At 46.7% G+C, this 274,168-nt stretch overlaps 2 protein-coding genes across 9 annotated transcripts; one reads left to right on the top strand and one right to left on the bottom strand.

Moving 5' to 3' along the window:
- Positions 1–23,644: 23,644 nt before the first annotated feature.
- Positions 23,645–64,597, top strand: FEZ1 (fasciculation and elongation protein zeta 1). 5 transcript variants are annotated; one of them, XM_004438430.2, is made up of 10 exons: positions 23,646–23,772; positions 28,976–29,331; positions 36,065–36,164; positions 49,701–49,787; positions 52,189–52,357; positions 54,993–55,264; positions 56,233–56,313; positions 57,775–57,850; positions 61,498–61,563; positions 64,242–64,597. In XM_004438430.2, the coding sequence occupies exons 2-10, from the start codon at positions 29,021–29,023 to the stop codon at positions 64,256–64,258; spliced, it is 1,179 nt and encodes a 392-aa protein (XP_004438487.2). In that variant the 5' UTR covers positions 23,646–23,772; positions 28,976–29,020; the 3' UTR covers positions 64,259–64,597. The 5 variants fall into 5 exon arrangements, with proteins under 5 accessions (XP_014649244.2, XP_087290014.1, XP_087290015.1 ...); XM_087433887.1 differs by lacking the exon at positions 23,646–23,772 and adding an exon at positions 24,347–24,377; XM_014793758.2 differs by lacking the exon at positions 49,701–49,787 and having other exon boundaries at positions 23,645–23,772.
- Positions 64,598–76,997: 12,400 nt separating this feature from the next.
- On the bottom strand, positions 76,998–263,454 carry PKNOX2 (PBX/knotted 1 homeobox 2). 4 transcript variants are annotated; one of them, XM_087433884.1, is made up of 13 exons: positions 263,382–263,454; positions 172,640–172,746; positions 171,908–171,980; positions 154,711–154,819; positions 138,900–139,039; positions 122,092–122,263; positions 111,047–111,235; positions 98,773–98,902; positions 98,211–98,308; positions 97,327–97,446; positions 81,357–81,433; positions 80,265–80,443; positions 76,998–79,247 (listed from the first exon to the last, which is right to left on the bottom strand). In XM_087433884.1, the coding sequence occupies exons 4-13, from the start codon at positions 154,795–154,797 to the stop codon at positions 79,021–79,023; spliced, it is 1,419 nt and encodes a 472-aa protein (XP_087290010.1). In that variant the 5' UTR covers positions 154,798–154,819; positions 171,908–171,980; positions 172,640–172,746; positions 263,382–263,454; the 3' UTR covers positions 76,998–79,020. The 4 variants fall into 4 exon arrangements, with proteins under 4 accessions (XP_087290010.1, XP_004438486.1, XP_087290011.1 ...); XM_004438429.2 differs by lacking the exon at positions 171,908–171,980; XM_087433885.1 differs by lacking the exons at positions 171,908–171,980; positions 172,640–172,746.
- Between the last annotated feature and the right edge of the window lie 10,714 nt (positions 263,455–274,168).

Genomic DNA, 274,168 nt, shown 5'->3' with positions numbered 1-274,168 from the left:
TTCCTAACTGCCAAATTCTGGATACAACCAAAACATCCATCAACAGCAAATGGATAAAAATGTTTTGGTATATTTATAAAGTAGAATACTGTATAAATGAAAATGGATCAATCTCATAAAATTGTTAGGCTAAAGAACCCAAATGTAAGAGTATGTGTACTGTACAGTTCTACTTATATAAAGTAAAACGCAGGCAAAACTAGGTGATAGAAATCATGTTAATGGTTATATCTGGGAAGGAGGGAGGAACGGAAGTGAGGAGGACATTTAGGTTGCTGGTAATGTTCTATATATTGATCTGGGTGGGAGTTACATGGATGGTTCACTTCGAAAATTTATTGAGCTGAGCACTTAAAATTTGTGCTTTTTTCTGTATATATGTTATACTTCAGTGGAAAAGTTTTCATTGAGGAAAGCTTAAGTGTGAAGGAGAAGAGCTCAGGCATTAGGTAATTGGAACTAAAAGAGCCTTTCTTTAAGTTGGGAGAAAATTGAATATTTTTTGTAAGGGGAAAGAGCCAGATACAAAGGAAAGTTGAAGAAACCAAAAAGAGAAGCTAGAGAAAGATTCCTGAAGAGATTTGAGAGAGGACAAACTCAAATGTTCTGGTGGAGCCTTTTCTATTTCTTAAGGCAAGGTGTGGGGAATTTGTTAGAAATACACATTCCCACCAGAGATTTTGATTCAGTATATCAGGGATGGAACCCAGAAATCTGCACTTTCAACCAGCTGTCCAAGTGTCTGTGATGCGGGTTGGCTTGGACTTAACGTTGAGAAACATGGCCCTGAGGTAGTGATAGATGCAGAAAGGGCATAGTGTTGGGAGTCAGAGGATTTTTGTTACTGTTCTCTGTTTGCCATTTTACCTTCTATCAGGAGAGGTTGTGTTTTTTGCTTTTTTGTTTTTGTCTGTTTCATTTTAGTGCCCATAGGTCATATACCATGCCAAGCTCTGAGCAAGGTTATTTCATTTCTCCAAGCTTCAGATGCCTCCTCTATAATAACATTATCTACTGCAGAGTAATTAAGAATCAAATTAAATTATGTAGGAGGGAAATTCCTGTTCTGGCCAAAATGTAGTAACAGGGACTGGACTTACCACAACCCCCCATACGAAACAACTTGCAAAACAGACAACATACATGAAACAATATGTTTTCAGATATTAGACATCAGCTGATACAGGACAGTGATCCCTAAGAGGGGAAAACAAGTGAGATGAGCCTATTATGGCTCTGTCTCACTGTGTGGAGGCTGCAGCACAGAAAGTGGAAAACCATGTGGAACCTAGCAGTCTCCCTGAGTTTAGGAGATGGAGTTGGAGTCCCGGGAGGCAAAGGTGGCTAGAGTCCACCAGAGAAGAAAGAGTGCAGAGAGGGGTGGAGGCCCTAGAGATCTGAAGAGAGACCTTCTTGCATGTGCAGCTGAGTACATATCAGAGCTCAAATGTGAGGAAACTACTCAAGTTTGAGGAAGAGTCACCCAAAAGGATTAGAGAAAATAATCCCTGAACCTCACAAAGAGCTAGGAAAGCTTTGTGTCCACCAGTTAGAGTGGAAAAAACTTGGTAATTAAAGGACATAGGGTAGAATAATGCCTGGAAAGATATTGCCTCAGTAGTGGGAAAAACTAGCCCCTACTAAAGGCTGCTCTGGTCCTACCTAACAAAGTTGAAAAGCCGTCCTCATCCTTGGAAGTACCAAAGTGGTTCAACGAGGTTAACTATATCCAGAAAAAAAGGCTCAAGAGTATAAAATATCCAACTCCCAACGAGCAGACATTCATAATGTTTGGCATTCAAAAAATAATAAGCAGGCATGCAAAGATGCAGGAAAATATTATGCACAATGAGGAGAATAACCAATCAATAGAAATAGATTCATGAATAACACAAACAACAGAATAAGTAAAGACATAAAGAGAATTATCGTAACTGTATTACATATGTTTAAGGAGGTAAAGAAAAAATTAAGTTGATACATGAAGATACAAAAAAGGTCCAAATCAAACTTTTAGAGATTTAAACTACAATATCTGAGATGAAAAATATGTTTTATGGAATTTAAGCAGATTCGGCACTACAAAAGAAAAGATTTGTGAATTTGAAGATGCACACAGCAATAGAAAATATACAAAATGAAACAGAGATAAAAAGAGAATCAGTGGGCTATGGGACGTGTTCAAGAGACCTAATATACATGCATTTGGAGTGCCTAAAGGAGAGTGAGGTAGGGAAGGGAAGAATAAAATTTTTGGAGAAATAATGGCTGAAAAATGTTCAAATTTGATGAGAACTATAAACCCACAGATCTAAGACCTCAACCATCAGAAACATGAAGAAAACTACAGCAGGGCACATCATAATCAAATTGCTTAAAATCAATGATAGAGAAAATCTTAAAAGCCATCAGAGAAAAAAGAAACATTATATTTGGAAGAACAAAGATAAGAATGACAGCAAACTTCTCATCAGAAACAATGCAAGTCATAAAAGTATGTAGCAACCTCTTTAAAGTGTTCAAAGCAAAAATTTGCAACCTAGAATTCTATGCCCAGCAAAATATTTTTCAAAATGAAGGTGACGTTAAAGAACTGAAACAGGGACTCAAACAAATACATGCACATGAATGTTCGTAGCAGTACTGTTCACAAGAGTCAAATGGTGGAAGCAGCCCAAATGTCCCTCAATGGATGAAAAGATAAACAAAATGTGGTATATACATACAATGGAATATTATTCAGCCATAAAAAGGAATGAAGTATTAATACATGCTACAGCTGAATGAATTTCAAAAGCATTATGCTAAGTGGAAAAGCCAGTTACAAAAGGCCACATATTGTAATGATTCACTTTATATGAAATATCCGTAGAGACAGAATACAGATTGGTGGTTGCCAGGGCCTGGAGAGAGACAGGGAATGGGAAGAAACTGCTTCATGGGTACAAGGTTTTATTTTGGAGTGATGAAAATGTTTTGGAACAAAATGTGGTAGTTGCAAAACACTGTGAATGCACTAAGTGCCACTTAATTGTTCACTTTAAAATGGTTAATTTTATGTTATGTGAATTTCAGCTCAATATATTAAAAAAAATAAAGGTGAAATAAAGGCTTTTTCAGATATAGACAAGGTAAAAGTATTCATCACCAGCAGATCTGAACCACGAGAAATGTTAATGGAAGTTTTTCAGGAAGAAGGAAGATCAAACCAGATGGAAACCCAGATTTACGCAAAGAAATGAAGAGTTCTAAGAATGGTAAATATGTGAGTAAGTATAAAAGCTTTTTCTTATTTTTTAGATCTCTTTCAAAGATAATGGGCTGTTTAAAGAAATAATATTAATATATTGGAGGTTTATAACATATGTAGAAGTAAAATTTACGACAACAATCGCACAAAGGCCGGGAAAATAGAAATAAATGTATACTGTTTTAAGATTCTTATATTATACACGAATATAATATTACTTGAATGTAGACTGTAATAAGTTAAAGATGTAAACTGTAAACCCTAAAACAACCAGTAAAATAACAAATCAAAGAGTGATAGTTAATAAGCCAACAGACAAAATAAGATAGAATCATAAAAGATACTCAGTTAATCCAAAAGAAGGCAGAGAAAGAGAAAAAAGGGGGAAAAGATAGGTGGGACAAATAGAAAACAATAAGATGTTAGATTTAAATTCAGTCAATAATCACATTAAATGTAAATAGTCTAAACACTTGCAATTAAATTTATGCATTTAATGAGAAAAATGCATTGTAAACTGTGCATCAGTAAGATTTTGCTAGCTGCCTCTTTGGCCATCGCTGGAATCATGTATTCTAGGAGTCTTGGCCACATGGTCTGTAAGTAGGTGGAAGGGGCCAAAATTCAGTTGGCAAAGATCCCATGCACAAATAAACCAGTGAAAATATGTTTCAGCCATTAAAAGATGTTATGAACAATAGATTATAATGTCCTGTCAGGCAGGAATTTGCAAGTGAAAAAGTAGAAGTTTTACTTTATTCACTTGAACTAAAATATCCAAATAAATTATTGATCAGCATAACTACTATTCATTAAGGGCTTCCTATATGGCAGAAACTGGGCTTGTATTTTACATACATTACTTAATTTAAACCTCAAGCCAACTCTATAGGAATGGTGTGTTATCAATCATTTCTCTCAATTAACAGATAAGAAACTGAGATTTAGAGAGGTTAAGTAATTGCCCAAGGACAAACAGATAATAAGTGGCAGAACCAATACAAACACAGATCCATGTCACCTCAAAGTTTATACATTTAACCATTGTTCTATACTGTTTGCTAAAATTGAAGACAGAAACTTCTGGTTCATAACTGATCCCAAATTATTTATCAAGCATCTGCCTTGGACCCAGTCCTGACACAAGTGCTAAGGATACACAAGTGACTAGTCCATACTTTCAAGGGGTTTGTCAGTATTGTAGCAAACATTTGTATGTAAATAATTACAGCAATGTGAAAGTGCAATTTGAGATTTAATAAGGGACAACTCAAAAGGAAGCTCTATAGCTTGGCTAGAGATGTCAGGGAAGGCTTTCTGAAGGAAGGGACATTACTGTTAAGTCTTGAAGGACTAGTGAAATCTCTTTGGGTAGACAGGAAGAATAACCATTCCAGCTTAGAATGAGAGAGAGGTAAGGTGAATTCAGGAACTGCAAGCACAGATTCCATGGGAGAGGGAATAGGAAGGAGAGGCTGGTAAGGTGAGCAGGGACCATCATAGAGCTTGATATATGACATGCTAAGGAGTTTTAACTTCTTTTTTTGTTTTACACTTTTTTGGGTATCAGTTTGTTATGAGGGGTTTGGGGATTCGATCGGAGACGTAAAAGAAACTTTCCACTCCAAACAAATGGACCAAAGGTATATTTTATTATATAGGGGACAGTAAAGGCGATAGTCCGCAAACAGATCTGAATAGGTCAAATATCAAGAGGGAAAAACATCAGCTCAACTGGAACGGGAAGACATCCACATTGACTGAGATAGCAGCAGATTTGAATAGATCATATAACGAGAGGGAAAAACATCAGATCAACTGGAAAGGGAAAACATCCACATCGACTGAAGGGAAATGACACAAATCAACTGGAAAGAGAAAAACCAGGTTGACCGAAAAGAGAACACATCAGATCTGTTACTCACAACATCCACGCCCCACTGCCGGGAGAGTCCCTTCAATTGACACGGCTGGGCGGGAATCACACGTCCTGGGCAAGGCGTCCCTTCCACAGGTGAGACTGTCACCAGGCCTCGGTTTCCAGCAGTTTATATAAGCAGTTACAGAGTTTACAGAGAAAGCATTCAGTGTTCCCATGCACAAATGGTTATCAGTGGCATACGTGCACTGAGCCTCCTCCCAGCCGGGCAGTTGTGTACGTGCATTGTTTCCCCTGGTTATCACCCCAGCCCAGCACAGATGGCCTGTCTGCCCCAGGCCATGACGCCCAAAGGACCCTGAAATTCTTACAAATTGCAACTGTCTCTGTGGGAGAAGGGCCAGTTCCCACCACACAGAAAGCAGCTTTATATTTCTTTGTGTGTTGGTGGCTGTAGGTTAATGGAACAGTCAAACATGGCTGTACTCATGTCAAGACACAGTTACAGCTGATTGAGTTCATTGTACTTCTCAGTTCATAATACACTGTTGTCATGGTCTGGGAAAGGCCCTTCCTGTTTATTTTTTTCATTTATACATTCCCCTTTATCACCAATTTTCCACCCCTTTTCCTACACAAATGTTCCAATGTGTTTGATATGTATCATTGTATTTGAATATATTCTTGTAAAATGTGACGTGTTTTATAATATATACACAATTTTTTGACTTTTTTTGTTAAGATATAATTGACATATAACATTATATTAGTTTCAGGTGTACAACATAATGATTCAATATTTGTATGTGTTGTGAAATGATCACCACAATAAGTCTAGTTAACATTCATCACCATACAGAGTTACAAAATTTTTTTTCTCGTAAGGAGAACTTTTAAGATCTACTCTCTTGGCAACTTTCCAATATTCAATACAGTATTATTAATTATAGTCACCATGCTATGTATACATAATTTTAACTTACATAAATGATATGCCATAGATTTGAGCCTGTTTCATACTTTTTTCAGTCAGCACTATTTTGAAGATAGTGTTAAGTTGATAAGTAGATATATCTAATCCTTTACTTCCCATTGCTGCTTAAGGTGACAGTTTTGTCTTGACTTTTTCCTGTAGACCCAGAGGAACCATTCAGACATGGCTTGTAAAGTCAGACGTCTGCAGGCCCAGTGAAGCAGGCTGAGCAAGATGGACTGGGTGGAGGAGGCTGTTACTTAGTTTCGGGTAGTTGCTGCCATTTGGCAATGCAGGAAATGTTGCAAGATGATAAAATTCAACAGAGGCCAGAAATCAGGATTTTCATGTGAAATCTCCTGAATTTTTAAATGTCGGAAAAACTGAAGGCCAAATGAAACACTCTTGCAGGGTGGATTTAGCAATGGATTGCCATATCCTGAATTTTACGTGAAAACATTTGAATTAGGGAAGGAATGAGATCAGATTTATGTTTCAGAAATGAAGGAGAGGGTGAAATAGAGTAGAAGGTAGGAGACTGAAGGTTATGAATTGAGGGTTGAATGTGGATGAATTGAGGGGCTTATGGAATGAAATTCTCACACATGCTACATGGATGAACCTTGAAAACATTATGCTAAGTGAAAGAAGAGAAACACAAAAGGACAAATATTGTGATTCCACTTATATGACGTACCTAGAATAGAGAGAGAAAGTAGAATAGTGGTTACCAGGGGCTGGGGACAGGGAAGAATGGGGAGTTATTGGTTTAATAGTTATGAAGTTTCAGTTTGGGATGATGAAAAAGTTCTAGAGATGGATAGTGGTGATGGTTGCAACAATAATGTGAATGTACTTAATGCCACAGAACCATATACTTAAAAATGGTTGAAATGATAAATTTCATGTTGTGTATATTTTACCACACACACACACACACACACACACAAAAGCTGACTCCCAAACCAGCCCTTTCTGTCAATGGGAAAAAACTGAGTTTATTGCTTACTGCAGTAAGGGAGAACACCACCTGGACTGAGCTTTGGCAGTATTTCAGAGGGGAAAAGTAAGTCCAAATTTATTGAGAATTCAAAGTTTGATTTCAGGCAGTTCTTTCAATACTGGAGACTTGATTGAGGATAAGATTGAGTAAGAATCATGATACAACTGTTTAGGATTGGTGAAATAAGCAACGCAAAGATTTGACAGGAGGGATTTAAAGAATCATCTTTAGATAAGAACTTTATTGAGATATAATTCCCATACCATGCAATTTGCCCATTTAAAGTGTACAAATCAACGGTTTTTAGTAATTTCACAGAGTTGTGCAACCATCATCATAATCATTAGAACATTTTCACTACCCCCAAAATAAACCCCGACCGGTTAGCAGTCATTCCCCATCTTCCCCCAATCCACCACCCACCACCACTAGACAGCCACCAATCTGCTTTCTGTCTCTGTAGATTTACCTGTTCTACCTATTGGCCTATGGTGGGAGAAAAACCTTTTCCTCTAGGTTCAATGATGGGGCCCTTCAAATTAGCAACAGACAGATTAACAGGAGAAAAGAAAACAAGTTTTATTCATAGGCATGCGGGACCATTCAGATGAAGAGTCTTTCTGAACAGCTAGAGACAGGGGTTTATATATCACTTTAATAGGAGGAAGGGAGGGGAGAGAAAGGGCTTCCATGTGAAGAACAAATGATTTGCTGGAGTTTTTTTTGTTTTGTTTTATTTTTAGGAAAGATAAATGGGCTTTTAGGGAAACAAATACCCAGTGTGGCAGTTTGTGGTGAAGTTTGTGTATGCAGTTTCTCTTCCCGGGTGAGTGTGAGTGCTCAGGCGTCTTGCTGGTTGTGCAGCTCCTTCAGAAGGCTTGTGGCAGCTTCACTCTTGGAAGCCTTTGTCTTCTTGTCAGATCACGTTAGCTCAGAGAAGGCTTCTTTCTTCATCTGCTGTAAGTCAAATGTCTTCCGTTTAAAATAATCTCTATGTGAACTCCAGGGGTCCCAGTGGGTCTCCACACCTGTTCTGTTTCATATAAATGGATCAGACAATATGAGATCCTTTGTGACTGGCTTTTTTCACTTAGCATAATGTTTTCAGTGTCCATCCATGCTGTAGCATGTATAAGAATTTCATTTCTTTTTATTGCCATATAGTATGATTCAAAGAATTGTAGTGCACAAACTGTCTGTTAACGCCTTCCACCAAAGAGTTGATGGGAAATTCTTATAAGGTGCAATCAAACCATTTGCTTGGGCAAGACAGCCCGGGAAGAGTAAAGCAATGCTAGCAAAGACAGTGAAATAGCAGCCCTGTGATGGTAGGCAGAAAGGAAGGTTTTGGTTCTCAGTGCTCAGGCCGAGTGTGGGAATAGAGAGTTTTGGTTCTCAGTATTACCTCATAGGGATAATGCAAATAAAGTGCTTAAAATGGTGCCCAGAACTTATTAAGTACTCAGTAAATGGAAGCTCTTATTACTATTCCTATCTAATGTTTGAAAGGCAAATTTCCATTGATGTCATTACCAGAGGTATAGTTAAAAAATAAAATAAGCCTATGGTGAAACCTTTAATCAAGTAAATGTTGATCCTCTCAGTTTAACTGGAGAAAGCCTGCAACTAGAAGTGCTCCTTCTTGTTTACCAGAAACAGAAAGGTAAAAAATAGTTTTCAAAAAAGGTAAAACAGGACTCTCATACACATTAAAAAAAAAGAAACACAAGTTAAAAATTTAATTAATTATTAATGAGGGAACCAGTAAGATGTTACAACCAGTTGAAAGGAGAAGTTAAAGAAATACAAATTTATGTGGAGTAAAGGAATGTCAAAAAGAATTTACAAATAGATAGTAATCGGACTTCTTCCAAGGTTCAGGGGAAAGAGAATCCAACTGAATCTCCACTTGGCAGGATTAATTTGCATGTCTCTAGGCAAGAATTGTTTTGCATTTTCATATGTTATTTACAATTACAGAATTGTAAAGTAACTCAAGGGCAATGAAGGGGTTCAGAACACGCCACCCCAAAATATGCCTCTCTGGCACGTTGAGTATTTTGAGCTGAAGGCACTTGAGAAACAGCAGAGGTAGGAAGGCCTCTCTGTGCTGCCGCTTTCAACCTAAAAGCAGGTCGTAACATTCCCCTCAGAGAGGTGCCCTCCCTGTACCAGGAAGAGAAGAACAATCACCAGAGACTAGGAGCCCCCACCGAAATGGATCTGTACGAACAGACCTAATAAAATAGTCCTGATCTTCCACTAGTTTCCCCACATATTTCCTAGTCACTTTCCCACAATTTACTGCCCCTACCTTAAACCCCTTTGTCTTGTCACTTCTCCAAAAATTTATCATTTTTTTGTTTAAAAATGGTATAAACTCTTGGTCCTGACTGCTTCTTCTGGTCTTCGTTTTCCTCATGAAGTCTCCCATGGGCACATAAAAATATTAAATAAAATTTGTATGCTTTTTTCCTGTTAATTTCTCTTATGTCAGTTTAATTCTCAGGCCCAGACACATAACCTAATACAGCAGAAGGAAGTTTTTCTTCCCCTACGGCAATGAAGGTCTAGAAACAGATAATTCATAAGGGTGTGCTCTAACCAATGGCTGGTTTTCCACTGGAGACACTCAGTAAATCTCTTTTTCTTATGCAAGCAAACAGTGATACCGGCTCAAGACAAGGTTGACATAAGGGAAGCCATATTGTGGAAAAGAAAAACTCTATTGTAACTTTGAATGACCTTTGACAAACTAACCCAGCTGGATATGCACCCTCCAGAAGAACTAACTGCTCTGTAGATTTTATGACCCCTGCTTGTGCATGTACCTCCCAGCTGCGATAAGATGATAACTGTTTTTTTGAGTTCCTTAGGAATGTGATGACCCCCGAACAGAGAATCTATGCTGATAGCCATCATCAGTGAAAACTGAAAGAGCTGGTGTGGCACTCCCAGTCTGTAACACCAGAAGGTCAACATTCCTAACCCCCTCCCCAATAACCCATGGCCTATATAACTACTGTAAGATTTTGTGCCCCCTTAAGATGGTTCTTTTGGATATGAGCTGGCCATCTTCCCTCTTGCTAGCAAGCTGTAATAAAAAAGTCCTTTTTCTCCGACCACCTTGCCTCTTGACTATTGGCATGTCTTGCGGCAAGCAGAAGGCCCCACGTTGGGTGGTAACAACAGGAGTTATACTTGTTATTGTTACCATTTTAGATATGGTGAAGTTGAAGCAAAAGATAAATAAGTTGCCTGGGACAACACAGTACAACAGTACCAATTTCTCCCTCAGTAAATGTTTAGGAAAGTAGTCTCCTTTACTCCTCTTCACCTTGACAACACCCAGGAATTAAAGAAACAATACATTCGTGGCAGAGTTAAAAATAAAGGTTCTGGACTGAATTTGCTGAGCCCAGGAATTAGAACAAACTTAAAAGAATTTCTCCTTAATTAACTAGAGATTCAGGCCAAAGGGCCTGCTTTGTTTGACTTTTCACCTTAAACTACTAGAGCTGTTGGAACTCAGTAATTTGCTAAGACCTAAATACTTATTTTTGATTTTTATTCAGTTTTTAAACAGCTTTTTGAGATATAATTTACATACCATACACTTAAAGTGTATAATTCAATGGTTTATAGTATATTGACAGAGTTGTACAACCATCACTACAATCTAATTTTAGAACCTTTTTTTTGCCTCAAAAATGAACTGTACACATTAGCTGTCACTCCCCATTCCCACCTCTCTCCCCTAGCCCTAGGTTCTGTCTCTATAGATGCCTATTCTGCTGGACATTTCATATAAATGGAATCATACAATATGTAGCTTTTTGTGTCTGGCTTCTTTCCCCTAGCACGGTGTTTTCAAGGTTCATTCATTTATAGCATGTATCAGCACTTCATTCCTGTTATAGCTGAATAATATTCCATTACATGAATGTACCACATTGTGTTGATGAATGTATTAGTTGATGGACTTTTGGCTTGTTTCTATTTTTTTTGGCTATGATGAATAATGCTGCTATGAACATTCTTGCACAAGTTTTTATCTGGATTTATGTTTTTATTTCTCCTGGGTATATAACTAGGAGTGGAATTGCTGAGTCATATGGTAACTCGATGGTTTGTTTGGGTTTTTTAAACTGTGGTAAAACACACATAACATAAAATTTGCCATATTAATCATTTTTTAAGTGTACAGTTCAGTAGTGTTAAGTATATTCACATTGCTGTCCAACCAATCTCCAGAACTTTTTCATCTTGTAAACTGAAACTCCATACTGATTAAACAACAGCTCCCCATTTCCTCCTTCCCTCAGCCCCTGGCAAACACCATTCTACTTTCTGTTTCTATAAATTTATTCTAGTTACTTCATATAAGTGGAATCATACAGGATTTGTCTTTTGTGACTGTTTTATTTCACTTAGCATGTCTTCAAGTTTCATCCATGTTATAGCGTGTATCAGAATTTCCTTCCTTTTTAAGATTCAATAATATTCCATTGTATGTATATACCACATTTTGTTCATCCATTCATCCATTGATGAACACTTGGGTTATTTCCACCTGTTGTTTATTGTGAATAGTGCTGCTATGAACATGGGTGTGTCAGGGAGGAAAAACTTTTCCTCTACTCTCAAGTTCAGTGCTTGGAGTCCTGTGAATTAAACTGACAAAAAAAAAAAGTGGTTAACAGGAGAAAAGACATATTTTTTTTTTTTTTGGTGAGGAAGATCAGCCCTGAGCTAACGTCCATGCTAATCCTCCTCTTTTTGCTGAGGAAGACCGGCTCTGAGCTAACATCTATTGCCAATCCTCCTCCTTATTTCCACCCCCCCAAAGCCCCAGTAGATAGTTGTATGTCATAGTTGCACATCCTTCTAGTTGCTGTATGTGGGACGCAGCCTCAGCATGGCCGGAGAAGCAGTGCGTCAGTGCGCACCCGGGATCCGAACCCGGGCCGCCAGTAGCAGAGCGCATGCACTTAACTGCTAAGCCACGGGGCCAGCCCCACATAATTTTTATTAACATTTATGTGCATGGGAGTTCAAGAAAAGAAGTGAAACTCAAAGAAGTAGTTGGACTTGGGGGCTTATATGCCCTTTTAACAAAAGAAAGAGGGTCTGAGCTTCAAGGGACAATAAATTGTGGGGAATTGACTCGGAAATATATGGGGGGAACTAATGGAATATAAGGGCTATTTTGGTAAGGTCTAGTTATGCAAACTGATCTTGGTGTCAGCTTTCCATCTTTGAAGATAAGAGTTGCTTTTCTCTCCCTGGTATGGAGGAAAGAGCACTTTCCTCAGAGAGAAATTTATGCCCTGCTTTCAGGCCCAGAAGGTTACTGGGTTTTTTTTGAGGAATTGCCTTTTTTTTTGACAACTGATAAAAGCTGAGAGAAAATTCACCATAGCAAAATCTAAATAAAGTAAATTGTGTTTCAAAAATGATGTGCTACAGGGCCGGCCCCGTGGCTTAGCGGTTAAGTGTGCGCGCTCTGCTACTGGCGGCCCGGGTTCGGATCCCGGGCACGCACCGACGCACTGTTTCTCCGGCCATGCTGAGGCCGCGTCCCACATACAGCAACTAGAAGGATGTGCAACTATGACATACAACTATCTACTGGGGCTTTGGGGGAAAAAAAAAAGGAGGAGGATTGGCAATAGATGCTAGCACAGAGCCACTCTTCTTCAGCAAAAAGAGGAGGATTAGCATGGATGTTAGCTCAGGACTGATCTTCCTCACACACACACAAAAAAATGATGTGCTACAACTATGTAGAACAAACCAGTAACAACAAAAATTGTATATTTTAAAAAGAAGAAATAAATATTTTGATTTTGGAACTGTGAATTATTTCTTTCTTATTTTCCTTATTTTTGAATTTTATTTTAAAATACATTTCTTTGTATTTGAGAAGAAGCAAACTTTGTTTTTGAAAACTCATGGTGTGGCCTAAGATAGTCGATCCAGGGAGGAACACCAGACAGAGAAAAGCAGATTCTCAGACAAGATATCCAGCTGAGGAGACAGCAGAACATGTGCTGCATTTTGCCATTTTCCTAGCTAGACAAAGAGCCCAGATGTATTCATATATTTACATATTAACATGATCTTCACAATGTGGTGCCTATTTGGACCCCACACTAGGCAAAACAATGGACTTGAACTAGTGCCAGGCACCTCTCTCCCTAGGTTTAGGGAAAGAGAACTTGAATGAAGGCAGCAGGATTTGGTCCAAGGTCCAGCTGGAGACATCAGAGATAAACAAGGTCCGTCCTCCAACATCCCCTGGGCTGAGACCCCTTCCATGCCTCTTTTTGCCCTGTGGGCAATAATGGTCTCCCTTTCTCTTTTGGTGGATAGGTGCTGCCTATGGGAATGCAGCAGCTCTTCTTAGTAACCATGGGAACCTTATTGGCATGGCAACCTGGCAGCCACAGTGAAAAGCAGCAAGGGGCGGAGGGGGATGAAAATGGTGGAGGGATGAAAGTGGTGGGAGGTACTCCTGTGGAAGAGGGCGAGGGGAAACAGCCTTCCTTCATGCCGAAGAGAGAAAAGAAGGAGGAAAGATGTCCAGCTGTCTGGATGGCCCCAAGGAGAAGCTCCTCACTTCATAATCCAGTTGGGGGCAGGGCTGTAAGCCACGCTGGGCCCCCAAGACATAGACCTATTGATGCTTTTCTGTTTTAAAGTGTGGCTCAGCAGCACCAGGAAAGGAATAGGGGCTGGGAGTACATCGTCTCACAACATGTGGGCAAATTCTGACATTAAGTTTTGATCGCAGGCAAAATACCATGCAGAGCCTTTGTTGGGCTCTGAGAGTCCAAGCACCTTTTATTAAAGACATCTAGGGATGAGGAAATTTTCAGGCAGCACCTAAAGCAAGAAATAAATCTATGCAACAAGGTTGAGAAAGGCTGAGAATGCAGCAAAAAGCAAACAAACAAATAAACCAAGATCCGCTAGGGAGAAAGAACTTCTACTGGAGAGGAAGGAGTGAGCAGCAGGGCAGTTGGTGGCACCCCGCCGGTCCTTTTTTTAGGCTTCACTAGGATCCCTGTCATTCCTGGTTTCTCTGACGGACAGGGTGTGAACTGGGGCTATCCTGGGCTTTGGAGTCAGATGGCCTTGGGTCAGAACCCCTGCCCTGCACCTTATTTACCTGTGTGAGCCTCCAACAAATTACTCTGTCTCTCAGACTCTATCTCCTCATCCCCTAAGACAAAGGATAATAATGCCTGCTTTATAGGGTCATTCTGAAAATTAAATGAGATTTTAAAAGTTTAATAAACATCAATCTTACTTAAAGGTCCTTGCATGATAGCCACACAAATAATAGCTACTCTTGTTACTCTGCTGGCTCTTTAGAAATGGCTCTTTGGGTGGTTCTGCAGCATCATCTGAGATCTGACCCAGTTTTTTTTTTTTTAATGCATCGACTTTTAAAAAATAACAGCTTTATTGAGATATAATCACAAACCATAAAAGTCACCCTTTTTTTTTTTTTGATGATGACATCTCTGGTTTTTTATTGTTATTTTAGGTAACCTTGATTTATAACATTGTATAAATTTCAGGTGTACATCATTATATTTCATCTTCTGTATAGACTACATCGTATCCCTCACCAAGAGTCTAGTTGCCATTCATCACTGAAAAAATGTGCCCCTTTACCCCCAAAGTCACCCTTTTACAGTGTACAATTCAGGGGATTTTAGTATAGTCACAGAGTTGTGCAACCACCACCATCTAATTTTATTACATTTTCATCACCCCAAAGAAACTACACATCCATTAGCAATCATTCTCCATTTACCCCTCCACATAGCTCCTGACAACCACTTATTTACTTTCTCTTTCTTTGGATTTATCTATTCTGTACGTTTTGTATAAGTGGAACCGTGCAATTTGTGGCTTTCTGTGTCTGCCTTCTTTCACTTAGCCTAATGTTTTCAAGGTTTATCCAAGTTATAGCATGTATCAGTACTCTGTTCCTTTTCATGGCTGAATAATATTCCATTGTATGTATATGCCACAATTTGTTTATCCATTCATCTGTTGATGAACATTTGGGTTGTTTCCACCTTTTTGGCTATTGTGAATAAAGCCACTATGAACATTCAGGTACAAGCTTTTGTGTGTATGTACTGATCAAGTTTTAGTTTATGGTTTACCAGGCCCCATGGCCTACATATGATCAGATAAAGAAATGGAAAATATGAAAGAGAGGCTATGTCAATACTTCTTTTTAAATTTCCTCCTGACTCTACTTTCCTTTACTCCTATTCCCTCCTCTCTCTTACTCTCATCTTTCCCCTGGAGTAGTCTAGTCAGGCTCATGCAAATCTCCAGATGTGGCACTCTGAGATGCTCACAAAAGATATTCTTTTTTCCCCAAAAAAGATATTCTGGAAGTGTGGAAGGGGGAGAGGGAGAGAGGGAACTGAGACATAAAGCCAGACTTATTATTCAAGGGCAATTAAAATATCATTTAGAAACATTGTTTTTAACTTTTTTTAATTGAGATAGCCTATACAAAAAGTGTACAACTCAATTAATTATCATACACACACACACACACACACACACACGCCATTTAGGAATTGCCTTTCTACCAAAGTATGTGTAGTTGTAGGGTGTCCAAATACAGTGTGGAGATACAGAGTGCCCAGTTAAACTTGAATTTCAGATAAATAATGAATACTTTTTTTAGTGTAAGTCTATTCTATGCAATATTTGAGACATCCTTATTCCAAAAAATTATTCATTGTTTATCTGAAATTCAAATTTAACTGAGTGTCCCATATTTTTATTTGGTAAATCTGGCAACCCTAGAAAGGGAAATTAAAGAACATCCAATGGATATAAATCATTTTTATGACTGGGTAGCCACTGAGGTTTTGTTCAAGGAAATCCCAGAATAAAGTGGAATTTGGAGTTAATTTGTAGAATTAATTTATTTTGCTGTCTTCCTAGGGTTTTGTGTGACTAAGTGCTGTGTCAGTTTGCTTTCCCACAATATCTCTATGAAATACTTAGAAGTTTAAACACGGAGAAATAAAGGCAAGAGATATTAAAAGACACTCCAAGATCCCTCAGTGAGTTTGGGGTCAATTTAAACAAAATGTTGTGATTGGTTTTTGAAAGAAAATGTAGAGTTTAGATTCATTAAATTTAAGAGCAGGAAAGGATTTTATTCGAAGCCCTTTTTATTATAGACTAGGAAATTGAGGTTCAGTAAACCTAAGTAATTTTCCCTAAGTCACAAAGCTAGCTAATGGTAAAGTCGACACTGAAATCCAAAATTCCTGACTCCTAGCCTAGGGAGCTTTTTCCAATTTACCTACGCCACATACCCTGACACCTCTCCTCGCTTCCCTTTAGTTTTCCTCCCTTTCAATGTGGTTTAGATAACCAGATCAGCCATAATCACACAAGTATGTGAAACACTAAACTGAGAATTCTTCCTAGATCTTGCACGTCATAGACAGCCGAATTACTTAATATGGGTCAAATATTTTTCTATTCCAAAGTTTACAAAAGGATTTAAGAATGATTTCATTTTTTTTAGCTGTAAAGAGTTGCCCTTACCAGATTTGGGGGTAATCTTTTCTTTTCTAATAGGTAATGATTGAGCTTCCTTTGACTTATACATTTTGCATTTCATCCATGTCCAACCGTCATACTCAATGAACAAATCCTTAACCTGGAAAGAATCTGGATTTATTTCAATATGCAAATCTACAAAATCAGCAGATTTTGAATGATCGTAGATTGCCAAGCTTCTCAAGCTTCTGGTTTTACATTCATTCTATGTCTGACTGCTTTGTGTGTTTCTAAGACAGCAGTTAGTAGTTTGTCTCACCAACTTCTTTTCACATGTTCCAGGGACCTGATCAACATCCAACAATGAATTTTTCCTTTCACAGCTCTCCAAAACCCAGTCACAGTGCCATGATGTGTCAAGAATTTTGTAGGATATCATTTGGTCTGTATATTTTAAAGCGAGAAATCTTATTCATCACCACCCCAGCATACGTCTTCTTCGGGGCTTGGTGTTCAATGTTGGTAAGCTCTCACCTTGTATGATGTGACAACTAGAAGAGATGGGCTTATTTAAATTCTGGCTACAACGACTTTGTGAAAAAGACTAACTGATGAAAATGAGACTTTAAGGGAAATGTGGGGTCTTTGCTCATCATTTTCACAGGGTTGAAAATGCTGTCATGATGCAGAATCGAGGCCTTAAAGAGGACAGCTGTGGCCTAGGGCAGCATTTGCAGAGTGTGCTGGGCTCTGAGGGTTTGCTGGTGAAGTGACTTTTATATGGCTAGACTGGTGCAGTGAAATGGCAGTGTTCTTCGGCATTTTCATTTCCTCAAGTTCATTTCTGAATCATCACATCTCTGATTACCAGGATATCCTAAGGATAGTGGAAAATAGAGAAGGTTACCTGAGACTGAGGGAAGTGGGAGTTGGTCCTTAGGGGTTTATACAAATGATGTCCCTGCTTGGCCTGGGGGGTCTCATGAAGAACCAAAAATTAACCTAAAAGTGAGCTCATGGAGCTGAACCATGTCATGAGCGTCCCCCCATCATGACACTGCTGTCTAGGTCTACTTCCCATTCAGAGTGGGAGACAACAATAAGCCTATGCTGTCCCCATTCACCCAGGGCACATGCTGATCTGTGCTGATAAATCACTTGGTAGCCACAGAGAAGAGAAGATGAAAGACCTTTCTTTTTCGACCACTGTGGATCTAAAAGCTTCACCCACCTTGGGGACCTCATTTTCCTTTTCCTATTAAAATTTGTGGTTCTCCTTTCTTGAAATATCCAATTCTCTTCTTTATGGAAAAAAAAGTTATCATCACATTTACACTTATGGGAATTTCCAATATCTTGCGGGCTCTCATTCTTTATTTGCCAGCTAGTTCATGTATTTTGTCATTTTTCCTCAGATACCAGAGATGACTATTCTGGAATTTATAATTATTCTTGGGGTTGATTTATTGTCAATTTTTATAATACTGCTTATTCTTTTTGAAAGTAATATGGTCTAGTTCTTGGTGCATGTGCTTTGTGGTAGGGAGTAATTACCTGCTGACTGGATGGCTATGAATAGATTTTGAATCTTGGGGAATATTCCATTTCCCTTGTAGAAACAAATCAGGAAGTTTAATCAAGCCTGGAGATAATGTTGGTGTTTGAGAACTACCAGTGATGGAAAAATCAAGTAGTCTTAAAATGTTATCAGGTATGAGCTCATCTTTATTTGCTGGTTTGTAATTGACGTAAGTTTTCAATAAAGAATCAGCAGATCATTTCCAGAATGTCATGGAAAACTGGCTTCTTCAAGAAGGATCCTCCTAAGGAAGATCAAACAGGATGAGCACAATACATATCATGGTATCACCGAATTTCTGACCTTAACCAGCCATTTCTTGCTCATGGCTTTGAAAGCCATTAAAAAAAAAAAAAAAAAAAGGGAATGGGCAGCCCTGTGAGGTCAAGTTTCACATCACTAGAGGTGTCCAAGTAGAAACTGTGTGTAACATCGTCTAGGAGGGATAGTGGTTTCTGACTCAGGTGGGTGGTTAGACTGTGCCTTTTCACATACCCAAGCTTTGGCTCTGCTAGTTCCCTCAGAAGGAAATGCAGCCCCGTCCTAGCAGACTGTTTACTCACCCCTTAAAGACACACATCTAAGGTAGTGGTTCTTAACTGGGGTGATTTTGTGATGTTTTTTCACTTGGTGAAGTCTGGAGACATTTTTGGTTGTTACAACTGGGGGGATGCTACTGGCATCTAGTGGCCAGGGATGCGGCTGAACATCATACAACACATAGGATAGTCCCCAATGACAAAGAATCATCCAGCCCAAGATATCAATAATGCCGAGCTTGAGAAATCCTCCTCTAAGTTAGGCGACCTTTTAAGCAAAACCCCTGCTCTCTTCCCCACCATCCCACGGCAATCATAGAGCTTTGCTTAAAACACTTTATATCTTCTTTAAACCACTGATAACTTTGTTCACTGGCAGTGTCATTTGTTTGGAAACTTTTTTAAGCTCTAGAAACTAAGAATAAAATTAGACTTACTCTCATTGGAGAAGTGCAGAGGTGGCAATAGCTCTACTTATCAGCCCAAAGGAGGAGTCTTGAAACTCCTAACAACAACACACAAGCAGCACTTACTGAGCACTTACTATATGCTAGGTCCTGTGCCAAAGCTTTACGTGGATTGCATACAGGAGGTATTAATATATGTTGAATGTTGAATTATCTTATTTAATTTTCTAGAGTTCTGTATTAGTTTTTTAAGACTGTCTTACCATTAACACCAAGTCATTGGATTTCAGGCCTACCCTAATCCACTATGATCTCATCATAACTAATTACATCTGCAAAGACCCTATCTCCAAATAAGGCCACAGTCTGAAGTTTGGGATGACCATGGTCTGAATGTTTGTGTCCTCCCAACATTCATAGGTTGAAAACCTCATGCCCAATGTATTACATTTGGGGCTTTTGGGAGACCTCAAGAATGAGATGGAGCCCTCATGAATGGGGTTAGTGCCTTTATAAAAGCGGCCTGAAAGAGATTCCTAGTCCGCACATAGTCCGACTATGTGCGGACACAGTGAGAGGAGGGCAGTCTGCAACCCAGAAGAGGGTCTTTATCAGAACCCGACCACGCGGACACCATGATTGGACTTCCGGCCTCCATTGCCATAAGAAATAAATTTCTGTTGTTTATAAGCCACCCAGTCTGTGGTACCTTGTTATAGCAACCTAAACAGACGAAGACATGGGTAGACGTGAATTTTTGGGGGATACTATCCAACCCACTACAGTTTGCCCTCTGGCTTCCCAAAATTCATGTCCACCCCTTGTGCAAAATACATTCATCCCCAACATCCCCAAGTCTTAACCCATTCCAACATTAACTCTAAATCAAAATCTCATCTAAATATCAACTTAAAATGTTCCAAATTGCATCATCTAAATCAGGTATGGGTGAGACTCTGAGTAGGATACATTCTGGAGCAAAATTCCTCTCCATCTGTGGCCCAGGAAACTGGTCTGCTCCCAAAATACAATGGTACTACAGACATAGGATAGACATTCCCACTCTGAAAGGGAGAAAATGGAAGGAAAAAAGGGATCATTGGTCTAAAGCAAGCTTGAAACCCAACAGGGCAAGTTCCATCAGGTTTTAAGGCCTGCAAACAATCCTCTGTGACTTAAAGCTCCATTCTCTAGGCCCGGGGCAGCAGCCCTGCCTTTAGTCATTATTTCTTTTTCCTGAAGGATAACAAGTTTGCAGCCGAGTACCTCTAAAAGCCTGTTTCCTGATTGTGGGATTTCAGAAGTCTAACAGTCATCCTTTTTTGTGTGTGTGAGGAAGATCAGCCCTGAGCTAACATCTGATGCCTATCCTTCTCTTTTTGCTGAGGAAGATTGGCCCTGGGCTAACATTTGTGCCCATCTTCCTCTACTTTATACAGGATGCTGCCACAGCATGTCTTGACAAGCGGTGCATCAGCATGCCGGGGATCTGAACCTGTAAACCCTCGGGCCGCGGAAGCAGAGTGCAAGCACTTAACCGCTAGGCAACCGGGCCGGCCCCAGTCACCTTTTATTTCATCCAATCTCTGTCCCTTTCAGTCCAGGCTGGCAGTATTTCTGTTGATATAAAATTCTCAGAAACTTTTCCTCATTGCACTTTTACCATAAGCAGCAAGGAGAAACCAGGCTACATCTTCCACACTTTAAAAATCTCCTCAGGGCCGGCCCCGTGGCTTAGTGGTTAAGTGTGTGCGCTCTGCTACTGGCGGCCTGGGTTCAGATCCCGGGCGCGCACTGATGCACCGCTTCTCCAGCCATGCTGAGGCCCAGTCCCACGTACAGCAACTAGACGGATGTGCAACTACCACATACAACTATCTACTGGGGCTTTGGGGAAAAAAAAGAGGAGGATTGGCAATAGATGTTAGCTCAGAGCTGGTCTTCCTCACAAAAAAATAAAATAAAATAAAAATCTCCTCAGCTAAATATCTAAGTTCATTGCTTTCAAGTTCTACTTGCCATCCAACAGCAGAACACAGTTCAGCCAAGTTCTCTGCCACTTTATAACCAGATTGCCTTTCGTCCAATTTCTAACAACATGCTCCTCGTTTCCATCTGAGACCTTACCAGAAGCACCTTTAACATTAATATTTCTAGCAACGTTCTGTTCATGACAATATTTGTGGTCTCTGTGGTAATAGAAGCTTTCTTTACAACTCTTCTCATTTTTTTCTGGTTCTTCGCCAGAATCACCTTTAACCTCTATTTCCACCAACAGCCTCTATTGGTTAGGCCTCTAATAGGGCAATCTAGGCTTTTCCTGCCATATGCCTCAAAATTCTTCCAGCCCCTATCCATTACCTAATTCCAAAGTCACTGCCACATTTTTAAGTATTTGTTACAGTAGCACCCCACTTCCCAGTACCAAAATTTGTGTTAGTTTGCTAGAGCTACCACAAACTGGATGGCTTAACACAAGAAAAATTGACAGTCTCGCAGTTTTGGAGGCTACAGTCCAAAATCAAGGTGTCCGCAGGGCCGTGCTCCCTCTGAAGGCCCTCAGGAAGGATCTTCTTGCCTCTCCCAGCTTCCAGTGGCTCCTGGCTGTCCTTGGTGTCCCTTGGCTTGTAGCTGCATCACCCCAATCTCTGCCTCCAGCACCACACAGACTTCTTTCCTGTGTCTCCACATGTCCTCTCTTCTTCTTATGAGGACATCAGTCATTGGATGTAGGGCCACCCTAATCCAGTATGACCTCATCTTAACTAATTACATCTGCAAAGACCCCGTTTCCAAAAAAGGTCACATTCTGAGGTTCAAGATAGATATAAATTTGTGGGGAGACACTATTCAACCCACTACAGGTTCCAAGTAGCAGAGTTTGGAGAGCAACACATTAAACTCTGAACCTCTTTAAGGCACGCCTTCATTTTTACCTCCCCAGCTTCTAGCACGGGTCAGAATGCAATAAAAAAATGTTGCCTAGAATTTGTACACCTACACTCATAGCAGCATTATTCACAATAGCCAAAAGGTAGAAACAACCCAAATGTTCATAGACGGATGAATGGATAAACAGAATGTGGTACATCCATACAATGGAATATCATTCAGCCTTAAAAAAGAATGAAATTCTGACACATGCTACAACATGGATGAACCTGGAAAGCATTAAGCTAAGTGAAATAAGCCAGTGCAAAAGGACAGACACTGTATGATTCCACTCATAGGAGGTCTTAGAATAGTTAAATTCATAGAGATGGAAAGCAGAATGATGGTTACCAGGGGCTGCAGGAACAGGAATGGGGAATTACTGTTAAATTGGTACAGAGTTTCAGTTTGGGATGATGAAAAGTTCTGCAGATGGATAGTGGTAACAGTCGCAATAATAATGCGAACCCCGGGCCGCCGCAGCGGAGGGTGCGCACTTAACCGCTTGCGCCACTGGGCAGGCCCAGGGACCTTATTCTCTTGCTTTGCCTTATGGTTGAAATGTTTGTGGAATGAATGCATGAATGAGCAAAGGAAAGCTCCCTGCTGCTTTCAGCTGAAGTTCTCAGCTTAGCCCAGAGGTGCTTCACCATCAGACTCCTACCAGTTCCTCTGACCTGGTCTCTACCTTGACAAAAGTACTTGGGGTTCCCCAAGCAGACATGCTCTTCCAAGTGCCTTCTGCTGATACTTGCAGTTCTTGCACTTTTAGTTGTCTGCTTTCTTGAATTATTAGACTTTGTATTAACAGCATCTGTAAGCACAGGCTTATGCATAGTAGACAAGATAAATGACTGAAATGACTGAGGAGTAAATTTTCATAAGGCCCCAGCGTCCTTCCTTATATGCCTCGTGAATCTTCCTCTATTATCTCAAGTCCTCCTGGGCCAGAAACCTCACTCAGCTTTATCAGCCTGGATCCAGCTCCCACCCTGCATCTTCGGGCGATAAAAGCGTTTATCACTTCTGACTTGAGGTCTGAACCTGCTTTGGCTTGGCCGGCATCCCTCAGCTTGCCCATCTCAGCCACCAGTAGAGTAGAATGGAGAGTCCAGAAAGTCCTAGGGGGTCTTTGAGCGTGTCTGCGGACATCGGCCTGCCCGTCCACTCAGCCACCCGCCTACGTTTTTACGGAGAATCTACAGTGTAAGGCTCTGTGAGGTATCCACATTGGGATTTATTGCACGTACACGTCTTAGAGCTTCTGAATATTCATGAGGGAAGCAGAAAGGCCAATGTTAAAGGAGGGAGAAATAGTAATTCATAAATATTAATCAAGGCAGGCCACATGCTCCAAGGAAGGCTATGAATGTTAACGAGAGGATGACGTCTGGGTCCCGCGCGCGCCAGTTGGGCGGGTGCCCGAGCGCGGGCGCGGCCCCGGGAGCCCGGGCACGAGCGAGGGGAACTGGGCGGAGGGGCGGGTGGAGGAGGGGAGCAGAGCCGGGCGCCGGCGGAGCTGCGGGGGGAGCGCTCGCTGGCTCGCAGCTGCCATTGCCGCTGCGCTGCGCTCCGGCCACTCGCCGCGGCCCGTGGATGGGGGTGTCCAGCTGAGCCCCGTGATCCGCCTCCCTCCACCAGGACTTTGCACAGGTGCCGTCGCGGGGGGCGACCTTAGTCCGGACCGTCCCACCGCCGTGGGTAGGGGTTGGACGGGGGTGGTGAAAGAGGCCCTGCGACTTGGGATGCTCCGCAGACAGGTCTGGGGGCACCGCAACTCCGGCACCCCCAACCTGTCCCATTCTGGAATCGGAAAGGAAGAGCCCGGAGGCCGTCGCCCTCCTGCCCAGCCCTTCACGGGAGCGCACCGGGGACGCAGCGTCCGGGGCCGGGAAATGTGGGATGATGGGCACTTCAAGCATCATTAGAGCCTCGGCCCCCCAGGCCTGGCGTGTGTGTGTGTGTGTGTGTGTGTGTGTGTGTGTGTGTGTGTGTGTGTGTGATGGGAGGCGGCGCGGTCTGGGGCTGGGGGAGGCAGAGAACGCCACCGGATGGTGCTGGAGCAGTGGGTCGGTACCTCCTCCCAGGACCATTATCTGGTCTGGTCACCCTTAAAAGCCCCAGAATCATTCATGCTCCTAAGAACCTGACCCCGCACCCCGCCCATGCCCCTCCCCAGGACCGTGCATTCCTGCAGTGTCAGAACCGCTGGCAGCTGCTGCAGACGCTGGGAGAGCGATTGGTTTACCACGGAACAGGTCGGAGAAAGGACGTGTGGTGGTGGTGGGGGCTCGCTGCCCTCCTGGGGGCCCGGGGCCTCTGGAACTCGGGGGCGCAACGCTTGGCCGAGCCCCAAAGGGGTATTATCACAGCCCTCTCCTCTTCTTTCTTGCCTATCCCTTCTCTCCTCGCGCCTCGGCACCCCTGAGCCCCCTCCCACTCCCATATCCCGATCTTGTTTCGGCAAAAGGGCTGTGGAGCGTGTGTGCGGCCTGCGGGATGAGCCCAGCTTTCTTGGAGCCCCAGCTATTGTGCTGCTTGGAGGAGCCTTTCTTTACCCCCAACAGTCCGGGGAAAGGGGGTGGGGAGGAGGGGGGGTGTGAGATGAGGGTGAATGGAGCAGCAGGAGGAGGGGTAAGGGGGATAAGCAGAATCACAAAGGGGTTGCTGACTTATAGGCAATGAAATACTGTCAAAATGTGATGCTGGCACAAACATGTCCATACAGTGGGTTTTGCTGAGGAGCAGTGAGAAAACTGAAGGTGGATCGGTGGAGGGCAGGTTTTAGGGATGAATATTGAGATAGGGGGCCATAGAATCAATTGATCTATGAGACAAGTAATGGGAAGAAGGGGGACATGGAGTGAGGCCTCTGTGGAGGTACAGAGGCCCAGCAGGGGGAGGCACGGTGAATTCTCTACTGCTCTGCTCCATGCTGCTCAGCTCAGCAAAGCAGGGACTGGTAATTTGTACCGCAGCCCCACGCTGCGGCTAGTGCATCATTGTGCTACAGGAGAGGGTTATGTGTTTCCTACTGGGTCTCTGTTAAGCTCCGAGCCTTCTTTTATTTCCAAATTACACCATTTATTGGGAACCAAAATAAATGGAATAGATTATAGAACATAATCAAACTATACTTTTGCACTCTGTTCTGTGATAAAGAGAAAAAGACAAGACAACCCTCCTATGATTTCTTCTTTCTGCTATTTTTTGTGTATTTCTAAAAAACTGATTTGGAAGTATAGAGAAAGAGGATAAACTATCACTTGTATTAACCCTAGCTTTTAAGGGGAGGGGGCCTCTGAGATGAGCTGTGAATGAAGACAGGGGCAAGCTTGCCAGGATGCAAGAGTCGGACATTTCAGTTGGGGGGCAAAGGCACACCACCGAGAGAGAAGATGAAAAGAAAATGAGCTAAAAGAAGGAGAGAAGGGGATACCATTTCAAGAAGGGCTGCCAGTCCCAACCCAGAGACCCCTCTTTGAGGCCATGGTAGGGCCGGTGAGAATGCTTGGCTCTCATCTCCTCTGCCACAGCCTGGGGTCTTTCTACAGATGCTGGGCTCAGTCTGGGTGCTGAGTAACTTCCGATTCCCTGCACAGGCTTTCAGTTTTAGCTTCATCTCCAGCTAGTCATTCATGCAGAGCTTCTTGCCTCCTGGGTAGTGAGTTGATGAAAAGAAATCAGGCTATATTATGGATTGTTCAAATAATCATGTTTCTGAACTCTAGAGCTGTGATATCCATTTCTTTTTTTATAATCTTCTAGATAAATCCATCTTCTCTAGAGCCTACCTGGGCTGAGGGTAGGTGCTTTCAGCGTAATCTTCCTGTTGCCAACACTCAAAACTCAGTGTTAGTCCTAGATTCTGGTTGGATTGCCCTCTTGTTGCTGGTTAATAGTATAGATTGTGCCATTTCAAATAAGTACTTCCGTTGGCATCACCTACTCATTGCAGCTCCCCCTTCTCTCCTGGAGAAGAGCACAAAGTTAAAGGAAGTGTGAATATGTGAAACATCCGCTGCTTAGCTTTCATGTCTCTCTGAAATGGGCCCAGTGGTCCAGGAGGCTCTGACCGAATGAATTGAAAATAGCAGGAGTGCTTTAGTAAAAAAGATGACAAAATTCATTCAGCAATAGTTCTCTCATGTAATAAGCGTGAGAGAACTATTTGAAGCACCCCACGTAGGCTGTCATGGCATGGATTGTTTTACTTGAGGCACTCTCACCCCATATTTCCATGGAACTAAATTATCCTTATTTTCCTAAAATCATTGACATTTATCGGACACTATGTATTCTACACATTGTGCTTAGCACTTCAAAGATTACCTCATTTATTCCACAAAATAACCTTCAATGTATCTTAAACTTCATTATATGGATGAGGAAACTGAGGCACAAAGGGACTGATAATTTGCCCACAAAGAGTTTCACAGCTAGGAAGTGATAGGACCAGCGCGGGAACCTGGAGTCCAGGCTCTTAACTACCCCAGAGTCCTGCCTCAGTCAACACAAATCCCTGGTCTGTAAGATCTTCCTTACTCTCTAATGTGCTCTGTGATCTTTTCTAAACTCACTTTTTTGGCACTCAGGGATTCCTAATCCTTTTTGTGCTATGAGCCCCTTTGGCAATGTAGAGAAACCTATGGGATCCTTCTCCGAATATGTTAAATGCATAAAATAAAATATAGTTATATTCAAATTATATATTCAGTTATATTCCATAGACCCTAGGTTAGCAACTCTTGACTGGCAATTAGTTGTGTATTGCTTTATAGCTGTGCTGTCCAATATGGTAGTCACATGTGGCTACTGGGCACTTGAAATGTGGCTGGTCTAAATGGAGACGTACTGTGAATGTAAAATACACACTGGATTTCCAAGACTTGGTATGAAAAAAGAATGTAAAGTGTCTCGTTAATATTTTAAAATATGGATTACATTTTGAAATGGTAATATTTTGGATATATTGGATTAAGTAAAATACATTATTAAAATATACTATTACAATTAAAATTATTAATTTAATAAGTTATTAAAATTAACTTCCCAAGGTATTAGCTCTATACCAACACCGTCATTTTAACAAATGAGGAAATCAGCACCCACAATGCTTGTCACTCAGCCAGACATTGGCAGATCCTTTGGCTCCTGTGTTCTTTCCGAGATATCACACTGCTTTTATATCTTTTGTATTCCAAGGTCCTGTCATGTTGCCTTTGCAAACCATAAATACTCAGAATATGTTTTGATGTGATGTGATGGTAACTGACTTAAACCCAGTACAATCCCAGTAAGAACCGTCCAGGTCCTCACCTGGCGTGTCCTTTGTCTCGCTTACTTAAGAGTTTTCGTTTTGTAGGTAGAGATAGAGAATAGCACCCTTAGGTCAACCCCCGTGGTTTTTGCTGTCTGTTTGATTCATCACACAGACAGGAGAGGAAAGTTTGGTTGCCTTTCTGTGTTACAGGGAAGGAAGTTGAGTATGCAGAGAAGGGTGTGATAGACAATAATGCTTGTGCTGCCTGAAATTGAAAATGAGGAACTGTGTGTGGGGGACGGAAGATCGTTTTTCAGTGAGCACACATTGATTCATCACCTAGCCTCAGGGCCATGTGTGCTAGGAGCCATGGAGGATATCCAGAGGACGTCTGAGCCCTCGAGGAATTTAAATTAAAATTGGGGAAGGGTTTGGATGTACATAGAGATGGATAAATCAGAGTTGAAGGCAGTGTATGAAGAGGGCCTGGAGCTGTTGGGAAATGAGGGGAGGCCTGAGTGTGCAGCCTTCCAGGTTGCAGTGCCCAAGATGGGTATGGAATCTGGCTTTGGAGCACCTAGGTAGTTGGGTCTGTCTCTTAGAGGATCATAGATCACATAATCCATTCCTCTAGTCCCAGACGTAAGCTCTGTGTCTGGGAAAAACTCAGGTGCTTGTTTGAAAGTCTCTATTAGTGTTCTGTTAGTCTATTATTTATTGATGAGGGCAGTAATATCCAGGTCCATGAATCCCTATCCAAAAACCCTTGGGGCCAGGGGTGTTTTGGAATTTAGATTATCTCAAAATTTGAAAGGCAGTAAGAGAGTGCATATTCTGCATATCATCCCCTGGGGGCTGGAGTAGCAATCTCTATAATTTAAAAATATAATATTTCTGCAGCAAAACACACTAAATAGGATAAATTAAAACCATTAGCAGCTTTATATTCATGTAGATCAGGTTTAGTTGCAAATGAGTTTAGGTCAGGTCAGGTTTTGCCACCAAATATGTTATGAAAAACTTCCAGTTTTCAGAGCACATGGTTAAGGATGTGGACCTACGGTGGTAATAATAATAATAACAACAGGGAACATATACTGAACAACATTGATGTTTATTATCTGCCAGGCCCTGTTCTAAGCACTTCCTATGTTTACTCCTTTAACTCATATGACAACCCTTTGAAGTAGGTCCTGATATTATTTCTGTCTTGGGAAGAATAAAAGGAATCACAGAAAAGTTAAGTAACTTAATAAGGTCACAGCTGGTAAGGAGCAGAACAGGATGCAAACCCAGGCAGTCTGGTCTAGGGGCTGCATACTTACCCACTACGCTCTCTTTTTGGAGCAGGGAATTGGAAGCAGGTGTGTCTCCAAAGTTTCCTCTGTTTAGGTCAGTATTATTCACACTGACAGTGATATTTGAACTCCTTAAGTGCATAACAGTGAGGAAGTGCAGAAGCCATGAATGCCGTAAAGAGGAATCTTTGTTTTTAGAGGGATACAGACTAATGGAATATGTGACTATGGTTCCTCAGCAGAGCTGACACAAAAGCCCTGTCCAAACTCACATTATCTTATTCATTTCTTCTAGATAAGCGAATCCTGAAAGTTGCTGTTGTTCTATTGCTGTGCAAGAATGGAGGCCCCATTGGTGAGTTTGGATGAAGAGTTTGAGGACCTTCGGCCCTGTTGCTCAGAGGATACGGAGGAGAAGCCGCAGTGTTTCTATGGCTCATCTCCCCACCATCTGGAGGATCCCTCCCTCTCTGAGCTTGAGAATTTTTCTTCTGAAATAATCAGCTTCAAGTCTATGGAAGACCTTGTGAATGAATTTGATGAGAAGCTCAATGTCTGCTTTCGGAACTACAATGCCAAGACCGAGAACCTAGCTCCCGTGAAGAACCAGTTCCAGATCCAAGAGGAGGAGGAGACCCTGCAGGACGAGGAGTAAGAAGTCTTAATTCCCCTCTCTTGCATCAGACAAGAACCCTGTAGTCTGGGGTTCCTTGACATAGAACTAGTTTTTGTCTATGGGCTCATGGCATATTACTTATATTTTTACGTCAGTGGGCAGTGCCCTGGTAATTGCTGACATTGTTCTATTATGTCGCTTTACAGTCATCTGTAGAGCCTTCCTAAAATTGGAACCTTAAAGGATTTTTAGGAAATAGAACAGTTTTCCTAGATATAAAATAGAATTTCAGGGGCATGGTAAATTTAGGGGTCTATTTTCAGCTTTCTTTATATCAGTGGTAATCCACGCCAGTATTAGAAATAAGGACCAGAAAATAAGTTAACTGTGATGGAGGAATCTATGTCATTGGAACAATTTGCTTCAAGAAACACCAGAATTATGAAAATCTCCAAATTGTTTACAACCCCTCAGGACTGGAAAATTATCTACAGATGTTAAGCTATGTCCCAATAAGAAAGCATACAAGTTGGATTGAGAGCCCAGGGAATCACCCTGGACAAAATAAAGGTGATAACTTGGTGAAGTGGCTTTTGAGTCTTCAGATTCCCTGTGTCACTTACTAGCTACCTTCTAGGGCTTAACAGTAGTCAAGAAAAGGAATTTGAGAAAAGTGCTGTTCAAGGAGGGAGTAGAAAGAGAAGAAGGGGGTAATTTGTTATATAAATTAAAGAAGGGCGTTTTGGGAATTCAGTAAAAATAGGCATGAATTCCCTAAAGAGATAAAATATGCATCAATTGTTCTTTAGGAATCACACAATAAATGTCAAATAGTTGGCCATGGAAGTTTGGAGCAACTGTGATTTTTGTTTCTCTTTTTATGGACTCTAGTGGGAGAGTTGCACACAAATTAAGTGGGGTAAAAGGCATGTCGTAGAGGATTGAACCTGACCATATTTGGGAGATAGTTGCTTGTTTGAAGACTACTAAGACTATATCTCTGTGAATACGTGGCTATATATCTGTCTGTCTTACTTTTATATCCCTGCTATCTAAGACAGTGCTTGGTGTGTAGTAAGGGATCAAGCAATATTTTTTGAATGAAATATTGAATACTGAACGAATAGTATGAGCAATAATAGCTAACCTCATAAGTACATGTAATGTATTTCGAGACCCACACCATTTCCTTCTTTCTCTTTAATTAATGCTAGCCTGATAGAGAATATTTCACTCTGCTGACCAGTACGATAACTGTGGGCTGTATGTTTCAATTCACTTTTAAGTTTCAAACTAATTCTTTTCAGATCCTGAGCTTGTTATAATTTGGTTAACTCCTTTAAATCAAAAAAGAATGGCTCTGGGGCTTTATTATACAGAGTATTTTTTCACTCTAGGTCATTGCCTGGTGCAATGAACTAGAAATACAAAGACTATGAATTCTAATTTTCATGCTTTCTCTAACTTGCTGTGTGACCTTGGGCTAGTCACTTAACTCTAGTTGACTGCGTGGGTCCTCATCTTTGAAACCTCCAGAGCTCAATCTTGATGAAGCAGATCTAAGGACTTGCAAAGAACCTAATTTCTTACCTCACTCAGGCTGTGCACTGAAAATGACATTTTAAGATGTGTCCAATTCCTTTTGTGTCCAACAAATCATTTCTCCCCTATGTATCCCCCCCATCCCCACCTTCTACCTCATTAAGGATGAAGGCCCAGTGAGCAAGTTCTTATTCTCTTTTAGCACATTAGTGGAGACCACTCAATGTTAATTACCGTCAAGTGGGATTATTGGTGTTATCCTGATTTTTCTGACTTGCCCGCCTCATTGACTGCCTCAGTTAAAAGACCAAAGTTTGAATAATTCCTTAGAGATAAAGTATGATTTGGAGGAATCTGGGAAGAGAGAAATTGACACTGCACTTTCTAGGCATTCAGCATATATAAAGCTTTACAACTTAAAATAAAGCTTAGAATTAAATTACATACTTTGTTTTATAGACACCTATCCAGATATTTCAACTGTAAAATTATGATGGGGTAAAGGAAAAAAATAATTTAATATCTACCCTGGTTGTGATTCTCCTGAGCATAGCTTGTAGTAAACTTGCTTAGGTTTATTATTAGAGGGATATTTCATCCACAAATGAATTGAAAGTGTTTTGGGTGGGTTAGAGCTAAGTAATAGAAGCTTAAAACAAAAGCAATGAAATTCTTGGTCAAACTAACCTCCTTAAAGATAGCACAAATCATGAAGCAAGTGCAGTGATTCCCTTTGAAATTTTGATTTCTTTAGTTCTCATTTGGAACTATTTGGCTATTGGGGAACTGGCTGAGATATCAACTTATCTCTGATTTGTTAGGGTGTGGAAGTTCCAGGCATTAAAAGAAAGCCAAATATGAATATACATTTCTTGTTGTTTTTTTTTTTTAAAGATTTTATTTATTTATTTATTTCCCCCCCAAAGCCCAGTAGATAGTTGTCTGTCATAGCTGCACATCCTTCTAGTTGCTGTATGTGGGACACGGCCTCAGCATGGCCGGAGAAGTGGTGCGTTGGTGCGCGCCCGGGATCCGAACCAGGGCCACCAGCAGCAGAGCGCGCGCACTTAACCCCTAAGCCACGGGGCTGGCCCACATTTCTTGTTTTTAAATTTAGAAAATATTCCAGAATCTCTTTGCATATGTGTGATCACCTTTTCCTTTGTCATCAGACAATGAGAGATCAGACCTGGAAGCCAGAGCTTCATAGGGGACACTACAAGATGGAAATGAGCAATCCTCACCCCATATCCTGCCTCACTGGGGCCCCTATCAGCCCTCCTTCCAGTACCCTGGAGACAGAGGGCCAAACATGTGAGAGCAATGACAGTTTCGTGTTCTTCAGATAGAATTATTGGGTTAAAAGTGATGTTAAAAATCAAATCCACACAATAAATAAATGGTGTGTACTCAGCCATACTTTAAGTTGAAGACAAGTAAGTACCAAATAATCAGACAGGGAAAGCTGACAGATAACTGATTTTTAGGAAAGTTAATTCTCTTCTTAGAGGTTCAGTTTTCCCATATAGAAGGCAGCGATAGTATTAATAGTATTCTATGTAAGCATTTGAAAGAATCTAGAAGGTTGTTCAAAGTTATTAAGGAATTCATAATTCCAAAGTATTAACTGCAAAAATATACTCATGTTAACACACATCTAAGTGTGGATATTGGCATAACGGGACACAAAACACTGGACAAGGGCAGTAACCAGCCTAGAGGGGATTAAGGGAAATGTTACCAAGTTGGAATTCTAATAAGCCCTTTAAGCTGTCTACCATATTGTCAGGAATAGGTATAAAGAGGTGTGTGTGTGTGTGTGTGTATGTGTGTGTGTGTAGCAGGATTAATGTAGCCTTGATGGCTATGTTGCCAGTTCCAGACCCAGATTTTTGTATATGTGTCTTGTCACAATCCATTCTATCTGGTTTGCTCATCCTCTGCCAGCATCCTTTTCCAAATCCTAGCCCTCTGTGGTGAAAGATAGTTTGGTCAATTCTACAGGCATCTAAGCCCAAGCTATAAAGTGTGTACATGAAAAGCCTTTTCTGGTATTCTAGGGACTGAGAGAGCTAATTGAATCTCGGGTGCTATGGCAGCATAACAAACAGGAACTGTGGCAACCTGTTTAATCTTAGTTCTTTGATAAAAGATATAGTAGGTAGCTTTCAAAGTCTCCTTTCCCAAGATAAGAGTAAACAGCAGGATGTGTCTCAGGGAAGTGGAATTTTACCTCTTCTACCTCAGGGTATCTATAAAAGGGAATATGTCCATTCCCAAGGCCCCTGCTTATGAGGGGATGGATGGCATCTCTGGGAGAAAAGCCCTTTCCATTCTCTTCCTCACAGAAAGCTTTGTGTTTTCCCTCCCACCACCAGCTCTTCATTCCTGTGGCTGCCTGCCTGCCAGTGTTCTGCCTTTGCCTTCCATTTCCCCTGGTCTGGAGATCTAGACAGAAAGCAGTCATGCACCCCGCTGCCCCTGCCTCTCCTCCTTTTGTATATTATTGAAGCACAATGTCCAGAATAACGTAGTTACAGTGTTTCCACGCAGAGCCAGTTTCTGAACTGCTGTTCTAGGTCGTGATTTGGAACTCGGTATATTGTTTTGATGCCCACACCAATGGCAATCATAAAATTCATAAAGAATTGGAATAGATAAGTGGTTAGGAATATAGGCTCTGTGGCTGTATTTCATGGATTCAAATCCCACCTCTATCATTACTGGCTGTGTGACATTAGACTAGTTAATTAACTTCTCTATGTTTCTGTTTTTTCTCATTAGTATCTGCCTTATAGAGTTGTTGTGAGAAAGGAATGAATTAATCCACATAAAGGGTTTAGAATAGTACCTCGCTTATAGTGAGTGCTCAGCAAGTGTTGGCTGCTATTGTTATTATTGTTAAATGGGTCCCGAATAAGTATAGGAAGAGGATGCAAGTGATTACAAAGAGATGAGAGTGGCTCTGTCTTAAAGGTTGTTTATGAACCTCAAAGGATAACAAGTATGTCAGAAAGGAGAAAGAAAACTTGGACAAAACATGAAAAAATGAGGATGGCTTGAAATCCCGAGGAGATAAAAGTTTAGGGAATTGTTACTAAAAACTTGAATTAGAAGATGAAATCCCGAGTATGTCAGTGAAGGCTCAGATGAGAAAAGTTGCCACTCTCTAAACGATTTGAGAGAGTCCCCAGTTGTCACTTTACACTGGAAGTAGTCACTTTACACTGGACAACTGGATGTAAACGTTTTCAAGGTCATTGGAAAGTGTGCAGTCCACTAAAGGTCCCAGCTTCCGTTCTGCCTAGGATAGGTAGGCTCCTGCCTATTTTGGGCTTTGCCGAATTTCATTTTTCCAGGTACTTGCTGCAGGGACAAGTCCGAAGGTCAGTGCCTGCATGCTAGTTGTTCGCTCTCGCAGCAGAGAACGGACTACAGTGATGCAGGGAGAAGTTGTCCGCTGGCTTTTCTAGAGGGTGTGGTGCTTGAAGTTTGTCTTGGAGATAGCAAATCATATTTGCCTCTGGGCTTTAGCATGCTAATGAGACTTGGATTTAGAAGTAGGCTGGATTAATGAAGCTCTAATAGTGCCTGATGGAGATTGGATTATCACCCATGCTTAAGAAGTAGACTCTGAAATCCTGCTGAATAGATGTCTAATGGACACTTGATGAGTTTTCTCAAAGTGCTTTCTTGTAATTGTAGGGAAATAATGAGTAAGTGGATAATCCAAGCACTGCCATTAAATTCTGTTTTCTTGAGTTCCTTTTATTTGTTTGATCACCAATTGTATGCATTGTGCACTAGGAAAATCTCTTTACTCATATACCTGTTTATCATATATTGTTCCTGATTTTATATATGTTAGGAGCACTCCCCTCCCTCATTTTATGTATCTGATTTCAAGTGTCTGATATCTGTGTGTGTGTGTATATATATGTATATGATCTTGTGTGTGTGTATATATATATCATCTTGATATATATATGTAATTTGCACTTATCTTTTCAGCCTCTTACACTATATTTTGTCAAGCTTTGAATTTGACCAATATGTATGCATATTTGCTTATTTTTAAATAGCTATTTCCTTATATTAGTATATCTAAATAAAATTTACCTTCTTACATCTTGGCTTCATAGATATCACTCATGTTTGATATGCATAGGCACCTGAAGGAGATTGTATAGAGCTTTCATTTCTCCTTATCTAATATAACTCAAGTGCCACTGGCTTCCATGGGTGGTGTTATTTTAGGAGCTTGGTTTACTGATTTACATTAATCTCTTGGTATTGACTAATTTATTCATTTTCTTGTGTGTAAGAGTTTGTGACGTCAGGATTTTCCCCAACTCCCTCCCCTTTTTTCCCCAAAGAAATCTTTCTGAAATAAGAGAGTTAAGTGACAAGAATTGTAGAAAAACTCTTATAAGGTACATATCTGAATTTTAAAAAGAAATGTAATAAAGGGAGCCTCATTTTCCCCAAATAAAAATTAATTGTGTAGACAGAGAGTATTTATTGGTTCCTTTCATATATTTGCCTTAGAGTGTCCATGATGGAGATACGGTACCCTTAGACTCTACATTGCTAGAGGGCAGGATTGTGTCACCCATGGGCTTGCTAGAACAGTTTGAGTGATAAGTTAGCATTAACATCATTGGCATTATCCCCTTACCTAGAATAGATGTCAAGGAGTTAATTCTTGACCATTTAGATTGCAGGCCTCTGAAAGTGAAATGCATATAAAGTAGATGATGACCTTGATGTTAATGAGATTCAGCCAGAGAATCTGCCCAGATCTATCCCTCTCTCTCTAACTCTTCTCTGCCCATAGGAAAGGAAACATGGGCATTTCTTAGGTCCATGAGACATGAGCTATTTGGTTGAGGGGCGGATTTATTTTCAGAGGCAATTTGTTTATTGCCAGAGATGGTTTGATCTTAGACTCTACCGTTTGTGTCTCAATGGTGAGAAATTCCTCTTTTCTTAAACAGACACCTTTCACACGGAAGCTCCTGGCCGGGTTCCATTCTCTAGGTTCTTTCTCTCCTGGTAGTGCCTCTAATTCAGTTTTTAAGCTGCTTTGCTCCTGCATACTGGAAGGCAGATGATCTCAGCCTGGCACACACAGAAGCCTCTCTCCTCCCCTGGCCCAGCTCTTCCTTCCTCCAGCCGGGGCCAGGCCACAGATGTGTGCTAATGAGAGCTTCTCTTTGTTTACAGGGTTTGGGATGCTCTGACAGACAATTACATCCCTTCACTCTCAGAAGACTGGAGGGACCCAAACATCGAGGCTCTGAATGGCAACAGCTCTGACACTGAGGTAACTCTCTGGGGCCCCCTGCTTAATAAGACTTGAGAAGATGTGGATTCCAGTTAGAAAAACATTCAGTGACTCAACAGTCTTCCCCATTATGTAGTGAAGCTCAGCAATAGCTCAAAATCATTGCTAGGAAGGTAGGAGTTGTGGAGGAGGTGAAAAATAAGATGGGGGGTGGGGGACATCCAGTGTATATAAGGTGATTGGAATGATTATCTGTAAAAAATGTAAATGCAGATAACCTCTGTTGCTGATCTGTGTACAACAAGCAAAATAAGGTGGTCTGAAATAAGAGGAGGAGAGTGACTATCACAGGCTTCTTTTGTGTTCAAATAATGATGGTTAAAAAAATGAAGTTTTCCCATCTAAAATGAACAGTTCAGTCCCATCAAAAACAGTGCTGAGAGCAAGTGCTGACAGTTCTGTGGCAAGTTCAGGGTCTGGCTAATGGCCAGAGATGGGGCCCAGATGTTAGTGCAGTGGCCACACAGTGGGGAGGAATTCTTTATGAAACTCAAAAACAAGACCTTTATGTGGCTGGACCTGAGTCACATTTTGTGGTTACTGATGCCAAAGAAGAGAGTAGCCTAAGGACATCTGAAAAAATAAAGAGAATACTTAATTCGAGTTGTTTTACGTAGTCTATGGGAAGTGACCTTTCAGAAGATCTAAATTGCCCTTCCTCGCTGAATCTACATGTAGCAAGGTGAATCGTTTAATGGCTCTGTCCATGCTAAAAGCCAATTTCTGCCTTGCTTGGTTTTCTAGTTTCAGCTGTAAAGGAAATTTGACAATTTGTTATCAGGAAGGGCTGTCACAGCTCTGTGGGCTCAGCAAATGAGGGAAGGGGTGGATCTAATCTCCCCAGGGCTCCAGAATTGAGTCCAAGTAAAAGAGCAAGAGGCAGATGTCCCTTACTGGGTGATACTTCTGCAGATCACTGCCCAAAATAGCAAAGCAAAGACATCAGCAGTTGGCTGATTTGTTGAAAAGGTGGCTGTATATCCTTGTTAACTCTTCTAATAATTAGCAATCAAAAATACTCACAACCTCAAGGCTTCATTGACTGGGGCGGGTAAGGTGGTGACTTTGAGACTAAGAGCTTTGCTACAAGGCTACTTAGCATAGATGTAGGAGACTGTCTCAGGTCCTGTTTTGAACTCCCGACTGCTTATTTTCTCTTGCAATGCTTATAGGTGTGGTGTTTGGTACTTACACAAAATGCAAAGGAGAAGGAGGCAATAATGTAAAAAATCTGGTTACTGAAATTAAATCAGGTCCATCATGGTACAAAAAGCAGATTTTGCTTTATCTCTTTTGCCACCTTTCCAACTCATTTTGTGGATTAAGTCAAGGGATATATAAGATACCCTGACCTTCAAAAGGACTCTAATTTATCCTCATTTGCAGATTTCCCTCAAGAGGGTTAATATTTCAGGGCAAATTGAATGACCCTGAGAAGGATGATCTTGAGCTCTGTTCCTTGTAGAGTTTCTTCCATCTAACCCATGGGAAAAGGACAGCGTAGCAAAAGTGGATGGATTAAGGCTGCTTTATTTCATCCTCTTTTATTATCTGGATTCATTATAGTAGAAGCTCTTTTAACTGACCTCAGATTCAACGACTTGCTAGATTAATCAGTGCTCAGTATTCCTTCTGTAAAACACACTGACCGAATGCCCTTGGCATGCTGAGTGCACATAGCTGGCAGGCCTCTCTCTCGCAAGCCCTCTCATCTCTTCTACTTAAGTGGTTCATTGCCAAGAATCAGTTGTATTTGTTCCCAAACCTGTTCATGCTTGTCCTTGTGACTGTAACTAACTAATTTAATTAAATATTATAGAAACTATTGAATTATGACCACAAAGAGGGTCATTTTTGCTTTTTTAAACTCAAAGTAACCCATGTACAAAGTTTTAAAAGTCATATAATACTTTAAAAATAATATCACACTTAAAAAAAACCCAGCAGCCCCCTGACTTGTCATTCCCTACTCCATAGAAGCAACCACTTTTATTTCTTTTAGCATTTCTTTTGGCATATATCTCTAATTTTCTAAATAACACATTTATATTGCTATTTCTTTGATTATTTAAAATTAACACTTTTGTTTGTTATCTATTAACTTTGTATTATGGAAGATAAGATTTAATTCTTTTACACCACCTCAAATACACTTAGCCTTCCCCCTTCTAATATAAGGTTGTCACCCCTTTATAGTTAAAACAATATTAAATATATACCCTACTGTAACTACATAAATTCTATAAGAATATTTCCTCTCTTGTACAACTTTTTGTTTAATCTGGAGTGAAAAATTACCTTGTTTTTTCATTTGCTTAGTTTCCCGTATGTTTAACATTAGTTCAACTCCAAACTCCGAGTGAACTGTCAATGTCACAACATGGGTAAAAAAAAATCAGATATTCTATCAATTCAGTTGTTTTTTTTTCTTGAAAATATCTAAACTAGTACCTCCCTCTTTCTGCTATAGGCTAGTATGGATATACTCTATATCTGGTGCACAGCTTTTGTCCTGGGAATTTCCTTCACCTTCATCCTGGGGACACTTGCCACTTTCTCTCGTCTCTGATGGCCATATTTTTATCTTTCTGGGTATATTCCCTTGTTTTGGTGAGAAAAAAAAAATTCGGTATATTCTTGAGAAAGGATACAGAGGAATATGTTTTTTAGAATATGTGGAATGTCTTTATTCCCCTGTCATATACTTAATTGCAAGTTTGACTTGATAGTTATTCTAGGTTGCAAAATTTTTTACTCAGAATTCTGAAGGCATTGTTCTCTCATCTTTTAGCTTTCCGTTGCTATTGAGAAGCCCCTCTGATTCTGTCTTTTATATGTGACTCTCTTTCAATTCTTTCTAGAAGCTTTTAGGATATTCTCTTTTTCTTTTCTCATTTGAAATTTACAGTAATGTACCTTATAGTGAGTTTTTTTTTTTCATTCATTATACGTTATACTCAGTGAGCCCTTTCAAACTGGAAGCTCATGACTTTAAATTGTGGCATGTTTTCTTGTGTTATTTCTCTGAAGATTAATTATTTCTATTTTCTGCCTCTACTGAGATGATTATATAGTTTTCTCTTTTATTATGTTAATATGATAAATCACATGAATTGATTTTCAAATATTAAATCTACCTTGCATTCTTGAGATAAACCCAACTTGGTCATGATGTATTATCCTTTTATTTCATTTTATTTTTGGTTTTCTTTTTTTCTCACAGCTTTATTGAAGCATAATTGGCATAGGGTAAATGACACATATTAAAGTGTGCAATTCGATAAGTTTTGCCATGTGTATACATCTATGAAACCATCACCACAATCAAGATATTGAACATATCCATCTCTCCTCTTTCTCACTCCTTAATCTCCAGGCAACAACCACCTGCTTTCTGTCACTGTAGATTAGTTTGCTGTTTCTACAATTTTATATAAATGGAAACATGCAGCATGTACTCTTTTTTGTCTGGCTTTTTAAACTCAGTGTAGTTATTTAGATATTCACCCATGTTGTTGCATATATCAACAGTTCCTTCCTTTTTATTACTGAGTAGTGCTCCATTATATAGACAGACTATAATTTGCTTATTTGTTCACTTGTTGATGGACATTTGAGTTGTTTCCAGTTTTTGAATATTGCAAATAAAGCTGCTAAGAATATTCTTGTGTAAGTTTTATTGTGGACATATGTCTCCATTTCTCTTGGGTAAAAATTTGTGAGTGGAATGTCTGGGTCATATGGTAAGTGTATGTTTCACTTTTTTTTTTTTTTAGCTGAGGAAGATTAGCCCTGAACTACTATCTGTGCCAATCTTCCTCTATTTTGTGTGTGGGTCACCGCCACAGCATGGCTGATGAGTGATATAGGTCTGCGCCCAGGGTCCAAATCTGCGAACCCAGGCCGCCAAAGCGGAGCACACCGAACTTAACCACTACACCACAGGGCTGGCTCGTTTCAGTTTTTAAGGAACTGCCAAGCTGTTTTCCAATTTGAGAGTTCCAATTATTTCACTTCCTCACCAACACTTGTTATGGACAGTCTTTTTTGTTTTCTTCTCCCCAAAGCTCCAGTGCATGGTTGTAGATCCTAGTTGTAAGTCCTTCTAGTTCTTCTATGTGAGCCACCGCCACCACATGGCAACTGACAGACAAGTGGTGTGGTTCTGCAACTGGGAAGCAAACCTGGGCCACCGAAGCGGTGAGAGCACTGAGCTTTAATCATTAGGCCATCAGGGCTGGCTCTGGACAGTCTATTTAATTTTAGACCTTCTAGTGGGTGTATAGTAGTATCTTATTTTGGTTTTAATTTACATTTCCCTAATGACATATGATGTTGAGCATCTTTTCACGTGCTTATTTACAACTTACGTATCTTCTTTGGTGAAGTGCCTGTTCAAATCTTTTCCCCATTTTCTTAATGGGTTGTGTGTATTCTTATTATTGAGTTGTAAGAGTTCCTTCTGTTAAAAGATCAAGAGGCATATTAAATCTTTAAGAGTTTATTTGAGCAAAAATCAGTTTGAATTGGGCAGCGCCAAACTGGAAGTGGTTAGGATCATTCCACCTACAGGAGCTAGAGGAAAGACTTTTAAGAGAAGAGACGGAAGCAAAGCAAGGAAATTATTTGATTGGCTATAGTTTAAGTGGCTGCATTATTTGGGAAGCACTAGTTGGCTGTTTGTGATTGATTATCCTTTGGTTTGAATTCTTAACCTTGAGGCATGAGAGGCCTAGGTTTTGGTTCCCTTAGTAGGCTACTAAGGCATTAAAGCCACCTCAGTCTAATGGGCTACTTGTTTAAGTAACAATATGTTCTAGATATACGTCCTTTGTCTGACATATGTTTTACAAATATTTTCTTCTTGTCTATGGATTGCCTTTTAACTTTCTTAGCATTATCTTTTGAAGATCAAAGGTTTTTTAAATGTGATGAAGTCCAATTTATTGATTTTTTTTTCTTTTTATAGTTTGTATTTCTTGTGTTGTATTTAAGAAATCACCAAACGCAGGGTCACTAAGATTTTTTCTTAAGTCTTCTAGAAGTTTTATAGTTTTAGCTCTTATATGGTTTATGATCCATTTCAAGTTAGTTTCTGTATATGGTGTGAGGTAAGGGTTAAGGTTAGTTTTTTGTGTGTATGGCTATCCAGTTGTTCTAGTGCTATTCATTGGAAATATTATCCTTTCTCTATTATCTTGGCATTGTTATTGAAAATCAATTGACCATATTTGTGTGGATATATTTCTGAATTCTCTATTCTGTTCATTGATATATGTGTCCCTCTTTATGCCAGTACCAGGCTGTATTGATTACCGTAGCTTTATAACAATTTTGATATAACGTAGTATAAGTCTTCCAACTTTGTTCTTTTTTTCAAAGTTGTTTTGGTTATTTTAGGTCCTTTCCATTTCCATATGAATTTTGGAAACAGCTGATCAATTTCTACAAAAAAGCTTGCTGGAAATTCAACTGTGATTGTGTTAAATCTATAGATCAATTTGTATATGTGGATCAATTTATTACCTTAAAGTGGTGAATTACACTAATTGATTTTCAAATTATTAAATCAGCCTTTCATTCTTAAGATAAATTCCACTTAGACACAATTTATTATCTTTTTTATATAATGTGGAATTTGATTTGCTAATATTTATTAAGGATTTTTGCATCTATGTTCATGAGGAATCTTTTTCTGTAATTTTCTTTTAAAGTCATAAAATGTATTGGGAATTTTTTCTTCCTCTATTTTCTGAAAGAGTTTGTATTAGATTGGTATTATTTCTTCCTTAAATGTTTGATAGACTATACCAGTCAAACAATCTGGAACATTGTTTTCTCCATGGAAGGTTTTTAATTACAGACTCAATTTCTTTAGTAGAACAGGGCTATTCAGATTTTCTATTTCTTCCTGAGTTGGTTTTGGTAAATCATATTTTTCAAGGAATTTGTTCATTTAATCTAAGTCATTGGCTGTATTGACAACAAAGTTGTTTATAATATTCTCTTATTCTTTTTTTTTTTTTTGTGAGGAAGATCAGCCCTGAACTAACATCTGCCAGTCCTGCTTTTTTTCCTGAGGAAGACTGGCCCTGGGATAACATCCATGCCCATCTTCCTCCACTTTATATGGGATACTGCCACAGCATGGCTTGACAAGGGGTGCCTCGGTGCACACCCGGGATCTGAACCCCGGGCCACCGCAGCGGAGCACATGCACTTAACCGCTATGCCACTGGGCTGGCCCCTCTCTTATTCTTTTGATGTCTGTAAAATCTATAGTGATGTCCCCTTTTTTATTACTGATATTGTTAGTTTTTGTTTTCTCTCTCCCTCACCCTTCTCTCTCATCAGTCTGTGTATGGGTTTGTCACTTTTATTAATCTTTCTGGAGAACTACTTTTGGTTTCTTTTTTTCTCTATCGTTTGTTTATTTTCTAATTTATTGATTTCTTCCCTTAACTTTGTTTTTACCTTTCTTGTTTTTACTAGGGGTTTACTTCACCCTTCATTTTTTAAAACTTCTTAAGGTGGGAGCTTAGATCAGATTTTAAACATTTTTTAAAATAACTGTTTTAGTCCATTTGGGCTGCTATAACAAAACGCCAAAGACTGGGTAGCTTATAAGAAACAGAAATATATTTCTCAAATTTTTAGAGGCTGGAAGTCTAAAATCAGGATGCCAGCATGGTGGAGTTCCAAGCTGGAAGAGGGCTTGCAGACTGTCAACTTCTGGCTGTGTCCTCACATGGTACAAGGGGGCTCAGGAGCTCTGTAGAGTCTCTTTTATAAGATCACTGATCCCATTCATGAGGGCTCCACCCTCATGACCTAAGCACCTTCAAGGCCACACCTCCTAATATCATCACATTAGGATTTCAACCTATGAATTTTGGGAGGACACAAGCATTTAGACTATAACAATAACATAAGCATCTTAAAACAGTAAAATTTCCTTTAAGCATTGCCTTAACTAAATCCCACAATTTTGATATGGTGTGTTTTCATTATCATTCAGTTCAAAATATTTTTAAATTTTCTCTTGTAATTTCTTCTTTGATTCATGGGTTATTTAGAAATATGTTGCTTAATTTCAAAGTGTTTGGGGGATTTTACACCTATCATTTTGTCATTGATTTCTAATTTAATTTTGTCAGAGAACATGATCTGTACAAATTCAGTCTTTTGAAATATATTGAGACTCATATACGGCTCAGCATCTCGTGCATCTTAGTAAATGTACTATGTGCCATTAAAAAGAATGTGTATTCTGCAGTTGTTGATTGTAATGTTCTGTGAAGGTCAACTAGATTAAGTTGGTTTACAATATTGTTAAATTCTTCTGTATCCTAACTGATTTTTTTGTCTATTTATTCTATCAATTACCATGAGAGGAGTGTTAAAAATCTCTAGTTATTATTGTGGATTTGTCTATTTCTTTCTTTAGTTCTGTTAGCTGTTGTTTTGTATATTTCAAAGCTCTATTATTAAGTTCATACATTTTTAGTATTCTTATATCTTCCTGATTAATTGACCCTTTTATCATTATGAAATATCCCTCTTTATCTCTGGTAATGCTCCTTGTCTTGAAATCTACTTTATCTGATATGAATTTAGCCACAACAGTTTTCTTATGCATACTGTTGGTTAGGTATATATTTTTTCAATCCTTTTAGTTTTCATCTATTTGTGTCTTTATATTTAAAGTGTGTCTTTTACAGGTAGCATATAGTTGGGTCTTTTATATTCAGTCTGACAGTGACTATCTATGCTTTTTTGGTTTATTGTGTTTAGTTCATTTGCTTACTGTTTAGTTCATTAACATTTAATGTAACATTAATAGTTTGTGTTTAGGTGTACCATCTTGCATTTCTATCTGTCCCTGTTTTTATTGTTGTTCTTCTGTTCCACCTTCCCTACCTTCTTTTGAGTTAATCAAATATTTTTTGGTATTCCATTTTATTTCTTCCATTAGATTTTTGGATTTTTAGCTATACCTCTCCTTTTTTTTTTTTTTTTTTTTTTTTTTTTTTTTAGTGTCTGCTCTAGGGATTACACTCTGCATTATTAAGTTATCATAGTCCATTTAGGCTTGTGCAACTTCACATAAAATGTAAAACACTTTCAACTGTATAAGTCTATTCCCTCCATCCTTCGTGCTATTGTTGTCATATATTTTACTTCAATCCACATTTTATACCCCATAATACAAAGTTATTATTTTCACTTTAGACAGTTAGTTGTCTTTTAAAGAAATTAAGAAGAAAAAAAGATACTTTTTTATATTTACCCACGTATTTTCCATTTCTGGTATTCTTTATTCCTTCCTGTAGATCTGATTTTTCCATCAATTCCTTTCAGGCCAAAAAACTTTCTATAGTATTTCTTGTAGTGTAAGTCCACAGGTGACAGATTCTCTCAGCTTTCATTTATTTCATGTTTTCCCCCTCTTTCAAGGATCACAGACTTGCACTGCCTGTGTCCAGTGCCAGAAAACAATTGGCTCACAGATTTTTTTCAGACTTATAGTTGTTCGTGGCAGGAGGGTTAAGTCCAGTATTAGTTACTCTGTCATGGCTGAAAGAGGCCATCTCTTCTGTTCTTGCTCTTCAGAATTCCTTTTATTCAAGTGTTTGAGTTAAACCACTCTCCTGATTTTTTCCCCTCCCATTTTCTATCTACTTATTTTGTTTTACTCTCTAGGTGATTTTGTCAAACTTATCTTCAATTCTTCTATTGAAAATATTACTAAATTTTACTATCATATTCTTAATTTCTAAGAACTCTTTCTTGTTTTTTGATTAATTGTAGTACATGGGTCTTGTTTCAAGGAAGCACTGTTTTCTGTTATCCCTCAGAGGGCAGTAATGATAGTCTCTTGGAAGCAGTTTCTTCTGCCCTTGATATTGCTTTTGGTTTCCCTTTTCTGTATATTTGTTTTAGCCCCATCTTTCACGTTGGGGATTGTCCTCAAATGCCTGACAATTCTTGGGTATATTTTCATATTTAAAAATGAGGCTAGAAGGCTGAGCTCTTTCTGTGGGGTCAGGGCTTTTCTCCTGCTGGACCACACTGCAGAGTGATCAGTAAGGACCTAGTCATTTTGTTTGGAGACCCCAAAAATTGGCATGCATCTATAGGTCTTTTTTCCTAGGCAGTGTCCCAGAAATGTATTGACCACAAAGTGGAGTCTTCCAATGTCTTGCTTGAGGAGAATATGCCTGGCTGCCAGCCTCCTTGGAGCCTCGTCAGGGAAGGAGGCTGGGGGGCTCTGGTAAGTATGTAGATTTTCACTTAATCCCTCTTTTTTTGGTAAGATCCCTCACCCCGACTTTCAGGTGGCCTGGTGTCTCTAAGTCCAGAGCCTCTCTAGCTCAGACTTTCCAGAGTGAAATCTCCAGTTGCCTTTCTACATGGGAAGGGAGAAGAGACTAAGGGTCTAACTGCTCCTGATGAAGAATCCTGACAAATCTTTCTCTTTTCAGCCCCACCTCACACTGCCACCTGAAATCTCTGATTCCTGAGCCTTTCAAGATCTTCATTGTGGATCCACTTACTTTTGGAAGTTCCTCCCACAGGGTTTATCTCTAGTTTGCTAGGTCAGCGTCTGCTTTCTGGCATCTCTTTTGCTATTGTCTTTTCTCTAGTTCATTTTGTCCCTGTGTAATATTCTTTTTTTGATCCCTTTGCTCTCACTTTAGTAGGATTTCAGGAGAAAGAGGAGATAAATGTGTGTGCTCAATCTCCTATGTACCTTCCTTCTACTATAAAAAAACAGAAACAGGAAATCACTTTAAAAATTGTATTATGATGTGGATGATGCAAGAAAGACTATGTGAAACTCTACTCAGAGGCCCGTCATAGAAGAAAAGGCCTTGGTTTTACATTAGGAGCTTAGTGAATAAATAAATGTACAGTTATATTTTTAGGTCAAAATAATATGCTTGAGCTATGTATTTATATATGTATGTATGTATTATTATTATTATTCACAATTATCTACTTTTATTGGGTTTTTCAATTAATTAAACTATTCTGTTCCTGACTGTGATGTAAAAGACAGCCTTTTTTGTCCCTATAACTTTAATTAATAGCACATGGTGGTTGTCTTGGACAAGGGGAAATGGAAGTCCAGGGCACTAAGTTACCTCTTTCTGTTTTCCAGGTGACTTAGCAGGTAAGTGGTCTCTGGAGGTGGGACTGAATATAGGGGGTGATAGTTCTACCTTCAGTCCTCTCTTTTTCATTTGTTCATTAATTCTTTTAACAAATATCTGTTGGCCACTTGCTGTTTGCTGTGCTCTGGTACATCTCACTGTGGGGATACAGAGGCATTGACTTAACCACACAAAAGTTTCCTGGTTGTTCACAGGCGTAAAAGGGTATAGTGGCCCTTTCTTGGGCTGGATACACATTGGTGATTTTTTTTTTCTTGTTTCTACTTTTTGACTGGAGGTGAAAATGTATCTTTGTTGTCTTAATTTTGGTCAAGAAAGCAACCATTCATGTAAAACAATCATGGTAAGGGGAGGGAGATGTTGTGCAGTAGATATTCCCTTTCCTTTGAGTGAAATCATCTGGAATGCTTTAACAAAGGACACTGGTTAATAGTCATTATTGTACATAAGGACTCATTGTAGTTTTAATCCTCACTCAGACTACCGTGTAGCAAGATTTACCAGTGTTACAGGCTCCAGGGAAGGTTCTCTGCATTTATTTTCAAGCTTTAGGCTACCGTGTTACAGCCCTAAAGGCACACCCTTCACCAAAAGCAGGAGGAAGAAACAGCTTGCTGAATAGTATGGCCAGACTGGATCTAGGTCTTTGTTTCACAATTCTGGGAAGAGGTGACTCGAAGAATGATTTTTCTTGGAAGAACCATAGTTCACTTCAATAGTATGAAAACAACTTGCAGTTTTAGTCTACAAAGAAATTCAGCCCAAAATGACCTGGCATTGTTTTTGGCTTTAGCCTTCCCATTTTTACAGCCTTCCCACTGCCACACAAGAGGCTAATAGAACTCCCTGTGGCAATTTCTGTGCTATGTCATATATTGGGAATAAGAGATCCATATACCTTTCCATATACATAAGTGTATGTGTGTGTGTGTTTATATATATGTAGATATGTATGTGTGTGTGTATCCATATATATATATCCATATATAGACATACACACATCTATATGCATATACTCTTATCCATATACATAAGTGCTGTCATTTTTCAAAAATCTTTCTCTTTCTCCCAGTTAGTTCACGTCCAGCTTTCCATTCTCTGCACAAGATATTATCCTGGTAACGAAGTGAAGGTAGGGAGTCTACAAATGACATTTGTAAGGAAAGAGGGCTTGTTGAGAAGTGACAGAAGCTATTGGAGCAGAACAGAGTCTGGTAGGATTGAGAGAAAATGTGGGACCAGCCTGAAGAGTGAGGAAGGATGAGAGGAGCAGAACCAAAAGCTAGAAAGGGAGGAGAAAAGGCAGAGACAGGGTGGATGTGGTGAAAGCAGTGTAGGGAATAATCCACATGTAGAAGAGGGAATGAGCCAGGACTTTCTGGGAATACTTTGCATATGCTTCTCCTTTTATTTTATTTTTTAGTGGCAGATTTCTGAGGTCTGAGAAAATATGGGGTAGGTATAGCTCCCACACTGCTAGGAGCTCACGGTAACTTTCACAAGCTTATAATTGACTTTCAAATCTCTTTTTACCCAAGCCTGACAAGTTAGATCTGTAGGCTCTGTGCCAGAGAGGGGGAGAGGAGAGAAAGCTCTAAGAGTCATTCATGCCATTGCCCAAGTTCCCAAATGTTTGAACAGCAAGAAAGATCTTCCCTAAAAGCTCCCTCCCTGCCTTCAACCAGGTGTTCAGAGAGAGAACTTTGGGAAGGGAGACAGTGTAGTTGAAAGACGCAATATTAACAGTCAGTGAGGTAAACCGACTAAAATTGGCTACATTTCAGAAAATGTAAACATTTCATTTTTAAAATAGACCTAACGTCCAAAAAAATTTCTGGTTATAGACTGACACTTGCTGTCAGATTCTTATAAAAAATAATTCAAACAGAAAACAAAAATCTCTGTTTCCCAGTATGAGTCAAACTTCTACCACGGGACTTTCTGGCCCTAAGAAAGTTCTGCCATATGAGTGTAGTTGTGAACCAATTGTGGCTCCAAGAGTTTCGTTCTGCACAGTGGGGAGCTGCAGGAACCAGGTGATTACCATAGATGGTAGACTTGGCAGAGACAGGAGCATATGAGTTCGACAGCAGAAAAAGCTGTCACCATCTGGCACATAGGCCCCTCAAATGATCCCATTGCCTCCCTGTCCTACCCCTTATCCAGGGTGAGTGCAGGTGGCCTTTAAGATATATTTGATTAATTTTTTTATAACATAGTCCTGGTTTTAAGCAAACATAGATAGAAGTTCATCATGTGTTTTGTTAGGGGTGTTTGCCAAGGCACAGCTCAAAGAAAAGGGGAGAAGTTTCTGAGGATAGACTACCTCTGACATGATTGCTTGGATTGGAACTGGGGTGTTTCCTGTCAGAATAGGAAAAATGTCATCCCCAGGAAAGAGGCAGATCAGCATGCCAGCTACTGGTGAACAAGTAAAATTGATTCCTGGATGAGAGGTGTCTCTGCAGAAAGATTTCCTGGAGGCACTTCTTGTCAGTCCCTATATGACTTTCAAATCAGACTTCTGGACATAGATAGCTTGTTAGGTGGTTTAGTGTTTTACTTTGTGCAGAATTTGAACATAAATGCCAAACTATGGCTGTTTGTGATATGGTCAATAAAGCCAGATATGCCTTGAATACCTTGCTGGACTTCAACATCTAGAATCTCAATGGTTGTGAATTTTCAGAATCTTACTTGGGATTATGGAAGTTTGGAGACACTGGGCAAATGTTTTGATTTTTGTTGTTGTTGTTTAGCTTGTCTGTTAGTTTATGGTCAGGTTATTCTGTGGCATGTCCCGTGTAGATTCATTACCTCCTTCATCAGCTATGACACTACGTCTAGATTCCAATAACAGGATGGCATTTCATCAAATTCTGAAAGCATAACTATTTGGACTGGAACAATCCTCCCCTTAAAATGCCTAGTAAAGTAAAATCTGGAAACAAACCCCCAGATTGAAACTCCTTATATAAATAAGTATGCCTTTGTTGCAAGAGTTGGTTGCAGTATCACTCACCTTGAGAAGGTTCCTTGTTCACACAAGGATGACCTGTCTGTGCATTAAAGAACATTGCTGCTTCCTTTGAGTCAGAATGGTGCTGGCCACTCATCCCTCTTTGTCCTTTTCTGACCAAGCTGAACTCAGTGATGCATGCTGTGTGGAAGGGATATGTTTGGAATTGGATGAAACTCTGGACACCACATATGATTCCCTCTTTACACAGTGGATGATTGGAGTGGCCTCTCAGTCAGTGTCATCTATTCTAGAGACTAGAGAGAATCCTAGTTCTGTTGATGGTCAATCAGAATTCCACCCCCCACCCCCCTTCAGATCCATGAGAAAGAAGAGGAAGAGTTCAATGAGAAGAGTGAACATGATTCTGGTATCAATGAGGAGCCTCTACTCACAGCAGATCAGGTACGAATATCTCAGTTCTTGGGACTTTTTGTTCTTTTGACAGAGAAAAAATTTAAGAGTACATACTTGCCACATCCATTTAAGGCAGAAGAAAAATGTATGGTCTTGTGGTGGCTGTGTTGATGACTTATAGTGTCTTTGATTAGGAATTTCATTTCTCCTTATGCCTCATTTTACCTACCTGCAGTAAATAGGAACATAATTCCTGATGCTTGGGTTGCGTGGGGTCTGTGTTTGATAACCATCATGGATCGGCCCAGTGTTTACTGGCTTCACTTCCTGCTAAGCCTCTTATTGCAATTCATTGTACTCGGAGTCAGGACACTTAAACAAGGGTCCCAAATGCCTGTTCTTGCAAAAATAGAAGTGACAGATGAGGCTTTTTTGTGATGGATATTTTCTCATATTTCACAGAACACTAAAAATGTTGATCCTTTCAAAAGGAGTCTTAGAAACACTTGTGTCTTTGGGGGGAAAAAAGAGATATAGTGCTTCACATTTGATTGAGTTAGTTATATTTTGGTTTTAATAGTTTATTAATTAGGGAGAATAATCTTGGGTCTCTGGATTCCTTATTCAATCTTGCAGCTGGCAAATATTTATAAGTGCTTGTTTTGAGCAGGCACCATACAAGTTTTTTCACAAAGTAGTTCTGAAAAAGCTCCACCAGGAGCCTTCAGTGCCAGAAAGTGCTTTTCAGTAAAAGAAACTCTTTCAGGGCCGGCCCATGGCTTAGCGGTTAAGTGCACGCGTTCTGTTGCTGGCGGCCCAGGTTCGGATCCCGGGCACGCACTGACGCACTGCTTCTCCGGCCATGCTGAGGCCGCGTCCCACATACAGCAACTAGAAGGATGTGCAGCTATGACACACAACTATCTACTGGGGCTTTGGGGGAAAAAAAATAAATAAATAAAATTATTAAAAAAAAAAAAAAAGAAACTCTTTCAGGGCCGGCCCTGTGGCTTGGTGGTTAAGTGCGCGCGCTGCAATGCTGGTGGCCGGGGTTCGGATCCCGGGTGCGCATCGAGGCACCACTTCTCCGTTCATCCTGAGGCCGAGTCCCACATACAGCAACTAGAAGGATGTGCAGCTACGACACACAACTATCCAATGGGGCTTTGGGGGGAAAAAATAAAAATAAATAAAATCTTAAAAAAAAAAAAAAAAAGAAACTCTTTCATATCCGTGGTATAAAGGTGGGATATAAGCAGGTAAGGATCAAAAGAGTGAAGGGAGCCAGATAAAAAAGAATAAGGGCTAACAGTTATTCTTGTGAATTTTAGAGGAAATAGAATTCAATGATACAAATTCAACGACAACTACAGTCATGTGGTGCATAACGACGTTTTGGTCAATGACGGATCACCTATGAGACGGTGGCCCCATAAGATTAGTAGCATATAGCCTAGGTGTGTTGTAGGCTAGCCCATCTAGGTTTGTGTGAGTATGCTCTATGACATTCGCACAACGATTAAATCACCTAAAAACGCATTTCTCAGAACGTATCCAGTCACTAAGCTGACTTGTAACAGTACTCTGAGAGAAAGAGAAACGCAATCATAAAATTCTAAAGGGGGGTGTGTCATTTGGTTGCATTCTATAAATGGACTCAGGCTCCAAGGCACAGCATCGAGAACAGACAGACATATAAATGCGCTGTTGTGACCAGACTCACCTACGGACTCCTTTCAGGAGCAGTCTTGGCTTATTCCAGTTTCTTTATGTGGAGACGATTAACGTACAAGGTAGTTCACCCTCGTCCCTTGCGGCCGTTATCTAATCTGACTCTCTCTTCTAGGAGCTGTCCCCTATCAGGAGTCTAGATTAGAGCTGGGTTTCTGATCGATTTTCTGCTCTCCAGACCCTGCCTATCCTTTTATTATTTTATCATCTTTATTTTCACTTGTTGCTGGGCAGCTTTAGTTCCTATCTAGGTGAATTCTGGAGAAATAGCTGTTTTCCTCTATGTTAAAAAAGCCTCCTCACTTTCAGTTGTTCTAGGGACACTTGTCTTTTCCAGTCATAAGCATTGTGACAGTTAATGGATTGGGTTTTGTGTTAAAGTTGAGTAGATAAAATATTTTCCCACTAAGAAATAAAGTGCTCAGCAAATTGAAGTAAATGTTCCTTTCCAGGCAGCTCTGCTGCGTTTCCGGAAAGAGTAGTTTATTTCCAATAAAGCACTCATCTAAATGGCGTTTTTGGAAGAGGTTTTGCATTAAAGAGTGCTTTACATTAAAGTGAGAGTGTATGTAAGCCTTTGGTCAGATCTATTCTTATTATTATTCAATATTTATCAAGTAGCAATATTGCTTTAGGAATTTTACAGACAGCAAATTAGAAACGTCCCTAACTCGTGAAAATTCAACAGAGCGGGCACTCTCTTGTGTACCTTCTTCAGGTAATTGAGGAGATTGAGGAAATGATGCAGAACTCCCCAGACGCTGAGGAGGAAGAGGAGGCTCTGGAAGAGGAGGATGGGGGAGAGGCCTCCTCACAGGCAGACTCGGTCCTCCTGCAGGAGATGCAGGCCTGGACCCAGACCTTCAACAACAACTGGTCCCATGAAGGTGAGGGCCCAGGGCGGCGGGCTTGCCGAGGACGGACGTGCACTCTGTGCCAGGCACTAGGCATTTACTTCTGTAGCTAACAGAACCTCGAGGCCAGGGAGCTGGCAACACCTTTCTTACTGGGCATCAGGAGAGAAGTTAGCATTTTGGGGCAGGGGGGAAAGGCAATCAAACAAAATTAAAATGGTAAAACTAGCCAACGAGCAAGACTAAAGCAGCAGTAGAAGAAATCCGAACCCACTCTTCAAAATGATGCTACCATAGAAACAATGGAAAAAACCTGCAAAAGGTAATGATAATAATAGCTCATATTTTTGGAGAGCTTTCTATGTGCCAGGCCCTGTTCTAAAACTTTACATACGTAATCTTATTTCATCCCCACACCCGCCTCATTAGGAGTGAGCTGACAGAGTACTCTGAGAGATTAAGTGACTTGTTCAAGGCCACTGTTGGGAAAATATAGTTAAAAACAAAATCTCCTCCCCACCCAGAAAACCTCTCCACAGAAGTAGAGGAGAAAGAAAACAATTTTATTACAGAATAAGCATTAAGTCAGAATGTGACGCACATCCCAGACAACCTGCTAAATGGATTGCAAAACCAGAAAGAAACCTCACTCTTGTCTATAGCGAAGTGGATACAACCCATTATATTAGTATGTTTTGCAATTTGGAGTCGCGTGACAAGTGAGGCCCCTGTTATCTTCTTTAATGATGTTACTTTTCAAAGCAGCGACTCCCTGGTGCTTGAGGAAACATTCCTGAGTCCTGACACTGGCAAGAGGCTTATTTAGCCGTTAAAATGATTGACATACGTTTGAAAAGGACAGAAAAAAAAATTCTGGAAGAAAAGGGAGGTGAGAGAACGGGAAAGCCTCTTCCCTTATTTTCAACAGGGAGAATCAAGCCTCTTATTTTTAATTTGTATTTGCCCTTATACCACATACAGGTCATAAGGGGTGGAGCCAAAATTTGAAGCCAGGTAGGTTAACTCCGAGTCCACACACTTCGTCTGTGCATCGTCTTAACTCTGTGACACAGGTTTGTAGTCATGATGATCATGCAAAGAAAGAGGCGGATAAAGTGTGAAATGAAAAAATGTAACTAACACAGCAAAGGCAAAACTGAGTATAAAATTCATCAATCCATAGGGATAATGATGCCCATGTTGCAGGAGGGGTCACACTCCTGGGAATAGATCCACATGTGGGGTGAAGGAGACTTACAAACAACAGAGAGAGAAGGTGGGCTGGTCAGGGCATAAAGGTCCAAGCACAGGTTAGAATAGTCGTAAAAATAGAGGCACGATCTGAAGAACTGCATCCTGAAAGTAAAACTCTGTCGATCTCAGGAGCAGAGGCAGGGTGACAGCCCACAGAAGGAATCTGTGGAGGGATGGGGCAGATTTGGCCGTGGTGCTGCATTCATAGCCTCCCCAGTCGGGCCATTCTTAGCCACACAAAGGTCCCAAACATAGAAATGTTCAGCAGAAGACTCGTGAAAACAGCTGAAATGCAGAGTGAAATGGCAAAAACAGAGGGAGGAGGACTGCTCCAAAGAGCAAAATAAAGTTGAACCAAGTCAGCAAATATCCGGGCAAAGCAGAAATGAAAAGGAAAAGGAAAATGGATTCTGAAGTAGAAACAAGATACCACCAGAAAGGGACAAATTCGAAAAGATGCCCCCGAATCTATTTTAGATGAAGAAGTCTTAGTGGATAAGAATTTAAAATAGGGGGCCGGCCTGGTGGCGTAGCAGTTAAGTTCGCGCGCTCTGCTGTGGCGGCCTTGGGATCACAGGTACGGATCCCAGGCGCAGACCATCGCACCGCTTGTCAAGCCATGCTGTGGCGGCATCCCATGTAAAGTAGAGGAAGATGGGCACAAATGTTAGCCTAGGGCCAATCTTCCTCTGCAAAAAAGAGGATTGTCATCGGATGTTAGCTCAGGGCTGATCTTCCTCACAAAAAAAAGAATTCGAAACAAAGTTATATGTATCCATTATCTCAGGTTCCCTTTCCTGTTCTCTGACAGTAGCAGACCACTCTATGCCAACTAGCCAGGGTCATTTTTCAATACACGTTGCCAGTCTTCCACACGTTTCACGTATTTTTGAATCCGTGAACTGCCACACGGACCTATAGGTGTAAAGAAGGCCTCAGATCGCTCTGCTTATTTCGCTGTCAGCTATGTCTTAACCAGTTCTTGGGAATAAACACCACCTCTTTATTGCTCTTCAGCACAGAGGCCAAAAACCTCCTCTTAATGTTTGTTTTCCCTCTGATTCTTGACCCATTTCACATGAGGAATATCATAGACATAGGAAAAATAGGAGGACAGAACAAGGATCAAAAAGCACACACATTTTTGTGGACAGAGTCCACAAGCTTCTTTGGGGGCTGTTTTTTCTTACTTCTTTGTTTCCCGAGAGTGACGTTCTCTTCTGCAGGCCGTATACTGGCCCCTCCCTTCCCGGCATGCCCCTAAACTGTGAAGGTCTTTCCTGGCCCTTTAAGGAGTTGGAACAGGTCTCCTCTAGAGGGGCAGTCCCATCTCAAGCAGCAGTGGCCCCAGGAGCCTCTCCAGTGGGCTCTGGCTGGGATGCAGGTGTCACCTGTGGATGGTCTTCCTCTGCAGGACTGAGGCACATGTCTGGGTCTGAGCTGAACGAGCTGCTGGACCAGGTGGAGGGTGCCATCCGAGACTTCTCGGAGGAGCTGGTGCAACAGCTGGCTCGCCGGGATGAGCTGGAATTTGAGAAAGAAGTGAAGAACTCCTTCATCACGGTGCTTATTGAGGTTCAGAACAAGCAGAAGGAGCAGCGAGAACTGATGAAAAAGAGGCGGAAAGAGAAAGGGCTGAGCCTGCAGAGCAGCCGAATAGAGAAGGGAAACCAGATGCCTCTTAAGGTATGTGAACAACCCTGCTGGAAAACGAGGTGCGTCCAACCGCAAACCCTCGCCATTTCAGGTCCCAATACCAACCCTGCTGTGGACTCATCAACAGACCTGTACTGAGCAGTGACTGTGAGCAGGATACTATGGCAGTGGGCCATGAAGAGGGAGAAGATACCACCTGTCTCCTCTACTCCCCAGAGGACTCACGGTCTAACTGGGGGAGAGAGGACGTAAACATTAGAAAATAATTGAATGTGGCATGTGTTCTCTTAGACGAGACCTCAGAAAGTGGAGTGAAGGCATTTAGCATTGAGAGGCATTGTTTCTTTGGACTGTGTGTCAGAATTTCTGCTACTGGCATAGAGTCCTGACTTAACTCTTTAGGGCGTGGATAGGGTGTTGCAGGATCAAAAATTATCAGATGCCTTATGGTTATATTGACAGGATTCTTCAAACCTGCCTTAATCAGGGAAGCTCAGCAGAATCATCTAAAGAGCTTTTCCAAAATACCTTTGTCTAGGCCCCATCCCAGACCTACTGAATTGGGCTTAGGCATGTGCATTTTGAAAAATAAGATAAGGTCAATTGCTTTACATCTGCCCTTCCCAATGGCTGGACATTTTGTTTTCCATCCTAAGATATCGCATCGTCCAAGTTTTACGGTACTGCTGTTTACACAATGGAGGCTGAAATGAGGAAACTTCGGGAGTGTAGGGGGTCTTGTTGCCCTGAGGGACTTACTAAGTCTTTGAGACTCTACTATTTATTCTTCCAAAGCTCAGGCTGAAATTTTGGCCCGTCGCTTAGCCCAGGTCTTACATTTACTTTCCGGTCACAGAACCGTGACCATGGGGCAGTTATCTGGGACAGTGCGGTAGCTCATGGGTGTGGGTAGTTTAGGGAGTTCACAGAAGTCCCTGGGGTGATGAATACGGAGCAGGAGGCGTGAGCTCGTCTTGAGTCTCTCTCTTCTCCCCCAGCGCTTCAGCATGGAAGGCATCTCCAACATTCTGCAGAGCGGCATCCGCCAGACTTTTGGCTCCTCAGGAACTGACAAACAGGTACGAGCAGTCTCTCTGCTCTCAGCTTTCCACCCGCCCGGACTCTCTTGCAGCTTGGCCTCCGAAAGAGAAATGGGGGATGGTGATTCGCTAGAATTATCCCAGCCCTTGGCAGGCAGGGGAGGGGTCCTAACATTTTCTTCTCCTCTTAAGGGAAACAGAAAATGTCTTTTTAAAGGTGAACAGTTTTTTGAGCTCCAGTATTCTAGGATTTATCTAAGGGTAAAACTTAAAACTCAACCCTGCTTGTAGACTTAAGAGTTAAGTTGTTTTAAGAACAAAATGCGTTAAAAGGGGAATCCATTTCATGATTGATCCCCTCCAAGAGGTTAATTAATTCCACATTGAATCTCTGCCTGAGCCAGTCCCACCAAGACTGCCTCTTCACTGGCTGGCTCTGACCATAACCCACGTAGTGGCATCTCCTGGTTGGCTCCATTTAGTCAATTAGTTGCCTGAGAAGTAGCTTGTATTTCCGGTTATTAAGACAGTGTTCAAAACTTATATTGAGTGCCTGTTGTGCGCTAAGCTCTGTTGCTAGGCCCTCAGGAACAAAGATGAATAAGTCCTGGTGCATGCCCTCCTGGAGTGCATAATCTACTAGGGATGGCCGGGGTCTAGATAGACAAGTTTCAGGTGGTGGAATAAGTGCACATAAATTGTGTGTGTGTCTTAGACGTATTTGTAGCTGAATCCTAAGTGTTAGAATTCTAGGACTGCAGCTTGGGAAGAGATTTTAGGAACATCTAACCTAGTCCCCTCATTCCACAGCAGTCTGAGCTAAGGCCCAGAGAGATTAGGCATTTTCCCAAGGCCATACTGCAGTTGCAGAGCAAAGACTGAAATACAGGCCTCCTGACTTTCGGTCTAGAACTCTTCTCACTCACAACCCCAGGCGCCATTAGAACCCTTCACGGTCTTTCCGGGTGTTCTTTGATATCCCACTGGGCCCTAAGACGATTTTGTTGTAGAAGCACCTCATATCCAGCAGAGGGAGCAAACCCAACATCCAAGACTCAGGGCGGGGTTGAGGTTCTCTCTCTAGCCTGTCCTTTTTCATAAAAGAGAAACTATCATTCTCAAATTGCACCCCAAAGGATAAGAAAATATAATACCCCCCCCTTAAAATGCTCTTTGCTCTCAGCCCGAAGGAAAAGCTCACCAAAATTCCTAAATAACAAAAAAGTTTCTAGTGTTGGAGGAGTGTAGAAGTTGGAATGGAGGGAAATTTTTCTTGGCTAATAGGGTGAAGTCTTAGTTTTAAAGAGACATTCCCCAAAGACGAGAAAAGGGTCCTGAAACAGTGGTGTGCACATTATCATGGATCTTGTCAAGAATGTCTGTCGCCAGAGTGCGTTTCTTAGAGAAAAGCATGATGCCATGCAAATTGTCGGCTATGTCTTACGCCCGGAGGGACCGTATCTTATGTCTCAAGCCCTGCATGCCGTGTTTGTCTCGTAGTATCTGAACACAGTCATCCCTTACGAGAAGAAGGCCTCCCCTCCGTCCGTGGAAGATCTGCAGATGCTGACCAACAGTGAGTTCCTCTCCTCCTCAGCGACATCAGCTGCTTAGTTTGCTCCCTCGCTCCCTGTGAGTTGCACCCTTGGTGCCTCAGGCCTGAGGTGTCCCGAGAGAAGTTTTAGACGGGTCAAAACGTGCTCCATAGCATTGCATCACGTCCCCCCGCACAGGGATAAAATTAAAGTACTCTGTAGTGATACACAGAGCTGTCTTGTCTTTTCTCCACTTCCTGTAAGGGAAGAGACTTGCCAGAAAAAAAACGAGCTGGTGACAGAGCTCAGGGGTGGGTAGGGGGCAGTACTGGTGTGCAGGGACCTTTTGTGGTTCACCCAGCAGTTCTGAGGCTTTACATTCTCTATCTTGCCTGTTCTCTCCTCTGCAATTTGAGGTTGCCTGGTCCAAACGTGTGCCCCGAAGCAGGGAGCTCAGTCTGTGGGACTGGCTGTATTTTTAACGAGAAGCAAGGTTTCTTGGGTGGGGGGAGGCTGACTGGAAAGAATAGAGTCTGGTTTTCCTTTCAGGAAATGACTGCCTCCTCTCCACTTTGGCTCTATTGTCAAATAATATTAATAAACATTCTGAGCTATGGGAAAAAACAGTGTGAGATAAAGAGCCTTTTGTAAGCAAAATCTCTTTATATACATCAAACACTACAACCCCCAAAGGGCCAGGGGCGTTTGGTGTTAGCCATCAGTGTCAGCTTGATTTTTTTAGGAAGAGAAAAATCCTAGGCTGAGATGTGGTGACAGGCTCAGTGAATCATGAGAATGTCCATCTCCCTGGCAACCGTGCACTGCATTGAGTGACATATGAACCAGGCTGCACAGCCCACTGCAGCACTGTCTGGGAGGGAATGGGCCAACCGAAGGGCTATTTGATGCCCCAGGGGATGGGAAGAGGAGCTTCATCTGTTCAGCGGAGGAAGATAGATACCTGCTGGGCCCGGTGCTAAAGGTGACCAAATGTTTTCATTTTTATCAATTTGGAGAACTAAAGCAGGAGGTTCTGGTAAACGGAAATCCTGCCTACATCAACAGATACTATGTCCTTGAGAATCTGGAATATTAAATTCAAAGTACATTGGCTTCCTCTTAACTCATTTTATACTCCTTCATTTGCATAAATATGCACCGAGATTTTTTTAAAGGGAGCAGAGAGAAATGAGCTGACTTTTATAGGTGTTTGTGTTTTCACAAGTAGTGAGCATTTGGAAAATAATTTGGACAAATTATGAAGGTTCATATATGTAAAGTACTCTATCATGGTCTTAAAAAAAAGGAAGAGCTATAAATTTACTCCAGATACCCATTCAGGAATTCAGTGTGAAATCCTTTCATTTTAATTAAGAAACGGTGGGTTTGTTTACATTTTTTAAGTTCATTTAAAAAATGATAGCTAGAGTGTATCCATCATTTAGAATACTTTGGAAATATAGAAAAATGAACAAAGGAAGATAAATAATTCATTGTCCCCTCCACTGTGGTTACTGTTTTGCTGTTTTTAAGCTGTAATATTTTATGTCTTTTCCATATAGTTGGGATTATACTGGCTATAAAATTTTGTATCATGATTTTAGTCACATCAGTTAACATTTGGTTAACATTCTTTTTATGCCTCTCTCTTCTATCATGTGGATATACAATATTCCAATATTTTATACCCTTTAAAATAAAATGCCATCTTTCCTGAATACCAATTCTCCTGTAGGTTATGAAAACTCTCTTATTTGGCAAATTCTTGTATGGATTTGTGAACAACGTCTGCTCTTTGCCCTACTCCTGAATCAAGGACATAGGCCAAAGACCAGCTCTTGGGACCAGACGGTTCATATAAATTTTGGATTTTGGAGATCAACTTAGACACATATTGACTGAGTACAATTAGTGTGTTTTTATGGCTATCTCCTTGGTGCGGCGTTTAGTCTGCCCATGTTCAGTTGCAAAGTATTTCCAGCCTATTAATTTGAAAGGAATGCATGTCTAAAAATACAGAAGAAATAAAACAAAAGAAATCAACACCTGGAGGGCCTCCGGTTCAGGCTTTTTCTTTTTCTGGACCTGGCCACTGACTCATGCCACTGTCGGGCTCTGTTCTTCACCTGCTCCTGAGTTTTGGAATCAAGTTTCCTTACCCTGACTGGAAACTAGGTAAGGTAATCAGTGGAGAGCAAGGATTTGGACATGGATTGGGGGTCACTCTATTGTCGTGGTTGCCTCCTGACCCTAGCTGTTAGTGCCGGCTAATTTCTCTTGTTTTCTCTGCTTGCAAAAAGTAGTACATGCTCATTAAAAAAGCCAGACACTGTAGAAATGTAGAAAGGAACCTCCCCTGTGGTCTCACACTCAGAGATAACCACTTTTAAGTTTCACGTACATTCTTCCAGATTTTTTTCTATGAATATTAGCGTTTATTTATTCATTTAAAAGTTTATAATACATAATGTTCTGCAGCTTTCTTTCTTCGCTGATAAGTATGTCTTGTACATATAGATCTCTCTCATTTTTCATAAAGCTCTATAAGACTTCATGGAATACATAGACCATAGTGTATTTAAGGAATTTGTTGACGAAGAAATTTATTGGCAGACTCCACCCCCTCATTTTTTGATATTGTAAACAAAGTCCAGTGACTTTCTTGAAGGATTTTCTACAAAGCTGACTTCCACAATATGAATTATGACTATGAGAAGATGCTACCTAGTTTAATAACAGAACAAGCTATTTTAGAAACTTTTATAAAAACCCTTCAGGGCCGGCCTGGTGGCATAGTGGTTAAGTTTGTGTGCTCCGCTCTGGCAGCCCAGGGTTCTTGGGTTCAGGGGCCCACTGCAGACCTACCTAGGCACCACTTATCAAGCCATGCTGTGTCAGGCGTCCCACATATAAAGTAGAGGAAGATGGGCTGGGATGTTAGCCCAGGGTCAATCTTCCTCAGCAAAAAGAAGAGTATTCGCATCGGATGTTAGCTCAGGACTAATCTTCCTCACCAAAACAAAACAAAAACAAAAAAAACCAAAACCCTTTAGGCTTTAATAACTTCCCTATTGTTTGCTTCATGTGCAGATCATGAACTCTTTCGTTGTTCCGTAGTAGTCTGTAAGCTCCTTGAGGGTCCCTAATTCTTTTGCATTTCCACAAATTCTCTCACTGTACTGGGCATAAAATGGAAAATAAATATTTATTAAATTAAGTTCATTTGTTATTAATAAATTAAAGGGGAGAGATTTTTCTAATAATATCTGTTTATATGAATAGAATGTTTTTAAAGACAGTTTATTGGGGATTCAATAATGTGATGACTATTATTCTTATCATTTAGATTGCATCTGAAATCTGAGTCTTTTTTTAAATTGCTTTATTTGTTTTTATGATTACTAAAGATATATACTTAGGAGATGATGGGGAAATTATAGATGAGAAAAAAAAAGTAAAAGATACAAGAAAAAAAGAAAAGAAAGTCATCAATGGGCCACAATGACTTTGATGTATTCTCCTCCATCAGCGTGTTGAATGCTGACTCTTGACAGAGGCTTCTAGACTTTTTCTCAAGACTCAATGAATGTATTTTCACTCACTTTGGATTAGTGGGTTGTTTGGCCCTAGAAGTGAGCTTTATGCCCTGATGGCATCTTGCCTCATCTCTCTCTCTCTCCTTCTCCAGTTCTCTTTGCCATGAAGGAGGATAATGACAAGGTGCCCACTTTGCTAACGGACTACATTTTAAAAGGTAAGAGCAGCTCCAGGCCTCTGGAAGCAGGGGGTCCTCTGGGGCCCCCTCTCCCAGGACTCCTATTGAAGGTGTGGAACTGACTCTGCAGCCTTCCCAGGGCCTCCATGCCAGACCAGACCTGGCAGGGCCAGGGAAATCAAGCGGACAATTGTGAGGCCTTGCAGGAATGGGTTTTTGCCTCTAGACGTTGCTAGGACGCCTGAGGAGATTCCATCACCCCCTAGTCACCAGAGTGACTCCACATGAAGAGCAGCCAAACCAACAAAAGACTTATTGTGTAAGTTCTGTGGAGTTTGAGCTATTTAGTTAGGAAAAACAAAGCTTGAGGATACTTTTAATAGTTTTCAGCTGCTTGAAAGGCAACAAACTACAGTCATGATTAGCTACATCCTTTCATAAGTTTTTTTTGTTTTATCTTTTATTATGGAAACTTTTAACATATAAAAATAGAGTGAATGGTATAATGAACACTCATATACTTCCTGCTTCAACAGTTGTTAACTCATGGCCAATCATGTTTCATTTATACCCCTGCCCAACTTCTCCCCTCCATGTTATTTTGAAGCAAATCCCAATCTTCATTTTTTTAATCCATAAATATTTCAGTATACATGTCTAAAACATAAGGACTCCTACATAGAGACAGAGATTGGATTGGTGGTTACCAGAGGGGAAGGGGGGAGGGGGGAGGGTGAAAGGGATAATTCGGCACATGTGTGTGGTGATGGGTTGTAATTAGTATTTGGGTGGTGAACATGATGTAATCTATGCAAAAATAGAAGTATAATGATGTACACCTGAAATTTATACAATGTTATAAACCAATGTTACTGCAATAAATAAAAAATTAAAAAAAAAATCAAAACCATGCCATTAGAATCTCAATAACTGGAGTGTATCAATGACAAAAACAGTGGAAGAAAGCGTTTTTTTTGGGGGAGGAGGCATTTACATCAGATTTCAGGATGGTTACAATTTATCAGATGTAACAGAAAAATAAACTTCACAAGATCCTAAAAAAAATAATAATAATAAAATAAAACATAAGGACTCCTAAAAAAATCATACCCACAACATCATTATCACAACTAGGAAAATAAAAAATTTCTTGATGTCATTGATTAACCAATCAGTGTTCAGATTTCCCTATAAATTTTTCAGTTTATTTGTTTAAATCAGGATCCAATGGAGGTCTACGCATTACAGTTGGATAATATATTTTAATATATATATCCTCTTTTAATATATATATATCCCCTTTCCTTCCTCTCTCTCTCATTACTTGAAATTTATTTCTTGGAGAAATCAGGTTGTTTGTCCCATAGAATTTCCTCATTCTGGTTTTTGCTGGCTAGTTGTGTTCCCATGATTTAATTAATATGTTCTTCCATCTTTTGTATTTCCTGTTAACTGATAGAGCTAGATGCTTGATCAAATTCAGCCTCAAATTTTTTGATAAGCCTCATATTGTCAGTGGTTGTAAACTTCCATTAAGAGACACATACTATCTGGTTGTCTTTTTGTGATGTTAATATCTGTGTTAGTCTGCTCAGGCTGCTAAAACAAAATATCACTGAGTGGCTTAAATAACAGAAATTCATTTTCTCACAGTTCTGGAGGCTGGGAAGTCCACTATTAAGGTGCTGGCAAATTTGATTTCTAGTGCGGTCTCTCTTGATTTGTAAACAGCCACTTCTCGCTATGTCCTTACATGGCCTTGCTTCTGTGTGTGAGGAGAGAGAGCATGAGAGCTCTCTAGTGTCTCTTCTTAAAAGGACACTAATCCTATCAGATCAGAGCCCCACCCTTATGACCTCATTTAACTTTACTTCCTTAGAGGCCCCATCTCCAAATACAGCTGCAGTGGAGGTTAAGACTTCAACATGTGAATTTGAGGGGAACACAAACATTCAGTCCATAACAATATCCATTGATGATCATTCATTTCTAGATCCTTTATTTTGTTAGGTTTTTTGCTGCACAACAACACACAACTTGGGGTACAGTTTCAGAGGCTTGTGGACCTCAGTTAAGAACCTCTGAGCTGTGTTATTTCCATAAGGATCAGAGAGATTGATCTTAAATTTCTGCAGGGGGAATTTAGGCTAAACATTGGGAAGAAATTCTGACTCTTAAAGGTTTTAAAAGACCAGCAAATTTCTCAAAGGAGGTTTTCAAAGGAGGTTTGTAGAAATGGGTTCTGTAAGTCTGGAAGCCTGAGGGACTAGACTTTACCCCTCATGATCCACTGAAATGTCAAGGAATTTATAAAGCTAGTTATCATTTACTGAGCACTTTCGACTTGCCTCTGAACAACGTGGGGGGTAGGCAGAGGCACAGTCTGTTGTACATATGAAGAACAAGCACAGATAGGTTGAGTAATTTCTCTAAGGTCATAGAATTAGTAAATGGCTGGATCCAGGATTTGAACCCAGGCAGACGGGCATTGGAAAACGACGCACTCGATTGTTACACCAAACCACCACTTATCACTGGCTCTTCCTTCTTCTGGAAGGAAGACATGTGAGTGCAACTATTCCTTGGTTCTAAGAAGGCAGTTCTCTGCTGAGGACACTGGCAAGAAGCCAGCATGACCACTCTCGGCCAGGGCCACCCTGGGCTGGCACGTCCTGACCCCCACTGTGCACTGACCTCTCTTTCTCTTCTCTTTTCAGTGCTCTGTCCTACCTAACCTTGCCCTTGGGAGCAGCCTTGCTGCGGAGGTCACTGAGCAAGAGTCATTCCACCACAGGGACTGCATGACACCACGTAACCTCCGACGTGTATTTAAACGTGTATAGCTTAACCTGGATTAAACATGAGCAAATGCTCGGGGTCCTTTGCTGTTGGCTTCTAGTGCTAGTACTCATTGGATGCATGACCGAGGGGCAGGGCTGGTGACGTTGCCTCCTCTCCGCCCATGTCGGAGGAAGGCAGATGCTCTCACCACTCATTATGTAGTCTGGCTCCAGCCCTCAAAAACAGCTTACATTCTAAGACTAATTTTGAAATAAACCTTCATTTAATTAATATTCTTCATGTGCTTTGGAGCGTGGTGTTCATTGGTCCTCTGTTCCAAATCCTCTAGAGAAAGGATGTGTAGCTGCCTCCACATGATGTTCCGGGCCTCTGGCAGCCAGCCCGGTGTTTAGGGACTGGGAGCATGCCCTGTTGTGGGTCATGGTGGGGCTGCACCTGGTACAGACAGAAGGGGGAGGCCGTCCACAGACTCCTAAGATCTTGCTGCTTGGCACCGTTAAAGGGAGCTGCACAATGAGTTGTAGGAACTAGCCGGTCAGAAAAGGGGTCAGCCCAGGGGGGAGATTGTGAAGTTAGAAGATAGAAAGTGAGCCTCAAGGTGGAGCCAGGCAGCTGCAGTGCCTCCTCTTGGTATGGCAGGGCCCCCACAGGGACCTGGATGTCAGGGCTGGAGGGAGTTGGCTCTGCTGGGCTCTCCCAGCATGGAGATTGCAGCTGCTTTCCTGACCGCCCCCAGCGACCCCTAGGAACAGTACCCTAGGACTGTGCATGCCCTCCCTGCCCTTCCTGCAGTCCCAGAGGTCCAGCAGCTCTGACACCTACGTGCTGTCTCCAGCATCGGCGGCAGGCAGCTGCAAGCCTTGGTTGACCAGCAGGTGAAATGTTGCCCTTGTATTCGGATGTATTTCACCACCACCTGAATTCTCCTGGCTTCCATCTTCTGGCTTGAATGATAGCAACCCTGCCATTTCCCCCAGCCCCACCTTAAAAGAAAAACTTATCTAGCACTTGCTGTGCACCTGCCACTGGCCTTATCACTCTGTACACGTTATCTCATATCACAGCAACCCCGTGCGGTAAATAGGTCCTAGCACCACCCTGATTTTATGGATGAGGAGACCAAGAAGCAGAGATGGTCAGAAGTAGTAGAGTCAGACTGGCACTTCGGTCTCTGATGCAATCAAACTTCCCCTCACTCTGGGGAGTTGAGTGTGTGCTTTAAACTGAGCATGCCATGTGGAAAGCTGTACCTGGTCACATGGGCAACTCCACAGAAGGTCCCAGGTCATGTAGGTGACAAGAGAAGGCATCCTTGGTGCCTCACCTCTCACTTCCTGCGCCTCTGCTTTTCTCAGAGCAGTGCTGCTGAGCAGTAGCCGTCTTACCTGGGGGCTGAGGGGACTTAACCCCCCAGGGAAACTGCCCCAGTGCCTGCAGCTCTCGCTCAGGCATCTACATAGAGCAGAACTGCTCTGTAGATAGAGCCCTGGCTGCTATAGGAAAATAGAAGCAACCATAGGTACCCATGCACATCCTCAGGGGTCAAGAAATTGACATAAGTATCAATGCTTTGACAAGAAGGGATGACTTCAGTTCTGCATTCATTGGCGCTTCGGCTGAGGATGTAGAGGGTCACTGGTGGTGTGAGGTCATTAGCAGGTTTAACACTTTGCCAGCTATGGGGTTTTTCACCAGTCTCAGCAAAGGGGAAGCAGTGGATCCTCAAGAGCTTTTCCTCCTGCCTTGGATTTGTCAGATCTGGGTCAGCCACTCCTTTCCCCTAATTTATCCTGCCAGCAGGTGTCTGAAGCAGCAGAGACAAGCTAATCAAAGCTGCTGGCAGTTAAAAATAAATCTCAAGTGTCAAGGCTGCACTCAGTCTAGGAGGAGGTGAGCAGGGAAGGGTGGGAACAGTGGCCCTCTTCTCTCTCCTTTTGTCCACATCAGGAGTGTAGAAGAAATATTAAATAAATTCCTCACGGTTTTGCATTGCTCATCCCTCTATCCCTGCTGCTAAAAGTGTGACCCCCAGACCAGCAGCGTTGACAATATCTGGGAGCTTGTTAGAAATGCCCCACCCCAGAGTCAGAATCTGCATTTTAACAAGTTCTCCAGGCAATTAGTATTTGCATTAAGGTTTGGAGAAGCTTTGCTCTAGGTTTTCAGAGCTGCTGCAGTACTGAATCTTGGAGGCTGAACCTGGGAAAGAGCACATAGTGTGATTAAAAGGTGAAGGCAGTTCTCTTCCTCTTCCTCTCTTCTCATCCTTCGGGATGTAGTAACATGGAGGAAGAGTCCCAAGGGCAGACTGATACTTCAGAGTCCAGTCAGTCTTGATTGCAAAACTCATGTCCAGTGTAGGATGTCCACACTCAGCAGGAACACTGGAGAGCCCAGGCCTGCAGGCCACCCTCCTATGTAGGCAGGAGGTTGGTCTGGCCAGTAGGTTCTTTAACTGGAGTGTGTTCCCGTCGATTAAAGGCTTTGATGTGGATTTTGCTAAATCTAATCTGATCAAGTCCTGGTAAGGAAACTCCACCATAGAGCCAGACGCCAGCCTTTATTTGTGTAGAGTTGAAACAGATGTCATGTGAGGACAAGCCATTTTCCAAATGCAATATCCCCACATTCCCTATCCTTATATCTCTTTTTCAGGATGGGAGACAGATATGATATATCAGAAAGAAAACCCAAAGGGAAGGGTTTGTGGGCCTAAAGTTTTGGGGATAAACTGGATTTTTAAAATTAAACCTTTTTCATGCCCAGGAATAATGTCTGGAGCGTGACCGTCTTCATCTGGTGGTCAGGGAAAAAGGGATGAGACCATCAGTAAGCAGGCATGATCCTCCAGGTGTCTTAGGCTAAATGACAAACCAAGGCCTAACGGACATCAATGAGTCCATTCCATGAGCATTTTTTGAGCACCCACTATGTCCACCCCAGCCCAGTCACTGAGAGCGCTTTTGGTCTCACCGAAGGCCAGAAGCAGGGAGCACCCCAGGGCGCCCAACTTTCCTTGCAGCAGAAGCACGAAATGGGAGAGGCAGCCTCGTTTCCACGGAAGCCAGAAGAGGTGACTCTCATCACTGAGCCAGCCTCTGTGATTAGTATGCGTGGAGAGGAGAGTAATTAAATGCTGCTCTTGGAGAAGAGACACTCGTGTTCTTGATGGTGCCTGATTACTTCCTTGGGAGGATGAGAGAGTAGTCATTAGGATTTCTTTCTGAGCCTGAGCTTTGCTCTCCTGCTCCCCTCACTAGATAGGGAGGCAGAGGCCACTCTGCTGACCAAGAAAGTGCTTTGGCTTCATATTAATGCCTTTCTTTTAAAAGAACAATGAGCCACCTTAGCCCACAGCCCAGCAGCTCCACACCCCGCCCAAGCTCTCATGCATATTCATCCTGCTTCAAAGAGCACAGCATGGAATATGCAAATTGACCAGGCAGGAGCTGGTTGGCATTTTGATAGTAGCTTTGTCTGAAAACCCCAGAGACACGTGCACATCTAGTTCCTCTCTCTCTCCCTCTCCTTTTCCCTCTCTCTCTTTCCTCTACCCTGTGTGCCCCTCCTTGTTCTCTCTTCCACCTCCAACCTGCCGGAGAACAGGAAAATGAATCACAGAACCAGAGAAGCAAGTTAGTGCAAGAACCAGGTGTCTGTATTCCAGTCCAGTGTATTTCCGCTTCATCCTCTCCTCTCCTCCTCGCTGAACAGAGGAATTTTGTTTTTTCCCATTAAAGTGTTGCCCAATCTGGCAATACCCCTGGGCCCTGGACCTTTGCTCTTAGTCGACTCCCCCTACTCTTGTCTGAGGACGCATGCTATGCTGTCTCTCTCAGAGATAAGCTCCTTTCTCTTTGTCCTTCTCCTTCCACCTTCCAACCTGCTTTTGCCCTTACTCTCTACAGTCAAGCCTAAAAAATCTAAGAACCTGGACTTGCGCCCTGAACAGGAAGGAAGGAATCGCCTACACAGGCCTGAACTAAGGAAGGCTTGAATGTCAGCTGTTGTCACTGACGGATCACTTGGGCTCAACAGTTCCTGACCTCACACGTCAATCTAAACCACATCTGAGTGACCATCAGCAACAGTGCAATCGACCTTGCTGTTGCCCGCTTCTTCATCCCAGTCTGTTCATAGTCAACAGCAGCCTTTCCTCCAAGGCCAGCTCTCCAACCCCCTCCTGTAGCACAGCTCCCAGAAAAGTATGCAGAGCAATTTCTTAAGCTCAGAGGACCTAGGTCCTGCCCTTTCTCCCCCAAAATGCAAAAAGGCATTGCAGACAGTTCAAGTGAGGAGCTGGTAGGCTCTGCCATGGGAGAAGCAGGCTAAGGTTCAGATCCCACATCTTTGAATGCTGTTTCATCTGGGGACCTTAGAGGAGAAAAGCAAAGTGCAGGGATGCAGGTGCCTCTGAGGATTCAGGGAAGAAAAGGCCCTTGACCTTGAAGGCCAGCCTTGGTCAAGCTGAGGCTTAGGGAGGCAAATTACTTCACAAAAAGAGCATGGGTTTTGGCCTTAGGTTCAAATCTCAGCTCTACTACATATTAGCTAAATCATTTTTGAGAAAATTACTTAATATCTCTGAGCCCCAGTGTCCTCATTTTAGACATGGGCATACTAATATTAACAATAATACCAGTAATTCTTTCAGTGTTATTTTGAATAATCTACAGTATCTAGCATATTTGCTAAGCGCTCAATAAATTGTCACTTTTATTTTCACTAGTAAACTTCAAGGAACACAGAGAAATGGCTGGGCCCTATAGCCTCTTGAGCCTTGGGGACCTGATCATTTTTTCAATCCAATGGACACAGAAGATCTGAAAACAAAAACAAAACAAGACAGGCCTGTTCCCATAAAGTCAGCCTTACCCCTACCCTTTGTCCTACTACACCCTGCTTAGTGGCCCAGTGAGCCCTGGCACCTGCTGATTCCAGAACCAGTGGCCTCCAGCACTCCTGCTGGACAAAGAGACAAAGCAGAGGCGGGAGTTGGATTAGATTCTGATTTCTCAGCAGGTGCATTCAAGGGGAGTGGTGGAAGAGGGATGGTGAAAAGTCAAACTTATTGTAGAACTTAGAGAAAAGATTCTATTTTCACCGGCAAGGAGACAGGTAGAGTCACAGAAGAGGAAACACACCAGAAAAGACCACCCCAGACACACTCAGAGAAGCCTCACATGCTTTATGATTAGGGGGTACAGGTGGGAACATGAGGATTAATTCAAGACATTCGAGAAAGACATCGCAGATCTCCTGAAGTGCTGCTCCCACGTGTTGAGTAAGCCTCGAAGTTCACAATTAAACAGTCTGGAGGGTTTTTTCTTCTTCCATCTGTCTCCAGAAGGCAGGTCTCAGATCACCAGTGGAAGGTGGAGGGCTCAGGCGGCTCTGTGTAACAGTTTGGCCTTTCTGCCCGGGGAGGAACTGGGCTCCCCGAGGCTGGAGGTGGACGGTAAAGGTGACGACAAGTTGTAGTGTGCTGTGGGTGGGCTTCCGATACGGGGTGGGCAAGTTGGGTTTACCGACCCTTAGTGCACTTTCCAGGACTGAGAAACGATTTGTTCACTAGGGGCTTGGATTCTTGTTAGGCACAAGAGGGGCAGTTCTGAGAGCATCGAGGCATTTTCAGCTCCAGCAACCGCACTGCAGATCCTTGTCTGAAATCAGGCTTGGGTGAGGCAGCGGTTCAGAACCTCCGGAGGTCTGCTAAAAGTGCACCTAACTTTGCCCCACCCTTGGAGAATCTGATTTAGTAGACTGAGAATGGAACTTGGGCACCTGCAGCTCTGAAAGCCTGCACAGCAATTCTAAGGTGCACCCCAGCTGAGAACTCCTAGGATGGAGGTTGGGGAGAGACGAAGACGCCATTGCCCTGGAGGTGCTGTGCAGACTCCATCACTAGAGAGCAAAGTTATTTCACCTCCTTCCAAAATGTGACCCCACGTGGATCCCAGTGACATCCAGTCAAAAGGGCAGCAAGAAGTGTGAAGTGGTCTAGCTGTTGGAAGCCTGGGCAGTGACGTGAACCTCAGCTTCTCTAGCAGGGTGGGGCTGTCCAGAGAGAGAAGCAGCATCCCCAGGAGAAGCCGGGAGCCTGTTGTACTGTCACGCACAGGACTAGAGTTTCACACATTATCACCTGAAGGGGAATGTGGATGGCCATCTCCTCTGACCCCTCAATGTGCAAGTGAGGAAGTTAATTTAGACGCTCCCTGTATATAAGGGGAAGTTGTTGGCAGAGTCTTGGCCAAATCCTGGGGAACCCAGTATTCTTCCTTTCCCTGAGAAAGAGCATGGGAGGCCCACAGGTGGCCAGAGCTGGCCTTAAATGAGTTTGATATAATAAAAATTTTGCAATACTGGGGGGAACAACCACCCAGAAATTCACAAAATAACAGGCGGATGGGAGACATGCACACCTGAAGTGAGTTCTCTGAATAATGCTTGGGTGTAATAAGATGAAAAAATGTATCTGGAAATGAAAAGGTATAATGAGATATACACAACTGAAGGGAATTGTCTTAAATGGCTGATTGTAATGAGATGTACATAAATTGTAAGGCTTGTAATGAAATGAAAAAAATATTCTTGTCTGATAATGCTGGGTGTAATGTCTCCACCTGAAATAAGTCGTCTCAGTGCACTGAGTGTAATGAGATGCACATAATTTTAAAGAGTGTAATGAGATGAAAAATAAATCAAACACTTGTCTTAAAATGAAAGATGTACTAAGATGCACACACCTGAAGGGCATTGTCCTAAATGGGTTCGCTTTAATGAGATGCATTTAATTTGCAAAGGGGCTAAATGAGATTGGCCCAGAGAGAGGCTGAGAAATATACAAGTAGAGAATACATACACTCAAAAGTGGTGTAATAGAATCTGTGTCCTCTGTGGGATGGAAATAAGATGCCAAAGTGGAATGCACAGAACATGATGTGGTAGGCCGTTTCTCTACCAGCCCTCGGGGATCCCTCAGCCTGTGATGCTCTGCAAAGTTGAATTATCTCTGTCCCCCACATGATTCCAGGCACATAGTGGGCACCTGTGAATGCTCACTGACAGAATAACTGGCTCGGGGGGTGTTGTCTATACAGCAAAAGGAAGTTAAAGGGAACAACTATCAAACAAGGAACTTCTAAAGGGCAACTGAAAACTATTTTCTGGGAACAATATTTCTCAAAGTCTTCAGGCATCTTGCCTTGGAATCTGGGGAAAAGCTGGTTGTGGGACCTAATCTGCATGTATAACAAGCAACTCTGGTGGTTTTTATGCCCCCAAGGCTCATGATGGCCTCTAGAGGCCAGGTAGCCAGGTAACATATGAGTGAATATGTCTGGAGGTATGGCACAGGTACACTTTGCAATTAAAAGTAGGGGTATCTTCACTTTGGGGAAGAAAAATGTCTTCTCCAATTTTAATTTTCAAAGGCAGAGCCCTCTTGGACTATCTAGTGTTCTCACTTTTGATAGAGCAATAGGTATGGATAAATATTTCCCTTTTTAAATACAGCCACTCAAATATTGGGAGGAAAGGCAAAAAAAGGGACAGAAAAGAAGGGAAGGAGGAAGCATAACTAACCAGTGAGCCAATCAAATAGGGACAGCCAGATAAGCAATGGAATGACCCTCAGTCTCAGCCAGTTGGAGACCCAAGTGGCCAATGTCTTGATAACCTGGAGGCCACATCATAAAGGGCAGCAGTGATTCAGCTCCACCCAATTGTGGCCGTGTGGGAATAATAGATCTGAGTTGCCTAACTGCCTGATTTTTTCAAGAGAAACCAGGAATCTGAATTTTTATGTGCAATCTTCTAACTTAAATGTTGTTCCCAAAATTTTAAAAAACAATATATAGTCCAAACAAAACATGTCTGTGAGCTGAATTTGACCTGAACACCCCATTGACCTGAGTGCCTCCTGTTTGTAGCTCTGAGTGGTCGAGTTTGAAGTCACTGTCCCAGGATGAGATCGTATTTTAACCATTACGGGGACGTCATGAGCACATTTTCAGTCTCAATCTTCTGCTAGAACGTAAACTCCCTGAAGGTGAGAACTTTGTCTTCGTTGATCACAGCTGTCCTTGGTGTCTAAAACTGCCTGGGACAGAGTCAGTGCTCAATAAATACACGTTCAATGGATGAATGAGTCTGAGCAGGCTGCAGTGTTATGGAGTCGTTGCCCTCATCTGCAGCAGCCAAGGCAGCAGAGACCTGCCTCAGTCAAGGAAGTTTAGTGCTGGCCCTCAGCTTCCGTGAGCAGGAATCTCCAAACCTGAAAGGTCTTCCCTTGTGGGACAGGGATTGTGAGCAGTCAGTCTCAACAGTTCCCAGGGCCCTGACATCAGAGCTCCATTTGGGGGTAAAGGAAGTCGCCCCCACCCCCACCTGGCATTGTCCCATCTCTCTCAGTTCCACAGAGATTGGAGCACAACTTCTTGGGTTGGATAAGATTAGCGTCATGTACAGAGAGAGGTTGCTGCCTCCTCAAAACACAACCACCCACATCGCAAATGATTGAGAAAGCCCCTTTTTAGTTGGCCGCATGGTTGAAAAGATGGCAGAATTTGAGAGAAAAACTTAGGAGGGGGTGGGAGAGGCTGGGGCAGGCTACTCTGTAATTTCTTAGTATAGTGTTCCTTAAAGTGTGTTTTGTGGAATACTAGGGTGATTGAATAGATATCACTTGAAAAAAAAAAAGGCAAGTACGTTTGGGAAACAGGTTAAACAAACAGATTTCTTTCCTGCAGGACTGCAGGGACTTTAATATACTAATATGCCTTATGAAACTCCACTGGCAAAATATAATATGCAGGTCATCCTAGACTATCTTGACCATGAATTTTTTTTTTTGGTAGCCTATCTTTTAATAGTGTGTTCCCTGGAAAACACTGCTTTGAAAGTCTGCCGTCTTCCTGGCTCTGGGAGATGAGGTTCTAGGTATCATCTTCTTTTTTTCTTTTTATTATTGTGAAATTTTTGTTGTACATTATTGTTTATCAGTCACCATATAAGTGCATCCCTCCACCCCTTGTGCCCACCCGCCCCCCCAGCCCCTGGTAACCACCAAACTGTTCTATCTGTGCGTGTGTTGGTTTATCTTCCAGATATGAGTGAAATCATGCACTGTTTGTCTTTCTCTTTCTGGCTTATTTCACTTAACTTAATACCCTCCAGGTCCATCCATGTTGTTGCAAATGGGACTATTTTGTCTTTCTTTATGGTTGAGTAGTATTCCATGGTATATATATATATATACCACATCTTCTTTATCCATTCATCAGTCAAGGGACACTTGGGTTGCTTCCATGTCTTGGCTATAGTGAATAATGCTGCGATGAACATAGGGGTGCATAAGCCTCTTTGGATTGTTGATTTCAGGTTCTTTGGGTAGATACCCAGTAGTGGGATAGCTGGATGATAAGGTATTTCTATTTTTAATTTTTTGAGGAATCTCCATACTATTTTCCATAGATGCTGCACCAGTTTGCATTCCCACCAGCAGTGGATTAGGGTTCCCATTTCTCCACAGCCTCTCCAGCATTTGTTGCTTTTTGTCTTGGTGATTATAGCCACTCTAACGGGTGTAAGATGATGTCTTAGCGTGGTTTTGATTTGCATTTCCCTGATGACTAATGATGTTGAGCATCTTTTCATGTGCCTATCGGCCATCTGTATATCTTCTCTGGAGAAGTGTCTATTCATTTCCTCTGCCCACTTTTTGATTGGATTCTTTGTTCTTTTGTTATTCAGTTGTGTGAGTTCTTTATATATTATGGAGATTAATCCCTTGTCAGATATACAGTTTGCAAATATTTTTTCCCAGCTGGTGGGTTCCCTATTCATTTTGATCCTGGTTTCATTTGCCTTGTAGAAGCTCTTTAATCTGATGAAGTCCCACTTGTTTATTTTTTGTTTTGTTTCCCTTGTCTGAGTAGACATAGAATTCAAGAAGATCCCTTTATGGCTGATGGCGAGTAGTGTACTACCTATATTTTCCTCCAGGAGTTTTATAGTTTCAGGTCTCACCTTCAGGTCTTTGATCCATTTTGAGTTAATTTTTGTGTATGGTGAAAGAAGGTGGTCTACTTTCATTCTTTTGCAAGTGGCTGTTCAGTTTTCCCAGCACCATTTATTGAAGAGGCTTTCCTTTCTCCACTGTATGTACTTAGCTCCTTTGTCAAAGATGAGCTGCCCATAGATATGAGGTTTTATTTCTGGACTTTCAATTCTGTTCCTTTGATCTGCGTGTCTGTTTTTGTACCAGTACCATGCTGTTTTAATTACTATCACTTTGTAGTATGTTTTGAAGTCAGGGATTGTGATGCCTCCAGCCTTGTTCTTCTTTTTCAGGATTGCTTTAGCTATACGGGGTCTTTTGTTGCCCCATATGAATGTTAGTATTCTTTGTTCTATTTCTGTGAAGAACTTCCATGGGATTCTGATTGGGATTGCATTGAATCTGTAGATTGCTTTAGGTAGTATGGACATTTTAACTATGTTTATTCTTCCAATCCAAGTGCATAGAATATTTTTCCATTTCTTTATGTCATCATTGATTTCGCTCAATAATGTCTTATAGTTTTCATTGTATAGGTCTTTCGCTTCCTTGGTTAAATTTACTCCTAGATATTTTATTCTTTTTGTTGCAATTGTAAATGGGATTGTCTTCTTGAGTTCTCTTTCTGTTAGTTCGTTGTTGGTATATAGAAATGCAACTGATTTCTGTAAGTTGATTTTGTACCTGCCACTTGGCTGTAGTTGCTGATTATTTCTAATAGTTTTCCAATGGATTCTTTAGGGTTTTCTATATATAAGATCATGTCATCTGCAAACAGTGAGAGTTTCACTTCTTTGTTGCCTATTTGTATTCCATTTATTCCTTTTTCTTGCCTAATTTCTCTGGCCAGAACCTCCAGTACTGTGTTGAATAAGAGTAGCGTGAGTGGGCACCCTCGTCTTGTCCCTGTTTTCAGAGGGAAGGCTTTCAGTTTTTCCCCATTGAGTATGATGTTGGCTGTGGGTTTGTCATATATGGTCTTTATTATGTTAAGGTACTTTCCTTCTATACCCATTTTCTTGAGAGTTTTTATCATAAATGGATGTTGGATCTTGTCAAAAGCCTTCTCTGCATCTATTGAGATGATTATATGGTTTTTATTCCTTGTTTTGTTAATGTGCTGTATCACATTGATTGATTTGCAGATGTTGAACCATCCCTGTGTCCCTGGTATAAATCCCACTTGATCATGGTGTATGATCTTTTTAATGTGTTGCTGTATTCGGTTTGCCAATATTTTGTTGAGGATTTTTGCATCTATGTTCATCAAGGATATTGGTCTGTAATTTTCCTTCTTTTTTTTTTTTTTATAATTTTATTTATTTATTTTTCCCCCAAAGCCCCAGTAGATAGTTGTATGTCACAGTTGCACATCCTTCTAGTTGCTGTATGTGGGACGTGGCCTCAGCATGGCCGGAGAAGCGGTGCGTTGGTGCGCGCCCGGGATCTGAACCTGGGCCGCCGGTATCTGAGTGTGCACACTTAACTGCTAAGCCACGGGGCTGGCCCTGTAATTTTCCTTCTTAGTATTGTCTTTGCCTGGCTTTGGTATCAGGGTGATGTTGGCCTCGTAGAATGTGTTGGAAAGTGTTCCATCTTCCTCTATTTTTTGGAATAGTTTGAGAAGGATAGGTATTAAGTCTTCTTTGAATGTTTGGTAAAATTCTCCAGAGAAGCCATCTGGTCCTGGACTTTTATTTTTTGGGTAGGTATCATCTTCTTGTGGATGTTGAGACTGTCTCCACTGCCTAGAGGTAGGGTCTCCACTGTGTTTGCAGGACTCTCCAGGTGTAACAGGAGTGATCCAGGGGACCACCATCAGAGCTGCATGGAGGCCCATTTTGCCTATGTAACCAACCACTTCCTTCCCTTCTTCAGCTCGGCTCCAGGGTGTCCACGGGTAAGTGCAAACTCTGCAGCCTTTGTGAGTGTGAACGAGGAACTCCCCCACCTGCTTCTAAACTGTCGCCCTGGACATCTCACCAACGGTGCCCAGATAAGGAAACCTCTAGGCTGAGAAGAAAGCCTCCTTGTCAGTTACTTAGGGAGATAAGCAGCCCCTAAATTTCTTCTTGCCCCAGGGAATACAGTACTGAACCTCGGGGTTCAAAGGGCAGGCTCTTCTCTGGACACAGCTCCAGGAATTAAGTCAGCAGTCAAGACTTCCTCTCCTTCCCCATTCCTGGGACCTTTCCCCTGAGGGATGGGGCGAGGGTGGGCATGTGAGGGCTAGGGGAGGAGCAGTGGCGGCACCAGTTTGGGTGATGAAAACCCTCGGAGCCTAGGATGCAGCTGGGAAAAACAAAGGCCTTTGAGGGAGGTGGAGCATGGTGGAAGAGGGGGCACTAAGTTCAGAGCTCTCCACTGCAATGGGGGGAATTTGTCAGCAGAAGGCAGTAGAGACTTCCTCCTGTCTCCTCTCCCTCATCAAATGCGGTGACTGTGCCAGACTTCGCTATCTTCCTCCCCACACAGGGAAACTGAGGTCACCCAGAGAGCCCTTCCAAGGGTAGTCAGGTCAACATGGGGTATGCTGAGGCCTCCAAATTTTCTCTAGTCCAGGGTCCCACTAACCACAGAAAAAGAGAATGGCACACCAGAATTACGGTAGGTAATAATATTTACTGAAAACTCGGCCACATTCAGTACTGGTTTGGTGGATACATCAGAAGGAGGTTGCATAACATTAGGCGGGTGGAGGGGGCTGGGAGGAGGACACGCAGGGGCACGTGTGTGCGGGTGTGCCTGTGCTGGGGTGGGACGCCTGTCCAAAGTGGTAAGTGGAAGGGTGTTTGTGTGTGTGTGTGTGTGTGTGTGTGTGTTTTAACAAGACAAAAGAACCAGAAAAGGCAATGTCTTTTATCCCACTGCACGTTGCAAAAGTCTCACGCCAAAAAAGCTAGACTTTCCTCTACCTATAGCATCAAAAGGGAGTAAAAAATGATTGGATCACCCAGATTATAAATAAGGTTATTTGTTTCTCAAAAATCCCTATTAAAACATTAAATATCAGCTCTTTTGGGGGAGAAATACATTCATTTCAGGGAGACCTCAGGAAAGCAACCATCCTTTTGCTCCGCCCCAACCAGGTGGGGGAGGGGAAGCCCCACAGGGCCCTGAGGGTCCCCTCAAGTTGAGCCAGGCAGCCACTCACATCCTGCCACTGAAGGAGATGGCTGATGCACAATTTACAAATGAAACTGCAGGTCCATTAAATTAAATCCAATGGAAAACACACGTGTCATCAGTCCTGTCATTCATAGCCATGGGGTGAGAGGGGCCGGGAAGAGGGGGTGCCAATCATGATGGCCTGGAAGTTGGGGTGGGAGTGTGTGTGTTAGGGCAGATGGTGGACAGCCTGCTGCTCACGGGGCCCCAGTTCCTCCTGTGCTGTGTATGGTGGTAGTGTGTAGAACAGTGAGGCAGGCAGGGTGGGGCACCAATTGGCTCCTGGGTCCGTTTCTCTGGGCCCTCCCCCACCTTTGGATATTGAAGGGAGGAGGGATGTAGCACCTTCTTCAGCCCCCGGCTTCCCATTGGGCTGGATGCTTCTTTCCAATGTTTCTTCTGCCTTCTCTGAAGGATAGAATGAAGAAGAGAGGACAGAGGCCGATGGAGCCAGCCTGGGAGCAGAGGGACGGCCATGAGGGACTTGAGGGGTGGACAGATTCCAAGCTAACCTGGCTCCACCCTCTCTGATGGTCTATGAAGGGGGTAGAACATCTGAGGAGCTCCATCTGAGGGCTGGAACATTTGGGATAAGACACCACTGTCCTGTTGTTATAGAAGCTGAGTTCTGCGACCACCCAGGGATGGCTGTGGTCCCCAAAGTCACCTTGGTATGGCTCCTAGCCCAGGTTCAGCCATCTCCTTGGGTCCTGGAGCCAACCCAGGTGAAGGGACTCCTCTTAACCTCCTACAATCTGAGCCCACCAGCTCACCGTCTGTTTCTAGGGGAGAGAGGAGGCGGCTCTGCTCACTCCCATCCCTCTCTCCCAAGTCCATGGCTGCCCCTGCCCAGAGTAGGGTCTTGGAGGAATGAGCTGGAGCCTGAAGGAATCCAGGCCCCACTCAGATCTGCAAGATGTGATGTCTCAGGTCCCCCCACTCCTCCAGCCACTGGTTATGTTTTTGGGCTCCCTCCCACCCTTGAATGTCTCTCAAAGGAGCTAAGAACCTTCTGAGGGTAAAACCCAAACCCCCTTTGTCTCTCCCTTTCCTCCTAACTCTGTCCCCTGGCAAAGGTTCACTCTGCCAACAGCACCGATCCACCTCACAGTGCAGGGCTTGTAAACAACTCAAGTCCTTCAGTGGAGGGCCATGGATGCCATTTGTCCTCAGGGATTTGGTGAGTCCAGATCTCACTCCTGCCTTTCCATACAGGCTACGTGACTGGCTCCGCTAGATGGAGTCCTCCGCAGTTCTAGGGAAGTGGGGCTGGGTCCTCATCGAAGCTTGGTGGTTGGGAGGGAGCAGGTGTCTCTTCTGCATTTCTTCAAGCTACTGATTTTGGGAAGCTAAGGCCCAACTTCCTTGGTGCTGCCTGCCCATGTCCCCTTCCCTCGCACCCTGAAGCCCTTCTGACGACACTCCTCTCCTGCTTGGTGATCAGTGCCATCTGGGCTGCCCGACTACTCCAGAGAGTCACTGTGTTCCAAGCCCAGGTCGCTGACATTCGTCGTCTGCAGCTCGTCGGCCTCCTCCTCCAGGTCCTCTTCTTCTTCCTCTTCCATCTCATCCTCATCCTCTTCTTCTGTCCCATCCAGTGAGTCATCGTGTGCAGCCATCATAGCCTGCTGCATAGCCATGGTGGCATTGTCTGAGGACAGGGACTGCAGGTTGTCCAAGTTGATGGAACCTACGTGAGACATGAAGGCAGGGGTCAGGCCCGGGAAACTCAGTGTTGGACCAAGTTGATGGGGTGGTGAGCTCCTAAGCCGGACAATTCCCTGGTATGAAGGCTCTGTCCACTCACTTGTCAGCCATGCCCTGCCCCATCCCAAGCAGCAGCACTCCTAGTTACCATTTCCTGAGAATCTTATATTTATATGTGTTACACACTTTTGACTTTCTAAGAATTCTGTAAGGTAGGTATTATTATCCCCATTCTACAGAGGAGGAAACTGAGTCTCAGACAGTTAAGTCTGTCAAGGTCACACAATCAGTCTTGATAGAGTTGGGATTCTATCCCACGCTGGTCTAGCTCAAATCTATTGATTCCCACTATACCTCATATGATGATTGCCTCCCACACAGGAACCCATACACAGCCAGATAAATGCACGTATACATGAAGGTATGCACACACACACGCACACCTCCACTCCACTTCCCACATAGAGCTATCTCCACATGCCAAGCTATAAAATATCTGGCTCATTGAATTATTCATTTTGCACCAGGTGACCGGCAATTGGAAAAGTGTATATGGAGGGTGTGATCGAGAAGCTGGGAAAACAAAGCTCTTCCTGGCCTCCATTCACAAGCCAGCTGCCTGCCTCGGTATTTATAGATGGCCCTGGCTCTTAGGGAACTGTGCAGACACTGATTGGCGTTAAGGAACTTAGGGTGGGTGTGGGAGTGAGAGGGGGGCTCTGCAGAGTAGTCATTAACTCAGATGACCATAGACTCCCACTCGTCTCTGTGAGATTGCTTTCGGCTTGTTAAAACATATGCAAAAACATCCCCTTCTTTCAGGCTTACACACATCCTTTGATGGAGATCAGGTAGGGATAACTATTGTGACAGAGGGCCACTGCCACTCAAGTGAGTGAGTTCAGCCCTTGAATCTTTGCACAGCCTATCCTGAAGGAGCTCCAGGAGGTCCCCCACCAGCCAGCCCCCAGCCTAGAGTACACCCAGCCCCAGTTCTTACCATCGGGGTTTGTCCCTGGGGCACCACCCTGCTGCTGCAGCACCCCCGCAGCAATGGAGTTGGGCCAGAATCTTTGGGTGGGCCGGTGCTGTGACTTGATCTTCTTGGCTTTAGGGGCAGGGTCTGGGTTGCTGGCATCAAGCATGGGCTGCAGGATGCGCCTCCGGGCATTGATGAACCTGCCCAGAGGTAAAGGTGGAGACCTGGTTAGTCACCCCCTGGGTGGTGGTGGGGGGTGTGTGCATGTGTGTGATCATGCGTGTGTGCAGAGAGCGCTAAGCTACTTCCAGCCTCTCAGCAGCTGATCCATTGTAGAGAACAGCCTGGGGTCTGCTCTAGGGTGTAAAAGCCCAGCTAGGAGAAGAGCCCTGGGCACTGAGAAGCTCCTGAAGTCACCTGGGGCTTGGTAACCATGAAGCAGCTTGGGACAAATGCGTGAGGAAGGTCAGAAATCTTGGCTCAAGACTTGTCAGGACTGAACAGAGGAAGGAAAGAGCCCCCTTAGTCAAAGGCACTAACTTCTGACTTCTCTCCAGAGGGCTGTGGGCTCAGATCAGAGGCCCCAGCTCTTGGGTCCACTCCCATCCAGCCAGACCTTGCTCTCTGAGATTTCTATGACAGCCCACCCAAACACAGAGAAGGGGGAAACTGAGATCCTGGTGGGGTCAGAACAGCCTACTCTTCCTCCTCCATCCCACTCCCAGCTTTGCAGAGTGTTTCAGTTTGTGTTCAGCTCACTTGGGTGGAGGTAGACCAGATGACTACAGTGGCCCCTCCAGTTCTCAGAACCAGGTGTTCCTGTGTGTCTCTGCAGTACAGGTGGGGCTGGGTTTTCTACTCAGCCAGAAGCTTCCAGTGATGCTGCTGACACAATTTCCCAGCAGAGGGCGCTGACAAGCCGCAGATGAAGCTATAGACACCAGTGTTGATTCTGTCTTTCTGCTTCTAGCCCAAATGGGAGGACTGGCATGGCAGCTGGGCTAAGACTGAGGCAGGACTGGGCATTCTAGCCTCTTTTCCCTGCTATGCATTCTCTGGCTGAGCAAGTGGCTCCTGGATCTGAGAGCCTTTCAGCAGGTGATGCTAACTCACCAGTTATTTACTTGCAGGAGGGTAAGGTTTGTCTGGGCTGCAATCTGCCTCTTCTCATCCTCCGTGGGGTAGGGGTGCTGAAATGAGAGGTGAAGGGGTAATGAGGGGTGGGCACGTGGTGGCCTGGTCCTCCTAGAGACCACACCCATATCACAGGCACTATCCTGGGCCAGGCAGTTGCAGTGGTTTAGAAGCCCAAACTGGGAAAAGTGTACTGTTTGTTCCCCCCAAAAAACGAGCCCAGAGCTGGGAGGGAGGCCACCCCGTGTCTGTGGCTCCACCTTCAGGGCCCCCGGCCCTCAGCCCAGCCCCCCATGATGGGGGCCAAGGTGGTTTCCCAAGAGTCAGTAAAGTTCAATATTGTAGCTTCCCAGGCACTTGCCCATCCTTCTCACTTGGTCCTCACAGCCACCCCCCAGCAGGCAGGCAGGCATTATTAGTGTTAGGATTCACAATGGCATCAAAAGCCCACAGGACGATCACAGGTGATAGATAAATGGGGTGAATGAATCAATTCAATTTAAATTAACTGATATTTACTGAATATCTACTATGTGCCCAGATTTATGCTAGGCATCTTAGGAGACAGAAGTCGGAGACTACTACTTGTATAGTACTTTATAACCTGTAAAATGTTTTCATGCATTTCATTTCATTTAACAACGCATATCATTAAAACTCATAAGATAGGCAGATTAGGCATTGTTATTCCCACTTTACAGATGAAGAAATTGAATGACTTCTCCAATGTCCCTCAGATGGCGGCACCAGCTTGGAACTCAGTTCAGATTTGGGTCCAGTTTTCCTCCCATTCCTTCATGATGCCACTGAGTCAGTGTCTTTGTGGGATGAGTGAGGAAGTGGTAAGCTACCTGCCAGAGTCCTCAGTGCACTTCAGTCCATGCACCTGTTACGTCTGTCTCGCTCTCTTCGATTGTGCTTCATGAGGGCAGAGACCATGTCTTATTAATGTATCCCCAGTGCCTTCCACGTGCAAATGACGTACAAATGACTGCTGAGTGAAAGAAAGCAGACACCAAGCAATAGGTGCTATGGTTTGGGTAACCAGCATTAGAGAAGATTAGAAGAAGGAGAAACGGGTCTTGGCCAGAGTGCAGGGAAGGCTGAACAGGTCACATTGAAGAATAGGAAGGTCTGGGGTGGCAGTGTGAAGGGGGTCCTTCTGGCTCCCACTGGGTGGTGAGCCACACTATAACTGGGTCTATGCGTCTTCGTGTCTTTCTCAGGCTCCGCACAAGACCTGGCACCCATGCAATAAAGGTGTGATGAGTGTCTGAATGGTTAGGCCTGGCCCTGGAAGCTAGGGGAGATTTGGGGGCTCTTCAGGCAGAGGGCCAAACCATCCAGCATGCTCAGGCCAGGATCACTCCTCATGGCTGAGGTGGCTACAAAGCAGTACTTGGGCTTTCTGAAGTCCCAGAGACCAGGACTCAAATTTGGGCTCTATCATGACAAGCTGTGAGATCTCAGGCATGTCACTTAACCCTACATCATAAAGTCATCTAATGATTAAATGAAATTATACTTGTAAAGTGCTCAATAAGAGGCGGCTCTTCATACTATTATTATTGGATGATGTCGGCAAAGGGCTTAAAGCTCTCTAAGGAATGAGTTTGAGATCAACAGCCTTGGTACTCCTCTCATTGTCAGTGAGAAAGGAAAGCAACCTCTTGGCGTGCCCTGACTGAAGCAATCAGGATCATGTGTTGTTTTAATTCACACCTCTGACCCCGACCGCTCTGCTAGGGCAGCTGGGACTTGTGATTCATACAATATTAAGATTCTAACAAGAAGGGAAGCACATCAGTGTCACAGGAGCCAATTTCATCCTAATTGGGAAGGAGCAGAGGGAGGCTGGGAGGAGAGACTGCAGGCCCCGAGGGGCAGAGGAGCAGGGGCTCTGTGCGTTCTCACACCTTCTGGGAAGGGGTGGTGCCCAACTCTTACTCCCTGACTCCGTGGAGTTCCAATCTCCCTCGCCATGAGGAGCCAAGCAGCCTCCCTGTCCGTGGCCGGTCTGAGAACACAGCAAAAATATGGCAACTTTCTGGCCTTCCCTGGCCCCACTAGGCTCTTTTATGTCTTCATGCTTTTGCACATACTGTTCCCTCCACTGGAATGCTCTTTCTCCCACTTTTCCACTGCACGCGTTTTGAGCTTCTGTAAAGACCAGTCACAGATCAAACCCTCTGGGAGGCTTTCCCCAGCTCCCTGGGGCAAAGTCAGTCACCACTGCATTTGAATAATTGCATTTAGCCCACTCGGTGGTAATGTGCATCTCCCCACTATCCTGGGAGTTGCTTTCAGGCAGAGACTTGGTCTTATCAGACATTGTATCTCGTGTCCAGACCAGTAACAGACAGAGTAGATGTTCAATGTCTGTGTATGGAACAGATGAGTGAACCAACACAAGAAGATGGCCGAATTGTTTCCTGAGCAGAGCAAGGCTGGCCTTGCCAACTGTGCTGATTCATCAACCCACAAATGCTGGGAATCTGCTGCATCCTGGGTACCCGCAAGTGAAAGATACCTGCTTGTAAGAGCTCACAGCTTAGAGAGAAAGGCCACAGACAAAGGAACACACCCGCTATGAAAAGGTGGTGTGTAAGTACCCACTGGGTGGTAATTGAAGGGTGGGCTGCACTGCTCAGAGAAGGCTTCCCCAAGGAGGTGGGACTTCAGGTGGACTTTGAAGAACAGCCAAGCCAGTTTAGTAAAGGAGGGGATGGGCATTCCAGGCTGCAGCCTTGCACTAGGACTTATATTTAAGCCAGTCAGATGCAAATCTCTTCCACTATTAAAGACCTCCAGAGAAGGAAATCCTTCAGCCTCTCACAGAAGGATGATGTTTGCTGTCTCTAAGGAGGCTTCTAATGTGGGCCTCCCTTCTGACCGGATGTCATAAATCCATAGATTAACATACTCCCATTTAATGCAGACAGATAAGAGGCAGTGTCACCAGAAGTTGCAGGTTGTTCTCTTATGGATAAGGATATAAACCTCTTATCCTCCCTCAGTGCAAGTCCCACGACCCACCCCTCCTGGGACCAGTGTCTCAGGAGGCACGGAGTGGAGGCCATGGGGTGAGTAGCAGCATTTGGGCCAGCTTTGGGGACAGTTGTGTCGGCCAGAACATTCCTGGCATCACATCTGGGTGCTTATGAGAGCAGTCCAGCTCGCACTTGCCTGAGACCAGATGATTCCTGAGGACAGAGTCAAAATGGTCCTGGCCCCTGGACAGACCTCGATTTGGTCAGTGCTACTTTTAGCACAATTGGAAAGGCTCGGGGCCAAGGACGAGAAGAGGAATCAGATGAGACGGTGGTAAGCCATCAAGCCATGGTATCTGCTCTCTGATCACTATTTGGAGGAACTTCCTTGGAGTTGGGAGGGAAGGGCACAGGCAGCAGCTCTCTGGAAGTAGACAATTCTTCCTTGAAAAAGAGATACAGAATGGACCAGAAAATGACAGACCCTTCTCAGGGCCAGCGTGGAGCCTCCCATGACTAGGCAGTGCTGCCTGGTGGTTAAGAGCATGGCCTTTTGAGAAGTCAAGTCCTGCACTCACCACTTATCAGCTGTGTGACCTTGGCAATTTGTTGTTTTATGTCTTCCATCCTTAGTTTCCTCAGCTTAACATGGAAATAACAAAATCGTGCCTACTCCTTGGACTTTGGGGATGATTTAATGAGATAATGCTGGTAAAGCATGTATGCTCCATTGACTCACTCTGCCCAAGAATAGTGAAGCCTCCCAGACATCGTATCGTTGACTATTCAAAGTCTCCAGAGAAGGGAATGGCAATATTTATACTGAGTAGGCATTTCATGACACTGCCATCAGGAAGTTCCTCTGAAATCTAACCTAAACTCTTTCCCACCTCTCTCTGACACCTCCCTATATAGCTCCATAACTCAAGTCTCATCTGTGCTAAACTGAAGCTGAAAGCATCTTTCAGTTTGGATGGCGGGTTCCCCCCAGGGTTCTGGGTCTGAAAGAAGCTTGGCCAGAGCTGGTTCATAGGTCCCTGGCCACACCTTTCATTCAAAGCCCACCCTGAGACTGTCCTTTCACCTCCTAGTCCATGCAGATGAGCAGGAGGCCAGCTAGGTCACTGAGGGACACCACACATGGATGCAGCAGATGGTGGAGCAGGGCTTGGAGCCAGCTCTCCTTTCCCACCTTCCCACTGTGACCAGCACCGCGCTGGAGCCAACCACAGCCTCCCTCCCTTCTCACTTGCTCACTCACTCACTCACTCCCTTCTCACTCCTGATCAACTATCGGCCGTGTGGCCTACTGTGGCCACAACTCTGCTGGCATGGCATTGCTCGAGGAGGGTCAGAGGCGAACCAGAGGGAGGCAGCCAGGACACGGAGGGGCCCTGAAACAACCACATTTCATCACCTCTAAGATGCCATCGACGGCAGGGTGCACCTTGATTTCAGAGATGCTAAAATGGAGAAAACAAGCCTTTCAGAATGGAGAGAAGCACAGTAAGTCACCCAAGGAATTTCTCTTTCCTAGTGTAATTGCCCTTGCTCAGGTCTTTCATTCTTTTATTTTCTCTTTCTTTCTCACTCCCCTCCTCACTTACAATTGTGCACACACAGAAAGGTACAAAGAACTAAAATCTACTGCTGCATATACTATTGCAAACACTCATGTGACCACCACCTAGGTCAAAAAATAGGATATCCCCAGCACCCCAGAAGCCCCTTTTCTGGCCCCTCCCAATCACTACCCCTAAAGATATCCTCCCCGAAGATAATCTAGTTTTTATGGTAATTACTTTCTTGCATTTCTTTATAGTTTTACCACCTATGTTACATCTTTAACCATTATGGCTTAGTCTTGCCTAGTTTTGGAACCCTATATAAATGGAATCATACAGCATGGAATATTTCATTCCACAGTACGGTTGTGAGATTCATCTATGGTTGTTCTGTGTAACTAGATATTCATTTTCATTGCTGTATAGTTTCCATTGTAAAAATCTACTGCCTTCCCATTCTTCACCCTCCTGCAATCTCAAAACTATTCTCCTTCCCTTTCGTTTCAATTTCAACCCATCCTTTACACTGCAGCGAGGTTGGTCCTTCCTTCAACCCCTTAAGCCCATTCCGACGCCCCTCCTGTGAGCTCTACCAGGATTCTGCATGCTACAAGGATGATCTGTTTAGTTATCTGTCACCCCAACCAGACGGGATGCGCGTTTTTGAGAAACGGGACCATGCCGTTCTCCCCCTCCCACCGTGTCAGTGCTGAGGAGAATGGCAGGCACATTGTGAGCGTTCACTACGTATTTGCTGAATGAATGATCACAGGAACCCAAGGGGTAACTGGGACTTTTCACCACTTCTTTTGTGTGTGTTTGTGGGTGTGAGGATGGGGGAAGAGGGTGGGAACATCAATGATTTGGACTCCCCAGGAGGTCTTCCTAGAATCAGGTTGCCCTTCTTATTAACAGGGCTGTTCCTGCAATTGACCGTTTTGTGCATATTTGTGGGGGAAGGGGCAGCAGAAGAGGGTAATTAGCCGTACCTGGAGGTACCCTGGTAGGCTCTCTAGAGGAGGCTGGGAGGCAGCATTGTGAGGAGTAGGTAAGAACATGGACTCCAGAGACAGGCTGCCTGGCTTTGAATCCTGGTCTCTCACCAGCTCGAGACCTGGGGCTTGTTAATCAGTTTCCTCTTCTGTAAAATGAGGAAAATAACTCCGCCCACCTCAGGGCTGTAACAAGGATCAAATGAGTTAATATTTGAAAAGTGCTTAGAATAGTGCCTGGAACACTCCATGAGTGTTTGTTTAATAAATAAATAACAGAAAATAAATCTGCTGCTCAGTGCACGTGGCTCCATCTCTGTAAAAGCCACAGGTTGTTTTCCCGACAGATGGCAAGAGCAGCCCCTTCTGCACATGTGTAAATGTGCTCCTTTTTTGCAAATGGGTTTTATTTCCTGGATGCTGGGACTGTGCCAGCCCCTGTGCACATAGGATGGGGGCATTTTCTCCTAACCTGGGTCTCAGGCTTCTTGTGGCGGATGTTGTGAGGTTGTACATCTCCCCTGGCCATTTTTTAGGTGGAATCTTTGAGAGCTGCAGGCTCCCGTGGAGTGTCCTGCGGCTCAGGGCAAGCCAGGGGTCTCCCACTCCCCATCTCTTTTCAGTTCAGCTCTATCTAACCCTGCAGCTGATGAGCCTGTTGCCAACAAGGCCCAGTCTTCGATGGAGGTCACCAATCTTGCCTCCTTCCCTGGCGACTCATTGCTGCTGAAAAGACTTGTTCCAGTGTGGCACACACCCGGGACTGCGGCTGCCCCAACACACCTCTGACACTCCATCCTTCCTGGGGAGGCAGAGGGCAGCTTCCGGGCGTCTGTTCTCTCTACAGTGAAGGGTGGGTGGGAGAAAAACACTGTCAGGCCACAGGCAAGAATCTGAGACCCAGTGTTTCTCTGGCCAGAGAGATGAATGCAGCTAAGAACCCAGTTGGCCTGACTTCCAGCCTCCTGGTGTGCCTTCCACCGAAGCTCTGTGGGTTCAGATGCCTCAGCTGCATGGGAGGGAAGACAGTCACAGCCGTGACAAGGGGCCACATGGTTCCCCAGCCTCCAAGGGTGAGAGTAAGGGGAGAAGAGGATTTCATGCTCATGACAACCAGGAGGAGAGGTCAGTCCCTGTGGTCAGCAAGAATCACAGGCCAGATGGGCACTGATGATCAGTCGGAAGATAGTTCTCATTCAAGTGACTCCTCCGTCTTCTCTTCCTACCCGATCCTAAATCCTAGCCATCCTTCCAGGCCTGGCCCAAATCCCAGCTCCTCCACCAAACCCTGTTAACCAACACTTCAATACTGCACAGAGCCCTAGAGGTCCTTGAGGCCAGCCTCTCCCACAGGCAGGAGTCCTTTACACCAGTGCTTTCAGCAATGCTCCCCAAATAAGTTATAGGTGTGTAGAGATAGTGCCGTCCTCAGCCCCAGGAGTGGCTTGGTGGGGTCTGGGGCAGCGAGAGTCCCCTGGCTGGTCTCCAGCTGCAAGCAGCCTCATTGGTTTACTATCATTTTTTATGTGTGCCATCCTGAAAAAGGTAGGGAAGCTTGGCTCTGAGGTGCCAACATCACTCAGTGTGGCAGCCCTTTGCTCTGATGGTTGGAAAGGTCTTTCTGTTGAACTCAAGTCTGCCTCCCTACTCATCCAGCCAGAGAGCACAGACGGTCCTCTGAAGTCACACACAAGTCTACAGCACCGCTCACTTCAGAACAGGAGTTGCCACCACATATCTGACGCCTACAGTTTTGGGCTAATTTTGAATACTTACAGTCTTCACAGAGTACTCTGCAAAAGTACTTGACATGTTTTCTCATTGACTTCTCAAGGCACCTATGAAATAGGCATGATTATTCCCATTTTATGCATGAGGAAACAGCCCAGAGGGGTTAAGGAACAGGCCCAGGTTATACAAGTAGTAAGTGGCAGAGCAGGAAGTCATACCCCCGTATTTTTAACCATGTCCTCTCCACCTCTGTGCTAGACCATCTCTCAGGACTGTTCTAACATATTATTCATCATCTTCACCATAGGTGGGTATTGTTATCTCGACGTTATGAAGAGGAAACTAACATCAGAGAAGTTAATTGACCTGTTCAAGGTCATATAGCAAGTGAAAAACAGAGCTGGGTTCACTTGCAGGTCTGTCTGCCTGCACAGCCCCTGTTCCTTACTACGGCACACCGCGCTGAAGGGACAAGTCTTTCTACAGACCAAACAGCCCCACTCCTTTAGCATTCATCACATGACTTGTTTCCTGTTAGCGCCATTTGAACAGACGTTTCTGCATCCTGGCTGCCCTTCTCTGGACATAACTTGTCAAAGGACCTTTTGAAATCTGATGCTCAGTCCTGGACACACTATTCTGGGTGTTTCTGACCAGCACAGATGGTCAAACTCCTCTCATCTGCATTGAAGCCTCCATTTTCGAACCCCTGAGTGTATGTGTTTGTATGGTTACGTCATGGGGTGACTGCCCATGATTTATGTGTATAATTTATTTCCCCAATTAAAATATCAGCCCGTGAGTGCTGAAATCATGTCTCATACCTGAGACGTAGGTGTTAGTGGGTAGATATGCTATTTGGAACTTAGGTCACATTTTCCCATAGAAACAAGTTATTTTAAAAACAGTTTTCCAAACTATCTCCAAGGCTAATTTAGTTAAAGATCTGTGTTCTGGTGGAGGGGAGCCCACTGGATTAGGAAAGACCAACAAGGGACCCTCCTCTATTTCAGGGGACAGAACTAAACCTGAGTGGATCTGAGATGGTGATCACGGACTGTGTCAGCCTCTCCTGTCTTTGTGCCCTGCTGACCCTCCCCAGCACCTCCTCTCACAAGCTTTGTGTTATCCTGCAGTCAGTGTTCTGACTCCGAGGCCTCGAGAACTTCAGGGTCAAATCTCCTGAAACTGTTCACGATGATGTAAGTAAAGCTTTCACCAGATTCTCAAAAGATTGGGAGCCTAGGAGAGGTTATGAATAATTGCTAGAAACCTTTCCCCTAGCACCCCATTCTGGCTTGCCTCCTCAAAATGCAGTGTTAAAAAATATTCTTATCTTCACCTTCTACCACTAACAAGCACTGGCATTCTTCCCATGAAGCTGGTCTTAGCTGAGTGGGAGTAGAAAAGCAAGCTTTTGAACTAATTCATACTAAGCTGTGAATGAATGATGGCCTCACGGCCTCTCCATAGGCATCTGCTTTTGACAGGGATTGGATAATTTTAAGTGGGTGTCTGATGAGCGGAATTTCATTCTGATGAGTGAAGATGGTGTGACGAAGTTAAAGGAAAAAGTGGCAGACAAGATATTCTGGAACAAGAATGGTTCAGTCTCCCTAAGCTATTTTCCTGCTTTTTAAGATTTCTTACTTTCCTCCACAGAAGCGTCAAGATGTCTCTCAGCGTTTTCCAAGGCAGGCCAGATTACGGGGACTCCCGGAGTGCGCCTGGAGCCCTCTGTAGCAGTAGCTGTGTCTGTGGCAGGACAAAGTACTTGCACACCCATCATCTTAGTGTATCCCCACAGCAATGCTATGAGCTGGACATTGTGTTTCTTATTTTACAGCAGATGAAACTGAGACCTAATGAGGTCAAGCAACTCGCCCCAGGGCCCTTACCAGGTAGAAGGGGCAGTGAAACTCAAATCCAGATCCTGCCTCCAGGGATCATGTCCTTCCATTGACCACGCTCTTTCTGCTTGTCAGAGACATCACTGTTTCTCAGTCAGCTGCACAGATGATCCTGTAAGCAGGTCTCTGACAGGGACAGATGTATAATTCCTTGGGGCTTCATACAATGCCAGGCACAGGGAAAGTGGCAGGGCACGCAGAGAATGTTTGTTGAGTGATTGAAGGCAACACCAAGGGGCAGAGGCAACCAGCCGGATTTCAGCCCCACGCACCCTCCTTGGCTGGGGGTCCGTGTGCAGGGCACATGCTGTACCCGGGTCTGTGGCAGGCCTGTTTCCCCCAGCGGGGATGAGCCCAATGTGTGAGGCTCTAGCACTTTGGGTGAGAATAGCTAGGAATCTGACAAAGAGTCTCTGAGACAAGGACAGGCTCAGAATCATGTGGAGGACAGGAATGTTCATAGCAGCCTTACTCAGAAGCCAAAGTGGAAACAACCCAAATGTCCATCAACTGATGAACCAATAAACAAAATTCGGTGATCCATACAATGGCATATTGTTCAGCCATAAAACAGAATGAAGCACTGATGCATATTACAATATGGCTGGACTTGAAAATATTGTGTTACATGAAAGAAGCCAGTCACAAAAGATCACACATTTTATGATCCCATTCATGTGATATATCCAAAATAGGCAAGTCCATACAGACAAAGTAGACTACTGGTTTCTAGGGGCTGGTTTCCAGGGTACAGAATTTCTTGTGCGGGTGATGAAAATATCCTGAAATCAAATAGTGATGATTGTACAACTTTGTAAGTGTATGAAAAACCTCTGAACTGTACAGTTTAAAAGGGTGAATTTTATGGTACGTGAATTATATTTCAATTTTTAAAAAACATACCGAGAAGGCCCCTGGTGCTTTTTGTGCACTCAGCTTTACGGCTACAGTAGGGTTCATGCAAGGGCGCTGGAGCCAGGCCCTCAGCTCTGCGTGGCCCGGGGGGGGAGCAGCCACCTCGAACACAGGGTGGGGGCGGGATGGCAGCAAGAGGAGTACAACTGTGAGCCTGGCTGGAGGCCACGCCAGGCCTGTGAATGTGACGGGCGGAGAAGGAAGAGGAAAGGGGGAGATAGTAAGGTAGCCTCGCTGTATCTGAAAGCTAGGGCTGGGCACATAAAAATCTACCGCCTCTCCCAGGACGGGGCTCTGGGCCTCAGCGGTGAGCGGGGGTTCCTCTTTGCTTCACCTAGACTTTGCATGGGAGCTGAGAGATGCTGTGGTTGCTTGGGTCAATGCAGAGGCAGTACAGCCTAGTGGGTAAGAAATTAGAGCCCTGAGTCACAAAGACCTGGGTTCAAAGCCTGTGGGACCTTGAGAAACGCATTACCTTCTTTTTTGTTTTTAAGAATTTTTTTAAATTAATTAATTAATTTTTTTGGTGAGGAAGATTGGCCCTGAGCTAACATCTGTGCCCATCTTCCTCTGTTTTGCATATAGGTTGCCTCCACAGCATGGCTTGATGAGCGGTGCGTAGGTCCGTGCCTGGGATCCGAACCCCAGGCCGCCGAAGTGGAGCGTGTGAACCTAACCACTACTCCACGGGGCCAGCCCCTGCATTACCTTCTTTGAGTGTGGTTTCATTATTGGTAAAATGAAGACAATAGTAGTCCCTACCTCCTGTGCTGGCTGGGTGGATTCAATGAGATGAGCCATGAAGATGCTTAGCAGGAATCTGGCACACTGCCCTGATTAATGAAGGAGTGGCTCCTTTGATACGTGACCGGGTGTTCTGGGGCTTGGTTTCCTCCCTGGGATCTCCCCGCACTCAGAGAATATTCTGTGAAGCTGCTCCTGTGCTTGGGTGGCAGCAGCACAGAGAACAGTCATGTTTTGCATGAAAATGAGCAGAACCACCCGGCAGGGCACAGGGACACTGGGACCTGGGGCAGAGGGGATGCGGGTAGAAGCTGGGGAGGAAGAGCAGCGCCTCTCTCTCCATCCGCCGTGGAGAGGACCCTCTGCCAGGGGTTCTTACCCGATCTGGGTTTGCTCCAGAACGATTGCTTCCAGCAGGAGCTGAACCTCTTTCAGCCAAAATTCAAGAGCAAGAAAAGATCACTGGGTTCTTCAGGGACCCAGAAGCAAGAAGCTAACGGATGAAACCATCCCAATCGCACTGCAGCCTAATAGCAAATAGGCTCTGGGGTTTAACCTCCATCTCAGGAGCAGTCTGTCATCTGAATACATTTCTGTAGCTGCTAATGCCACAGAGCAGTGGAGACGACAAGAAGCCTCGGACACAGGGCAAAAGGAATCAAAGAATACTAACTTCTGCCTGAGGGAAAGAAGACAGCAAGGCAACCAGTATTTACTCTAGAAGTTCTAATAACCCATCTCTGTGAACCAAGTTGACAGATTATACAATGCTCTCCATTTCTTCCGTAAATCATCAGAGGTGCTGTCCACACTGTCCTGAATGCTTCAGATGAATGGGCTACTCTGCAGAATGTTCATTAGCCAATTTATCTGTTTATCAGGGAGTCAGCAGTGTTTGTACCCAGACTGGTTTACGCTAGTAAAATGTGCTATTGTAATTATGTAATTTACTTAACTATTCTGTAAACCAATTAAAATATGAGCGCAAAAAGAGTTATTGTTCCTAAGAAAACTAAGTGGAATGCTTGGGAAAGACCTGAGACTCAAATTTGCTTACAAATGCCGTGTAGTTAGTATCGATGAGACAAATGTAAGAGACTAGAATACACAATAAAAATCTAGAAAGATCCTGCAACCAGATTACTTCTCAAACATCAAAGTTCTTATTGCATTTGAAATAAAGATGGAATTTATAGGTATGATATTATAGGAGAGGTTTGTGCAAGTAAAACGACAAACTTTAATCAGAAAAAGATCTCGGGCCTATATCAAAACATTACCAAATAAATATATATGTTTATCTTTTAAATGAAAATAAATGTACATGGGTTAATGGTTGTTCCTTTCTTCAACCAACTTTTCCAATTAACCAATCAACAAATTAGTTGTCCCTGCTATACTGGATTTGAGACCATCTATTGTATATCGAGATCTGCCCTTTTTCATACCTTTTCTACCCTTTTTTCCTAAAACTGAACAGCTACTACATGCCCAATACGGTGTTACTGCAGAGTTGTATTTCCCAAGAACTACAGTCTCGGAGCTGTTGCTCAAAGCAACGTGAAAACGAGAGTGACTTAAAGTGATTCAATATGTTTGGGGAAAGCTTCAAACCATATCCCCTCTTGCAAATTCACAATGTGCCTAGGACACTAGGAATAAAGAAATAAGCTAAATCTTGTGTAATTCAGATTTCCCCAAGCTTATCTCACCACGGAACCCTTTCTCGGGAGCAATACCTATAACATCCTGTGAAGGTACACAATTTGGGAATCAACGCTGTAGGGCGCACAAAAGAGGTATAATGTATGTTCCCTATTCTTGAGCAATTTACAGAGGTATAAGACAGGTAGATTTGACACACACATATACACACAGGACAGGTAAGTAACAGTATTAGTCAGTATATTCTTACGGTCAAATGATGGTAAAATCCGTCGGTCTCACAGATCAGAACAACAGATCAGCCATCTACCTCTAACTAACTTGTACAAATTTTGGGCCTTAGCCTCAAAAACTTGCTCTTGGTCTACTGTTCTAGAAAACTCAAAGGGAACTCACATTTCTTAAGTGTGACTATGTGCCAGGCCTGGCTCTTTACATATGTTATCTCATTTGATTTTCACAACCATGGGAAACGGTACTATCTTTTTTCAAAGAACTAGAGTGATGGCACAGCTAGTGGGAGAGCCTCAATTCACACCTGTCTGTCCAGCTTCAAAGCCTGTCTCCCTTCCACTGAGCCCTGTTACCAAGAGCCTTCATGGCCTCTTTCCTGAGGTGGGGTTTGGGGGGGTGTGCCCACCTGTTTCTGGGTAGCCAGGCTGATCCGTGGCCCAGCCCTGGCCTGCAGAGGACAGCTGTGCTATGCTGTGTCCCTAGAGCCTGGACTTCTCCCCATTCTCTTCCTCCCCCTCATCTAGAAGCTCTGAGTTCTGACTTTAAAGGCCCAGGGGTCACTCCATTGTCCTCTCCCTATGGTCACTGTGAGGAAGGCATTAGCTGGGGGAGGACTTTGCCAATGTTAAGTGCTTTATTAATTGTATCCGCAGTGCACTTTGAGCTGGAGAAGGTCCAGGGGGTGGGCGAGTGCAGGCAGAGAGTCTTACTCATGCTTTTCACCAAGTCCTCTCCATTGTTCCAGGTCCCTTTCCAGAGCCATTCTGGGTCCTGCCTTCCCTTCTGCTTTTTGCTCAGCTACTACCCCCTCTCTCTTCTCTACCTCGACCTTCCTCTGCTATCCCAAGTGCGGCTGGAAGTGGCCATGGACTGGAAAGAAAAGACCCTGAGCTAAAGAGGGGGCTCAGCAGCAGGGGGGCGAGAGGGCAAGATGTGAACTGAGGTCCGAGGTCAGAGGTGAGGCATAGCCAGGAGGGACCCATAGGGTGACCCTCCAGTCTCAGACTGAAGACTTAACTCAGGGGTGAGTTGCAAATGGGGAGTGGAAGGTAGCTGAGGAGGGAGCCCAGAGGATGGGTGATGGGAGTCAGGGGGGCAGTGCTGGCCTGGATGCCCGGACTCTTGGGCAAGGGAATTTGTCTTGCAGCCTCCTCTCCCTCCTACCCTTGCCTTTTCTCCTCTCACATGTGAGGTTATAGGTGTGTTCACATAAGTCTTCAAAAATGCACGGAGGCAGGAGGTGGGGGAAGAAGGACAGGGAACTAACATTTATCAAGCACCTCAGGGTGCCAGGGTCTTTTCAATTGTTTCATTGCTTCATCATAATCTTCACAAGAGGGGAGTGTGGCCAAGTCACAGAGTAAGAGGTCACACCTAGGTTTGAACGCAGGTTTGGCTGCCTCAAAAGCCCATGAACTTTCTGTCACACCCATGGCCCTGCAGTCATACATCAGCACAACACAATGCATGCAGCCAGCTCTAGATTTGTGGCTGGAAGAGGGGGTGGGTGTAGCCTGGGCTGCCCCCATCTGGGGTGTGACAGTCAGTGCACAGAGATGGATCATCCCCAGAGAGCCCCTCTTCCCACCGGTGGGGCTGGGAGCTGCAGCATGGACACTGGGCTCGCAGGGCCACTGGGCCCGTTGAAGCCCACAGGCTCTTTGACAATGTGGAAAACCAGAACAGGCAGGAGACTGGGGCATCCCCACCACAAGCTCCGCTACTAAGTCAGGGCTGCTCCCTGAGGCCTGAGGCTGGCCATGGCCCTGCCCCCCTGGCTTTATCACTAAGCTCTGGGAGTCTCTCCAACCTCCTCTCCTCACCTTAACCCTCAGCCTTCCAGCCCCTTCTCTCCAAATTAGGTCAACGTTTGTTCCCTAAGTGGTGCTTTCAAAATGTGCTTCCTCAGCAAAGCACTGGGGTGGCCCAAGTCCCTAGAGTGGGGGGTGGATACCTGTGGGGAGATGCAGAGCTCTGGCCCCACATCTATCACCACAGAGCAATCCGCAGAGCTGTCTGCTGGGTGGGCAGCCCAGTGCTTCCAGGACAGAGTCCCTAAGATCCCCAAATCTGAGGACACTGCCTAGGCCTAGCCTTCATGGCTTCTGTAGGTACTCCCATTTCAAATACAGGGTTGTTATTGACTGACTGATTAATTCCCATGATCCATTTGATTTCTCTCTTTCTCTCCAAAGAACAAGTTCCCCTGACTCCCGGTCCTTCCCTACACCTTGCAGGCCAATATGTCTATTGCCCTGGGTATTTGTCTTGTATCTGTCTATCTATGTATTGCCAGGCCAGGCCCAGGGCTTGCAGACTGCTGAGAGCCCACCTGTGCTCACAGAATCTACCTCCCTACCCCAACACACACACACAAACATAGTCAGCCCGGACACAGAGTCACTGGCTTTTCTTCATCGCTATGGCCCTTGAATGGTGCTAGAGGATTACAGTTTGGAAGTCATTCCTGACATTCAACCGAAGGCCTGTCTGTTGCAACTAACACTACACACAAACATACAACCACCACCATCTTAGGTGCACATAGCAGGCACTTTATAAGCACTACATTTAAATCGAAGCCTTGGTCGCCATTTAACAAAAGTAGCCGTGGAGCCTTATGAGAGCAATTGCTCTGTGTCACAGAGCTGAGCTGGTTACGGGAGGAAGTCAGTCTTCCAGCCCCTCCAGAGTCAACTGCACCTCATCTGGCTGCTCTGATCAGAGGGAAAGGGACACACCTTCTGCTTCCCCCAGCAGGGAGGAATCTGGGAAACAGAAGAGTCCTGGCCGGGAAGCAACATTTTCCTCCCTGGAAGAAGGGCAGGGGTGACCGTGGCTGCCTGCAGGAGGGGGTTTCTAGACCAGGAACCACAACCCCAGCCCCATGGAATCTCACTCTGTCATGAAACTGTACACCTGCCCGGTACTTAACTCTGCAGAATATGTCTGACCCCATTCCCTCATTTGATGTCACACTTTTTTTGAGGGAGCAGCAGCAAGCACTAGAGAGAGTCTCCCAGCTTTAGGTTCCATTTAGGCCTCCCCTCTGACCTGGCCTCTGGAAGATGACATCTCTATCAGACAGACTCTCTCTGAGGCCTTGCCTTCTATACATCTGGGGATGACAGCAGAGGCTGGTGCACAAGGGGTTATTCATACCCCTTGCTGCAACTCCACACCCCCAGTACACACACACTCACCATGAGATGCTGGAAGAGCCAAGAACGCATTATATTGGTGGCATGCTTGGGCAAGACTCCTCGTTTGTTCTTGGACTTCTTATCCTCATTGTCCAGGAGGGAGGTGAGGTCAAGGTTAACCTTCAGGGCACGTGGAGAAAAAATCAGCATCAGCAGCCTGGCGGGCCAGCAACTAGGGACCTGTTGCCATAGTGATGGCAGGCTCCAGGCTGCCAAACCCCATTCCCAACTCACTCTTAGGGCCCTGGGGAGGTCACCTTTCCCGTCACCCCACACCAGCCTCTCAGAGAATGGGAGAAAGGAAGAAGGAGGTGAGAGAGGAGACAGAGGAAATAGGGTCATGCAGAAGGTATAGGAGAGATAAATTTGCCATAAACCATCCAATAGTTATTAGCATTTATGGGGTACTCTAAAGTTTGCAGAGCACTTTCCGTGGTTAGCCCTCAACAGCTCTGTAGGTGGGTAGGGCTGTGTGCAGTGGCTATTAATCCCCTTCTATGGATAAGAACTCCAAGGCTCAGAGAGGTTAGGTGACTTATCTAAAATGACAGAGTTAATGTCAGATCTCAGGCCTCTGACTTCAGATCTTCTTACTCCCCCCACTGTGTGTGCACTGTGTCCCACTGAGCTCAGAGTAGAAACCAGGAATAGGAAGTGCAGGATCCTTTAATGTAACCCTGGGAGGCAGCAAAATCCCAGGAGTTGATAAAACCTTTCCAACACCCAGCTTCTTATCTGCAAAGCGGGGCGGGTAATGATACCTCTTGGAGGAATAATGAGGATTAAATGGGTTACTTGTGTAAAGTGCCTAGTAGGTTGTAAGCCATTATGGTTGCCCTCCCCCACACCCATGCACATGTGCACACATCTATACACACACTCACCTGTGTGTTCTGGATCTGGATGGCTCCCTGGGGGATTGCTTGGGTGACCACCTGACCCTGGGAGGTTACCATGGTAACTGGCTGGTATAAGGCTCCACCTGAGGAGACAACCAGTTTTTGGGGCCCTGCCATGGGGGTGGGTAGGAGTGAGGGCTAGCAGGGTTCCCAATTATCTTGGCACTCACATGTAGAAACTCTCTACTCCAGAGAGATTCAGCCCCTGCAAGGGAGGGGTGGGATGGAGGTTGGGGTCCAGAAAGCAGAGCCTCTAGGGGGAGGTGTTTGGGGGAGAGGACAATAGCCTGACTTCATCTTTGAGGGGCTCATAAGACTTTGACCTAAATTTGTTCCAAACCGTCACAATCAGGTGTTGGGGCTAATCATCTATAAACTTACAGAACACTTTAGTCAAGAAGCTCAGCTGGAAGCCCCTCCCTTGGCAGGAGCGCCCTAACCCATTTCCTAGAACCATTTGTGCAGTGCCCTGCCCCCCAACCCTGGAATCCCCTTGGGGCCACCCTTTCTCCTCCCAGGGGTGTTGCCCACAATCCCTTGCACCGACCTGACACCACTTGTGAGTTGACGGTTGTCATGGCGATGTTGCCCTGCTGGAGCGCTGAGGCTGGGACCACAATCCCCTGGGGGTTATTGGAGACTCCAGACATGGAATTGGGGGAATTCTGCAGGAGGTCCTGGCAGTAAGGGAGGTGTGGTTTGTGACAATGTCACTAAGAGCTTAGATGCCACAGCCCCAAATTCCTCCTCTCCCCTTCCCCCTTCCTGTCTTCCCTCCTTCCTCCTTCCTGCTCCTCCCCAGACCAAAATCAGAAAGGCAATTCTCATGGCTTCCTAGAAAGAGTGAATAAGAAGGCTCAATATTAAAAACAAACAATCAACCAACAATAGTCTTCCATTTAGCCGTTCCATTCCCCTGCAAACCTGAGACATAAAATATCCCATAAACCAGTGGCCCCCACCTTGGCCTCACTTTGGAATTTCCAATATTGATGCCTGGGTTCCAACCCCAGAGATTCTAATTTAATTGGTCAGGGGTGTGGCTGGGGCTTTGCGGGGGGGCGGGGGGTGGAAGGTAAAAGCTCCCCAAGTGATTCTAATGTTTGGCCAGGGCTGAGAGCCAGGCTTACCTGCACAGCACCCATTGTCCTTCACACTCAATTGTCTCCAGGTGCTTTCCCCCACACCCACAGCCTCTAATGTTTTATCTTTGTATCCTTAGCACCTAGCTCAGTGCCTGGCCCATAGTGGCTACAAAAATATTTGTTAAATAATAAAAAATAGCCTCCCTAGCTTCTTCATAATCTGTCTTCTAACTTGAGCCTCAACCTTGGCTACACTTTGGCACATTTCATTGATTCCTTCCCTTTCTCAGACTCCAGTGCAGAATCCCACTGCAAACTGTCTCCCTCTGCCCACGCTGTCAACCTGCCAGTGCCACTTTTCCAGGAGACAATCTTTGCTGTTTGTTTTTGCGGAAGCCAAAGCGGCTGAGAAGATGATGTTTTCTGACACCTCGCTGGCCTCATCACTGCCATTTAACAGCTGGGCAGAGAAGCGCTTGGACCTGATGTTGAGGGGCTCCAGCGTGCAGGGTGGGAGGCTTGGCTACGGACCTCCAAGAAGAGGCAGTGAGCCTTCCCTGCTTGGCGGCTGGGCACTCGGGAGAGCTTGCGAGGGAGGAATGGGGTGTGTGAGAGGTTGGGGTCTCTAGGCTTTATTGGGAGAAAGCAAGACAGGTGATGAATGACATGTAGTGGAAGGAGATTTAGGAGACCTGCCTGGGGCTCCTAGCTCCTCTGACCACAGTTCCGCATCTGAAAACAGGGTTTGAACAGGTCACCTGTCCAATGGCCATCTAGGGCTGATATTCCTATGCTCAAAGCCTGAAATTATAAGGCATCAGCTAGGATTTAGATATGTCAACAGTCAAGGAAATAGACGAAATTGGGGCGAAAAGAAGGCCCCCAGCTTCCTAGCATTTGTTTTAGGATGGGGAGAAGCTTGAGTCTTCAGCCTCCAGGGAAGGTTTAGAGTGTGGAGTGAAGAGAAACATGTGTTTGGAGGAAAGCTTGAGTCAATGACAGCCTACCTGTAGCAACAGACAAAGGAAAAGTATCAAAGCCCCAGAGACAGCCACGCTGAGTCACCTCCCAGACCCTCGCACCCGGGACACTGGCAGAGCCTCTCAGGAAGTGGTAGCACTGATTTATAGATCTCACTCAGTTCAGCCAATTAAACCATCATTGGCATCTCCTCCCAAGATGCCTTTTCTACCCTCCTGGACTGTCCCTGGCCCCAGAGCTGAAAGGGAATTATCTATAAACAAGCAGCACTCAGAGAACTGGAGTCCACTCTCCCTTCTCCACCCGCCTGCTGCCTTGGCCTCTCGGTCTGGCTTCTGTGGGTGGGTGTGGCGGGAATAGAAGCCTTGCTTCTATTCTTGGCTCACCTCTGCTGCTCTGACCTTGGGGAAGGGAGAGGGCAGCTCTTGCCTTCCCCTTTCTGGGTCTCTGTGAGAGCCTCGCAGCCAGTGAGGTTTATTCTCCGAGCAAACTCTTGGCCATCCTGTTCATGCAGTTCAAGTCTACACTGAGTCAGACCTGCAGAAGCCTTGAAACTGGAAGGGCCCTTAAAAGCCATAATTCCAGCTTCCTGAGGTACAAATAAAGATCTGAGGCTTAGAAACCCAAATGACTTGTCCAAGGTCCCCCACTGGTTAGCAGCACCAGGACTAGAACACAGACTTCCTTCCTTCACAAATGGTGAACACACACCTTGCACCAAGAACTGGGCTGCAAGGTGCTCCTTGAATGTCAGGGGCTCAATAAATAGTTATTAAAGGCAAAGTGAACAGACTTAACAACCAAAACCCAGAAGTACAGAGGCAGCATGGGCCCCGGAGGAAAGATGATCAATTTGAGAATAAGCAGGTCATGGCCCTTCTGTGGCTCTCAGTCTCCTTATTTATAAATGTGTCTGGCCCAGTGCTGACATCCGGAACCCTCAAAGCCTGAGCTTTCAGCTATGAGTCTCCTCCAAGGATGAGCTCCCCTTGTCCCAACCCCTCAGCCAACCATTCTCCCCGGATGTAAACCAGCACTGAGGTTACGTGAAATTGAAGCAAACTTGGAAGGTAAATTAACAGAGGAAGGGGTCCCTCCATGCCACTCAACCTAAAACTAACGGCAATGACTTTTCAATAATCGCTGGTTTGGAATCATCTATGTGCTCCTCATTGGGTAAGGATATTTTGGAATTTCAAACGTAAAAAGTTGTCCCAGACTTTCTTCTCTCCCGAGAAAGTATCCAGCAAGGTTAGGCAAACAGAAGCAAAGTCAGTAAAATAAATACAAGATGTGTGCCTTGGGATTCAACCAACACACATTTTTACTAGCCAGAGGCAAAAGGGGGAGCTATCTCTGGGATACTTCATCTGCTTATTCAAACTCGGGCTGGCTCTCTGCCCTGTGGCTTGGCTAGCCTCCCTGCCAGCTTACCTGGTTAGGGTAACTAAACGCAATTTGTGCATTGGATCAGACCCTTCTCTTTCTACCCTCTCCTCTTGCTCTGGGTCTTTGCTGGGAGGTGCTGAGAGGAAGCCACATTATAGCAGCAAAGGAATGGAATGGAGAACTTCAGGGGTAGAAATCATGGGCAGGGCCAGGGCTGGCCACATCCTAGCTGGGGCGAAAAAGAGGAAGCAAAATCTCGGCATTCCTGAGGTCTGGGAAAATGATATTCATCCCTTACATCTGTAATTATGAGCTGTTTCACAAACTTGCCTGAGTACTGGGCTGTTTTTAAAGACACAGATTCCCAGGACCATTGCTTCAGACCCTCAGCAATCTGTATTTTCAAAAACCTCCCCTAGATGGTCCCAAAGATCAGATGGGTCTGAGACGTACCTATTTATCATACACACTGAATATTAGAGAGCATTCTTTGAGCATGGTATTTCATTTTAATCTCACCACTACCTATGGGGTCAGCAGAAGAGAGATTATTCTATTTGCCTGAAGAGGAATTGAGGTCCAGAGAATGGAAGTGACTTCCTTGAGTCAAATAGCTGTGCCTCAAACCCAGTCTTCTGGCTCCTGGTGTGGCACCGACGCTCACAGAGAGAGATGTGCTTTGGAGTCAGACAGCCAGGCTCCAACGTAAGCACCAGGCCTGGCACATGTAGGCACCCAATAAATCACTTCCCACTTCCTTTGGCTAAAGTCACTCCACTAGAGTGTGGCACAGCCAGGATTTAAAACCTGTCCTAGAAGTCCTAGAGCCTCTGGGTTCTTTACTTAACAACGTAAGAGATGTATTTGGGGCTGCACACCTAGCCGTGGTGGTCAATCCTCGCCACATGCCTCCTTCATTCCTGCCTCCCTGCCCAAGACGTTTCTGGGCCAAGGCCAAGCCCCAGAAGTTGAAGCTGTAGTCTGTGTTTCAGACTAGCTCCGGACTTGACTTTGCAGCTATTTCAGGTCAAGCCTTAGTGTCTAGCTCTCTGCAGCCTTTGTCTCTATGGAGACAATGGGGCTCTGACTCTGTGGGAACAGTCCACAGGTCTTTTCTGAAGAAGGAGCTACTATGGCAGCAGTGGAAGTCCTTTGGGGAGAAAGTGTTGGCTAAGTACACAGTATTATTATCTTATTGACAGTTTCCTCTTGGGGTTTATCAGACTCCAAATTGGGTGGATGCTGCTCTGTTTGGACCCAAATAGAGCTGTTTCCTTCCACGCTCCTGAACAGCCAAAAAGGGGTGAGAAGCACATTTGTACTGTTTTAGTGACATTTTTTTAGCATCCAGAGTCTTACATCCCTGCTTGAATTCCAGGAACCAGGGGCTGAGAACTGGTTATCCAGACCGAGAACTCTTTGCCTTATTCCACCAGGAACATGGCAGCGGTGTCCCCAAGCCTCTAGAAACTGCTGGAAGCCTGGGAATCGTGGGTACTTTCCTTGCTTCGCCGGTGGAGCCATTCCATCAGACTGGGGGTGTGTATGGTCTCTTACTTTCTAGTAGTAAGAGACTTACTTTCTAGTAGGAAATAGGCCCCAAGCTGAGAGCTTCCATAGAGTTTCCCAGAAATGACACGTCATAGGGCATGGACCAGGTGACCAAGGAATCAGATGGAAACCAGTGAACTGGCCTCCACAGGCCTCCCCGGGAGCCTTTCCCCTCCTGCTCCTTGAGTGCTGTTCCCCTGAGACACAGAGAGGCAAAGAGCCTCTCAGGAGGGGGCAGAGGTAGGGGAGCAGCTTTAGAATGTCTGCGAGATCACGCCTCCTGAACTCCACCCATGGACCAGCTGCAGAGGCCTCACTCCCTGGGGCCATCAGCCATTCTTTCTGGACCACAGTGGTCACTGGGTGAGTTTTACTTCAAATCTCATTTTTGGAACAAAAAAAGGAAGACCTTACTAAGAAAAAGTGAAAGGCTCTGTGATTACTTTTAGAAGCGGAGGGTGGTGGGTGTGGGGAGCACAAACGAACTGACAATGATTATGAACTCTGATGCGATGGTCTGATGTTAGCCTAGGAGGAGCTTTGTCAGTCCCACAAGCCACCGTTCTTCAGTTAATAGGGAAAGAGCTTATGTTGCCCGGGGAAACTTAATTCCTACTAAAGGAAGAAATTTCTGGGCTAAACCGTGATGGGAGGAAGAAATGAAGGAGTGAAGGAAAGAACTGATAGAGAAGTTTTCCTTTAAGTTATTTTGAAATAGCTGGAATTTTTATCTTACTTGGATGCCTGTGAAACAGGAGGATGAACTGAATGACCTTGCAAAGGTCCTTCCAGCTGAGGATTTTAGAAAAACCAATGCTATTCCCTAGGCTTTATTGTGTGGGTGGGTGTGTGGTGAGTGGATGGAAGGAGTGGGGGGCCAGTGTGGAGCCCGTGGGCACCAGCTGTCTGCCATCCACCCCCAGGCCACTAGGGGTCTCTGATGATCCACCAGCTTGGATCGTGCTGCCAAAAGCCTCCCCAAACCTCCCAGGTGGACGGGTTTTCCCTAACTTGCCTGGACTGGGGGGCAGGGAGTTGGTTCTGAGCCCCTCAGTTCTGCTGGAAAGCTTGTCTTGACCTACCCAGAGCATGCCCACAGCTCATCCTCTTGACTCCTTTAGTACTGGACACAGAGCTTGATGGTTCTTTCTTATGCATGTGTCTTCTTTCCAGCTTGGTTGCAGGTTTTTTGAGGGAAAAAGGGGTTTTTCTTGAATTCTCCAAAACTGCCTAGCAGTGTTGGGTGCATGGTAAATGCTCAATAAATGTGTGGCCTGACTAGGCTTTGGCCTGGCATGGTGTGTGTGCGTGTGTGTCCCTTAGGAAGGCGGGGAGATTGCCACTGTCCTCAGACATCCCGTTCTTGGCAGTGTCCCTCCATTCTGGCAGAGGCAGCGTCCTGTCTGAGACCTGGAAAAGCTGGGCTCCCAAAGTCAGGGAAGCCAATCACACATAAACAAGCCACCTAATCCTGTTCCTGTTCCACTCCTGTTGGGAGCTTTAGTCTCAAGGGAAAAGCACCTCTGGCGTGTGGCAACAAGTAGCAGCTGCTGCTCTTAAGGAACATTCCTTTCGGGAGGAGAGAACTAGCCTGGTGGGAAGGCCACCCTCTTGGTCTCCTGGCTCCTTGAGCTGGGGGGCTGGGGGCTAGGAACTGGGAGAAGGGACAGCTTTAATGCCTACGGCAGGAGTTAGGCAGGATAACTCCAGAACTCAACTTCCTGTCACTTTGGTGTGGGGGTGTCCCCTTTCCATCTCAGTGGTGACTTTGCAGGGTAGATCACCTCCCCCTACTCCCAACGGCTTAAAACTCACTGGTCAAACCTTCAGGATGCTCGGCCACTGGGCAAAACTTCCATGGGCTTGGCTGAGGTGATTGCCCCCCCAAATCTCTTGGCATCCTGCTAATCTTGAAAATACAAACTCCTTGTAGCTCAGTAGGTAAGTCCACCTTCCCCAGGGAGGGATGTAGCACAGCTGGAGAGTTGTACCTGGTCTGCCAAGCCCAGAATCTCAGAATTATGTTCACTTTGTACCTCTCTTCTCCTGACTTTCAATCTATTAGCAAATCCAAATTCCTGCTTCTCAGCAATTAGTTTCTTCCTCTCTAGTCTCTAAATCCCTGATCTATAGCTAAGTAGGGTCACCCTCCCCACTTAGAGCCCAGGACTCCTGGTTCACTTTCCTATGTGTCACAAAAAATGTAAAAGAACTTATTTTAATAAGTAGAACGTAGACTTGGGAGTAACCCATCCCACACTCTGCTGCTTACTAGGTGTGTGACCTTGAGCCAGTGTCTGAACTTCTCTGAGCCTCCTTTTCCTTGGGTGTAAAATGGAGAAAATAATGTGCCCCTGGCAGCCTTGTGGTGAGGAGTAAATCAGATAAAATATGAAAAGCACCTGGTACGTGCAGTGTTTGAGATGGGTCAATAAATGCTGATGTTCTCCTCTTTTTCTGCCAGTTCTTCTTTGAGCAATACAAGAGGTGGCTACTCAATTAATTTGTCTCCAACCGTTTCCTCATTGCCTACATTCTCCACTACCTTTAAAATCTTGGCAATTGGTCGTCATTATCAGCCTCAAAGCATAACCCCCCACCCCCAAATTTGGCTGCAAGATTCTATATCATTATATTTGGAGGTCAAAGATCATGTTATATCCATTTTTACATCCTTGGGACTCAGCAGGCCTAATAGGTGCATGAATGAAGGACTGCTCCACCCTCTATGGCTCCCTCTCTCCAGGGAGTCTGAAAGGCTGTCTCTGGTCCTTACCTTCTCCCAGACTTCCCTCTACAGTGGGAACCCTCACCTTTAGAGCTCCCAGACAACCTACTAACCCTCCACCTCCCAAGCCTGCCTGAAATGTCTCCTCACCCAAGAAGTCCTCCCAAAGCCAGTGAATCTGCATTTTCTCCAAACACAATGGGCAAAATCCTCCTGCTGGCCTATCTAATCTCTACTGAAGTTTGTTCATTCTGTCCCTAGGCAGGAACAGACCCTGGCCGTGAGCCATGCAGGCTGGGGCCTGGGCTTTCGCAGGGGAGGGGGGCGGAGGGTTGGGGAGGGGGGCAGGGCGAGGAAGAAGGATGCTGAGTGGTGACTGGGGCAACCTCAAGCCATGCATGTGGTTTGCTCAATCCAGACCCTTCCTGTGGCTCCTCTTCTGGTCTCTTTGGCTGCTCCTTTCCTGCCCTTCCTCAGTGTTCCTTGCTCTTGAGCCTTCTATGGCTCACATATTTTATCTGGATCCTCACGTGTGACTCATAGCTCCCTCTCACTGAGACTGGGAGCTCCTCCTGGACAATTCACCTGTGTTCTCACAGGACCTAGCACAGTGCATACAGCAAGCGTCCCTCACATGCATGGTGACAAAATGAGAACTGTGGCTCAGTCGGACCTGCCCTGAAATGCCCAACGCTCAAATCTCCATGGAGAAAGAGGGACGAATTTCAAGTCAAATTAATACTAGAGCGATGTGGGAGTAGGTCCTCTCTAGTGAATGGTTTGGTTTGTGCCCTTGAGGAGAAGACAGGAGAACCCTCAGTCTAGAATGAGCCTGCTTCCTGAGGATGCTGCCCCTGTAGAAGCCTGGGCTCTAAGGAGTAAGGATGCCTGCATGTCATTAGGTACAGGCAGTCCAGGAGGGCTTCCTAGGGAGGTAGAAAGGACTAGCTGTGGCCCAAGTCCTTGGAAACTCTGTTTTTTGTTTTTTTAAGATTTTTTTTTTGAGGAAGATTGGCCCTGAGCTAACATCTGTTGCCAATCTTCCTCTTTTTTCTTTTTTCTCCCCAAAGTCCCAGTACATAGTTGTATATCCTAGTTGTAGGTCCTTCTAGTTCCTCTATATGGGACACCAGCTCAACATGGCTTGATGAGCAGTGAGTAGGTCCGCGACCGGGATGCGAACCTGCATACCCCAGGCCACTGAAGGGGAACGCGCGAACTTAACCACTGCGCCATCTGGCTGGCCCCTGGAAACTCTGTTTTAGTTCTCCTGCTTGGTAGCTGCAGTCTCCCCCTCTCCCTACCCCCATTCTGCCTTTAAAGAGAAAACTCACATAGAGAAATAGAAGACCAAGTAGGGAATTTGCCCAGACCCCATAGAGCTGGATGGGCACACAGTATGGCATCTGAAGGGGGCGACCAATTTGAATAAAAAAAAATCTCTCACTTTGCAACACAAGACCAAATGATTAGCATGCAGGGAAAACCATGAGCCAGCAGTTTGCAACAAAGCTGGTGGGGTGGCTGGAATGTTGATCCAGAGGATCGTGTTCCAGAGGGGAGACACCCCTCCCTGGGCCAGGCTGGCGCTCACTGTGGCTATTTCAGGCTGGGGGGATTAAGGTTGAACCGTGACGAATGCGTACACACACACACACACACACACACACAGACACGCCCCCGACACTCCTTTTCTCTCTGCTCTCCCATGCTGGCTCCTGTGCCCTGATCCCCGATCCTGTGTCTGCCTCCTGCACGGAAAGTCTCTTGGTCTCTCCTTTGTGGGAAGGCCTATATTAGTCCCCACCTACCTCAGCGAGACAGTGACAGGAACCTGACCTGGGACTGTGATGCGGATAGCACACGGCATGTCCTGCTCACCTTCTCCTCCACACACCGCAGACTTTGCCCTGACTCCACAGCCATCTCGCCCGCCCCTTCTTCACCTCACTAGTGCTGCCATTCCTCTTGCCTGCCTCTGTCTTTCTTCCCTTCCTCTCCCTAGGTCTATGTCTTTTTCTCTCTTTTTCCTTTTGTTGCTTTCTTCCGCCAATTCTTCAGCCTTTCTCTACCTCCCTCTTGAATGGTAAATGCTGACTTTCAACATTTGTCTTTCTTTCCCTTGATCTTTCTTTTATTTCTCCTTGCCTCCTTTGGCTTCCTCTTGTCTCTCTTGATCTCTCTCTCTCCATCTTTCTCAGTGTATTACTTGTTTCAATAGATATTTACTGGCCGTCTGTCATGCACAAGACACTGTGGTAGCCACCTTTAGGTGTGGGTTATAATAATACATAAAATACTCTCTCTACTCCAATAATGTTTGTTATCCAGGAGAGAAAAATGAGGCTTATACAAGTGACTATAATACAAAGTCACATGTGATGTTTACCATATAAATGGCCCGAAGTGCTCTAAGAGTTAGTTGAGAGAAAGAAAAGTCCATTCTGCGGGGGAGGTCAGGGAGGCCTCCATGGGAGAGCGGCCTGTTACTGTCCTTGGGGAAGAGGCGGGGTTTGGTCCCGCAGAGATTTGAGAGTGTCACTCAAACAAAGGGCATGCAAGAATGGTTGCAGCACCTCCAGAAGGAAGGCTGAGGCCAGACCTAGGAGGGCCTTGAATGTCAGGTGAAAGGATATGAAAACCCTGGGGGGCAATCAGAGTTTCTGAGCAGGAGAATGACCTGAACAGAGCTTTAGGAAGATAAAGCCAGCAGCCGAAGTTTAAGAAGTGTTTGTATGCGTATGTGTGTGTGAGTATGTGAGTGTGCATGTGTGACTGCATGTGTGTGTGTGTAGGAGGGCTGAGGGAACGCCAGAGAAGACAGGAGAGCAGGTTAGGAAGCTATGGCGGTAACGTGTGTGTAATTACCTTATTTACCTGCCGAAGCCCGAACTAAGTAGGTGGCAGCAGTCAGAGGAAATGAAGGGACAAGTTTGAGAAATACCAAATAGGTATACCTGGCTAAGTGTCTTCTCCTCTCTTTCTTGGGGTCTTTGTTTTGCCAGACTGTCTTTGCCTGAGTTCCTCTTTCTAAGCGGATCAGAGGCCTTTCTGCAGTGGCCGCCCCAGGGCTGGCTTCATGGTCAGGCAGAGATCTGATGCTTACAGTGATAGGAATCAAAGTTCTTTCCTCTTTTCTCAAAGCTCAGAGGCGCTGAATACTGGGATTCCCCAGGAGGACTGACTTTTGCAGGCAGCATCTCAGACCCGGTTCACCCAGAGCCCACGTTATCCTTCTCAGCCAACCTCGTGTCCCCAGTGACCCTGCTTCTGCAGACTGACTTCTCAGCTCGGGGACCCCAACCCTGAGGGGGCCGCTGTGGCTGCTAAGCCCTCTGGCCCTCCTTTCTTCTCTCACTACCCCCAATGCCAGAGCTTGAGGTAGACTTGGAGGGCCCAAGAGGGGAAATCCAGTGCCTCTCCAAGGACCTGATTATTTCCAAAGACTTGTGCTAATTTTCTGATATGATCCTCACATCTCTGCGAGGCACTAAATCCTCATTACTTTTCCTGACCGATGCATTCTAATTAGATCAACACTTAAAAAAAAATTCACAATAGCCACAGGATGGCTTTCCATCTCATTAACTCCTCACTTATTATTTTCATGAAAATTACTGATAAAAATGTGCATCTCCATTTGGTAAGGCCTCACAGACTCCTCGGCTCCTATCTTGCATCTCTCCCGTCACCGGGGCTGTGCAGCGTCGCCATGGTAACCCACAATAATAGAAACTAATAAATTACAAACGAGATGCTCGTTGAGCAATTATTGTCCTCTTTTATGCAAGTTTCTTGCTAATTTTGATCATAAGGGAAAGTACAATAAGACTCTGAAGGAATGAGTCTATTTCAAGAGAATATTAGCAAGCAGAAGCCTGGGCGGCTGTTTTTAGATCTGTAATAAAGTGATTTGGTGATTTCAAGCAATGGGAAGAGGAAATAAACTTCTTGCCTCATGTCCCATGCAGTACTCACTGTCAAGTCCCACAGAGGCCCATCCCACCCGGTGGGTTTGATGTGATACTTGTTGTAAAATATGCAAGGCACGGTTGGCCTTCTAGAGGTCACCCTGACCCTTCCCCTGTCTCTGCCAACCTGGAGATAGATTATGTGTGTTGGTCCTTAAAACTTAGGGATCAAAATGGTGCCACCTTTCTTAGAACTTTTTCCCACACCTCTTGCCAATCATCCTTAGAATGTTTACCCATACCCCCAAGCCCGACTGTCTCATGCGAAGAGCCTCCTCTAAACCTCCTGGGGGACCCTCCCTGTGTCTGTCCCGGGCTAAGGAACTCAGTGGGAGAGGAAGAAAGTGGTGAGCCTATGGATTATGTAGATGCCAGTGAGTTTGGTGGAAAGGTACAGCCAGGCAGCTTTCTTTGTTTATAGGTTTGGGAAAATATTCTGCCTAGAGAGCAGAGCCCATTCTTGCTAAGAGCACATAGTCACCATTTCCACATGTCCCAGTTCCCAGGATGAAGCTGGCAGGTGAATCTTGAGAGGGGGTGACCTGAGGTGACATTTACAGTGGCCCTGAACCTTAGGGAGACAGATGTGCCAGAGTAGGGTGAGCAACTAGAGAATGCTCAGGGAGAAACAGTCCCATGGGGATCTGTCTTCGTCTATTAGGTGGGCAGGATTCGGGGAAGAACTACTTTCCCCAAACCCTCCCTCCCAGGAACACAGGGAGCTCAGCAGGCAGCAGCTCTCTTGAGACGTCTGTGGGGCTAGGATGTCTGGGTCATCCTCTGTCCGTGCCTCATCCTCCAGAAAAGCTTTCCATCTCCTTAACTCTTGTGCTCATTTCTCGGGATATCTTGGGTCAGGAAGCCAGGAATCATGTTGGATATTGTCTCTCTCAGATCTGGTTATCTGCTAGAGAATACTAATGCCCTGGCATGGTGAGCTCTGGTAAAAAAGGGACTGTGCTGCCTGATGACTAGGAGGAGGAGTAGATCAGAGGAGGGCCCTCGAGGTGAAAGGATCCAGTGAGTCTAATCCACTTTCCTAGGTCACCCAAGGAACTTTAGACATTCCTACACCTGGCTTATGAGCCTGGCTTAGGACCCAGCCCTGCGTGTTACCTGGGAGTGAAGGTTTATGGAGGGCTGGTTGGGGGAGTAGGGCCCCCCGAGGTCATTCCTGAGCAGGTTATCGCTGTGCATCTTGGTTTTGAGGCAGGTGATGTAACGATTACAAAAGTCCTTGCAGAGTTCATTGACTTTCTCCAACTCCAGCAGGTGGATTCTCAGGACCTGGATTGCCTTCACCATCTGGGAAGAGGGAGGAGAGGTGAGCCCAGGTGTTTGTATCACATTCCACTCACCGCCTTGAACCACCAATCCCCCGGAGAGAGGAACCCATCCCCTGCCCTAGGTATATGCTTTCTCATCCACATGATTTAAATTCTAGTTACAGCTATCTGTGGACCGTTTGCCTGCTTTGAGCCCACTGTTATCACAGCTGTTCTTGAGGCCGTTGTGGTATTTTGAGAACAGCACTGGCCTTAGAGATAGAAGGCCAGGTCTCAAGCCCCAGGCCTGCCATTCATGATCTGTGTGACCTTGGGCAATTGCTTAAGCTCTCTATGCCTTATTGTTTGACTAATGGGGATAATTATACCCTAACAACTGTACAGTTTTGTTGAGAGGATCGTATGAGGGAACGCGCAAGCTGCAATGTATGAAGCACCAAATAAGCATGAGCAAGACTGAGATCCGAGTTCCTTGCAAGTGTCCTGAGATGTCAGGGACTGTCTATTCTTAAACACATATTCCGAGTGCCTCACGTGATACAAGTCACCTTGCAGATGCCCCATTGACACTTGCTCACTGACTGAATCATCTAGCATGACTTAGCTGGGCGCTGGACACCTAGCTCTCTGTGGTGGCCTTTTCTGTGCCCTTTGGACTGTTGAATATGTGCCTGTCACCTCTGCAAAGGGACATTCCTAACTTCTCATGGCAAGAAGCTATTTCTCACTTGAAGTGTTTCTCTTTATCATTGTTATTATTATAAAAAGAAAGTGCTATGGGAGGTATGGAAAATAGAGGATGAAAAAAATTGCCCTTGATCCAATCACTCTAAAAGAATGATGATTTTTTTTCTTTTCCATATGCATGTATTTTAATGTAGTTTCAATCACCTTGTGCATACAATTTTGTTTCCTGTTTTTTCCCTTAGATTACCAAATGTACTTTTCTAAGTGGCAAAATTGTTTTCTCTATCCTCCCTTCTAGACTGTGAGCTTCTAGAAGGCAGGGATGATATCTAATTTGCTCACCACGTTATCTTTGGCACCAACACTTACGGATACTGAGTAAATATTTACTAATGGGTAATAAAAGTTACTGAATAAATAGATTTTTCATTGTTGCATATTATTCCATGTGTGTGCCATACTTAACGAATCTCTTATTGTTGGGCATTTAGATTACTTCAAATTTTTCAATTTTATAAAAAATGTTACAGTGACTATTTTCCAACCTTATAGCTTTCATTCCTGTTTCTGCATTATTTCCTTAGGAAGAATTCCCAGAAGTGACAGGAAAAAACAATGGACATTCTTTTGGCTCATGATAAATATTGCCAAATTGCTTTTCACAAAAGTGTTGTTCAAATGGTACTGGACCAATTGGACATCTACAAGCAAGAAAGCAAACCTTGATTTAAAGCTCACATATCGTAAAAAAAAGTAACTCAAATGGATCAAAGACCTAAATATAAGACAAAAAGTTAAAAAACTTTTAGAAAAAAAAAACACAGGAGAAAATTATCAGGACCTGGAATTAGACAAAGAGGTCTTAGACTTGACACCCAAAGCATGACCCAGAAAAGGAAAACCTGGTGAGCTGGACCTCATCAAAATTAAAAATATTTGCTCTTCAAAAGACTCTGTGAAGCAGATGAAAAGATAAACTACAGACTGAGGGAAACTTGCAAACCACATATCTCACAAGGACCTTATATCTGGAATATATAAAGAGCTCTCAAAAGGAAACAGTAAAATAACAAGCAATCCAATTAGAACATGGGCAAAGACAACATCTGACATTTCATGGAAGAGGATACACAGAGGCAAATAAGCTCATGAAAAAACGTTCAATGTCATCAGTCATCAGGGAAATGCAAATTAAAACCATAATGAGATATCACTACACACCTATCAGGATGGTTAAAATAAAAAATAGTGATAACACCAAATACTGGTGAGGAATTGGACACTGGATCAATCATCTTTGCAGGTGGGTATGTAAAATGGTATAGCCACTCTGGAAAACAGTACAACAGTTTCTAACAAAACTAAATATGTGCTCACCATACGACCCAGAAATTGCACTTTTGGGCACTTATCCCAGAGAAATAAGAAGGTATGTTTACACAAAACCTGTATGTGAATGTTCAAAGCAGCCTTATTTCCAATAGCCAAAAACTGGAAACAACCAAAACATACTTCAATAGGTGAATGGATAAAGAAATTGTGGTACATCCATATCATGGACTAGTACTCAGCAACAAAAAGAAACAAACTATTGATATACTCAACAACTTGGATGGATTTCAAGGGAAGTATGCTGAGAAAGAAAAGCCAGTCTCAAAAGGTTACATATTGTATGATGCCATTTATATAACATTCCCAGAGAATTTTTTTTACTGAGGTAACATTGGTTTATAACATTATATAGATTTCAGGTGTACATCATTATAATTCAACTTCTATATCCACGATATCATGTTCACCACCAAAAGTCTAGTTTCTATCTGTCACCCTACAAATGTCCCCGTTTCCCCCTTTTGCCCTCTCCCCATCCCCCCTCCCCTCTGGTAATCACCAATCTGTTCTCTTTATCTATATATATATATTTTTTATCTTCCACATATGAATGAAATCATACGGTATTTGTCTTTCTCTATTTGACTTATTTCGCTTAGCATAATATCCTCAAGGTTCATCCATGTTGTCACAAATGGCAAGATTTCATCTTTTTTATGGATGAGTAATATTCCCTTGTAGATATATACCACATCTTCTTTATCCATTCATTCGTCAACAGGCACTTAGATTGTTTCCAAGTCTTGGCTATTGTGAATAATGCTGCAATGAACATAGGGGTGCATATATCTTTTCGAATTAGTCTTTTCATATTCTTTGGATAAATACCCAGAAGTAGAATAGCTGGATCATATGGTAGTTCTATTCTTAATCTTTTGAGGACTCTCGATACTGTTTTCTATAGTGGCTGCACCAATTTACCTTCCCACCAACAGTGTACGAGGGTCACTGGCTTCCAGCGATGCAGCTCTACTCACACCTGACACTCTGGGGCTCCCAGAGAATTTTGACTGTCAGGTGTGAGTACAGCTGCATGGCTGGAGGCCAGCACCACACCCCTTTCTGAGCTTCATTGGCATTTCAAGTGGGAAGTGACTGAGGAGTCCCTGGGCTGACATTTGGATTGTCTGATAGGCAGGGATCGTACTCAACTAATTAAGGGCTCTTCAAGTACTGAATTAGACTAAGTGTCACTCAAAGACAGAAACCAACAATTTTGTGTCCCCACGCAGGGCTCAATCACAGGGTCTTGTCCTAAGGGAATGCTCCCTCCATGGGGCTGAGACTAATGGAGACTGTGCTGTTCCAGGCAAAGAGGAGAATAGTGACTTTAGTACGGATTATTGGGACCAAAAAATGGAATTAGGTACTGAATAAATATTTGCTCTTGCCTAAATTTTCTACTTGACTTTAAACATGGAGATCGTGTTTATGTCTTTAAGAGTAATTAGCACAGTATAAGGTGTTTAATAAACACTCATTGATTGGTTGATAACAATACCCAAACATTTCTTATTCTTATTATGTCTCAGGCACTGTGTTAAATCTACCTCATGCCTTATCTTATTTACTCCACACAATCACCTCTGCAGGTAGGTACCATTATTGCCCGTATTTTACAGTTAAAGAAAATGAAGTGCAGAGAAATTAAGTTTTACTTGCTTCAAGTCACACAGCTGGTAAGTGACAGAACTAGGATGTGAAGCAAGGTTGCCCGTGTTGCTTCACCCTCAATACGGGCTCTCAGGATTTATGCAGATAGAGAAAATGCCAGTTTAAAGGGTACATGGTTTAGGGAGAAAGTGGCTCAGTGACAGGAATTATGGGGTTTTAGAAAAACTAGATAGCTTTGGGGACATTCAAGTTTAGGATTTCCAGAACCCTCTCTGGTAATGTTCCCTCATTCGGCTGCTCTGGTTTCTCATCTCTCACTCCGTCTTTTTCCCTTTCTTCATTCCTTATTCCTTCCTTCCTTTATTTTTAAATCTTTTCGTGAAGTAATACACACACAAACATTCAGACACAGAGAAAAATATACACATCTATTCATTTATTTTAAAAACATAGCCAATAAGTACTTATCACAAAAAACGAATCAGAAAATACAAATAGGTAAAACAAAATAAAAAGTAAAATCCACCCCGAATAGCTTTGCTCAAATGAAATACACACTGACTATGCTTAAACCAGATCTGGTGCACAGAGGCCAAGAGGGACCTACCTTTTGGTCTAATAAAGCACAGCTGAAGGATTACGTTTTTATGGGATAATAGACTTGGTTTAAAGATTTAAGAAGGTAGAGTAAATCATAATGGTATTCAGAGGCAACAAATTTGTAGGACCTATTTAATATTAGAGAAAGAAATGGGCAATGCATTAATGTGGGCAGCTGCCTGGCATAGCAGAAAGCCTGTGGGGTTTACTGTCAGACAGCCTAGATCTGCGTCCAGGCCTACTGTTTACAAATTGGGTGATATTGGGCCAGTTTCATGACTTTTCTGAGCCTTAGTTTCCTCACTTGTAAAGTGGGGACAATGATCATCCCTAACTCACAAGATTTGATAAGGGCTAAGGGAGATAATAATGTGAAAGTGCTTTATAAACCACAGGGGACTAAGTGCATATACAATTTTTACCTCTTTTAATAATTTCTAATATCTTTTTGGCTTTTTTATTGCTATTCCATATTCTACTATTGGAAAAATAATCATTCCCAGTTTTTTCTTCTATATTTACGTTTAGTAAATTATCCTTTATCATACGTGTTTGCAATTTTGAGTTTTTGCCTCTAAATCAGAATAAAACTCTGATTTATTAAACTATTTTCCCAGGTAATCAATGTCATATAAAATGTTATTCTAGATCTTCTAGAGCAATAACAATTCCATTTAATTTAATATCATCATCAAATGGAGGAATGTATCCTTAATTCCTTTCCCCAAGTTTTGCTCCATCTTTCAGCTTTTCTCCCTCCTTTCTCTTTCAAAATAAATAGCCCTCTTCTTCTAAAAGAAGTACCCTTCAAAAAAGCAAAACAAGATGCAACCTCACAGTTTAGTCTCATACCACTGTACACCAGCCCCGCAGATCCCAGGAAAGTACACAGGCCCGGGGCTTCTTATTCTCCATGAAGTCACATGGTGTGAGGTCCCAAATGTATTATTTCCTGCCTGGGTGTTTTGGACAAGTGGTTTAACTTTATCTGTAAAATTTAGGATGATAACAATACCTACACTGTAGAGTTGTTGTGAAAACTGAATAAGATAATGTACACAAATGTTCTGGGCACGTAGTAACTATTCAATAAATGTCCATTCTTTATGCCAATGTGCCCCTCCCACCACCATCAAGTTGCTTTCTAAAAAGAGGTCTCTCCTGTAGGATTGTGGCCTCTTTACTTGAAAGTAATAAATCCTTGCCTTTCAAAACATTTATATACATAGCACTTTACAATTTGCAAAATGCCTTTCTCTCCATTATCTCATTTGAGTCTCATAACCATGAGGACACACAGGCAATATTATTACTCCCAGAGATGAGGAGATTGAAGCTCAGAGATTAGGTAATCTGCTGAATTCCAAGCAGCAATTAGGGAGGCATCCTTGCCCTGAAGGGCAGATTCCTTTCACCCTCTCTTTCTTCTGCAAATTGGAAGCTGGAACTATTCTCCCTCACTTGCAGATGAAGGAGTTTATAAACACACATTCCTTAAAGTGCTGAGATATTTCCTGTGGGTTATTAAGGCAGCCAAAGCCAAAATCTAATCAGGAGTTTTTCCAGACCAGACCAGCTTGGCCTGACCAATTGGAAGTGCAGGGTCACTGGAAGAAAGAACGAGACATGGAAGAAAGGTGAAGACCAGGGACCAGAGAACATCCAGATGATTGGGGGATCGCAAGAACATTCTATGGAAACCATCATACTCGACAAGTTAAATCACTCAAGTCAATAATGTGGCACTTCCCCTCCAATATCCTCAGAATTTGGAGAAGGAGTGCGGTTCAGAGGAAAGAGGGGGGCTTCGGGAGTTAGACCCACTTGGTGCTGCAAATCCCAGCTCTGTAAGTTATTGGCTAGAGGGTATTAGTCCTTGATTTTCTCCTCTGTAAAATGGGGATAATAATAACTACCTCATAGGTCTATCGTAAGAATTAAATAGCAAAGTAGGGTGCTCAAGAACAATGGGTTTTAGAGGCTGAGTCTTGGGTCTTCCACCTTCTGGGAGACCCTGGACTATTTACATAATTTCTGCACTTTACTTTCCTCATCTGTAAAATGGGATAATAATAACAACTCTCTGAGTTGTACTGAGGATTACATGAGATGCAGCTAGAAAAGAACTAAAAACAAGACCGGTACATAGAAAGTGCTCAGAAAAGATGAGCTACAGGGCAGCGTAACCGTGAAGAGTGTGGGCACCAGGCTCGAGACCTGTGTGTGACTTGCGCCCCTGCCACGTACTGGCTGTGTGATCTTGGGCTGGTGACTTCACCTCGTGTCTCAATCTCCTCATCTTAAATTGAGGATAATAATAATATGTGCCTCATGGGTTTGAAAAGAGGATCAAATAAGAACATATATGTAAAGTGTTTAGAAGGGTGTCTGGTACCTAAGTGTTCTATAAATGTTAATTATTACTAGCTTTGATTATTCTATTTCCCTTCCCTTTCCTGGTGTCTGTAGGATTTTCTGCTCCTATCTAGGTGAAGAGAATTTGGACTGAGGCTGAAGTGAACGACTCTGAGGGGGACCACTCGAGGGCTCTGTGGGCCCCGAGCGCTGGCCGGGCTCCTTCCTGTACCTCCTTAGCCACAGCCTCCGGCCTCCAGCCCTGCCTCTTCAGAGTGAGCCCAGGGGCCTGGGGGCCCCATTTTGGAGCCGGCTTTGCGGTCAGGCAGCCATAATCTGTCCCTCGAGCCACACCAGAGTCTCATTAAAATGTGCCCCATAAATGTTAAAAAATTTACACATAAAAAAATTCCATGCATGAAACTGAAACCGTACGTTTTACAGCCTCAGTTTGAAATCTTGCATAATATATAAAACCTCAGCCCTGCACTGGGGGCCCGTAAATCAGATTTTATAAAAAAAAGCTTTTACCTTTCAAAGGGGTTTGGGGAACTTGCAAATTTTACAGACTTTACCAACTGCCAGTCTGAGGCTGCTAGGCCCAAGCAGGGGACCAAGATGAGCCCTGGGTGGTGTGGGAATTGGAGTGGCAGGTGTCCCCAGGGGAGCTAACCAGGGGGGGTTCCAGCGTAGCCACCATGGGGGTAGAAAGCCACCCCCATAATATAAAGAGTGTGGACATCAGGAGGAGAGACGCTGGTGGTACTCGGTAAATGAAGGCTCTATTGCCCCAGGAAGTAGAGAGGTGGGGTGACATAGTGGAAGGAGCAGAGACCAGGAGCCAGCAGACCTGGGTTCTGGTTCTGACAAGTCATTTCCCTTCTCTGGGCTTTAGTGTCCCCATCTATAAAATGCCGGAGCAGGGTGCGTTGGGCTTACTTCTTTCAACACTTGCGTTTTCCCCTAACGTTCTGTGATCCTAAGTTTCTCTTCCCGCAGGGGTGCTATCAGAGCTGCTGGCTACCCAGGGGAGGGAAGTTCCTTCAGAAGCCTACAATCTGGGAACCTCTCTGATCTGTGGGCAGCTCTCAGAGAGCTTACTCAGCCCTTCCCCCGGGAACTTGTCTGGGAGACTGTCGGGAGCAGGGGAAGGTACAACTGGCATGGACGAGATGGGGGCGGCCAGCTGGAGGTGGGAGGATTCATGTCCAAATGGTGGGCCTGGTGGCGCTGGGGACCATGGGCACACTGGGCTTCAGAGAAAGCAGGATGAGAGCGAGGCTCGAAGGCCCAGGGTGGGACAAAGTTTTGGGGGACCCCAATTGCTCCTGACAATCCCATCTGTGAAAGTCAATATTCAAGGGCAAAGGAAAGCCGCCCTGACATACATATATATAAAAAATAAATCTCTCAATTATCTCAGCTCATTTGCTTGGGGTCTCTCATTTTATGTCCCTGCTCTGCTGCGCAGTATATCTGTCCGGATAAAGAGTTACAGTCCGTTGGGCTACGTGTGCGGGGTTGTAAAAAACACAGATGCCAAATTAACTGGCTGTGGCACTCGGCAGCTGATTGAGCTGATAATGACGCGATCTGACCTTTTTCTAATTTCTAATTATGTGCATCTCAGCTGTGCTAGCTACATGATTCTTATCCTAATGATGGCTCCTGTGGTTGGCCTCTTCATCTCCCCCCTCCCATCACAGGACTACAAGTGGGGTGGTAAAGGGCACTGCTTGACTCCCTAAATAAAGTTTCAGGGTCCCAGCCACATAGTCTCTTTGATGGCAGGAGGTGAGGCTGGAAAGCTGGAAAGTCTTGCCTTAGTGATACTGCATTTGAGATTAACCTTCTGGACGCCACACATTTTTAAAGGCCATTTAGTTCCACAAGCCATCTCATTAATTTTTTTATTACAGTCTCATGAGATAGGTGTATTAGATCTACAGATGAGGAGACCGAGTTTCAAAGAAGTTAGGTCATCAAAGGCGCACAGATAGTAAGCAGTGAAGCTAGGTTCTGGTCTTTTATCTCTAAGTGCTCCTTCAAACTGTCTCCATTTAAATAATTGACCAATCAACCAGTCATTGACTGCGGCTAACTCATCTAGGTAAATTAGGTTCACATGGGGGGATGGTATGTCCAAGGATTGCTCCTCCAACTGGACCACTCCCAGCCCAGTCACCTGAGATAGAAGACCAGGGAACACCAGAGGTCTGGGGACCCTGGGGCAGTCCTGACAACATCCACATCCCTAGGTCAGGCCTGGCACCTAGCAGACACTTAACCAAGGCTTGTCATATTGAATCAAGAAATCTGATTCTTTGAGTGAACAGAACCCAGAGAGACCCAGGTAGTGTTGGCAAGGGGAAAGCACGGAGCTGGCCACTCTTCAGCTGTACTAGACTAGGAGGCTGTCCTCCGTGGGTCTTCCATAGCTCACCTGGCAAGTGGTGGTGGGCAAGTTAAGTGAGGTTTGTCTCCCCAGGGCTCTTACCTCTTGAGAAGGTTTAAATTCACTCATATTACTCAGTCTGATTTTAGGTATTTCCTACCAACTTAGGCCTCAGTTTCTTTTTATGTCAAGCGATAGAAGTGGGTCCTCACACCAGGTCTGTTCCAGTTCCAGGAGAAATGGTGGCTTATCTCCTGGCTCCATGGCTGCTGTGGGTCTAAAGCCTGCTTCACAGCTGCAGCTCTGAGATTCTGATCAGCACACAGCAGGGCAGGGCAGGGCAGACCAACCTGCACTTACTATTCGGCCAGTTGGAGAACCTGCATGGGGAGGCTCTCCCAGGGGACCTGGGAGACAGCAGTCTGGGCTCCTGGGGAGTGGCTGCTGGGTCCCAGCAGGGAAGAAGGAGGGCCAGGGATGAGCAGAGGTGGACCTGGTGGTCTCAGATACCTGTGCTAACACTCCTGATGGTGACAAGTGCTTATCCTCTGGCCCAGGCCTGCTCCCTCTCTCTAAATGCTGCCCTCATCTTAATGCTTCACAAATTTCCAGGCCGGGGTGGGCTCTCCTGGTAGCTCTTTTGGACTCTACAGAGTATCATATTCAACTCCTGAGAGAAGTGGTGGGGTGGATAATTTACAGCACAGACTAATACCCAAGTCATTTAAATCTGTTCTGCAGATGCACTGTGTCTGTATGTGTGTGTGTGCATGTATGTGTATACGTGTGTGTGTTGTTTGTATATATGTGTGTGAGTGTGTGTATGCGTGTACGCTTTCTTTCTCTCTTTCTGGATCCACATTTGCTTTTCTAATTCTCTTTCCCTTTTGGGAGCAGGTACCTGCTGAACTCTGGATGCAAGAGGTGAGCACTATCATCAGTTTGTGGAGGAGACTTTTGCAGTTTCCAAATTCACTGTGCATAATCTGGGTAATCCACCCCCAGAAAAATCAAGAATTGTGGTTAATATTTCCGGGATGACCATTTATCAAGATGAACGAACACAGCAGCCTCTCTCCTGCTCTCTCTCAGCAGAATTCCCAGAGCTAGATGAGAATCTCAGATGTCACACAGCCTGGTGGTTACCAAACGTTATTGATGATTGCAAGTGCCTGGGAAACTTTTAAAAATGTAGTTTCACAGACCCGACCAAACTTACTGAATCACAGTTTCCAGGTGGTGAGGCCCGGGGATACGTAATTTTTTAAAAGCTGTAGTGATGATCTAGATGACAAGCTAGGTATGGGAGCCTGATCTACTGCGTCCTCCTAAAGGGCAGGACATCTGCTGGTCTTCTTCTCAACATGACTGTGTCTCCAGGTCTTTCTAACTATTGATGAGCTTGAATATGCCTGTCACCCACATCCTCCACACTGTGGCACACCTGCTACCGGCTCCTCTCTGGGCAGACCAAGACCGATTTACTAACATACCAGGACTCCATCCCTCAGAACAGCTACCCCAGACATTCTGGCTTCTATGACCCTCCTTTCCTCCTGTCCGCTCTGCAAGAAGGTGGGTAGCAAGATGCTGGCGCCACAGTGGGCAGAGAAGGGGAGAGCTTTGGCAGCGAAACCCGTGTATGCGACTCTTGGTTTAAGGGACTTAGAAACCGTTCTCAGCTGCTGAAAGGGTGCATCTAGTGTCTGCCCCATGGTGGACATGCAAACATTTTTGTTGAACGAATGAATTAAAGGATCATTTCTAGGGCATTTGGAGGGGATCAGAGGGTAGGAGGACCCTAGCCAGGGTGGAGGTTGGAGGGTCTTTACCAGATTGTCCAGTTCTGGGTCATCGCTGAAGAAGGGTTTGTGCTCCTGCTCCTGCTGGTGGACAAAGTTCTCGATGTCCACATCAAAGCTGGCGGAGGTGATGCACTCAGAGCCCTGGGTGGCCTGTTCACATTTCTCAAACAGCAGCGTCAGGAGCGGGAAAAGAGGGTGCCTGCGGGGACACGAAGAGCTCACACATGCGCACACATGGAGACCTGCGGCTGGCGGGTCCCATTCCCACATTCCCACCACTTCTTCTCCCAAGGTGCCACTCCTTGAGAACGTCCCCATTCCCCAAGGTCAGCCTAGATGGCAGCATTTCCTGCCCTGGCACAGAGGATCCAGTCTCCCAATTCCTGGGGCTGCAGAAGGCTCTGTTCCTCCCCACTTGGTGACTAACTTTTCCCTTTGGTCAGATAAGCTGCAAGGACATTTGATGAGAGATGATGGGTATAACCCTTCAAAGAGGTAGGTGTCCATTTCTGGCTCAAGGTCAGTCTGGGAAGGAAACATATTAAATGTCCAGAGAAGTTCTGGACATGAACGTTAGTGGTTGGTCACAGACCCACTCTTGTCGGCCTGGAGCCAGCTGAGGGCAGAACCTGTGTGTGGGTGTGTGCAGGGGGATTGGGTGTGAGAGCAAATCGTCCACACATGGTGGGCAGATGTCTGCACCTGCCCTGCATCTGTTGGCCAACTCAGTCTAAGTCAGACGCCCCAGATACATGAGTAACATCTCCCTGCGCTTTTCCATCATCGCACACTTAGCACAGCTGTAATTAAATGATTATTTGCATCATTATTTGTTCACTGTTTTCCTCCAAGACTGTCTCTGTCTTAATGATCCTATATCCTTAGGACCCTGCCCTGCATGCTCATAAAAAGGCACTTCATAAATATTCAGTGACTGACAATGAATCAGTGAATGGAGAGTCTGTGAGTGTGAGTGTGTGGGTGTGTCTGGGTGTGGGTCTCTGATGTAGATATGTCAGCTGAAGTGCTTACCTGAACGGCTCTGTGGGTCTCAGCTTCGACATCACTGACTCCAAGAAACTTCCTTGACTCTCCCCCCTAACGCCTACCTATGCTGACAGCTTCCTGAGATGTTTGTTTCATCATCTGCCTTCCTCAATGGACTGTGAGCTACATGAGGGCAGGAATCCAGCCACCTTATTCATCCCTGTCTGCCCAGAGTCTAGCAGAGGTATGTAGATCCCAGTATCTGTTGAATATGTATGGTATGTATGTGCCTATTTGCATATATAAGTGCCTAGCATTCTTGTTTCTCTGCAGCATGTGTGAACAACCATGCCTTAACATCCAGCACATGTGTATGTGTGTGGGTTGTTGACACTGGACTCTGGAGCCCCATGCCCTCCCATTGTGGTTCCAAAAAAGCCTCTGCACATCCCTCTCTGGTCTCTTGCTTCAGTCCCCTGGGACCATGAAATCTAGCTCCTTTCCTTTTGAGTAAGCCCTGCCTGCTGGGACAGGAGAAGTACGTGTGCTGGGCCTGGCCCCCAGGCCTCTGCCAAAGGGAATGTTCTAGCCAGCACTGCCCAATAGGACTTGCTGCAATGATGGAAATGGTCTACAATCTCTGCTGTCCAATATGGTAGCCACTAACTACATGAAGCCAATGAACATTCAAAATAAGACTGTTGTGGGGGCCGGCCCAGTGGTGTAGCGCTTAAGTTTGTGTGCTCTGCTTTGGCAGCCCGGGGTTCACAGGTTCGGATCCCGGGCGCGCACCAATGCACTGTTTGTGCAGCCATGCTGTGGCGGCATCCCATATAAAGTGGAGGAAGATGGGCATGGATGTTAGCTCAGGGCCAGTTCTTCCTCAGCAAAAAGAGGAGGATTGGCATGGATGTTAGCTCAGGGCTAATATTCCTCACACACACAAAAAAGACTGTCGTGTCTAGCACATTGAATTTTAAATTTAATTTAACTAGTTTTAAATAGCCACATGTGGCTAGTGGCTTCCATACTGGAAAGCACAATAAGTCATGAAAAGGAAAATAGACCATGCTTTCTCCCTCCAGCACGCCATGATTAAACACACCCAGAGAAGGGCTGAATGTGCAGCCTACACAGTGTTTGTAGGTAGATGGGGGGGCCTGCCCCATTTGCGCATTCTAATAATTCTAGGCAAAAAAACAGAAGGTGCTTAGCCCCATCCACACTCAGACCCACACCTACTGGTCATTCTACTCAGGCCCAGGGGCAGTAGGGGATGGGTGGAGATGAATTCCTGCTTCAGATGAGCTGCCTGGCTTGGCAAAGCCAGCCCCTGGGCACTGTCTCCTGACCCCTGTTGTGGAAGTTCATGCATACACTGCTGGGCCCCACGCCTGCAAGCTCAGTTATAGTCTGGAGGGAAACAAGGCTCAGTGTCTGAGGGCGGCCCATATGCAGCCCCAAACTGCTAGAAGATCTATTCAGCCCCCGCAGGAAGCTGGTAGAGAAAACAATGGGTTCACTTAGCCATTGGGCTGAAGACAAAGAGAAAACCAGGTGAAGGGTTAAACTCCAGTCTAAGTCTTCATTTGCAGCCACTAATACTGCAGCATATTATAGTCTAATCTAACCTGATCCCAGTTTAATGCAAGATTCTCCTGACCCTGAGTGGAATACCAAAGAAAGCCTCAGTGGCTGTAATTTAAGCAGAGCCCTGCAGTGGTTTAGCTGAGGGACATGAAAGGCAAATTCCAGACGGTGTTATGAATTATTGCGCCTTATGAACCTTCCTACTCTCAACAGATGCCTGCTGCCATTTAAACAGCCACTAGATCAATTAGGAATGAAAGGCACAAATCGACTCTGTACAAGGGCACTAAATTACCAGGAACTAATAATCCGCAGCATCGTGCCAGGTGGTGGGGGTGCGGCCCCCGCCCCAACCCCGCGCAGGCGCCGGTCACTGCGAGTTCCTTTCCCACTGGTTGGAGGGAGGGTGGGCAGCTGCTGCATGGAGAGGGGATGGTCTGTGTGTGTGTGCACCTGGGTGAATGTAGGCTGTCAATGAGAGCAAGTGTGAGTGTTGTGTAAGTGTGCTGTCCCGTGCGTTTTTATTGTGTGCACACACGGTGTTGTATATATGCAGTACATATGCATATATGGGTTGTGTGTACGGAATTGGGGTACAGATTTTGTGTGCTGTGAATAGAGAGTGCATATGCCCTATATTGTATGCAGTATGTGTGCATGTGCTATGTGTTTTGTATGCGATTTGTGTGCGGGGATTGTGTGTTCTGTGTACACAGCATGAGTGGCATGTGGGGTGGGGAAGAGGGATCTGCCTGTGACTGAGTCTCCGAGCTATTAGCACTAGAATTGGGGTGGCGAGAGGAGGGTAGTCTCCTCTGCCACTGTCCTTGCTTCTGCAGGGAGGAAAGTGGTCAGAGAGAGCCTCTCTGAGGAGGTGATATTTAAGTTAAGCCTCCAATGATGAGGAGGCAGTCATGCAAAGATCTGAGGGAAGGGTGTTCAAAGCAGGAGAAAAAGCAAAGCACTTGAGATAGGAATGAGCTTGGCACATTTCTGGAACAAAATGCAGACGAGTGTGGCTGGATTGAGGTAGGCAGGAGGGGAATGGAGGGAGATGAAGTTGAAGAGGTAAGCGGGAGTCAGATCATAGGTCTCAGACAGGGCTGGGCTTTGGGGGGCTGGGGGTGAGGTGGGGTGGAGGCATTGTCACATACATTGGGAAACAATGTGCACCTTCTATGCAGAGCCATAGCATGGATCCCTTTTATAAACCTCTCATTTCCAGGAGTTAGATCTCTCCAGAATGGGTGTGTGTGTGTGCGTGCGCGCGCATGTGTGTGTGTCGGGGAGGCATATCTAGGGGTGTTTTCTGTGGCTTCTGCAATCTCCCAGAAGAAGGAAATATGCTTTCCATCCTCTACCTGAAATTAACCAAGGGCCCTTAGAGCACAGAACAGGTTCATGGCTGCCTCTCTCCAGCCCCTTCCCACCTGAGCTGCACTACCAGCTCCCAAATCCTCCCTTCTCACACCCCCCCTTCCCCTGGCTCCTGTCTCCAGTTCCACTCACCCCAATCCCTGTATCCCTGAGCCCAGGAGCTTGGACAGCATCTGATCTTACCCAGGGCTTTTCATATGAACCATCCAGAGTCATTGGGACTGCCTGTGGCTCCCAGGCTGTATCCGTCTGGATCCCTCGATAAACCCAGACTGCTACCTGCTACCTGCTACCTCAAGCGTAGGGATCGCTGAGATGCTCTGCACCCGCCCCCTGACAAACAGGTTCAGTTTCCCAATGACTTAGCTGGGTTCGTGACTGCAGTCATGTCATGGGCTTCTCTAAGGCTGTTCCCAGCCCATGTCCCAGCCCCTTCCCCAGCTGCCCAGCCTACACCTACTAAGGGTTGACCTATATTTCTATCTACCCTCCAACATCACCTTGTAAGACTGGGCATGAGGCTGGAAGCCACCCTCAAGGAGTCCTTTCCAGCAACTCCCACTGCAGGCTTGGGGCAGGTGGGGTGAATAGGATAGGGACCATGAGAGCTGGGCATCTTAGCACCTGGGACATGAATTGCCTTGTCTGAGCCAGGCATCAAATGGGAAGAAGGATTTCCAGTTAGGTTGGGATATTGGTTCTTCTATTCTTGGCCTTCCCTGAGCTTCAGTTTGTCCAACTAAAATGGGTTTAAGGTGTTCCTCTTCCCGCTGCCCAGATCTCTCCCATTGTGCATCAATACCCTTCAGAGGCTAGAAGTAGAAATGTTGAAACTTGGTCCCCAGTGCCCAGACAATGATGAACAAGATAAGAAAGATGGCCATTAAACTTTATTTCCAAGGAGCGAGGACATTTAACCTCCATGAGAGCTCACCTTCTCCCTCCCTGGTCTTTCTCTGCTCTTCTTCCCCTATGTCGCCTCCACCTGACCGCGCCCGCCACCCCAATCTCTCTTAAGCCGTTCAAAATTTGGAGGAAATAAATCTCACTGCACTAATTCAGTGAGAGTTTGAGCCTCGTCAGTGCAGAACAAATAAAAGGAGTGAACTGGCATGACATTTTACTGCAGAAGAGAGGTCGTTTCCAGCCACTAATAAAAAGGATTTGACACAGACTAATAAAGAGAAATGAATTTCTCTAATGGCCTAATTTAGCACATTCAGCACTGTGCCTCTGCCTGGGTGCTGGGAGGGCGGGAGCCTTTGCCGCCGTGAGCGCGGACAGACCCAGGAGCTGGGGAGAAATGTGTGGCTCCAGGAGAGGGGAAGGAGAGATGATCTCAAATAACATTTTATGATTATTTTTTTCTTTTTCTGAGTTTCTACCTCCACCCCCACCCTCATCACCTCTCCCCAGGAGCATCTGAACCAAAATCAAGCTCAAGATATGCAGTTCCTGTTAACGATCCAAAGAAATAAAGAGCCCCTCTCCACAGAATTGCAGTCTCGTGCTAGCTTAAGATGGTGATTAAACCGGATGTGTTGATTTCTACAGGGGTTTAAGCCATCGTTTGGTTTAATTACTTCTGACATTTCTGCCTTTGTGTTTTTTACACCACCCAAATTCGCTGGCCTGGAATGCCCAGTTTGGGGTCAGGATATTTGGGGCTGCCCCCGAGAGCAACTGATACACTCTGGCCCAGAACTGGGCAGGATTTCAGCTGAAGCCTTTTGCAGAAGTGAACATCACTCCCTCTCTAGCAGCAGAGAGACTGAGATCCCTCACTCAAGCCCCAGTTTTAAATCAGGGCAAAGCCCCAACCCCCTTCTAATGAGGCTTCTGGGAGCATCCTTGGGCGAGTGAGCTCAAGGATGGTAGGGAGAAATAGGAGGTAATAATAGGAGGGCTCAACACAGCCCATTTTATTTCTCCCTATCTCCAGACGGATATTCTTAAGGTAAATTGGCCCGATAGGCTTCCCTAACATTTCCAAAGCGCTCCTGGCACAGATCACAACTTCCTTGGTAATTCTTATATCTAACTTAAAGTTCCCCTATAAGGCTGAAGCTCATTTCCTTTTGTTAAGAGGACTCAAGAAAAGACAAGTGTACTCTTTTCTGCCTCCCTTCCTTCCTCTTTGGACAACCTGGGTGTATAAAAAATTTTTTTAAACATTTCTTCCTGCTTAAAGGACCAGAAACAGACAGGAAAAAGAAAGAATGCAAAAATATAGAGGTTTGGAGAGGCTAAGATGCAAAGAACAAGAGAGACAGAGAACAGACATGCAGACAGAACAGAGCACCACAGACTTTGAGGGGGGGCAAGGATGGTCACACACAGGGGGAGACATTAGTGTTGAGTGCTCTTTCTGGGTGATAAACCTTGTGATTCACAGTCATGCCACTCCGTCACTTCTGAGCCTCTCAGCCATCCCTTCCCTTGTGACCTTGGCCAGGACTGCAGACCTCAATTATGGGTCCAGCCAAGTATGTGGCAGCCTGCCTGGCTGTCCACCTCCTCTCCCTGTGACTGACCTTGGAGCCCCCAAGCCTGTCCTGGACCTCACCTCAAAGCCCAGACTCACCCAGCTGGGGGAGGTGGACAGAGGAGGCCCAGTGTCTGCACTCATCCCCTCCCTGGGCCCTGGCTGCTTCTTCCAATGGGGACAGGGGGTTAGAGCCTCCAGGCCCTTCCTAGCTGGGATGAGGATGGTTGGTCCAGGGTTGGAATGTATGATAGGAGAGCAAAATTTCTGGGTAGAGATTCTCAGTGATGAGCTAGTGGGACCAGAGGCCTGGTCGGGGTCAGACTGCTGCAGAAGACATTGGTCTGTTTGCTGGTGAGGTGGGGCGGAGAGGGGGAAGCAGCAACCAGGCTGGTTCTCTGATTTCCCAACCTAGTCTCTACTGACACACACAGTGGAGGTCTCAAGTTGCCAAAGGCCCACCACCCTGGAAACTCTGCCCAAGGGCCGGCATTTTGACGTTTGATTTCTAGTACTCCAGGTCAGAGGTCACTGGGATCACAGAATCAGAGACAATACCCAAGAGCTACCTTCCAGGATGACCCCCTGTCCCTTTCCTGGGCATCTACTCAGGGCCGGAAGGCCCATAACAAGTATTCATTCTGGGCACTATAGTGAAATTTCTCCTGCATGCTGATGAAATAAAGTCAACATCCTCAAATGAACACCCAAGGTGCTCACGGTGTGGCCTCAGCCTTCTTTTTGGTATTTCTCCTCGGTAGACTCCACAGAGAATGTGGTGGTTGGAGGGACAGCAGGTGGACCCTGGTCCCCTGTATCTTCACTACCCCCTTTACTAGCTCAGGCAAATCAGACTTCCTGTACTGCTGTTCCTTCCACATGAACTGTCTCTATGTCTCTACCTGTCCCTTCTAATAACCTTCCAAATCCAGCCAAAATGCCTTCCCTTCTACAAAGGCTCCCTGATGGGTCTCTCCAGCAAGAGAAACCATTGCTTCATCTGAGCCATCATGGGAAATGCTTTCACGTTTCTACCTTGACCTCACTCACCATTTGGGTGAGAAGCTGTGTGGTCTGAAACAAGCACAGACTTGGGAGTCAGACAGCTGTGTGGCTTTGGGGCAAGTTACTGAGTTTCTCTGAGCCTCAGTTTCCTCGTTTATAGAACAGGGATAACACTTCCTACCACACAGGTTATTGTAAGGATTAAATGAAGAAACATGTAGAGCGTCTGGCAGTTAGTAAGCTATCAATTAATGCTTGTTCCATTTCCCTGGAAGGGTGTGAGGGCACCTTTTTTATTCAGAGCAACATTGACACCATCCGCTCCAATACGTTTATATTCCCATCTCCACTGACTCATTTGGCAGGGAAAACAAGCCCACATGCCAATTCAAATAGAGGTGCAGAAAGAGGAGGAGGAGAGGCAACGTACAATTTATCTGAACTTAGAATCTCATTTTTTTAACCAAAAAAGCGCTGCCAGTAAGAATTTATTTTTATTTCCCTTATGACACTTATTAAATTCTACTAACTATAGTTGTTTGTGCAGACTGTCTTCCTTACTCCATGGTGAGCTCCTCTGGTCCATGATCTCATCTTATCTCTTTTTGAATTCCCAAGGGTCAAGCACAGTGCCTGGCACACAGCAGAGGATCAATAAATATTTGGTGAATGAATGAATGGGAACAAATGAATGAATGAAGTAAGCACTGATTATGGGAAGGAAGGTTCTGAGACACAGTCCTGAAGTTCTTTTGGGCTCAGAATCCATTCCTACTGCGGTACTCAGATCTGACATTGCCATCTGGCAGCTTCTAGCCGCAGTTGCTACAAAAGGACCTTCTTTGGGCTCTGCTGGGGTGTGGGGGGTGGGGGCTGGCAGGGTCCTAGAGGGAGGGGAGTGAGTGGGGAGGAAGTGCTCACCCAGCTTTCCACTTCTCCTCCCCTTGAAGGCACCAGATGGAGAGAGCAGAGTGGGGTGTGGGAGAACAAGCCAGCAGCTCCTGGTTGGATGTATTTTTACTTCAGGTGTGACGTTGAAACCATGCGGGTGTATTTTTAGTCCTGCCCAGTGGGCGGTGTGTTCGCCTGGGTTGCCTTGGAGAGGACTTCTTCTTGTTGCTAAATTAGAATTACATCTGCTAGGGTTCCTGGGCTCCAACCAGCTCCTCCCCCCCAGGTGGGTGGACAGGTCCATTCCTGGCAAGTTCTGGCCACAGTCTGCTCTGTCCCTGTCTCTTCACACTCACACACACACACACACACACATCTCCCTCCTTGTACATTTTTAAAAAAATAAATATGAAATCTTAACAAAGTGAACGTTAAGGCTAGTCTGCAAGGGCAAGAATACAAAGAACCTAAAACTTGAGACTGGGTAGGATCTCGTGTCCAGCTCCTTCATTTGAAGGAGAGGTAACTCAGGCGCAGAAAAGAGAAGTGTCTTTCCGGAGGTTAGGCAGCAAGTGAGAGGCAATCAGAACTTCTATGTAAGTCACCAGAGATTCAGCCAGTCCCCAGTGAGGAAGCTCTTTGGGGGCAGGGATGGTGTGGGAAGGGGCACTCTATCCATTTTGCCTGGTGACTGGCAGTGACTAAACACATATTCACACACATTTGGTGGCACTTCGTAAGTTACAAAGTGCTTCTCCGTGTGCTTATTGCATTTAAACACCCAATATTCTTATTATTCCCATTTTATTGATTAAATAATTGTATCAAGCCAATAAGTAACTGAGTTGAGACTTAAACCTGGGTATGCAATCTCCAAATTTTGTGCTCTTCTCTCTCTTCCATGTGCTACTTTTGAACCATTATTGGAATCACTTCATCCTCCTCCTTTTTTTCTCTCCTGTCCTTGAGTCATATGTGTTCTGAGGTCACAGAACTGAGCTGCCATATTTATCCTTCCAGCATCAAGACAGTTGCAGCACATGAGAATCTCTGTCTTATCAAATGAGTTTCCAAAAGAACCTTCTCTCATACTAATACTTCTGTGTGTTGGGAGAGAGCTTCAACGTTTTTATAAAGCTTTCATTTTCTCATTTGATGCCTACCCTGTGGGATAGGAAAACTTATCTAAAGAGGTTAAATGATTTGCCCAGTGGTAGAGTCAGAACTTAGGCTGCTTAGTCTTATGTTCTTTCCACTTGGCTACAAAATGGACCAGTTCTTGGGAAAATCTTAAAAGAAGGGCAAGACTGGCTTAGTCCAGCCCTGGTGAGAAACTCTTGGCCATGCGAGCCCTCAAAGCCCAGCTTGCTGGCTCTCCTCCCACTCCACTCCACCCCATTCACACTAGTGGGAGGTCCAATTGCTGATTGTCTTCCCTCTAGTAAGGAGGACAGATCTAGTTTGGTACTTGTCACAGTAACTACTCACAAATGTAGCCACCATTCATTGTGAGCCTTCTATGTGCTAAGCAATGTCAGCTGTTAGCATTGGTTATCTTCTTTAATCCTAACATAATCTTGTGAGGATAAAAGTCATTGGGATTCCAGGCTCCTGGATCTCTTATCAGTGTGCCTTGTCTCGGCGGGGTACCTGGACTATTCAGCTCTGCCTAGGCCAGGCCGTGAGCTGTGGAAGCAGCAGGACCCACCGCCTCTGAACATACCTGCTCCCTGGGCCAGGCAGCTGCAGCCTCTGTGCCTGCCAGCAGCATGTGCGGAGGCTGGGCTTGGGGGTGGGGGGGGCCTTCAGATGCTGGCAGGAAGGGCAGGGAACAGTGCCGGGGGAGAACTGAGCATGGTTTTACTGTCAGATTATGGCTCCACCAGGATCTCTCCCCTGACTATATTCAACAGCTGAGATGTTCTCTCTGATGCCAGTGAATCCAGCTGCTTCCAAAAGCAGGGAGTGTCTGCTAGAGCTCCCAGCCCCTAAAGCCCAGCCCAGAACGCAGCCTAAAACATCTGCTCCCAGCACCTAGTCCAGAAGCCCTGGCACGGAGCATCTGGTCCTGACTTTTCTGCTTGGAATGGCTGAACTTCTCCCATACCATTCTCAGGCCACCTCACTCAGCACGTTCCAGGAACGACCAAGCACGGTGCCAGGGAAGGCACAGGGTTAAGCCCCAGGGTCAACTTTCTGGAGCCAGCACACCCTTTGGTCACAAGGTGGAAGAGTTCCCTCAAAGACACTTCATTAGGAGGTGCCAGTTCCCAGAGTCCTGGCCAGGCAGCTGCTAAAGAGGACAGTCACCACAGGACCCAGCCCCTCTGTCCAGCCCTAAACCTAGGGGATGCCCCCTCCCCCATCTACCAGCCCAGCCCCAGGAAAGGCAGCTTGGTCATCCTTTCCCTCAGGATTCGCCTCCCTTGGGAGAAGCAGTACAACTTTCCCACACTGCACTGTGGGCCAGAGTCTTGCAGTCAATTCCACAAATACTTTTTTGAGCCCATACTATGTGCCAAGTTTATATTATAGCTGCTTTCTATGTCTTTCTCCCACTCCCTGGACCGATTCTTCTTTATTCAAAACCCCTCTTGGAACTTAACACAATACTTTACACATAGCAGAGCTCAATGAATGTTTAATTGAATTGCAGTGTGAAGACCACTCACTGGGAGCCCTCTCCGTCCTGCCTCTGGCTGCATCACCTCTCGGCATTCACCTTCCAGTCTGACCACCCCCAGCTTGCATTGCGCCAACATCTAAGAGCAGCGAAGACCTACAGAGTGCTCACCATACGCCAGATTGTTTACCAAGCACTTTATGTATGCATGATCTCGTTTAATCCTCATGACAATCTTGATGAGGAGATAGCACTATTTTTAGATGCTATTTTACAGATGAGGAAACAGGCCCAGAAAGGTTTAGTGCCCAGTGGTGGAGCCAGAATGTAAACACAGGCAATCTAAGTCTAAAGGTCATGTTCGTGACCCTGAATTCCACCTCCCTGAAGGCACCAGACCACTTCACATCCTGAACCGGCCAACACGACACTTGCTGGCGGCTCTGTTTAAAACCCTCACCCCATGCAGCAAACACTGATCTGTGTGTCAGGTATTATCATACATTATCTAATTTTAGTCCAGCTATTACTATTTTCTTTTTTAAAGTTGAGAAAACAGAGGCTCAGAGAGATTAACTTGCCCAAGGTGACAAAGCTAGCTATCACCAAGTCTATTTCTAGAGCTCATCCCGCTGCCCAGCACGGCACTCCACTGCATTTGCACCTCTAGCTACAGGACTATCAGGATCAAGCCCGGAACTTCAGTCACCTTTAGAAGGATGGTCTCAAGGGAGCCATCCGAACACTGCCCATCGCCTGGTCTGATCTTTCCCCGAATGAGTGTGGATTCTAGAGGAACCCAGTCTGAATGAGACAGTAACAAGTGTGATATAAACAGAGCTTTAGAAATGTATATTGCTTTTATGGAAGTACAACTGGACTTCAGCATAAGCTAGCTAAGGGCAGGTAGCACATAGGTAGAAGCTCTGAGTTTGTGGCTTATAGAGAGATGAGAGCGGTGTGAAGAACTAGCAATGCCACATGGAAAGGTCAAGATTCTGACAGCCGAGAAATTAAAGAGGAGGCAGAAGACTGGTTTGAGACAGGGTTTCTGGAGCTGCCAGGAAGGAGTTTGTTAATGGACAAACCAGGAAAGGCTTGGAATCAACTTGGAGAAGGTGGGGAGGTTGAGGTGAGGATGGGCTATGCTCAAGCAGATGGAAAGAGATCGATAGTGCTGGGTATGATCTAGGAAGGAGAAAATTCATTGCTTTGGGGTTAAGGTGAAAATTACAATTGCAACGCTTATAAAGCACTTATCTGTGCCAGGCACTGTTCTAAGCATTAATTCATTAGGCGAGAACATTTCAAATTTAGAACCCAGGAGTAGACCAGATAGGCCAGGGAGGACCAAGGAATGCAGAGTCATGGCTAAAGGTATGAATAAAACCATTCCAAAGAGTCAGTTATAAGATGGGCTGACCTGTTTAAAAACAGAGACTGTGCACCTATAACTTGACTACCTGTGCGGGGGTTGTACTTTAAGCTGGCGACAGCCAATTGTGTTCATCTCTTCCCAACTCAGTTCAGTGACATCACATTGGTAGCTTGAAATGGGCCACGGTAGGAGCATTTACACCACGGAAATCGGCAAATGCTACAGATCGAGGGTCTCCCCTCTCCTCGCCCCTGAGAGCCAGTTTGCTAGTACAGCAGCCAAGAACCATGGTGTATTTATGGGGTACTGCCTAGCCTATTTAATGAGTCCATTGAACAAGCACTGATTTAGTACAGACTTCGTCCAAGCTGCTGACTCTAAGGTATTGTGTAAGGCGCTGGGGATAAAGCAATGAATAAAGCAGACGCGGACCCTGCCCTCATGGAGTTAACGATCTGTGGGGGAAACAGAAATAATGTTAACACAATCAATTCAATTGTGAGTGATGCCACAAAGGGGAAATACAGGGTGCAGCTGCCATCTCACCCTCTCCACCTGATCCGCAGCTCAATTCTCGAGCATTTTTAATGGAGAAGCAAAGCACAGCAGCCTCCACGATTTTCTCACTGCTCGTGCCTCCAGCCCAGCATTTCCTATCAATAATAGGTAACTTCTTCAGTGCCTGGTGGGCCACTTCCTGGGTTCTCAGAGCAGTTTTCAGCCTTAGGGGTGAGAACCAATGCTTTAGCAGAGCAGTCTCAGCAAAGCCGACTCCTCCCCCACTCGCACCTGGCCAGGCCTAGCTCCCCGCCACTCTTCTGCTCCCCAGGACATCATGGTTTCCATGGGAACCCACTCACTTCAAAGGGGAACGAAGGAGACTGGAGGGGAGGAGGGAGAGTCAAGGCTAGATTAACCTCAACCTCTTGGCCCTGTCTCCGAGCTGCTGGCAACCTAACCCCCAGGTCCCGTACAGTACCTAACGCCGTCCAGTCCTCTGGCATGGACAGGTGGTGGGGAGTGGTCCAAGCTAAATTTCAACTTTTGGGGGGATAAACCCCAGGGCTGAAGTGGGGGCCGAGGAAGGAGAGAACTGAGCTGGATCCAAACCTAGGTCCCCACTCCATGGAGTCTCCTTCCTCAAACCCCCTCTCAGCATTGCTCCTGGGCCACAAACACAATTACCCATGATGTGCATCCAATAATGGGATCTGCTTGGATTAGACAGCAATCATTCATCTGAGCGGGAGCTCCGGCTGCCTTGCTGATTAGCCCAGATGATGCTCTGGTATGATCCAATTAAAGACAGACTCTGCCTCCCCTCGTTCCCCTACACACACCCTACACACACACACACACACAGTTTCCACATCAGAAGGAACCAATACATTTCATTAACACATCCTTATACACAAATAAAACCTCAGGGGTACGGGCAGGCTCCCTCCACTTACAGGCCCACCCCCTCCCTTTTGTCACACTGACCCTCTGCCACCCTGCAGGGGCCTGGTCAGGGAGGGGCCTCCCGCACTCTTACTTCATCTGTGGTTTAGGGAGGGGCTGTGGTGGGGGCTCCAAAAAGTCAGTGCCGGGTGCTAATCTGAATCGAAAGGCTCTTGTTACATTTATTGACATGAAATGCCGACCCCCTGATGTGCTTTGGAGCAGCCAGGCTGCCCCAGGCAGGCAAGTCTAATTAAAATTACCCGAACCTACAGGAGGCTGAGCTCCCTCCCTGGTCATCCCATAATGGCTGTAGAGAGGGCAGCTGGTACTAATAGGAGAGGTGTGGTTGTGGGAGACAACCTTGGGGCCCCTGGGGCAGGAGGCAGGGCAGGAAGGCCTACAGAGAAAAGAAGCCGGGCAATGGTGTTGATGTCAGCTCAGGCGTCCTGAGATGCCGGGCAGCCACGTTTGGCTGGGCAGTTGGTGGCATCCAACCTGGGATTCCTTCATGGTCAGATGGCTGCAGAGAGAATCTGGGCAAATGCCAAGGGCTGTGGGGTGGTTAGCCCAGTGGGAGAAGGTAAAGATCAGGTGTGAAGGTGAACAGCAAGAAGTGTTGAAGGAAGATATGAGCCTTCAGTCCTCAAGTGATGTCATGATGCACAGCTCCCTGGGGGAGGTGACCCACCTCCCCTGCACTTTGGCCTGGGTGGGATATGAGCCTGGGATCTTGGATCCCATGGAGCCCAGTGGTGGGAACAAGTGAACCCATCTGCTTTGTGCCAGACACAGGGCCAGGTGCTTAGATGGGTTGTCTCATGAATTCTTACCAAACCTGCTGATTAGGTTGTATTATGAAACTGAAGCTCAGAGAGACAAGTACACAGAGGAGGTGGGAGTCAAGCCTAGGTTGCCAGAAACTTTTTGTTACACCACTAATCTGAGGGTCTTTCTAGACTATGATCTGTGCTCACTACAGGTCCCTGCCCCTTAGGGGTCTGGGAAGGTGCCTAGGACCAGTTTGAATCACCTGGGATCTTGTTAAAGTACAGATCATGAACCCTTAGGTCTGAGTGGGGCCCAAGATTCTGCATTTCTAATCAGCTCCCGGGTGATGTGATGCTTCTAGTCCATGGGCCATACTTTGAGAAGCAGTGATCTAAATGGAGTCTGATGGCCGTACCCCCAAGTCATCAGACCATCAGGCATGGTACTCTCCTCTCCCTTCTTACACTCTCCACAAAAGCACACACCCAACCACACAGGTTAATTTACAGGTGCGTGTGCAGCCTCATCTCCCCACATCCAGCTGCTCTAGCCACTGGCTGTTCCTGGAACACCTCAGGCTCTCCTCTCCCTGGAAGGTCCTACTCCACCCCATCTCTCCTCCTGGTGAACTCTCTTACTAGCCTTTAAGATCCAACTCAAATATTGCCTCCTCTGTGAAGCCTTCTCCGTTAAAGCTCTGACTACACTGTGTTGGTCTCTTGTATGCATATCTGTCCGTTCCTGGAGAGACAGGGAAGAGACCATGCATTTACCTTTATAGGTTGACCCTCTTTCCCCTGGAGTCCAGCACAGTGCCTCCACATAGTAATAGTAAGGGTTCAGTGAAAGAGTGTGAAGGAAGCAGGGAAGGGAGGACAGGAGTGCCCTGACTCTCTGACAGGTGCTGTGACCAGATCCAGGAGTACTTTGCAGCCCAAGGCAGAGCTCTCTACCCGCAGGCAGTGGGGCCTGCCCTGTGCATTGGGCAGAGCGGGGCCCAGGCCCTGAGTTTCATCCTTCCATCAGGGCAAGGGAAGGACATTTGCCAGGATCTATGGATCAGGGCTGCCCACTGCTCTGGACTCCCAACTGTTGGCATTAGAGGCATTCAGCTCATCTGAGTAACTAAAAATAATGCCAATGATAGTGATAATAACAGCAATAATTACCACCATTACCATAAAGGCGCTGTCATTTGGAGAGTGTGAGGATCAGTCTTCTTCCTATTCATCTCCGGTTGACCATTCCACATGTACTGGCATTAGCACCTGTGGCAATGTATGCCCAGCCAGAGGGAAGCCATGCTTGCTGATCCCTGGGAACGTATGTGCTCACACAAGTGAATATGAGCAAGGTCCAACCTCAGTACTAAGAGCTGATTCAGGCATCTTTTCTTAGTGGTGTGGGCTCCCCATGGATAAATGATGACTAAAATCCCGCTGGAGCCTCGGTCAGGCCTGCTCTGAGATGACTGCATCTTCTCCCCAACCATGTGCACAAGACAGACAGGAATTTCCCTAAGCCCCTCCCCACCCTCTGTAAAGTTCAGGGCCCAGCCCTGGGTGCATGGGCTGACGCAGAGCAAGATGAGACAAGCTGCCTGCTCCCAGCAAACTCCCCATCTGGGGGAGGCTGCTAGAACCTACACAGTTGCACACAACACCTGTTGCTAAAAAACAGACTGTCATGAATCGAAATGTGGTCCAAGGACCAGTTGCATTAGACTCATCTGGAATGCTTTTTAAAAGTTCATATTCTTCTGCCTATAGCTTGACCTACTGATTCAGCATTTCTGAGCATGGAGTCCAGAAATATGTGTCTTAATAAGGTCTCCCAATGACTTGGGGGCATAGTAAAGTGTGTGTAGTACCAAGGCCTGGATGGTGCAATCAGATGTCCAGTGCTCTGGTGGGCTTGTTGGAGTGAAGGCAACAATGGGGGACAGGCAGAGAGAGAGAGTCCCTAGGCAGCTGCCTGTTTGTGAGCTGAGGGTTTCTGATGCTCGTTAGGGCTCATCTCCCCAGAGGCATGAGGAAACGGTTCTCCTGGCAGATACTGCCCAGGCCCTCATATCCCTCACTAGACAATTCCGGGAAGCTCGAGTCAATCCACAGTGGCCAGCTGAGAGATCTCTGGATTGATTTGAGAGAGAAAGCGGTGAAGAGAGCAGCTGCTGGCCATTGTCTTCAATGAGCCCACCCACCAGCCTGCATTCTCATCTCTCAGGGCTGAGCTGGGCCTGAGGCCGGTTGGGGGTTTCTGAACATGGCTGAAGTGTTTCCTACCTGTACACAGCTCGCTTGTCAGCCTCCAGCTGGGCCTGGGGGTCAATGGGGGCACTGGGCACAGGCGTGTTGGCAGCAGCCGAGGGTGCCGAGATGTGGACAGCCTGGGCCTTGGAGGGTGCCTGAGCAGTTGCCGTCATCTGCAAAGGGAAGAAAGAGGAGGCAGCAGGTTAATGCAGCCAGGACAGCTGGTTCCCCACCTGGAGTGGTGAGGTCTACCTTGGCCTGTTGTGTGTGTGTGGATAAGAGAATTGTGAGTGTATAATGAGCGTCCATTTGTATGTTTGCTACAGTGGGAAGAAAGCAGGCCTTTCTTCAAGTAAGAAAGTTCTAGAGAACAATTTAGGACCATCAAAAACAAAGTGGTGCACCAGCAGACAATGCAAATTAAGGTGGTGACCTCTGCCCAGAAGCAGAAAAAAACAAAAGACGAACCCTTTAAATTGTGCATATCAGTCATTTAGGCTGTACTGGGCAGTAATAAGTTTGATTTGATGACTTTGAAGAACAGAAAAAAATAAATAGCAGGGCCGGCCCCGTGGCTTAGCGGTTAAGTGCACGCGCTCCGCTGCTGGCGGCCAGGGTTCAGATCCCGGGCGCGCACCAACGCACTGCTTCTCCGGCCATGCTGAGGCCGCGTCCCACATACAGCAGCTAGAAGGCTGTGCAACTATGACGTACAACTATCTACTGGGGCTTTGGGGGGAAAAAATAAATTAATTAATTAATTAAAAGAAAAAAAATAGCTAAATTAGTTCTCATTTGGACAGAGGTTTATTCCATTTAAAATGAACCAGAGGTAACTATTTTAAAGGCTTTGATTGATAACTGAACGGTTCTTCAAATTTGGTTTACCCGGGCACTTGAAGATAAGTTTTAGTGGACAATGGACAGATTTCTGTTCTCAGCCATAACAAATGTCCAGGGTGGCGGTTTTCATCCTATGATACATGTTTTTGAAGGTACCCCGAGGGCCCCAATTTTGTGCCAATCAGAGTAACTCTTTTCAATATTATATATTGGACTTTCTGTATAAGATTTCATTTAAAGAAATTATTAAATGTCTTTAAACTTTTTGATAACCATCATTCCAGAATTTAATGCTGTTATATTTTCTGTGGTCAAATGGATCCCTAAAACGTCATGAATGGTGGCATGTCCCCCTGTTCTCTTCCACCAGCCTGTCCATAGCACCAGGATAGCTCTTCCTACCTGTGTTGTTGGGCTTGATGTACTTGTCTGCCTCCTGCATGAAAGCCATATTCACACCTTCATCCCCAGCACCCAATTGACACAGAGTAGATGCTTAGTATTTGTTGAGAAAACGAGTGAATAAATGAATGAATACACCTCGAAAGAATCAGATATTTTACAGCTGGAAAATTCATCCATGCTCTAGGTCTCTGCTTTCTAGAAGAAAAAGTATTGTATTTCCATGAACACAAGCACATTCTTGCTGGTGCTGATATCCCCAAGAGATTTGCTGTCTCATTTTCTTCATTCAGATCTCTGCTCAGATGCCACATCTTCAGTGTAAAATAGAACCCCTCTGCCCCTTGTGATCACCTCCTTTGCTTTATTTCATAGCCCTTACCATGACCATATACTGTATACCTACTTGCTTAGTTATTTTCTCTCCCACTCCCAACTAAAATTTAAGCTCCAAGACAGCTTGATTTGTATCATATTCCTAGGGTCCAGAATAGCCTGGCACTAGTAGATGCTCAATAAGTATTTGTTGAATCAAAGAATTAATGAATGATGGATGGTGAACGAGATTGAGACTATAAAAGAAATAATATCTGCTTTACTATACTGTATCCCCATCATTTTTTGTTAGGAAGAAATATCCTTGTCACTATTGGCTGAGCTGGGGCAACTTTCCCAAACTCAGTGTATATGAGGCTAGGCATAGCATCACTGTACCTTGAAGTCAGCAGACAATTGCTTGAATCCTATTGTTTCCCACTACCTATTAGCTTTTGACCTTGGACAAATCTCTTAACTTTCCTAAGCTCCTATTTTCTCAACAGTAAACAAATTGTTTTACGCCTTTTAGGAGTCATGTGTATTAACGAGGTGCTATAAGGAAGAGACGGTCTACTGGTTAAGATTTAGGGTTCTCACCCCTGCGGCCTGGGTTCACATCTCAGTCAGGGAACCACACCACCCATCTGTTGTCATATTGTGTTGGCTGCACGTTGCTGTGATGCTGAAAGCTACGCCACCAGGATTTCAAATACCAGCAGGGTCACCCATGGTAGACAGGTTTCAGCAGAGCTTCCAGACTAGAAAGAAGGACCTGGCCACCCACTTCTGAAAAAAATGGCCATGAAAACCATGTGAATAGCACTGGAGCATTATCGGATATAGCACCAGAAGGCGAGAGGATGGCACAAAAAGACGGAGCAGGATTCAGCTCTACTCTACACAGAGTCCCCAGGAGTCAGCATTGCCTGGATGGCACTAACAATAAATAAGGAAGAAAGTAGAAACACATGTTGTTCCAATTTTCAAAACAGAGGAAGAAGATGGAATCAGGGAAACTAAATATGTACTGCTAATCTTCACATTGATCTGGGCCAGTTTCTTTCATTTACTAATGCAACTGATCATTTCTTCAAATACTTCTCCAGTTCCTGCTGTGTCCTAGGCACTGTGCCAGGCACTGGGGTCACAAGGACAAGTTTCTGGCTTTAACATGATTACTAAACTGGCAGATCAGGAAAATATGGTAGACATGGATGGTGTGAGTGACCTCAGCAAGGTACCTCCCATGATATTCTTGTGGGAAACATGGAGAGATGTGGCCCCGGGGACAATTGCATGGATTAGTAAGATACAGCCAAAGGATGACAATTAAAGGAGAGATGTCAGCTTGAGGGAGGCTCTAGGAGAGTGCCACATGCCTTCCCTTAGCTGTCTGCCTCAATATTTTTTATCAGTGATTTAGAGGGTGTCTGAAGAAATGCTCAACAAATTTATGGGTGACATGAAACTTGGATCCAAAAGATCTTTATAGATTTTGGCAACAGGCTAAGTCTAATAAGATTAATTTTCATCTAATAAGTCGGCATTTAACACTTCTAACACTTGAGCCAAAAAAAAAAAAATAATAAGTGCAGAACAGGGTAGACATGGTTTAGCAGTAGTGTTTTAGTTGATAGCAGACTCAATATGTCCAAAGTGTAATGTGTCTGTCAAAAAGCCAAACAAACAAAAATAATCTAAACTAATGCTCTCTGAGTCTGTGTTAACAGAAGCCTAGCTCACACAAAGCTCCTAGTCCCATCCACTCCACTGAAACAGGTGCAGGAAAGTGCATGTAGAGGAGAGTGGACCAGCCTGGGGAAGGGATTCTGCACTACGTCGTATAAGGAATATTTGAATCTGGAATGTATAAGAAAGACTTGGAGGATGGGGGAGATGGAGAGACAAGAGAGTCCTCTTTGAATATCTGAACAAGGGATCGGATTATATCAGTTCTGTTCTGTGTGGCCCAAAGGGTCAAATGACAAACAATGCATTAAATCTATATAACATGGAGACAGATCTGGCTCAACCCAAATAAGTTTCCAAGACACTGAGCTCTCCAAGGCTGGAATGAGCTGCCTCCAGGAGGTGGTGAGTTTCCATTATTGCAGAGACCAAGCAGAGACTGATTCATCAGGCCCCTGGGGAGGGGATGGACGTTCCCTAGCTGGGTAGCTGGCTTAGGCGACATCTGAAGTCCCTGCCGCTGTGAGTGCGTCCGAGTGCTTTAATAATCACTGCCCACTGCACAGGGTTGGCGTGAGGCTCAGATTAGATGATGTATAGTATGTAAAAGTGCTTTGGAAACTCTAAAGTGCTTCCCAGATGGAGGGGTGGTTGTTGTCATTAAACATGAGATTTCCAGAATGTGCTTCTTTCATAAAGCAAGGCACAGCTACGTCTGCACAGCTCGTTTGAGGGTGAAATATAGGGTAGGCGGCTGTCCTCTGCTCTGCTCACTAAGGGTGAATTTCCTATGTCTTTGAAGGAATCCACAAGGGGCTTCCATGAAGATGAGCTTCTGGGGAGAGAGTGGGTTGAGGGGAGATGATCCTTTTCCTCTCACCTCCTCTTCCTAGGCAGAACTTTGGGGAAAGGTGGGGGGAAAGCCTTGCTGGGTTACAGAGGAAAGCACAGAATGAAAATGTAAATCAAAAGTGGTCACTTGCCAGCATCCCAAGAGGCCCCAGCTGAGAGGCTGTTACTGGGGCTCAGGGGGGTGGATGGGGAGGAAGAGAGAGCAGAGTGGTCTGAGGAGGACAATGATTCAAATTTATTTAGCTCCTGGGGGCCAATTCAGCAAACTCTGCATTTCCTCCAGGTTTGGAGAATGAGTATTTATCTCCAAATAGATTTCTTTTTCTAGCCAGAGACCTCCATTTCCCAAGAACTGGCACTCAAAAGGAGAGGCCCTGCTGCAGGGTCTGGGGGAAAGGGTGATAGAGGTGACGTGTGGTGAGGTTTTGCGTGGAGGTTACTGGGCAGCACAGCCTAAAGAACAGGAGCAGGGGGAGAGGCTGGGTGGACCAGAGGCAGGGCATGACCATTAAATGACACATTGGAGCTCCCTTGTTCCGGGCTGTGAAAGCCAACTTACATTTTCAGGAATTTTGCAAGCTGATTGACTTCACATTGGTAGCTTGAAATTGGCCATGGTGGGAGCACTGGCATCATGGAAATTGTCAAATGCTGCATAGGAGGGCCTCTTCCCAACCCGCACCCAGAGAACTGGTTGTTAAATATTTACCAGCACACCACTAAGGTCAGGGTTTCTCTCCAAATAACTTTCTCCTATTCTCTTCCATCTGGCATGTGAAGAAACTCACCTTACACACTCCATGGGGTCATCTGGTGTGTCCACAGCCGGTCCTAGAACCGGCCACTCCAGACTACCAGCCCTCCTCTCAAGGAGACCTTAGAGCACTTTGGAGATCCTGCCTCGGCAGCAAATTGGGGACAGGGTGTGGGTATGGCATCATACAGACGGGGGTCGGGGGGGCTGCCCCCTTTTTCAACAAGGGAAACTGAGGCACAGAGGAGGAGAGGCAAAATTGACCAATATCTTGAGAGCTTTGCAGGCGATCAGAAAAGCCTCAGAGAGTAGAAGGAGCAGGGGATCCGAGGCCCTGGGTTTGATGTTCCTTTGTCAATCACTAGCTATGCATTTTGGGGCAAGTGTCCTGACTTCTTTGACCCTTGGGTTCCTTATCTGTAAAAAGCAGCCGATAATACCTACTGCACAGGCTATGAGGATTAATCAAGAGAACAGGATAATGAAGAATGGACAGGAAGGTGGCAGCATTCCCTAGAAGACCTGCTGGCTATGAGCTGTGGTGCCGTGTCCAGAACCTACACAGGGTTCTATGGTTCTGATCTCTTACCCGAGGGTCCTTTCTTGGGGCAAAGACCCAGTGGGCACCACACCACATTCTTGCCTCCCATAGAGGCTACAACCCCTAGACTTCTCTCTGTCACCTAGCTGGAACCAGCCCTACCTTAAGCTTGGAGTGAAAGGGCCCTGCCCAGATTCCTGGTTTGTGACACCTTGAGATGCAAGTTCCTGACCAACTGCACCCCCATCCTAAATTAGAGTGGGAAAAGTTGGGGGTTGTAAGCTGTGTGTGTAGGAATGCAAAATCTGGAGGGGCTGAGAGATCCAGCCACCCTGACAGTCTAGTCTGACCATGCAAATGAGCAGGAGACGCTCCGTGGTGTGGTGTGATTTAAGAATGCTGGGAAGTACATCTCACCTGCCTACCTCCATTAATGCTGGAATGCCCCATGGATGCTTTTGTTGCTGTTAAGCATCTCCTTTTCCCAATTGGTAGGGGAGAGTGGCATCTTATGTTCTAATGAGCTAATAAAATATCTCGATAGGCTTATTATATGCTGAACAATAATCCTGGGCAATAAGTTATCGTCACCCCCATTTTACATATGAGAAAGTAGAAGCCTACAGAGGTGAAGAAACTACCAGTGATCACAGAGTTTGTGCAAAGGTTGGGGCAAGAACCAAGGGCTTTCTGATTAAATCACACCGTGTGAATTATGGTATTTAATGACATTTTTTTTTGAAGAGGAGAATGGGAAGTGAGTGAAAAAGGGGGCAGAAGAGGAAGGGAGCTAGAATCAGAATGAAGCTTCCCCTTTCAGCACCTGCTCTTGGGTTCTCTATCCAGTTCACCCCGACCTCACTGCCGGCTCAGTTTCCCCCATCCCCCAACAAACCTCTCATACGTGAGTTCAAGTCAATTCCCCAAACACTGGTCCTTCCGTGTGGAACCCAAGTAGGAGGTCCCCATGGTTTATTAATTGACGGTGGCTCAATGCTACTGTGTTCACTTCCCTCAGAGGTTGCGGAGGAGCCTGACCACATGGGGCTTCATCCAGGTTGGCCCATGCCTCCTGCCAGCTTCCATTCAAAGTTCCTCTCTTTTGCTCATGGGAGATGGGAGCACGTGGCTCAGAATAAGGGATGACGCTAGAGTCTTTCTAGCACCGCACAGAGGTGGTTTGCAGGAGACATTGGCATCAGATAGAACGGAATCCCGCCTTTGCCCCTCACTGCTGGGCAACCTTGGATATGGAACTTTCCCTTAGGGGCTTCAGTCTCCTTATCTGCGAAATGGCAGGGATGCTCCCCACCTCCCATCACCATCGTGAGGATTGCTGTCTCCCTCAGTGGACGCTGGCTGAGCAGCAGCAACGGCTCAGGCCCTCTGCTCTGTGCTTCCCTGGCCCTGAGCACACCGTTTAGCCACATCTGCTTCCTCGTCTCTCTCCTCCACTAGACTGTGGGGTCCTGGAGGGCAGGCACCACATCTTCTCTGTTGACTGTTGTAGCCACAGTGTCTGATACAGAGAGTGTCCGAAATAGCTACTGAATGCAAGGATGATTGGCACAGAATGGGTAGGCCTTCCTACCAAATGGTACCTTTTTAGCTACAGATTTACCTTCTTGACTCTGAATATCTCAGGCCGCAACGGAGAAGTTACAGTCCCTGACCACATATTTCTTGGAAGCTAAAGATAACGGGACACAACATGGTGTGCTGGCATGAGCATCTACTTTGGCTAGACTGTCTGCCTGTGTGACTTGGGCAAGTTACTCAACCTTTCTGATCGATGGTCCTCATTTATAAAATGGGATAAAATACCTAAGGTACAGAGTTGATAGAATTAAATGAGATAATGTATGCAAAGAATTAAATGAGATAATGTATGCAAAGAATTAAATGAGATAATGTATGCAAAGAATTAAATGAGATAATGTATGCAAAGCAGCTGGCATTAATAGATTCTCAGCATATGGTGGTTATTATTAACATAACCCACATAACCTGCAGCCCACGCTCAGCTGCTTTTGCTCTGTCCTGGGGCCCTGCCCCCACTGAAGGAACCTGCTCTCTTGGAAGCGCCCAGGGAGTGGGGCAGGCATAGGCTCAGGCGCAGGGAGAGGGGGCTGTGGTGTCGTGAAAGGGACATCACTTATCACCAGCTATGTCACCTTGGGCAAGTGACTGCTCCTCTGAGCCTCAGTTTCCTTATAAGGTAAAAGTGGAGCTAATAATACCTCTTCCCAGAGTCCCGTGAGACCCCATGTGAGGGTGCACTGCACACAGTGGGTGCTCAGGAAATCCTGGTTTCTAAGCATTTTAATGCTTCCTTTTCCTAGCCTTCTCCTCTGAATCCAAACCCTGCCCCCATCCACACCCTGCCCTTGTCCGCCCTCGGCACCCACACCTCCCACGTCCCCCTCCATACACCTTTCCCCCCACAGAAGGCCTTGCTCCTTGTGACTCTTACACCCTTGTATCTCTCACAGGGTCCTTTCTGCAAACCCTGGACAACCTAGGCCTGCACCTTCTCAGCATGACTCAGCACAGACACTCCTCCTAGGGGACACCCCCTCTTCTGAGCCCTCCATCTGGCCCCGGGCAGGGTGGGAGCTGCCCACCACACCACTGGGAGCCTTGTGTTCTGGAGAACGTCAGGGGCTGCACAGGTCTGGCCCACTAGGGGCCGCTGAGGCTCCAGCAGGGTTGGGCCGGGCTTGCTGGGGAGCTGGCACTCTGCAGCACCAAGGCACGCCGGTAGGGCGGGATCTGGTTTCCTCACAACCAGGAGAGAGTCCAAGGACCTGGAGGAGGTCACAGCTTGAAGCCAGTTGGTAAATATCAGGTTTGGCCTGAACAGGTGGAAGGCAGCAAGAGGCATGGCTGGTGTTTTTAGGGGAGAGCACAGCCCACAGGGCGCTCCAGGCCTAGGCCTGCTCACTGACCCTGGCCTTGTCTCAGGTACAGCACCCCTCCCCGGAGCCTGCACCCCAACAGACTCTCCTATGTAGGGTTGCCTGAACACACCCGATGATTTACATCTTTATGCCTTTGCTCCCACAGCCGTCTCAACAGGAAATCTCCACGTCTCCCAGCCCTGCCTCCCTCCCGCCCATGTATAAACCTACCCCTTTTCCAGAACTCAGCTGGAGCACTGACTCTTTCAAGAAGCCTTTCAGAATTCTTCAACCGCCCCCGCCCCCAGATCCAGGTGGCCTCCAGCCCTGCCTCCTCTGTATATGTGTCTAACCCTAACTCCTATAACACTTCAGGGCCCTTACTTGTCTGTCTCCCTGAGTGGACTGGTTTCCCAGCTCCCATCACCATGCTGGCTCATGGTTAGCTCTCAATGTGTTTGCTAAGTGACTAAATGACTAACTGAATGAGGGAATAAGAGAGTGATGTGTTAAAAGGCTTAGGGATCTGAAAAGGGGAGGGGTCAATGAAGGCTCCTTCAAATATCCCCCAACCTAGTCAGTTCAGGGAAAGGAAGCGCTGGCAGCAGAGCTGGGGCAGCCCAGTTTAGCTTGAAGAGGTTCCTGCAGGCTAGGTCACCTACATTCTCATCCCAGGGCCTATCCGAGAGAACAAACTACAGAAAAGTTAACTTAGTGGTGTAAAATGGGGGTCTTAATTAATTTTAAAAGGGTTTGTAGGCAATGGCTTACAAAATGAGGCTTGTAAAATGTTCCCTGGCCCAGCCTGCACGTCTGGGGTATTACTGAGGTGTGGCTAATAGGAGGAAGGCTATGGACTTGGATCCAAGTCTTTCACTTCCCAGCTTTGTGTACTTTCCTGGGAACTGTCTGCTCCCCACCCTTCCCATCCATCTCTGGAGGACCCCTCCCTTGTGTAATAGTCCCAAACCAGTGATTTCCAGTAGGCCTTTTTGGGGCCATATCAGAATCTCACTGTGTGTGTATGTGTGTGTGTGTGAAAGGGGTGTGTTTACAGCCAGAAGCTCATATTTGATATGCCTACTGTGTTCCTAATAAAAAGCAGAGTAATTAAAGTTCCATCCAATCTTGGCTCCTGGAGATGTACAGAAGACAGAGTGAAAAATCAATGTCAGGGTCATGGGTGAACAGAGACTGGGAACCACCCGGGGAACTACCCTCTACTTTTCATACCCACGCTATCAACAATCCTGTGAGACAGGTGGCAGAAGTTATTCCCATTTACCAACTCAGAAACTAAGGCCCAAAATGGACCATCAGCTCCAGGAGGGCAGGAACTATTAGTTTTATACCCAGTACATAGCACAAGGCCTGACGACCCACCGACAGCACTCGGTATATATTGAATGGATGAGTGAATGGGAGAAATGGGACTGAAATTACTTGCTACATGAGTATAATTCATCAGCAGCAGAGCTGGAACAGGTCTAGAATTCCTGAATTTCCACTATGTTGAGTCATCCCACTCTTCCTCCTCCAGACCAAAAACTCCAAAGACAATGAGCACCCTTGGACCCTTACTCACCCATCCCCCCTCCTGCCCCACCACACAGACACGAGAGCTCCTAGAAGATTGCGCCGGGAAGGGAGGCAAGGCAAGTCCAAGTCCTCCTCAGGCCCGCTGCTGACTTTGGTCACCTGTTCCCTGATTTATTTTAAGCTTTGCATACTGGGCCATTAACTATTTTTGTAACTGTTTAGGGCACTCATCTTGCTTGGAGGTGAGAGCATAGACAATAAAATCTCTGTGTTTTTGGTAAATATCAGAATTAAAGTAGTAAGTTCATCAAATAAAAAACCTAGACAAGGCCATTTGAGTGTTTCTTCACAAGCTTACAGGTCATGTTGCCAGCTCACTGTCTCCTAAGTTGGGGCATGAAGGCCCCATGGTCGGACCTGGAGGTTGTTTCTGCTTTTTACACGTGAAGAATCCAGGTCTTGAGTGAGCTAGAGTTCAGGGATATGTACAGTTTAAAGACATGGGTGGCCCAAGCAGGCCAGGGAGAGTGGTCATTATGCATAAAGAGAAGAAAAGCCCTGCAGAAAATAAAAAAGCAAGAGGAGTCCATTTGGATGAGCCAAAGCAAGGGAGGGCAGGTCACCCATATGGTCCCTGGGGTGTTACCCCCAGGGGCAGAGGGAGCTGTCAATCACCACCACAGAAAAGGCTTAGGGGGACTTTGAAAGCTGCTGAATTAACTCTATTGCTGCAAAGCGAATGTGTTTCACAGGCAGCTGAGCAGAGGGCCCTGCAAGGCAGGGGGCTCCAGCCCTTAAAGAGATGAGAGGAATGTAAAGTGTGAAAACATCTGAACCCACTTCTGCCTGTCACAGCTGCGTGGCCTGGATGGGGGCCATTCACAGCCAGGGGCCCCAGCCACCCCCTCTGCCTCCAGTTAATGAAACCAGCATGGGGATCCTAATGACTGATCAAAGCCCATCCAGCTTCCCCAGGATGTCTGCTCCCCCAGCCCCGCCCAGAGTGAGAATAGCGCTAGGACAGGGAGGGAAAGAAGATCCTCGGAGGACAAGAGAGACAGTCTGGCCTGGTCTGGCCTCCCCTGACTGGCTGGCCCAGCCTTAGCCTTCCTCTTGCAGGACAGGAGAAATAGCATCATCTTGACCCCAGATCTCCAAGCAGTTTCCCGGAGTCCTGAACGCCATTCTCCTGACTCTGAGGGTTGCAGGGAGATGGAGAAGGATGGAGAAACACAGCTTTTGCCAAAGGGTCCCAAGCAAATGCTTGACTTCCTTCCCAAGTGAGCTTCCCGTACTGAGTTCTGACTTTGCCTGTCTCGCCTCCCTCTGGTCAATAATGAGGCTGCATCCTTGGTGAATTGCCAAACTCTTTTAATATCACCCATCGTCAAGTCATCCTACGTAAGCACCTCGCTACCTACCTATTAATTTTCTCCTAATCTGAACTGTTAATTGAGTGCCCACATTCAGAGGGGGCTGTGCCTAGTGGGTCAGACAAGGACCCACTGGGATTTCTGCTTTCTAGTCAAATGCTTATGCAGCCTGACATGGTGGGGACATGCAGACAGAGGAATACTAAACATTGAATACATGCATAAATAGACCAGATAAAATATTTGTCTCGCCTATAAGCCAAGGGCAAAGACATTTGTGGAACGGTAGGTATGTGTCTAGGTTTGAGGAAGAGTGGCGAGAGGTGGCTGATAGCAGGAGTTCTCGTGCGTAGTAAGGTGAGGGTGGAGAAGCTGTGCTTCACTAGAAAATCCAGATGGCGTCCTGAAATTGCTGGTGGAGCTACAGAAGGGAGAACTTTGCTCTGTGGGTGATGTTGCATATGGAATGCTACAGGAAATGGGTGGACTTGAATGACATTTCAGAGGTGAAGAGACTACACAAGTGAAGGGTATCTGCCTAGAAGGAGTGAGAGGGGGCTTGTGTCACCACAAAAATTCTGGGAGGGAGACTGGAGTGACATGTGCTGGGAGAGGGAGCAATAGTGGAGAACATATTCAAGAGTTCCATTAGGATCAGAGGGGTGCTGGGGCAGTGGGAGGAGGGGGGTGTGAAAGTCCACGTGACAGATGGCCAGCTGTGGCAAAGATGCAGAATGGAAGGAGGGTGATGTAGGAATTCACACACTCTGTTGAACGGAGGGACCACACACCTCGTTCACATCCAGGTCTCCCTGGAGACAATGTTTTCATTAAACAACCGTTGTAGAATTCCTTGATCCCGATGACTTGCCCTTGCCTCTCAGGGCCTAAAGTAGGGGTCTGGATCAAGGGCTCAGCTACAGCATGCAGAATTGAGGTACTGCAGTTAGACAGCAGAGGGTGCTGCGACCTCAACAGAATTTAACAGGAAGCCACCAGAAGGAGGAAGCAGGCCACCAGAAGGGTTCCAGTGGGTTGTTGCTTTTGCAGTTTCTAAACTTACGGTCTTTCTTTAGTGCACAATAAACACAGAGTGACATCCTTACAAGTAATCACGGAGTTTCCCCAAGATGGGCTGAAACAAAACCAAGGGGCCGGAAGCTGCTTGGCCATCATAACGCTTGGCTTGTGCCCAAACAGCATGGGGCCATAACCATTAACACTTCTCTACTGAAATGGGAAGAAAAAAAAGCCTCCCTCATTTTTAATAACTTTATTCCCCAAACTTCAAAAATGAAATTGCCAACTTAAGAACTTGCCTCGAAAAAAAAAATTCTAATTTATTATAAAGAAGGTCCGGGGCTTGGGAATTTTTTAATGCAGGTTCCTAATTTTCCAAAGTGAGATTCTCCTGTGCATTTGAATAGATTATGCTCAGTATTGCTAGCCCTTAGCACAACGGGAACATTATTAAAATGACTGCATGGGTCTCAGAGGAAGGGCTCTGCTGCTCGCTTCCTTTTTCATTTGGGGGACTTCATATCAGAGACTGTCCATTTTTGCCTGTGGAAGAAACTGGGTTTCTGAGGAGGTGATATAGAGATGTGCTCAGCTGTCCAGGCCTTGAGGAAACAAGTCGTACCAGGTCCAGAAGTAATGAGATTAGACCTAAAGGAACGAGGAGAAAGTGGGGAATCCTTCCAGAGAGCCCCATTTAGGAAGTGATTCCCCTGTGTGCCTGACCCATGTTCCTATTAGATCTGGCGTCCCTGAGGACACCGAGTGTCAGAGAGCAGCTGGCTCTCTAGGATATCGAGCATTACGAGGGCAATGGAGCAGGGTGTCCCCTGAGAAGCTGGGCTCAGCCACTTGAAAGCACAAAGAGAAGAAAGCAGGAGGACCACAGCAAGTTCCCCAGCAGAAAACCCACACAGAAGAGTCCTATGTTCCATTCCCATGTGGGAGCCACTCCTAGAAGCCCCAAAGAGTAGAGAAGAGGGCCCCCCCTGAAAGTCACTTGGCCTCAAAGTCTAGCACTCTCTGGAGAGAAGAGCCTCTCCCCAGGAGTAAGAGGTCTTTGTTCTGGGGACCTTCCACACCTCCTCCATCCCACCCATTCCATCCCTGCCCTACTCCTCCCCGTGATCACCATCCTGGTCAGTTTCCCTGGGAACAAGCTCAGCCCAGGGAAGGCCCATGGCAATCTAGCCAGAGCCTAGTGGTCTAGCCAAAGACCCCAGACTTTGGCCTGGTCACTTTTCCAGGGACACTGAGACTTCCTGTCAGACACTTCATTCCTAGACCTCTGAGGGTACACGTGGATGTGTGGCTTTCCCAGGACAAATTATTCCTTTGCTGTAAATGTGAGAATTTTCATTGGTGAAGTCCTGGTGGCTCCTCAGAGAGGAGAGCCTTGGGACAGTCCCCGCGTCAGGCTTCTGGTCTGTGGCTCTAGATGCGGAACTGGAGCCTCCGTCCCCCAAAAGGCTAGAGCAGCTCAGTGGTGGCTTCTGGGGGGCTGAGAGCCCGTAGCACGGCAGCCCCACCTCCATCACCTCCCTCAGCAGCGGGGATGTATTAATTCTCAGCTGTATGCTGAGACTGCAGTTAGGCTCCTCTGCTTAGCTACACCCAGATCCGCATTCTTGGACGACACAGGCCCTGGCTGCAGCTCTCCTGCTAATCCCCACCAGACCCAAACTTCTCCCAGCTGCCCAGGCAGGCAAAACGGGGTGGGTGGGAGGGAGGGAGGCAGCAGCCACCAGCTGTGCTCTCTCACCTCTTGGCCCTACCCTAGTCTGTCCCTGAGCCTTGGTTATGGGGGTGTGGGCCTTTGCACGCACCACCTGCTAAATACAGGAAGTGTCCCTGTGTCCATTCCCCATTCCTACTGTGGAGCAGAGCAGTCTCCAGCTACAAAAGAAATGGAGCTCAAGATCCTGCCTCTTAATCAATACCCCAGGGGTCCCCACACTGCCTGAGCAGACGAGGGAATGGGTCAGCATCTACTGAGGAAGGAGGATGCTTGCCCCCGTTATGGCCTCTAGGTTCCTAGGTTTCCACCAGGCCCTGCCTCTATCTGCACTTCAGTCTGGGATCTGGGACTATAGAGGGAAGGACCCTGACATAATGTTGGACACCTGGAAGCTTTCGAATAGACGACCTGTATACATGCCAAGCCCAACCCCGTGGTCATTCATGGAGCTGCTGACGTGGGCAGAGGGTTTGCCAAATGTGAGGTTAGGTTGGGGAGAGCCTACGAAGGAGCATGGAGTTGATATGTGGGAGCAGGAGGGGGGAACAAAAGGTCCCGTGCTCAAAGGTCGGTGAATGACGAGTGCTGTTGGACTTTCAAGGGGAGAGGAGTCAGTGGTGGTCCGCATGCCAGACACTGTGAAGGGTTAATTTCACGGAGGGATAATAAGGATGAATAGAACAGCTATGCTCCCACTAGGCTGGGGGTGTCAGGGCCATGAGACCTAATGTGAGCAAAAGTCTGCCCACCCTACATCTGCATCTTAATATCCTTTCCATGCTGCACAGATGTTCTGTGTGGTCCATGAGAAGGGATGTGTTTGAAAGGCTAACGAGTGAGGGATATCTGGGCAGGTCAGAGAAGGCTGTTGGAGAAAGTGAGGATGATTGCCTGGCACACAGTAGGCACTCACTGCACATTGTTAAATGAATGAATATTCTAGCTGGCTGCGTTTTACATTATTGTTGCTCAATAAATAATTTTTGATTTAATATTGACTTGGGACACCAGGGTAGAGAAAACAGGAGCGTGTGAAGGTAAAGATCAGAGAATGGAGCCTTCCGAGAAACCACAGCCACGTAACTAACTCCAAGTCTCAAAAGATCCAAGTCTGGAGGGGAGGCCCACATGGGGGAAGCAAAGAGCAGAAGCGATCCTCTCAAGGACTGTGGGAGCCCAACCCACAAAAGCTGGGCTAGGCTTCCAGAAGGAGGAAGAGACAATAGGAAGACAGGGTGAAGCCAGTGCCTTCTGCAGAAATTGCAACCAGGTGGGAGTAGCAGGAGAACTTTGGGGGCTGCTGTGTCTGAGCTGGGAACCAGAGGGAAAGGGTTGGAGGGTATACAGAAATAGTCCTGGCCTTTTTCTGTAGAGAAGCCGAGCAGACATCTGAAGAGAAGGGAGCTTCCTCCAATAGGCAGATAGAGAAGGACTGGACGTAAGGGTCCAGTGACGAGTGAATAGGGGGGTCAGTACAAAGGACCCTCTAATTAAGAAGTTTCCCAAAACACTCACAGGCAGACACGATTTACCTGTTCCTGGATCTCCCCAAGTGAGGCAGTGGGTGTGTTTGGCTGACGTCTGCTCTGCCCTGAAGCAGGGTGGGGTGGGGACAGGACCACGACTAGGTGCTCTAGGCAACAGTCCTAGGTGCTGGCGACAGAGTGACCCATGTAGGGTCTGAACCTGGTATTGTGTCAAATGCAATGGCTCCCTCCAGGGGTCTGTGTTTGCTAGGCTTTCCAGACAAGCCCCCCCAGGCCCGATGCGGGAAGAGCCCAGAGACGGCCAGGACATAGCTGAGGGAGGCCTAGCCCTGCCCTCCGCCCCAGGGAAGGCCACCGCACCCCCTTCCCCGTCTGGTCAGTCGACACTCACCTGCGGGCTGTCCTGGTAGGGTGGGGGAGGGACATTCTGCGTGGCCATCATCGTCAGAGCAGGGGCTGGGGAGGCATGTTGCATCATGGGATTGATTCACATCGAGGATCTGTGGCAGGAGAAAGGGGGCCGCACCGTTAATAGCTGAGCGCAGGGAGCCCTGGGGACCAGCCGGCTGGACGTGTTCTCAGGCTGGGCCACCTGGACTGACTGGATACAGAAGGGCTGGAGGCCCTTTAGGGGAACAAATGAGAGCTGAGGGGAGAGGCCTGGCTGGGGAGGGGCATGCTGTGCTATTTTGACTTGAAAGAACAATGTTCAAATCATACATAAAACAACCTGCACACCCCAGCCATGATTTGTTCAGCGTCAGCTCTGGCCTGGTGGGGGCAGGCTGGGAGGGGGCTTGGCTGGTGGCAGCACAGGGGATTGGAGGCCATCTTGTGGATACCCCACAAGACAAGGGTGCTTTCCCTTCCCCAGGACTTCCGGAACAGCCACCTGCACTCTCAGGGGCAGGAGGCCTCAGGCCCATCTAGTTCCTATTTACACATCTCTGGCTCCAGGGTCTCCAAACTCCAGACTAACCCCTCCCAGGTGAGCTCACCACACCCCCTAGTGGTGGAAAGGGAGGTGGGGGCGCTGGTCCCCACCTCAGACTGGAGGGTGCGGAGCAAGCAGCCCACGGTAACCACTTGGAGATCTTCCGGGAAGGGAAAGAAGCAGGGGGAACATCCAAGTGCCCGAGTGAGCACTTTCTAGGTGTGTGCTTGTGACTATGGGCATATGGATGTGCCTGCACATTCTTTGAGGAAGCCTTCCCTTAGCCTTCGTTCAATATAGAGTCACAGTCACGTGGGGCCAGAAGAGCCGTCAGAGCCAAATGGTCCACTCCCTCTTACAGAGGAGGAGATGGAGGCCAAGAGGAGTGATGTGTGTGTATGGGGTGGGAGTGGTGCTAGTGAAGCAGGGATCAGACCAAAATCTCTTGATTCCCAGTTCCCGGTCTGCTCCACTGTACCACCCCTACCCCATCACCAGTAAGCACGCTGCTCCCACTGGGCATCAAGGTTTCTTCTGAACCAGATCGTGGTGCTGTAAGTGGAGACAGCCTGGCAGTGCCACCCAAGGAAACAGAATGCCCAGAGCTGTTTAGCTACAGTAGGTGCCCTGAAATATTTAGAGCTGGAAACCACAGGCTAGTTGCCAGAGGCAGCCCCGTCGCTCAGGGGGCATGGAGACTCCTGTGAACCACTGTGGGGGGCGGGACCTGTCCTGCTCCTGGGTGGAGGGCACTTGGGAGCACAGCACTCAGACCCTCCCTCCCCTCTCCTCTCCCTCCCCCTCCCCAGGGTCCTTCGAAATGTTCACAGCCTTGAATTCTGCGGGAATTTGAGGTTGTTTTGGAGCTGCCTAAGGAAAGGGGCTGGTCTCCAGCGCCCTATGAGGGTGTGTGTGTGTGAGTCTGTGTATATGTGTGTTGTGTTTCAGTTCTTTTTCAAGAAAAGGAGGAAATAGAAGCACTGGTCTGACCTGAGTCTCCAAAGTCCCAGGTCTGCTTTGACCTTAAGTGCACATGTGGAAGCACTGGAAATTCAGGTGTTCGTTCAACCAATGTTTATCAAGTATCAACTACGTGCAAAGAACTGTGCTAGGGGAGGTGGGAGGATAGATGAAAGGAGGCAAGGTTGTCTCTCCAAGGAGCATTGTTACTAGAGGGAGATGACAGTCCAGCAGGAAAGAAGAAAGTGAGACAGAGGTTCCAGAGGAGACAGCACTGGGAGAGAGGACTTCTCCTGCGCTGAAAACACCGGGACTGCAGGTAATTCCCCTTGGCCTCACTGCTACATCTCCCTCGCCCTCCCTGGCCTTCCTCAGAAGATGGGCCACCATGATGTCTTTGCAACAAAGTCACTCAGGGTCTCCCCCTCTCACATACACTGGACACCAAGATCCAGGCTTTACTTTCGCAAAGAGCGAAGTAGGGAGGCTCAGAAGGGAGCACTGAGGGGAGCCAATCTCTTCAGGCAGAGGACTAATACCTACTTCCATGGCTGCGTTTTTGTTTGGGTGGCGTAAACATCAAGGAAGGCAAGAGTAGAGTGAAGAGGGTTCCAGAGGGAAAAAAAAAAGAGGATACAGACTCTTTGAGACATCAGAAAGAACTTCCAGAATTTAGCGTTTTGAGATATTAAATTGGGTGTGGAATCTTTCTTTTGGACCCTGAGGGAATAAAGGAAAAAGAGATATTTCAGGGGTGTTTTAGGTTCAGCTGTTCCTGGAATTGTGGCAAATGAGATAACATTGGTTGGGGCCTAAGGATCTGCCTTCAGGACCCCTTCCCTGGAGCGCCAATCGTAGATGATCCTTGGTCCGAGAAAAGTGAGCCGCTGTGGGGCTGCAGTGCCAGCAGCCTCCAGAAGAGGGAGCCTGGGGGCAGAGTCTGGGGTGGGAACTCCCTCCTAGGCAGTTTTTCTCCCATCTTGGGGGCAACCAGTTCCCTTTAACCTCGGGTTTCCGTCTTTTGGTAACCTCATTCCACGGATGAGAAAGTCATAGTGAAGGCAAGGCAAAGGAAGCTCAATGAAGAGGATTTGGGCTAAACAGAGGAGTCTTTAATCTTCATTCTTTTGTTCACTAGAGTCACTGTCCCTAGAAATATTTGTAACAGCGTGAGGGCTGCCCTGCCTGGGATAAGGAGGAATGGTTAAGAGTGGTCTGCATCCAGAAACAACCACTGTACAGGCTGAGAGGAGATTTTTCAGTCCAGAGCCCGCCGGGCTCTGGAGCAGGGGCCAGACCCGCCTCCCAGAGGACATAGGAACAATTTTCTGAGGACCAGATGGCCTTTGCCCCTCCCCCTCCCCCTCACTGGGGTCACCACAGGCCACTAGGCCACTGCTCCACTGCCCTCTGGGGGCTTCTCCTGCAAGAGAACAGGAGGCCTTTTCATCAGGGGCTTAAGTTCCCTTCTCTGCTCACTCAGGCACAGAAGCCTCTGGTGACTTGACACTGGGGGAGGCGGGGTGCCCATCTCTGGAAGCTGGCTATTTTCTTCACACCACTCCACCCACACATGCACTACCTGCATCCGTGGGGAACCCCACCAGCTAGGCTTGGGGGCTGTGGAACCACCTGGAGAGGAATCTGGGGACCTGACTTCTCTTGTCAGAGACTCCACAGCTGGTGGGGGGAACTCCCTGAGCAATCGCTAGGTGCTGGGCCCTTTGGGAAAACCTGCGCTTTTTGCACTGCCTTTGGGAGCAGGGAGGAGAGTGGCAGGTCTGAGCTCCAGAAACCCAGCCTCGGGCTTCTGAACATGTGTCAGTGGCTTGGGGAGGCTGCTCTGCCCTGGCCAGAGGCCCCAGCACTCTGTTACCAGACACCAGGGCACTGGAGGGAGCACAGCCAAGACTGCAAATGGAGGACACAGGAGGAACAATTTACCAGGGAAATTTCCCACTGAGGAGAGGCTCACCTCGAAGGACTTTTAATGCTGAAAACCTTTATTATATGACAGCTAGGAGGAAAAAAAAAAAACAACCTAATGCAACACTCAACCCCACAATGACATCCAAGAACAAATAATTTGTGTCACTGATATTATCACCAAAAGGAGCTAAAAATGCCGTTTTACAGAGCTCAGGAGCTGAGTGAGGCGGTGTGCGTGGGTTGGGGTGGTTGAGGGGGCATGAAAGGACATCCCTTTAGGAAGGAGGAACAGGCAGCCCAAGAGCACCCGCTCCCTCTGTCTCCTCACTCTAGCTCCCCAGCCCTGCATGGAGAGGCCCTCAGTCTGGAGCCCAAACTCCAGTGTGTTGATAAACAGGCTTAGAAAAAAATACCAAGCTCATTAGGAAGGAGCTCATTAGGACTTGTTGACATGAAACCCATTAGACCAATTAACATTCCATTAACGGCCTGGGGCACCAAGGGGTTAATGCTGCCCAGCAGTAATTGGGCTGGGGTGCTGGGGTTGGGGGCTCAGGCCCTTAAGAATGGGAAACAAGTGCTAATTGGGAACTCTTTGGCCAGCTTGCCTGACAGACAGCATTTGTTCTTGCCCCCTGACCCTAGCTGAGACTGCACTGTATCTGGTACTGAGGTAGGAGAGGAGAGGACCCTTTGGCTCCTCACTGTCCCACCCCATTGCCCCAGATTGGCGACGGGGCAGGTGGCTGGCACAGGATGGTTTGGGGGGATATTTCCACCCTCTTGGACTCTGATGGTCTTATTTTCTTCATCCCTCCCTCCTCTCCCCCTTTCTAGTCCAGTTTCTCTCTTAGTCTCCAGGGAAGTAAGTCCCCTCCTCTCTCAGATATACATGACCCACTCTTACAAGAGCTCTTTGGAGAAACCAGACTCCTTGAAGCCCCAGAGCCTAATTCATCTGAAGAGTGTTGTAGGTTAGGGCAGAGGATTGTGGGGAGAGAGCACTGGCCCTGAGTCTCCTTTCCTTCCTTCCCTCTCTCCTTCCTTCCCTTGCTCGTTCCTTCCTTCTTCAGCAGGGCAGCTAAGAGGCCCTGCTGAGGCCCCCTGGGAGCCCTTCTCCTCGGTCCTCAGACACACACGAGCAGTATTTTCATTATTTTCCTTCCCTTGCTACAAGTAGAGGCCGTGGAAGTCCCATCCCTTGTCTAGGCCTCAGTTTACTCATCTGTAAACTCCCATGATGGGAGCCTGTGCTTGGGGTCAAAAAGTCTGGATCCCACACCCAGTTCTGCCACTTATCTGTGGCCTATACAAGTCATTTTCCCTCTCAGGCAACAAAATGAGGGCTTTCACCAGAATATTCTGAAAGTCTTTGCCCATGGTTAGCACTCACACAAGCTTTGTTGAATAGAATGGAAATAGCTGCATTGTAGCTTCATTCCAAAGGCCAGCCAGCTCCTGTCTTCTCTTCCTCACTTCTCATTTGAGAGCGAGGGAAGAAGGCCCCTCTGAGACCAGAGAGCCAGGGGTCCTCCGCAGTCCCCCAGCCCAGAAGCCCCCAGGTGGTTACCACTCTCCAACCCCAGGCCGCCCCTCTGAGCAGCTGCCCAGGCCTGGGTTCTGACGTCTAGACAGATTTGCAGGAGGCTAAAATAACACAGTGAACTCAGCAGGAGGGACCAAAGGCTGCATTAGTAACCTGGCTGGCTTCAACTTCTCCCTCCGGAGAGGCGGCCTCAACCCTGGCGCAATCCCGCCATCTCCTTTACTTTCATTCCTCTGAGAGCTTCGTCCCATACGATTGTCTCTGGCCCAGCTCCCCTCCCAGAAGTGGCCTGTAGGTGGCGTGGTGGAGCCCCCTTTAATTGCATTATGTAATAGAACCTGTTTACTAAATCATGTAATCAGTCGCCTTAGGATTTACAGCTTCTGATGTGTATAGAGAATTGGACTTTGAGTCAAATTTAAAAACAAATAAAAATGAGAGGCAGCTGTTGCTGATAGTGTGATATTCATCTTTTGGAAACAAATTCACCCCACTGCTATAAATTATGCCTGGAAAAAAAGTGTTGTTGGTGGGAAGGAGTTGGCTAGGTCTCCTGTGCTGGCAACTCAGAGCGATGCATCTTGAAATAACGGTGTCAATCTGTCACTGATTTCATGTGACTCTGTGGATTTATCTAAAGAAACACAGGCATGCACGCATGCACACACACACACACACACACACCAGGTCTCTTCGCAAAACCCAGTAAGGGCTAGAAATCCTAAGCTGAAAGCTGAGTGTCTAGCGGAACTCGAGGGTCCCCGCACCTCGGTGTGGAGTCAGCACTGGGTGGTGACAAGGGTGAGACCAGTGTGGGGACGGTGGAGAGGATGGAGGCGAGAGAGAGGATGCACCCGTGGGCTGGGAAGCTGTAAAATGTGAGAAGTTCTGGGTGAAATGTTTCAAAGTGAGGGAGCAGTAAAGGGTCTTTGAGGAATGACGGAGGTCCAGCTCCCCAGGCACCCGCCCCCTCACGACACACCAAACATGGGGCCTGTGCCTTTTCTCTCCAGGTGTTCCGGAGCCAGGTGGAAGGTCAGAGGCCCGAGGTGACAGGAATGCCATAGCCTAGCAGATGCTGCTTCCTCACATCTTTCTGACCTAGGGGTGCTGGGGGAAAATGGAAGTCACCTATTCCAAGACCAGGCCCAGAGTGGGGCATGGGCACCAGGAGGGTAATTGTGTCCGTGTTACTGATGGAAGGACAGACGGAGGGGATCTGAGCTGGATTTACACTCAGGATCATACTCCCTGCTCACTACCTGTCCTGAGGCTGGCTGGCTAAAGATCAAATATGAGCCGCCACTCCACTGTTACCCAGGTCCCAGGGGACACTGCACCTGGCACAGAGCCCAAGTCCTTGCAGAATGTCCCAGCCAAGAGGGCCACTTCCCTGGTGCCTCTCGGTTCCTACTTGGAACTCTCAGTGGGAAATAATTCTCTACTGATTTCAGCAAGAGGCAGAGATGACAACCAAGTCAGCAGGCAACTCAGACCTTATCTTGGCCACCCACAGCTCTCTGCACTAATTGTCATTTGCTCCCTTTCTGGGAAGCCTACCCGGGAGGTGGTGCCAGCTCGTGCCCTGTTATCATGACACTGGTCTCCAGGGGACAGAGTGGAGACAGAGCAGAAGCCGCATGAGCTTTGACTAGGACTGCTGGCTTCTGACTCCCTGAGAGATGGGAAAATCTCGGCCTCCCCACCTCTCTCCTCCTTCAGCCCTTACCTGCCACCTGGAGCAAATGGCCTTTAGAAGGAGTAAGAGCCTTCCATGAGACCAGAGAACCTGGAGACCCTCCTGCTCCCCATCCCGGGAGTGTGGCCTCCTCCAAGTGGCCTGTGGTCCTCCTTCCAAGGGCCTCCACATCCTCTCCTTTCCCCACTCTCAAAGCCATTTTGCTGTTTGCTCTTTTCCAGAATAACAATATGTTCCCTGTGTGGCTGGGTCAACAGGTCATTTATGCATTCACTGATCCCAGCCTAGAGATGAGAAAACCTTGCTCTAGAGACCCAGTTCTTGGAGGGAGGGGGGTGGGTATTATCCACCCCAGATCCCTCTGTGTCCACAGGTCAGTGAAGGGAGGCTTACACCCTGGGTGTGAGTGGGGCTGCTGGCGATCACACCCCACATCAGCCTCCTCTCCCCCGACCAGGTTTCCCAGAGAGGAGCCCTGTTTCGCCCTAGTGCCGACTGCCCTGCGTCTCAGATTCACGGGGATTCCCAGCACATCAGGGCCCAGAGTGCTGCAGCTTGCCCTCCTTTATTCCCCCAATTTAGCTATTTCTCAATGTGGCTTCAGAAAAATGGACCCAGGTCAGAGTCAGGAGAGCAGCTCGTGCTCGGCCCAGCCCTCCCTCCTGCCTGGCTCCTGCTTCTCCACACCAGGGCCAGAAAGTCGCAGCCCCTGCTCTTCTCCCTGCTTTGGCTGTCACACCTTTTCTGGCTTCAAAAAGCCGCTGATATATTTTACAAACTGAAACAGCAATTTAATTCCCCCTGATAGCGGCAATTGTCCATTAGATCTTCCTACCGAGGAGCTTAACAATAATTCCTTTCATCCAACTGCTTGCTTCTTCTTGATCTGAGAATCAATCCCATAAATAGCAGGCAAGAGTTTTCACATTACTCTCCCCCTCCAGCTTTTAGCATTTTGATGAAGATTCTCATCTCCTCTTTAAGCACTTTACAACTTGGCAATTTTTCCCCCTTTGGTTCTTTTAAACAAAATAAAACAAAAAAACAGAAAGGGGGGAAAGAAAGCATTCTAGCTCTCAGGGTAAGCACAGAGCTTGCATTCTTCTCACAGAGAAGTGGTGTGCACCTTCTCCTGCCTGGAGGCAGGGGGATGGCAGCAATGACCTCCTGCTGCTGAAAAGTGGGCGCTGCTGTGCCCCAGAGGGGCACCATTAGTCTGGTCCTGAATTTCACACTCAACCACAATTGGGTCCTGCTCTAGCTAGTGATGCTCGACTTAGAACGTTTTCCCCTTTCCAGGAAACCCCTCCCCTGTTGCTGCATCCCAGGAATGGAGGCCAGGAGGTCATCGGAGTCCACGGGAAGGTCTGGGTCAATCCCTCTCCCTGGGCCTGTGGCCAGGTTTCCACCCATCACTCAGACAATTCTCGAACTGGAGATGGGATTCTGCCTCTCTTTCTTGTCTCCAGCCCCTTCATCTCTATCCCAACAGCATGAGTGGGAGAGATAGGGAGGAATAGGTGAAGGAGAGACCTTGAGGCTTTTCGTTCAATCCTTTTTCTTTTCTTTGAAACGTCCAGGCAGCCCCAGTGATCCGGGCAGAGGAGGGCCCTGCAGCTCTTCTAGGGTGCAGCGAGGGTGGACTGCCAGGGCCCCTGGGAGCCCTGGCCTGCTCCCCTAAGACGCTGCCACGTGCTCTCTTGTCTGCACACACACAGAGAAACAAATCTAAAAATGAACCCAGGGACTGAAATCCCCCTCGACAAACCTGATTCCCAGGTTTATTATTATTTGTCGAGAGCTGACAGCAGCCGCTGCTCAGGAACCGAGCTGAGAAAACAACCCAGGCCAGGCCCCTGAGGACCACAACTCAACAGAGACAGATGAACAGCCCAGAGGCTGGGGATCCCAGATGGAAAGAGGGCTTCTGTTCTGCAAGCAGCGAGGCAGCCACCTTCCTGCTGCCCTACCCGCCTTCTCCCTTCCATAAATCTTTCTCTTCTCGGACGCAGGCATGTAGGGAGCTGGGAAGACGAAGGAAAGCAGAAGAAATGAGGGACCACGTGAGGGGTGGGCCAGGAGGGGGCCAGAGCAGCGGGACTGGGCTTGGGTGGGGGGAGTCCTCAGAGGTAAGGAACCCTGACGCCTATGCAGTCTGTCACCTGCGACACTCCCAGATTCTCCTGGAAGCAGAGTATCCTAAGAGGGTCAGCCAGGCGCCTTTTCTCTCTGAGAAGGACTGTAGTATATCCTCTGGCTGGAGGATACCTGGTTCTGTTTTTTAAAAATTGCCTCCAGAAAAAAATGGTCACGAGTCAGGGCTGTGGAAGCAAGTGGTCCTCTGGGCTCAGTTTATCATTGAAAAGCCACTCATCCCTGATACTTCCTTACCCAGCCAACAGATGTCCTTCCCCTGGGCCTTTGTGGTGGCTCAGGTGAAATTGCAAGAAAAAGGAGAGGAGACCAGGTAGAGTCCATAGCAATGGGGTCAGCTTGGGGGAGGAAAGGATGCCCAGCCGGGCCCCCTCAACCCTTGGTCCTCACTGCTGTTTGGAACGAGGGCAGGTACACTGGCTCTGTATTCCTGATCTGTCAGGAGAGGCAGCCCTGGGGAAAGGAGGATGGTGGCTGCCACGTGAGAGGAAGTGACACTGGGCAGTGAGTCCATCCCTGGGCTTCGCCACCCGGCCTCAAGCCCCAGATGAGCAGACATGCCCTCTAACACCTTATGAGAAATTTTTCCTCCATGTCTTTTGCTGTGCTTCTCGTCTGCCAGCAAGGCCTTCTGGATTATACTACCATGCCCTTTCTTTCATCAAAACTTTGCTCAAAACCCTACTCTTCCATGAAGCCTTCCTTCACTTTCCACTCCAGGGCCATCCTCTTACTCAGAGCCCTTCCATCAGGCAGAAATAGGGCAGAGGAGCGGGAATGATTGCCGTGTGTGTTTCTATGCTATGGAAAATCCGCTTCCCGTCCACATGTCCCATCTCGCCCATTGAACCCGATGAACCTTTTCCTTGCATTTTCCTTATAGGGGAAAAAAAGCCTATGCAATATGATTTCACAGAGTCTACCTCTTCATGGAGCCTGAATACATACACAGTTACAGCTTAATTTCTTTGGCTTACTCAGTGAGAATGAGTTTGTTTCTCTGGAGCAAATTTTTACAGGGGCAACATGATAATATAGAAGTCATAACGACTGCCATTTATGGAGCTCTGACCACGCACCAGGCATGGTGCTAAGCTTCTCATACAGATAACCTTGTTTATTTTTGTCAACAACCATATGGTGTAGGCATGATGGCTGTCCCCATTCATGGATACAAAAACTGAGGCTTAGAGAGGTTAAGAAAATTTCCAAATGTGATGCATGGTCTAATTTCAGAGGCTGAATGTTTAACCTAGAAGTCTGAGGGTGGAGGCAGGAAACACCAGAGGAGGAAGAGACCTCTGAAATGAGAGAAGAACAGAAAGCCAAGGCTGATCATGAAAACGAGCGCCTGACTTTGAGTTGGGCCATCCAGCACAGGCACCCAATACTGACTTTCACACTGCCCGAATTTCCAAGGATTATCTTATATCAACACACCTAAATATCTTCCGCAGCCAATTTGGGCTTTTGTACATCAGCTAATGAACACGTGCTTTGTGCCTTTCAATGGTGCGACTGCTTAACCAGCAACAGTTCACTTCTGTTGTCTCTGTCATCTTTGGACAGCAGTGTGTATACAAATTTTCTTGAATATTTTATTGCATTTTGCTCTTATTATTTCATAAAAATGAGTGGAAGATGGAAAACCGAAAGTGCTGATACCAGCAATAAGAAGTAGGGGTCTCATAAACGTGACACACAGAGACAAAGATGGAAACATTAAGTGTGCCGAAAGAGGCAGATCTTGAGTCTCAATCGTAGACTCACTGGACTGTGGGTTCAAGTATGAAGGAAAAGAACAAAATTAAAGAACAAATATGAAATGACAGAAATATATGGTTGAAGATTGCATCTAAGAGGCGATGTGTAATTGGGAATTTGATCATGTGTTTTTGCTGTCTGGGAGTACAACTCCGGGAATCTGTGCTGCCTGAGAGCGCGGGGTGCCTGTACCCTGACCCCACACTCTGCAGCTCGGACCAGGGCTCTGACTCACATCGACTGGGACTCCGTCAATGTCTCCCTCCTGTCAGCCAGGACCGAGAGGCCCTCTGCAGCCCAGGGGGGGTGCGGTGAAAGGAGCGTGCAGTCAGCCTGCTCTCTGTGACTGTCTCCGCTTGGCCTTCTCTCCCCACCCCACCCGTGGTTTTCCAGGGACCACCCACAGCTGCAAAGAAGTCCGTGTTCTGGAGGGAAATATGCCCATGACTCACAGGCCAAGAGGCACCTGGCTCTATCTTTTGAAATCCTGTCCAGTTGAGCAGTATCGTTTTTTTCAAGTTGGCGTACCCCATCCTTAGGGGGCATCCCATCTCTTGTCATATCTCCCTGAGTCCTAGCTTCATCCCCCTGCAGAAGCCCCTTCCTGCTCACCTTCCTTTCAGAGCCTTCTCCTTCCTCTCTCAGCCCAGAGGGACTCCAAGCAGCAGTCTGAAGGGGTGACCAGTGAAGACATCTTTGCAGGCCAGCAGTGGGGTTATTACCCACAGACTCTGAAGCAGGCAGCAATTAAACAGAAGTGCAGAGGACCTGGTTCTACCTCCCACTGACTCCTGGCTGTCCCCTGCCAAGCCCCATCCCCTTGAACCTCCAGGCTTGGAAAGTGGTCTGTAGTTCTCTGGCTTCTAACAAGGAAACCTTTAGTCATATGCTGGCCTTTTCTGCTGCACTCAGGCACCAAGGAGAAGTGTTTCCTATTTGCTGCAGAATCATTGAATACTAGCAGCTTGTCTGAAAATTATAACTCTCATCAAACCTTAATTCTGCCTTTTCCGATGACAACTCATTTCCTATCATTGTGGTCTCAGTGGAAAGAGAGTCCTGCCTTCAGGATAGAATTTTTGTGGACTTGAAGTTCAAGATTGTGTTTTTACTTTCTCCTCTTCTTTCTCCAGTTAGATGGACCCCACTTCTCACGGCAGAGCAAGGACCGGGGAGTGGAGGAAGAGGAGACGACAATTTTGCACAGTGGACTCTGGCCCTTGGGGACCAATTAGGATGCTCTGACTTAGAACAGTAAATGATCTTCTGGGATCGGCGTACTTGTTAATCTGGATCTTCCAGTGTCTGGCCCGCTCAGGGAAAAGGAGCGAAGCATCTTGACTCCCAGATCTAGAGGTTCTGTCCAGAGTGGGTTGGTCTGGGCAGGCAAGGGAGCTGCATGTGTGGTGTCTGCTCCCAGAGCCAGTCTCTGGTGTGGGGAGGGAGAGGAAATTGGAATTCTCATCTAAGATGCCCCCCTAAGAGCACAAGGTGGCCTAAGATTGGGGCAGATCCCTGCTATCGGCAGGCCTCTCTGATTTTTCTTCTCTCCTTAGGACCTGGCTGTCTCAGGTCAGAGCAACTGCTCTGCAGCTTTTGGGAGAGAAGTCTGCTGTCTGTTTGTCCTGGAATTAATAAAAATGAAAAAAGGATCTTACTTAACGAGGCACATGCTGTGGTCAGGATTATTCCACTAACAGGAGTGGTGTGTGCACGTGAGCTGAGAAAGGGTGGGGAGCAGGGGAGATGGGCAGAGGGAGATGAAGAGATTGATTGAGAAGGTTGAGGAGAGAGGTCCCCAAGGCAGACATTCAGGGGACGCTGAAGAAATGGAAGGTGCAGGGAACTGTTCATAGTGGGAGGCTGGCAGGTCTGGCTGCCCAGCAGCTCGACCTCAGCTTTCCCCTCACTTCTTGCTCCTTAGCTTCCTCCCAAACCCAGAGCCGATTGTGAGCAGACTGCAGAGTGGAAGCACCCTGAGTGGTCATGAGGTCTGACTTCTTCCCTGTTCAAATGAGAAAACCTGTCCAAGGCCACACAGCAAGTTGGAGACGGGGACCTAACTAGAATCCAGGTCCCAAGTAACAGATTCAATAATCATTTACTGAGCAGCAACTATGTGCCAGGTCCTGTGCTGGCCGTGGAAGTTCCAGAAGAAGGAAACAGAGACAATTGAGCAGAATAAAGAAAGAAATAATGAGAAGAAAATTTCCCAAAGCTGAAGCAAGACAGGTGACTTCAGATTTAAAAGGATCCCAAAGGGCCAGCCCTGGTGACCTGGTGGTTAAGTTTGGCATGCTCCGCTTCGGCAGCCTGGGTTCGGTTCCTGGGCATGGACCTACACCGCTCATCTGTCAGTGGCCATGCTGTGGTGGCGGCTCACATACAGAAAGAGGAAGACTGGCAACAGATGTTAGCTCAGGCGAATCTTCCTCAGCAAAAAAATAAAATAAAATAAAGGGATCCCAAGGGCTGAATACGAGTAACAAAGGAAAAAAGGAGCAAACCAAACCTCAAGCCTCAAGACATGGTGGTAAAATTTCAGAACTTAAAAAGAAAACTACGAGTTTCCATAAATTCTCATTGCAAGATTGGAAATAAGAGGATGGTGGAGCAACATCTTCGAGATCTAAGAGAAAAAGATTTTGAACTGGGATTCTGAGCTCGATCAGATTCTCAATCAAGTTTGAAGACAAGATAAAGTCTATTTTGAACATGGAAGAACTCGTTTATTTCCCTCCCATCAATATAAAAATAACTAGAGGTAGTATTCCAGCAAAACAACGAAGTCAGAGGAAGAGAACAACATAGTCACAAGACAGACGAACGGCCCAGTGTGACTCAAAGGGAGGGAAGACAGCTGGAGGGAAGGAGGGGCAGCCCATTACCCCCAGAGCTCTGGAAGATTCTAGGCAGCAGCCAAGTTGTAATGACGTGGCCAAATCATACTGTTTAGTTCTGTGGTTGAATAACATTTTATCGTATAATCAACCTATAGTCAGAATGCAGAGGTAACTACAGATATATAACAGAATATAAATCTTCTAAATCTTAACATAAAGATAGTAAATATACTACTAGTATACTAAGTAATATGTAATATATAGTATAATATGTTATATATTATATAATATAATATATTAAATTTTTATTTTATAAAATTTTATTTTGTAAAATAAAAATATATAATATATATAATACTATGTACTATATAATATATTATATATAATACTATGTACTATATAATATATACCATACCATATATACATTATATATAATACTGTATATTAGAATAGATAATATCAAACATAGTTTGATAAAAATTGTCAAACTAATACAAATTGGAAGGGGAGGATGTGTGCTAATTTCCCCAGCTTTCATAGCAGGGAGTTGATAGATAAATACATAAATTAAGAAAGAGGAACTTAAGTATATTATGTAAGATAATAAATATTGGCTACCAAACAACTAAAATCAGAGACTGTTCAATGTGGTTGACTTTGGATCATGAACCTTGTGGGCAGAGGTGGGGGAGAGAAGGGACACTTTTTATTTTATATCTTGTACACTATGTACTTTTTCCTCAGGTACATTCTTTACTTCTAATTTAAAAAGTAACTAAAATAAATAATGAAATATCTATATAAGAGAATACTATGTGGCAGTTAAAAATAATGGAGTAGATCTATTTATTTTGACCTGGAAAGCTGTCCATTATATAACCTAGGTTAACAAAGTAAGTTTTTAGCACAGTATTGAAAACATAGTATTTAACTGTGTTCAACAAAACACTCAAACCAATAAAATGCAGTCCCTGCCTGTGTTCTCTGCCCTATGCCAAGTGTCCTGCTCCTGGAACATCTTCCCTGTCTCAGACTTTTGTAAGATGAGTATCTCTTTTTGCAGTAGGAGAGACCTGTTTTGCGTATGTTTCAAGTAACAAATGCTAAGTTCTTGACTGTGAGTGATCAGCCCAAAGACTGGCCTGCGTGAAGCTGCTCAGGGGAGGAAAGCTTCACACATAAGTGCCTGGTGGAGAGAAGCCGAGTGGGGAGACAACGTGAGAATTACAGGTGTCGAGGCTGAAAGGCACCTCAGAGAGCTCCCGGTCCAGCCCCCTGATTTCATAGGTAAAGAACATATGTGAGGCTGGATAAAAGGTCACTCCATTGAATTAGTGTCCAGAAAAGAGAGAAATGGCCTTGTTAAAAGCCAGAGTCAGGATGGGAGCCCACGAGAAGTTGAAGGCTGGAACGGAGGCCTGATGCCAAGGCCCCACAGAGAATCCCATGGGGAAGTAGTGGGGGTGTGTGTGAGGCAGGTGGGGGCCCATTTCAGGGGCTGCTGTTGGTGCAGATGTCTTGACTTTGAGGGGAGACCTGGAGAAATCAGACTAGATCACGTTTCCTTAGTGTCCGCAGTAGCTGGAAGGAAGCAGCTTTAACATGGGAGGAGGAAGCATGTCGGGGCCACTGGGGAGGGGCTTGGAGAGGCACTGATGTTTACTGAGCATTTACCATGTGTCAGACATTGTGTGAGATGCTTTCTAGTACGTTGTCTTACTTAATCCTCACAGAAGCCTTATAAGGTAAATGTGATTATCCTAACTGCATAAAGACAATGATGGTTAAAAAACTTAACTTACTTAACCTGCCCCAAATCCCACAGCCAGCAAATAGCAGAGCTAGAATCTGAGTTTGGGTTGGTCTGGTTCCAGAGTCCCTGCCCAAGGACTCCGAGGGCTTCAATAAATATGTGTTAACTAATTACAGGAGGAGTAACGTCTTTCCCAAACTGGGACACAACAATCTTGTTTCCCTTCCTGAACCCTGCATATGGAATCAGCCCCTCTCCCCAGTCCACAAACATCCAGGCACACTGGCTGGCTCTTGGGGACTAGGATTTACGTTTGCCCAACAGGACTCTGAAAATTCCCATCTAGGAGGATATCAGCAGCTGAGGCTCCCTTCCTCACAGCTCTAGCACTGACACTGCCCCCTGAGGACACAGAGCCCTACTGTGTCAGGGCTGGAAGGAGACAGGCTAGGATGGAACACAAACGCAGGGAGGAGGAGAGGAGCTAGAGGCGCGAATTCTTGGTTTCTAGGTGCTCAGCTTCATACCTGACCTCCACCAACCTCAAGGGCACCCTGACTGCTCTTGCTGCCCCTCAGATGCTGCCCCGGCCTCCCCCTGTGTCTCCCTGGGTGCCTCTGCCTCTGCGGAGCCTCTGACTTCAGGCAGAGGCAGGCAGGCCCAGGAGAGTATGTATGTCAGTTAGGGTTTGTCGTTGACACGTGGAGATCATTAAGGAGGCTTATTTTTAAATTGTAATTGCAAAATGTAAATGCTCCCCAAACTGATGTGTAATTGCTACCCCCTCCACCCCAGCCCTTCCCCTCTGGTGCCAGCTTTGCAAGGAGAGAATTAGAAAATAAAAAGGGGGTGGATTATGTAAGCAAAACGATTTAAAAAAAAAAAAAAAGAGAGCGAGAGAGCTAAGAATTTAAGTGAGACAGCTGGCGGCTTCTCTGATTGCCACACTTCCAGCATTAGCTGCAAAAATTGTCCTTGCCAATTGCACCCATCCAGGCAACAGTGTCAACTGTATTTAGTCCCCAGAACAGACCAGACTGGCACTCACTTGGCAAGATAGTTCGGTGGTCAGTGGGTGTGTGTATGTCTGTGTTTTGGGGGAGTGAGGGGGAAGGTTGGGGTGATATTTGAGGTTAACTCTATCTCATCCATGGAAGCCTTCCATTCTACAGAAAGACACAGCCCACAGCAGGAGTTAGCAGTCCGTCAACCTGTTTTCTTCCTTCCCCATAATCTACTGCATAGGGAGGGCAGGGGCACCTCCATTCTCCCAGGCACTGTCTGGCCTGCTTGGACTCCAGCACCCACATCCTCGGCCTGGAGAGAAAGAGGACTCTGCTGGCTAGGTCAGCAGAAAAAGCTCAGTTCAAGTGCGAGTCCCGGAGCAGGCCACTGGACTTGGGCAACAACACCCGTCCACACTGTTCACCAGGAGACTCTGCCCCTTGGCCTTTTTCACACTTTTTTACCACTCCCATCTTCTTCAAGCCCTCACCACAGGCCTTGACTGCAGTGAATTCCCTTCGATATCAGTGCATGCTCAGGCTCCAAAGGTGGTTGAAAAGATTGTCAACCTGTCCCGGAATGGGCATCACCCAACCCACAGTTGGGGTGAAGACTTGACCGCCCCTAGTTATGCCCTTTTCTCTGGCTTACACCTCTAGGAGCCACAGCATGCTCTAACATGCTCCCCACCCCTTAATGCACCTAAAACACAGAGCTCCCCAAACGGCCAGACGGCAGAGGTAGCAGGACAGCATGGCTGGCCAGTTCGGCCACTCCCAGGCACGTGGGCCCCTTGAATATCCGTGGCTTTACTAACTACATACTTGGGAGCTGGCCCAGGAACAGTCACCTTTCTGGTTAACTCTCTCCCTCTCTCCAGAGAAACCAGCTATTTTGAGGAATCTGGCAATGATTAGGAAGTTGGCAATGATTACTGCCCCTAAAATGAAGGCCGATGAATTGTAAGGTCAAGGTGGCCCTAAGACATCAGGGAAACTTACAAAATCCTGGGCAGGGTCCTTTGGAGTTGGGGCCCAATCTCACCACAACAGATCCAGCCCTTATCATGGCATACTGCAAAGAAAAAAGGGTTGTTCTGGATAACTGGATTTCTAAATCCCTGCCTATACTGGTACTTAGATCTTCAAGATCATGAAGTTACTTAGAGGGATTTTAAAAACTCTATCTGATAAGAGGATTAAATGAGATTCTCTATTCAAAGTGCTGTACACATTCTAAAGAACGATTTCTCAGAGTTCGTCAGAAACACCTGGGATGCAGTTTCTTCTGTGTTCATCCAAACACTTGGGGTGCAGATTCCTGGTCTTAACCCGGACTCACAGAATCAGACTCTGGTGGGAGGTCCAGGAACTGCATTTTTAACAAATACCCCTCGGTAATCCTTAGGCAATAAGCTTGTTTCAGAGGGTTGTACAAATGTTCTCGTCACCGTGGATGTAAGCAACAGCCCACCCATCTGTATCAACAACAATTCATTGTTCACAGAGTAAGTAGAAGAAAAGAGAGCTATCCAGGGACAAGGCATAGCCCTCATCCTGTCCTCAAGGAGCTAAGGAGGAAAGACATGAAAAAATAATGCAGTGATGTGTTTCCTAAGGTTGGATATGCTAAGTGTCGGCTAAGTTATGGGCTGCTTCTCAAGGTTTTCAGAAGAAAGATAATCTGCCTGGAGGGTTTAACTATGTGTTAAGGCATGAAGAAGCATTTCTTACTGTTCGGGTGATCCTGGCAGCCTCTAGGATGGCCCTCAGGAGACTCACTCCCTCTTCTCACTTCCAGCTGGGCCAGAAATTCTTCCTGTCAGCTAGAGCCAAATCACCTGCGAAAAAGGGCAGAGCAGCTCTCAGAAGGGAAGGCTAAGGCACAGGGTGATCCAGAACAAGGGGACGCGGGCTCTGTGCACCGGCCCCTCCTCCCTAGGCTGCCGATCAGGGATCTATTTCATTTGCTCTACAGACCTGGCCCCCATGTTTACCTTTCACCTCTCTGTCCTCGGTGTGGCCACTCAGGCCCACCGAGCCATTTTAGAGCCCACACCCTTGTCACAGTTGGAAGTGCCCTGTTGTCACCTTGACAATAGGCATACATGCGGCCCTCTCTCCCCTCCAGTGTGGGCAGGTCTCAGTGATTTCCGGGCCCTGTGTAGACCACAGCTGGCTTCTTTTAAACTGTATGGAACTCAGAGGAAGGGTAGCAGTTGCAACCTTGTCAGGTGGGCAAATGAGTTCCAGATCCTTTCCCAGTGGCAGGCTTTAGCTGGGGGTCTGGGGAGACACAGATGGGGTGCAAAGGAGGGTGCCTGCAGGCAGCGGGGAGCAAGAGTCAAGAAAGCAACAAACCCAAAGCAGAAATTAGTAGGCAAGGACAGCCTTGGCCTAAAGGCGGCTTTGGCTGCACCACTTCTCTATTTACGTTTAGATTAAAGTGAATTAATTTTGTTTCTCAATATTTGAGATGGACCAAGGTGTCCAGAAATTGAGCTTGGTGGTCAGTGCTATTATAAGGCCTGGCCTGACACTTCCAGACATTCATATTAATTTCTCCTTGTGGGTCAGGTCCTCGGGGCCAGGATGGAAGGGTCATGGGATGGGGGTGGAGGCGGCTGCTCCAAGCCTTGGGGAGCATGGGGGCAGCATTGGGGATCATCTCCAGTCAAAAGCTGCAGCCCTACACAAGAGGGAAATGCATCCTTAACCTTCACAGTTCCTTCCTAGTTAACACCATCTTAGTCTCCCTGTAAAAACACATTTGCACCTCAGTAAAGAATGTAATTAACTGGTGACATGACAACAGGAGGAGCTAAACAGTGGCCCGGCTGGGAGCTGCAATGGGGAAATGGAAATGTAGACATTTGCCTGAACGAGACTTTCCTGCCTTCCTTCGGGTGTGAGTGTGTGTGTGTGTGCGCACGTGCACACTGCTGGGAGGTGAGGGTGGCAGAGATACAGCATCCGGGATCCTGAAGGGGCATAAATTCCCGGCTGCAGGAGAAAGCTGGAGCTGCAGGAGATAGGATGGGATGAGCTGAGAGAAGCTCCAAGAGTGGGCAGGCTGATAAATGAATTTCCATTAACAAAAGATCTCTGGGTTGAAAAAAACCCTCCTCCCTACATTCCAGACTCCTCTCAAGAGGAAGTGAGGGATAGAGACCCATTCAAAGCAGCAAGAGGCTCAGGGCCCTCTGGCAGTTGCCTGCCCTGGGGCAGCCACACAGAGGGGCCCAAGGGATGGGACCCAACCGAGAGAGAACGTGTGGTGAGCAACACATTACTTGTCCCACTCCCCCAACCCCTGCTCCAGCCTGCTCCTCCTCCACATGGCCCTGTCTGAATTCTGCGAATGACTCCCAGTTCTCGGGCCCCTCAGGCAGCAAACCTGGGAGACACGTCTGATTCCTCCCTCCCCGAGCCCCAGCTCATTTTCACTCTCCCATCACTCCTCACTTCCCATCCCTTTCCAGTCAGGGAGAAGATGGTCTTCCCTCCTTTCCATCCCCAGTGACAACCTAGAGAGGGCACTCATCCCTGGCCATGCCCCCCAAGCCCCTCCTCATCCCTGCTGTTAGCCCCTCCAGCCTGTTAGCTGCCTCCAGACTGAGCTTCCCAGCAGACAGCTTCATTCTGCATCTACCCGGGGCCTCGTACAAGGCAGACACTGCCAACGCAGCGATGAGCACCCACTGCCCTTGATGGGCTTACAGCCATGTCACCTCCTAGTCCAGAATTTTCCATGACTCTTTACTCATAGAAGGCACCAACAAGCGCTCACTGATTGCATTATACCAGGTGGAGTCTGGCCGCTAACTGCCTTTCTAGACTCATCTTTAACCCATCACCCACAGGCTGTCTACCCTCCATCCAAACACAACCACTTTCCATTCCCCAAACCTGTCCCACAACTTCCCACTTCTCTCACTGCCCCAGTTCTATATTTCTACCTGACCAGACCCTAACCATCCTTCAATGTTCAACTCAGACATTCTGGATCTTTCCTCTAGAGCCAGAAGTAATTTCACCTCCTCTGTGTTTCCACGTAACGTGCTGTTTGTCATTCTCTGAAAGCTCTGCCACATTCCGTTTCACTCTGCAGTTATCTGTCACATCTTTCATCTCTTTCTAAACCGTGAGCTCCTCATGGGCAGAGGCCCTGTCTTATGTCTGCATAATTTTTCAGTTTACAAAGTACTTTCATATGTAATATCTTCTTTAACACTTAAAACAACGTTTAGAAGTTGATATTTTAATAACTCAATTTTTATTACCTTTACAAAATAATATATGCTTATTGTACAAGATAGATAAATAAGAGGGAGAAAGGTTAGTTATAATCCTACAATACAAAGACAACCACACTTAATATGTAGAGAAAAACTCTTCTTTCTTGAAAACAGTATCATACTATATACACTGTTCTGTAACCAGCCTTTTACATTTAGCAACATATCATAAATGCCTTTGCATATAAGGGAAATATATACAATAATTTTAGTGGCTATATGGCATTCCATTTATGGATGTACTATAATCACTCAGCCAAATTTCTATCATTTGTTGTTTAGATTATTTCCAGTTTTTGCTATTATAAATAAATAATGGCCATTGTTATAGGAGAATTTTGATCCAGACTTGATCATTGTCTCAGGATAGGTTTCTAGATGTGGAGCTGCCAAATCCAAAGGTATGTTCATTGTAAAGAAGTTTTGCAAATGACTTGCAGGAGGGCCGCACCCATTTACATGCTCTCTGCAGTATGAGAGAGGCCTTTTTCTTTGCCAGGTGGGTGTTCCCGTTTCATAGATGTGGATAATGAGGCTTAGGAAAGTCAAGCACTGGGCTTGCCCAAGGAAACAGCCAGCAAGCGGCATGTCTCCCGGCCCTAGACATTTTGCTCTTCCAACCTCCCCACTTCTCTTTGCTCTTGTGTTTCTTACCATCCCACTAGTAAGTGCTGGGATCCCCACAGGAGAAGGCAGAGGAGAGTGTGTCCTGAGCTGTGGGGTGCGCCATTCCTGGGAGCTCTGCTGAAGTCAGCGCCACACCCCACCCCCTCATTTCTCAGGTGTCTCAGGCCTGCTTGGCAGATGAGAGCTCTGTTCTTGGGTAGTTTTTTACTATTCCCTCCCCCCCTCTTCTGGGCAGGTGCAAATTGGTTCAATTTAGTCTCCATGTATTAGGAACCTCTCATGTGCTGGGGCCTGGGCATACAAAGGTGAAATGAGTGCGCACACGCACACACACACACTCACACACGCTCTCCCTGTCTTTGAGGTGCTCACAGTCCACATGGTAAGGAAATAACTGTACCCCACAGTGTGTGGATGATGCTGCTCCTGGCTGGTGGCCTCACCACCTGCTTTTCTGCCAGACCCCACAGGGCAGGGTGGGGGACAGAGTCCAGTCAGGGCTGTGGAAGGAGGAAGCCCTGCCTGCCTGGCGTGTCCTTCAGCCTCAGCTGCTTTTTATCTGTGAGGAGATCAGCCCTGTGCTAACATCTGCCAATCCTCCTCTTTTTTTTTGCTGAGGAAGACTGGCCCTGGGCTAACATACATGCCCATCCTCCACTTTATATGGGACACCACCACAGCATGGCTTGCCAAGCAGTGCGTCTGTACGCGCCCAGGATCCGAACCAGTGAACCCCGGGCCGCCGCAGCGGAGCGCGTGCACTTAACCGCTTGCGCCACCAGGCCGGCCCAAGCCTCAACTTCTAATTGTGTTCTTTCTGGCACTGAGGGGCCGGAGCTCCCTCCTGATGTCCCGCCGCAGCCACATGCTTTTTTGTCTCTCTGCTGTAGCTGTACCTCTGTCCCCTCCCTCCACCCCTAGGACGGCAGTGAAGAGCTGGAGCCCCTCAGAGAGGAACCGCACCAGTATTAGGAGAAGCCAATCACGCTCCCCAGTCAGGGACTGATAAAATACACAGTTGAGAGAGGACAGACTGTCTGAGGTGACACCAGCTTGCCCCAACACGGGGCGCCACTTCAGGGCTACAAAACACGTAGATTTCTCCTTTCCCAGCACTGACGACTACGTAGTTCCCAACAGCCTGGAGAAAGCTTCAAGGCAGAAATATAGCCTGTAATCTCCTTTCCGTCACTGCCAGCTATTCTTCTGAGCATAAGGAGGGCGACTCTGACTTTTTTGACAGAAAGTGCTGAGGAGAATGTGCTGGAGTTGGGGGCAGGAGACTACCCAGGGTGGCAGCCACCCTTCCCATCCCAGTGCAGCTCTGTGAGCCGCACTGCCCTCCACACTCGCGCCTGCCTTGCCCTGAAGGAAGAGCCTGAGTGCGCCTTTTTAGATCTTGGCCAGAGAGCACCCCCCACCCTCCCTTTTGTCGTCTACAAAGTCCTTCTTCTCTAGAGGCTAACGCTGCTGCCCTGACCCTGTGGCTGGGCTTGGGCCCAATGGACAGACAGCGTGACACGCCGGGCGGCAGACAGAAAGATGGAGAGAGGAGAGATGGATGGAAGACACAGGCTCTGTGTGACCTGAGGGCCCAGCTGTTTCAGGGGACAAAGAAGGAAGCAGGAGCTTCATCTTGAAGAATAAGTCTCTTCTGTCCCCACAAAATCCACAGAAAATGCAGTGGCCCCACCCCCAGCTTTTTAGTTCTGATCAGGCCCCTCCCTGCCTCTCCACATTCATTTCACCAGGGCACCCTCTGAGAACACCTTTGGCTGTTTTGCCAACACTTTTTGCAAATGAATAGGACAGCAAAGAAGACTGAGCCTCTGGAATCTCTGGCCAGAAGCTCAAACCAAAGGCCTGTCCCCTGTCCGCTCTGGGGAAGCTCCCACCATGGTATCTATCTCAGGAGCAAAAAACACCCAAGTCTTTGTTCCCACTGACCTAAGAGCCTTGAAGGAGTCGGTTCTCACTCGAGCCCACCCCAGGCCCTCTTCTTGCACAAGTGCAGCGAGGGAAGTGTGGTTTGCCTGCCAGGACCCTCAGGCATTTCCCCAACGGCGGACACTCATGACAATCTATATGCTCCTCCCACCTCCCTGCTAGGATGAGCCAGCTAAGGAAGCCGGGCAGCTGGTTCCAGCTCTGCCACAAGCTTGCTGTGTGATGTTGGACAACATCTCTAAATTCTGTTTCGTCATCATCATCATCAATCATCATTGTTGTCATCTGTAAACAAGAGGCTGGACCTGACAGTGTGATATTCTCTGACTGTTCTTGATCAGTTATTGAACTCAATTGTCCCAGCAAAAGTCTCAAATTTCACTGGAGCAACAAGGCCAATCTCAAAGAGACTAGATTCCAATCCTCTGCGAAGAGAGGGCCTCCTTGGAAGCTAAAATCATTTACAGACTTGTTTATACTGTTTCTCCCCTGCTCAAAAATCTATAATGGTTTGTCAGGGCCTAAGAAGACAAAAATCCAAATTTCTTAGCCTCCATTCTTGTCCTCTGCAGTCCACCTAAACCTACCTCTCTTCCCTAATCCCCTGGTCCTTTCAAACCTGAGCCTTTTCTCCGGCCACGCTAGGTGCCACAGTCTCACAGCCAAGCACTCACCAGGTCTGAGCCCTCTGCCCCCTTGCTCAGGCTGTCATGCCATTCTGGAGGGCCCTGTGCACCCCTTTCCTCTCTGCTACCCAGGTCCTGTCAACCCTCGAAGACAAGCTCGCGTCCTACCTTTCTCTGAACTTCTGCAGCAGAATGAAGGCAGCCTCTTGCACCCCCACCCTGTCACTGGCCCTTAATCTTACTTTATTTTGTGAACTTCTGCTTTCTGTGTTGATCTAAATCTCCTCAATGGCATCATAAGTTTTTGAGGAAAAGACCTGTGTCTTCTATTTCTCTGATGCCCTCCATACAAACCTGAGTTAGCACCTTGCCCATGTAGATCATCAGTAGTGTCATTCTTGTCACATGAAGAGGGACCACTACTGGCGAATACTAATTCAGACCAATGCTTAGTCAGTTCAGTTGAGAGTGTGCCAATTTGGTTAATATTACTCATTGCCAAAGGCATTACAAATCTCTATATTTCAATGTGTTTCTGAATTGAGAGCTTTTGACCAAACTGTGGATTATTTCATATGCCTCCCGCACTAATATCAATAAGTGAATGTGGGGAAGACAACATAGGGAAAAAGGCTTTGAAGTCAGACGAACTTGGATTCAAATCCTTCATCTCCCTCTGCCCGGCTGTGGGACCTCTCTAAGTCTCGGTTTTCCTATTTCTGTCAAATGGGAACACTAAGCTAACTCACAGGATGTTTATTAAGATTTTGTAGTATTACATCAGACATGTGATGTGTTTAGCGGATAGTAAAGTACTCAGCACTGATACAGACTAAGCCTGTAATAAATGGTGACTATTGTCATTAATGACAGTGATAGGAATAATAGTTTGTTTAGGTCTTGTTTGGCAAAATCCTACTCATCCTTCAAGATTCAGCTCTGTAAAGTTTTCTCTCAATGCCACCCTACCCCACACAAGGTAAGTCGTTCCCCCCTTTCTGCTTCCCTAATAACTGAGATCATATCTCTTATAAGATAAAGTCCCAAGTTCTTAGCCATGAACTCCAGGCTGTATCTCACTAAATTATTATTATGTGTTCCTATAGGTGTCGCTCCCTTTAAGCTCTGAGCTTCCTGAGCAAGGTGTTCCTCACCTATGTGCTTCCAGCTCTGGACTAGCATCAGGCTCAATGTGTGTTTATTAAATGAGGGAATGAATGGACGAACAGGAATGCCAAAAGCAGTCAAGAAACGTGGGGCAGAATTTGACCAGACACAAATTAGAGACTGGTGGTTGGGAATCCATCATGGAAAGCAAATGTCCCTCAACTCAACTAAGCCCAGCCCTAAACTTAGAGAAGTCACTTAACTTTCCCATCAGGATTACCTTTCTTGGGGCAACCTTCAGCCCCATCAGAAGCCCTTTGAAAATCTCTGCAAAGCCCTGCCTGCATCCCTCCCTCCTTTCCCCTCAGCTGGGCTCAGTCCCTTCTCCTCCTACTCCCCTGCCATTCCTTGCCCCAGTGGGCAGACCTGCCAGCCTTGGAGCCCCTGTTCCCTCCCCCAACCAGGCTGCTGAGTGACCCTGGGTTCTGAGACAGTCTTCCCAGCCCTAGAGCTCCCTCCGGAAGCAAAAGAAGGTCAACGCATGTTGTACAAGCTCATCATTCATTCTTGCCCCCGGGTGGGGTGAGCTACATTCCTGCTCTGCATCTCCTTTTCCACACCTCAGCTCAGCAATAGCCTCCTAATTGGTCTCCCTGCTGCCTACTCCATCCTCCACTCGGCTGCCACAAGCATGGTCTGGCAGCTTAGAGCATCCTATGTACAATTCTCTTAGCACTTATCCCACCAAAGTGTGATTGTCTGTTTGCCAGTGTGTCTACCCCACTAGGATTATGTAATCCTAACCTGACTCTCAAGCCTATATATCTCTGCAGAGCCGAATATGTATTTTGAACATATTAGGTGTTCAATAAATATTGATTGAATAAAGGAGTAAATAAATGATACGTTCAGCAGAGGATATGTAGAATGTATGACACACAACATGCCAATCTCCTGTACAAAGAATGATATTATCCAGTTTATTATTTAATCCTTGCAACAACCCTATAAAGTAGGTGTCATTAGTCCTGTTTTTAAAAGAGGGTACTGAGCTTAGAAAAGTGACTTGCCAAAAGTCACAAAGCTGGTTAAGAGGCAAAGTGAAAGAGCAGAATCCAAGGTTTTATGGTGGCCTCCTCAGTGCCCCTGCCCCACCCACCTACCTGTCCGCCTGCCTGCCAGCCACGGGGAGGACCCAGAGGCTGAGCTGCTTCTGTTCTGCCTCGCTTGGGAAATAAACAAGAAGAATTCTTCTTTTCATCATTTGGTGAGCTGGTGACATTTCGTTTGACAAAGAATCTAGGAAAAGCCTCTCCTGGGACTAGTTTTGGGAGTAGGCTGCGATAATATTGCTTTTTTGAAAAAGGATGCTAGGAACTGAGCTCCGGAGGGCCTTTTACGTGGAGTGATTTATGCAGGAAATGAGAAATAATTTTTTTTAAAGAAACACACATTGATCTACATATGGTCACAAAGATAGAAGTGACGACAACACACACTCACACACAGGCATGTACGCACACACGAATAATCCCGGATACATGGTCACAGACAAGCAAAGGCACAAATTCCAGTTCAGGGTCACAATCTTGGCCACACACCCTGTAAGAAGCCAAAGGATTCCTGGTCGGATCAATACAGTGCCCACTTGCAAAACAGTCTGATGGCTCTGAGTTTTCCCTTCCATGCCTTCCAGGGAAAATTGAGATTTTCCCCATACATGTAAACTTCAGTCATTAAGGAACACACAGGAAGCAGGACATTGAAGAAATTAATCTCTCTGTGCCTCCCTGCCCTTCTCAGGGCCCTGTTTCCCTGCAATGATCACACTGCATATGGAGATGCTGCCAACAAATGACCTGCGCCCAAGGCACAAGGCCCCCCTAGAGGAGATTTACACCCTGTGCCTCAGAGGTTTCAGTCATAACCTGCTCCTGGAGGACAGCAAAGGAGTGACAACAAGAACGGAAATGAAATGTCTATAAATTTCTCATTCAGATGCCACTCAGAAATGAATCTCAGAAATGGAAGGGATGGTAAAAGGATTTTATTTAAAATGCCTCCCTCCCTAGGCTGTTTGTGAAGGGTTGGGATTCACAAGGATGTCTGAAAGTCAGGAATTCCCCTCCAGCTGTGGTAATTCTGACCTGGGCTCAGAGCAGAGCCCAGGATACCTGTTCTGGTGGAATCACCTGAGAAACACAGAGAGGCCAGAGACTGTACCGGGAGCCAGGACACCTGGCTTATGTTCATAACTCTCCTGTGTCCGCTCGGGCTGTGACCCTGTGCACATCACCACCTGGGCCTCAGTTTCTCCATCTGTAAAGTGAGAAGGTTAGAAGTGGATGGTCACTTCCACCATGGTCTCATTAGGAGACCCCTTGCTCTGCCTTGGGCAAGTGTTAATGCGACTGCCATACCTCTGTATCTGCAAGATGATTTATGCATCTCAAAGCACTCCAGCCACATCAATTAGCTTTTTGCTTGAGCTTCACAGTAACTTTGTGAGGTTAGTAGTGCTTGGATCAATATACCCATTTTACAGATAGAATAATCAAAACTGAGACTTAAAGTGTCTCGGCCAAGGTCACAAAAAGAGTCAGTATTGATTCAAGTTCCGTGGAATTCAAACCTTCCCTTGGACATCAGTCCCTATTTTAAAGGGAAAAAAAATATGCAACAAACCTTGAAAACCCTGGAGTTTGTTCTGGAAAATATTTTTTCTATTGCCTAGGTTGGACTTGTTAAATAATAAACGTGATTTCAAAGCTCTGCTGCGTTTTTGCGTGGCTTAGGACGGAGGCCCAGGGCGGATGTTCCTTCATTTAGGAAAAAGACTTAACCATCTTTTGGCTATTGAAGGAGAGGCCAGGCCTAGTCTGGGAGGGTAAAGATTAAAGAAAAGAGAACTCAGTTGTTACTCACTCATTCAACAAATGTTTACTGAGTGCCTGCTCTGTGCCAGGAGTGTTCACAATTGTTAACAAAAACGATAAAATCTCAACATTCTTGGGGCTCACATTCTGGTCGGGGGTGGAGATGGGAGCGGTGGATAGACTATAACAAGATACATAAATAAAACATACAGTGTCAGATAACAAGGGCAAAGGAGAAAAGGTAAATGAAAGGGAGCAGAGTATTAGGAATTTAAAGTTCTGCCACTAACTTCCCGGGGAAACCCTGCCAGGTCTTGAAGATGCAGGAACATAAAGAAGAGCAGGAGGGAGAGAAAAGGTGTGAGTTGGGGAAACAGGTCCCAGCAGAGAGGTGGCAGGCCAGACTGTGCAGGAGGAACTGGATAGTGAGAAATTCCCTCTGCAGGCGTGGGAGAGGGATTTGGGGAAGTTGTCTCGTGTACAAAAGCTCACCTGTTCCTGCTCTGTGCCATGCCATAGCCCCCTCTGGCATCTTCTGGGGCTGGGACCGGGGTGAAGTGTGAGAGGCACTTGCCTCCCTCACAAAGTTAAAGGGGTCACCAAAAACCTCAGTAATGGAGACAAAAACAGGATTAGTCTCAGTGCCCTGCCTGGCCACATTAGAATGTGAGGCGACGGGGAGGATCAGTAATACCGACTGTGGCATCATTTAAAATTTTGATGTTTTGTTTATTGTGCATTTTTGTCATTAATTTTGATTTTCAAAAAATTTTGCATTAAAATAGTATTTCTCTTGATTACTGAGTTTTTGGGTGCCCCCTTAAATTTTATGCCTGGGGTGAGTGAGCTGGCAGGCCCAGCTCCTGTATCTTCAGTAAAAATGTACACATGTGACAGTTTTGTGTTGGCAAGAGAGAGGGGTAGTGCCCTCGAATGGGGAGCAAGACGGAGGGAGAAAGGGGGCAGGACTTACTCCTGGAGCAGGACCTTGCAGCAAGACATGACCATGAGGTCTAAAGGGTATTTCTCTTGGACTCTGGGAAGGGGGACTTTCCACAGGGTGGGAGGAAATCTCAAGTTGTTTGATTGGGATATTCACGGGAAAGGTGACTCTCGCACTCTGGAGCGCGTGGGGGACACACGGGGATGGCAGATGGCTAACTGCTCCCCTTCCAGCTCTGCAGCCAAGGGTCCACTGCAATAATTAACCCGTGAAGGCACTAGAGTCCATCGGGAGTTCTGGGAGGGAAGAAGCTGTGGGGCCCTGTCGTGGGCCCTGTCAGGATTACACCACGACCAGCAGCCCTGCCCTGGTGCAGGAGGGGAGGGGCAGGTGGTGGTTAATTGCCTTCACTCCCTGGGAAAGGAGAGGGTAGCACCTTGTCACTGTGTCTGCCCAAGAAAGCGTGAGCCCCTGAGGACAGGGACTGAGGGGAGTACAGAACAACAGGGCGGATTCTGCGGGACAAGGACGAGTTCTCCTGCATACTAGCACTCCAGCTCCACAGGTCAGCCTCCAGGGGAGGCCCTGGGCCCCAAGCCAGGCTGCTCACCTCACTGTTGCTCCCTGCCTCCCTCCAGTACCCTCCAAACCCCAACAATAAACCCTAGGACCTCAGATGGTCCATTCTTATGTTAAAAAACATTATTATTATTTAAAAAAATAAGTCAGGTATTTGAGGCCTTTCATGATATGGCTCCCACTTAACTTTCCAGGTTTATCTCATAACTCTCCTCTAAGTCCTCTAGGTCAGGGGCTGGCAGACTACACCCATGGGCCAAATCCTGAGGCTGCCTATTTTTCTAAATAAAGTTTTATTGGAACACAGCCATGCCCATTCGTTCACTATTGTCTGTGGCTGTTTCCCACTACAACAGCAGAGTGCAGTAGTTGTAACACAAAACCTGAACTATTTACTGTCTGAAACTTTCCATAAAGAGTTCTCAGAGCCTGGTCTCAGTTACAGGTAAACTACTCATCCTCTCCTACACAGACTCTACGCAAGGATGCCCCCAGGCCTCTGCTCACTCCCCTCTCCAAGGCTGGGCTGCACCATTTCCCTTCTCTAGCAGCTGAAATATAGCTCATTCTTCAAGGACTTGGCTTAAATGAATATGATTTACTCTGTGATGTCTATCTTGAATTCCTACAAAGAATTGCTCACACCGCTTTACATCCATGGCACATTGTTAGGGTGACCACATAATTTATCACCCAAACTGGAACAATTCTGAGAGTGAAGGAGAACACGATTAATAATTCCATAGAAACTACAGGCTTCAACTGAGACTGTCCCAGGCAAACCAGGTCATTCGGTGGCCCTACACTTAGTGCTTAGTTCATTCTGCCTTCTATCAGTTCATTGTTTATATATCTAGCTCCCCCAGCAGGCGTCATGCTCAAAGGCAAGGACAGTGTGGGGTTTTTCTGCCCCTCAGAGTACCCTTACACGTAGGAAATGATCAATGCATGTTTGCTGAAATGAAAGAAGGGAGAGCTCCGGTTCTAAATGCAAACAGGTTTCTTTGAGAGCTGCAAGCTGGAATAACCCAGGACCAAGGAGCCATTAGCCAAATGGAGAGCAGCTGCTTGCAGCCCACGGAGGTTGTGGCTTGTGTTTGTGTCATTGTGCCTGCACACCCAGCACAATAGGCATGATAGTGCCTGGTACCCCCACAGTCCTGCCTTTCTGCTTACCTGGCTCCCCTGCAGCTCCCGTCTTGTTCCCCCCAGCTCCGCCTATCCATCCTCTCAGCTGCTGTCTCTCCTGACATCTCTCAGGGAGGCTGGGGTGTGCGGCCCCACAGACACCAAATGCCGGGCTTCCACAGGTCAGAGTGGTGATGACCACCCAAGTCTCTGCCAAGTTGGGAAAGGAGCGGTGCCACTTCAAGGGTGGTAGTTTATTTTTGTGGGTTCTGAGCTGAGGCTGAATACCGGGTGATTGGAATTTAGACATACATCTCCCTTCATAAAGCACCAACACGTTCTATAGACTTCAGCTCACCAAAGTGGGAGACAGGAAATAGCAAGGGACGAAGATGACCCATTTAACATATTGATACTCTCCATCTGTTCTCTACAGGGAGAGGCCAGGGAGAGATTTTTGAAGTGCAAATTTTATTCTACCCCCTCGCCCCCCTTCTCCCTAGTTTCAAACATGTTACTGGCTTCCCATTCCTCTTGAGATGAAGACCAAAATCCTTATGGTGGCCTAGAAGATCAGGTGCAGTCTAGCACTGCTCACTTCTGCTTCATCTCGTTTGCTCTTGGCCTTCCAGTGGCCCAGGCCTTTGGTCCCTCAAACAGGACATGCTTCTTCCCACCACAGGGCCTTTGCATAAGCCATCCCATCTTCATGGAAGATGCTCTTTCCTCATCCACTTTCAGCTAGTAACAGCCTGCTTCACTTCCTCATCTCAGCTCCAGCCGCTTCCTCAGGGGAAATACACTGACCTCTCAGGCCAGCTAAGACTCCTTTGAATACTGCATTTCTTAATTCAGTTTGAGCACTTAATTCAGTATGTAATTATACATTCATTTGTGATGATTTGAATAAGGCCTCTTTTCTCCACTAGGCTGTAAGATCCATGTGGACCGGGACTCGGGCTTCTTTTGCTCACCTTGAATCCCTAGTACCTAGTAGCACTCAAAATTATTAGTTGAATGATCATCCTCACCAGTGTGAGTCAAAGATCAGGAAGGTGACCTCTGACCACTTCTCAGTGTAGTACATTAAAGTGATTGGAAATAAGAGTTAGAGATTAGATTCCTCTTGCTTCTCATCCTCCACTTTCAGCTCTCTCTCTTTCTCTTCCTTATCCTCGCAAAGCTGTCCAGAGGGACCTATTGCACAGAAGCCACATAATGGTGGCACACAGACCTAGGCACCGACTGTGAATTCACAGGTCAAGACAGGCGACAGATGTGGACAGACCCATAGCAGGGCAGATCCACACCAATGAAGAGGGCTGAGCCAGTAACCAGATGGGAATGAAGGAGTCACAGTAGGTCTTGTTTCCTCCATGCTGCCTTCCCACACCATCTTAGGCTCAAAGAGAACCCAGAGGAGCCTTTTCCACTCCTTAGGTTTCTTCCTTCCTTCCTTCCTTCCTTCCTTGCTTCCTCCCTCCCTCCCTCCCTCCCTTGTATAGTATTCTTTGTGTGTATGGACACCTTCACCCCACCACAATGCAATCTCCTAGAGGATAGGGACTGTGTCTTAAATGTCTTTGAATCCCCCACAGCTCCTAGTACAAGGTCCAGCACGTGATGTATATTTGTAGATTCCTGTTCTCACGTGGAGGGTGTGCAGTGTGGGGGTGGAGATCCAGAGAACGGCTTTGAAGCCTGGGGTGGGGAGTAGTGCCAGGGAGGCCGTTGGGGGCACTGTGGTCCTGAGTGTGCAGAAAAGAGTCAGTTCTTGGGCCAGACAAACTCTAAGGCCTTCAAAGCCCAGCCCACCTCTGGACTACGAAGCTGCCCACTCCGCGGGCCTTCTCATCTGAAGGGTAGAGCAGGTCACCAGGCCCTCTCAGGTCTGGAGAGACACATCCATCCACACTGCCGTTCACTCAACCCACCCCACCCCAGCGGGCTCCCACTAGCCTGGCAGCTATGCTCTGGGGTGGGGCTAAGCAGAGGGGCCCCAGCTCCAGCCAGAGAGAAAACAAAGTAGCTGCCTTCATGCTGGCACCAAGTCTGCTCCCTGTGAAGAAAGGCCTCTCTGCGCTGGGCCAATAAAGAATAGAAAGCGCAAGTGGTCCGAGGTGCTGGGCCTCGGGCAGGACAGGGCAGTGGCCCACCAGGTCGGGAGCACCAGGATTAATAATGCATCAATTTTAATGCAGGGAGAGATTTTTTTTCTGCTTCACAAACAGCAAAGTGAATGTTTGAGCATCCCGGCAGGGGGTTAATGAGGACTCTGATTAGTTATTCGGATTTCTCCACACTGCCTCAATCCATCCTACTAGGGAGGAGAGAAAGAAGAAGGTGGGGAGAGGGAGGGCTGCAGAGAGCCGCTGGGATGAGACGAACCTCCATCTCTGAGCAGGTTTCAGCCAGAGGAAAACTACAGCCCACCTCCACCCCTCCCTGCCACTCTCCAGAGCCTATGGTAGAACAGAGGGCTGGACAGGACTTTGAGATGACCTGAGGGAAGACCAGAGGGATGTGGCCACACCGAGGATAGGTGAGAGGTCTCTAGCCCAGGTGCAAACCCAGCTGGCCTGGGGCTTTCCCACTACACCAGAATTCCCTTCCCCCACTCCCTCTTCCCAGCCCAAAGTGAATAGTCTCCTTTTCCCTTATGGGAGGCTGCTGATCAGGGATAATCCAGTGTTCATCCCAGGCCCTCAGCCAGGGGCCATCTGCTGGGCTGGGGAATCAGGGGGCATCCTCATCAGAAATCTCTGCCTCCTGGCCCAGGTTGGTTCCCCGGCTCAGGGAGGGAAGGTGAGGCTTTCTAGGATGGCCCCTGAGAAGGGGGAGCCTGTCAGCAGCACTGCCTCCTTCTTCCCAGCTGCGGGCACCTAGCGCAGCTCTGGGGGAGCTGAAGTGCAAAGCCATCAGCCCCCCTCTGGCCAGCCTCCTGCCACAAGCGCTGCCCTCCCTGCTGACTCCAGATCAGTGATGGACCCTGCTCATTCGGCTCCCCACACACAGGGCACAAAAGAGTGGCAAAAGCCTATAGAGACGCAGCATGCTCCCAGGAAGAGAAATCGTCGGGCCATCTGCACGCGAGCTCCACGCCTTTCCCGCTATGATGACACAGATGGACTTCTGAGGGAGGGTCCCCACTCTCCTCCCCACCCCCAGCTCCCAGCCCATCTGCTGCAGCCCAGGAACCGGGGCCAGATCCAAACCCAGACCAACAAGTAAGTGATGTCACAGTGGGGCACCACCCTGCAGTTTGTCTGAGACCATCTTAGTGTTGCTGAAGTCCCGAAAATGCCTTTCTCTGGAGGTTCCTGAGGAACTGCCCCTCACATCAACCCCAAATTCTCAAACTGCATGTTGAGGCCCCTTCAATGCTCCCCAATGTGAATCCGTTTATTCTCCTCAAGGTCAGGGGCTCATCTTCTTGGCACCCACAAGAGAATTCTCTAAGGATGCTGCTGTGGTCCAGGGCCTCAGCTATCTCTCCAAGTTCATTCAGAATATCACAGCTGATGTGTGTGGAAGGTTTCCTGTGTGCCAGCCATTGTGCCCAGTGCCTTACACACACATGGTCTCGCTGATCCTCACCGATGCTGTGAGATAGGTGCTCAGAGCTGCCTTTTCCCAGCACTGTCCAACAGACCTTTCTGCAGTGAAATGTTCTCTGTCCCCACTTTCAAATACTGTAGACACCATATGGCTATTAAGCACTTGAATTGTGGCTGGTGCAACTGAATAACTGAATTATTAATTTTAATAGACACCTGTGGCTGGTGGCTACGAAATTAGACAGCACAGACTTAGAGGGGTCAGGCAGCATGCTCAATATCACACAACGAGTAGGGTCATGGCCAGGATTCAGACCAGATACTTCTGCCTCAAGGGCACATGTGCTTTTCCATGATTCTGTCTTTCAGGCATTATCATCAAGTGCATGAAGAAACTCAGGCCAGAGAAGGTAAAGAAACGGTACATAATCCATAAGCTATGGCACACTCACACTGCATTCCAGCAGCAAGTCTATGAGGATGCCGGGGACTCCTTGAGAGGTACCAAGATGAGTAAGACAAGTCTCTCCCTCAAGGTGCTACTGATTCAGTTGACAGACACCATAAATTCTACTTGGGACAGGGGAATTTAGATGCAGAACTGAATGAGGTAGGATGTTGCCTAAATATCCCACAGCAACACCCCCAAACTCAACCATGTGCAGCCATGAGCCCTGTTATCTCCATTCTGCCCGCTCCTCCGCGTTTGTTTCCCCTGCGTTCCTTATTTTGGATGAATGGCACCGTCATCATTGCAAGCACTCGAGAACGAAATCTGGAGACTTCTCTTTCTCTTCCTCCCCCTTCTCTCATCTTCTACTTTCCTTGACATGCTGATATTTCTTCCTAAACGTACTTTAAATACCCTCTCCTTCCCACTCCCATCCCCGTTGTCTCTGCTCCCCATTGCCCTGCACGCTGCAGCCTCTCCCCGTCTCACATTCACCACACGTTCCAGCCACACAGCGTTAACAGGCATTTTCAGGAACTCAAGACGCTTTCTCATGCCTCCCTGCTTTTGCATCTGCTGTTCTCTCTTCCCGGAATGCCCTTTCCTGCCTTAGCTATGTGGACAACTACACATTCCTGAAGGTTCGGCTCAGGGCTATCTCCCCCTGGAAGCTTTGTCGAGCATCCTTACCTCCCTGGCAGTTAGTGACTTCCACCTCTGTGCTCTCGTGACCCTGAGCACATCTCTTTTATGCCGCTTACCATATTGGGTTGTAAGTACTGGCATATCCCGTGGCCTTCTCTGGGATAGTGGCTTTGTCGTGTATGTGTTCAGAGGGCCTGCAGTGTGTGACCCATGGCAGGAGGTCGGGAGGGAGGGTGCAGGTGTGTCTGTACCAGCAGTTATCTGAGACCTGAAGCACCTTCTGCCCCTGCCTTCCCTGCCTCCCACACACCACCTTTCTGCAGAAAGGATTACTGGGAAGGAGCCGCGAAACATTCCTGATGCACCTCACAGTATGCTCTCCAGAGGTACGGCAGCCAGCGTGACTTCCCACGGAACCTGGCACTAAGGGTGAACTCCGACAGCTTTGAAGAATCTCAAAAACTGCCTGCTTCAGCCCCAACCAAAATGGTCTTGGGTTTGCAACCTCCAAATGGCCTTCCCAACATATTTCCCTTTGCCTCTGGCCTCCCCATCCTGCCCTGCTCATCTTCCCAGTTCCTACCACGTGGCACTTCATTAACAGAAGCATCAGGCACTGCCCACAAGAAACCTCAGTTTCATCCAAGAGAACTTACTGCATGGTGCACCACTGAGGGGCCAGAGTCATCATATTGACATCATTCTTTCCTATAGCTTCATCATTTACACAGTAGTTCGTTCCATGCATTCTCATTTGATCCTCACAACTCTCCTGGTGTGAGGAGGGAAGTTAGGCAATATTTCCTCATTTTACAGATGAAGAAATAGAGGCTCAGAGAAATTAAGGGGCCTGTCCAGTCCAAAGTGCTGGATCCTAAATTCAAATTCAGATCTTTTGATTCTAAGTTCAGTGTTCAATTTACTGGGATGATGGTGATGTCAAAAAGATAAAAATACAAAAAAAAAAGGATTACAGAGGAAGAATAGGTTTAGAGGCAGTGCCAATGTCTCTCTTGGAGGATATGTTGTGCTCAGCATTTTGATGGGACACTGGGGTAGAGCAGAAAGCTTGGAATGAGTGTCTGGGGCTGTATTCTACCCTGAGTCCACCCTATGGTCTAGCCACACAAAGTCATCTGCTTTTCTCCAAACTCTGTCTTACTTCTTTACCTTTGTGCCTTCCTGAGGCATTTATAGCCTTCTCTGCATCTCTGACTTCTGATATTCTACCCAGCCTTCCACAACCACTTCAAATGGCACCTCCTACATGAATCTTCCCTTGATCTCCCCAGGCAGAAATGGTCTCTCTTCCCTTTGGGCGCTCACGACACTTTGTATATCCCAGCATTGTCATCTTTGTCTCATCCTGTCTAGGGCAGTGGTAATTTGTGTGTCTGCCTCCACCATCGTGTCTAAGGCAGGGACAATTCTTGTTCACCTCTGTATCACCCATAGTATCTGGAACTGTGCCTTGGGCATAAGAGGTGATCGAAAATTATTGGTTGGGTTGAATTTCATTGCTAATTATATTTCTAAGGAGGGCTGGTAAAAGAGGGTAGAGTTAACCTAGGTCTTTCCAATGGTGAATGTGAAATGTAATGGACATCACATCTTTTGTCTGCATTTTCAAATCTGAGCTCTGTGATGATTTAAAAGCATGTGTGCAAAAGATGAAAGGAAGGGCTTGTAAACAAGAAGCAATACAGAAGAGGAGCCTGAACCTGTTAGAAGTGCAGTAGGACGGCCAAAGACCAGAAGGAACTGGAGTCTGAAAACACCTCCCCCTCCCCACAGCCCCTTATCCACCCCCCCCCCACCCCCGACACACACACCCTCCCTCTTCTCTCTCCCTTAAAAAGCAATACTTGAAGCAAAATGGAAAGAGGAAAAAATAAGGGATTGAGGCAGCTACAGCCCGGGGCAGACATATGAGGTTATCAGAGGACAGAAGGAAAGCAAACAATTTAACTCCCACTTTGCTTTGTTTTCCTCAAGGACAACGATCAGCAAACCAGAAAAATGATTTAAAAAAGGTTCGAGTTTGAGACAGGTGAGGAGATGGTAAACGAGTATCTTGTAGCTTTAAATAAAATCGAGTCTGCGGACACCGGCAAATTCCATCTTAGTGTATGGAGAGAACTTAGAGATAGGATTGTAGAACCACTGCCAGCTGTTTGGGAACTGATGAAAAAAAACGATGTTTAGAGATTGAAATGTGCAAAAGCTGTATTTTAATAAAGTAGTAAACATCAGATTCTGGAAGCTACATAACACTAACTTGGATATTAATTGCTAACAAAAATTCTAAATTGTATTATTTATAAAAGAAAGAAGTGATGACCAAGAACCAGAAATTTGAAAAACAGTCATGTCAAACTAACTTCATGGCCCTTTTTTTAAAAACAAATAGAATTCCTAGGTTGGTAAATAAAGAAAATTCTGAAAAGCATCTTAATTCCAGCAAGATACATGACAAGGTCCTCCATGGTATCCTTCTGCATAGGATGGAGAAGGGTCAGTTGCATGGGAGGACAGGTAGGTGAACTGATAGGCAGATTGTGATTGTCCCAGTCAGTACTGACGAGCAGATTTCAGTGTGGAAGGAGGGCTTTCATGGTGAGGTAACCAGCATTGTGCTGTTAAGCATTTTTACCAAGGATTTGCATGATGTTGTAGGTGTGCTTACCATTCCACACACTGGAAGGTAGTGTTACTGTGCTTCAAGACAGAATGAAGATTGAGAAAGAGCTTGTGAGGCAGGAAACACAGGCTGAAAGCAAGCAGATGATGCTTAAGAGAGAGAAATATAAATTTATACTGTTAGAGTGAAATGCAAACTGTACTAGTGAGGGAGATGGAGCTTAAAAGCATTTCATGTGGGAAAAAAAGGGAAGTTTGACTGGAAACTCAATAGGTACCAGTGTTGTGATGTGGCTGCCAAAAGAAAAAGAAAAAAAAGGTAATTGCAGTCTTAGGCTGCATTCATACAAGTCCAGGTGAAGGAGGCAATGGTTCAGACCACACTGGAGGACCATGTTCCATGTTTCCTTCGTAAAAGGAACACATGGAGTGCATCTGGGAGGAAGGCAGGGATGCTGCAGAAGGGTGTATACCTGCAGAACAGAAGACCAAGGGAGAGGCATGAGTGCGGTCTTCAATGTCTAAAGAACTATTATGCAGAGGAGGTACTGCTCTAACACTGTGCTGCCCAGAAAGCAGAACTAGGGCAGAAAGGTGGACGTGACAGTCAAATTTCCCCTTGCCGTGAGGGAGTTCTACCAGTGACAGTGGCTCCAGAATGGAAGCGCTGCCTTCACCACCAGGAGCCATTAGGAAGAGACGAGAGCCTGCCTATTGGAGATGCCTTCACAACATGGCAGGTTAAACCAGTTGACCTCCAAGGCCCCTTTCAGCTTGAGGACGTTATGAGACCCCTGAGTGAGAAAGATGTTTCTGATTGGGGCAAAGCCTCTCCAGGGTCCTTTGAATACATTGCAGAGGTCGCCATCTCCTTCGCCGGTGTAATAAATCTGGTCCTGCATTCTGGGGAACTGCTCTTGAGAGAGATCATAGTGGTCGTGACAGGTGGCATTTGGATAAGAGCCAACATTTTCCCTTGTGCTTCTCACAGACTTTTCCCCTCCTAACATTTCTGGGAGGAATGTGGCTCCTGGTTAATCTTCCCCTGGGGCATGAGCAGGACTGGGCAGAGGTGGGAAAGGACAGCAAAGGTGTGGCTGCCATCCCTGGGAGGGTTCCTCCTGGAGCTCAGAGGGCAGTGGAGCTGGCAAGGCCCAGCTCAGGTACAAGCCAGAGAACTGATCATTGTGGCCAAAGGCATGATCTACAAACAGATAACTTGTCAGGGGGGAGTAACAAGAAGCAGTAAAGGGCCACATTCTAAGGAAGGCCAACCCAATAGCCAAATGGTCTCCCAGGACCATACACTCAACACCCACTGATAGAAATTAAGTATCTGAGGGATTCCTGTTTCCAACCGTGTCTGTGCCTTTGCTCACACTGCTCCCCCTTCTCAAATGTTCTCCCCCTCCTCCATGTTTGCCTTTTCAGGTCTTGCTCATCCTCCAAGGCCCATATCCTTTATGGTCCCTTTGTAGTCTTCCAATTGAAGATATTTCCCACTGCAGCACTCATCATGTTCTGCCTTGAATTATGGTGAGTTCATGTGTCATCTCTACTGGGAAGCAAGCTCCTTGAGGGTAGAAAAGGGTTCTTTTTCATATTGTTAGCCTTGCATATTAATGGCAAGATGGCAGCTGGAAGACCATTGAACTGGAGGTCCAGAGTTCTAGTCTTGGCGTGGACACCAACTCCTCTAGGCCTCGTGTTCCTAGAGAGTAAAATGAGTACCACGGCAGATCTCTAAGTTCCTAAGGTTCACACGCTTATGATTTTTTTCAATAAATGTTGTTTTAGGGTATTTTCCTCTTTATCACTAATGTTAAATCCTATTCATCTATGGTCTTCTTTCATTTCTGGATCTTTTTCTGTTGTTGTCATTCATCCAACCATCCATCCATCCATCCATTCATCCATCCATCCATCCTCATTTTTAACCAACATTTATTGAATATCTGCTTTGTGCTAGGTCACCAAAAAGACTAAGATATGTACACTGCTTATAAGGAGGGCATGGTTATAGCCGGGTACACAGCCATGTAAATAAATAATAAAAATACGAGGTGATAAGTGCTGTACCAGAGGTGAGTGTAAAGTGTTCTGGGACCACAGTGGGAGTGATGGGGAGAAGGATGCTGGTTAAATTACCAATGCCACTCATCACCCTCTCAGCCCTGCCTATGACCCTGATGCCTTGAATCCTTTTTCTTGGCCAATACTCCCAAAATAGTTCTGGGAAGAAAGATGGGGTTTGTGTGAAACAGAAACAGGGAGCAGAGGGGCCTGGCTTCATCGTCCACAGAGAGTCTGTGGTCAGACATGGAATGAGCCCCAGACCGCTCCACAGCTGTGCTGGGGTCTCTGAGGTCCAGAGTCTGCATTTTCAAGCTGTTCACCTCTCCCCACCCCCACTGCAGCAGCACACTAGGCAAGTCATTTATTCCTCCATAACATTTGCTCGGAGGAACGTTACCGCTGAATTATAGCTGGGACCATTATCTCACAATAACTGTCTGGGAAATGTTAATGTTAATGCATGGATCATGCAGAATGCCACATTAGGGGTTTTATGGTGGACATAACATTTTTATGAACTTTTTCTCTGGTAGCATCAGCCTTTGAGGGAAAGAAAAGAAAAAAGAAAGAAAGACTGGGTGGGAAGGAAGAAAGAAAGCCGGCACAGGGAGAAGTGGCCCTGGGAGCAGAAGCGCCATTTGAGAGCACCTCGGGCCGAGCCACTGAGCGTCGCTTGCCTGGGGAGGGCCTGCCTGGCAGCGTTCCAGGGGTTGAATAGCTTCAGCGTTATTTGTGAGTGGGGAGCAACGGGCCAGATTGGCAACTGGTGGTAGACAGGGTCTACCGGGGCAGACCCATAAAACTTTTCAGCCTGTTCAGCCACCTGCCGCTAGGCGGGCATTCGGTGCCAATGGGGGCCGAGGGAGGGATGGGAAGGGGCATGCAAGGCTTAGTGGGGTGGCCACCATACCTCCTGGGGGAGGGGAGGGGTCCTTGGCAGAACTGCTTTGGGGGGGCTCACCTTGGGAAGGGACGGCTAATGGCTTAAGGAGATTTTAATTTCTGCCATTAAAAGGAAAAAAAAAAAAGGAAAAACACAATCTTGGGAATGGCAGTATTTTACACCTGGCTTTTAGAAAGGGCTAATAAAGGCAGTATTTAGCATTTTATATCCTTACTCAAAAATAACGATCTTTGGTTCTTATCTCAGACATATTTTAAGTAAGCTTGTGTCTCCTATCTCCAGAATATTCTTTCAGGAGGCTGGATTTATAGCTCTGTTCTTTATCTGCCCTGGGCTCCAATTTAAGTCTCATAACCACTGCATTACGGTCAGTTCGCCTCTTCTCTGCCCTCCCCTCCACCTTTGCAGTCACCCCCGATGCTGTTACTGCAATTTTTCTTCCAGACAGAGTGCTGTTTAGCTCCTGACCCTGTGAGACACCTAACACCTGTTTACAGCCAGTCCTTTGAGCACATTAAAATGTGGGCTGGGGGCGGGGTGGCAACGCTGTCTGGAGGTCCCCTCTTCAGTTGTGCCAAATCACAGCCAGGGAGGGGCTCCAAGAGTCAGCCCCTGTCCAGACCATGAATGCCTCTGCCTTGGGACAGGTGGTGTGGGGGGAGCCTAGAGGGTGTGCATGGTCTCTGAAGCAGGAAGGGGCACAGGGAGGTGGCAGGAGGCTGGCTCTCCTTGAGAATACAGTGGTGGGCTTGCTGAGAAGACCTGACAAGTTAGCGTAGTTCGGTAGAAAAAATACACACTCGCAGGTCAGGAGCTCCAGGTTCCAATTCTACAACAGTGTGACTAGCCACACTACCTTGGACAAGTCACTAAATCTCCAGAGGCCATTTTTCTTCTGTAAAGGGCTGAGGCCAGAATGGGAATTTCTGTCTTCCCACTTGGGGAGTCTATGATTCTGTCGCCCATCCAGACGATCTGGAGGTCATTCAGGTGGGCTTAGGTGTCTTGTCCATCTTTGTGGCAAGGTGAGTGTCACAGGCCGGATGGGTTTAAATCCAGACTTCACCACTTCCTAGCTCAGAGAACTCAAACAGGCTTTTTATAAACCCTTTCAATCTCCCTTTCCTTGCATGTAAAAATGCTTCCTATGCTTACCTTGTAGGTTACTTTCATGAGGTTAACCTGCCTTCTAACACACTGCACATATATACTTATATATCATGTTTGACTTCTGCATCATGTCTTACGTTTCACATGAGAATGGAAACTCCATGAGGGCAGAGATCTTGGTTTGTTTCCTTCCTTCCTTCCTTCCTTTCTTCCTTCCTTCCTTCCTTCATTTTCTTTCTTTCTTTCTTTCTTTTTGAGGAAGATTAGCCCTGAGCTAACATCGATTGCCAATCCTCCTGGTTTTTTTTTGCTGAGGAAGATCGGCCCTGGGCTAACATCTGTGCCCATCTTCCTCTACTTTATATGGGATGCCACCACAGCATGGCTTGACAAGCAGTGTGTCAGTCTGCGCCCGGGATTCGAACCTGCAAACCCCAGGCCGCTGAAGCAGAGTGCACGAACTTAACTGCTACACCACCTGGCTGGCCCCTTGGTTTCTTTTCTTTACAGATGTTCTCAAATGCCTAGGACAGCACTTGGCACATAGTAGGGCATTAGTCAATATTTAGGGAATGAATGCACGTCAAAGAGTGTCTGGGTAAATATTATTTCTCAGAATCCCCACCCTCACCCCAGGACAAACCCCTGGGTATTTGCCCTAAAGATCTCCAGAGAAGGACATTCCCCAGGCTTATGGGGCTTTTCAAGTCTCTTGACATAAAATGCCAGTTTAAGGGATGTTTAATGCATTCACCACCTGAGATGCAAAAGGAATTTGTACAAGTCCTCATTCCTGTTCCCTCCAATGCTACAAGCAGGTGTACCTGGACCAGGCAGCAGGCTTGGAGCCCTCCCCTTTCCAAACAACCCCCTCCCAGCTCTCCCCAGGCCACTTCCCTCCTTCTTGGGCTGCCACTGGGTCGCTCCTGGGGACCCCCGCCATATGTTCATTCCAGCTCTAAACTGCGTGCTAATTGTTCTGAATGAACAGCTCCAGCTGGAAAAGCAGGCAGGCCGTTTACAGACCTTAAGATAACACCCAGCTTCCCGTAAGTGAGGGGGTTTCCAGGGAAGGGGAACGGAAAGTCTTCCTTTCGAGGCCAGAGTGGGGTGAGACGGGTCCCTGGGGCTGGGGCTGCAGTCCAGGGCATCAGCTCTTCTTGGTCTCTACCCAAGCAAACCCATTTCAAAGCAGTCCCACCTGAGCAGACTTCTCCATGGAGGCCTGGAGCCATTTCCTGGATCCATCAAGGTGCTGAGGCTCCCCTATGCAGCCATGCTACCTGCACGTGTGGAGATGGAGAAGGCATGGAGGAGGGAATAATAAGCCTCCCTTTGAGGGAGGGTCCAGCCAGAAGGGAGGAGCCATGGGGACCACATCCCTTGACTCTAGAAGTGGCAACATCCCTGCGTTCTCTAAGAAGCCTTTTGGGATTGGCCTGTATTCAGCCTCTTGTTCAGACCAGGATCACTCGTCTATCTGAGGGAAGCAGGGAGAGGGTCTTGCAATGAACTTGTAAACATAAACAGCCCTCTATGGGCTCTGCCATGGAGGACCGCCTTGACAGCATGTCTCTCCCATTAGACTCCACGTCCTCCAGTGGCAAGGGGGATGGCTGGTGTCTTTTTCTGTATCATCTTTCTAGTGCCTGTTCCTACATGGAAGCACAATTCCCTCCACAGTTCTGTCATGCTGATTCAGCTTTGTCCTCCATTTCTGTCAATGTTTCCCAAAAACAGAAGGAGAAATGTTTAAAAGGCAGTTTTCTGGTGAAGGAGGAATCTTGAGGTTGGAAGGGATCTTAAAGCCGTGACACTGGACTCCCTGAATCACCGCAGGGAAGGCCAAGGCAGGGCATGGGGTATCACTGCCCACAGCTCCAGACTAGCACTGGGTCTGGGCATGGAAGGACTCATCACTGCACCCTGCTCCCTTTCCTGTGCCTGGGGCCTGCCTGGGGATGTGGCAGAGAGGCCGGGGCTGTGACCAGAAACTTGGAGGCTGGGGCCCAGTGCCAGCTCTGCCGCAAATTAGCTGTTTTACCTCAGGCATGTGACTCAGTCTGCGCCCCATTTGCTCATCTATAAAAGTGAGGGTGATGCAACGCTTGCTCTGCTTACCCCTCAGGGTGGTTTGAGGGCTGTCAGAGAAATAATTGTGAAAAGGCTATGAAAAGCAAAAAGCAGAATTCAAAAGGAAAGGAGTTAGGTCATGCTCATTTCCAGGGCCTGGGGTCTCTCTTACCCATCTGGGGGTTAAGGTTTTGGAAGATGGGGAGACAGAGCCGTCTGTGTGAAAGGAATCTCTTCTGCCTGGTTCTCTGCATCCAGAGTGGGAGCAACAAGAAGGGCTGCAGGGGAAACCAGACGAGGCTGGGCTGCTCCGCCTGTGTCCCCTCTAGAGCTGAGCTGACAGGCCTGACCTCTGAGCAAGTGGACTCTTACAAGTCTGCCTGTCTGGGGGGAAGCCACAAGGAGGAAGGTTTCAGCTTAAAATGAAGAGCAGATGAGCCATGAAATGGGCCACCTTGTGGATTGCCAAGCCAGGGCTCGAGCTGGGGGTCTACACTAGATGATCACACTACTCCAGAGGGTTCTGCTGCCTCCAGGTTTGTCACAACTCAGACATTCCCTGCCTTCTGAGGCCCTCCTAGGAAAAGAGAGATGGAGAAGCCATGGAGGAGAGAATCTTGAGCCTCCCTTTGAGGGCGTGTCCAGCCAGAAGAGGAAAAGCCGCAGGGGCTCCCAGTCTATCTGCCCATGAAGGCTGGGGGCTGGCAGCTCCAGGCTATACAGCCCCGTCAGGCACCGGGATATACATGAGACTGACAGCTCCTCAACGTGGCTGAGTGGGAGATGGCCTTGACCCTGGAGGGCCTGACCCAAGCCCCTTGGCCCCATGGCCTCAACAATTCATGCGGTAGCCAAGAGCTCCCCAACAGTCGGCCTCTCTCCAGCAAAAGGAAGGCATCAGGGGAGCCAGAGGCCAGCGTCCTCCCTGGAGGGCTCAGCCCAGACTGCTGGGGGCAGTGAGAGGTGGCGGGTAGGAGCTTCACAGGTGGAGAATTATACCCATATCAGCATCGGAAGAGAGCTGAAAAGAAGATCTCCAGTTAGACATGGCCTCAGTCACTCAACAGATTGCCAGAGTCTAGATCAGCTCAGGGCCAGAGTTGGCTCAGGTACTCCCTGCCTCTCCAGGCCCAACTTCTAGGTCTGATGGCTGATGTGGCATTTCAATTTGTGCCATCCATGTTGTTCTTCTTTTTGCCTGCTGTGCCTTTGCTCCCCCCTCTGCCAGTAGAAAGTCTACTTACCTTTCAAGGTCCAACTCAGATGTCACCTTCTCTGTGAAGCCCTCCTGGATCTCCTCCAGGCAGCATAGCCACCCCCTGCTCTGGATTCTTCAGGCAGGCAGAGTTTGCTCTGTCTGAGATGCCATGGCTTCCCTTAGCACACAGTCAGACAGCACCAGGCCCTGAGCTCCTTCAACAGTGAGCTTGCTAACACAGTCTGGGATCTCCATCAGCACCACACAGAACCCTGCACACAGTAGGAACTTACACATTTGCAAGCATATAACTGTACAATTACATGCTTGCCTTAGCCTAAATTACATATGTGAAACCAATACCCAGAAAGGAAGAATTAGCAAGTGGGCTGGGCCTTCTGAAAGTCGCCCTGGGAAAACACTTCTGTCTTCCTCTCCCACTGCCTGCCTCATGCCCAAGCCCAGAGCCCACCAAACCCAAACTGTATTTTATCAACGATGAAACAATAGATGATCTTTTGACATTTCCAGGGCTGTTTGGAAGGAGGAAAGATAATATGTAATAAATTCATATACTTCTGTGTGTTTCTTGGCTCCAGCAGCTATATTTCCATCTCTTTATGCAGGAATCCTGGGGAGCTGAAATCCTTGATAATGCCAAACAATTCAACACTTTATTCTCTCTTTACTCTGTCTGCACTACAAAAAAATATCAACTTTATGCTGCCAGCTGTGGGAAGTGAAATCAGATGCCACGTTCCTTCTTGCAGGCAGAAGTCAGGCCTGCTTTGGGGGCCCTGTCCTTACCCGAGGGTCTTTGGGAATGAGTTTAGGACCTTGTGTTTGATCAATCCAAGGTGAAGGAGAACCCAGCCGCACTCCCCCCAGGGGATATGGGCTGGAAGATCTTGCACCCTTCAGGTGTCCAGGATGGCCTGAGACATTTTCTCTCTGCCCTTCTGTCCCCATTGCCCACAGTCCTTTCCCAGACGGTCCCAGCCGCAGATTGGCAACATCTGATCTGACTCCAAACAAACGCTTCCTGAATCAGAGCCAGCCCAGGGCCCTGGAGGTTAGCAGAGCAGGCTGACGCCTCCGAGCTCAGATTCCCAACTTGTGCAGCACATGTCAGCCCGGGGCTGAAATAAGCCTCTATTACCAGCACCTTCATTTCCTGGAGAAAAGCACTGGGGACTGGAGAGAGGATAAGACTTGCCCAAGGCCACACACTGCAATCGGCTAGAGCTTGAAACCTGTTCTTCCAACCCCTAGGTCAGACATTTATCTGTCCGTCCAGCCATCCTTTGAGTCATCTAACAAATATTAAACGCCTGCCATGCGCCAGGCACTTTGTTCCCTGAGTCTGGGGAGCTTTGCTTTCAGGTTTCTCCACAGAGACAAAACGATGGGCTCTGCCTGTTTGGATCTGTAGGTTCTGTCAGGACAAACAATATCTGGTGTCAGCAGGCATTTACAACCACCCTCCCTACCCTCCCCAGCACCACCTCTCTCTCTGTTTCTCCCTGGCTCCCATTCTCTCTCTCTCTCTCTCACACACACACACACACACACACACTCATCCACACTCCAGCCACCCTAAAGCACACTGAGCATGGGAGGTGCCATTACATTATGTACCACCCCCTCCCTTTTATGTAAGAGTGGTTAAGAGTGTGGGCTTGGGGGTCTAAATGCCAGGGACTGAATCTCGGTTCTACTATTTGCCAGCTGGGTGACTGAGGCAAGTTACCCCTCTGTGCCTCAATAGCCTCATGTGTAAAATGGGGATAATAATAACAAAAATACCCCTAGATATAGTAACTGGGATAATACTTGCAAAGTGTCTAGCACAGTGAATAGTGTTCAAAAACTGCTAGCTGCTAATGCTATTATTATTATTATTGGTCTGATAGGAAGTGGTCAAAAGAGGGTAAACAGGGGTGAGGTGAGGGGGTGGTAGGAAGAGAGAAGCCGCCAGCCTTTGCCTCGCCAGCTTTGTGCCTTCCAAAGCAGAGTTTTCAAAGATGGCATTCCAAAATCAGGGTGGGACCCACTCCTTTCAGCCCCTTCTTGTGCCCGCACCCACCCATCCACTCGAGAACTGAAAAGCACAGTTGCAAGCTTTCCCCTTCTCCCTGCCTTGGAGAGAGTCCAGGGCAAGGAGCAGAGGACAGTGACCCCGGCCCTGGACAGTCAGCCCACGGCTGACTGAGCGTCAGCTGCTTATGGAGAAGGAGAGTCATCAGTCTCCCAGGCCAAGGCCCCCTCTCTCAACCCCAGCACGGCCATGAGGGGAGGGCACGGGGAGGGAGTCTCAGAAACAAATGGAGAAACGGGGAAGAGATCAAGCTGCTTTGGGTCCCTCTGGGTTTGCTCTGCAGCTTTTGGGGAGCATCACGGTCACTTCTGGCCCAGAACCAGAGCGCAGGAAAGCAGGCTGGAGGATGTGGGGGGATCCAGCCCTGCCACGACCCCAAGATTCCTCACTCTTACCCTCTCCAGACGGGGGACTAAGGAGGCCCTCAGGACAATAGCTTCAGACTTCTGCCAGTGCTGTTTGTGAAACACTTACACATCCTTTCATTTCTCCCAACCATCCTTTGAGACAAATATGCAGATATAATTAACCCCATTTAATAGGTTACTATGTTGAGGCTCAGAGATGCTAAACAGCTTGCCCAAGCTCACGAGTAAGTGGTGTCACCAGGAATCAAATCCACCTATCCTGATCCCTCGCCGAGCACACTTTTCCTCCACCACCCTGCCCTTCACCCTGAGCAGAGTGGTCAGTTCTCTATTTCCCAGGGAGGTAGCTGATGGGCTCCTTTACCTGGGTCCTTTATCCTGTGCCCAAGGAGGGGAGGTAAGCAACCAGAGTTACCTACTCAGTCTGTAGCGGGGTTTAGAACTTGACCTGGGGAAGTCTGACAGGTGTTTCTTGGACTTCTCACGTGATAATCAATGGTCAGGTGAGGACTGAGGAAGGGAAGAAGAGGACCGAGGAAGGGAAGAAGAGGGCCTGGCCCACAGGCATGTCACATGGGTTGTGGAGACCCTGGGAATAAGTTGAAGGTCAGGAGCCCCGATCTGAACCCCGGGTTTGACCACTTCTGACTTAGCCCTGCAGCTTAGCTTGCATGCATTCCTTCCTTCCAAGTATTTATTTGGTACCTGACACGGTGCTAATGTCTACTCTTTCAGGAGCCCAGAGTTTGGTACCTTCCTGCACAGACCCATGGCTAAATGCTCTGTGGGAGCACAGGAAGGAGACATTGATTCTGCTTTTATCCACCCCAGAGTCTGGGACAACCCCTCCAGCTATTGTTTCTGTACTTCAATTCAGTTTTAGAAAGAGCCCTCCACTCAGGTGGCCATGCTGAGAGATACGAAGCCCAGGTGTGCAGGAAGCAGGCAGTAATGTTCCTGCGACCCTGTGACCAATCTACTGGCTCCAATGTGCCCCATGCGGGTCTCCAGCCAGGACACTCATGTGCACAGAGGGCCCCCAAGGCTTATGTCCCTCTGCAGAAGGCTTGGCTGCTCTGGACCTCCCCATGCCCAGCTGTAAGGGTGCCCTGCATAGGGCCCTTCATCTGCCCCATCTACATGTCCACAGCCCAACAGCTCCTCTGTTTCCTTGACGTCACCTTCTGAAGGACACTGGGCCCCCACTCTCTCCAGCTCATTCAGACCTGCTCAATCACTGCACCCCCGTTGCCCTCACTATGCAGGGGTCTTCTCAAGCCTTGAAAGCCCTCTCCTCTCTAGCACAGGGTCAGTTCAGTCCAACAATCACATGTTGAGTGCCCACCCTGTGATAGGTCCCACGATGTCACACAGCAGCAAGAACAACTGCCATTTGTCCTCAGAGGGGTTATGGTTAGGAGGGAGTTACAGAAATGTGACAATGAGCTAGTCTATGGGGAGGATAATATGGGGTTCAAAGAAGGGCACAGGTCCATCCTGGGGAGGAGATGATGCTGCGCTGAGCCACAACAAAAAAAAGGGTGGGGAGGAGAGCATACCGGACAGAGGAAATAGCATTTGCAAGGGTAGGAAATTGCATTGTGATGCAGGAAATAATGAGAAGTTTGTGCTTATGATGAAGGGGCAGCAGGAGACGAGGCCAGTGAGGCAGGTGGAAGTCAGGTCATGGTCCTTCCAGGAACAGCCAATTTTCTTGAATGCATAGCACTCCTTCACAGAGATTCACCTCAAATATCACCTCCTCCAGGGAGCCTTCTCTGATTCTCCAGAATTAAGACCTTGCCTACCCTTCTGAATGACGTGCTCCTACCTCTCTTACAGTACTTATCACATTGCTCTAAGTTTTTGTTTAACTGGCTGTTTCCACCACCAGGCTGGAGATCAAGAATAGTTTTCCATTCAATTTTAGACCTGCAGAAACTAGCAGAGGGCCTGACCTACTCAGGTGCTTACTAAATATTTTATAGATGAATGAATGAGAGCAAATTGAAGTCAAATGATCTACTCACTCCCTGCTCTCCGCCTCCAACCTGAACCCTCAGTTTAAATAATAAATATTGATTTATATCTCTATTTATGTGTTTCCTCATCTATATAATGGGAATAAATCCCTAAGGATAGTTGTGAGGAGTAAATGACATAAGTGAAAGTTCTTAAGACACAACTTAGCACAGACTAAGCACCCTGTAAATGTTAGTTTCCCTTTGCTTTCAGTCAACCCATATTTATTTATCACCTGCCATGTGCCAGGGACTGTTCTAGGCACTGGGTTCATAGCAATAAACAAAACACATTCCCTGTCTTCATAGGACGTGCTCTTAATTGAGTGAGATGGATAATAAATAAACAAGCAAATGCATGGTATGCCAGACGGAGATAAGAGCAGTGGAGAAAAATAAGCCAGAATGAAAGAGATAGAGAGTACCAGAAGTCAGGGTGGGGGTTGCTCTACTATATAAGGTGGTCGAGAAACCTCATTGGTTAGATGACAGGTGAGCAGAGACTTGAAGTGCCCGAGAGTGTTCAAGGCAGGAGGGCGTGCCGGAGGAACAGCAAGGAGGCCAGTGTGGCTGGAGCACAGCGGGACAGGAGACGGGCAGAGCTGGCAAGGAGCTGGACCAGGTTGGGTGTGGGGGGGCCACTGTGAGTTTTCACTCTGAATGAAATGGGAGCTTCTGGGCAGAGGAGTGGTGTGCTCTGATTCTCATTTTAGATGGAGACTCTGGCTGCGGGTTGAGAACAGACTGGAAAGGAAAGGGTGGGGCAGGCCCACAGGTGAGGAGGGTTTTGCAATAATCCAGGCAAGAGACAATGCAGACTTGGCTGGGTGGGAACCAGGGTGAGAAGTCCCATCTGACAAGGTTTCTGAATTCACAGCTGCTGAGTGTGAGAGAAAGAGAGGAGCCCAGATGATGCCGAGGTATCTGACCTGAGCACCTGGAAGCACGGATTTGTCCTTTACTGAGATTGAGAAGGCTGCCTCCCACATGCTGGGTGATGCAGAGGGGGAGAGAACAAAAGAACATTCTCACACATATTGGGCAGAGAGGGAATTGCACATGGTACGTATGAGGGAAGAATCGGAGATAGCCATCTATGAAAGAATAAACCAAATAGAAGCCAAGTGCCAAAATGGTACAGACAAGAAAGGCTATGGCTGGTCAGGAAGGGGAGCAATCATGTTGGCTCAGGCTCTGAACTGCCCTCTTTGAAAGCCATCTTCTTGCCAAATCCAGTGACCTTGTCTCAGACTTCATTTCCCTTTAACTCATTATCACATCTGACACCAGGATCTACCCTATTCTGTGTGACCCGTCCCCTGCAGCTTCCTTGTGCTGCCCTCCTTGCCCACGGCTCCAGTTCACTGTGAACTCTTCCTCCAAACACAGGCGTCCACCAAAGGCCACCCCAAGCCTTCACAATGCTCTCTGGCTCTGAGAGTGGCACATGCGTGCACATGCATGCAGGCACGCACGCACAAGGCATGTATGCACACATGAAGTGTGCGCACACATGCACGTGCATACGTGCACACACATACACATGCCCACACATGCGCACGTGCACGCACATGCACACGCACACGCACACATGGATTTGATCCATGAGAGCACTTGACTCTCAAATCTTTATCTCTAGAGCCTACCACTCTCCCAAGGACTTTCCTCTCAACCGGACATTTCCTTTGGATGTCCAGTTGTCACCTCATGTTCAAGCTGTACTCAGTACCTCCCTCCTCCTTTAGGTTTTCATGCTGCCTTGCTCACTTCTGTCAGTGGCATCATTGTCGTCCCAACACTCTGGCTGCAAGCCCTAGATTCCTCTTTGGCTTGTTCCTTCTCCCTATCCTTTCATCCATAAGTCATCAAACCCCATCTCTACTTTCTAGGAAATGTTCCCTTATATCTCAGGACTGAATTCCTGCAACACTGTGGCCCTGCTGCTAGCATCCCTGTCTGGTCAGTCCTCCCAAAGGCAACTACCAGACTGATCCGACTAAAGCATGACCTTGAACATGCTGCTACTCTGTTAAAGATCTCCAATGGGTTCTTATGCCTAGCAAGACAGAGCTCCAATTCTTCAGCCTGGTTTACTTCTTTCTATTATCATGTCTCACTCTTAACTCTTTCTGGACCCCAGTACTCCACCTGAGGCAGCTGGTGGACTGTTGGGCACCTGGTAGTGCCACTCATTGTCTCATGTAACCCCCATGACAGACTTGCTGGGGACACATTACCATATTCATTTTGCAGACGAAGAAATGGACTCAGAAAGAGTGACATCCTGGAGATCACAGACCCAGTGAGCAGCAGACCCGGGACTGATGCTCAGGCCTTTCTTCTTTAAAGCCCACACCCTTTCCATCACGCCACACTGTGTCCTGCACACACACTAATTTGTCTACCGTGGAGAGTCGGCTTGTATGTTTCTCCTCATTCACAATGCCCTGCCATGCTGCCTTTCTACCCACCCTTCCTTCTGACCCCCCACCTCCCTGTGCCCTATATGGCCCAGCTCCCAGGTCTCTATTTCCACCTAACCCCACTTCTCCCAGCTTCTCCACTGGGCACTGATTTCTCCTTTCTTTTCATGCACAAGTCGGTTCTTTTCTGTCCGTCTCCTCTGGTCACCTAGCCAGAGATGGTCTCCCATGGTGACTGCAAGCTCTGTGAGAGCAGGGGCTTGTTACAGCCTCCTGGATATCCCACAGTTCCGTTAGGCCCTCAAGGAGACAATCCAGAAATACTTGTGAAAATGAAAATAACGAAAATATGATAACACCTAGTTCCTTAACAGGGAGATTCAAAACAACTTCAAGCAAGAATCGTTTGTATTTCATTTGTTTCATGAGTTAATTTCCTCTAGTTAACATGGAAATAATTGTCTGAAATGACAAGTTAAGTAGGATAGTAACGTTAGGAAGCTTTGTTATTTAAGAAAAATATTATTACAACGTTAGTGGCAGTGAACTAGAGAGTTCAGCCTAGGAGACAACTTCCTTCCTTGACACGCAGTTTTCCATTGCTCAAAATATTCTGTAACACTCTGATTTTTTTCCTCCCTCCATCAATGTCTGGGGAAATAAGATTAAAGGTAATTTCCACAGCCATTTTGAAGACATTTGAGTAAGAGGTAAGAGGAATAAGGGAGAAGATGTATTTCCCCAGGGATAGTGTGTCAGTGTGTGTGTGCGTGCGTGCGTGTGTGTGTGTGTGTGTGTGTGTGTTATTACAACCTCACATGCAGCTGGTCATTGTTGAAGACTGATTCTTCCCAAAGTTTAAAGAGAAAAGATTTGCAAAAGACACTCCAGAGGGTAAGAGGGGGGATCTTCCAGGTACAAGACCAGAGGTATTTGTCCAGGAGGCCAGACAACGAACAAGCAGAGGAACTACTGAAAAAAGAAGATCTCTTCCCAAGAAAGAAATTCAGGTAACACCTAACACTTGGGTGTGCTCCCCAGGGACAGAGAGGCCCTCTCCATTTCTCCAATCTCCCTCTGAAAAACACTCTCCAAGAGAAATCAGAGGCAGAGAGAGCCACATTTCCCTCACTTGCCCCGTTAGTCAGCCACCTGCCCACTTACAACACAGGATATTGGCCTAAAAAAATTAAATTTTGTTTTTGTGATTATAGGCAATTGAAAGAATACGGGAAATGGGGCCAGCCCAGTGGTGTAGCGGTTAAGTGCCTGCTCCGCTTCGCAGGCCCCGGCTTCACAGGCTTGGATCCTGGGCGCTGACGGAGGCACCGCTTATCAAGCCATGCTGTGGCGGTGTCCCATGTAAAGTAGAGGAAGATGGGCATGGATGTTAGCCCAGGGCCAAACTCCCTCAGCAAAAAGAGGAGGATTGGCATTGGATGTTAGCTCAGGGCTAATCTTCCTCACAAAAAAAAAAAAAAGAAGAATACGGCAAAGAAGGTACAGAATTTACGCAGCACAAAATGATATATATGAAAAGCTAAGTATTTCTCCTACTTCTGACCCTGAATCCCCATTCCTCTACTCCACCCCCAGAGGCAATTACTGTTACAATTTTTACACGTACCTCCCAAGGATACTGTATGCGCATACAAGCATGTATATTTTTACATAAGTGGCAGCATGCTCTACAACGCTGTTCCGCATCTTGCTTTTTCCCTTTGGTGTTGGCCTGTGCATAAGCTTAGGTAGTCCACAGTGACTGCCCTCCTCTCCCCACAACAAGCCCAGTAACACCCAGAGTCTGCCCCCCTCTCTAGGTTCTGCTTCACCTTGGACCTCTTCCCCCACTTCCACATTTCACATGCACATCAAGAGTTGATAAATGTCCCCAGTCTTGAACTGATGTATTTCCTCTCTTCTAGGGCAAGCACCTCTCAGGTATAAGGTAACGTGGACTTAGGTCTGAGAGAACCCCTGGTCTGCTCCCTAGGACCGCAAAGTTACTGGTAGATAGCAAAGGGCAGAGGGAAAGGGAGGGGTCGCTGTTGCCAACTTTATGGATGAAAGCTGCCCTCCCACGCACGACTAGACCAGCTAAGCTCCAACAGTCCTAAACTGAATGCCCACTATGTGCCCAGCCTTGCAGTAGGAGCTGGAGATTCAAAAATGAATCCTGCCTTTAAAAGACACAAAGGCAGTGCCCCCGGAATCCAGCAACAACGTTACTACCAGAAAGAGTTCCTTGAACCTGAACCAGCGAGGGTCAGCCCCTCACGCCCACCCCACCTCTGAGCACGCGCCAAAGGGAACTCAGTGGGGCTGGAACTAGCTCATCTCACGGGCTGCCACCGCCGCCACCAAAGAGACTGTCATTAAAGCTTTGTCCCAGGCTCTTTGATTTACATGTACAAATAATCGCTGTCAGGGGCACGAGCCCCAGAGAGCAATAATAGATTCTAGTGGTAGCAGATGCAGATGCAGGAAATAAAAACAAAAATGAAACACGCCAGCCTGGCAGAACTCAGTGCTGAGAGAAATCCCGGAGAGAGAAAAGCCTGCTGGGAGGTGGCCTGGGGAGGGTCTATCAGAGCAAGTATTGCCTGCTTGGTCTGCAAAAGCTAGCCTAGGATTTTTTTTTGTGGTCACATATATAACATAAAATATGCCATTTTAACCATTTTTAAGTGTACAATTCAGGGGTATTAATTACATTCACACTATTGTGCAACCATCACCACTATCTGTTTCCAAAATGTTTCCATCATCCCAAACAGAAACTCTGTCCCCTTTAAGCAATAACTCCCCATCCCCACCACCCCCTAGCCCCTGGTGACCTCTAATATGCTTTCCATCTTTATGAATTTACCTATTCTAGACATTTCATATAAGTGGAATCGTATATTTGTCCTTTTGTGTCTAGCTTTTTTCACTTAGCATGATGTTTTCAAGGTTCACCCATGTCGTAGCAGGCATCAGAACTTCCTTCCTTTTTATGGCTGAATACTATTCCACTGTATGTATATACTACATCTTGTTTATCCACCTATCTGTTGATGAACGTGGGTTGTTTCTACCTTTTGGCTATTGTGAATAATGCTGCTGTGAATATGGATGTACAAATATCTGTTAGAGTCTCTGTATTCAGTTCTTTTGGGTGTATATCTAGGAGTGGAATTGCTGGGTCATATGGTAATTCCATGTTTAGCTTTTGGAGGAAATGTTTCCCGCAGCAGGTAGCCTAAGACTGGAGAGGATGACTCGGTCCCTGCTGTAGGAGATGGGGTTCTGGGCACCTTGGTCCTGGGAGACCACATGGCACACTCAGGCTCAGCCAGCCTGGCCCAGAGGGGGAAGCAGGAGAAAGAGTCCAAGTTGAGAGGCATCAGATTAGGGTCTAATCAGCCTCCACGTCGCCCCTCAGGTGCCCAGCCAGCTCCTGGGAGAGAGCCCACTGTGAACCCACAGCCGGGGGCAGGGAATCTTACGGTCCCCCGACCTGCCTCTTGTTTTACATTTGAGAAAGCGAGGCCCAGAGTGTGGATGACACTTGACCTACGTCTCCTGTTCCTTGTTCTTTCTGCCGTACCATCCTGGCAGAGCTGGGTCTGGGCAAAACGGGGCTGCTCATGGTGGAAAGCAGGTAGAGACGACCTTAATTGTCTAGCTCTGCCACTGTCAGGATACTGCTGTTGAGGCTTAGTCCTGTGTCTGGCTCAGCTCCCTCTGCCAGAAACTCCCCTCTCCCATCAGCTTCGCCTGGTTGACTTGTATCTGCCCTTCTAGGCTCAGCTCAGGTGTCACCTCCTCACCCCCCACCCCCACTGAAAACCCCTCCATTTCTTCAGTGGAGTTGGATGCCCTCATCTGGGCTCTCTCAGCACCTCAGGAACTCACTTTCAAGGCTATTGCACACTTCTTGCTGTTATTAGCTTACTGCTCTGTTTCACCTACCACATGGTGAGCATCTTGGGGGCAGAGAATGAGCATTTTATCTGTGCATCCCTAGGACAAGGCCTTATACCTAGTGCCTGTTGAATGAATGAACAAACTGTATGCTCTTTATAACCATGCTGCTTAATGAATGTTTACTGACTGACTGAATCAGTGAGTGAATGGATGAGTGGTATCCCAAGGACTGAGTGAGCCTATGGAGTAGACTCCTGGCACATGGTCAAGCCCTCACTCACTCACTCACTCATTTATTCATTCATTACAATCACTGCTGTGTCAGACTCTATTAGGTACTGGGGTTCAGATGCAAATAGGAGTCAGCCTCTGTCATGAGGAAGCCCATAGTCAATGGGCTGGAAGTCAATGGAGGCTGAAATAAACAAAAGTGCGCTTCAAGCTCCTCCATTTCCCCGAAAGCACACGGGGACTTGCATCTCATCAGAACCCGACCAGGGCCTTCTCAGCTCCACCAGTTGCTGGGCACGGCTGGCTGCGGGAGGAGTGGCCGTTAGCCTGCTGCACACATATGTCCACACTGCTCCAAGGGTCCAGGGGCTGGAGAATTAACGACCAGGAGGATTTTTGGAGCTCCCAGAACCCAGCCCAGCTCACATCAGAGACCTCATTCCCCTTTAGGGAGTCATTCACTCTGCACAGCTGGTTAATTTTTCATCAAGGGTTGGGGGTGGGGGTGGGGGTTGGGAGAGAGATCTGATCTTCACTCTTTCATGCCAGGGGTCGGGGAAAAACACAAAATCTTATCCATTTTATTTTTTAGATGAAATAGGAACAGATTGTGTTTGCCAGGCAGGACTCAGCCCTCGCAGGGCCTGTGCTGCTGCTGCGGGCTGAATAACGGTTATTGGGCAAAGGATAAAGCATCCAGACTGCACAGACCTCCGGTGAAGGTGCTTACACATTTAATGAGCACCGGGTGACATGCTAGTGAGGAGCAGCAATTTTTTTAAAAGTGATTTAAGGTTCTAGTTTTCCATCCCACCTTCATCTCCTCTCCCATTAGGACCTGGTCAGGCCAGCTCCACACTCTGGCCTGGGTAACGCTTGTTCCTTCTTTTATGAGCACCCCCTTCTTCCATGGAGCCTCCAACTGAAGCCCCAGAGGCAATTGTTTCTGCTCAACTCTGACCCAGAACCCAAAAGTGCGGGGCTGAGAATGAAGTCTCAGTTTGCTCATCCAGAAAATGGGAGAGGGAAGAACAGAAAAATGGCCTTATATATGAATAAGACTGGAGGTATCAAAGTGCATTCACATCCATTATCTCACTTGTCATTCAAAGCATTTACTGGCTGCCAGTAGGTGCCCCAAATTCAAGGTGCCCCCAGAAGGTCTGTGCAGCAGATATGATCATTCTCATTTCAGAGAAAAGGAAGCTGAAGGACAAAACTACATTATGTGCCCAGATCACATGGTGGGTCAGTGGCCGAGGTGGGAAGAGAGTGTGGCACAGAGCCAGCGATGAGGAGGCGCCCGTTTCCTTCCCTGTCTCTGGGCTCCCTGCCCCGTGGGAGTCTCCCACCCATGTCCATCCTCCTGAGATGTGGGAGTCCATACCCTGGACAGCTGGGAGAGAGTGTTTCAGGTCAATAAAAAGGCAAAGATCACCTACATAGCACAGGCTTAGCCCTGTGCTATGCTGTTACGTGTTCTGTGTGAGACACATAAGACATGGTCCCCCTTCTCAAGAAGAAGGCAATTTTATTGTTGAGACAAAATCTCAGAAATGAATCTGATAGAGCATGTGTGTTAAACAACAAACATCAGTGCTTCTCCACCTTTAATATGCTTGTGAATATTAAGTCTGGGGATCTTGCTAAAATGCAGATTCAGTAGGTCTGGGTCGGGAGCTGAGACATGCTGAGCCATTTCTAACAATCTCCCAGATGATGCTGGTGCTACTGGTCCTCAGATCACACTTTGAGTAGCAAGCCTGTATGGTCCATATTATGGCAAACCAGAGGAGCTAGGGTGGTCAGGTGGAGTTTCCTAGAGGAGACGCTTTTATGCACGGTTCAAAGGAGGAGAGGGACAGAAATAGGAAAGCAGAAGAAAAAAGGCTATCACAATCTTCAGTAGAAACTCGGCAGGCCGATGAATCATGGGGACACAGAAAAGGCCTGGCAGAATGAACTCTGGCTGGGAGTTGGAGCCACGGTAACCAGTCCTGACTGTGTGGCCCTGGGCTGCTCACTTCCTCACTCTGGGCCTCATTTTCCTCCTCCATGAAGGAAGAGTTCAGTGGTTCCCAGCCTGGGCAGCACATTAGAACATCTGGGGAAATTTTAAAATAAAACAACACCTGGAATCCTTCCCGAGAGATTTTTACGTAGTGGTCTGGAGTAGGGCTCAGGCCCAGGTAGTTTTAAAAAGCCTCCAGTGATTCTAATGAGAAGCCTGGGTTGAGAACCATTGCACTGGGTGACCTCAAAGGTCCTTCCCGGCTTCCTCATCTTTACATCTGGACAGAAAGCACCAGTATTCCTGGCTTCTGTTCCTGGGCATGCGGCCTGGAGCAAAAAAAAAAAAAACAGCATTAGAGAAATCCTAAGAAAAGCTCCCCTACAATGCCAGAAATCTGAGCATTTCTCTGGTGGAGGCCAGGTGGAGGGGCTGTCCTGCCCATCTGGTTCCCATTAATCCCAGGGCATGTTTCACATCCCCGGCAGGTACTTGGAGCTGGGAGCAGCCCCCTGGGTGGCCCTCGACAGGAGCCTTTCAAGCCAAGCCCTGCTGACAGGCTGCTGGGCTCTGTGGGGCCCTCCTGGCTTCCAAGTCACTTGCCCCCTCTTGGGGGTAGAATCCTGGGCAAATTAGAAACCAAAGAAGGCAGATGCAGGAGCCCCGGCCTCCCTTTCATTAGCAGTCTGTCACAAAGCATGAAGGGCTTCGATAAATTCCGCAGCTCAGCAGCTGCCGAGGAGACCCAGGAGGAAGATTCATTTGTTCCCCAGAAGACTGAGTCTTCAGGAATTTCCAGCCCCTTCCTCCCTCACCCACTCAGCTGGGAACTAGCCCAAAGCCACATGTTGCTGTCTGCCTGTAGATTCCAAGGCTTTGGAGGGAGTGTTGAGGGAGGGACTACCCCATCTGGTGAGGCCCCGAGGACCCCTTCCTCCCTGCCAACATGGAGTGGAGGAGTCAGGCTCTGTTTCCGTAAGAGCCCCAGAGCATTTGGCTGCTAATGCCTCCTTTCCCCAGGCTACAGCCTGGCGGCTCTGTGTGGGACTGGCCTCTGCTGTGAGTCCCCCCACCAGCCCCACAGTTGCTAAGTCAGGTTGATGGAGTTGGGGGTGAGAGGGTAGCCTGGATGGAGAGTGCCTAGGCTGAGCCCGCACCAAATCCTCCCCAAAGGGATGCTGCTTCTCCTCCTCCCACTGGCTGCTCCCTAAATGGCACAGTTATGGTTTGGCCTGGGCTCTGGGGTCAGACAGCCCTGGAGCAGAGTCCCACTGCCACCACTTACAAGCTACATGACCTTGGGCAAGCTAACGAGCCTCTTTGGGCCTCAGCTTTCTCATCTACAAAATGGGATCATAAAATATGTACCTCGTAGAGTGATGGTGAGGATTAATGTGGTAAGATGATTAATAGTAAATGCCTGAGGGAGAGAAAGGTCAGAGACAAAGAGGCGCTCCCCAGCTGGCAAGTTTCCAGGCAGCAGGAGACTCAGAACCGCTTGCTCAAGTGAGCTGGAGGGGAGGCTCCTCATGCAGCACATGCTTTCCAGGATGAAAAGACACCCTCCCTCTCAGGAAGGGACAAGAAGAACCTACGGGCCATCCTCTGCCTGATACTTACATGTGCTATCCTTCCCTGTGCATTCTAGCCAAATCGTCCCTGGGAGACTCTGGCCAAGCAGCAACACCAGCCCTTGGAACAGGAAAGGGCCAAGGGCCAAGGGCCACGTCTGCAGATGTCCCTCCCAGAGGGAACCCAAAGACAGATTCATAAGGAACTTTGGGGGAGGGAGGAGGGCGGGGCGTACTGCAAAGCACTGCCCTGGCCATTGCTCAGGCAGCAGCCAGCTCGGTACACAGCTGGGAGGCCCAGCAGTGGGCAGTGGGGAGGAGGGGCTCCCAGAACCTCAGCGGGTGACAGGGGTGGTCAGTACCCACCAGTACATCAGACAAAATATTTTTATGAAGTCTAGTGAAACTTACTTTGAAGAAATTGAGTAAAATTCCATTTTTACACAGAATTTCATTGTGGGGAGGAATTATTTATGTTTCAAAAGGATTCGTTCCTCTACAAAATTATTTACCATGGAACTTTTCAGTGACAGCTTCCTAATACCTTTAGGATATGACCTGATTTTTTGAAACTCAATTGACATGCAAGTTTTCAGGAATTCAAATTTGTGAAGCACTAAAATTTCTTTTAGGCACCAACTCTGCATTTTGAACCCACCTGTAAGCGTTGGTACCCTGTCCCCAGCTCTGCTCTTCGCCATTCCTTTCTTCCTCTCACATCTCCCCAGTTACAGCCATCATTGGGTGAGCGTGGACGATGTGCCCAGCACTGGGCTGGGGGCTTGTCTTATGGTCCTTCATTAATCCTCACAACAAGAGCCTCACCGGGCCCTATCCCTCACTGGTGGCACTCCTAGGACTAGTGGTGTGCTGGTAAAAATTTAACAACCTGCTCTCTGGAGTAATACTCCCACCACAGCCAATTTCAAGCTACAATACAGGAAGAGACGCAGAGTAGCACACCATTACACAGTATTTCCACCATGCAGATACAGTAGGCATAAATAACCTCGAGGGCACAGATAACAGTAAAATGTAGTAAACTGCTTAGGAACCCATGAGTTTTGATTTTTTATTATCTTTGTTTTTTTTTTAATTTTAGTGAAAGAGACATAATAAAATCTACCACTTTAAACATTTTTAGGGGATGCAATGTACAGCATTGTGACTATAGTTAACAATACTATATTGTATATTTGAAAGTTGCTAAGAGAATAAATCTTAAAAGTTCTCATCACAAGAAAAAAAATTGTAACTGTGTATGGTGATAGACGTTAACTAGACTTATTGCAGTGATCATTTTGCAATATATACAAATAGCAAATCATTACGTTGTACACCTGAAACTAATATTATATGTCATTTACACCTAAATTAAAAAAACATTTTTAAGTGTACAATTCAGTGGTGTTAAGTACATTCACACTGTTGTGCAACCATAACCACTATCGATTTCTAGAATTTTTTATCATCCCAAACAAAACTCTGCATCCATTAAACAAGAACTCCCAATACCTTTGTTTTTAAATACAGTGTATAAATTTTAAGTCTATATAATTTCATTTTAATCATGGCTCTGTTTAACCATTGGCTTGCAAAATTCCTGAAAATTTAACCATCAGCTTTTGCAAACTGGTATGAGCTGGCTCCAGCACAGCACTGCCTGGAAACTAACTAACATTACGCTGCTGCTGCGTTTACTCCCGGTGACAGCAATGACGTCAAGGACAGCATTTTAAGTGCAGCCTTTCATGTAAGCCTCACAGCAAACCTACAGGTTAGGTCTTTTGTTATCCCCATTTCAAAAATGAAGACCCAGGTGAGGCTACACTGAAGCTTAAGAGAAGGTAAACGATTTACAGACCAATATTAGATCAAATCCAAACTCCTCAGCCTAACTGTCAAGACTCTGAAGTGGGCCTTCTTTATTTATTCAATTTCATTTCTCAACACCATTTGATGCCCTTATCCCCAGTGAGGCATCAGGATAGAACTGGGAATCTGGGGTAGGTTTTCTGAAAGGTCTTCTCAGTCTAGCGTGAGAGCCCTTTCCAAGGTGGCGGGGCTGAACAGGAGCACCAGCCTGAGCTCTGGCTTCGGCTCTGTCTCTGAGATGTTGGACGACAAATCACCCGCCCTAGGCCTTGGGGTCCCCAGCCCGAGAAGAATCAGGGGAGCAACAGTCTCTATGGTCATGATTCTCTGGACTCTAGGCTGCTATGGGACAGCATTTCTGCCCAACTGCCCATGGAAAATGGAAGGGGAAGCCTGGATTCCATTCTCTGCTGTGTGGCCAGCTCACTCCCAGACGGGGCTCCTTCTATTGCTCTCAAACTAGAGCAGATGACCCCACACACTCAGTCCCCGAGCAGAAGTGTATTGGGTACCTAAAAAGCTGGACCAAGAAGTGTCCTCACAGAAGCTGGGGGACCTCTGTAGTGAGACAGCCATAAATGAAGAATGGTTTGGGGGAGCCTGCTCAGATCTGGAGGTGGGGGCGGGCAGAGGGTCAAATGACCTCCAGAAATCCCTGGTGTCCTCTCCCCGAGGAGGTTGGTCGTGTGGGTTCCCTGAGCTAGATTGATTCCAGGCCTGGAATCCATCATTCCCTTCATAATACAAATAATCACCAAATGCGCTCAGGCACTCAGTAGCCTGGATATTCACTCTAGCAATTCTCTGTGTGGACGGTGATTAGACCATCATTATCTTAATGCTTCTTAATTTATCTTTCTGATTAGCAACTTACCATTTTATTTGCAAAAAATAGCCTTCTGCTGGGTGGAAGCCAGCCGAGCACAGCAGCTGTCATTTTCTCTGTACTAAATCAGGCCAGGCTTAAGTTGGTTCTGGTGATGCTATTTCTTGTGTCTTGGCGCTCACACACCACAATCCATCATGGTTGTTGTCGTAGAGTAAAGGCTCACCCCCTGGGGGCTGCAGGCTGAGAGGTCACCTCTATCCAGGGAAGGGGTCCAGGATAAGACAGCCCCTCCCCTATCGACTCAGTCAGGGAAGGGCTCCCAGGGTCTGACCCTCACACTGCCCCTATTGGACAGCCCATGGGGCAACTGGCTGCCGAGACTAGGAGTGAAGTCAGTGGTGTGTGTAACATAATAATTGGCATCTCAAAAGCACTTGCCATGTGCCAGGCATTGTGTGAAGCACTTGAGATCCATGATCTCATTTAATTCTCAAAACAACCCTTTGCGTGTGTACCATTATTATTTCGATTTATAGATGGAGACACCAAGGCTTAGAGAGGTTATGTAATTGGCCTAAGGTCCTATAGCTCATAAGTGGCAGAGCTAGTTTTGAACCAGATCTTTGAGACCCTCAGGACCAACGGTCTTAACTGCCATGTTATACCACCTTCCCAAGCAGAGTAGACACAGCGTGAGATGAGAAACTTTAGGGTAAACACCATCAGGCGACTCTTGAATAATAACATTTTACTGGTTTCTCGCTCATAGAAATGTCCCAAATTAATCTCTTTCCATCCTAGCCACAAATGTCATGCTCTTTTTTCCCACTCTCCACTACCGTGAGGAATTAGTTCCCTTCTTTCAAGTTGCTACCAGCTGTCTTGCCTTGGGTCACATAATGTTTTCTTTTTAAACTGACCTTTCTGTTCTTCTGTCTTCTAATCCTGAACAAATCATATTGCTTTCTGATTCCTATTTCCTTCCAGAAAATGTCTTTATTGTTTTCTATCCCTGAAACATACAGGTCATGGCCCTGGCACATTGTTGTTTTCCCATTGTCCCTAAGAGGTCCATCATATTTACTCTACTTGGATGTTCAAAACCTACACTTCATATATTTCATTTGTTCCTGCCTCCTCCAGAGAGCAATATACCTAGACATTCAGGTATATGAGGGAGTGGGGAAGCTTCACTACTTGAATCCTCAAGTCTTCACAGAAGGTCTTAGGTAGAGGGAACTCACTGAAGGAGCAGGTGGCTGTAATGTTGTGTCTTAGCCCTAGTCTTGGTTCTTGAGGTGTCATCCACTTAACCATCTATTTTCCTGGTTAACAGATATGCTTTCACTAAGCTATATCTATAAGAATCTAGTCTTTGCTGTTCAATATGGTAGTCATTAACCACATGTCGTTATTTTAATTTAAATGTATAATTCAGTTCCTCAGTTGTACTAGCCACATTTCAAGTGTTCAATTACTACCTGTGGCAGGTGGCTATCAAATTGGCCAGCACAGATACAGAACATTTCCATCACTGCAGAAAGTTCTACTGGATAGCACTAGTCTAGATAATTCAGTCCTCTAAACCCACTTGGAAGGCTTTGTAACGTAGGTTGGATACCTATAAGGCATAAAATTAGGATTATGGTCAAATATTTCCCTCACTTTGGATTATATAGACCAGTGGGAACTGGTCAGAAATGGAAATCCTCAGGCCCCATCTCAGACCTACTGAATCAGAGACTCTGGAGGTTGGGCCCAGCAATCTGTGCTTTAACAAGCCCTCCAGGGGATTCTAACGCTCGCCATACACTTGGATAGTTAACTGATGATGCCACACGTTGAGACTGCTGTGTGTCTGCACAGTAGTGAGCACTTTACAACTATTATCTCATGTAAACCTGGCAACAACACTGTGACATAAACAGTCTATGCCCATTTTATAGATAAGGAACTGAGGTTCTGAGTAGGAAGTAACTAGCCCAAGGTCACACAGCTTAAAAATTGGCAGAGGCAGTTTTCAAACCCAATGTGGTCTGACTCCAAAGCCCACGCACTAACAGCCCCTGGTTTGGAACTGGCAGAGAGCTCCTCCTTGTCAACTGTCTCTGAAGGTACTTGGGAGTTTCTCCCCAACTGACAAGCCGAATAGTGGGACCCAAGACAGGAAAAGGAATGAGGCCAAACCTCCCACAGAGCAGCCATGACAACAGCTCTCTCCCAGCAGCCGCAGATCCACCTTGTCCTAAATGGAGAAATGAGGTGGCTTTGGGTAACTCAAGGGCCAGGCCCTCACCTCTCAGGACAGTGGTCTTTTACTGGGTCTTTCTAGTTTGACCAAAAACTCAAGGATCTTGTTTTAAGGGTACCTGTGAGTCCAGAGGGCTGAATTGCTTTAAAAATAAAATTCTTCCCTGGATAACTGTAGATTTGCTTTTCTTAAGAGTTCAAGAAAATCTCCAGTGATTGTATTAGGGGATTAGAGCTAGAAATTGCTGTTCCTTCTTTAATCTCTACAGCAGTCCCTAGGCTGGCAGGTTGGATTTCACAGAAAAGGAAACACATGGTTTGTTTTGTACAAAAGTCATGTTCCTGAAACATTCAGCAAACATCCAGTGAGCACCTCTGTTATCCAGACACTTTCCCTCAGGTCATCTCATGTAATCTTCAGAATAACCCTACAAAGACCTATTATTTAAGACAGTGGCTACTATTATCCCCATTTCACAGATGAGGAAAGAGAGGCATTCAACCGCTAAGTGGTCAGAATACAAATCCAGACCTGCCTATTTTGCAAGTGCCCACTCTTTACCACCGAAGCCGAGCCTTCTGTGTTTGGTGCTGGGATAAACTAAGGGAAGCACTGGACTCTGTGGATCTGGGGACAAATACAAGAAGACCTCAGGCACAGCAGCCTGATAAATACAGAAAGGGAAAGAAGTGCTACATGACGGCAGATCAGCCACTGGGAAGGCTTTGAAGGAACATTGCTAAGAGGATTTGTATAAATTGGACCTGTTCTACACACTGCTAGAAATCATATTTGACCATATCCCATGTGTATACCCCGGGCTCTCAATCCCTCTCCTCCCGAGGTAGTTCTGAGCTGGTGCTGGCCACCAGCTCTTACAGGCCCAGAGGGGAGGCATAGTCCCAGCAAGCAGCCTGAGCTCCCGAGGAGACTGCTCCCCTTGTGACCTTGACCTGAGAGCTGGGATTGTCAGCCCCGACCAGCAAGTTCTGAGCTTTCTCTAAAGTGTGCGCAATGCCTGGTTCCAGAAAAGCTGTCTGTCTGGCCGGTGCCCAGGAAGGAAGTGCAGTCCCTCAGATCTCCAGTTTCCTGTTAACCCTCTGCTTGGTGACCCTCAGCCTCCTGGCCTAAGACAGAGGACCCACACTCGGCCATCCTGGAAAGCGAGCAGGACTGAGTGGGTGGGAGGGAAGCAGCTAAGCATAATCCTTGCACAACTCAGCTACAGATGTCCCTGACCCTGGTACCAGGCACAGCCAGAACCAAGCTTGTCAGGCCTGTGCTGTCGATGGTTGGGCTGGTGTGGCACCATGGGGCTGTGTGAATGTGTGAGATTTGGAGCCTTATCCTTGGGAGGACCCCACCCTGGCCCTTTACAGAGAGCACTGAGGAGAAACATGTATTGCCCCTCATGTTTCCTGTGACACTCACAAAGGACCCTGCACCAGGCAGCCCGTTTTTAACTCAAATCCAGTATTTCCTCAAGACAGTCCAGTTACTCTCTAAATTACGGAACAAAGCTAGAGAAGACCCATCCTCTTCTCTCTCTAAGTTAGACTGGCTCGTGCTTGTCCTTTCCCAGCATTTTGGATACTGAACTCCGACAGAGAACTGAATGCCGGAGAGGAACTTTTCAGGGGAGACATGGCCTTTCCTTACTTCTATGCAGAGGGTCTGGGCCCCTCCCCCAGCCCTAATTTCCCATTCAAGACCCAGAATGTGGCTCCCTGGAGGCCTGCAGGTGAAGAGGGTGGTTAGAAGCCAAGCTTCAAGCAGGTCCAGGAGTCTGGGTGCAGGTTCAGGCTGTCACGAGGTGCATATCAAAGCCGGAGTTTAAAAACTGTACTGGGAATAGAGCAATTATCTCGCTTCACCACATTTCTCAGCCCCGACTGAGGTTTAATTAAAGCCAAGTAAAAACACAGAGTCGCCATTTCAGATATCACCCCCACTGCATGCTGGTTAAAAAAAAAAATCCTTTATCAGGGACTTAAAATTTTTTCTGTGGGTATCTTCCAGCTCAGTTGGGTATTATTCCTTCATAAGAACCCTTTAAAGAAAATATATATATATTTAATATATATGTATAAAATGAGTTAATCCTCCATAATCTCCTTGAGTTATACCTAAAATACAGTTTCTTGCAGGTGACCTTTTCAGAAGAGGCTGTTCCTATGGCAACCGCATTGTTTGATTCAGTCAAGAGAAAAATGCTGCGTGGAAATGTATTTAATTTTGCTTAATTTGATGCTGTATTTAACACTTGTGCAGGCTGAAAGGAGAGAGGGGCTGAAAGGCAGGAGCCAGCTCATCGGGGCCACGTTCATTAGTGTCCTATCCTGAGGGCAAAAAGGCTCCCCAGACACCATGATCCCCTCAGTACCTGCCCCTGGCTTAGGGATGGTGGACAGGACCCTGAGGTGTTCTGCAGGAAGGAGATGGACAGGGCCCACCAGGCAGCCCCTCAGATGCCGGGCCACAGGGCAGACATTGCAGGTTGAATAAAAACGTAGCACACATTGGTGACATAGCTTTGGACCAAGAGTTAAGAGGCCTGGAGAGAGTCCTTGTTCTGCTGCTCCCACGGCCTTTCCTCGTCTGAAATGTGAGGCAATTGAATTCAAAGACCTCTCAGGCATCTTTTAGTACTAAGCCTATGAGTCCCTGTGTGCAAGTCTGGCCTCCTCCAGTAGACTCTGAGCTTCATGGAAGCAGTGCTGGGCACAGGGTAGACACTCAGTAAATGGCTCATTCATTTGGTCAGACAGGAGCCCACTCCAGGGCATGCCACAGCCCAGTCCTGAGAGGTTTGGGTACAGCCTTGCCCACCGCAGCTCATGGGCCACTACACCTACTTCTTGCCACACATGTATGCCCACAATCACAGATGGAGACCCTAAAGAGGATACATTAGGGCACTTGACCAAGGTGCCACAGAGGGTGACAGGAATGGAATCCCTAGTCCAAGCTCTCAGGTTTCCAGTGGTCCCTCCAAGCCAGGTCTCTGTTTGGAAACATGGTGACCAGAAGGTGAGAATAGTCACAGTGAGACACAGTGTCCACCCAGCAGCAGACAGGTTGGGAGGACTGATCTCCGTTATGCTCCCACTCCTTCTGCCTCAGCCATAGACAAGCAGCACACACAAACTGTACACACACCTCTGTTTTGAATAAGTTCGAATCTCACTTATTAGCTGGATAACCTTGGACAAATTGCACAACCTCCCTGGGCCTAAGTTTCCTCATCTGAAAAATAAAAGAGTTGATTGGGGATATCGCAAATGCTTTTCCTACTTTGACATTCTCTGTGACATGACTGATCTTCCATTCCCATATGTGAACAGCTACCACATCTCCGGTGGTGGGCTAGATTATCCACCCAGATCTTCATTCACCACATTGTACCAACTCCAGTGTCAGCCACTCTCCCCAGGTCTTCACTTGAAGCCCCTACATCTCCATCACGAGATCCAGTCCAGTCATGCCCATAGCCTCAGTCACAGACTGCTATGGCTCTCAGGACTAATCTCATGGTGCCTCAGTTTCCCATTCACCTGGGTCGCCGTCAGGGGCCTCAGCCTACCTGATTATGCATCACTGTGTAGACACTCAGCTCCATGCTGCTGGGTACATCCCCCTGACCTCCCTCCCCACTTCCTTTGACTATGCCCTCTGGAAATCTTGGTCCTCTGACTGTCTCCTTCACTTTCCTGCTTTCAGTGAAACCTTGCTTCCCCCTGAGGACATGTCTACTTAGAAGTGCTTTCCAGCAGAGGCAGTTTGTCTCCCACATCCCATGACTTCAGCATGGGGAGGTGGGTGTGTGCCTTCCTTGCTCCCCATCTAAACTGTCTCTTCTGTCAAAAACCCAAACTTATTTGAAGAGCTTATTATCAGACCTCACGACCCCTCCTACATATATAATGCTATCATTCTACCAACTTCTTGGTCATTCCCCCTCATTTGTGGATGACTTCAGTACCTGGATCGCTGACTCCTTCTCCACTGGTATTCCTGTCATCACCATTGGAGACTTCAACATCCAAGAGGACGATCCATCCAATACCCTGGCCTCTTAGTTCCTTGACCTTCCCAGATCCAATGAGCTTTTGCTCCACTCACATGGTCATTCTCCAGACTTTGTCACACCAATAACTGAATCGCCCACTAAATGTAAATTTCCAATGTCCCACTCTCTGACCATCGCCGCCCTCCTTAGAGCTAGCTTACTCTGACGCTCCCACTCCAGCAATTCTCCAACCTCATCAAGACCTTCATTGAATTAAAAAAACACTTTTTTTGTTTTCATTGCTACCACTTCCTGCATATGTCCACTTTCCATACGATGGAAGCTCTGCTTCCACTATCCGACACTTGAACTATTCCCTTGCCAACAACCTGAACCTTCTTGCAGCTCTCCTTCCATTGTATAGTCTAGCAGAACTCCAGCCCTGGAATCTTATCCACTTCCTCGGGTCCTGCATCAGAGCAGCTGAACATGCTGGAGAAAAATGACATGAATTTGCTGACTAGACCCGCTACAAACAGGACCACAAATCTCACTCAACACTGTCAGGAAAAGCTACTACATTTCCCTAGAAAATTCAATTTCCCAGTCTCTGGGGAGACTATCATACTTCCTTCTCTCTCAAGTCTCCAACACTCCCTCCCTTACCCCATTCTTAGCTGATGACCTTGCCATATATTTCACAGAGAAAATAGATTTCTATAAGATGAAAACTACCTCATCTTCCCATCAACAAGTCCCTTTTTATATGCGCATCAGAACCAAAATACTCTGCCTACTCCACCCTCAATTCCAATGGAAAAAGAGTCCTGGCTGCCATCCAAGGTCAACACCTTCACTGGGCTCTGAACCCGTTCTCCTGTGCCATTTCAAGAAGTTTTTTTTTTTGCAACCCTTCTATTTCTTCTTGCATTATCATTTTCTCCCTCTTTACTGGGTCATTTCCACTGGCATACAAACGTACCTCAAAATTGGCATACAAACAAACTTCCTTTAAATAGACACTCCCTTCACCCCACTCTCTCCTCCATTTTCCACCTCTTTTTGAGCTCCTCTTCACAGTAAATCTATTCAAAGGAGTCATCTATCCACTTTCTCACTTTTGATTCTCTTCTCACTAGATAAAGCCCACTCCAATCACCATTCCACTCATGACCAGTTACCAAGATTACTAATGACTATATCTTGCCAAAGTAAATGGTCAATTCTCTGTCCTCACCTTAATCTCCCGGCAGCATTTGGCACAGTCAGCCCATTGTTCCTTCTCAAAAAACTTTCTTCTCCAGGTTCTGTGACATTTCACTCACTGGTTTTTCTCATGGTTCACTGGCAGTCCTTCTCAGTGTCCTTTGCTGGCGTTCCCTAAAACACTGGCATGTCTTCAGCACTCTTCCTTTCTGCATTCAATTTCTCTATGTGATCCCACCTAGTCTTGAATCTCTAAATATCTTCTCACACACTCAGGTCTCTCAGATTCACTTCTTCAGCTGTATCTTTTCCCAGATCCCCAGAAATCTGTGTTCAACTGTCTACTCAACATCTCTATTTTGGTGTCTAAAAGGCATCCTAGACTTAGCATATTCAAAACAGATCTTTTAATTTCCCTCCCCAAATTCACAAACCCCCTCCTGCCAAGCCTTCCCATCTAAGCAGAAAGTGCACTCTCTACCCACTTGCTAAATATCTGTGAGTCAGTCTTGATTCTTCCCTTTCCCTCACCCACATCCAATTCATCAGGAAGTCTTCTTGGCTCTACTCCCAAAGTAAATGGGAGTAGAACCACCTGAATCCAGCCACTAACCTCTATCTTCTGTCTCCATGGCCAAGACCAAGTCAACAGAGCCTCCTATCAGGTCTTCCTGACTCTACAGAGCAGCCAGAGATCCTTCTACAGCACAACCAGCTCTCCTCACTCTCCCACTCACAGCCTTCCAATGGGTCCCCATTGCAAGTGGAGTAAGATCCGAACACCTGTGCATGGCCTCCTAAGACCCTTTCAATGGCCCCTGTCTTCTCTGATCTCATTTCTCTTCATTCTCCCTCTTGTCTACTAATTCCCAGGCTTGCGGGTTTGGGCCCATCCCGGTGACTTTGTTCTTCCTTTTCCTTCTGCTGGAGATGCTCTTCCCTCCTATCCATACATGGCTGCCACCAGCTTATCCATTAGGTTTCAATAAAAATATCCCATCTTCAGAGAGCCTTCCCCAACACCAGCCAAGGCACTCTCCCATAGTACCCTACTTTATCTTTGTCACAGCATCCATCATGACCTAACAGTTTCTTATTTCTGTCCTTGCTTCCTTGTATATTCACTCTCTCTTTCCCCATTTAGAATAGGAACTCCCTCATGGCAGGGACTCTGTCTTGTTCAGTACTATTCCCTGTACCTATAGCAAGGTCTTACACATAGTAGGCACTTCATATTTGTTGATTGCCTGCCTGAAGGGAGCAATTTGTGGCTAGATGTAGGGACAGAGGTGGTGAGGACACAGGAAGGAGGTGTGAGCTCTGTGAGCACAGGCCCTGCTGTCTCACTTACCTCTGTGCCCAGGACTGGACCTGCAGCCATGCCTGGCTCATAGTCAGTGCATAATAAATACGTGGGATGGGTAGAATCTTGGTGCTGGGCATTTCTTAGCAACCTTGATTAGCCTTCCACCTAAAGCAAGATTTTCCATGTATCCTAACATCCCTGTCAGGAGATCATTCAGCCTTCCCAGATCCTAGAATATTTGCAGAGGAAGCTCAGCAACTGAGAGAGCAGCCCAGGGCCACTGCCCACAAAGCCTGGCCTGGGGCACCCAGCCTCAGCCCAGGTCTGTCCTCCTCGCTGCAGACCGCTCTTTTTACCCCACTGTGCACTTTGTTTGCACTTCCTTGCCTATGTTCTCGGTGTCTACTTGGTGCCGCACAGTTTGTTGTCTAGTTATTAAAAGGTAAAAAATAAAAGTTAAAGATGGCCATGGTTTCATGAAGAGCTCTCCTATATGAACTGGCAGAGTTCCAGTGCACCAGGACAGCCCTGCGGAGGTGATGGAGCCCCACACGGCATGACTCCTTTCTGTGCTCCCATGAGGGAATAGACCCTCTCTGGGAGCTAGGATACCTAGTCTACTGCTGCTAAACATCCCTCACCCTTCTGGGGTCAATCCTTCCCCAGGGCCCTAAGGTCACAGAAGGCCATGTGGTGCAGTGGTTAGGAACTCAGACCTCTGCATCATTCAGACTTGGATAAGATCTGGATTATGTGACCATGGGCAAGTTACCTGAGCTTTCTGAGTCTCATCTGTAAAGTGGGGATAATAACGCTTAGCTCAAATGATTAGTATAAAAGTAAATGGAACCATAAATGCCAAGTGCTTAGCACAGCTCTGGACACAGAGTAAATGCTCAATAAATGAGAACGGTCATATATAAGAGATCTTCCAGTTCTACCCTCCGGCCCTGGAGCCAGCGTAATGCTACCTTCACCATTGTTAGGAAGAAACTTTTCATTTGGCTTCACTCTGGTCTTACTCAGAATATCCAAGAAGATTCTTACTCTGCTGGTTCCAGCCCATATGACTGTCCCTGTCACATGTGTGTCTTAGAGGACAAGCTCCCACAGGGAGGTAGTCATCCCTACACCCTCCTGAATCACACAGCTCAACAAGGAGTTAAGTACCCATCCAAGTCTTCGTTGATTACGGGGAGAAAAACCCCAAAACTACAGAATGTTAGAGCTGAAAGGACCTCCCCCAACTCCACCAGAAATCTTCTAGTCCCAGCTCATCATTTTGCTAATAAGGAAACTGTAGCCCACAAAAGCCCACCAGCTGTCACATAATGACAGCTGGAACTCAGGCCTCCTAACTCAGGAGGGCACACTGACTCCCATCCTCATTCCAAAATTCCCTTCCACTCTAGAAAAATACTGTGTAAGACACCAGACCATGAGGCATTTTACACCAAAAAGTCTCTCCATCTAGCCCCAAACTGAGAAACTTTTTGTTTGCCCCGTTTCCCTCACCCCTTAGGGAGGAGGGTGTCAGGAGGGATGTCCCTGGGACAGAGGGCAGCTCAGTGCCAAGAAAACTGGTGGCTGAGACCCTGAACTGGCCTCCTCCTGCCCCCGCCTCCTCCTCCTATCCACCCCCTCTCCTCCTGCATTCTCCCCTCTTCTCATTTTGCTGGGCTGCCTGCCTGCCTGCCTTTTCGGCTGTTTGCTCAGAAGCTGGGCTCTGTTTGCTGAGCCGTTATTCATTTTCATATTACCTGGGATATTTTCAGCGGCTCCTCTGGGTTTTTAGGAGAATTTCAAGTGGTGAGAAGCAATGTGGGCTGCAAAGGCAAACATGCGTCCGTGACCTCTGAGCCCTGCCTGGGGAATCTGCTCATCTTACCGGCTGCCTTCCTGACGAGCACAGCCACTGTCTCCCGGCCTGACACTCTGCCTCTCAGCCTGGGCTTCTGGGGAACGGGACATGCTTTTAGGCAAATAGGCCGCAAGTTTTCCAAATCCAAGACTGATACAGCAGGCTGGCTTGCTTGGGCTCCTGAGTGATGGGCCAGTGACATGTAGCATCTTCGGCCCTGCTGCCCCTTGCAGGACATCCTCCCTGCACTGCAGCCAGACCAGAGAGAGAGCGTCTCATAGGTGGCCTCATCACCCCCAGAAACAACCAGCAGCGAGGCAGACAGAGAAGTCATTTTCCTCACCTCTGCAAACAGCTTCAGGAAAGCACCGATTCACTGCTGCCCGTCTACACACACCCAGTGCTGAGGCACCAGGAGTAAATGAGAACGACAAGGAAAGAGAAACACCATAAAGAAGAGGGCTGCTCCTCTGGGAGGAAGCTGGAGAGTTGTCCCCGTGCCCTATATACTTGACAATATCAAAGCATGAAGAGCATCTCTTTAATCCTCACCCCAGGTCCAAGGTAGAAAAAGGCCTGAATTATGGAGGGGAGGGAGATGGAGGACACTGAAGGACAGGGCAGTCAAAGGAACAAGGCATATAAAATCTGGAGATCTTGATTGAGTCTTTGTTATCCCATATATTGGTCACGTGACCTTGGCAGGTCACTTAAACTTTCTGTGGCTCAGTCATCTCAGCTGGAGTCTGTTGTTTCAGTAAAACTGGGACAACAGACTCCATCTCAGGGTTGACATGAGCATTAAATGAGATAATATGTGTGCAGGTGCTCAGTAAGCAGTGAAGGGCTTCATAAACGTCAGTTATTATTCAACCAGAGTCAGACATTCCATCAGTGGTTCGATCACCTACGGATCCAGAATCAGCCACGTTGAGACAGACTACAGAAAAACACCTGGACTGCTTTCCTTACATCCTTATGCTCTCTGAGACCCAGAAGCACCACCTCTCCCAGCACTTATCCCCCTTGTGCTCCAAGCCTCCCTGCAGTTTGTTCCAAATGTTCTAGGAGACTAGGCAGGAGGCCTGGGTTATTGGATATTTGTCAGTTTTAATAAAAGGCACTGAGTGGCTCTGGGCTTATCATGTTCTCTAGGTTTGTCACTGTAGTGCTTACGGCCCATGGCCCTGCCACTTCAGGCACTAGACATCAGGAAAACAAGAGCAGGTTTTATTAACAGGGCCAAGGGACCTGGTTGTGCATCTGTCACAGAGGGTGGGCAGTGGTGGCTTCCCCATCAGCATGCCAGGTCCCACAATGGCTGCAGTCAGAGTGACCTCATTTCTGGGCTCCGTGGGCTGAGTGGAGCCAGGAACAGGCACTGGGCTGGAGTAGCGTACACAGAGGAGATGCTTCTTTATGGGCCTTGCAGGATTTTTTTCTTGAAAAAGTCATCAAGTTGCTGCTATCTTTCCCTTAAGTCTGCTATTTTCATGACAGAACAGACATTGAAGGACTAAGTAGAACTGAAACCAGAGCCTTCTGGAGGGCAGAGGGTGAGTCTCCTCTGAAAACCAAGTGCCCAGCAGAGTGCTCTGCGGTAGTATCTATTGAATGAACGAGTGCCCAATAGAGTGCTCTGAGATAAAGTGTCTACTGAATGAATGAATGCCCAGCAGAGTGCTCTGAGATACAGTATCTACTGAATGAATGAGTGCCCAGTAGAGTGCTCTGAGATAAAGTGTCTACTGAATGAATGAACGCCCAGTAGAGTGCTCTGAGATACAATACCTACTGAACGACTGAATGCCCAGCAGAGTGCTCTGAGATACAGTATCTACTGAACGAATGAATGCCCAGCAAAGTGCTCTGAGATGCAGTGTCTGCATGGTAAATATTGAATGAATGAACGAAGACAGGAGTGGGGCTGAGAGCTGAACTCTGTATGCACTCTGACTTGGGATGGAGGTAGGGGCTGGGAAGAAATGCAGGTGCAAATGATGGGAGGAGGTCCATTCAAGAAAGAAGAGCATAGAACACACATCTAGGCAGCATTCAGCATTGGAGAGAAGTCTGGAAAGAGATTACGAGTCTCTTCACAGATTAGACAGAGTGGTAAAGACCTATTTTCTAAAAGCAGGGCAAAATGGCCAAGCTGGACCAGAGCCCCTTAAAATCTTCCCGAGAAAGAAAGCCAGAATGTATCCTAGAGCCTGGGTAGTGCCCAGGTAGGGCATGGAACAGCGAAGTCATTCAAACCTCCTGCCTTCAAATCCCTAGACAGGCTCATCAGCCCCCTGTGAAGTTCACAGAAATCGAGTCACCCGGGGGGACATCCCTGTAGAAGCTCCTGTTTCATCTCCAAGGCAGCCAAGGCTCAGCCTCATGATCCCAGCCAAGCGAGAGCCCCTGACGGGCCTGCAAAATCCCTCCCACAGAGCCTCTCAAGTCAGATGTCGCCCACCCTAACTAGCCTGGGCCTGTCATAGACCCAGATCCAGGGGCTCAAGTGTGGGGAGGAGAGCGGGTGCCGGTTATGATTTCCGTGTGTCTTCCCGCCATCCTATTTTGGGAGACATGAAATGCAGAGAGCATCAGAAGAGCTCATCTGGGAAGGTGGGCTGGGAGCTGGGTGCCACTTGTTTTACTTTCTTCCTCAGTGGAATTCCAGGCTAGGAGGCCACAATGGCCTTCCAGACAAAGAGTAGCAAAAGGCTAACTACAGATAAAGGTTTTTTCCAGGGCATTAGTTGTCCCCTCATGATTCTCTACCCCATGAAACAATTAATGAGAGTCTGGGCCACAAGTGAATGGAGATTTTTAGCTTGGGAACACAGACTGAATGAGGCTGGGCATGCGGACAATTAGAAAAGATATTCAATAGGGGAAAAGACTAACAAATGCCACATTAAAATCGAAATTAAGGGGCCGGCCCATGGCATAGTGGTTAAGTTTGCGTGCTCCACTTAGGTGGCCCAGGGTTCATGGGTTCAGATCCCAGGCACGGACCTACGCACCACTTATTAAGCCATGCTGTGGCGGCGTCCCATATAAAGTAGAGGAAGATGGGCACAGATGTTAGCCCAGAGCCAGTCTTCCTCAGCAAAAAGAGGAGGATTGGCAACAGATGTTAGCTCAGAGCTAATCTTCCTCACACACACACATACAAAAAACGAAATTAAAACCCTTAAGTCTTCAGTCCAAAGTCTGGGCCCTTGAGATGACTCATGGAAAGCTCTGTCATGGCAGGACGAGCAGCCTCCAAAAAGAGCCACTCACCAGCTGCAGAGGGAGAACCACCACTGGAGGCCAGAAGGAAAGGATGTTGATGTCATTTACTTGGCTTTCAGGATCCCTGTCAGGCGAGAGCAGACTGAGCTAGTCGCAGTCTTATCTGCAAGTGACAAGCCCATAGGAATCAATAAATCCAGGAACACTGAGTTACTCAAATACTAGCCATGAATCCTTAAAACCTGGGAGAGGAGCTGCTCTGGCAGACAGATTCCATAATAGAGCCAGAAAGATTGTTTAATGGGGAAAGGGAATGAGCAGAGGCAATGGCAGAATCTTCAGGAACCCAGGATATTCTCATCTTCATCACCTGTCTTGTTTATGCTTATACCTCTAAGGCCAACAACAATGCCCAGCACATATGAGGCACTCAATAAATTTTGAAATGAATGCATACATGACCCCCAATCTCTAGGAAACCATTTGTTACTATTCCCCAAGCCAATCCTTTATGGGAACTCACCAAAACTCCAAAGGCCACCATCACGCCCGCCACCCAAAATGTAAAAATTGGCCTGCATCTAAATGTCCCTTCCGGCATCCTTTTGAATGCATGCTACCAAATGCACTTGAAGAGACCTAGACAACTCCCACCCTCCATTCTGCTGAAGAGAGAAGTGAGTTTCCTGTCTCATTTCCAGACTCACTCTCAGCCCCACCCTACACAGTGGACACCACCTGCCTCCATCAACCAAACGCACACAAGTAACAAACAGCAGAGGAGCCAAGCAGGCTTTGGCCTGGGACTATGTCGCACCTCTGCCAGCGTTAGCAGGCAGGCTGGATTCCCCAGCCCTGGCGTTAATTGTAGCCCATGTGCTATGATTACAAAATGGAATTAAATGACATGCCAAATTAAAGAGTTATTTTTTCTAATAAATATTTTGCATAGGATGTGTTTATAATGGCATTAATTATTTACACTGCCATATAGAGAAAGAATAAATATAAAGAGAGAGATCAGACGGTTCCTGTAGGAGAAATAAAATGAAAATTTCCGTCAGGATGATGAATACCTGTGGTCTAACTTTAGGCTGTGGGGAGGTGGAGAGAGAGGGACATCTCGAGAACAAATCTGACAAGAGCTATCGAGGCTTTTGAGCAAGGAACATGTTAAAAATGAAAGTGAGTACAGAAAGTTTAAATATTTAATACCTGCATTAATTCTAATTCACACTTTCTTTATTTTTCAGATTAAAAATTTACAAGAATTCCCATCTCTTTCATCCTTCTCCTCCCAGGGGGCACTTTGTGGTCACCGTTCCAGGGACCACCTTTAGCGGTACCTGGTGAAAAAAAGACACAGGGAGAGTAGTACCCCTCGCCCCACTGCCGTGGCACCCGCCCCCCATCAGGCATCTCCCCAGCTCCCCTCTGGGAAGCTAGTGCTGTTGGGCTTCTGATGCCAGAATGACTGATGGGGCCAAAGCCACTTCCTGGCCTCCTCAGCGGGCCCCAGAGAGGCCCCAGAATTCTGAGAGATGATGCAGAAAGCTGCGGGTTTAAAGTGCCTACCCAAGCCTAGATCTTGTGGGTATAGAAGAAACATCACCACTGAACTGATTTCTCCTTGAAACAAGATATTTCTGTCATACACAGCCCTAGTTCCCCCTGTCCTCCACGAGCTTGTATTTGAAGGCCTACCAAATCAGCTTTATATGCTTTAAATAATGCTACTGCTAGCCAGAATTCATGTGGGTGCAAGGAAGAAATAACTTCCTGAGAGCCACAGCTGGGAGAGTAAGTAATACTAGGGCATTCCTTCCGCATCCAGACCAGCTCCCAGCTTCAGCCAGGGTCCAAACCCAGCATTAAGCTGGTGAGCAAACTTCCCTCATCATCATAACAAACATACGTCTGTATTCCTTTAAAAAGCACTTTCCCACGTCACATTGGACCCCACAGTTCCATGAAGTGGTCCAGTGCTATTATCAGCCCTCATTTTACACACAGGAGACCCAGGTTCTGGAAGGTCACGTGACAGGCCCAAGATCTCCCTATTCCAAATCAAAATTCTCCCCACTGTTACTGTGCAGCCTTTCCAGCACATGTCCCCAAATATGGGACAGAGGAGGAAGAGGGAAAACTGGGTCAAGACATGCTTTTTAATCCCGCTCCCTGATTTCTGAGTGGCTAGCCTGCATTTCCAGAGGTGAGAGCAACGTGGGGCTCTGCTCACCTGGAGGGTCCGCTGTGTCCTTCCTCCTGTTTTCCTTCTGAGACTCTCAGTGACCCTCAGGCCAGAGGCCCTCAGAGGAGAGTTGTTGACAAAGTTGTTTCGAAGTCCCAGCATTTCTCCGACCCTCTGGGCTTTAAACTGTCAGGCACTGATGAGGTGTTTTCTCCCTTCTCTCTCTCACAGCACTCCACCCCCCCACCACTGGACCACAAATTCCTGCACAAAACACCTTCATAAACAGAGCTGATGAGCTCCTTGTTCTAATCAGGCTCTGCTCAGAGACAATTCCCTGCCCCCAGCCCCACTCCTCCTCTTGTGTCTACTGATCCACAAAGTGCCTGTAAATCAGCAGAGAAAACACACACACACACACACACACACACACACAAACACAGGGCCTCCCTCCATTAGAAAGCTGAGCAGGAAATCGCGCCTGTGGTGGGGATCAGAGCTTATCGATCTGGCGCTGGGAGATGTTTGGGGTTGTTTGCTGTTTTACTCCCAGATACCTGCTGGAGCAGGCCCAGCCCTTTAAATGAGAGGAGCAGGGCTAGAAATCATCGCAGCTTAATGTCTGGAGAGCAGAATTCCTCTAAGCGGCTCCTTCTTCCTCTCTCTCCCATAATTCAAACGGTCTCCTCTGGAAAGGGCAAAGAAAGAGAGGGAACAACTGGACGAATTCAAAAGGACTGGCTTCACAGACAGCTCCTCTCCCGCCAAGCCTCAAGGACAAGCACATCCTTCCATTCGCTCCAGAAGAGACCACAGTCCAGGGCCAGGAGCTGGATCTGCGTGGGTACAGGAGTGTGAACACAAGCATGCGGAGATAAGTTTGGTAGATCAGTTGTTCCAGCTTCACCAAGTCCACCCTCCCAACTTCACTCGTTGTGAAATTTTCAGAAGATGGAGGGGGGAATGCAGATAACAGAAAAGAAGGTAATTTAGCCAAAGGAATATGCTGATCAGGGTCCAACCTGTGGCTGACGACAGTAACAGACACAGTGAGAGCAATCACAGTGCTGACACCTTGCAGGAATAAAACCCCTTTCTCCCAAGAGCTCTAAACAGCCTCTCTCTCACCTACATAAAAAGCAAAAGAGAGATACGATGTTTGCAGAAGGTACACTCCTAAGATGCCAGTGAAGTGCACAGCACATTATAGGCATTCTTGTTTTTCTCATTTCCCCCTATTCTATCCTCATTTCCTTGTGCTAAATAAAATGATTTAAAACCTGGGTCGAGAGTAGGAAGAAGGCACTGAGGCCTCTCCTGACCCCCAGACCTGTGTGTGGATTGATTTTGCTGATGTAAGGAAGGAGGCTCAGGGATGGAAACTCGGCAAGAAATTCTGTGGCTACACACGCGAATGAGAGGTACCTGATGGCGGGGTCTAGGGTCTGGGCAGCCAGGAGAGAGGAAGTAAGAGAACACACTCTCCCTTCTTAGAGGGAGGAGCTCTTGGTAAAGTGAAAAGGGATCATCTTAATTCATAAACCTACTTTTATTTTTAAAAAGCTGTTTTCAAAAGAACTCATACCCTTTTCCACCTCCACACTCCCCACCCCACCCCTCCTAAAAAGCAGGCCTATCTTGCAGTCTCTCTCGCAAGCATTTTACTTGCTCGAGGAGAGTGAAAGGTTCAAGAGTAAAGGCAACACAATTGATAAATGTCCTCAAAAAGCAATGAGACACACATCTACCTCGGAGGCATTTTCCTGGAAACGAGGTAGAGCGGGAAAGCAAAGGATTGGGGGCCAGGGGACTGATCAGCTGTTTGATCTTAGACAAGTCACTTAACAAGTCTGAGCCTTAGATTTCTCCCCGCCAAAATAAGAGAAATCTTATCCCATGGGGGGTTAATTCTCCTAAGCTAATGCTTACTGTGTTCCTCTTGCATGCTGGCCATTATCACATTTATTGTATCATCCAGTTCTCATGAGAACCCTGTGAGAAAGGAAGTCTTCCTCCCTTCAGAGAGATGAGACAACTGTGCAGAGGGCGGAAGTGACCTGCCTACGGGCAGAGAAGGTAGTTATGCTGGGATGGAGCCCAGGTGTTCTGCTCCATAGCCTACACGCTCTCCAGCACACCACAGCTGTCTCCTGACTGGCAGATGAGGTCGTGTACATGCAAAGCCTTTGGAAAGTTTGGAGGCTGGAGAATGTGAGGTATTATTTCTGGGAGTTTGGACAGTGGGGAGGAGAGGGGCACTTTTCCTTTTTTAAGCTTCCCCATTCAGGGTCCTCTTTCTAGGCACTTGGCGGCCTGAATTTTCTCCTCCCCTTGTTCTAGAAGTATTGCCTCACTTTTTAAAGCAGTAATACCACAGATAACCCACAAAACTTTGGGGGCAATTGGGGTTGAGGGGTGGAACTGTGAGGGCTTCACTCCCTCTGGGAACCTGAGACGGCCCTGCACTGCTCTCCACCTCTGCCCTCGCTCTCTGAAGGTCTAGGGCAAGGCCTCCTCGCACCAGACATCAGGGTCACCATCGGGAATGGAGATCATCTGAGCAAAGCTGAGCAGCCAGCCAGGGTGAGGTGGTGGAGGAGGGCAGGAGGGCAGAGACCAGTGTTGGAGGTGCCTCCACCCAAGAGTGAGAAACAAAGGGAGGCTTGTCACAGAGCCATCTGGGTGCTGGGAACCAGCATGAGCATCTCAGATGTTGATGAGGAACTTGGACAGAGACAGGCCTGGAACTTCTTGTTGAGGCTGGTGTTTGCCAGGACGGGTTTGTTCATAGGATTTGCAGTAAGGGTGCCATGGTCATATATATTTAGGAAGCCCTCAGTTAAGCTGGGTTTTCTTTAGTGCTGGACTTCTTAAAATCTTTAAGATTGTAATGAGCCCTGTAACTCTTCAAAAAGGGGTGTTCATGCAACAAGCATTTCCCAAGCTTGCTTGGCTGTTGAACTCTTTTTTTCCCTCTACAGAGCCCTCTGCGCTACAGAGCCCACTTTGGGAAGCACTAATCTACGGCACTCTCCCATTTCACAGATGGGGCCAGAGGAGGGTGGGAACCCAGGCAGCTTCTCAAATTGGCCACCTTCCTGAATGCCCCTGTCCCTGGGGGGGGGGGGCAGTGAGAAACACTCCACACCTGTTTACAGGGATTAGGGAAAATGTGTCTGGCTGCAGCTGTGGTGCATGGAAGAAAGGACATTTGTCCTCTCCTTTTAAGGGGGTAGGGGTGGTAAATGGAGTGAGAGGAGGGGAAGGAAGAACTAGGCCCCTTGAAAGTGAGGGACCATTTAGCAGAGTAGAGGAGCAAGACAGCAGGACAGGTCACCCCAAGAACACTCCCCAGGTTTCAGCAGGGACCAGCCAGGTCACTTATCAGAATGCCAAGTCCCAATGTCCAACCCTGAGTTATTAGGCCTACTCACAGACATTATCCCTGATCTCAGTTTCTCCATTTGCTAATGGCTCCTTTCTGGAAATGAACTCATGGCTGGAGAGAAGGTCCCCAGGGCTCCCAAGTCCACAGTAGCGCAAGCTGCATTCCAGGGGACCTGGGGAAGGAGCCCTGGCCTCCGCCACAGTTTCTGGAGCCAGACAGCGAGCTCAACCAGGGAGTGGAGAGAGGCTGGGAAGTGATGCCCTCTGCCCAGGAATGGAGGCATGATGCCTCCACCCCACTCCCACTCCCAGGCAATCCATGTTCCCTAGGTCTTGCTCGGTTCTTCCTCCAGAAAACGGATCAAGGTCCCGGACTAGTTCCTAGTCTGTATTTTCTCCTCTAATGAGTCTCCCTTTCTGAAAGCGTCAGGTGTGACACCAACCTGCTCAGGTTTAGCCAGTTTATTCCTTAGGGGCTTGAGAAAGGTGATCTTTCCCATCCTCTAAAAATGGAGAGAGGACTGGTTATAACCCCACCTTCCCCTGAGGTCACTGGGGGTGGGGTGAATGGGATTCTGATGGTCCTAGAAGAGCTGGATGGAAGGGTGCAGAGATGGAGGCTGTAAAGCCCCCTCTACTGCCCATTATACACCACTCCGGACTTTCTCCTCCCAGCTTCGAGCCCAGCCAAGGCAGCTGTTGTCCAGATCCAGACAAAGACCTGATACTTGTTCCAACCAGGCCAAGCGGGGCGGTCTGTGTTGGGGGGGGGGGGTCGGGGCGGAGGGTTGGTAAAGAGAGGGGACAAGGGAGAGCCAGGACTGGAAGAGAGTCTGCATGTCTTGTCCTCTGGTCCCCGCCCTTTGTGCTAGGACAAGACTCGAGATAGCCACTTTCTGTGGGGCCCAGTCTGGCCTCGGGCAGCCTCTCCCCCTCCTGCTTTGCTCCTCAGCCACATGCCCTTGGGCTGAGCTAAGTCCAGAACCCGGCTGAGTAGGGGAATTGTTCTGAGAAAGTGGCCCGTTGGCTGGTTGCTATGGAAACCGACATACCACAGTGCTGACCCCGGAGAGGTTTAGCACGCTCCCCCAGCAGGGATGCCAGCAGCTGGACTGCAGCTGTTACAGCGTAAGTGGGGGCTAGATCCGCCGCCAGCAGTCCCTGCTGTTTGCCTAAACTAGTACCGGCAGCAGATCCCCTCCATTTGCTCTCACCCCCAATCCTCATACAGCCTTCCCCTTCTACTGCCAGGAAGGGAGCTGCTGAGTCTTCCCAGGCAGGAGGGGGTGGGGTGGGGAGCAGAGCTTCACTCTAGAGAGAGGAGGTCTCCTTTACGAAGCATGGGGCATCCCCTCCATTGCATTTCTGGGGAAACTGAGGCCCAGAGGAAAGATGGGATTGGCACCAAGTCACACCACTACGGCATGGCCCTCCCCGCAGCAACGGAGCACTCACTGTGGAGTCATCCGCTCTGTGCAGACAGGAAGTATTTAACCCAGCATTACTCCCCAACAGCACCATGGCGGGTGAGGGGGCATCACTGACTGAACAAAAGGAGCATCCAAAAATTGATCATAGAAATAGAAAGGGGGACACAAAGAAGAAAAGAAGACTTGGGGAACAGTGGGAGATGGGTGGGAGAGGGAGACAGAGAGGTACAGGAGGCAGAGAAAGTTAGAGGAAGAGAGAAGAGAGAGGTGATGCGATGCCTGGAATGAGCTGAGAAGAGACTAGGTTCCAGCTAGGTTCTGAGCCCCTCCCTCCCCCAACCGAGCATGTGGCCTGGTGGGGATTGCATCAGAAAGGAGATGGAGGGGAGAATGGGCAAAGGTGGAGGGGGTATCAAAATCCTTTTCAGGGAGGTATCTCTTGCCATCCCATAATTCCTTGAGCTCCCCAAGTGGCCTAGAGCAAACACACCAACCTGCCTCCCCTCCGTCGTGTGAAGCTTCAGGACTCAGGCCAGGCTAATCTGCGAGGGACGCTAAACAAACACCCCCAGCCGGAGAGGTGAGATGGCTCTCCCGGGCAGAGGGCGGCCCTATCAGCCAGCCATCCTTGCAGAGAGGCCAGAACACAAGCTTCTTTTCATTCCCCGTGTACAGACGCCTCACACCTGGTTGTTCTGTCCCCTGGCCCCACTCCTCACAGGTCACTTGGGCCCACTCGCAAGTGGAGGTGCAGCCCTACTCCCTCCTCCACTTCCCTTCTTCATCTAGAACTGGGTCCCAAGTCAAATGGTGCCTTGTGAGCAGGTGGCCCCCCTTCTCTCCTCCAGAACCCTCTCTCATGCTCCTAATGAATTAACACCCTTTTTAATACTCTTCCTCCAGCCACCCTAAAACAGTTGGTTGCAGGCAACTGGAGGGCTGCTCTGCATGCCCTCACCCTTTTGAGCTGTTGGGAAGTTGTTCTCTTTATGCAGGCTTCACTCCACAGACATGGGACTCCAGGAGCAGCTCGGGAATGTGCCAGCATCACTATGCTCCATAATTGAAGACCTGGCTCTGGGATGGGCCAACAGCTTGCTTTTGCACTTACCACCTTTTTAATAAAAATCTGGTATCTCACGTGAGCGATTTCTATTGTGTTTGCAGACCTGACAAGGACGGCATCAGAGCTGATGTCCTGCTCCTCTGGCCCACCTCTCTGCCCCCTGAGCAAGACCAGCTGGTCAGTTACAGACACTTAGCCTTAACTTGGGGGTGAAATGCACTGGCCAAAAGGAGCCTGGAGCTCCTGCTCCTGGCCAGCGAGGTAATCAAAAGGCATTTATTGAGCAGTTCACCCTCTGCCTAGCACTGTGGGTGGGTTGGTAAGGAGATGGCATGTAGAAGTCTTTGGCCAGGACCCCTGTCCAGATGTTTGCAGTCTTAATGGAAGACAAGACTGACCTACCATGTGAAACAGAGATGAATCAGTGCTCAGCAGCAGAGCACCCTGTGTGCCGATGCAATGGAAATTGAGACATTGTGTTGTCTGGGAGAAGAGATGCCCACAGGAGAGTCCCTACCCATTACTCGAGGCCAAGTGCAGGCACTCTTGGTGGCGACGGGTCTTCAAGCAAACTGTGGTGGTAAGGGCAAAACTAGATCTATGAAACCATCCCGATGGTGAAACTCCAGCCAGAGCTTCCCTCTGTCTCTCCTCTTTGGAAAAGACAGATACATAACTATCAAACTCCAGGAAGAAGCAACATCCCATCTTGACAGCAAGCATCTCCCTGTCACTGCCCTTCCAAGACGAGAAATGGGCCATGACCCAGGGCTCATGGTCTGAATCACTCTGGGACTTGGTCACATTCCACCTGAACAATGACCAGCATTTACACTTTCCACAATCGCTATCTCATTTAAATCCCTACCACCTCCTATGACATGGGTGGGGATTATTATTCTCATGTTACAGATGAGGATAAAAAGCCCAGGAAAGTGAGATGCTAACCTGAGGTCACGTGGTTGAAAGCAGCAAAGCCAGAATTCAACCAAGGCCTTCCATTGTGGGCCAATCTCCTTTCCACTCCACCACAAGGCCTCTCTGGTAGTTTTCTGTTTCTCACAGAATCTAGCACACAATAGTTGTTCAGTAAATACCTCTTGTACAGCAGGAAAACATGAAGTCACCCTGAAGGCCACAGCAAGACGTGTCCAGCTGTGTTCGTGTCTTTGGTAGTAGGGGTGTCAGAGGACGCAGCGAAAGCCTGCGTGAGTGCTCAGCTTCCAGCGGAAAGGACACCATGAAGCACTGAGGTGCCATTTTGAAGAGATGGTGGCAAAGGAAACTGAACTAGTTTTAAGTCGAATTAATTTCTGAAACATCCTCAAAATTCCCAACCTATGTGAGAAACAAACATCCTTCTGATTAAAAAACCAAACATTGGAGGGGAGGGTCGTGGGAGAATGAGGAGTGGGTTGGGACAGTCAGCAGAGAGCAGGTTGTGTGGTGAGGAGCAGAAGGTCAGCGGGTAGATGACACACGAGGCCAGACAGGCCCCCAGCCGGGTTCCCACAGTGGGGTCCGCACCAAGTGTTGGTCAATCCTTTGGAGCAAGGGAAGGTGGGCCCCCCCAGGGTCTGAGAGCAGGAACTGCCAACCACGCCCTTCGGTTGGATGGAGCAGAGGGCAAAGGGTCAAGCAAGATAATCCACAGGGCCAAGCTCAGCATGCAGGAGCAGGGACAAAAGGCGTGATCCATCAGATGCCTGGGATCACTGATGCTCTGGGGCAAGGGGGCCGGGACAGGACAGGAGGCACTTAGGGTGCCCAATGGAAAGAGACCAAACTCCTGGTGCACATGGAGAGATTTAGAACCAGAGCCACAAACTGGAACAAAAAGGGTACTTTACTGGTCACTTGCTACAGAATTTTTAAAAATGTTGGCGCTAGGAGAGATTTTAGGACCCACCTTGTATGTGTCCCAGCTCAGTGCCTACAACACAGTAGGTGCCTCCCAAATGTTATTGAATGAATGAATGGAGAAAGATGCAGAACTCTGAAACCTATAACTGATACTCGTAATGATGTGCTGAGACCCTTAGATATGAACCTTTCAAATCATCCAGGAGAAAATCGTGCTCTGTACACTTGCTAACTGCCTTTTAGAGTCATGTTTGAAAACGAGTGCTATGATTACAGTAATTCCTTGTGAATCAGAATTCAATCGATTCTGTTTGATCAACCTGCATGGAGTTCCTAGAATGTGCCTGACACTGTGCAGAAGTACTTCACCGACACTTCCATTCCAGAACGTGATGAATTAGGGGTCCCTGCCTTCATAGCTCTGCTGCTGCTGCTGCAGCTGAGGCTGCAGAGGGGGGCCAGGCCGCAGCAGGAGCTCCTCTGGCCCCAGGGCAAGAGACATGTTCTCCGCATCCCCTGGGGCCCCAAGCAACTTCTGGTTTGGGATAAAAAGGACCCGGATGACCCGCTCCTGCCCAGCCTTCCCACATCAGCCGGAGTCCTCCGCCCGCTGGCAGCCTGGGGAGGCAGAAAGGAGGGCGCGAGGCTGCCACAGAGCTTCTCTCCCCTGCCATTTCCTCTGCAGCTCCCTCACTGGCCCTGTTTTTCAGACCTCTAGTAATAAAAACAAGCCAATAAAATGAACATGAAAATATATTCATTAGGATTTATAATGCTCATTAAAACTGCCTGTGTACGAAAGCATGACTTAGCTTCATATAAGTGGGAAAAAAATGCAAATTATACTGCATGCAAAGAAGATATTTCCCTAATCGTCCAATCAAATGCCAGCCCAATTATCTGTGGCCAACCCAATGGGTTAAAATTATACTCTCTCTCCTTGGACACAGTGAGGCGCCTGAAAGTGTTTCATTTTAATAAAAATGAAATCTGGACCCTGCAGAAAACCAGCTTCACTAATGACGTGTTTACACAGAGAAAGACAATTTCTAGTTAATGGTGATTACTACCGAGAACAAATTAAACTTCCCGGAGTATATGGGTTAGAGATAATGGGAAAGGGGGAAAAAAGTTATGGTTTTAGTGTGTGTGTGGCGGCATGGGGGGACAGGGTGACAGAGGAAGAAAGAAGCTGAGGAAACTCCAGGAGGAATTTGAGATTGCAGGGACGCTGGCGTGGGGAGAGCTGGAAAGACCAGCTGCATAGGTTCTGCTGGGGCTCAGCGTCCAGCTCAGACAGTGGGCGCTGGTGGCTGCCTCTGGGCTCTCAAAACCCCAGGGCTGGCCACCTCAGCTGGGGCAGGGCCCATTCTCTCTGCAACCTCAGGCCCTCAGGAGTCTGCCACTCTTTCCTTCCTGGGAAGGCAGATAACTAATTCCTACTGTTCCCCTGTCATTGGGAGCATATGGAAAGGGCCTCCTATTCCACTCCAGTGGCTTAGTGATGCCAGAAGCTGGAGGCAGGCCTGGGCCTCAGAGCCCTCATGCCAAGCCAAGTGAGCAAGCAAGCTTCAGATGGGTGACAGAGGAAGAAAATGGACAGGAGACAGAATGAAAAAATAATAGTTATGATGATGACATAACTTGACCTACCCTTTCCTAAATCCTTACCATCTGGAGGGCAACATTCTTTTTATCTTTACCTGTGGGGCAGCATTGTCATCATCTTCTTCCTCATTTTTAAAGCCAAGAAACTGAAGCCTAGAGATGTTACCTAACTTCCCAATGTCACATGCCTAGTAAGAGAAGAAGTTTGGGTTTCTAACCTAGATCCGTCTGATTCCAATGATTAGCCTAACTAAAGCCTAACCATTAGCCTACACTGTCTTGCTGGAATAAATATGGATCCCTTTATTATTGGGGTCCTGCACGCTATGAAAACGAAGTCTCCAGCTCCCTGCCCGGCCCATACACTCAACTTCCTGTCCACTCCTTTGGCCATTAGAGGCCATGAAGATGCTCTTGCAACAGCAAAAATCTCAGGAATTGCTAGATCCCTTCTGCTCCCTATCTCCTCTCTTCCCCACCTCCTACAACCAGGTGAGCCAGGGGCAGGGAGGAGGGAAGGGAGCCAGGATTCCTCCTGTGCTGAGTTTTAATGTATGTTCTTTTGTAAACAAGAACAATCATTTGTGAACAGGCCCAGATGCAAACAGTCCCCAAATCAGGAATTCCAGCTCAGAGGTGCAGAATAATACAGCTTTGGGGAAGATTTAATAATAGTAAAATTAAAATTGTAACTGAAGCATAATGAAGAATGTGGTACAAACAAGCACTGCAAAGGAAAAAAAAACCCTACCCAGATTAGCCCCTATGGAATAGCGATTGGTTGAGAGCAACAGTAAACAATGCACAGAAATGCAACTTAATTATCTCGCAATTCTTAACATTCTACCAAAGCCACGCGGAAAGCTTTGATGTTGGCAGCAGCCGAGGCAGCAGCAACAGCGGCAGCAGCTCCTCTGTCTCCCCCGCTCCTGGAGGAAGATCATTACTAAGAAATCTGCAGCCACTCCAGCAGCTTAGCTGGGGAACAGTGGGGGTTTATCTGCTGAGAAACTAGGCAGTGGCCAACAACCTGGGAAGAAAATATCTCTCGGGGGCTACCAAGTCATAGGATTAGTGCACAAAAAGGGAGCTCGAGGATTGGGCCACAAGGATCAGGATGCTGGTAGGGGAGACTCAGCGGACCACCAATCCCCAGAGCTAAGTGGATAGGCCTCCTTGGGAATCCCAGGGTCTCTCAGACCCAGGACTGGCTTAGCATGCACCGGGGTACTTGCTGGATGGAATCTGGCCTGCCTGTCTCTCCCACCCTAAACACACACACAGTGAGTACCACCTGGTCAAAAAAGTCTCTGTTGTTTCTGGGTTTGTCCCTGAGGTACCCAGTCAGGGTCAGGGCAGTGGGGAAAGAGACCCAGAGGAAGAACACTTGATTCTGAGTAAAATGTCTCTTTTAAGGATGTTTTTGATGGACATCTGAAGGGATGAATTCAGTGGACTCCCACATCCAGAAACCCAGCCCCAAGACTCCAAAGCCTGGCTTTCTCTCTTCTGAACTTGCCACAGAACATGGTACCCCAGCCACTAATCCATTTCCTTTCTCTCTGGAGCCCTTCCTTATTCTTTGTGAATGAGTAGTCTTAGGAACGGGGAAGATTTTCATCTATTTGTTTGGTTGGTGAAGTGCAGTCCTGCCTGGAGACAAGGGGATGGGCAAGATGACCTCTCATGGTCCCGGGCATACACAAGGAATGTAAGAAACCAGAATTGTGGACCACGAAATCTCGACATCCAGGTTTGCTCAGATCTTCACCTTCTTACCTATGCTTGTCCAATCTCTAGGAAGGCTCACAACTTTGTTTAGTTGAGTCCTGAAGTGCAGTCAAGACTGAATCCACCTGATCCCTAATCATGAGATGCCCTGGGGGATCCCAGCCCCTTGGTGATGGGGTCCTAGAGTGCCAGTCCTGGGGCCACCCACTCAGGGCTCACCTGATGACTAGAGGCAGGGTCACACAAGTCCAAAGAAAGTCTTTGATTCCTGGACGAAATGACCACTACAAACATGTGCCCAGATTGCCTGGGGAGGTGAGCCAGAGTGAAGAAAGAGATGGCTTTTCCCTGCACATGGAATGGAGATGATGTTAGAATTCCCCAGCAGTTGCACTGCTCTGGAATGGAACATTTTCTGTGGTCCCTCAGGACTGGAGGTTTCCCTCCCGTCATCTGGAAATCAGCTCTGGAGGCCATCTCCTCCATCTTCCGAGGCAGGCTAAGTTCTCCCATTTCAGAGATTAGAAAACTCAGGCCCAAGGAGCATCAGAGGAATAGTCTTGTTCTTTCTGCATTTATTTTACTCCTGATTTCAAATTGCAATTGTCACTGAGACCTCCAAGGGGATAGTGGTGAAACTGAGGAGGCATTACCTCCTGCTGTGGGTTGGGGCTGGGCAGGGTACAGACAATCTCAGTACTGATACATTTATTCAAGATGCTGAGCTTTGGAGACTGGTGTGTTAGAGCTGAGCAGAAGCTCCCCCAAATCCTGCTTCATCTGGCAGGGCAATTTCCAGAGGTGAACAAAACCTGCCCCCCCACTCACAACCCCACCTTCACCACCTCCTAACCCACCATCCCGTTAATCTCTTGTCTATCACCCTGTATATGACTTTCCTAATCCTTATCTCATGCTGAAAATATCTGGTTTATTATAGTTGATTGTCCAACCCCCTTCTCCACTGAAATATAAACTCCTTGAGGGTAGGGGGCTTGTTGGTGTTGTTCAACAATGCAGCCCAGTGCCTGGCGCGTGTCAAGCTCTCCATAAGTGATGGGTGAATAAAAGAATAAAATGCTCAGGGCCAAGAGCCTCAGGCCCACTGTCATTCTCACTCTCCCTTTGTCACTCTCACCTGAGGGTGGCCCAGGCTCATCTCAAACGCCTGGCCTCAAGATATGAGTGAGGCTGGAGCTCCGGGCCAGTGAGGGGCTGTGTGGGACAGAGGGACATGCTCCTAGAGTCTGGAAGCCTAGTGGAAACACGTAGAGAGTAGTCACCAGGTAGGTACCGGGCTTGCCTCTAGCCCTTGGCATGTATTAGCTCATTTCATCCTCACAATGCAGCCTTTTGATCCTGCCAAGTCTACCAAGGGGCTATGTGACCTCATGATAGTCACCTCCTCTCCTGGGCCTCAGTTTCTCTCTCATCTATGAAATGGAGGAAAGTGGGCATAATGTGCCAGACCATAAGCTCTGAAAGGACAGGGCCCGTGTATGGGTCACCTTTACAATCTCAATTTCTACCACAGTGCCTGGCACATGGTAGGTTCTCAACACATGTTTATTACACGAGCAAAGTAATGTTCTGTCTAGCTCTGTTCTAGGATCCTAAGACTTCTTACCCTAAATTTCCCATTGTTCTGCAGCACACAGGTTAGTTTCTCACTTCTCTTGGGCACTGGAAGCCTTGTCTGTTGTTTCCAAGAGCCCCAGGGGACCTCAGACTTAGACTTCACCTGGATCCTTGTCCTCGGCGTTACGGAAAGTGCGGTGGGCACACCTGACTCAGCTCTAGAGCTGGCAGAAGAGAGAGCTGGCTAGAGCAGGCAGAGGATTCTGTGTTACCCAACTTGGATGAGAGGCAGCATGGCAAGGTGGCATGATCCCACAGATTGCCACAGGGTACAGATACTCAAACAAGCCTGCGGGTTGAGCAGGGCAGAGTTAATGTTTCTCTCCTCTTACAGATACAGAAACTGACGCTCAGAAAGGGTAAGCCACTTGCCCAAAGTCACATGGCTATCTAGTGACCAGGACCCCTGGCTCTAGCTTGTATTTCCTTCCTCCCATTTTCTCCCCTCGCTGCCCTCAGGCTGTGACCAGAGCCCTGTTTCCCTTGGCTGAGGAGGGACCTGCTGAAGAGGTGACCCTCACCCTCCGCCCCTCCTGAGAGAAGAATCTCACAGCACCCCATGGCAGCCTTGAAGGAATGGCAATCAGAAGGAGATTCGGGAGATGGAAAATGGTTGGTGACTTTTTGCACTTGAATATTTAAAGACACAGTTTATTCTTTATAAAAAACCTGCTTGGCAATTGCCCTGATGCTAAATTTTTGCAGATGTCAGATGCGCACACTCTTCACCTCAGTTGTCTAGTAGCATGGGTGGTTTGCCATCTCTGTTGTTTGTTTCCTTGGTGTGCACTCTCTTCAGCCCCCTGGGAGCCCAAGGAAGCCTGGTGTTACATAAGCACTTCATCAGAATAAACATCCAGCTAGCCGCTGCTTCCTCAGTCCTCTGGCCCTGGAGGAGCGCTTACCTCAACCCCACATCTCCCCGAGTGCAGAGAGACTTGTGTTCCTGACAGCTTCCCCCTATTACCAGGCAGTCGCCCTGGGGGGTTGAGCCCAATCTGGAGCACATCTGGGCCACTCTCTCCTCCTGTAAGGGACAGGGGATGGGGGTCTCCCTGACTCTGACCTCCAGGGCCCCTCCTGAGCATCCTGGCATCCCTAATAGCATTTATTAAATCACAGAAAACCTACTGGGTGTCAGGCTCTGTGCTGGGTACCAAGGATATAAAGAGGAGTAAGTCAAGATCCCTTCCTAGGGAAAACTCAAAGTAGAGCTGAGGTGAGAAACATGCAAAACAATAATTACAAATCAGCAGCTGGAATTGAGAAATGTACGTATTCTGGGAACCAGAGAGGAAGGAAGTTCCGGCTCTGCCCGGGAGTCAGTGGCATTTGCACAGTCTTGAAGGACATGTATGAATGAATGAATGAATGAATCAATGGAGTGAGGATATATAAACTGAAAAAAGTAATACATAACAGGAGGTGTGAGGAGCAGGAGAGGAAACAGTGTGGAGGACTGAACCAAGCCACTTCTCCTGGCCCTCGGCTACTCCCAACCTGGCTCTGGTCTGGCCGGACTCCCTTCTTCCCGGACTCTGAGAGGAAACTGCAGGCTGGGGAGTCCTGGTAGCCTGCTTACTTAACCTCTTTGTGCCAATAATAATAGAGCCAATAATAATATCTACGTGATAGGACTGTTGTGAGGACTAAATGAGATACTACATGCAAGTGCTTAAAAGGGGGCCTAGGACATAGTGGCCCTCGATAAACATACAAATCACTACTATCACTTTTTTTACTATTACCACCACTGTTGCTGGCAAGCTTCCCGGGACCCTTAAAAAAGTGCCTCTGAGGCATAAAAACACTTCTGGATGTACTTGACTCACAACACGGTGTAAGCTTAAATTCTTCTCTTCCAACAAAAACGTATCAGGAAGAGCCTTCCCACTCTTTCTGGACTATGAAATGAAAAACCCTTTAGAAGAGTCAGCCTTGGTATAGGTTAGGGTGCCTGGGACAGAAGTCAGAGCCACTACGTGACCTGCTCAGCTCAGAGCTCTGCACATACAGGCGCGTTAAAGAGCTCCACAGATGTAAACATGAACAACCCTTTAAAGGAGTGAGCTGGTGCCCACATGCCACCCACAGGCCCTGCTGGTGAAGGCCCTGGGAGTCCTGAAGGCCCTGGTCCAAGCTGCCCAGCATTGCTGGGATTTGAACCTTATGGTCCCACATCCTGGGGAGCTACATGAGCTCTCATGGAGGGTAATGCCTTGTCACGGTTGTTAGGATCCCACTGCACACATTCACCCAGCTGCTCAAGCCAGAAAAGTGGATCTCATCCCTGATGCCCGCTCTCCTCACCGCCATCCCATCCCAAGCCTGTTGTTTCTCCACCTGTAACACCTCACAGTGAAGGAAGCTCTGTCTTCCTTCACTGCCCCCCTTCAGGCAGGGCATCATCATCTCTTGCAACAGCTTCCTAAAAGGTCTCCTTGCCCTTTTTTTTCCCTTCCTCCAATTACATACTGAAGCAGGAGAGGTCTTTCCAAAACACAGATCTGGCCGAATCAATCCCCTGCTCAAAACTCTTCTATGTCCCACCGATCCCTCAGCAGCCCAACACTGAAGACCCTCCATGATCTCCAGCCCCACCTCTCAGTGCAGCCTCTCTCCCACACGACCCTCCTGTTAGATGGAGGATCTTGCATTTCACCTCGGCTACCAAGCCCTCTCTAGCTACTGGAGCTCCCTCAGCCTGCAGGCCTTCCACCCACTCCCTTGTGACTTGTTTAATTCTTCACCCTTCAGGTATCAACCCAGACCCCCCCTCCCTTTAGGAGCCTTCCCGGACCCCACAAGATTTTATGAGGTGCTCTCAGAGTGGTCCACCCTTGTCTGATTACAGCACTTAACATAGTGCACTAGAAGCGCCTGCTTACCTGTTATCTGTCTCTATTCCCTCACTGTTCTCTACGCTCCAAAGGACATACCCCCATCCTGAATAATGCCTGAACATAGCGGCAATAAACATTTGTTGAATGAATAACAAATGATCAAATAAATGAATAAACAATGAATAAATGAATGAGTTGGGTATATAAGCTGAAAAAAATAGTACATAACAGAAGGTCATCACCACAGCGGAAACTGAGCACACAATGCGGGAGGCAGAGACACAGGATGGAGGCATAAAGAGGTCTGCGGGCTGATCCAGCAGGCGAGGAGCAAGAGAGGAAGGGAGGGGAGCTAGCAGAAAGGCAGGGTGGACATCTGAATCAACTGCCCCTTCCCACCCTGCTCCAGAGCCCCGCACCCCACTGCATAAATTTCAGCTACCTGAGAACAAGTTTCATCAATAAGGAGACTTACACTATTTCATAAACTTTCTTTAAATTAAAATCAGGCAACGCACGCACATACACATATACCCCACAGACATCTTCGTCGCTGAAAAGTTGCTCCCTATAAAATAAAAGAAGCTGTTTAAATGTCTTCCTTCCAAGCTAGCCCCACAGAGCTGGAGCTGAGAATACATTAGCCTTTAATGAAGTGAGACTCTCATCTTCCAGGAGACACCTCATTTAGCGCAATTGTTTCAGAGCCATTACAGAAAGACAATTACAAGGAAGCGGGGAGAGTAATTGGAAATGCTGGCAGGAGTTGGGCGAAATGATAATAAATAAAAATATTCAACCTAATAAGCTTCCAGGAGGGGGTGGGATGAAGAAAATCAACATAATTAGAACTGAACCTTAGCAAGGAAAAACAGACAGCAGGGTGGCAAGTGCTCAACTTGCACAGGAAGAAAGAAGAAGTCACATGCAGCCCAGGATGATTCTGGGGCTGCAAGCCGCTGGCCCCCTCTGGAAGCTGCTAGAAGGCAGAGGGGGCGCCCACAGCCCAGAGCTGCTGGGGGCTCCATGTGTGCTATTCCTGGTCACAGAAACGTGGGTGTGTGAAAGAGGCAGGCCCAGCCCGGCGCGGCCGGGGGTCCTCCATGTGTGGAAGGAGGCCGAGGGAGGAGCCCGCCTGAGCCCGGATTCTGCCGCTGTCAATCTCTAGTTGTGCAACTGTGGGCAAGAGGCCTCGGCTTTCTGGGCCTCGCTTGTCTCATCCTAAGATGAGGGAGGCGAACACTAAGATCCGTGAGTGTTCTGTCTTCTGTGAAGGCCGTCTCCCTCTATGGGAGTGTCTTCCTCTCACGTTCACTCGTTATCTGATAGGCCCCCTCTTTGGTTCTGAAATTTCAACACCAAGCCTAGAAGGTAACTTAGAGACTCAGCCTAAGCATCATTTACATAAAAATCATTCCTGACCCCACTCCACTTCCCCCAGGGAGTGTGACCACTCCCTGATTGTTCTGGGCCCTAGCCATGCCCAGTGGGGTCTAGCACTGCTCCCAGAACACAACTGCATTTGTTGATAGGTCTGTCTCTCCCGAAAAGGTTGCAAGTACTGACTGGAGCATTTGCAGAGGAAACGGTATGAGGCCGGCGATTTGTTTCAGAATAACCCCAGTGAAGAGGGGAGTGCTGATTTACATTATGATTTCTTGTTTGGTTGTTTTTGAAAAAAAGGAATGTTAGTAATTTGAGGTCAGGGACCTCAAATTTGTCACCTAGGAGCTGGCTCAGAACCTGGTACATAGTAGGCACATATTTTTTTTTGTTGCATGATGGATATCTAGTAAATACAACGAGTATACTGTCTGGGAGTGGACAATTGAGAATTAAATTGAAGTCAAATTTTCAAACTTTAAAAGATTCTCAGGGGCCAGCCCAGTGGCTTAGCGGTTAAGTGCACACGCTCAGCTACTGGCGGCCCAGGTTCGGATCCTGGGCACGCACCGACGCACCGCTTCTCCGGCCATGCTGAGGCAGCGTCCCACATACAGCAACTAGAAGGATGTGCAACTATGACATACAATTATCTACTGGGGCTTTGGGGGGAAAAAAAAAAAGGAGGAGGATTGGCAATAGATGTTAGCTCAGAGCCGGTCTTCCTCAGCAAAAAGAGGAGGATTAGCACGGATGTTAGCTCAGGGCTGATCTTCCTCACACACACACAAAAAATTAATTAAAAAAATAAATAAATAAAAGATTCTCAGATAATCTCAATCAATTCAAATAAATATAATTCAAGCTATGCTTAATTTATTGGGTATCTGCAGTGTGCCAGGCCTTGGAAATTCACAGGGGAGTAGGATCCCAGGGTTCCTTTCCTTAAGGAATTTGCTATCTAGTGAGATGCAGGTTGTAAAGCTTTAGGCCTGAGGGGAGGCCACACTCGCGAGTGAGACACTTGTCTGGAGACACTAGCAAATGTGACTAGTCTTACCTCCTGGACGTGGGCCAGTGGCCTAAGTCCATGGTCCTCAGATGAGTTTTCAACTCTATCAGTAAAAATCTTTAACACACTCTCAATATACACATATATAAACCTGCATGTGTGTGTATATATTAAACATACTACTATACCAGTATGTGATGTTTCTTATGGAACATATGCCAAAATAGAAATCTAAACAGGATGAGATTAAAAAAAAATACAAATAAATAAAGTTGTAATATTTTCTTCTCTTATTCCAATGGCCCATCTTCCTTGGGCTCTCCCATGGGCTCTCCAGATGGAGCTGAGGATAGGCAGAGAAAAATGACCCCTTAATTTATCAGTATCAGTGTTCTGGGACTTGACAGGCCTGCCATACAGAAGTAATTCCAGTCTGCTCAGTATACCAAGTAGAATTGAACACCTGTTTTTCTTTTGCTGTCCATAGCATCCAGTTTCCAGTGACAAATGTGCTTCCAAGTCCATTAGAACTCTGGCGCAGAAAAGTCAAAGCAGAGAATGGGAGAAGAACCCAGACACCTCCCTCTGAGAGAGATTAGGAGTAGTCTTGTTCATTCCTTCCTTTGGCAAATACATATCATAAATTCAGAATGTGTAGGCACCGTGCCAGGTGGAGTGCGGGCTGCAGAGGCACCAGCCATGGACCCTGTGGTGACACAGCTTTGTGTTCAAGGACACATGCAGACATACTTGGGATGCAGGTGGACACTGGTCAGTGTCGGGAGATTCAGGCAAGGTGCTCTGGGAGGGAGAAACTGCTTTCCCCTGAGAGTTCTAAGACTTGTGGAAGAGGCAGCACAGGACTAGGGAGGATGGGCAGAGTTTGGCCACATAGAGAGACAAGAGAGATTTTATAGGAAAAGAAATGTCCACAGCAAAGCCACAGGGGCAAAAAATTAAGGGAGTCATTTTTCTCTGCCTATTCTCACCTCCATCTGGAGAGCCCATATCCTGTCCCCAGGTGGGAGAGAGAATACTTAGTAGAATTGCAAATAAAAGAGACAGGGACATGCTCTCAGACTGGACACTCTGGAAATTAGTGAGGTCTGCTGCCATGACAGCCTCCCTTCAAACACGCCAGAGGTTCGTCCACAAAACCAACATTTATCGAGTGCCAAAGGCTAATGGGAGAGGAAGGCATTCTAGTAACGGGCATTCTCTTCTGCTAGGGATGAACTGAGCATGATCTGGCCTACAGGACAGACAGAACAGGTGCCCTAGGGCCCATGCTAGTTATAGGACAGTACACTCTGGACTCTTTATCCTTGGAGAGCAAGGCATGTCTGGTAAAGACATAAGTGAAATACAGTGTGATAAATAGTCACAGAAAGATGCCGAATGTGCACCGAGAGCTCAAGGAAGATAAACCCTAGCTAAGATGTGGTCACAGACTTACTCATCACTGAGAAACTGAGCTCTAAGCAGGTAAACAAGGGGCTGGAGGGCATTCTAGGCAAAGAGAACCCCATGTGTAGAAGCAGAGAGGCACAAAACGGTACAGAAACCCAAAATCCTGCTGGTAAAGGCAGATGGTCCTGGGATCCAGCAAATCCAGAGAAAGCAGGAGCCATTGTGGCCCTGGAAGGAGACAAGAGGCCCTTAGGTCGCTCTCAGGCTGACCCCGCTGGGCCTAGAGCTGGGTACTACATACAGGCAGTGCTTAATAAATGTGTGTTGATTGTTGATTATCATTTCTAGGAAGTAAGGGCTGGATAAGCAATTCATTCTTATAAAGCCCCAGGCAGGGCCACATACTGAGATGCATTTATTAAAGTCTTATGATGAGAGAGGGAAGGAAGAAAAAACAAAAAGGAGGAGGTAGGACTGAGTCAGGGGCTGCCCATCATCATCCCCACAGCGCCTCTCGCCCTCAATATCCAGGAGCAGGCACAGGGTCTAAGAGAGGAAGGTAGATAGACCCATGGAAAAGAAAGGGAACCAGCAACAATGTTCTGAGTTCCAAAGCAGGGCCAAGGCTTCCCATTATTTCCTTTCATTTTCCCAACAAGCCTGTAAGAGGAGGTTATTATCACTCTTTAACAGATGGGGAAACTAAGGCTGGGACACAGTCCTATCTCGTCAGGGGAGGAGGGGGAAGAGTAGGGATTGAGCTCAAGTGTGTTGCTCTGCCACTGCACTCCATTTCTCAGATGCTTCCCAGACCCCAGGGCAGACGGGGCAAGGGGGAGGTGGAGATGGGCACAGGTGGTGCTCAGCCCAGGTCCCGGGTCTCCTCCTGCCACCCCGGTTCTGCCACCCCCTGGATGTCCTTAGGTGAAACCCCAGGAGTTGGTGAGGACCTGCCCCAAGGCCCAGGCCAGAGATAGCCAGCAGCCCTCTAGACCTGGAAGGTTCTCTGTTAACGGCAGCTCAGAAGGATCCCTAGATGAGTCCACAGCAACCTCCCAGCCCCTCTCTCCCTGGTTCCTTGATCCAGCCTTGATTTACATTTTGCATCTAGAAAGCCAACACCCACCCTACAAAACCCCTGGGACCTCCCCAGGCCCTGATATCACCCCTCTCCCAGGAAGTGGGAGCCCTGAGTTCCAGTCCAGCCTCTATCACCAAACCCTCGGTGGCCTTAAAGTAAGCATTGCCTCCTTTGAGTCTCAGTTTTTCCACTCAGTACTGAGGAGTTCAGTGATCTCTAAGGTCCTTCAGCATCCTGTGAGTCTCTTCCTCACTCCCCAGACTTATCCTTTTCCTCCCTGCCCCCGCCCCCCCGCCAAAAGCCAGGGGTCCCTTCCCTCAGACGAGCCAACTGCAGGCTGAGCAACCACCATAGGCCCCTGGGTATCCCAGGCTACAGCATCTTAACCCGAGGCTCGCAACCTGAGGCAGGCAGGCTAAGACCAGGGCCTCTGTACAGCTCAGCCAGGAGGTGCTACTCAGGAGGTTCGAGGAGGTGACAAGGTCCCTGATTCAAAGCCAACGCCAACTGCTTCATCTCAGAGAGCTGTCCGAGTGCAGTGGGAAGCACACAGTCTTTGGAGTCATCAGACCTGCATTCAATCCTGTCTGCTCCTCTTAGTAGCTGTGGAACCTTGAGCACACAGCTTAACCTCTCTGATTAAGCCCAGCTCCCTGACTTGTTCTATTATTAGAGGACCTGCCTCAGAGGGTGGGCGGGAGGGTTACAACAGATAATGCATGAGAAGCACTGAGCGCCCTGCCTGTCACACAGTAGAAACTATTCTTCTTTGATCCCTGCTAGATTAGTATAATAGTAGGACTCCCAGAGTACTTGACAGTCGTGGGAACCACGTGGTACAGGGGAGAGCGCTGCCACCCACGCTCAGCCAGTCACCAAGGCTGAGCAGTTTCATGATGAAAAAACCCATCTTCCAGCAGGAAAGGGCTCCCCCGGGGAGAAACCCAGGGGGGTCACTTGAATGTGATACACTTTTTTTTCAATTGGGTTTAAAGTTATAAAACAACAGCAGTGAACTCCTCCTGCCTCTGCAGGCACTTGGGCCCAGGTGGGGATCAGGGTTATTAATTAAACTCACCCAACCTCTCCCACAAGAGCAGGTGATCCCGAGCCTGGACACTTCCCACCGTGTTGTCTCCTGCACCAGAAAGTGGCTCCTCCACTAGTCCCTGCCTGGAGATGGAACTGCCTCGTGGATCAACTTCACAGGCACCCTCAGACGCCCACCCCCAGACGCCCACCCCAACCTAGCCTAATTCAGTCCTAAGTATTCCTAAGGTGCCTTCCAATTTCCCGCTGTAATAAATGGCACAGAATGCAAATGGAGGTGGATGTGGGACACAGATGTTTGCACTAATTTAATTGAGGGAACACCTTGGATTAAACACTTTGCAAAACACTCACAAATAGGTTCAGTGCATTCGGTAATGAAAAGCCTCCCAGCCCCCTGGCACTTTGCTGAGGCTGCCTGGGGCTCCAGGAGAGCTGCTGGGAGTGGGAGGGCATGGGGGAGAGGCCCTGAGCAGGGTGGAGACAAGATGCCTCCAAATCCAGGGAGAAGGTGAGGGAGCCGGGTTCCCGGAAGGGCTTCCAGCAGATTCTCTGCCAGCTGGGGCCGACTCCACCATGAGACAGAATCTGGACAGGCTAGAGATGTAGGAAGGCAGCATCTGCCTCCCCAGGTGGGTAATTACTTACCTGTAGGGGTCAGCAACAGGCAGGTACCTCCCCATCCTCAGGATTCAGTGCCAACTTGGAAGCCTCACTGCTCACCTGGCTGACGGCCAGTCACCCACCTTTACGGGATTGGGGTCCCCGGACATAGTGACCCCAGGGAAGATCAGCCTATTTGATCTTCTGTGTGTGAGGGTGGGTGGGAAATATCTCTTAGAAATTTGGGAGTTATTTGCAAGGCACTGCTAATTTCTCTGAAGCTTCTTCTTCACCTTTCCCTATAGCTTAGGGTGCTTCAAAAGTTCAAATCCTGTGCATTTACCAAGCCCCAACCTTCCTTTCACCTCTCACCCATCCATCCATTCATCCACTCAGCTCTGGAGCTCCAGAGCTGAATGATGCTCAGAACCTGCCCTGGATGGAGGTGCATCATGTGGTGAGAGAGATAGACATTTACAGTCCCAGGTACACTGTAGTAAATGCCCTCAGGGAGGCAGAGCTGGTAACTTGGGAGTCCAGAGGGTGACAGTGCAGCAACTTGGCATGAAAGGGTCAAAAGACCTTTTTTTGAAAGAGAGGAAAAGAGGAGAAGAGGAGAAAAACATTCCTGGCAGAGGGAACAGCATAGATAACGAGGTTTAGAAGTCCAGGCAATTGTAGAGATTCAGGAGAGACCATTTACATGGGACTACTTGGGGGACAGGTGGCACAAATGAAGATGGGACCACTTTCACCAGACCCCTCCTCTCACTCCAGCCCCTAAAATTTCCCATAGTTGGGCAAATCTGGAATTAGTTCCCATAATGATTGCTCTGTAAGTCTCAGAGTTCAAATCAGGCCTGGATGATTTTATATTCCTGAAAACAGAATCCCTCATTTTCAAACACAATGATCACTTCAAGTATAATAACCATTATAATAATAACCTCTTACACTTGCATAGTGCTTTATAGTTTATAAAACAGTCTCACATATCTCTTATAACCCTCTACCAACAACCCTTCGAGAAAGATAGAATAGGTAGCAGTAGTATTCTCGCTTTCTGGATAAGAAAATTAAATCTCAAGGTCCCAGCTACGTAAATAACAGAACTAGGGCTCAAACTCAAGTCTGACACCAAAGTGCATGCTTGTTCAATCATTCAGTCATTCACTCAATTCACTCATCCAATCATTCAGTGCATCACAGAGTATTTGTTGAGCACCTACTATATACCAAGAAACACTTCAGACTCAGTGCATAGCATGGTGGGAATATTAAGATGACTAAAGGGCTAGAGGAAGAGACAGAACATGACAGACATACCTGTACCAAATGGAAAAGGCCACATAGACAGAAATCAGTCCTACATAGACATACATAGACAGAAATCCTACATAGACAGAACATACATAGACAGTCCTACATAGACAGAAATCAGTCTCCTGACCCCCACCACCATTGTCCATCTGTGAGTTTGGGGGCCCTACTAGAGAGCCCCTCTCCATCACTCCACCCTCTTCTCCTTGGTTCATTCATTCATCTTTTCATTCAACCAAATTTGTAGGGTGCCTGTTATGGCCAGGCATGATCTCAGGTCCTGGGATTAGGAGAAGAATAAGATTGAGTCCTTAACTTGGATAGATGGACAAATAACCGTGTTTGAGGTCCTGTGATGACATACAGGACAAAGCAGGAATGCAGCAGTGTTTCACGAAAGGCAGGGAAGCTCTGTGAGGAGGTAGTCACAGAGGAGATATGTGAGCTGGGTCTTGCGATAACAGCGGTTATCCAGGCCGAGGACATTCCAGACAGAGGGAAGAGCAAGTGCAGGGGCTCTGAGGTGTGAGGTTATACAGGTATTTGGGGGGGAAACTGAGCAACCTGGTATGTTTGGGATATGAGGAGTAGGAGTGTGCCTGTGTGTTTGAGTGTCTGTAAGTAACAGGGAGGAGGGAGCAGCACGGGGGTGGGAGATGAAACTGGAAAAGTAGACAGGGCTGAGCTGTGAAGCCCACAGTCAGCCAGGCCAAGGAAGCCGTAGACAGTCAAGAACCACAGGGTGGTGGAGCACCGTGTGACGTGGTCACATACTCACAACAGCACTATGCAGGCGCCAGCTGTTGCAGGCACAGTGCTAGGCTCCTCTGCCTACAAGAGGCTATCCTCGGCACACTGATGATAAATGAATTTCACAAGCTAGTCTCCTCTTTGATTCATGCAATTATCCTTGGAGAAATGGCCAATTTTGGAGCAATTTTTCCTCTCTGAAGAGCCAGATTGGCTGGCTAACAGCAAAGGCAAGGGGAGGCGTTCCCACATGACCACTTTCTGCCCCTCCCACACCACCACCAGCAGCACCCACAGCCAGAGCTGCTGGGAACAGTGCTTGGAAATCCTGAGAACCTCCTGGGGATTTGGGAAGAACTTGAGAACAGACAATGGTGTAGGTGACAACAGCCATAGGGGAAGAAATAAAAAGGGGGGGATATCTCGGGGTCGGCCCTGTGGCACCGCGGTTAAGCGCTCGCGTTCCGCTTAGGCAGCCCGGAGTTCGGATCCCTGGCGCGCACCGACACACCGCTTGTCAAGCCATGCTGTGGCAGCGTACCATATAAAGTGGAGGAAGATGAGCACGGATGTTAGCCTAGGGCCAGTCTTCCTCAGCAAAAAGAGGAGGATTGGCAGATGTTAGCCCAGGGCTGATCTTCCTCACAAAAAAAAAAAAGGTGGGGGGCAATCTCTCAGACTGGACAAAGATTTATGAGCATCTGCATTTCCAGTGAGCAGGAGAGAGACGCAAGGTGGGTGGTGGCAGCCACCTTGCAGTTTCCAAACCCTGCTGAAGCCTCTCCAGTCCTGCTCACAGCAGGGAAGTTTCTCACTCCCCTTCTTTCTCTTCTCTCCCCCTCCCTCTCTTGCCTCCTTCCCAGCTCCTCTCTAGAAAGGTTTATGGGGAAGACTCCAAATAGCCCCCTCTCCTGCAGGCATAGTCACACCAACTGAAAGGAGATTTAATTAGCAAAATCTCGTTAGGCAGACGAAATTATCCGTAAGACAATACTCCTCTGGACAGGGGGTACGATTAAACAAAGCCATTAATTGAGAGAATCGCTTTGGCAGCTCCCCGGATGCATTCATCTCTGGGCAGGCTCCACTTTGCCTCCTTGGGCCAGTGGAACAGACTCTGCCTCCTCTCCACCTGCCCCACCCCCTCCCCACTTCCTCCCCACTCTTCCAGAGCCCCTCCAGTCGGGGCTGCAGACCTCGGCATCTCATCAGCGGCCTCTCTGCCGCCAGATTCCTGCTAAAGTGCCTTGATTGCATAATGTCTATTTGCATAATGTAAATTGCAATCTCCTAGCTCGGGAGGCAGGAATCACAGAACAGCCATTATTTTTTACCACTCCACAAAAATTCTACATTTAGAAAGCAGATTTGCAGCTCAGAAAGCCGTATAAATCTGAATCTGCCAGAAATGCCATTAAATCACACCAATTAAGCTGGACCAACGAAGAGCCCCTGTCACTGTTCCCTGCACACTCAAGGACTCCCAGCCCAGATGGAGGCCGCAAGAAACTGGTGGCTGTGGCAGCAGGGCTGGAGCCAGGAGATACAAGAGGCAGGAAATTCTGTTTTATAAACGTTAACCCACACCCTAAGCATAGGCACCCATCGAGACCTGGTGGAGAAAGGAGAGAAAAGGGCTAGAACCAGTCTGAGTTATTTCCAAGCTCACTGCCTGACTTTTGGGGGCACACTGTCTGTCTGCAGACTTTTAATTTACAGAGCAGGAGAGAGTATGTGAGGAGGAAGCCTGCACCTGTAGCCAAGGTAGTGGGGTGGGCCAAGGCGTTTCACTTGGGGGTGAAACATCGTGCCTGTAGCAGCCCTTTAACGACCTTTACTCTATTCTCCCAAATCCCCTCCAGCCAAGTGAAAGAAAACCTAGGACAAATCCTGCTCAGACTGGGCTGGACCGGGCTGGAATCTGAGCTCCTTTTAAGAGCTGTTTCCTAGGGGTCACTGGGGAGAGAGGTGAGTCACAGGTCCCTGGAAAGGGGCACTCCCTCTGACAACTACTCATGATTCCAGCTTCCCTGAAGCTGTATACCTGGTTACTCTTTTGCCTCTTTATTGCTCATTCAATATTCATTTGTCAAAGGGCAAGATGCTAATGTGTATTATTAAAATATCAATAGTTTATGAGTGAACTTTTATGGAGGGTACAGTTAAAGGGAAGATTCCTGACCATCTCTGTCAGGAGCAATGAAAAGGAACAATCTTTCTTTCCAACTCCACTTTTTATTTATTTACCGGGTGAGTGAATGACTGAAGCCTTATTGAATCCCTATTGTGTGCCAGGAATGGCGCTAGGGCTTTCACATGCTGGATTTCATTTAGTCCCCACAGCAGTCCTGGAAGGGATACAATCCCATTTCCATTCTAGAGATGAGGAATCTGAAGACCAAAGAGATGAGCCCGGGACCACAGAGGTGCAAGGCTGGGATTCAAGCCCCAGCTTTGGACTTTAAACCCAACATTTTTCCCCGAAGTTGGAGCCTTGAAAATACAAATGATCTTTCTGTTTTTATCTGTTTCCTTCACCTGCCCAAATTAAACATTAGTTTCCTGAGGTAAGTTTCACGAATGGGGAAAAGAGAGAACAGGAAATCATTCCAAACTTTCATACAAACCCATTTCCATAAGTGGGCCTCCACTTTAGACACATCTAACAAGTTCCCAGAACCTTTTCTGCACAATTAGAATCTTAGAACCGAGGGGGACATTAGAGATGATGTCATCAGGCTTCCCCATTTTACAGGAGAGGAAACTGAGGTTCTTGGGCCACACAAAAGTGATTACGTCTCTAGAACAGAGTCCTAAATTTGATTTCACCTCTGTTACTAACTTACTCTGTCACTCGTTAGGGTATTTCTCCTGTTCTCTGAGCCTCCACTCCTTTTCTGTAGCACAGAGATGATAGCAGAATCTCACAAAGCAGTGTAAGGAGGGTTCAATGAGAAAACGCACATCAAGGGCTTAGCACAGGGTCTAGCAGGCAGAAAGTGCTCAGTCAATGTTGGTTATTAATAGTAAGCTGACTTGTGGAAGACTCCAGGACTCTCTCTCCAAACCCCAGCACCTTTCCTCAAACCAAGCCCAATTACCCCTCTCTTCCCTGCTTCCTCCCTTTTGGTATTAGCCATTCTCAGATCTTGGCCCTTTGGGAAAATGAACTCATTCTATTTCCACTCTTTGGTTGCTTGAATTTTCCTTCTACCCTCGTAAGTTGTAACAAGGCATCCAGTGCACTCAGATTCTCTTCCAAAATTTAGCTGCATCTGGGTCAGGAAAATGGTAAAGGGAAGGGAACCTGGTCCTTAAGGGCACAGCCTCCTGCACGTTATAGTGTGTGGCAGAGGGAAAGGAAGGAGAGGAGAGGATGTGGGGGTACAGAGAGGAAGGGCTCCCTGGACCTCCTCAGTCCCCAGCACAGCCCCGATAGCCTCTTAAGTCCTGATCTTTGGCTGAAACCTGCCCCAGCTTGGAAGTCCGTGCAGTTGGGGATGTGCGGAGCCCTGGATAAGAATGAAAGACTCAAGGCTTGTGGAGTCCTTGGTCACAAATCAAAGCCATCTCTAGACCTGGCACTTAAGCTGTGGGTTGCAAACTGGAACCACTCTTGCTGAGATGGACTATAAGGTAGAGGTTTCTCAGCATGTCCTCAGGGAGTCCCACCCCAGAAGGAAGCCCATCCTGGCCTCAGGGAAGGCCCTTTAAATATAGACATTCTGTGAGTTAAGGGACAGTTTGGTTATCTAAGGCAGGGGTTTCTTTAACCTGTCTTTGGAAATAGATGAGGCTGTGCTGTGCCAGACTTAAATGCTGGTTGTGGTAAATTGTACTTTCCAAAGATGGCTGCAACAACATATATCCCATCCCTCATGCTCCTCTTTCAATGTGATATTGATACTCCTTCTTCAAGAGGTGGTGGTGGGAGGGTGTCTGTGTTCCCTTCTTTAAACCTAGGTGGGCCTTTGTAACTGCCCCCATCAAGAGAACGTCGTGGAAGTGACTGGACTTCAGCAATGCAGCTTCCTCCTGGCTCTTGTCTCTCAGGATGAACCCCCTTGACTTCCAACCACTATATTGTGAGGAAGTCCAAGCCACATGGAGAGGTCACAGGGGACTAGACAACAGCCTCAGCTAACATCTCAGCCAAATGCTAGTATCAATCCCCAGAATTACGAGTGAATGAGCCTTCAGATGATTCCACACCCAGCTTTTGAGTTGCCCCAGCTGAACTCACAGACCTGGTGGAACAGAGATAAGCTGAACCCACTGTGCCCTGTTTGAATTCCTGACTCACAGAATATGACCATAATAAATGTTGTTAAGTCACTATGTTTTGGGATGGTTTGCTACACAGCTGTAGTAACTGGAACACAACTGGAATTAAATTAGAATGTTTGCTGTTTCCGCCTCAAAGCTAGCCCTCACTGGTCTTCTCTCTGACATTTCAGGCTTTCAGACTATTCCCTCCTCAATGGGCCCCAGTCCCTTGGAGCCTGCCTCCCTCTTCCTTCTCTTCCTACCCCTCCAAAAGGCAAGATCCTCTTGCCTGAGGTGGCCTTAGCAAACCACTGGCTGAAAGATCATTTGAATCTTCCCATTTCAGAGTCCTGGGACCTGAAGAAACCTGCTGTCCCTCCTTCCTCAGTGCAGGTCTAAGAGGGTGTCCTGGTAAAGGAGCTTTCCCTGGCTGTGGGTGGCCCAGTGCAAGGCGCCTGGCTGTCCGCAGAGACAGGGAGGGAATGAGCAGACCTATTTCCCCCACACTCTCCACTCATTGAGGTTCACGCTCAGCTTGCTCCTCTCATACTTGACTTGACTTATGAGGTCCCTCTAACCTCCGGTGCGAGGAGACATCGATTCTCACAAAGGTCATTATCTTTCTACTCTGGCTCCTCCCAGCCCCCAGCCCCATCTCCTAGGTAGGTTTTCCTGGAACAGGATGGAGGGAGGAAACCTTCCCCACCCCCTGGGCCTGGGGATCTGACCACTCCAGAGCCCAGGATGAAGAGGAGGTGCCCTGGGAGCCACGGCCCGTCAATCACAGAGGCGACCAGCACTGAATCTCAGGCCATTAGGCGGGAGGGCTGGCGCCCTGCTCACTCACCGGGCAGCCATCGGCAGGATGTTAGATGATCGCAGGGCGACCATTCTTATGATTTATTCAAATAGTCATTACAGTCAATCTATTTTTACACAAAGGTGAAGATGTGCATTGATAACGGTTAATCATTTATAATTCCATGGACTGGTTGGAAGCCAATGTACTATCAAAGTCGCAGCAGCAACTCAGCCTCCAGCAGTCCCAGAAGCAGGGTGGAGAAGCTAAGCAGCCCAGGGCAACCCAGTCTTCCAACTAACATTTGCCACTAGGTTGAGGGTGCAGTGGGGACACAAAGATGTGGGAATCCCAGACCGCCTGCAGGAGCTCACAGCCTCGCTGAGGGCACACAGTAAAGTGCAGGCAGAGGGGTGCCCAGAAGACAAAGGGTACGGCAGAATTTCAGAGGAAGGAGAAATCAATTCCAACTGGAGTTACCAAAGAAGTCTCCACGGAGGATACTGGACTTAGGCTGGGTCCTACAGGTGGGTAGACATTTGCTAAGTGGCAGAACCAATATGAGCAAATACGCATATGCATAAGGTGGAGCTATTACCGCGTTGATAGAAGAGAAGTGATCTTCAGCATTTCCTTTTAGCTCTCTCACGCCTTGCTAGAAATAACCAGATGTAAAAGCAAGCGCGGGCTATGCACTTGACCCAGTTCCTCCTCTCACTGCCTCCCAAGCTTAGCCCACAGACAACAGTGGCTGGGGTCTGGGTTGGCCTTGCAAACTCAGGAGCTTCCCTTTCCGACACTCATGACACACATTACACATCAAGTCCACCTTAATGCACAATCAATAAAGTCTAATTAAAAAGGATGTCATATTACAGGGCTTCTTTGTCACATTCAGACCTAATCTAATTAGAGGTCCACTGTATTTTACATTCTGACTAGCTTATTGTCGAGTGTTTCTCTTGCACAATGCATGGCTGTTAAAGATCAGGTTCAGGGCTGGTCTTTAACCCATAACCTTATTGAGTCAGCATGGAAAACACCAATCACAGTTACTTACAGTTCGCAGTTCCTTTTCTGGTGAGCCGCATGGAGGACGGAAAGCCTCAGAGTCCTGCTCCAGACTTCACCTGTCAATAGAAGAAAACATTTTCACAAACTGTGCATGATTCTGCTAGGAGTGAGAGTCAAGGTGGGGATGAGGGTAAACTCAGAAGTGGGTCTGGCTCAAGAGCAAAGCTGGGACTGGCAGCCCTGTGCCCATAGTGCTGGCTGGGAAAGTTTCTGAGAGAAGTATTCCAGCTGCAAAAGGATTATTGTTTAGACAGCTAACCAGGCCAGAGAGCCGGAATCATTCCCTCCTTACCTATTTGGTGCCTCAATTTCTTGTGAGTTGCATCCCTTTCCCTACAGGAATCCCAGAGAAAAAGAGGCTCATGACTGTTGAGAGCCCTAAGCTGACCAAGGCAATAATCATTTACTGATGCCTCCTTTCTGAAGGAAGACCCCCTGCAGGGGGACAGAGCTGAGGAGCCCCTGTGAAAGCTTGCAATCTATATGCAGAAGGCTGCCAAAACCAGCATACAAACAACACTGATGCTGTTGTTTAGGCAGGTTTATGGAAAGTCCTGATATAGGAGAGAACTTTCAAGTCAAGGTGAAGAGTCCACTTGGGCTGGAAGGAAAAGAGTGTGCATGAAGAATGATGGGGGCAAGACTGGAAATATCAAAAAACATGACATCTTTTAATTCTCTTTCTGGGATAAAGAAACAAAACAACAAGAAGAGAAACCCAGCATGTATTTATCAGGTGTCCACTCCATGATCTATATTCGCCAGGAATAAAATCCAGGGGTCCCTTTAGTAAAAGTGCTGCCACATCTTAGAGAATAAGAATATCTATATGAAACATCATCAGATAAGACAAGACTATCTTATAAAGTAGTGCTGAATTCTGTGGTAGGGACTATGCTTCTGTCTCCACAGAGAAACAAAGTCAGTGAGAGCTGAAGCACTTGAGGAAGTTTTCAGCGGTGGTAGAACTTGAATGGGGTCTTGGAGAACTGGACAGGTGAGATTTGGCTGGTGGAAGGGAGTGAGAGGGCATTCCAAGAAAGGGACAAATCTGAGCAAAGATGAGAGGGGGAAAGCATGAGTGCCCTGGGACACGCAGAGGCTGGTTAGCCTGAGAGAGACTATAGGAGGGACTAACACTGAGTAAGCCAGATGGGGACAGAGCATCCAGGGCTTTGAGCGTCAGGCAGAAAGGCCAGGCTTGGGCTATGTGCTCATGGAGCCATTGAAGGTTTTTTCAACAGGAAATAATATGAAGAAGAGGAGCCTCCCACCATACCTCGTCTTTAGTATTCTCCTTTTAATTAAACCAGAGAGGCTCCTTGGAAGAGGTAGAATGTCAAATAGAAGATTCCAGCATGTAGTGCGATGTGCTCATGGAAAGAAAATGTCCCTGTTGCTCATGATGATGTCCACCAGGATGAGGCATTTCCTCTGGGGCTGTCTACTAACACCTGCATGACCAAGATTAGTCGCTTATGGAGGTACCTCAGAGACAAGACCAAACCACTGGACTGCAAGTCCTTGAGGACAAGGACTACATCTTATGTATCTTTATAGCCCCAGAACCCAGCAGAGTGCTCAGCATGTAATGGGGTCTCAGTATATCTTGAAATGTTCAATGGTGGACCCTGTTCATTCCAACCAGAATCCACAACCAGCACCTAAGAACCAGCCCCTCGTTGGCAACGGGCTCCAACCTGTATTCTTTTAAGCAATTGACACATTGCTACTGAGCATACATGAACTCAGTACAAGTCTCTAGATTGAACTGCATGGACAAGTGATTTATCCATGTCCTCTGGGATTGTCCGCTGAGACACAACTTGGAAGAAGATACAGCAGACTTGCCATTTGCACATGCTGCAAAGCTGGGAAGGATAGCTGCTACGCTGGAGAGAGGGAGTCAAGAGTATTATAAAGCTTTTCACAAGCTGAAAGGATGGGCCATAACTAAATAGTCAATTTTTTCCTCTACCAGTTTTTATTTCTTGCACCTTAACATCATGACAACCACATACAAAATAATTTTGAAAATAAAGAAAAATTGCTCACAATCTCATGACTCTAAACCATCAAATTATTATATCCTACATCCACACGCAAATCCATTTTTATTTTTTACAGAATTGTAGAAAAAGATTTGACAAGAATATATATATATATACATGTATATATATACCTACATATATATATATACACGTATATATATACCTACATATATATATATATACATGTATATATATACCTACATATATATACCTACATATATATATATATATATATATATATATATATCTACACACATGCACACAAAATCCTACTCTTACATTCAAAAATCAGTTGCAAAAACACAGAATGGAGTAACCTGGTTTAAAAAAAAAAAAAGACGTGGGCTATTTGAATTGAATGCAAACTCAGGATGAGCACAGTGTATGGCATTGCTGCCAAACCCATTAAACGTGGTCTCAGGTGGCATTAATAGCCATATGGTGTCCAACTGAGGGGTGAATGGTCCCCTCACTTTGGACTTATCAATCCATTTTAGTTTTAGATGCAGTTCTGGCATCATATTCTAATAACTTTGACAGTGAAGAGTAGAAGAGAGAGGTAAGTGAAGATGTCTAGTGGTTAAAGTACTGGTTAAAATTTTAGTAGTTAAAAGGGAAGGCTCTGGAATCAGACTGCACAGGCTTCAATCCCTTCTCCACCATTTACTAGCAGTACAACCATGGGCATTACTTAACTTCTCTGTGCCTCAGTTTTTCATCCGTAAAATAGAGCTAACAAGGGTTCTACCTGAGGTTGGTTGTGAGGACTGAATGATTTCATATACTATAAAGTGCTTAGAACTTGCCTCACACAAAATAAGCACTCACTGAAGGTTAACTATCGTTGTTATTTTCATTATTAGGAGGCTGTGAGGTAGAAGCTACGGGAGAAGAAACTAGAGATGTACCTTCATTTGTCCCTCTCTAATATGACCCATTGGTCCTGGTTCTATTGAATAAGCAATGATCCTTCTCCCACATCATGGTCCTCCAAATCTTTGAAGAAGCTATATGAAAGAGGGACTGCGTTACTCTAGACAGTAGGATTAGGACTAATTGATAGAGGTTAGAGGAAGCCAATCTTCAGTTCAATATAAAAAAGAAGTCTCTAGCAAAGAGAACCATCCAAAAATGAGTTAGGCTTCCTCAGAAGGTGGTGAGCTCCCCAACATTGGAAGGAGAATCCTGCACTGGGTGAGAAGCTGCTCCAGAGCATGGTCTCCCAGACATGGTTTCACCCATCCGTAAAATGCTAAAAAACATTAGGAGACTGACAGGGGTGACAAACATATAGGATCTATGGCAAACATATTGAGAAAACCTTAATAATGTCTTTTTGCACCATCATTTCATAAATAATTCAACCCCCAAAAGTAAGGAGAGCAAGAAGGGCCATCCTTTGAACTGCATAATTAGAGCATCACGAAAAGCATTTCTCTCTCTGTCTCTCTCTCTCTCTGCCTCCCTCACACACACACATACGCACATGCATGCACATGTATGTGCACATGCAAGCTCTCAATATTGTCCTTGTTTTTCACTCATCACCAGGCACCAAGGGAAAGTCTTCCTGGACTGGCACTGACCATGGACACATTCTGGGAACCATCCATGGGCGTGATATTTTAGGGCTTTCCAAAGTCAGCAGTTTGTGGCCTTGGCAGGCAAGTGATCATGTCAAAGGCCTTCAGACAAGCAGCCAAGCAATAATGCAACCAGAAATCAAACTCAGGCCTGTCTTATTCACCAGGAAAATAAAATGGAACCATAAATGAGATTGACCATTCACATTTATAAATATGAGGAAAGTTGTGAAATGGTAAATGAGGAGGGAGTTGTTGAATGCTCATGTTTGTTTGGAAAAGAGGCAGGGAGAGGGACAGAAGAAAGCTTCCCACAGGAGGTAGCACATGCTTAAGGATAGCTGAGCGAGCACCCCTGAAGCACCCATACATAAGTCAGAAGGATGGAGGGAGATGAGCTTGGGGCTTAGCAAGGCCATGGATCTAACACAGAGAGCAGTAGACCAGGGGCATCACTAGACGTGGGCTCATGCCCTGACTCCATCATTAACTTACTGTGTGATCTTGGACAAGGAACTTTAACCACTCTCTGCCTCAGTTTCCCCATCTGCAAAATGATAGGGTTAGACTACTAGATGATCCTCAAACCAAAAATTCTATCTGACATCTATACATCTCTGAGGTGGCCCAGACTAATCCCCTAGGGAGGGCTCTAAGTCTCATGCTAAGGTAGTTCAGTACATCATCATGGTTAAGAGTAAAGAAGCAGGAGTCAGATAGTCCTGGGTTCAAGGCTGGGTCCATCACTTCCCTAACCTTAACCTCTATAACCTCGATTTTCCCATCTTTAAAAGGGGGATACAGAGCACCTTTAAATGAAATGTTGCATCTACAGCATTTTGTGCAATGCCTGGAACAGATTAATAACAATAAATGGGGGCTATCCTTGTTGCTGTTCAGTACCATCAAGTAAGGACTGGCAGCAACTGAAAGGGAAAAGAGAAGTAAATCAAGAAGACTGAGGACTTCTGCATTCATCCCACCGCCCATGACAAGCTTTTCTGCTCCTGACCCAGCCAGACCTCTAGGATGAGGACAAATTTTGACAACCCATTCTTGGGCACCAAGACTCTCCCTGGATGCTCCTCTTCTCTGAAAAGCCCTCTGTAGGCAGATGAGCAAAACTTCCAAAAGGGAAACAAAACTTGAATAGACCGTTCCAGAAGGGAACACCTAAAGGACCACCTATCCCTCCAGACAGTATGTCCTGTGTCTCCCCCCCTCATTGCCCTAAGTCTCCTCTCTGCTCCACCTGTGCTCCCCTCATCACCTGATGACAGCTTGCAGTTGCTTGCATTGTTGAACAAGGTTGTCAGTTACAGCATCTTAGGCCATGACCACCAGGCCCTAAATTACACTATAACTGGGTAATTGAATACCGATAAAATTACCTGGCACTAAATACTTGGCTCCGAGACACTTACCCACCCAGCACTGAGGGTACTGCACAGATTTCCTCAAAGCCTGGTAAGAACCGATGCTAATTCCACACTCGTCCTCAGCCCCCTGGGCCATAGGCAGTGCCGGGCGCCCAGTTGCAGAGGACCTGGAAAATGTTCCTCAGTCACACTCCCCAGGCCCTGCCCAGGCCCAAGCATCTCTTGGGCCTGTACCTATAAGTACAGGTATGCATATGAAACCCTGTAAATGATGTTGGCACCGGTGGGCTGATTTTCCTACGTGGGAAAAGGAATTGGAGACATTCCTGAAGTGTCTACACCAGGTGGGAGTGAGAAGACTTACATACACTGAGAGGTGTGGGCCCCCAGGACCGCAGGGCCCTCTGCAGAGGCAAACTCTGAGTAGTCGAGGACCTGCTCACAGGGCAACCTCCCTGGCCCTGTAGACATCCTTTGAGGTGTGGACACACTAAGACCCAAGACTTGCTGATTCTCCATCAGGAAATATCACTGCTTTTCTTCCCATCCCATCTTCATTGTTCTGCCTCAGGCTTTCTTTCTCTTCTTGGGCCCCTATTTGGTCTCCTGGTCTCCATCTTGCCCCATTTTGGCCCACCCACCACCTCCCAGCCTGAGATCTTTCTGAAACATAAATTCATCATGTCTACTCCTCCTTAAAACCCTTCAGTGACTCCTCATTGCCTGGCAGAGGTCACCTGGCAGCCCCTAGGTTGACTCTTGCCTGACTGGTGTTTTTATAAATTCTGCCAACATCTCAAAAGTGGGAAACGTCACACTTAAAAATCCAGATTTCTAACTTTTCTCAAAAAATTGGATGACCTAACAATGCCAATCTTGCATTTCCAACATGGCAATCATTGGATGATGCCGAACGTCAGTCGCCCCTTTTCAGTCAGGCACGGGTCCTCCTGTTTGCCCCATAGAGAGAAGGCAGGTGTCGCCCCAGAAGTCTCTCCAGGCACAGGGTCAGGCACCTAGAGGCTGACTCAGGCTGCTTGCCGAGGACTTACAGGTTCAAGGTGACAGTGTGGAGGGGGGGTGGGGTGGCTCATGTTCTCAGCTGGGCTGTGCCCAGCTGGAGGCTGAAGGAGGGAATCTGGGGAAACACCAGCACCACCACGCAGGCCCACCCAGCATCCTTCCCTCTCGCCTGGGCAACTTCTCCACTCCCAGCCAGGAGAGAGCTGGGGAAGGGTCTTAGGGCAGTTTTCCAAGGATGCCAGTGGCTACGAGGCCCACCACCCTTTATTCCTGAGGCCCCACCCCTGGGTCCAGCCTCTCACCACCCCCAACTCAGTGGTGGCCGCACCTCCTTCCTTTATTTCCATCCCACTGTTCCTATCAAAGCCCTAACAGCACATATTTTGTTAATTGTACAAACCTAATGGGGGAATGCATTGGCAAAAAAGGGTAATGGCCATCAGACCAGCAATAAAACAAAATTAATGGCCCATAGGAAGAAATCATGTCCACTTAATCCTGGCTCTGAAACTCTAATAGAATAATGGAATACCAACGGAGGGTTTTTTCTCTCTATGCAGATTGCTTACACCATGTTAATCACTCGCAAAGCAGGCCACATACCACTCTGGCTCACATGACCCTCCAGGGAAAGTAGCAGACCAGAAACAGTTAGTGTAAGGCTCATTACGGACATGCACCACACAGCAACACCTTCTCTCTCTCCCTCCCTCCCCGAGGTGACTCTGGGACAGCCAGTGTGGGGTGTCATTGAGAGCCATCAGGTGTGGTGGGCTGGAAAGCAAGACACATCATTACTAACAACAGCAAACACTTCGTGAGCGCTTACTATGTGCCAGATACTGGGCTAGCTAAGCACTTTCTATGGACTGCGTTACTGTATCCCACCGTCATCTTCTATAGCCGCACAGCCCTATAAGGTAGACACTACCCACATGTGGCTTTTCAAATTCTAATTCTAATTAATTAAAATTACATAAAATTTAAAATTCAGTCTTCAGCCTCACCAGCCACATTTCAAGTGCTCGATAGCCATATGTGTCTAGTGACTGTTGTACTGGAAAGCTCAGATGGAGGACATTTCCATCATCACAGAAAGTTGTATGGCACAGTGCTACTCTAGAATATTGAGGCCATTTTATCTTGCTCATTTAACAGATTCAGAAATCAAGGCGCAGAGAGGTGAGGCAAGTTGCCCTAGGACGTGCAGCCGATGCATGGCTGAGCTGGGTTCTAACACAGGTCTAACTCAGTCTGGCTCCAGAATGCCCACCCTATCCACTCCTTCCTGGTGGAACCAGCAGTCAAGGCAGCAGGGAGGACTTTCGAGGGAAGTTGGCTGTAGTAAGCCTCTTATATCCTCTACAGCACCCCCTCCCCCGTAGAGCAGTCAGAGCCCAGGGCTCCACTTGGGAGCCAGCTGTGTGAGTTTCTCAGACCTGGGAAGGTCGGCTGGAGAGGGAGGGCTTTACAGATCATCCAGCCCAATCTCCTCCGATTTATGGATGAAGAAACCAATGCATGGAAAAGCTAAGTGGCTCGCCCAAGGTCAAACAGCTGGTTAGTGAGAGAGTTAGGACTACAATCCAGGTTTCGTGACCGCCGGTCCTCACTGGCTGAGGGAGAAGACAGAGCGATGCCCAGGGTCCACATGTGGTCACAGGGCAAGAGAAGGAGGAGGTGTCCTTCCAGCCTTCCTGGAGAGTTCTGGGCCAGGTCAGAAGAGCTGGGATGAGCCTGAGGGCACTGGGCTCCGAGGAAAAGCGGGAGGGGAAGAACGAGGGGCCGTCGTCGTGGGGCCTAGAAACTGCAGTGATGAAAGCCTGACATGGGAGGGCTGCTATCTTTGGGGAAAATAGTAGAGCAGTATCCACTACAATTAAAAACATACATACACATGGGGCCGGCCCCATGCCCAAGTGGTTAAAGTTCCGTGCTCTCCGCTTCATCGCCCCAGGTTCACAGGTTTGGATCCCCGGTGTGGACCTGCTCTCCTCGTCAGGCCATGCTGTGGAGGCATCCCATGTACAAAGTAGAGGAAGACTGGCACAGATGTTAGGTCAGGACTAACCTACCTCAAACTAACAAAAAAAAAAAGAGGAAGATTGCCAACAGAAGTTAGCTCAGGGCAGATCTTCCTCACCAAGAAAAAAAACACACACTTTGAGCAGCCCCCGTTTGAGAATGTATCCCGTAGAAAGACAAATAGCAGTGCATGAGGATAATGCAGCAGCATCTACAGTGGGAAAGAGTGAAAGACAAACTAGGTGTCCACCAGGAGGGGAATGGTTGGTAACTGTGGTACCACTACACTGTAAATAAATGTGGCTGTTGACAGGAACCAGCGACAGGCTGGCCTCATGGCCTAGTGGTTAAGTTCAGTGTGCTCCACTTTGGCGGCCCAAGTTCACAGGTTCAGATCCCAGTCATGGACCCACACCACTCGTCTGCCATGCTGCGGTGGCGACCCACATATAAAATAGAGAAGATGGGCACAGATGTTAGCTCAGGGCTAATCTTCCTCAGCAAAAAAAGAAAAGAAAAGAAAAGAACTAGCGAGATTGACACCTATTGCCATGCAGGATGGCCATAATGTTCAAAGTAAGAAAAGGAAGTAGAAGAGTGATGTGTGAGGTGTGATTCCATTTTTGTAAAAACATAAAACTCTAGAATGACTTGATCCATTTGCATGTGTTTGTGTGAGCATGGAGATGGGGTGGAAGGAACAGCCTGGAGCATTCCCACTGGTGCTGATGGGAGGATGGGAGCAGAGGGATGAGGCTCAGCATTTTAGCATATTTTCGCCTTGTTTCTGGTTGCAGTGAGCACTGCCACTTTTGTAATTTTTGAAAAGAAAATAAGGAAAAGAAAAATAATTGATAAAAGAAAGAAAAAGAGTTTGGACTTGAGAGGCAGGTGGACCCAACTTCAGACCTGTCTGGCCTACTAGCTGCATGGCCTTGGGCAAGATCCTTAGCCTCTCTCCCTCTGGGTTCTCTCACCTGGAAACTGATGATAATAATATCATTTTCATGAGGCTATGTGGATGGTTGATGAGAAAACGAATTTAAAGCTACTCACTAACATGGGCCTTTTTATCAGTGTTAGGGAACAACCTGCCTACATGCAGAGGTACTTCCTGGATCAACCGTCCTGGGCACTGTCATAGCACTTTATTATACACCTCTCAGGGCCCCTATATTCTGCCTTATATGACAGTTTTAATGTGTCTATCTCCCTACCAGACTGTAAGCTCCCTGCAGGTAGGAACAGTACCTTGTTTGTTTATTCATTCATTCAATCATCCATTTATTCACTTAATAATTATGTCCTAGGCATGTGCACCAGGCACTGTGTCTGACATCAGAGCCACAGCAATGAACAAAACCGAAAAGCCACTGCTTTCGTGTAGCTCACATTCTAATGGAGGAAACAAACTATTAAAAAAACTATATATATATATATATATATATATATATATATAGTATGTCAAGAGGTGATAAGCACTAAGAAGAAAAATGCAGAAGGCTAAGGAGCAGAAGTGATGGGGAAGAGGAGGGGGCCAATTCAGACAGCAGGGTCAGGAAAAGCCTCTGGAGATCTCTGAGAAGCTGCACTTTGTGACATGTGCCTCAGACCCAGTAAGGTCAGTAGTTGCTCAAAAGATATTAATTTAAGAATAAAATACAAATAGACTTGAGGGAGAGCACAGAATAATTAAAATACCTTTAAAAACCCCACTTTTAACCTCTACTTAAAAAGCCTCCGCTTCTGAGTATATACTCAAAATAACTAAAAGAAGAGACTGGAGGAGATAATTTCTACACTCACGTTTGTAGCAGCATTATTTGTAATAGCCAAAAGGTGGAAGCAACCCAAGTGTCTGTGGATGGATGAATGGATAAACAAAAATCTGAAATATACATATAATGGAATACTGTTCAGCCTTAAAAAGGAAGGAAATTCTGACACATGCTACAACGTGGATGAACCTGGAGGACATTGTGCTAAGTGAAATAAGCCAGTCACAAAACGACAAATACTGTATGATTCCACTTACATGTGGTATCTAGAGTAGTCAGATTTATAGAGACAGAAAGTAGAACGGCGATTGCCAGGGGGTGGGGGGAGGGAAGATGGGCAGTTATGGTTTAACAGGTACAGAGTTTCAGTTTTGCAAGATAAAAAGAGTTCTGTAGATAGATGGTGATGGTAGCACAACAATATGAGTGTATGTAATGCCACTGAACTGTACACTTAAAAATGGTTACAATGATAAATTTTATGTTATGCGTACTTTACACAATTACAAAAATATATAAGCCACCACAAACTTCTCCAAATTTCTATCAGGAAAAAAAAAAAAAAAAAGAGCCTGAGATCTTAAAGAGCAGGAAGAGGAGCAGCTGACAGCCGAGGGGGAGAATAAGGGAGCCCAGGGCAGACAGACAGAGCAGGGTACCCTGAGTCTCTGAAGCCACAGTGGGGAGAGCACAGAGCGAGGCTGCCAGGAAGAAAAGGACCAGGTCTCCGGGCCAGTCTGCTGACAGGAGAGACAACTTTCCTGTGGGAGCATCTGAGCCAAGGTGATTCCAGAGCACTAATGCTGGGCAAATGACACACGATTTAGGTAAAAAAAATATATATATATGTATATATAACTGGTCGAGGCCAACTCTCTCGTCTGAAATGAAACAGTCAAGGAATGTGTCCACGGCAATCAAACGATGCAGAGGA

Source organism: Ceratotherium simum, chromosome 7 (assembly GCF_057802395.1).
Source record: "Ceratotherium simum simum isolate JZ-2026a chromosome 7, ASM5780239v1, whole genome shotgun sequence".
Classification (NCBI taxonomy): Eukaryota; Metazoa; Chordata; class Mammalia; order Perissodactyla; family Rhinocerotidae; genus Ceratotherium; species Ceratotherium simum.
Note: the sequence above shows the minus strand (reverse complement) of the source record. Positions and strands in the feature narration are given on the sequence as shown.

Coding starts and splice junctions, on each gene's coding strand:
- FEZ1 (XM_004438430.2), top strand. CDS start 29,021: ATGGAGGCCCCATTGGTGAGTTTGGATGAAGAGTTTGAGGACCTTCGG. Junction 36,165..49,700: donor GCAACAGCTCTGACACTGAG/GTAACTCTCTGG, acceptor ACCCCCCTTCAG/ATCCATGAGAAAGAAGAGGA. Junction 52,358..54,992: donor CAACAACTGGTCCCATGAAG/GTGAGGGCCCAG, acceptor CTTCCTCTGCAG/GACTGAGGCACATGTCTGGG.
- PKNOX2 (XM_087433884.1), bottom strand. CDS start 154,797: ATGATGCAACATGCCTCCCCAGCCCCTGCTCTGACGATGATGGCCACG. Junction 111,236..122,091: donor ACCCAGAACTGGACAATCTG/GTAAAGACCCTC, acceptor CCCTCTTCCCAG/ATGGTGAAGGCAATCCAGGT. Junction 97,447..98,210: donor TCCAGATCCAGAACACACAG/GTGAGTGTGTGT, acceptor CGTGCCCTGAAG/GTTAACCTTGACCTCACCTC.